The following is a 222832-nucleotide window of genomic DNA, read 5'->3' as shown; positions in this document are numbered from 1 at the left end:
CGTCTCGACAACCGCGCTCTTTTCCATCTTGTTTGCGTTTTAAAAGCATAAGCGCGTTCCTTAATTTAGCTTACTGCAGTTTTAAAGCCCTCGCTATCTTTTATAGGCTAACGTTACATGGACATAACATGTTGCTACGCCTAAAGGCTATGGACTGCAAGTCGACAAGTTATAGTATGCCTGTGTAGGGAGGGACTATTACATGCTTGATTAGAGATATTAAATTGTACTTTATTGTTACAAGTAGGCCTACATTACAAATTCATTACGAGTGTCTTCGAAACATACAACCCGTGTATTATATTTAAGTAAAAAGTAGGCTATAGGCTGCTATGCTCAGTGATACCTTTGGCTTAAATTCCAAATACTACAAATTGCACACTCTTCAATAACAAATGCACATTAATAAACAAATATTACTTAGCTATACTTTGTACAATATACTATTGTGTATACTATAATGTATTTGAAAGTATACTTCAATCCATTGTTACAATGATCATTTTCATCACACAGTTACACCTAAAATATATATTTTAAGTAAAGTGCAAATAAACAGAATTTTCACTTCAAGTAGGCCTATATTTTTCTAAAATATATATATTTTTTAGAAAATATACTAAAGTACAATTATTTGAAAGTAATATATTTAAAGATAATACCATTTTTTGTTAGTATATTAGTATATTTCCCCCCCCCCCCCCCCCCCCCCCCCCCAAAAAACAAATCCTGGAGCCGTCATTGAGGGTATAGCCTAAGGCCCCATCCACACTACTGCGTTTTAGTTTAGAAACGGAGAATTAAAACGAATACAATCTCCGTCCACACCAGAGTTTTAGCTGCGTATTAGAATATCTGGGTTTCAGTCACGTGATTATGATGACGCGCGAAATTCAGATGGAGGGCAGGGAGTGAAGAGCGCAATGACGTTATTACGTTATGAAGAGGACCGATTTTTCAACTGAATTGAAAGATTTTCCTGCCATCAAGGCGGTAGATATCAGCAACTACCTCGTCTTACAGACATACTTTGACTTTACAAAGTTCGGAAACGTTACACGTTACACAAACATAGCCACTTAAGTTGTATTAACTCACCTTTGACGAAGTGATCACTGCACACACGGGCATTTTCCCATTCGGCTCCTCCAGACCGCAGACGTAGGTTTGCAAGCCGTTTTCCCGGAGTTTTTCGGTCAATTTCTTGCATTTTCCCCCCTTATGAACAACAACTTTTGGTACACGATAAAAACTCCTCGTGATTTGATCGATTTAAGTAACCATAAACGACGCAAAACATAGGCATTTTGAGTTTGTTATAGTGCTTTCTAAATACAGCAAATCACTTCCTGCCCTCCATTTGCATTTCGCACCATGGCAACGCAGTGGCGTGACGTCATATGAAAACAAGCTATTGATATCCGTCCACATTAAAACCATAGACAGTAAAAGAAATGGACAGAGCGATCTCATTGGAACTCAGTTGAGACAGTTGAAGCCCACTTTTAGCGATTTTTGAGAACTTCCGTTCCTGACGCGCAGACTCAGACCGACTCAAACTAAGCTTGATGACGTGAGCAACCTGTCTGACAGACGTTAATCTTCTAGTAGCTGTGCGTGAAAACTGCCAACGTTAATCTTGCAGAGACGGGGAACTTGAGCAAAGAGTTCTTTGGCGTGAGTGAGCAGGAGTAAGAATTCCGTTGCTTTTATGGACTCATTATCTATGGGCTTCTCCCTTGACGGGACGTCCCCCCGATTGCCTGCGAGCTTCTCCTCCTGTCTGTACGGTAACTTCTGTACAGCGCGACAGAGAGTCGAGTGGTTATGACGCAATCGTTAGCCTATTTTTACTAAATCTGTTTCTACGGGGCCATAGTGTAACATAGAAGGTAATGGAGCCCTTTATACATTGTCGTGTTTCTTTAGAAATAAATAATGCACAAATGGAGTCTTTAAACGCCTCAGATGTAAAGTTATTCGCTGTCAAAGTGACGCAAAAATGAATGGGAGTCAATGGAAATGCTAACGCAAGTGAAGTTCTGCTACAACATGGCGGCACCCGGCCGGCTTCAACTTCCGGTCGATGGATTACCCCCTTGATTAAAACGACTGAAAACGCGGATCACGTGACCATTCACCTACACTGGGCATGCGCGTGCCGGTGTAAACAGGAAACAGATGGACTATTCCTCAGATTTGACGAAGAAGAAAGTAGCTAAGTTACCTCTGCAAAGAGCGACGCTCCATGTACGTTCGATACCGCCGCTGCACACGGGAATTGTCACAGATCGCTCGAATAATAGCTTGCCTCCGGCGCATGTACACAGTTATAGCATTAAAAAAAGGTAGAATTTACTTTCACAACAGCTGCTAGCAAAGACATCAAAGTCAGAAACGCTTGCCATGACTGATGACACCCAACCAGAGAGCCGAGCGTGAGCCTCCGCGTCATCGTTTCTAAAGTCCTCCGTTTTGACCTGTCTTCACTAAAACGTCCTCCGGAGATTCAAAACGCAAAACGGGGTCGGCAGCGTTTCTAAACTTCTCCGTTTTAGGTCTTCGTTTTTGCCGTTTTAGTCTGGATGGGAGGTGCAAACGTAGCAAAAGGTCTCTGTTTCTAATCTAAAACGTAGTAGTGTGGATGGGGCCTAAATCATGGGGTAATTTTCATTTTTGGGTGAACTATCCCTTAAGACCACAATAAGCAAGGCTTTTGCGTGAGAAATCCAGTCATTTACCCACGCGAATATGAATTTTGCATGATGGTAAAGATTTTGCAGCTGGTTTAAAAAGTGTACACTTGAATATAGACAAATGACCTTTTTTGTCTGATTTCGCTAATGACTGCACCTTTATGCATCATAAGCCCCTTTCACCCAGTACTGGTAAATTACCGGTAAGAGATCATGTGTGAACAGAACCTTTTTAAAAATACAGGTAAACCGGCAATTTATCATAAGGGAACATGTAGCCTAACATTACTCTGACGTAAGAAGTCTGCTTTGGGCCAATATTAAAGTTGTTATGGAGATGACGTGATTAGTCAGCACTGTTTAGAGTAGGCTGAGCCTTTTAATAGTTTTTCTAATATGCGCAAGATGATCATCTTTGACCGTTGCGCCACGCAGCTTTTTCAACGTGTCGCGCTCGAGACTCAGCCGCCTTTTCCATTCATCACCGCTGCGGCTCTGCAGTTGGATACTATGCGCGTGTTCTGTTTGATCTTCCCTTATGTCTTTCAGTCAGACGTCAAAAAATGTTGTCAAATTAAACCGATTGAACGTTTCTCCTCATGCGGGCGGATGAAGACAACGGCGCTGCGTAAAAAAGATGTTTCCAGGCATGTTTACCCATAATGCTCTGCTTTGCGTCATGCGTGAACTTATTTAGTTGTCCTTTTAACCCCAAAATATGCATTTCTAGGCTGTTCCCATCAATCACATGACCTATAATTAATATAAAGACATATAGCCGACAGTGTACATAAAACATTCTCATTCTGTGCTATGTAAAAATAAACCGTTTCTTGTAGCATCTGCTTTTATCATCACAGCAATTATTAGTATTTATATGGAGTGAAAAGTTGGATATGAACTGTATAAATCCATAAAAATGCGTTTGCATGCTTCTAGTTTCATCCTTCGAAGCCATTTCCTTTCTTTGGTCTCGTTGAGTTTGATACAGCATTAGCCTGAAGGTATGACTGCTGCTGGATCTTAAACAGACTCAGAAATGATTTTCCACTAGTTACTCATTCATCTTACTCCATATACTGGTCTGGTTCCTCTCAGAGCTGAAAGGTCAAGCAGGTAACCAGGAGGTTGTACTGACTAGAGTTTTAGTATTCAGTTTTGGCAGCTTAAGCTGGCATGAGTTGGCACCCCTCTACTCGTTTAGTAAATAATGTTATCTGACACATCTTGTATACTAAAGAGATTATGGCAGACTCTATATCCCCTATTACCAGAGTAAAGCTGCAGGATAATGTGCCTAAGGAACTTTAACAACATATGGGGCTTATAGTGATTACCAACAGATGAAAAGATACTTACACTCAACCTCTGAGGTTTATGCAGTTACCATATGGTTTGTAAATATTCGATAAAAGGGTTTGATGAGGTCAAAGTCATCTGTAACCATTATGTTTTGGTGAAAACTCTGGTCACTGATCTTTAGTGGTAACTTGCTGTGAAGTGTTGTCAACTGGCAATATCCAAACTCCATTTGAAGACAAAAAAATCTCACCTCTCCTTCGAACAACATCTGCTGCCCATTTGGGAGCCATTCCTGCAGTCGGTGCTGTTTAATATTCACAAAGTCTTTGGAATCCGGCTGGTGCTAAAAACAGGAGAACAACCTGGAAGAACACCCAGATGCTTGGAGAAACGAGGGGGTTAAACAGGAATTTTTGAACTTTGGTAATTTGGACGGATGGTAACTGCAATGGCGCTCGGGCCTCTTGGGGGGCCCAGAGGCGAGGCCAGACCCGAGGGTTAGCCACACAGGAAGTTTACACAGCAGCATGCCAAATCAAAATCTATTTAATCATCAAACCGAACGAATAGGAGCTGTCCGCCAGACACAGCTCAGCAGCTGCCTCAGATGAAGACAAATGTGCTGCGGAGCTGCTGGGGCAAAAGGCAAATGCGCTCCACGAAACGGCATAGCGTAGGTCCGCGTTTCACGAAGAAATTCGCCTTTAATACAATTGAAGTGCTTTTAAATGTGTTTAATTGTTTGCATGTGAACTACATTTGAAAAGAGATATTATTTTGCCATTTTTAAAATCATGGAGCTGATTCAGGGCATGCTTTATGGGAATTACTTGCATGTGGAATTGTGACATAAACAATGTTAATTGCCGTTTTTAAACTGCACAAACACTTCCCATATGTTTTACTGTAAGCCAAAGACATTGACCTTGTTAGACGCACTTGAGTAGTGCTGTTTGACTTGAATATGAGAATATTTAATGATTGATGGCCATAACGATGCGAGTTGAATTCCAAGCAATAGAAGCTCATTGTTTCATTTCCACATAGGATGAATATAATTTGTTTACGCATATGGATGTCTCTCAGGAGCGCTTGTTTTCTTTGCATTCCGTGTTTGGTTTTCTCATGAATCTGATATCCAAGTTTAAGAATGCATGTCTCTCAAGAGACGGCAAATAAAGAAAGGTAACCTAAATAATGCAACCAGTCTGATATATGTATAGACTTCAAGACATTTCATATGCATGAGAACATTATCTCTTTGTCAACAGCTTCAGTAGTAATCATCAGGATGGTATTAGGCTTCTGGGTGGTATTGAAGCTGAAAAAAAAAAAATCTCTTTTTTGGTCCTCAGCCAACGATCATTGGTTATCCTGCTGAGAAGAGAGAAGCGCTTGTGTATGTTTGAGACTGATGCTATAATGGTTGTCTAAACCTGAGGGTGGCGAAGATCATTAAACACCTCCTCAGTCTCTCTCTTAAGGACATCTCTCGTCATGGCAACTACATAAACATCATGCACTTTCTCCCAGGGTAAATGTGGAAAGAACATGCAAGGGATGCAAGGGTGCTACTTCTGAAGTCCACTAGGGACTTGTACTCTTTATAGAGTGCACAGATAAATATGGAGTTATGCAGAGTCAGGCTCTTGGACATTATACGTGATATTTCCTAGTTAGAAAAGAAAATAGGCTCCACTGATTGTTAATAGCTTTTAAAAAGCATCATTGACTTTCTGGGAGACCATGTAAAGAGTATTTAGGCTCCATAGTTTCATACTTAATTATGCAGAAGATGTTCAGCTGAGAGAACTGATCCGCATTTGGGGCCGCTGAAACGGCTCTCAAAACCAGTTCTGTGGAAGCTATCTTGAAAGCTACAAGCTACTCATAATTTAAAGTAATTCAAAACTAATGGTTTGAAAAGGTAGTTATAGCTACACTACAAGCTACAAGCAAACAAAAAGTTTTTTTTTTTTGCGTTTACATGAACTGGAAGTTGCAACCGACTTGTTGCGACATTGTCACTTTTGATTTTTAGAGAGTGTAATGTGTTTTTTATAATGAAACAGTAGCCTATAACCTAACTGTCTAATTATGTATAATTTAATAACAACTGTATTTTTGCTTTGAATGAATTAACAGTCTCAGTTAGGGTTTCAGTGTCAAACTTGAACAGGGAAATTTATCCTAACCTAAATACAACAAAAACACCTTGGGCTAATTTGCATAACTAGGTCGACAACAGGGTAAATTATTTTAGTGAATCTGTTCATTCCAATTAACTGGTAGGCCATTCCCTTCCGCTGTTTGACCGAGCCTATAGCATGAACCGATAATGAATTTATGAATACACGATAACTATAATTAATTTTTTTCAACTCTAAAAATGAAAGAAGAGAGGACCGCAACCGTTTCATTAGAATAAACAGATTGACCTGAATGAATCGGACTTTCCAACATTACACTAAATATTCGAGATGACACTTTAGGGTAAACAGATTTACTAAAATGAATCCAACTTTCCCAGGTATCCGGGAGAAGCGTTTAGGATAAACTGAGGCAATAGAATGAATCGGACGTTGTGCTGCACATAGGCCTACTGTGAGGGAGAGAACACGTGAGCACTGACTGAGCACGTTTGTTTATTTTGAAAGCGATGTAACGTTAGCGTTGTTATGCGCAATTCTTCGATAAAGTAGTTTGTTACTGGAAAAACTAAGCTGTTATGAAAATAACCGAGCTGCCGAAAACAGGTAAGTTTGTCGCGTCGCTATATTGTAAAAACCTTGACCAAATGTTACAATTTTGGTCAACAAGCTTCTCAAGATTCATTTTTTCACTTCTAGGCCTACTAAATGTGTTAGTTTTTGTCTTCACTAGAGTTTTGTACAATGTGTCGTACAGTCGTATTCATTCAGTGTTCGTTTAGCAGATTGTTGCCCAGCTTGTACGTTTAGAATCGATGTTATCATCGCTGTTGCAGTTAACACTCAAGTATGGTTCATCGTGTTGACTAGAAGAAATGGACCGTGTCGAATGGGGCACATTTAGTGTTGAAAATCTCCAGCCAGGCAAAGCACAGTCAATTATTTTGCAGCAGATGTTGTCTGGCTACTTCAAATTGACTTGTTTGTTTGTCGAAGATGTCTCGACTGTCTGAGGCGCTCAGTTGGTCATGTTGTTCAGGGCTACGGCCAGTAGCAGGGGAGCTGGGGTCACTGCATCACTCCGCCAAACTGTAGTCATGGCAACAACCACAGTGGTAATCATGGCTGATCATGCTCATATAAACTCCACTGCCTATCGGTGATGAATCAGATGCCAGCTGTTTGTTATCATAACAAAATAAGCAATCATTGCAACACTCAAACATGTGGTAGCTGTTTGAAGATTCACTTGCTTTCCATGGATTCTGGCTGAGATTAGAACACAAAAATCACATTAAACACAGACAGCTAACCTTTTTTTGTTGATTACTTATAGCTTAGCCAAGACTCTTATCCAGGCAAATAAATCTGGATTGTAATTATATGCTTCAAAGTAGCTGTAATAATGGAAATATCCACTATAAAATATCCACTAGTAAATCCTCTCTTTCTAGGGAAAGAGAGGATTTACTACACTACTGTTCAAAAGATTTGGGCCAAAAGTAATAGAAAAAACATGTTACAATTTTTTTTAAAATATATACAGGTGAACCTCGAAAAATTAGAATATCATGCAAAAGTTCATTTATTTCAGTAATTCAACTTAAAAGGTGAAACTAATATGTAGACTCATTACATGCAAAGTGAGATATTTCAAGCCTTTATTTGTTATAATTTTGATAATTATGGCTTACAGATTTGAAAACCTTTTCACAATATTCTAATTTTGACTTTGGGGTTTTCATAAGCTGTAAGCCATAATCATCAAAATTATAACAAATAAAGGCTTGAAATATCTCACTTTGCATGTAATGAGTCTATATAATATATTAGTTTTACCTTTTAAGTTGAATTACTGAAATAAATGAACTTTTGCACGATATTCTAATTTTTCGAGTTTCACCATATATATATATATATATATATATATATATATATATATATATATATATATATATATATATATATGTAAATGCTGTTATTTTGAATTTAAGATTATTCAAAAAAATGTAAAAAATGTATCATGGTTTCAAAAAATATTAAGCAGCACAGCGTTTTTCAGCATTGATAATAATCTGAAATGTTTTGAGCAGCAAATCAGCATATTAGAATATTTTCTGAAGGATCATGTGACACTGAAAACTGGAGTAATGTTACGCCCCTTTAAGTTAGACCCCACTTCAAGTTACGCCCACTTCCTGTTACGCCCCTCTTTTGCAGTCCACAGACAGACCCATTTTGAAAATTCAGCTTTGCCATCACAGGAATATACATTTAAAGGTGCCCTAGAATGTTTTTTTTATTATTTTATAATGTTTCCTGGGTTACCCTTATAATGTTAGTATGTTTTTTAGATAAAAAATAATCATAATTTAGAAATAAATGGCATTTTTCCTAGCCTGCTTTTAGCCTCTGATTTGAACACTCTGTTTGAAGGGGCGTGTCTGCTGTGGGATTCAGTGTAACCGCGGCCACTGCTGTGATTGGCTGACATGCTTGCATATGAAATAGCAACGCATTACATGTGAAACTCTCTCCCGAATACTTTTACTACAGCTATTATACGTTTTTACTATAACAGCTATCGAGATTAACGAATCATGAGATGTTTTTAAAGTATTTAGATCTATTCCCATCACATAAAATGTTGCCGTGATGAGCATTGAGCAGATGACAGTGTGTTGATCGCGAGAATGAAAATCTTATCATTGCAAAGCAGTTTCTGCACTCTCTCTGCTTTCACCAATGCAAACACGATGATGTAAATACAGTAAGAGCTTCGTTGTGCAGTAACGTGCGTCATTGATTTCATAACGAGTTTGGCAAGTGTCCAGATAAACTCGCGCTGTGTGGAAAGATTGTTCTTTGATCGCTTTCTGTATATAATTTGTTCACAATTTAAATACGATTATTTTCATCCTACTAAAAGAAACGATGTGAAGCTGATATTTTAGTCACTGGCTTGACTTACTGATACATAAACAGTATTGAACGATTTTGAGAGAAAGATTACCTGTCTGAACTTGAACAATTACACATCAGAAAGTGTTGCTTGGTAGCTCGATCCGAGGCCAGCTCTGTATTGGCCCAAGTTGAGGAAACAGTCGGTGAAATGTTTGGAAATTTCCAGAGAAAATAAAATTAACCCATTGTTTCTTCAGAGGCTCAGATGAAGGAACTAAAAAATACTTTTGTGTTCATGTGTACATCCACACTGAGCAACTGCCATGCTTCGGCTGCGCAGTTCCGCCTGGCATTGAGGGCTGGCATTATGCAAATATTTGGAGGCGTACATATTAATGATCCCGACTATTGCGTCACAGTCGGTATTGTGTGGAGAACCGACCGTTTTTCAGGGGTGTTTTTCATAAACGTGATTTAAATGAGAACGCGAAAACAGTCCAGTTTGAGATTCACTCTATGTCATGTCCATGCACTGAACTCTTGTTATTTGAATATACCAAGGTAAATTCAATTTTGAATTATAGGTCACCTTTAATGTTAAAATATATTAAAATAGAAAAGTTATTTTAAATTGTAATAATATTTGACAATATTAAGGATTTTACCGTATTTTTTACTCCATCAAATAAATGCAGCCTTGGTGAGCAGAAGAGTCTTCTTTCAAAAGCATTACACAATCTTACCACCCAAAACACTTATGATCGGTAGTGTAGGAAGGATAAATAGTGTCTCTCATTACAGTCTGAGAAAAATCGCTGCATCCAAAATCAAATACTTCCCTGCTATATAGTATGTGAAAAACAGTACGCCAAAAGAGTAGTATGTCTGAATGCTTAGTATTTAAAAAACAGTAGGCGAAACGTCCCTGGATGACAGTCAAAGTGTGCAGTCAAAGGACACTTTACTATCCCGTGAGGGCGCAGGAGAGGATTTATCAATAGAAATGAAGCAACGCAATTGACGCTGCTTGGTCACGTGACAGTAACAACATGGCAGATTTCATTTATACTACCCATATTCATACTATATAGAGCGTACTTTTTAACGGTCGCAAATTAAATTCAAATTCAAATATACCTATTCCTAAATACAGCAATTATCTGTTTTCACATTCTTTAACATGACTGTAAAGATTATATGTACTTTACTAAGATTAAACACCCTAGATGTGACTTTCAATTATCAATGAAACAATAATGGTTTTTATTTTTGATTTATTTTTGATAATGTTCTGATATAATTTTTTTTTTTATAAAATAGTGTGTTGTCCTCTATCAGTGCAAAGTCTTCATAAAAGGATAGGAAATTAAATAATTTATGCTAACATTGTTTTCAAACTAGGCCTATCTTAAAAGCATATTTAGTTATCTAGCATAAATATGGATTTATTGCCTTATAGACCTGCAAGCAGTCCGATTAGTTTGTACAATATTTTTTAAATAGCTGAGATGGTACTAAATAAATGTGATTTTTTTTCAGATTGAAAATGTAGTTAATTTATGAAAATATTGCCCTAATAGTAAAGTTTTAACACTGTGCAGTGTGCAATCCCACTTGGCTTGACCTTTGGAAATCATAGCGTCTCTACATTTCAATGCAGCCCTTAATATTTTTCTCTGGTGCTCCCATCCTGTTTCATAGTCTTGTTGTGGTGCTGTCTATTGCATTCTGTAATCCACACAGCAGGCTCCTCAGACCAGGACGAGGGGTGGACGTCCTCAGCACCACTCTGCCAGTGTCTTCTTTATACTTCCCTTGTCTCTGTTTACAGGCTGTCTCGAACAGACCCAGACCCTGCCTGCCATCACAACACACTCCAAAAAAGCACAAAGGAAGGTCTTCGGGTTCATGTTTAATAAACAATCCACTGAAAAATAATTAGCTGATAAGGCGCATGCTTTGATTCAGCGTGGAGGTGAAGTTTTACATATCTTCTCTAAGCTCAGCTGCATTTTTAATATACATCCTGAATATTTAATACATTTACAACCTAAAGGAACCATGATGAAATGCAGATTTATTCCTCGGGGAGAGTTGAGGGAAGGACATTGCACATGGATTTGCATATCTGTCAGCATCACTGCACATCTTGACTTCCTCATGATATTGTGGGTACGCATGGCACGATACAGGTCTCTGTAATCAACCAGACAACAGGTTTGCTCCAGATGTGCTAAGATTTAGTCTGTGCTGGGGCGGTTTCTCTATGTGGTATAGACTGTGCCAAGAAAGCCTGGCTGGTTGTTGAGCGGCGGTGTCTGAGAAGGACTCAGCTGGCTGTGCAAAAAGATAAGAAAAAGAGAACAGAAAGCTTGGTCTATCCATCTCTCTCTCTCTAAAACCCAGAGGGGCTGACCTGCATTAAGACATCAGGAAGAGTTGGGCAGTTAATAGGATGGATACAGGCAAACATCCTCAGAAGCTTGTTAAAGAGAGGAGCGTTGGCAGAGATTTAGAAAATCAGCTATTATCATTTAATGGGGTTCATCAAATCCGAGTTGGCAAATTATAGCAGTCTGGCCCCCTCCCAAAAACCATCTCTTTTGCTCCGTGACATCTCCATCTCTGTATACTAATGTGTTTATAAGCTGTGTAGTGTTCACAAAGGCAGTCAGTGTGAGCCTTATCGCATGAATGAAGCGTCTCCGGCCAAGATTTTCCAGCCATTACATCAGAACCTCCTCCAGCTCTGAGAGGTAAAGGATGATATAGCCAGTGCAGTTTGTGCTTTAATGTGCCTCTCCTCCAAAAACAGGCCTGTTTCTCATTGAGCTCAGTTTGTTGTAATGTTTCATGTACGACATATGTAATGTTCTACAGCAAAGATTGTTTCTGCATTCCTTGAACTTGCAGCATTCCTTAATGCTTCTGTTGTTCTTTATGTTTGACATAGGACTATCTCACAGTGATTTCCAATGTAATTTCAGGATGACCTCTGCTCTTCAAAGATCTTATTGTCATATACGGACCAATTGTAAACATGTGGACAAATGATATCAGTATTTTAGACAAACACTTTTCCCCACAATAATTGTGCAACATAATTTTCAAAGATACACATTTTGTCACAAGTTGTATTCAAATCCATTTGGCTCAAATATCTTTGGATGTATATGATTCTTCTGCTAAACGCATTTGAGCTGAAATTGATTAATTGACAATCATTATTAATCGATCATAGGAAGGGTATCATAGCACCACTTTATGCATTTGCCTCTTTCGTTGAGTTGATTTTAATATTATGGGCTCGAATTAGTGATCATTTCAAGGAATTCCTCATGCACACAGCCCTGTTTTTTGGGTGGTGTGGTGTAGTCTCAGGGCCAGTAACTGGTAGGGTCCTGGTTTTATTCAAGTTCACCATTTAAGTGGCTTACTCAAGGGCACAAAACAGTCACCATTGTGCCTTTAGTAGGGTACTTGACCCCAGGTTGCTCCCGGGGATTATCTCTGGTTTCATTATATGAAAGTTGTGTGAATAAAATTCATCTGGCCAATCGTTTTACTTTTTTAACATGAAATTTCTCCTTGTGTCAGATGGTTTATGTAATTTTGGCAAAAAAAGGAAAAATGTAAATAAGAGAAGAGAAGAGTTCACTGCATTGTGAAGTTCCTACAACTCAAACTTCCCAACTTCAGTTAAGCTGCGCTTCTGATTATGGTGAACTTCACTAGTTCAGACAAAACGGCCTTTATTATTGTCTCTGAGCAGTAGGAAGATTAATTTCCCACTTGAAAGATTAGTTGAATACCTTGAGGGTACTTGCGACTTGTGCTGCTGTCTATCTGTCTGTCTAAGCGGTGGCTGTGCCGTTAACGTCTGCCGGTTTGCAGCCGCAAACCACAGCCCTCCCTCAGGGCCTGACATCCCCTTCAAGATGTGGCGTCCCCCTACAGATAATTTCTCTCCTCAGCAGTCAATAATTTTGCACTTGTTCTGAGATAAGCTGGAAAATGCATCTCTACGCTTTTTGGAGGAGCCACATTATGGTGCCCCTCAATGAAGTTCATCAGTGGACTTTCCTGGATCAGGATGTTTTATTGTTAGATATCTGACCATCTCTCATGGTGCGCAGCACTGATAACCTTCTCTCTGGGGTGGCTTCCTCCTAATCTGCTTCCTTTGGGCCCTCGTGAGACTTATGCCTGGGTGTAAAATCACATTGAGTGCTAGTTAACATTTAGAAGAGCTCAAGCATATGCTGACGTTTAAAGTGTTGCCATAATGAATTTATGTGTAGGCCAAGGCAACTGTAAACGGTTCAATAAAAGTTCCTTAAGCACAAGCCCTTGTTCCATTTTACAATGTCACAGGATCCCCGTGGGCAGAGTCTTGTTTACTGCTTGAAATGCAAAGCCGGAAGATTGGAAGATTGGGGAAGATGGGAAGCTCTACCTCATAAGACTGAGGTAGAGCTTCCCATCTTCCCCACTCCCATAACAATCTCAAGCGTCCCTCTGAACCAGTGCTTCGAAACCAGAGACGACTGGAGATCTGTGAAAGATCTGCAAGTTGATTGGTGAGTTAAGTAGAATACACACAAAAGCGTCAACATTGAATTAATTTATTTGATTAATATGCTTCTAATATTGTAATTTTATAAATGTAACCCAGTTATAGGGTTAGGATTTTTTTTTTGATTTATAGAAAGTTCAAAGGAACTGCGTTTAATTTATTTTTAAATGGGAATCTTTTGTAACAATGTAAATGCATTTACTGTCATTTTTTATCAATTTAATGCATAAAGATTTTTGGTGTAGATGCTGTCAAAAGATCCATATTGTACTTATCAACATGTATCCAAATGTACAAAAACTTAAAGGGGTCATATAATGGTACATGCACTTTTTCAAGTTGATTGTACTCAAATGTCTGTTGGCAGTGCCTGTACACAACCATTAGGGGTGTAAATCGGACAGTTAATCACGATACGATACGATATCGATTCTCTCAGCCAGCGATACGATATTTGCCGATACCTCAAAAAATTATACGATTCGATTACGATTCGATTCGATTCAGGGCTATATCGATCGATTAATCGATATTTAGATATTATGTGCTAAGTGTACACAACCGGTTACGTTTATTAACTCACAATACATCCAAATATATATAACATGAAAGTTTAATTAAACTCTTTGAGAATTGCACACCCTCTCCCAATTGGGACATTTACAAGTAGTTTGTTACAAGTTAAAAAAAAATGATGTATGAAAATGAACAAGAACGCAGTTATCTGTTTTTGCAAATGAACTCTTCTGTTATATTAAAGTTCATTGAAAGGATTTATATATTTTATATATATATATTTGTATGGCAAAAGCAGATAACTCCACATTTCATGTTTCAGAGTTAAACAAAGCCAAGTATTTGCTATGATACATAATAAAACACTTGGTTAATCTTTGTAACACCAATCTCCTCAGCTGATATAGACGCCTGTCAAACTTTGTTGTTGTGATTAACGTACACGCAATACAGAGAGCCTTTCACTTACCACTAAACGTGCTGTTTTAGCAAGATTCCGTGACAAAGTTTCAGCTTTTATTTTACTTTTACGCCCCGAAGAAGATATCACGAGTTCATCAAGTTCGCTGAAATCCATCCTCGATCACTTTTAGTCAGCTTGACGAAACTCCTCTCAGCTAGCGCGTCTTTTCAAAGTGACAAGCAGCCTTGTCACCTGACCTGAATACTGCGCACTGATTTGCTAAAACAAACTTTTCGGGGCTTGTTGTTTCTGCTGTGAACTCGCGATGACAGCGCGATGACATGAACTCGCGATGACAGTGGAAAATACTGGCTTTTGTGACAAAGGGTTCAGTCAATCTTGTCAGGCGTCTATTTCAGCGGAGAAAGTTTACGTGAGAATGTGGAGCGTGTCAAAATAAAGGTACCGTACATCGATATTTTATGTGTGGTATCGATGCATCGTATCGTTAGACGTTTGATCGATGCATCGATCCATATCGATGTATTGTTACACCCCTAACAACCATCATATAATGATAAAAATCTATCCAGTGTTTTTGTTTTAATCTCCTTATATATTTTCCCCTGCCTCAAATTCAGCCGTTCGATTTTGTGACGTCACTAAATCGGACGCCCCTCCCACGATTGTTGATTGACAGCAGCGTTTCAACACAGACCCGCCCTGAGCGAGCTGTCATCATAGTCCGTTATTGTTGATAAACTGGAGCAGAATGGCGTCTAAACGATTGTGTGTTCTGTTCTTGGGTGTAATAACGAACAGTAATTTTGATGTTCCTAAATCCGAAACGCTGAAGACACAGTGGCTGAGTTTTGTTTTCAAAGGGAATATTCCCCATGAGTCTGCTTTCATGTCACTGCTTTCATGTTTGCACGATTCGCGAATCTTTTCTCAGCAGACTGCTTTTTAAACGAGGGTCAGACTCAGTATAAAGCTGGTTTTGCTAAGAAGATGCTCCTGAAAAAAGAATCGGTACCAACTATTCATGTCCCTGCTGCACCTCCAGAAGAAGTGAGTGTAAAATTGTATATTTTATATTAATCTTTGCAAATCGCTTGCACGCTTCACGATGAATGTGGCTAAGGTTTACACTCAGGGTACATTACGGCATGTTTTCTATACGACGTTCTCAATATAATTCATAATCCCACGTTTATAATGAACAACGCGTTATGGTTATTGTGTTATTACAAACTGAGTACGTATACATCAGTAAACACATAGCATTTGTGCATCTCACTAAGTTACTCTACCCTGCCAGTAAACAAAGATAGATCAAAGTGACATTATGTTAACCAACCATTCAGAAACGTCCTCTTCGAGCCTTAATTGTCGAACTTCTTTGCGGCCGTCATCTTGTTCCGGGTCCGACTCCGGTTCAAATTGATACGGTTGCACAGATGTGTCCTCAGAGACTCCCGCTGCCATTCTTTCTCCAAAATATACCCTCAACTGTTGTCAAGGCAACAACTCCACATGCGTTGTCAAAACGCCCCACAGAACAGAAAGGCGGAGTGAGCGAAGCTCATTCTCATTTAAAGGCATATGCACTGAAACGGCGTGCTGAAAACAGAGCTGTTTTTGACCAGGTAAAATTAGTGTTTTCTTACAATACTAACGAGAATTTTTAATTAAAGTACATTACAAACTTTTCATTTAGACCCTAAAGAATCAAATTAACTTGTATGAAAATGGCATTATATGACCCCTTTAACACAGTATACTAATGAGATCAAGCTGAAGTCGTTCCCTGCGTGTTTAATCCTGGACTATGGTTTTTAGATCAGTAGTGAGACAAATTCCCTCTTCTCTCCTTCTCACCTTCTCCTTTAATGGTCCATCAGAGTAGGTCCTCCCAGGGGGCTCTTTGAGCAAATCACAAAAATTTGGCACCCTGATTAGAGCAGTAACTGAATATCAAGCCTTGTACTACCTTCTCAAAATGGCACGGACGCTCCTGTCCTACACCACTCCCTGGTGGCTCGCCACAACCCCTTTACCCACAACCTTTAGCATTTGTGCTGCTTTTGTTGTTTTTGTCCACGTCAATGATCCACCCTCTCCGCAGGACGGCCACTGTTAACACAGCTGAGGTGCATTAGGCCTGTGTTGTTCTTGCTCCTTACCTGACTCCAGGCTCTGTTTGCTGTCCCCTGTGTTTTCCTTCCACTTCAGTGCAGCCGCAGACCCCGTGCAGGAGTCCAAGTGGCAGCTCTTGGAGGCTGTAATGCGTTTAATTGCCCGTGATGTTTTTCTTTCTGCAGTTTTGACGTTTGGAATGGCAGTGATTTGACAACGTGCTGTCAGATCCACTATGTATCAGTGTGGCTGATTAATTAGAAATGACTGAGTTGGAAACCAGAAAACACCCACCGATATTACCGCTGGTGGTACTTTCAGACAGCCGATGATAATAAGGCTTTTATGATGTGGCAGAAGAGACTGGAGGCTTGTTGCCAGGGCCGCTCCAGATGTTACTGCTGTGTCTTGGCTTGAAGTTTGAGTTGTAACATCTTAGCTTTTATTTTTCCATTACCTCAACCGTTATTGATCATTTAGAACACCACGTGATGGCTAATAAGCATCTAACAGACTTTACGTCTTCATGGGTCCAGGGTTGTCAACTTAATCCATAAGTTAGCTTTAATGGGATTCTGGGACACCTTTTATTGCAGTGAGAGTGAGCAGACTCCTTGCTGATCCCTGAAAAGTCTGGGGTACATAACTGCCTCTTGGAGTCACCTCCACTGTAACTCTAGAGCTACATTGTCACGCTCCATATCACCTCACTGACCCCCGGCCCAATTATACAGCTGACCCGGGTTTGATGACATAACCTCTCCGGATCGGGGTGCGATCACCTCGTGAGGTACCCTACTGCCTGTCAGCCCATGTCAGCTCACCATGCTAAGCAGACACTTCCCAGAGCTGCTCCCAATGGACGGAGCAATGAGGGGCTGCAGACGGACCATTTCTTCTGGTCGATTTCTCTTTTTTTTTGTTTCTCTTCCTCAGTTTCTGTTTTCAATCATATAAGCAGTTGCAATAATATTTTTATTTTTAATTAATGTTCTAAGGTTAATTTTCTGTCCTTTTTATTGAAGAAAGTTTTAGTCCATAGCCATACTTTGAAAGTCAGTGGGGTGCAAAACAACACTGGACCCTCTTTGACTCATTAGATGGATAAAACAGACTTTTTAAAAATATATCTTCTTTTGTGTTGGACAGAAGAAAGAAAGGCACACATATGGGAGCCCATTTTCACCACATAAGAAAAACGTTTTCTTTGGTAAATCATAATTATGAGACAAAGTTTAAAATGTTGAGATAAGAAGTCATAATTATGAGATAGAAATTCTTAACAATGAACTAATATCATAATTGTCATAATTTTAGTATGTCATACTTGGCATCTCATAATTTCATCTTTTTATTTCATAACTTTTACTTAGTATCTCAAAATTTCTACTTTTGTGTCATAAATATTATTGACACTTTTATGTAATAATTTGATTTACCAATCAAAGTATGTTTAAGTTTCTGTTGTTCTTTTTAATGCGAAATGTTTTTGTTCATACAATAAAACTCAATGGTGTCTAAAAAATATAATGGACCCCTCTGACTTTCATTGTATTGACAAAATGGTTTTCTTTTTTTAAATGTCGTCTTTGGTGTTCCACAGAAGAAAGTCATACATATGGAAGCCCATTTCCACCACACAAGAAAAAATAATAATAAAACTGTATCTCATAATTAGAACTTTTTGTCATTATTATGATTTACCAAAGGACAGTTTGTTTTTGTTTTCATTGAAGAAAGTTTTAGTCCACACTTTGAAAGTCAATGGAATGTAAACCAACATTAGACCCTTTTGACCTTCATTATATAGATAAAAAAATGACTTTTAAAAAAAATATCGGTAACACTTTACAAGTATACATTAATAAAGTACTTACAAATCATTTGCAAACTATAGTTAATTCATAGTTAGTATATTGTAGTCTCTACATTGTTTATATATTAATAATCTGTATAGAGAGTTTTTTATTCATTGTCACTTTTTTTTTTTAATGCTTTAAAAACGTATTAACCATAAATGGTTCTTACTTTAGATTAGGTCACGAAAAATGGGAAAATGTCATTAAGTGCTTTAAACCAACATTTATTGGATATTAACTGCATTAGTATTGTGTTCTTTAAAAAAAAAACTTATGGCTAACACTTTATAATAAGTAAGCATGGTGTGTGTGTTTAATGTATTTGTAAACATTTTAACGAACACTGAATATGAATGCAAATAATGTCTAATAAAGTTTGGTTTAATTTAATCAATGACATTTTCCCATTTTCCGTGATCTAATCTAATGTGAGAACTATTTACTCCTAATAATAACCAATTAATAATTCCTTTACTACGAGCTAATTAAACAATAATAATTGTGTTCATTACAGTGACAATGAATGGAGAACTCACCTATTATATAGCCTATTAATGTATTAACAATGTAGAGACTACAATATATGAATTAACTATAATTTGTAAGTACTTTATCACTGTATACTTATTATAAAGTGTTACCAGAATATCTTACTTTGTGTCCCATAGAAGTGTGCCTCACATGATTTTTTTCTTAGTGAATTTTCATTTTTAGATTAACTATCCCTTTAAGAGCAAGTCTGACCAATCAAGATTTCTAAAGTGACCTTTGGTTAAACTGTCATTATTAACTGGATAATGCCAGTTCAGCTTGTCATGTATTAATATCATGTGGAAGAAACGATTTTTTTCTTTTTGTATTTTTGTCTTAACCCGTTTAATCCCACCGGTCACAATTGTGACCGCAGCTTTTTTCTTATTTCTGGAAGCTCTAAAAATGTTTTTATTGACTTTGGGCAAGAAATTCAACTTTTAAATGACAAAATAGATTGTCTTGATTAAAATCAATTAATGTCATGTGACAAGTGTGAAAGGTCACATGACCAGATCAGTTCACTTTCTGCTTGCACATCTAGAAGAAGATGTCTTCCTCAGACTACTACAAAAAGTAGTATATAAAACATCTTAATTTACATATAGAACTATCATATTTTGTACATGTATTCTTTAAAGGGTCTACTACTGATATATTTTGAGAATTATACTCCTGCATATATATTTTGCTCGTAAGACTTGTAAATTTGTTTACGGTCACAATTGTGACCGGTAGTATAACACAGTGCTTCAATTGAAAACAGAGGTATTGGCTGGTATTGGCAGGTTTTGGCAATCCTACACTGAATGGATGGATGTGAGGGGGATGGATGATCTTGGCAAAAGAGAAGTGCTCACTAACACAGATTTAGACAGATTTGTGAAGAATATTTGAGAGAAATAGGCCTTTTGTGTACATAGAAAAGGTCTTAGATCTTTGAGTTCAGCTCATAAAAAAAAGGGGGGCAAAAACAAAAGTATTGCGTTTATAATTTTGTTCAGTGTAGTGATGAGTGTCCCAGAAACGGTCAATGTGCTGGACCTTCTTGACGTACGTGACCCCCTTCCCCCCCACCCCCACCCCAAATTGAAAGTGACTGTGATAGTGATGGCTCAGATAGGGAGTACCAGGGTGAAACAGCCCATTTGCCAAGTAGACTATTGAATGGCGACGCAGAGGTGAATTATCTGGAGGATTGGGCAGATGTTCATGAGAACCAAATGGTGTGCCCCACACATGACCACAAACAACCCTTTCTACAACGTACGGCCCATCTTCAGTGCACTGAATGAGTGAACACACATCTTCCTGAAATTGGCCTAGGACAGGGCCCAAGTGTAGTCATGGTCTAGCCCATACGGGTCTAGCCGAACAAGCAGAAGTTCCTCCAGGGTGTAACTTTGTACATGACAACCTTTTCACCTCACTAAGCCTTCTTCACGAAATGACAAAACGAGATATTGGATGTCTTGGAATGAATTGTGTCAATAGGTCTAATTGAAGAATTTGAATGAATTCTGACTATGTTGTTTCCCACCGGTCACTATTGTGACCGAGTATAAAACCTAATATTTCACTAACTTAACCAACATAAAATCAAAAAAGGCATAATGTTTGAGTGTTAGGGAGGTCTAAGGAGTAAAATGCATGTACTCAAGTTGCAAGAAAAAATTTGGGATTAAACGGGTTAATTATGAAAAGGATTATGAATGACTAATATTTTCTGTAGCATTTTTATGAAAAGAACAAACTCACACTTGTTTCTTAAAATAAGATTTTTAATATTACTTATTATCATAAAGATATATTTACACACTTTACAGAAATAGAAAATAAAAACACAAAGCTACGCATGAAAAAAAAAAAGTACTCCAAGAGCTAAAGCTTATCTTTTATAAATTAGAAACCAAAAGTTCAAATATGTACACAGTATTTCAACCATTTCTGATACACTTGTTTAATTCATTTATTTATTCATTTGTTTTTGCCCAGTTCAACATCAAAACAGAGACAGGGACTGTACATTTGGCCAGGTGAGTTTGATGAGCACACACCTCCAACAGGAATAAAGAGAAGGAATAATACCTTGCCATTACGCTGCTTTTCACATGGCCCACTAATACTGTTGAAATGCCAGGCCTGACTACAGATTTTGAGATTTGAAATGGATGAGTGTGCTGAACAAACAGGCCAAGTTTATGGATGCATGTTTTGGATAGAGGTTAGAGCTCTTTATGGGTGTGAAATCTTGTTTGAATTAACAGAATAATCAGATCATTCTTAGCATCCCAACCAGTTGGTGGACATTTGTGAATTGTTGGGATTGGATTTCAGTTACTTGATCTGTCGCCACATTTTACATGCACCGTGACAAGCTAATTGAAAACAAGCGGCCAAATGGGTATTTCCTCTTGTGAGAAAATATATGAAAGCAGAGCAGTTTGCCCTAATGAATGTCTTGGTAAAACCAATGTAATGAATCACAATGCTAAAAAGGAGTTTTGTATTGTTTTCGGGGCTTTTATCCTTCCTTTCTAAATGATTAAGATGCAAGGGAACTTATTTCACTTTCCACAGCTCTGTTTTCAACATACAAATACCTTCTGGATACCTTTCTCCCATGCAAAAGTCTGTACTCAAACAAAAGACCTCTGAATGATCAAGTGGAACATGCATACAAGTGCATAGGACTAATGATGAAGCCAAATTGGGCAGAAACACATGATAGAGTATGAGGAATGAGTTTTTCATGTGAGCTCTTAAAAGAAAAGCAAAACATTTGTACAAAATGATTTGTGCTCTGTAAGTATAATGCGTGTGTTTGCCATTTCAGTATTGAGTCTGGACGTGCTTGTACTCTTGGTGCCGCAAGCTCCATTAACCTGATGTGCTGACGGAGACGATGGACCGAGTTCGACTGCGGAGGAGGGTGAGAAAGCTTTTTTGTGTCCACGACATATTTTGCAGCAGACTACTTTTCCTACACTTTTTTTTTTTTTAACGACCTTACACACAAAAATAAAATACAGCTTTCCACACTCTATCGAAAAGTAAGCTTTGGACAACCAGCTAGACAAGAATCAGTCAATTAAATTGTCACAAGACACTGGAAAACCATTACATGCCAAAAGACTTGTTTTCAGGATTTAATTTTTCCAGCAGCATAATGGAATTGCAAAAGTGCAGCCTTGCATGTCCGTACAGAGAACTGTTGGAGGAAAGCCAAGTGATTGATAGGGGTCTCTGCTATAGCGAGCTTTGGATTTTGTCATATTTGTCTTTGGATGTTTGATGAAACAGATAACCATCACCATCGGTGGGAAGGGGGGTCGGTTGTCGTAAGTAGCAGTGACGGGCTAGTTTTTCAAGATTCAAGGCTTGAACTGAACTGAAACACTGCTCGGTGTCCCTCGCTGGAGGGGCAGCTCAGCTCCGGTGAGGATGGTGAAGATACATTCATGAACAACAGTGTGGATACAGGCATTACTCTGCACCTCTAACAGACTCTTCAGACAGAGTGTACGGCAACTCAGCCGCCCAAACTTAGATCTTCTCTGCTTTCTGACCTACTGATCCATGAAGCAGAGCTCTCGGGAGCACTATCGTTCTAAAGAAAGTGTTAATGAAATCCACATCTCTGTCTGAGAGGGTATAAAATAATCATGGCGTGACTGGAATTATTAGTATTCACAGTGCCCTAAGATTCGATACATTTTTAATCGAGGTGAGCTCGGCTGGGTGTTTTACCGCTGTGGTTTTTAGGCACTCTCATGAAGATCTGATTTTGCCGCGAGGCTATGTTTGCGGATATACGTGGCGGCTTTCTGTTTCCATATCCACAGACAAACGGTGAACAGGAAATCAGGGGAGGGACTCAAATGCTAATTTGCAATAACTTGCTGTGTTGTCTAATTAATGAGTGTAGCTAACAGTTTCATAAAAGCCTCTAATCTCAGCCTTATAATTTGTGTCTGACTGAAAGTTATGAAGGTTTGACGATGCCCAAGCCAAGGATTGCTCCTATTTATAGATTATTACATCATTAATCAGTCGAACGCTAAGGTAGTGTGGTCATTCTATGCCAATTTGACTTCTGAGCTCTATCAGGCTTGAAAGAGATTTTAGCGATTCCAATCTAAAACCGATTAGCAATGGGGTTTAATAACCGTCACAGCCGCCTGTGCTAAAGAGCCTCAAACTCAAAAGGCAACTGCTCCCACTGGGGAGAGAACAACAATGGCTTGTAAAAACTTAGTCTGAATATGTAGCTAAAGTGGTGGATACATAAGCATGAAGCTAAATGGTGCAGATACAAATAATGTGTTTCTTAAATAAATGCATGTAATATAGACCATACTGACTTCTGTCACAGCACCCTGAGAAATGAATTGAAATATAACAAAAATAACACCAAAAGAATGAGAACTAAACAAGAAATCATTTCCAGTATGATGTTAAATAAAGGCATAGAGTTCTGTCAGTCAAAGAATCTGGTCAAGGGGACAATCAGGCTAAATCATCAGATCTGTATGGAATTTTCTTTTTCTCTTTTTGGTCTGATGTCTTCAAACCATACTACCATTGCCTTTACATTGGATGTTCAAACAAATGGCAAAATGCATACATGTGGTTAGATGTTATGCTTCCCCCAAAATAAGAGGTAACATGTTTACTTTTCTTCTCCTGGCAGCACTGTGGAGTAGATTTGCTATTTGGCACTTCATTAAAAGGAGAGATGGTCCGCTGTATGAAGCAGGATCACCCTGGCCAGTTAACAGTCATGTATCTCTGCTGTAAAGCAGCGTGTGTCATGGGGGAGGAGAAGAGGGCTCAGGACCAATGATCTCACGCTCATGGAAGTGGAGTGTGATTTTGATAATGAGACACTGTGGCTTTATCCTTAAGCTTCGGATGACTGACAACTCTTAGGCTCATTGGTAGGATGAAGTGTAATGACCTTTGGACAGCACAATGAGATGCGATCAAGCATGGATGTGCCAATGAATTATATTCATTTAATATGTTAGAGGTAATTATAAATGAACCAACATTGAATGCATTTACATGCACAATCTGCGTTCTGGAGGTGCATACCTTATTGTGCACGTGTGTGTGTCAACATTTTAGCGCCAAAACTCGATTTAAACAGTTTATCTCATTTAAACATGGTTTCTTGCATTGTCAGGCTTCTAGAAAGTTCTTTTTTTTTTGTGAGTGGTTTTCATGTAAATGCACTCATGCTATTATTAAGCTAACTGTCCATTTTTTGTTGTAGGCAGATGTTAAAAATTGTGCCAAATGTGAAAAATTAATGTTGCTGACTTGGCCATAATGGGCCTGAGCAGTTAGTTGTGCCTTATTTTAGTTTCCCTACCACTTTCTTCCCTCATAAACAAAGGTTATAAGCCAAGAGTTGCCAACAAGTAGCAATATGAAAAAGCGTTGTGGTCACCTTCACACTGGAGAGAATGGGACTAGCACACCTCGGAGAAGAAATGCTTTTCGGACTATAACTGTTTGGACCAGGCTCCCCACTGCTCACACATCATGCAAAGTGTGGCCATGAAAGGGCTCTAGAAAGCAAATGAGAAAAAACCACAGGAGGAGAGAGACAGACAGAGAGAGACAGAATCTGATAGCTCGGGCTCAATACCCCCCCACCCCCGTTCCCGGCCCACAATTCTTCGTAGAGCTGAGGGTGAGTGGCTTGTCCTGTTTTTTGAGGACAGAAGAAGAGTTGCTTGAAGAACCAGCAGGTGCTATGGACATCACTCTTCAGGCTGGGCTAGCAAAGGCCCCTTGTTGCAAGGCCCCCCAAGGCAAAGGAAGAGCATAGAAATCAGAACCAAGGGGGAGGGCACTCTAAGCTGTGCCTGTGGACAAAAGAAAAGAGACATGAATAAGGTACAATGCAGGGGTTTTCTGTACTATTATCAATTTGCCACATGTAGTGGGTACAGAAACTTATGACACAGTCAAGAAAAGAACGGTTAGAGCAAGTCTTACAATATCCTAAAGGTTACTCAAAAAACATCAAACTAGTTATTTCAGTATGCAGTATGGATCATCAAGAAAGACATGCATACAGGATTGGAATGGCATAAGGGTGAGTAAGTGATGACAGAATTTGTTTTTAGGTGAACTAACTACAAGATACATTGTTTTAGGAAAATGTGTGAAGGCAGCTGTGCATAACACATTGGGACGAACTCAGTAAAAAAACCAAGACGAGTGAAATGTTTAATTCTGTATTCAAAGGTATCAATAAAAACACTTCAGTGCAAGTAAAAGTGTTAGTTTACTCTATATGTATTTGTCCAACAATATGTATTGTTAAGCTTATTGAAGGGATATATTGTACATCATTTACTCACCCTCATGTCGTTCCAAACCTGAATGCATTTCTTTCTTCTGCAAAACACAAAAGAAGATATTTTGAATATCTTCTTTTATGTTCCACAAAACAAAGAAAGTCATACAGGTTTGCAACGACATGAGGGTGAGTAAATGATGACCGAATTTTCATTTTTGGGTGGACCATCGCTTTAAGCTATATCATTGTTTAGCTTAACAAAAGTCCAAACTACCGAAATGAATGGCAGTCAAGTCTGTCACGTATGACATTCCATGATGATTAGGATTCTGCCTTTATAAATTGATCAAATTCATGCATCTGGACTGTAACACTATTTTTTCCCCCGTATTTTTCACTTTGAGCAAGGAATCTATGTAAATCAGTGAGGTCATCTTTTAGTGTTTGGTTCATGACTTGACTGGACATGATAGCCCATTGAGCGATAAGAACCATCTTTTTACTTTGTGTTACACCTGCATACACACCTGTGTTTGAGTAATCTACAGTGATTCTTATCTGAACCATGTTTTGTTTGTGACTCATCACGTATGTGATGCTCTATGACATCATGCTGATTGTCAGAAAATACCAACAACAGCGAGCTGCGTGCATTTTAAAAGAGAAACTGTGTCAGGCAGTTGTTTTCTAATCATCCAGTGTGCCCCTTGGTACTTAATGAGGCAGATTTTAAATGTCTAGCTCTCTGCAGTGCAATGCCTTTGTGCTTGGAAGTCTTTGAAGAGGAGGTCTCTCAACATGTGTTGTTCCTCTTATATGTTGTGGCATCTGGATCTTGTAACGGGTTATTCATTCTTGTGTTGCTTGTGTTCTATTACCACAACCTTCAGTTCTCATAATCTTCAGCTGAGCTTTTAACCTCCTTTTCCATTTACTTCCCAGAGCATTCACAATGAAGAAGCCCTGTCCAATGTGTTGTTTAGTTAGACCCCAGCAAGCAATGGCCGTCATTTCACCATCTATGTTAACTATAGATCCTATATACAGGTCCTTCTCAAAAAATTAGCATATTGTGATAAAGTTCATTATTTTCCATAATGTAATGATACAAATTTAACTTTCATATATTTTAGATTCATTGCACACCAACTGAAATATTTCAGGTCTTTTATTGTTTTAATACTGATGATTTTGGCATACAGCTCATGAAAACCCAAAATTCCTGTCTCAAAAAATTTGCATATTTCATCCGACCAATAAAATAAATGTTTTTAATACAAAAAAAAAAAGTTAAAAGTTAAAGTATCCTTTTGCAGAAATGCCTGCTTTAATGCGGCGTGGCATTGAGGCAATCAGCCTGTGGCACTGCTGAGGTGTTATGGAGGCCCAGGATGCTTCGATAGCGGCCTTAAGCTCATCCAGAGTGTTGGGTCTTGCGTCTCTCAACTTTCTCTTCACAATATCCCACAGATTCTCTATGGGGTTCAGGTCAGGAGAGTTGGGAGGCCAATTGAGCACAGTAATACCATGGTCAGTAAACCATTTACCAGTGGTTTTGGCACTGTGAGCAGGTGCCAGGTCGTGCTGAAAAATGAAATCTTCATCTCCATAAAGCTTTTCAGCAGATGGAAGCATGAAGTGCTCCAAAATCTCCTGATAGCTAGCTGCATTGACCCTGCCCTTGATAAAACACAGTGCACCAACACCAGCATCTGACATGGCACCCCAGACCATCACTGACTGTGGGTACTTGACACTGGACATCAGGCATTTTGGCATTTCCTTCTCCCCAGTCTTCCTCCAGACTCTGGCACCTTGATTTCCGAATGACATGCAAAACTGAGCAACAGTCCAGTGCTGCTTCTCTGTAGCCCAGGTCAGGCGCTTCTGCCGCTGTTTCTGGTTCAAAAGTGGCTTGACCTGGGGAATGCGGCACCTGTAGCCCATTTCCTGCACACGCCTGTGCACGGTGGCTCTGGATGTTTCTACTCCAGACTCAGTCCACTGCTTCCACAGGTCCCCCAAGGTCTGGAATCGGTCCTTCTCCACAATCTTCCTCAGGGTCCGGTCACCTCTTCTCGTTGTGCAGCGTTTTTTGCCACACTTTTTCCTTCCCACAGACTTCCCACTGAGGTGCCTTGATAAAGCACTCTGGGAACAGCCTATTTGTTCAGAAATTTCTTTCTGTCTTACCCTCTTGCTTGAGGGTGTCAATGATGGCCTTCTGGACAGCAGTCAGCAGTCTTACCCATGATTGCGGTTTTGAGTAATGAAACAGGCTGGGAGTTTTTAAAAGCCTCAGGAATCGTTTGCAGGTGTTTAGAGTTAATTAGTTGATTCAGATGATTAGGTTAATAGCTTGTTTAGAGACCCTTTTCATGATATGCTAATTTTTTTGAGACAGGAATTTTGGGTTTTCATGAGCTGTATGCCAAAATCATCAGTATTAAAACAATAAAAGACCTGAAATATTTCAGTTGGCGTGCAATGAATCTAAAATATATGAAAGTTTAATTTTTATCATTACATTATGGAAAATAATGAACTTTATCACAATATGCTAATTTTTTGAGAAGGACCTGTAGTCTGGCTATGAGTAACCCACTTCTAGCCAAAATAACATCGAATTTTGTTGCATCTCGTTTTTGCCAAAATAACTTGCGAGATGTATGATATTCCACCATGTAAGCAAAGTCAACGGTGATAACAAGGCGTTTGGTTTAATTTCTTTGACATGTTCTATGCATAGCCTAGACTATGGTTATACATCTATTAAATTTTCACTGACTGCCCAGATTTTGCCTTGTTTTAGCCAGACGTCAGGGCTGTGTTTGGACTGCTATTAGACGTCTTTTAAACTCAAAATTGCTTGCTGGGAATGGTTGGTCTTAAAGAAATATTCAGGGTTTCAGGCAAGTTAAGATCAATCAACAGCTCTTGTTGCATAATGTTGATTTACCACAACATTTTTAACTTTCCTCTCCTTTTCTTAAAAAACTGGATTATAGTGTGGCATTTACAATTGCAGTGAATGGAGCCAATCCGTAAATCCTAAAATATTCTCAATAGTACAGCCACAAGATAAAACAATATAAATGTTAACAAGATTTTTGTGTGATAAAGGAAATCAATTATAGTTATATCCAATTTTATAACTTTGTTGCTGGGACAACATAGTGGCAAAAATGGTAAAAACGATTCTAAAAATGACGAGAACAACCTTATAGCTAAAATAATACACAAGTTTTAAAAGATAAATTAATACAAGTGTTCTTATGAATGTAGTTGCTTGACATTTTTGTATTATAAATGCAAATTTATTTCCATTTACTTTTTTTACTTTTATTTATTTTGTGGTAATCAACATTGTCATGTTGTTGATCGAATTAACATTGAAATGCTGTTGATTGAGCTTAACTTTGAACTGTGAATATTCCTAAAAGGAGACTGTAAAAAAAAAAAAAAAATTATTGTGTTATTATCAATACTTATTCGTTCAAGTCAGTCTAATTCCAAGACATCCCCTTGGTGTTAACTTAAGTTCTCAATTCTACTCAAGCAATGATTTCCTTCTCTGACATCCTTCTCATCTCCAAGCACGATGGTGCTGCATAATGAAAAAAGAAAAAAAAGCCTTTCAGGTGCCTCCACTGTGGCCTTATTCGGTGGTTCTCTGTCTGTTATCAGCCCTTGAGGAGAGTTAATTGCCCCGGTCAGTCTGTGCCCCGTTTTAGCCATAGATGATGAAGTGTGAGGCTACATTTCTCACACTGCACAAAATGTGAGATGTTGTACACAAGCCAGATGCAGGTCAAACACTTTAGTGGGAGTCCCATCTGGGCCATGGACTGATTTACTGTACTGTGTCATACAGTAATTATCACAACATGTTCTCTTTAGCGATAAAATGTCTGTCAAGGAAATGAATATTAATGTAAACGTATTACATTGTGGATATAATGAACTGTGAGTGGATTAGGAGAAGAATTTTGGGGTTTGGTACCGCAGGATTGATTGGCACATTAGTCGCCTCAAATGAACTGGTTCACCAAAGCGGGCCCAAAGGAATGTGGGTGAATGTGCTAAAAGACGTGAACTTTGAACCCTAGTACGGCATGAAGGGAGCTGAAGAAGGAGCCGAATGAAAGAGAAATCTTCGTCTTGTTTGGGGTTGAAGTGCTGTTTGTGGACTCTACATTGTGAGTCACTGAGCCATTCCATTTAATGGAGCTACACAACTTCCTGCAGTTCCCCTCATTGTGCTGCCAGTATTCTGTAGATCAAAACAAGTATCGACTGCCTAAATCACTCAAAGAATCTGTGCATTTTATTGGTCGGGATGGGAGTACATACATAGGCCTTGCTCTTTGTGTCATTTAAACATTTAGATTGTTTCCCCTAGATAAATGAAGCAAATGAATAGTAATTGTTTACCAAGTTGAACTTTTTTTAATTTGCTGTAGGAGGATTTGAGGGTTTGGGATTTCTCACTTTTTATTGCCTTCATCTCTCAGCTTTTAAAGACGATTAACTGCCATAAAGAGCTGACTTGTCCTTCTCCATAGACTCTGGTCCTATATAAAGTTAATTTATGGCAAGGCTCTGCAGGCTTGTATTGTGAACTCCTGTGGGGTCATTGTACCCTGTTTAGTCACCTTACTCTGTGGACTATGTAAAAAAGCTGTGAATGAGTTCTTGAATATATCTCTGCCATCCACAAAAAATGTTTGCATCTTTTTTTGTTAATAAAAACCACTCTGGGTCAGTATTTCAGCACGAAGCCTGTAAGTAATAAAACATAAACGTGGTGATAACATCTGTCAGATACAGTTCTCTTTTATTTATTGACGTTGTAACTTGAATGTTTCCTTAATAAAGGCCACATTAAAATATAGGCTTTGGTGCTACACTGAAAATTTCTCTTTGTAAGAAGGGAAAAAAACTTTTATTAAACGTAAAAAAATTTGTTGCCGAAGGAATTGTTTATCTAGACGTTAAGTTAAATATCATTTTTATGTGGAAAACAATAGCTGTAGCGGTTCAGACGAGATTCTGGAGTATTATCTTTGGATAGGGAATTTAATTGGCATTATTAGGATAACGGAAACATGTTGACTCAGATATAATACAACATTTACATTGGATTATATTCCACTCTGTATGGGTTTTGTAGATCTGCTGGAGAAGATTGGGACCACAGAAGCTGGCAGTCCAAAGTCCGGTAATCTCATAAAGACATGCAGTTTTTCTGTGCCAGCAGTAATCTATAATTCATGAAAGAAGTGAATGAGCGAGCCGGTTTCTGTCAATCACAGTCTCCGTTTTTTCATGTTATTCTCCTGCATTTCCAACCTTCCTCAGTATGCATCGCACTCGATGATTGAAACAGGTGCTTCCCTCAAGGCCTATCAGAACTGCTCCATTTATAGATGAAAATTAGATTGTTTTTTCCCCTCTTATTGGTTACTCATATTCTGTTCTGTGCTTATTGTTGCTTTCAGGCTATTGCATTGGTACAGTAATGTCAAACTGACCTTGCTCTAAAATGGCATGGGCCCCTTATGGGAGAGACGGGGTCGAGGGCGTCTCCTCCTCCAGCCAGAGGGTCTTTGGCTCCGGCCGGCTCGAGCGGTATTCTGCCGTAAAGGAGTCCTCATGCTGCCCACCTCCTCCAGCTCTTTGCTATGCTCGGTGGAGGCCATTGGACCTGTGGACAGAAAAGGTACATGTGAATTCTGAAACCCAACATAAAATGATCAAATGGATCAAAGTATCTTGGTCACTTTGGTTAAACTGAATTGCAAAAAACAAACAACCTTTTTTCCAGTGGTTGGATAAAGACTTAGCCCCGCCCCAAAATCACAACATTTGCAGAGCCAGAGTTACATATTAAAAATTTCACTGTTAAGAAACTTTATTAGCATAATTTATTGCTGCAAAAAAACTACCAGAAAGTCCTTCAGCACTGTCACGTACACTGTTTACATGCACATCTTTGAACTTATCACATCATACGAGGAGTATCTGTCTCAAGAACAATGGAGAGACGCATGTCCTGAACTTATATTTGTCTGTCCGTCTGTGCACTACGCTGCTCGCTTGTTAGTGTGCTCAGATGTTTCCAGTCATCTCTCAATAAGTGCGAGTAGATCCTTTAAACCGTCTCATATCCACAGCTTGATGCACATCAGTGCGTCTCTAACCTCTAACCTCTTTAGAAAAATCAAACAAGTCCTCCGGGGAGAGCAAACATTCTGGGAGGTTTTGGGGAGACCTTGATCTGTGCAGCACTATCTGATGTCAGTGATCTCCCATTCAAGTCCTGAATTGGCTTTCTAAGGGTGTTTTGTTTGAGTTCATCATAGGTATTGGATGTCTTTCCATGGAAAGTTCCTAGTCTTCCTAATGACAGAAGCAAGAATCAGTGAGTCCCGTCTTTTTTTTCTACATTATTGAAGGGGATGAATGGGAAAACAGTCAAAACACACTTGGTCAATCATCAGTTATGTTTCCCGTTTCAGTCCACTGCTCTCCAATCCTTCATTCCATATATACACATGCCATACTATCCTCTTTCCGCTGAAGCTCATGAAGATAATTCACCAAAATCTTCCAAATTCATCTCCCCTTTATGCATACGTCTTTCTGCCTTTTTTGTCTATGTTTGTCTACGCTGCCAGAAATGTCTTAAAAAAGGAATCTTTCAGTGAGAGCTCAACAAATGCCTATCCTACAGAGTAAACAGAGAATCCTATTAACCTTTCCCAGCAAGAACTTGAATGAGATTATTCTCGTTGGGTCAAGACATTCCCAACATCTCCCTGCGGAGTGACAGACAACCTAAATTAAGAAGACAACAGGGAGCAGATGTTTATTTTTTTAAATATCATAGTACAAACAATTCTTGTAAATTAAACAAAAAAGTTAGTGTAAGATTGAGCTCAATTTTAGACCTTCTAGACATATTCTTGTTTTGGAACCTTGGTAGCCGGTTTCTAGCTTTTTTTAGCTAGTCCAGGCTAATAGACCAACTTCGAGCAGCTGGTAGAGAAGCTAGAAACCTGCTTGGACCAGGTAGAAACAAGGTCCAAGCAAAACACATCTATTAGCTTAATATGGATTTTTCAACAGGAAAACGCAAATTAATAACTAATAGCTAACAGCTGTTTTCTCTTTATAACAGTCTGGGGGTTTTTTTCACAGAGAGGATCAAGCAGCTAACGGCATACGATTTGAGTTGGTAATCATACAGCCTTGAAATTACTTAAATCTTTGACGGTTAGTACATGTAGTGACTGGACGACGTGAGGCCAAACACGTTGCCCGTAAGTCTGCTTATGAGTTAAATATCCTCAAACTATATTTTTTAAATTCCTGACAGCTCAAATTACATTTACAAACTAATCGCCTTTAGCTGACACATTCACAGCGGACTTATTCGGCGAACAGTGGACTAATTCATTTGCCCCACAGAACGACTTCATTGCATACTTCAACATCTCATGGAAAAAGGAAACCACGCTAAAACCCATCTATCCACCAGGCCTGCTAATCCGAGCATTAACCTCCTGTTATTTCTCCACAAATGAATGAAGCAAGTTTACACATTCTGTCTGCATTCAAGTCATTTCTTTCTAATCTAAGGGGTTTAACATTTAAAAAGTCTCCATGTGATCAGAAATTTCCCCCACCCGATTGGTCCTTTAAAACACTCAGGATCAGCTGTGAGAAACAGGCCAGAAGTCTTTTTGCTTTTTCAGTACCATAATCACTCAACCCAATATATTGTTCTCTACAGCGTGAGGAATAGTCTTGAAATGTCTCTGAGGGGGCAAAAACGCAATGTTTTTCGGCCAGGCAGGCAGAAGTGGCTGTAATTACACCTGGCTGAGCTGAACGCAGCACATCGCCGGCGCCGCAGCTCTACTATCAGCGCCTGTCATGAACCTCTCCATAATGACACAATTTAGATGTTTCCTTCCATCACCATCTGACAGGCAGCGTTTGCTGCCCGCTTAGCTTTGAGGGGAGCAAATCGCTCAGAAAATTGTCATCCCAGGCAAACAAGAAGAATGCTGTTAAAAATTATCTCTGGTTTTAATAAGAACAGCATTTATGAATCAACTCAAGACATGCATTGGATTGATGAAGAGGGAGGTCTATTTTAAGCACTCAGAATCACTCCATTGTCTGTTTTACGACTCTTGGCTTCTTCTTTATCTGCATAGCTCCTTGTGTGACTCTGCGGGTCGTATCTTTCCACGCTTCGTGGCGAATACAAAGTGACAGGAGCAATAACCGTGGATATACTATAATAGATGGCATATGCTGATGGGATCTTTCTCTAACTTGCTGCTTGTTTACCAGACCCACTCAGGGATGAGAACGCTCTAGCCCCCTTATTGCATTAGATCTGATGGCGCTGATAGTGGGCCTTCTCACCAACATAATTTCTTCCAGGTTCACCACCTAATGACAAGCAAGTCAGGAAGTAATATTCCACTTGATGCTTCTCATGATACCAGCAGTCTTATCCGAAGACGGCAAACTCTTAAAGTGAAAGTTCAACCAAAAATACATTAAATCTGTAATCATTTACTCATCCTCGTGTCGTTTCAAATTTGTATCACTTAATTTTTCTGTGGAACACAAGAAAGACCTGTCTCAGTTTTTAATTTTTTTAAAAAAAAATTGTCCACACAATGAAATTCATTCAGGTCCAGTGTTGATTTGGACGTCTGGACCTCCAAATCAACATTGACATTCATTGTATGGTAAAAAATGTGGTTTCTCTGAATGTGGCACGTAATTATATTACTGGTATTTTGGTTGTTGTACGTATTGCGGCACGTATTCACAATTTTAAAATAATGTACCACCTACATTAAACGCTGCCCTAAACCTACTGTAACTGACAGTCTGAGCAAAAGCATATGTGAGATGAAAACGCATTTGCTAAATTAACCATGCCATACTTCTACAAGTCTTTGATTTCTTTTAGTAAGTGTTGTGACTTGTACTTGAGTGCAGTGCTATACCAGGTGAGCTACCAAGCACGTTTACTGCATCAGGAGCTCGTTATGTGATGCAGATGTCAAAATGTACTAGTTTACAAATCATGCATTATGGTACATAATTGTACAATGAGCCACACGCACAAAAAAAAACTTTATTAATTGATAATTTGTCCCTGTAATCATAATTTGTGTGAAAAGGAATAAAAGTTGTTGCCGTTTTACTGCCACTAGTGCTGAAAACTGCAGTGAATTGTATAGTTATGTTTTTGAAGTTTTAGGCCGTGCCTATGCTGAAATTTTCATTTCATGGGAGGCGTTTGATCGAGTTTAAAAAAGTGGGAATTCTGGCACACTAAAATGCTGAAGTCACCACAGCTTGCTCACACGGAGATGGTGGCTTGACAGGAAGTGTTCAGATTGGTCAAATTCATCCAGGCTAATGATAAATAGCCAGATCGTTGCCATCTCATCCTCTAGTACCACACTCCTTAGGTTCATCCATTATGTTGACTTTTTAACACGACTGCCTCGCCGTGCCTCGCCTCCGCTGGACACCTTGTGTCTGATAGTGTGTCCCTGTAAATCCCAGGGCTGCCTCTTAGCCGAGAGAGTTATCCATCACCCAGCACTTTCCTGACAGGGAGAGAGAGGCCCAGGCTAGGCAACGTTTATAAAGGGCCGAGCTCAATCTGATGAATAGTTCACCGAATTTCTCTGACTGGCCTAAATTTACAATATACTCCCTGTGCAAACACACAACACGAAAAACAAAGAGCCGAGGCTTCCAATAGATATAAAGTTTAGGCTAGTAGGAAGACCTTTTAAACTCGGGGCACCAGATGGATCTAATCTTTTACTCACTACTCCAGGAAGTGAGAGATTAGATCTACTTACACGCAAAGCAGAACCAGGTGAGGAGAGGGCAACACTTATTTATGGCTGGTTGTACTACATGCATTATCTCTGCTTATACATTTGCCCTTCTAGCACCTCCACCACGTCCCATCCTAAATCAACCAAATTCAACGACCAATCAATGTGAAATCAAAACCGTCTTGCTTGGTTAGTTTTGTTTGCACAACGTTATATAGGAGCATTGATTTGTTTGTCATTGCTTACAGAATATTCTGCTTGACGTACCCCATCTATTTATTGTGGAGACATGGATGCAGCGGTGTCTAGGTGTTTGTCTGACATCCAGCCTTTCACTCTCTCCACAGCTTGAGACTGCAGTCATAACAGCTCTTGTAAGGGCGTCTCCACAAACATGCATAATGGAGACCGGCAACGCAGCCACATCATAAGTCAAAGGTGACACAAAATGTTATGGAGGTTTGTGTATTTTCTTATCTTTTGTTTTTAATAGCAGCCTGAAGCTAATGAGGTTTTGTGTGTGGCTCTATCTAAAGAATTAGAGCATGTCTAAACAGATCCTGTTTATACTGTACTTCAAATGTAAAAAGTTATCAGGCCTTTAGATGACATTGAGTGTGCTTTCGTGCATCTTACACTTAATAAGCAGACAATGTGTAAGGTCATGTATGATCTGTGATTTATATGGGTATGGCTAGATAAAGTGTGGTGTTAGAAGACATGCATACAGTGAAAACAGTGAAACGTAAATATTATTCTTTATTTTTTAGGTTAATAGAATATTGAATTCATGGAAGTAATAAGTAGATTTTATTGTTTTTAATCAGTGAAATATGATATACCAAATATATTTTAAATAAAAATGTAAAATGTGTCTGTACAAATTTATAATATAAAGTATTCATAATGGTTTTAAGCTGTGTATATGTAAATACATTTAGAGCACTTTAGATGTTTGTTAATATTTACAGAAATGGCCAAACATACAATAATATATGTGCAAACATGACGTACAAATACCTATAAATACTAATGAGATCAGGCTGGTCAGAATTTTTTTCTGTTAGGCCAATTAGCCTCTCTGTTCTGTGTCCTGGTGGCTTACGCAATGCATGCACATCTTGTATGCATATCTGTCTATGTTTCAGAGAAACCAGAGAAAAAAAACAAATGATTACAATTTTTCTTCTATTATCTGTTTTTATAATAAGCTTATTTCTGATAGTTGTCATCATGTAAACTCATTAATTGATGCTCGGTTGCACATTACACACAGAAAGGTGCAGCGTTTTTGTTGTGTGTGAGGCCAAAAATTTCCAAAAGCATTTTGTGAATGACTGTTGGTACTTTGTTTTGCCTTGCATATGTGCAAGAAGAGGCGTGGAGTCCCATGGGGGTGTAACCATGGCTGACGGTGACGTCAGAGGCGTGATCCCTAGTGTCTCAGAGGACATTCATTCAATGAAATAAGAGAGAGAGATATCTCCACACTTAGCTGCTTTTTTTCCCCGCCACACACGCAGGCATGACAATTTGATGCCCGCTAAGACTATCCTTTAGCTAGTCACACTTGATCATGAGCATTATGCTTAGAATGAGACACGTTAATTAGCATGAAACCCCAGTCTGAATCACTTGCCTAGCTCATAAATAAGACCCTGTTGCACTAAATTTCCTAACAGTGTGCTATTATCTCACTAAATATACTACTTCTGATATGGAAATGATGTTAAAGAAGCCAGTAAGACTCCCCGAGCGGCGTCTTAAATCAGCAGCCTGGCCTTTTGAAGCCTGGAGTCGCGGCTCTGCTTATCGCATGCCTACCAGTAGTACAGGGCCTTGGCATAAACTGGTACCAGTCTCTAACGTACTCTCAAACCACGTTTCCATGGCAGCCGCTGTGAAAGGCACTCACTGAGGAGCAAGAGAAATGACATTGTCAGCTGGAATGGATCAGGTTTCCCAGTTTACAAATTTCAGCACAGGTCCATTAATAGGTGGAGGTAGGCAGTAAGATTGCTTAACCCTTTCCCAGGCCAGTCGTTGTATTTCATCACATCGGGGGCTGTTTGATATTCAGCATTGTGCTGCTGTGATAGCACGCGGCTTGCAGGAGAAAATGAAGGCCTGCATTGTGTTCTGCAACTCCGCAGAGGAACAAAATCGCATGAAAAGTTCACAGACTTTCCCACACCTCCACTTTGAGCTCCATTACTGAAAATAAGAGCAGCGCTCTGATAAAAGTGGCTGAAGCTTCTTGTCACTGCTCTTTTCTCTGATCGTTTCTGACACCCTCAGATGGTGTGCAGCCTTGCAAGCAAACTACACATGACCCAAATTAGCGCTAAGCTATAATAATGTGGTTAGAAATGGCCCGGTTCCGAATGATCAGAGAGCTGCAGGTTCAAAGCGCTACGGCTGCTGCCTTGACTGCTAATGATGTGTTGAGAGAAAGAGAAAAGACGGGAAAAAAGGGGAGAAGGCTGATTAAGACTTGCTCAAGCTCTTGCACCAGCACTTTAGACTGGTAGAGGTGAATCACTGGGTAGAGGTTACTGCAGGTTGGACATTTAAGTACAAGAAAATCAAGAGAGCCGATCAAGCAAAGCATCTTAAGTGCAATTTCTTCTGAATTGGCTTCCAGGGTAAAGCAGCATGCCGTCTCAAAGAGGATTTACCTCTGAGGCGGGCAGCAAGGGCGATCGAGACCCGAATATTCTCGTCAGCAGTGATGGGCTCAAACTCAGCATGTTGGTAATCGTCAAGAAAGTGCTAGCTCTTTAGCTACGGGATGCTCCGGCAGTCTATTTCCAAGGGCTCTCTAATCGGTAATGAACCACATCCACCCCATACTATTGTGCTGTCAGCTGTGAGCCCGCATGCATACTGTCTTTAAAGTGGATGTGTGATGGTATAGCTTCAATTCTCTTGCTTTGGGGCCAGTGCCTTGCTACTGAAAGGAGTGTCAACCGGTGCATGCTGGGATATTTCCAGCTGAGATCACACTAAACAATCAGTCATGAAAAGACACATATGTGTCATATGGATGAGAATGGACTGATGAAGCATGATTAACAGCTCAGATGTGAATGGCTTCTTGTGTTGTGTGATGGAGTGTTTTTGTTTAAGAAAATTTGCCCTGGTTCTCACAGTAACGTTGTGAGTCAAGTTACAGGCCATATTTAATTACTGACAGTTAATTTACCTTTTTTTGTTTATGTATGTTGGTATATTAGCCACAGTGTTTAACCAGAATAAGATTAAATGTAAAGCTTCACAATCTTTGAGTAAACTCTCTGTCTGAATTGTATATGTATTTACAGAATCCGGTTCCAATTGCATGCTAGTTTAACAAACAAGACTTATTCATTCAACATGATGTTTTTCTCTAGTATGCTTTTTGTTTCCTTTGGGATATAAGACATGATATAAACTATCATGCATACCTCATTTGTTCTATACTGAAAGACGGGAATTTATATAGCATGATAAGATTTGCTTTGACACATAATATCTTTCAGTTTTGAATTGTTCCTTCTGGACATTTTAAAAACTATTTCCTATCAGCTGCCGTGTCTTTACAACAAATTGGATGACATTCAATATACTTACCAGAATTGGTTTTAGCTTCATAAGCAATAAATGTATACTTAATTTACATTTAATGTGCATTGCCCTCTATCAAAGAGATCAGAGAATACACTGAGACTTGAGTTTTTATTGGCGGTATAAGATTTAGTGCAATAAAATTGAAGGCATAATAACGCATATCTTGTACCTTGAGGCTTGGAATTATGGGTAGTCCCAGTGGGGGAATCAGTAAAGTGTTCCAAAAACTCTTGAACACTTCTCATAAACAATCCAGTCAGTTTCTCACATCCATACTGCTCGGAGCAATAAGAGCCTCGCCTCTGTGTTTCTGAACAGATTTAGTGAAGTACCCACGGCAGAAGCCTTAAATCAGGCTAATGGTTTGATGTGATATACTTCTGAAATAATCTGGGAAAGCTCACAATAGAAGTACAAACAGCAATGTGCTATTTTTCTGCCATTAACTGCGAACAAAACCGGGCCTGTGTGCTGCAAATGTGTTTTTCATTTTTTGGTCTTCAAATTGAGCATGAAAATAATTAAAGCACATTTATTCCTCTACTTGAAATATTTATACAGCATTTTGCCTTGCTGTTCATAAAAATGTCCACTCTGATCGTATCTGATCAGCAACCACAATAAACGTAATGCTTAATATTTGAAAAGGGAGCTATAAATCAGGTTAATATCGGGCCCCTGTGGATGCAACTATAGGCGTTCGATATATCTGGCTTTAATTAAAAAGTTGGGGAAAGAGGGAGATTTTGGGGGTGTTGAGGGAATATGTTTTCTGATGTTTAGAAGAAGGGGCCTAGCTAATGGTTTGTCAGCTTGCTTGTGGGTACAGGAGGCATGTAGCTAGCCAGATGCAGAAGTGTGATTCTGAGAGAGAGCAGTGAGCAAGCATCCATTTGAAGCAATTTTTGCACAGGGCCCTTTATATTCCCCGCATTTGTCCAACTGCAAATTCGGGAAGACCACCAGCTGTGAAGTTTTAAAGACCTTTTAATATTTTAGCGGCTGTGTTCCTCACCACATCAGAAGCCTGTATAATCGCTTTTTTCTTTTCTTTCTCCTCCATCAGCACCCTTCAGGATTTCTCCTCTGCAAGTCTGATGGTGGAGGTGATCTGATATATTCAGAGTGCTCTGAATTGCATTATGCTTGCCTATAGCAATCATACATGTCAAGACATCCACCGTACTGCAACTGGGGAGCTTTTCTCAAAGGTTACCCTATGTCTTTACCACATGAGTTATAATAGAGCTCAGAAAATGTACTCTTGTTTTATAAAGGGCACTGTTTTATTGGTTCTGCTCAGCCGGAAAAATAACCACTTCCACAGCTCCGAGCAGATATTTATGAAGTATTTATAAAATGGTGCAACAAGTTGGCAGAAACTGCAAATTACCCTTTGCTTGATCTGTTTGAATGGGCATTATTTATGTAAAAATAAATGTCAGCATGTACATTAATATAAAGTAGTAATTGTTCAGTGAATAGATCACCTTCATGCCATTCCTACATGAAGTGTTCACACTGCTCTTTTCCTTTGCTCTAATCTCCAAAAACAACAGGCACTATAGAGATATACTGTAAAAAAAGGTCCATATGAAATGAAATTTGAAATTCACTGATAATTTTCTTCACCGCAGCTCATTCATGTTATGTAAACATGGTGCATTTGCACATATTAAACATATGCACATATTCCAATTGCACAAAAGAATTTGTGTGAATGACATAACATTTAGTCTTTTTATTTAAAGTGAAGTATATAAAGCTTTCAGAACACTTGAAATTCAGCTTACAAGTCATATGGATTACTATTATGATAATTTTGTGGAGTTTTGTGTTCATTTTTGTAGTTTGACAGCATTGTCTGTTTCATTGCATGGGGATAAAACACTACCTAACATTTTCATTTGTAGTCAGAATCGGAAGAAAATCACATGAGTTAGGATTGACAGGAGGGTGAGTAAATGATGTTATTAATTTATATTTTCAAACTGGTACATCACATTGAACTCTTCTTTATAGTTTATTTGCATATCTCTGACAAATCACACTGCAGTCCTTACAGTGAGGCCATAGAGGATATCCAGGTTACTCATAAAATAGATCTGAGTCACTGACCCTCTGTATGTGTGTGAGCATGTGCACGTATGTGTGTGCATATGCATGCTTGTGAAAGAGATAGGGACTCTGCCAAAAATCCATCATGCCTCAAAGCACCGCTGAATGATTCTTCATAATCCTGTGATGACCTTTCTGTATTGCTCATCTCCTTCCTGCTGCTTTGACACTATTATCATGTTATCGCTGGACATCTGGAAAAGTTTGCCTTTTTGTGTTCTCTCCATGGCCACTATAATCAAGTGCGTAACCGCAAACACCTCCTTCACATTAAGTGAACTCATGGAATTATGATTTAATGCTTCCTGCATGCTTTTAACACATGGCCACTGGTGTTATTTCACAAAATATCCTGATCTGTCCCCCGTTTTTTCTAAAAAGAAACATTGTGTGGCTGAAGACTTCCTAATGAGCTTTATATTTGTTTTGCAGGGGTCTTACGCTGACCCAGGACAAGCCCACGCACAATCTCCAATGCTACCTCAAAGTTTAATACCGAATAATAGCGTTGTTGACAGCTCGCATGAAATCGCCCTTTTCCAAAGAGCTGATTTCAAACAGATAATGCCCGAGATCTGATCTCCACACCATCACCTGGACGAAGAGGACAAACCAAGCAGCTAAAATTACACCATCTCAGGACTTCTGTGCGTGTATGTGTGTGCGTGTTTGCTCTCAAGACTGTATTTTTGAAAGGATTTATCCCGCGCTTCCGTGACTTTGAAAGATGAAGCGCCGATACCGGACTCGGACTGACAACCCAGAGTGGCTGAACTGTTTCCACAATATGAAGTGTTTACATACCAGACTTGAGAGTGGAAGACAGATTGCTTTCAGGATGAATTATGAGTGGCTCAATGCGCTCAAGATTTGCCCATTCTTGAGGGGAAGCCCATTACAAGAAGAGCAGATTGAGGTATGCGCAAACGAGATTAGCAGGGCCGCAGCCGTTCTGCTGGGTGACGTTCAATGCCTGCGGATGGCGAAGCCGCTGTCGCCTGTTGCACCATGACTTCTCTGCGTCCCCACCCTCTTTCAACCTCAGAGAAAGCAGTGCGCAGATCATCCCCATTGTACAGTTGAGACGGATGGCAATTTCCAGCAAACTCCCAGTGTACTGGAAAAGCGTTTGTCTGAAGATGAAAGGCTTCACACCCGCTGCCTACACACCGAGTCGCTTCCAACACCTTCCCGCGACAGCGCGCAGCTCCGGCTCCCCGCGGCTCCCTCACCCCCATCTCATGATGGAGATAATACTATACTAATAGCGCAAACAAGGCAGTCTGACCTGGATTACACGTTAGTAGCCTGCCCTTCTAAAGATCAGGCTCAGGCTCCACACACATACAGGAAGAGTGAAAAACGACACTGACCGTAATGCAAGGTAATTGCTTCCCATTTACTCGTGCAGAGACCAAAATAGCAGCATCTCTGTAACAAACGTGTGTGGAAACGCAGGGCGTAAAGGGCCGTTTGATACGGCAAGTAGCCACTACCCAGCACCCTTCAACATGCACACAATCTCAAACACACATGCTTCCCAGCAGTTGGACTTTAGAGAGATGTGAGCGTTTACACAAGGGCCACAGTTGTTTTTTAACACAACCCTGTTACCTGCATCACATCTGCAGGGTGGCCACCAGTCACCTGACTCGAGCTCACAGCTTTAAGACTTGCATGTCATCTTTGATAAAAGGTTTTATTGTGGAGGTAGATGAAAGATAACATGATGTTTGAGCAAGAATTACATAACAGCACAATAGCAGATTGTTTTTGGAATAAATCAAATGGAGGTTAAGCACAATAACTCTGATCTATGTAGCTTCAGCCCAGAGAGACTGAGAATCCATCTACGATGTGGCACAGCCCAAAAGACATGGATCAAATCCACCTTTAAACATCTACAGGAACCGTAAGTGCCAAGAGCATATCAGCGTTTTCCTTGTGAAATCCAAATTAAACAACCATCTGCTGTTTTTAACACCTCATTACATGCACCACAATACCGTATAGAAAAACACCTTACATATACGACATCCAGGAGTACATAATCCTAGAAAGCCAAGTGTTACATGACACCAGGAAGAATCATCACCATCATCATCGCTGTTATTTTCCTACATATGTCATGGTAAAGTCAGCAAGTAATCCACCAATGGCACAATTAACTTCATTAAATGGGCACAATAACAAGCCAAACCTCTGCAGTGCAGTACAGCGCGCAGCCAGGTGCCGTTTTCCTCCTCTCCCCAGCCCCAGAAGGCTAACCATGCTGGGTAACTGATCAACTACAGCTGCCCATTCCCGTTCCCAAGGCTAACAGCAGAGAGAAAAAGATAAACACGAGGAGGCAACAGCCGTCACGCTCCGTACTTACCAGCACTGGCTGAACACAGCAGAGAAACCACCAGCACAATCACCAGCGTCAAGATCTTCACATTCATTTCTGCTCTCCCCTCCGTTTCCCTGCCAGTTGCTAGCTGATATACTGTAGTGGTGTGTGTGTGTGGATGGGAGGGAGAGGAGAGTGGGTGAGCGAGAGTGAGAGAGAGAGAAAGGGAGAGAGACTGTTTGCTCTTCGGTGCGTGCGTGTGTCTGTGTGTGTGTGTGTGTGTGTGCGCGGCTGCGTGCGTGTGTGGCTGTGAATGTGTTTGTATATCTGTGTGCAAGTGTGTGACAGCGCCGCTGAGATTGAGGGCAGGTTTCTGTCTGAGTTATCCTGCCGTAATGTGCAAATTTCCCTTTGTGAATTGGAAGTCCAGTAGAATGAGTGTAAAAAGAGTCGGTTTGTATCAGGGCGGTTTGCCTTGAATTAGGAGCCCAAGTCCCTCGTGTTGCTTATGTATCCCTGACTCTGGGGGTCACGGAAAAGGGGGCTTCCTCCCCCTCGGTATTAACCCTCCCACTGAGAGAGAGAGAGGAAGAGGGTAGCTATGATATTAGTCAAACAGATACCCTTCTTAGAATTGTTTAAGTTGTGCGTGTCCGGAAACAACATCACATGAAGTAAAGATGGTTTTCTTCTCTCAAACATCTCATATATAGGTAGATGAGTTGAACAGACCAACACAGTTCACTTCCATATCCTTGGTGGCACTTTTTTTTTTTGGTCCATTTTGTGTGTCCCAGAGAAAGACTTATCAGGTCCTCTGTTGTTTTGTTTGATTTGCTGATTCTGAGTCATTTGTTTTGCTCTGTGTATAGATTTCCATTCTCTGCAAGAACAAAAGGTTTGATGAAAATCTGAGCGGAGGTACATTTGGTACTGCATGAATTTTCGTCCAATAAACAGGAAGGGTTTCATTTCTCATGCTGAATGGTGAGTGATATGAAAAAGCCTTGAAGCAGTAAAACGTTTTAATATATATATTTCCATGAATTATATGGATGTAAAGTTGATGTATATTGTAATTTCATTCCATTTATTTTGTTTTTTGCTTTAAATATTTGTTTTCATTTGTATTTGTATTTACAAACTTTGGTAACATTAATCTAGCTCAATTTAAACTGTTTATGACCCACCCTCTTCGTTTTCAATGCCTAAATGAACGTTCCCATAATCGAGTCACTAAGAGAATTAAATACAAGTGTAGCTAGAGGCCAAGAGACTGTGGCAGTTGAGGACGGATGGTCGTATTATGTGCTGTAATGTTGTCAGTATTGTTCTAATCAAGATGCCTGCCATATGGTTTTGTTACAAAAATATCTTCTCATTACTTCACTAGCTCAGTGCGGCGTTCTGTCTTTCAAGACTAATGATTCAAAATACTTTGTGTTAAAAAATATTTTCATAAAACAATTATTGCCACTGTTAAATGGCAGTTTCCAAGGGTCTAAAGAAGCAGTAGTCTAAAATCCACTGACACCCATTCAGTAAGTATACTAAACAAAATGAAGTGGCTGCTTGAGTCACTGAGCATTCATAACCTGAATTTTGCCTCATTTATATTCTGATTTCTGGGACCGTGGCTCCATGTGCCATTGTTTTCTGTGGTCATCCGTCCCAGGCAAGCATGTCCGTAGCACCCTCTTCAGACCTTACAACAGGAGCACCTTCCATTTTAGCATGGTCCACTTGAAGCCTTCACTCTTTGTGAAGTAATCCTTTGTCTGGTAATGTCCAATGCAAAGTCTGAAGGTGCTTATCCTCCACCGACCTAATTTTAGCTTGGAGATAATTTGTTGAAGAACACTGTCCAGCTTTTTTGCATGGCTGGTATCTGCTAAAACATGCCTGACTCGATTTAGTTGTTTTCCCGAGAGGATTAATGCAACAGTTAACACACAGTAAACATAAATTTAAATTAGTTTATAGAATGCAACTAAACCGTAATTTCCAGTAGAGTATGAATGGCATGTTGTAATGCACTCAAGAAAGATGCATAAGAGCATTTGTGACTTAGAAAGGGTTTAAAGTCTCCCTAAAATTGCACCAAATTACCTTTAATCCTCTTTGGGTGTTTTAAGTACCTTGCATATGGGCATTTAAGTTTCTGCTTCTTCCATTTTAAATTCAGAGCTGCAAATTTTTCCTTATGGTTGTTAGACATGTTCATAACTGATGCACCTGGCATATCTGACCTCACAGGAAGTACTTGGATGTTTACAGGAAGTGCCTTAAGAGTAAAGGAATGCCATGCATTTCACATGCCAATCCCATTCATCATCCGAAACCCTTCCTGATTTACCGTTGTATTAATAGTGAGGAATGTGTGTCCTCACCGCAAGTAAACTTAATTCAACCTGGATCATAGAAAACAAAGCTGTCCCCCACTCATGTTTAGTGATATCTGTCAATACGGAAAAATCAACAGGTGTTTTTTCATCCGAAGCTATAAAAGGCAGCTTATCACATAAAATGTTTACTTTATTATTTGCCTCCATTCATGATTAATGTTCTTCCTGTTTGTTATCCGTCTCTTAATTGTTTCTGTGTTTGGTACACTGTACCTGAATAAATGTGGGCGGATGTTTGTTAGTGTTGTTGAGTGATCTGGTTTAAAATAGTCAGGGCTACTGAATCACGCCATCATATAGTGAGTATTGTTTTCAAGGCCTGTAAACATTGAAAGCCAAGAACTAGTTAAATGATATGGTAGTTTATGCCCACTGTAATGTTTAACTATTTTTGGCAACAACAGGCTTAATTAGTGAAATATTGAAAAATACACACATTGCCGTTATCACACTTCAGGTCAGTGGATTAAACTTTCATCCCATAATCATGTCTCCAGCCATGTCTTTTCAGTTGAGACAATCATGCCATTTCTACCACTCTCGTATATTGTAGGTAACGGATTGAATTTGTTCCAGTAATTTACTTTACTAATGTGCAATTTGTTTTTGTCTCTTTTTTCCTGGAGCCTTGAGTTGCTTTCGTGGAAATTTATTGCAAAGGATTTGTGGCTATGCAGACAGTTGTTAATTTCTAGCTCATTATTTACCCTGGACCAGCCAATTATCTCCAGTGAACACTGGCTCTAGTGTTGCGTGACTCAGCAGCTGCTGTCTCCGTAATCCAGGTTATCCGGCCCATCAGCGAGAGAGCGCTAACTTGGCTAACATGGGATGACAGTTTAGGGTCACTGTCAATTCAATAGAGCAGATTTCAAATGCTTTTCACTTTATAGACAATATAAGGAATTCAAAAATCTCAGGTATTTTTACCTTTGCATAGACTTAATAGTACAGATTGACTTTTTATTTTATTTTAGGTAACACTTTATTTTACAGTGTCCTTGTAACACGTTACTATAGAAATAACTATAGATTATGCATAATTACATGCAACTAACCCTACAACAAACCTAATCCTAATCCTTCCAAAACCCTATAGTAAGTACACAATTAATATTACTCGGTACTTAAATGTATAATTACACTGTAACAAGGGCCTTAAAATAAAGTGTAACCTTATTTTGTTTACCTTTGCATGGTTACTGAGTTACATTGTGTTGATTTGTAATAGTACAGATCAACATTTGATCAATATTTTATTTTGCTTTATTTTATTTTCATCTTTGCGTGCATATTGAGTTGCAGTGTTGATCTGTACCATTTTCTTTTAATAACTCAGATCTACATTTATTTTATTTTATTGCTCTTGTACAGACAGTACGTAATGCAGTTAGAGACATGTTACAGGAAAAAAACTATAGTCTTTTTGCATAATCAATGAGCTGTCTTGCGTTTAAACAAAGAGATGTCTTTATACAGTCTTAAGCCCACATACTCCTTGTCATAGATTTACTCCAGAAACCTTAAAAAAACAAACTCACAACAGCTTTGACAGTGCAGCCAGTATCTAATCAGAGATGTGCATCTCTGGGATAGTTTCACAGGTGCCAGATAATGCAAGCGCTGATTTTGAAGTCACCCGGCTGTCTCTGTCTCAAAGGCTCTGATGAATACATCTCGGGGATCCTTTATAGCCGTGTGCTTAGTGGACTTTTGTGTTCTCTGGAGATACATGCCAACTTTTCTCATGGTCCTTTGGACTTCTAATGGTGCTGTTGTTCTTCTATATGCACTCCTTCCAGAGCCTTCCTTCCTTTAGCAGTGTTTTTTCATCTCTGCTTTCTCTCCTGTCTCTATCATGTAAAAAAGAAACGGATTTAAAAGAAGAGATATGCTGTTCATCCAGATCCGGAGTTCATTTATTGTAGCAGTAAGATGAAAAGAAGTCAAAACAAATTGAGAGGTCGCAGAGAAAGCCATAGCAGAGTGCGTTCCCTTTTCCTCCCTGATGATATTCTGCTTATCGGAATTTCGATCAGTTCACACCATCGCACGCAGTTTAGAAACGGCCGGCTTGGTTTGAATGGATGGTGGTTGTAAGTTCTCGAAGTTGGAAAGTAGAGTGTCAGCCTGGCTGGGGATCAGAGTCTGTGGAACTGATGCAAGCCTAGAGATAAGAGACTGTTTTCAGGAAGAGCGGCACGCGGGCATTTGGTGTTCCTGAACGGGACTTTGAAGTCGGACAATGCCCACTCCTCCACAATCTCTAATGATCTTCATCTTTATGAATGATCTGCAAATGACCAAGCAATCCTTCCTTGAAAATTTCTCCTGTTTACAGTTTCTACTGCCAGGCTAATCTTAAATCCCGTTAATGTTAAATAACCGATATTCCAGGTGTTATGTGCCTCGTGTTTAGTCTGGAATGTGTCTTAAAATGTGAGGTTACAGTCAGGGGGCACAAAAAATTGCAACTGTTGCACAGTTGTTAAACGACAAAGGAAAGTGCTAATTATGCTAAAAAGAGTGTTACAGCATGTTGAAGATTTTCATCTTCTGATAATTTTCCTGTCCTCATTAGTGGTCTGCATCATTAACATCAGTTAAACGTCTGCCGTTCTCTCCTCTGTGTATTGCAGCGGCGGTCTGCCAGCACAGGGGACTTTTGCAGGAAAATTACAGTCATTTTCATGAAGAGGTCATTATTTGCTCTGATGCAATCAGGCCAAGGTGAACAAAAGACAAGGAGAGGAGTCAATAAAGAAATGGATGTATCAAGTGCAGTTACATCAGTAGCATGTTTTTACCCTACATTCGCCATGGCCAAGCTGATGGATTACTCTTTCACTCACTGCCCTCAAAGTCATTTTCAGAAGCTCAGTCTGTTTTTTTTCTGGAGGTTACACACTTATTTAGAAAAGAAGGGAAGAATGTGAGGTGTGGAAATGTGGTGGATGCCGCCTTTTGGCTTTGAGTGAATAGGAACTAAAAAGCCTCCATTAAAGCTATGGTGGAGTGGCAGTGTTTTGAACCCCGTCTTTGTTTCTGATATCTGTGAAATTCGCCTTTGATGCGCTGACACCTTCCCTGTTATGAATTCTCTTTGCTCTGTCTGTGAAGAATAGCATAACAATTCACACTTCACCGTGTAAAGTTGCCTTAGTGCACAGAGCCATAAATATCATTTATTTTGTGTCACGCATAAAGTCAAAAGCAATAGCCTAGTTCTTGAGGTGCTTTTACCCCAGCTGTGTATTGTTATCAGCTGGAATGGGCAAAAAAAGGCTAATGACCCGTACTACTTAATGACCAGCTCAGAGGCCGCCGAATCCATATCATAAATCGTTCCTGTGGGTCGTGCCTTGGTTTCCACCTGTAAGGGGGAGTGCAAGTTCAGGTCATTTTTCAACATGTGATCAGGGACTCATTAGCAGCGGTTTTGTTCTGCTCTCATAGCGATGGAGAATGGTATGATATTAAATCGTTTTCCTATTGTACAGGGCTCTAATTAGCTAGGTCATTCGGGAACCTTAAGTGGTGGATTTTGTATAACGAAACATGGAAATTTTAAATAATCTTCATTTTAATGTATCCCCGGTGTCCCGTTCCCATGTTTAGCTAACATAACAACTCATGTGGAATTTCGAAATAGTTTGAGTTGTATTTGGGAACTTTTTGTCAGATATAAGGGACAAAGATAAAGGTTAAAATAAAAGGAGCAAAGGGGTTTCGAAAGAAACCGTGAAAAGGAACAGGATCTAGCGGTGGATGTGTTGTCCTTTGTGTGTTTGGCATGTTGGCAGCACTTGATAAATGGACTGTTCTGGAGGAATCCATTCACCCTTCACAGTGCCACTGACCCTTCTCTGTTACGTAGCAACTAGACCTTCAGTGGAGGAATCAGTATAGTCCGCATAGCTCAAACCTAGAGGAATATGTTTAAATCTCTTATGTCTTTTGACATGCATTTGTGTGTATATATAAATATAGTTTGCAGGATAGCATTTGTCTGGCTGTTTGCTATATCCACCAAACTTTTAATTTATTCTTTTTTTCTCATGTTCAGGTTGAATTCATGCAATAGTCTGAAGAATTGTTTTTTGTTTTGTTTTTGAGTGATACCTGTGATTCGAAGGGGGAGACTTAAATTGTTTGCTTCACATTGTGCACATTTTTCAATTTCACACAAGTCAGCACACAACTCAAGACTACTGACCAGCATTTCAAAATAGTACAGAGAAATCTTTCATCTGTCGTGTGCTAAGACACTTTTTGTTATCTGTGATTTTCTATCTTGAGTACTTTTCACAGCTGTCAGCTAAAGGATCGAATATGAAAAAATTTTATGATGTGCACTCATAAAAAAACTGCATGAAATTGCTTTTCACATCCATTTAACCTTATATATGTTAAAATGTAATTTATTTATTTGATGGCAAAGATGAATTTTCAGCTGCCATTACTCAAGTCTTCAGTGTCACAATATCCTAATATGCTGATTTGATGCTCAAGAAACATTTTTTTATTATCAGCAATCAGGGGTGTAGGTTTGATTTTTACATTGGTGGGTACATAAAAGCAGACCCCATTATTTATAGATATTGTAGCCAACACTCATTGGCATAAAAAACTCTCTTTATGAGTTATATGTTAAATAGACAATAATTACACAATTTTGATTATGTAAACCATTACAATTTAGCTTTCTGTACTTCGTGATAAATTATGTAATGCTATAAGTTAAAGGTAACTAATGAGGACGAAGAGGCAGTTTAGAAGGGAATGGCTTAATAATGTCACTGTACATTTTAATATTAAAAATGAATTGGATACCGATGATGATTCTGAAAGGAATCGATTTTGATCAATTTAATGCATCCTTGCTAAGTAAAAGTTTTAAATTCTTTTTTAAAACAATTAACTGACCCAACTGTATAAACTCTGGAATCAAGAAATGGTTAATGTATTGTATTTCCCCAACCAAGAAGTGATTTCAGATTCAGATGTGAAGAATGTTACTACATTTTTATAAAAGATTTTGGAAATTAAATTTACATTTCCTTTACAATAACTTGCACTAATGAAATAAGACATTTATTAAGACATTAAATATTTAATTTTGACCTTCACATTTGAGTCTGCATTTGTAAGAGGTTGAGAGCAGTATTGTTTTAGTATAGTTTGGGACACCATTTTAATGTGGTCACATTAAACATGATTATGCATCTCGGACCAAAACTATGAATTCAGGCCCCCACACCCACTGAGCCCTTTGTACTGTGATTTTTAGTACTGATGTAAGGGAACGCCTAAGATCCTTCAGATTAATGACAGACACATGGACACTCATGCAAGGGTGTGACCCAACTGAATATGTTAATATTTCTTACGCAATGTGTGTGTGATTATTTTCTGTTGGTGTTCATGCTGTCTGATAATCTCCCTGCATTGAATTTCAGACATAAAGGTCATGTCTCATTTCGCCTCAGGCCAAGATGACCCGTTCTCCTCTGATTCAGCACATTGCAGAAGTGGCACTCCGCCATCGGATCAGCGGATCATAACACACAGTTTGTCCACTCGTAGCCTGCAAATGAACTTCAGTGTTCGGTTTAGTTTGGATCAATGAGCTGTTCCTAACTGTCCCATTCCAGCTCAAATGCAGTTGAAGATTTGAGCTCAGGGACAGAAAAGCAGGCAAGTTTAAGTAAGGGATGTGCACTGGATGAATCATTACGCCAGTCAGCCATGAGCTGATTGATTATGTCCTTAAGCTTTTCTAAAGCATTGTGGACCTGGACACTGACCCTACTGACAACCAGACCTGACCCAGAAGCATCTGACTGAGGGAAGGGTTACATAGCACACTACACTATCCAGTACAGGACAGTAGTGAGTGCTGAGTGGCTCAAAAATAGAAGCACATTCCCAACTCGGATCATCACATTAAGAGCTGCCAAAACAGTCTGAGCCAACGGGAGGTACTATCAGAGTATCATCATCTTAGCCTGGCTATGAGTGCCAAATATGTCATATAAAGCTTCTCAACGATTAGACAAGGGTTTTTTTTCTCACCTAATGGAGTTTGGGTTCCTGAATTGTGCTGGATGACGACACTATTGTCTTCTATTGGGCTGCATTATTGCTGAAGCCAATTATTTTTTTCAGCCAACACTGTTATTAAACTAAATTGAATTAACATTGGACTGACACTATTGTTTTATGTAGAACTGCTTATAGCTAAATTGAACTTGTTTCGTAATTGATAAACTTTACGCAGTTATTGAATTAAACTGAATCAACACTGAGCTGACTTGAGCTGAATAATTAATTACAGTATTGGCTTTACAGCCAATTTGAGATTTGGCTTTACAGCCAATTTACAGAATTTGAATTTGTCTCATATTTGTTCAAGTTTGTGTCATTGATTCTGTTATTTTCCTGTTTATTACTGTAAAGCTGTTTGAAAAGTGCTCTATAAATAAAGGTAACTTGACTTGACATCACAATGTTTTCTGGGTCTGGTAAGGAAGAATTTGGCTGGCTTTCACAAAAACCATCCCTGAACTACAGTGAACACCTCTGGGATGAATTGGACCACTGACTCTGAGCCAGGCCTCATCACCCAATATCACTGGTTGACCTCACTGATGGTCATGGGTCTGAATGTGAGTAAATCCCTCAAGCCATTGTCAACTCTAGTGAAAAACATTCCCAAGAGAGTGAGCTATTATATGAGCAAAGGGATCCTTGATGAGTGCTTCAGGTACCCTTCAGTGGACGGTCACAAAGGGATTTTTATTTTGTCGTACATGAGAATTTCTTGTTTGTTTAGATGTCAAGAATGGACTAGGAAACTTTCAGCTGACGTTGATTAGAGATGGCACAAATATATGAAATATCTTGACAAGAGACTTCTCCCAGTATTGCTAACAGTTGGTAAATTGAATTATTTGAGAGAGAATCCATTTATATATGATGATAATTTATTTCCATGTATCAGCACATCTTTTGCACCTCATATACTACCCTCACATAACAGGATAAATAAACCTACACATAATTTCAAACAGTAAATTATAAGGTTTATGAATATGTATTTTAATGTGTACCTTGCTTGCGTCTGAGTACTCTCAAGGGTTTTCCCTCTTCACCTGAACTTCTTATGCAGTTTTTTTTTCCTTTCCATGAACACTTTGAAGAAAAAGTCTAATTTCAGACAGGTTCTTTTTACTTGCTTCATTTAGAAAAAGATTAATTATGTTTTTCTCCATTGTGCAGATGAGCAGAGTGACATTGTGCAGATATTGCAAGAGATATAGCTGAGGATCATCACCACCATCACTCATGAGAAACAGGCTGGTTTAAATCTGTTGTGTGTTGTAATACTTCTTATGTGTGTATATGTGCGTACGCAGAGTCTGTCCTCTTCATTTTTTGCACATAATTATATAAAAAAGATATTAGGAAATTCCTATTTATAATGATGTGACATAATATATAAATGGCAACTTAAAGGGAGAGTCCACCCAACAAATATTCTCTAATCATTTACTCACCCTCACGTTGTTCTAAATATGACTTAATTTCTTCTGCGGAACCCAAAATATATATTTTTAAGAATGTCGGGAAGCAAACAACATTGGAACCCATTGGCGTCCATTAAATAAAATATTTCTCAAAATATCTTCTTTTATGTTCCACAGATGAAAGTCATAGAGGTTTGGAATAACATGGTGGGTGAGTAAATGATGACAGCAGTTTCATAATTGGTTGAGCTATCCCTTTAATTTTGATCAGCAATCATTTGTGAACCTTTGGCGGCCAAGCGAAACAAACAGGCAAAAAAGCACTATATCCAGAATAGCTGTTTTGAGAGCAATGTTCCTGAGATAGTAAATTAGATCCCATATGCAAGTGCTTAGGGGTAGAAAAGGAGAGAAAAATAGTGTTGGCCATCTGTGTGCTATTTAGATTGATCCCAGCAGCCATGGCTGTTTAATTCAAAAACTGTCAGGGAGTGTCATTAGGTGTGGCCATTTTCAGGCTTCAGATTTCATTAGCCACAGGAAGGCCCACATTACCCTCAGGATTAATGTCAAGCCTCCCGATACAGCTCTGGAGCTGTGGAGTGCTTAGAGGAACATCCCTGACCTTTTTGCGTAAATACACTGTGATTCATTAAAGATTATGTAGACCACGGGAAAACTCTTAAACAGTTGAGGAGTTATACACATTTTGGCCTGTAAAGTTATCCTTGCTACTCTGGGAAAATAAAATTGGTTCCTGAAGCCTAAGTTTTATTTATTTATTTTTTAAAAAGTCCAACGTTGTGTGAACCACAATGTTCTTCAAAATATCTTCTTTTGTCTTCCACAGATGAAAGAAAGTCATACATGTTTGGGACGACATGGGGTAAGTAAATGTTTGGGTGAACTATCTCTTTAAAAAAAATCCAAAACATCCTGCTTTTTTTTTCTTTGTTGTTTTCTCATTCAAAATTGCATCATGAGTTAAAACCGCAACAGCCTAGGTGATAGTGTCTTTGGCCTTCCTTCCTTCCTTCCTTTTTTCTCCTAAAGCCTCTTTCTTGCAGTTATCAGAAGGAAGGAGCAGTTGCTACGTCAAGGCCAAAGCCAACAGCGAGCATGATAACTCAGTGAGGATGAGAGGAGTCATCACTTTTCCTGTTTTAATTAGTCACATCAGCTTCTCAACTGGCAATCATGTCATCTGCTTCCTTCCAGGCGTTGATTATAAACTGAGGACTGCGTCACACAGACCACACTGGTAAGATATGCTGTGTTTTTAAGGCGAAATACAGGTTTTTTTTGCTCCAAGTGAAAGATATTTCACAGAACCCAGAATATGATAAATTCAGAAGTGCAATATTCTGACAGCTGCAATAATGGAATACAATTTTCACACGGGGCCCAATTGAGACATAATCAAGCCCTTGCTCGCTAACCTAGGCTCAACATGTTGATGTTTCTAGAAGCTTGCTGAATTATAAACCTGCTTCCACTCATGGGGTTTTGATTTTTACCTGATTCAGGAGGTTGTTAAATGTGCACGATCATGGAGTCATTTATCACACGCTCACTGTGCACCGCTCACAGTCCCAGAACACAGTTCCAGGTGCACTGGTACTGCACACAAATCAGGGAATGGTCACAACTACATGCGATTCAGAGCAGTCTGGATGTCATAAAGAATATGCATCATACCCCCGTTTTAAGGTCAAATATATGCAAGGTCTGAAAAGATCTGTTTTGCCTTCTGCTCCACTGTAGTTGTGTGCATTAACCTCACCCAGGATCTGAAAACCGTCAAGAGTATGACCAATATAGGGAGAAGACCTTTTGAACTGTGAATTTTCCTTTTTTTTAGTAATTTAAAACTTCAGAAGACTTCTTGACAGGTTTTAAATAGAACTCAAGACAAAGCTGAAGAGATCTGTCTATGTTCAGGTTCAGTCTCAAATGTGAGTGCATGTAGTGTACAAATTGTGTAAGAGGTCTTGTGCAAATCAATTTCTTTAGTGTAGCGTATCGCATACCGATTTGTAAAGAATTGAACTGTTCCAGTCTCAATTACTCACCCTCAAGCCTTCTTAGGTGTATATGACTGACTTACTTTCAGCCAAACACAATTGGAGTTATATTTAAAAATATCCTGGCTCTTCCAAGCTTTAAAATGGGAGTGAACAGTAACTGAGATTTTGAAGTCCAAAAAGCACATCCTTCCATCATAAAAGTAATCCAATCAGCTCCAGGGGGTTAATTGTGTTTGGCTGAAAGAAAAAAGTCATATACACCTTGAATGACCTGCGGGTGAGTAAATTATGGGATATTTTTTGTGTGAACTAGCCCTTTAACAGTTGCAATAATGATTCTTTTAAAGCTTGTATAAGGAAAAGGAGGAAAAAGGAAATTAAAAATAAATATGCTATATAAAAATAATAAACAAATTCCAAATTAATTTATTTTTTTAAATACAACTGAAGAAAACATATTTTCTTATGTCTATGTCTATCTTTACACATTACTTCTACTACTACACATTGTCATATAAACAGCCAGCGCTGATTTAAGTCTCATGACATGTATGAAAGCAAGGCCGCCAGGGACAGACTTGCCGTGTTTTCAATGGCATCTGCAGTAAGCTATATGAAGCTCTTAGATCACTTATAATTTTCCACAGCTCATGTTGTCTTGAGTTTTTATGTCTACTGAAATTTCTTGCAAGTGTTTTGTCAGCAGAACAATCCAAAAACACATTAAATAACAGTAAAACCCACTGAAGAGATGTCTATCCCTCACAGCCGCGCTTTCATTCCCGTTAAAAATCAAAGATGGCGCTGCTGTGAATAAGGTCAAGTCACCTTTATTTATATAGCGCTTTTTACAATACAGAAATGTTTTTACAATGTTTCAAAGCAGCTTTACAGAGATTACAGGAAAATAGTGCAACAAAGTTTGTTTCTAGAAGAAAATAGCGTCACAGTCCAGCTTAAGTAAGTTCAGTGATGGTTTATTTTTGATGTAAACATTTTATTAATTTAGTTTATTTAAGGCCTATACGAGTCATTTTCTGTGTCCAAAATCACATACTATATAGTATGTGGTAAATTTATCGGACATACTACATCCGCTATGTTGTCACTGTCATGTGACCTATGGTGTCAGTCGTGTTGCTTCGCTGTCATTCACAAATCCTCTCCTGTGGCCTCCTGGGAGAGTAAAGTCTCCAGTGGATGCACACTTCAGAATCTTGATGGTAGTAGTAGATCAGTAGATAGTAGACTTTCCATCTACTGTTTTGTGAATACTATGATTTCTGACATACTACTCATCTCACATACTGTTTTTGCCTAGTATATAGTGTGGAAGCAGGCATATTCAGATACAGGGATTCAATCAGGAATTGGGAAACACTAGTTATGCTGGACGTTTGACCTGCATAGTCATCCATTTAGGAACCGGTTCTGATTAAGAAAGGTAAAATACATTTTTTTTCTCGCAATAAACATTTTTTCACATAAAGAAATGAATAGTACTTTTAAAAAATGTTTAAATTCATCTTTATTTTCATGTGATGAATACTCCAGTCAAGTCGCCTCATGCATATTAAGATCATATCACCAGCATAATACAACTCATCCACCTTCTCTCAATTCAAACACTGACTTTTATTAATCTGAGTGATGTTCTGTGAGCATCTCTGCCCCTGAATGAATTACCCACATGCTCCTTGAATCCTGTATTGGTATTATCAGTTTGTCATAGGTCACGCTTCCTGATGCTATTTTGAGATGCTGTCAACAAGTGTTGTTCTACATCCTGTGGTGGAAAAAGTCTGATGATGACTATAGTTAATGCTGAGCAGCTTATTGAGTTTCCCCCAGGAAACCTCCCCCGTGAATCACTAAAAGCTGTGCTGAAGGCAGTCACTGTGGAGACTTCAATTACTGGCGTGTCCCAGTCGGCTGATTCCTAACTGTGGCCAGCAAATTAGAAAAAGGTGGAGGGAGGCAGAGAGAGAGTAAGAAAAACTTAAAAATCATTTGGAGAAGGATGGTTTAAAATTTGGATACAGAGGAACGACAGGATACTAAAGGGGACCAGTCACAAGAGTTTCACCAAGTGAAACGTTTCTGGTTAGAAGTGGAGAGGTAACCTTTTGTTCACATGTTGGTTATAGGCCAGACGTCTGCACCATAGGATTCAGTTCATAATCCTGCGTATGACTGATTTATGGCTCACATTATCAACTGTTGACTAAAGTCCCCATCTGAGTCTTTTTCGAGACAGGTCTGTGAAAATGCAGACAATAATGTCCTACATATTTTCTAATTTAGGGCAGGACACTTCATTATCGGTGTAATTGTGTGGTTTTTAAAGATGATTAGGGAGGGTTCATTGTGGCAGTAGGTTATTAGATCTTCACAGTACGTGCAGCAGTGTGGCCAGAATGGGCTTGTTCACAGATATGTAGACATGTAGAAGCTCATGTGTTCAATTCTAACTGTAAAGAAGAAATGAGAATTTACAAGTAAAGTTCACTACTGTTCAAAAGTGTGATGTCATTAAAACATTTTTTTTTAAAGTTCTTTTGATATATGTATATTAAGTAACACAACTGATTTCAACAGTAATAATAATAAGAAATGTTCCTTGTGTAGCAAATCAGCATATTAGAATGATTTCTGAAGGATCATGTGACACTGAAGACTGGAGTAATCACAGGAATAGATTACATTTTAAAATATATTCACATAGAAACCAGTTATTTTTAATAATTACAATATTTCACAATATCTGTTTTTAATGTATGTAGTTTTGATCTATAAATATCTTGGTGAGCATAAAAAAAATTCTGACCCCAAATGTTTGAATGGTATAGGGTATATATTACATGTTTCCTAACATTATATGTATTTATGTCTTCCACAGAAGAAAGAAAGTCACTCAGGTTTGGAACGACATAATGGTGAGTGTATGGTGACAGAATGTTTAATTTTTAGGTGAACGGTTCCTTTAAAGATGTGTGGGTCAGTTGTTGGAGTCATCACTGCTTATGAAGATGATTTGCAAGAGTTTCAGCTTTTATTAGTTTTAAATAAAGCCTAAAGCCTGTATTCCAAATCAAATCATTTTCCATAATCTGGTTTATCTCTTTCAAATTTGTTTAAAATTCCATGTTTTATCCTTTTGTGATTTATATTTGGACTCATCCGCTTTTCATATAGGCATTTATGGCTGACTAGTTTGAGAATACCACTTATTTTAATGCAGTCTCAACTAAAACAGCACATCTAGCTATTTATAGTCAACGTGTCATAGTTTGTGCTATTCAGGATACAGTTTTTCTATTTTTAACATCTTTTAACACCTCCACAGATTTTAATTTTCCCCAGTGCCCATGCTGAGACATGAGAGCACTATTTACCTTTAGATGACTGTATAGGCCGGAATATGTGGTGTTTCTTTTTCAATGTCCTCTTACAGAACACAAGAATCCTAGCTGACTTAATCCTAGCAGATTGGTTTTTAGTGCCTCTTTCACTGTCGGTTGTGGAAACTTGAAGGCGGCGGCTACACATGGCTGCCTCTGTGAACCCACAGCACTCCTCCGTCTGGATGGGAGGATTTGGGGTAAAATGCTGTAGTGACTAGCAGTGGCATGTTAGCCCATTGATGGCCAGCAGTTACTTACCTGCACTAGAAGAATGCGAGATTCTTACAGCACAAGGTAATCAGGACTTCCACCCCCTTCGAAACACTCGTCAGTCTGACCCTCACGATCAGCCCGGTGCAGCCGCACATCTGGTGCAGATGTAGCAGTCTCTCTCTCACTGGATCAGGGGAGCTGGATGTCTGCCAAGCAGTGAATGTGCTTCCTGGTGTCTGTGGCCAGTAGAGAGAGTAAACACACACAGGTACTAGAACTTGAGCCAAAAGCCATCAGCACCCCAACTGCAAGAGGCCAGGCCTCAGTGATGTGGGTGATCACTTCAAACAGAATATAAAGAATGTTTAAAACACATGGCATTCAATCACAGGCGTTTGTGACCAGGTGCAGAGAGGTGTGCAATATTACAGCCCAATGCCAAAACGCTGATTAAACCTTTGGAACATGTCAAAGATCATAAGCATAATGCATAAGACAGATTTGCAAATCAAAGTCAACTGAGGTCAAGCTCATGTCACCTTTGAAATGTTTTTCCTCACTGAGTTGCATTGCAGTGCAGTGAGGTATTTCTTTAACGTCACTCAGGTGTAGAGTAATGCAATATATAGGCCTAGTTTCACAAACAGGTCTTAGATTAAGCCAGGATTAGGCCTTAGTTTAATTAGGACATTTAAGTAGTTTTTATAAACGTGCCTTAGAAAAAAAACATTACTGTGCATATTGAGACAAAACAATGGCACTGACATATTTTAAGATTATTTTATAACTTATGTTATTTAAGATAAGATAAGTTATAACCGCTCAAAAATGCATTTTAGTCTGGGACTAGCTTAAGCCTTGTCTGTGAAACCGGGGGAATATAATTAAATATTTCATGTAATGTAAAAATGTGTCACTGTTATTTACTGTCGTTATGGCTTTTACACACACACACACACACATATACATACATATCCAAATCAAACTCTACATTTTACATATTTATCAAACTCTATATTTAAAACAACAAAAAATAAAACTATATATTATTATAAAAAAAAATTTAAATCTAGAATTAATACATACAATTATACTACTTAATTATTTATTTTTTTCAATTGGTTAAAACAAGTTTTGAAGATATTTTTTTTTTTTTTACTCAAAAAAATTAAAATAAATAAATATACAAGCTAAAATAAATGTTTCCTTCTACACTTTGATTCATGTAATTCTTTCGCTGACCTTCTCTTTTCTCCTCCTTCCTCCAAAACAGCCTGAAGATATGTGATATTTTGTCCTTTTACCCTGGCAGACATCACAGAGGAGACAGATGTGATGGCTGTTTCAGAAGATCAGAGAGTGAGAAGCCCAAAACGCTGCTCCACAAGCTCCAAAGCTCAACGGGGATCTCCTCATATGTCTACATGAAAAACCAAACTGGCTGGTGAGCGTTGGTCTTTGTGATTCAGTCTGTTAGATTCTGAGATGCCCCATGCCTGCAAAAGATCAAATCATTTTCTCCCGACCAGATTAGACATGTCAGCAGGGGGTATGAAACATGCTCACAAGCTTATATTAAAATGCCTTCATCCTCTCAGACAAGCCTCTATGAATGGAAGAACACTGACTCTTAAAATATTAACCAGTGGCAAAATATCTCAGAAGAACTAATAAAGAATTTGCTGGAGGATTTTCTTCCTTTTAGGAAAAAATTTGTTTGTATGCTATTTTAGGCCACTTCTAGTACTGAACTTGATGCGGTGAAGAATAGATCTTCTCAGATGTTGTACTGTATTAGTTCGAGAGAGGATTACTGCTTAAATATGTTTGAGTATGTGCCCCGTTTAATCTAGCTGAGAAGAGCAAATGAGTCCTGACCATTGGTCCCACTTAGATGGCTAATTGCCTAAATCTGATTGGTGTGAACATGCTGCGTGCCATTCATCTGAAACGGCCTCGTCCTGGCCTAAAAGGTGAGGCCCGGTTCAACCTTCATTCACTTAACACGTTTTGTGTAGCTATCCAGATACAAACCAAAGCCTTGTTGAAACATCACAGCATATGTTGGATAATGAGACTCAGCTGTCCCGTCGGTTTCTCTGACATACCCTTCTTAATCTCATGATGGCTCTGAGGATAATGGGGGTATTTCGCTGGAGATACAGACAGACAGATAGCAGGCACTGTCGCAGGATAACGCTAGCCAGCGAAGTTAATGCTCGGGGCGGGTTCCTCCGCATTTGCCTGCCATCTGCCGCTCAGGCAGAAGTCCAGCAGTACGACAGGGCGTCCACCTGGGAATGTAGTTGCATGCACCATCATTCTCTATATGTCTGTAGATTCTCACCACTGCCCCCTAGTTAGATCTTGAATTTGGAGCAGGGATGTGCAAATATTTGATGCCTTGACAAAGTCAAGTCACATTTGTTTATATACTGTAGCACTTTATATATTACAGATTCTATATACAGCTTCACCATAATAAACAAGAAAATAACAGTGGTAATGTTGCTAAATTAAAGTTTAGCTGTAAAGGAGCTCTACAGAAGGCAATCGTGTCATTATTTAGCTCAAGTTGGTTCAGAACTGCCTTGAGATTTTGGAATAGGGATACAATGTTCGGCATACGCGGGAATTTCAAAGCAGTGGTGGAACGCTGGTTTGTTTTGTTGTGGTTGGTACAAATCTTTGGTTTTGTTGTGTTTGACATCAGAAAAAAAGGAACTGTCCTTAATATACTTCTGTGGTTTTGACATAAAAACTTTATTGAAAAATATCGCCAGGACGTAGCCTGCCATGCAAAAATGTATGTTCTGTAATCACTTTTAATCACGATTACTCATCATATCATTCCAAACCTGTATGACTTTCTTCTGCGAAACACAAAAGAAGATATTTTGATAAATGTTGGGAACCAGACAGTTTTGGTGACCATTGACTTTCATTATATGGACAGAAGCATTGACACATTTCTCAACATTTTTATATTAGGTGTCCTTAACTACTATGTACTTACATAAAACAATAAATACAATGTAGTTATTGTGTTAATGTTGTATTGGAAAACACAAAACGCTGCTAATGAGATGGGATATGGGTACGGTAAGACACGTTTTGGTGGTGGAATGAGGGCTAAGGATTAATTACAGCTGTAGGTATTTTTAAAAGTTATAAGTACATTGTAAAAACATGTATGTACACAATAATTGCATTGTATCAAATTATTCATTTAAATGTTAGTACATAGTAGTTAAAGGCACCTAATATAAAGTGGGACCCAAAATATTATCTTTAATGTTCCACAGAAGAAAAAAAGTCAGGTTTGGACCAACATGAGGGTGAGTAAATTATAACAGATTTTCCATTTTGGGGTGAAATATTCCTTCTGGTTATTATTCTGGTTTATTCTGGTTACTGGTTGGACTATTCTGGTTTCTTCAGAAACTTCTTTAAAAATGTTAAAACCATAGCATGAAAATTTAGCAGTTTGGATCTCTTATGTTACAGAATACAATTTTGGAAATGTAGTGAAGATGTGTGATGGGCAAAGTTATTTGCTATCTAGTTGAATTTCCTAGATCTGCTCTTAATTTCCTGTCAGCACCCTGCCTTTCTCTCTGATGATTGGACACGGGATTGATTGGCTATGTAGAACTCTGCCACTGTCAGTTCCTCAGCAGTGTATATAATATTGGCACATAACTTGCAAACATCAGAAGAATATTATGAGAGTCAATGGGGTCCCTTAACGCAGCCTCAATACAAGCTCACCAAAGTTTCTCTTGGATCTGAGATGAGGAGGGGGGGAGGCGTCATAAATCACTTTGTCAGGCACAGGGTCTTTAGCCTGAGGTCTCCCCTCAGCCATGCACCATCACTTTGTATGTTGCTGTTTTCCTCCAGGAGGCTGCTAGTGTGTTCCTGAAAGCATTGCATGTTCCAGATGATCTTGCGTGGGAAGCTGACTGTCAAAAACCCTCCATGAACTGGGTGGCTATGTCTTCATGACTGAGCATGTGTTAGCGTATTAGACCTGCCTAACGGGTTTAGATGCTGTATGTACACTTTTTAATGTTATTATAGAATATTTTTTCTGGGAAAAAACACATTTCAGAAGTGACGTTTATATCAAGCTGCGGTTTAGTTGACATCGCTTTATAGTCTAAACAATAGCAGCCACACACAATAAGTATGAGCATGCATATTTGCGATTACTCTTAAGTCAGCATCTCTCTGACTCTGTTGGACAGAGCTGCATTGCAATATCTTTTGAATAGGGCTATAAATTGATTAAAAAGTTTACCGGTAATTTAATTAATTACTTAAAATGCCTATTCATTTAAATGATTTATGTCTTTTTGTTTTTCAGTGTTTTTTGCCATAAGCACTTTATTTAAAACATTGTTAAAGTATAAAATATTTGGCCATTGGCCCTGCTCCAATGGTAGAAATTTCTCAAAATGTATGTTGAGGGGGCATAATTAATTGATTATGAAAAAATGATAATCACAGTATAATAATTATTTTGTGTGTTTTTAAAAATCATTGAAAATACCTTTTTAAAAAGCACTATAAATTAAAAAATACATCGATAAATACTTTTTATATTATACATCATAATACATTTTTTGTTAAGATTTATTAAAGGAAGCATGATTGATTTATAATCAATAAATTGCTAAATGTAAATTTTAGAAATTATAATTGATAATTTTTTGTTATTTTCTAAAGGAGATAATTGAGTATAAGTTTAATAAGTTTAATTAGTGTTTTATTTATTTTTACTTGTGTTACATTTTGTAAATATTAAAATATAAATTTATTATTTATGAATAAGTGAGTATTTATTAATGTTTAACATGTTAAATTGACAGCCTTACTTTTGGAAATGATTAATATACATGCAACTTTTTGCAAATGTCTGTCTCAGTCTGACCTAGGGCCAGACTTTTTAGGTGAGAAAGTGCAGCTGGTCTCAAGTTTTTTAAGCAAGTTGGTGTTGATTGACAGGCAAACTTTCTGCCCCTTTCCAGTCAGGGTTCAATGCGGATGTCTGGTTAATGAGGTTGACTTCAAGGATTATAATCAGAGGGGGGATATTACTGACCATATGTGTCAGCGCAGATGAGCGAACCTCCCAGGCTCGAGGTGTCAAAAGGATATTTTTTGTTTCCTCTCAGTTCTTATTTACCATAGAGCTATACAGATCTGCGTCACTGCCCCCCTGGGGTGACTTAAACAGCCTAACGTCTATGACAGATAAGTTATGCTAAACAGATTATTCATGTTTGCAAGACCTTCGAGGCACAGCATGGCCCTTCTGGAGAACCAGATCATCATATCTTTGCTTTCAGCATCCATGGCAAGGCCAGAAAATTTATTGTAATAGGTTCATAAAGGGCATAACTCAACTAACAAATCTAAGGTGCATCTCTCCACTGGGATAATTAAAGGAATAATTTACTCAAAAATGTAATTTCAAACCCATATAACTTTAATAGTTTATGGGTGAACTGTTCCTTTAAATTGCCATTTTTGTGCTCTGATTACATTTGTCTGTGGGTATGTTCACCTATTACACTTTGAACAAAACATTTGATGAGAAAACCAGAGAGAAACAGAAATGTGAAAAGTAAAAAATAAAAAGGCGCCCTCAGAAGCGCACTGTGACATATGGAAGCTATCACAGGGCTATGCTCCCATCTGTGTCCACAGCCGCGGCTCGCTGGCACCCAAAAGCCACTGCGCAGGATGGGAGTAATCCATGGAAGAGGATCCATGGGATTGTGATGGGACTCAAAGTTCCCTGGAGACAGAGATTAAGAGGGGAAGAGGTAGATGGATTATACTGGCGTTGGGTGAAGTGCAGATGTTCAGAGCTATTTACAGAAAACAGGTGCCCAGGCACTGAGAAAGGTTCAGCAAGGTCTTGCTTTTTGTCTGTCATGAATACTCCTCATATGATGTTAGTGCCAAATATTGTGTTTGGAAATGTTGCAACACATTGGCGCTGTATGTGTACAGTGCAATTCAATTGGCTGTCTGTTCCAAAAAAAAAATTCAGCCCTTATGTTTAAGTAAGGGAGTCATCCTAAAGGAATGAGTTAAAACCACACAAATATGAACAGAATCCACGTAATTTAAGATTCCCATGACTAAAACTTTGGGGAGTGCTTTATATTCCTGCAGGTTTAATCACAGTCTAACATTGCATTTCACCTCTTTACCATATTTGGTTCCTTTGTTGTTAAGAAATGAAATATGACTAGCGATACAGGGAACATCCTGTTTAATGCAACATAACTTTGAGAATTCCATGCCCAGTTTCTAAATGCTCTTGAAGGCACCGTTTAAGTGTTTGGTTCATGTGCGGTTTTGCTCTACTTGTCTGGTGCTCCGTGAGTCATTGGGATGTCGAGTGCCCCTGTCTCAACCTCTTTTCCTGCCCTGTTACTCACTGGACCACTTCAAGTTTTCTCGGAGTGAAAAATTTATTGCAGGTTGGTAAATTTTTTATGGCTCCATTTCAGTGGACCTTTGATGGCGTGCTGCGTTCTGTATCAACCCGGCGGCGACCAGCCCTTAACATTCTCACAAGCAGTCCCGTGAGGCCGTCTGACGCACACGCACCGAGTGAGCGCTGTCCTGTCTGATAAATACCTGCGGACCAGACCTCAGTGATTTACTGCATGTCAAGAGTTAAGCTACTCTGGAACCAATGGCCCTACCAGACAAGAGGAAGTTTGTCGTTCTGAACACACCACACACTACAAATGATCTCTAAAGGAGAATGTATTCTGTTCTGTTTTGGGCGCCCTTTTGGATGACCTCCCGTCTGAACATCTTTTCTCTCTAACTCACGACAGCAGAACATTTATCTCTGTCTATGATGTAGGGGAGACCGGGGATGGCTGTAACACTTGCTTTGAACGATTTTTTATTTTTTTGCACTATTTATCTCAAACTATATATAATTTTGCCACATTTGTCTGCTAAACATTAATTTATTTTAGAATCTACGACTCGTTCCTAAACTGCGCATTTAGAGTCAAGTACAAAAACTGATGTTGTTACAACCTACAGTACCCTGTAACACTATTAGAAAACATGGAGATGCATTTATAAAAAAAAAAATCAGAACAATTTTTATATCTTTTTTTAACTCCACCCAATTTCAATTTTAAAGGGATACTCCACCGTTTTTTCATATTAAACTATGTTATTCCCTTAACTAAGACGAGTTGATGCATTCAGTGCGTGCACTAAATCGCTCTGTCTTGCGGCGAAACTTTGATAGCACTTAGCTTAGCCCAGTTCATTCATTAGGATCCAAGCAGAGAAGTGACCAAACACCTCCACATTTTCCCTATTTAAATACAGTTACATGAGTAGTGTAACTCGACCAAGAATGGTGACACAAAATAAAACGTTGCGCTTTTCTTAGCGTGTAAAGTGGATAACTATAATGTATGGCGGAATACCACAGCAAGTGCTTGGGAGCACTTCGACTCGGCGCAGTAATATCATCCCTCCGGAGAGGGAGAGTGGGGAGAGGATTTTTCACGAGTGATGATATTACTGCGCCAAGTCGAAGTGCTCCCAAGCACTTGCTATGGTATTCCGCCATACATTATAGTACAAAAACATACAAATTGCTCTCACACACACAACTGAAATGCTCTCACACACACAACTGAAATGCTTGCATACAATATACTGAAATGCTTCTCAGTTGTGTTTGTAAAAGCATTTCACTTGTATGTGTGAGCATTTCAGTTGTGTGTGTGAGAACATTTCAGTTGTATGTGTTTGAGCATTTCAGTTGTGTGTGAGCGTAATATTTTCAGTTGTATGTATTGAGAGCGTTTCAGTTGTGTTTGTAAAAGCATTTCACTATTTTCACGTGTGTGAGCATTTCAGTTGTGTGTGTGTGAGCATATTTTCAGTTGCATGTATGAGAGCATTTCAGTTGTGTGTGTGTGAGCGTTTCAATTGTGTATGTGTGTGAGTGTTTCACTTGTGTGTGTGTGAGCGTAATATTGCAGTTGTATGAGAGCATTTCAGTTGTGTGTGTGTGTGTGTGAGCATTTCAGTTGTGTGTGTGAGCGTAAAATTTTCAGTTGTATGTATGAGAGCGTTTCAGTTGTGTTTGTAAAAGCATTTCACTTGTATGTGTGAGCATTTCACTATAGCATGTGAATTAATTTGGTTTCATAAGTGTATGTGAGAGGAAAAGTACATATGCATGGTAATTCTGAATAATGTCCCTAAGGGCACCTCATATTAAATGACTGAATTTTCATTTTTGGATGAACTAATTGTTTAATATTCATTAACTTAAACATGAACCAAATGCAGAATTTATTTCTTTTTTTCTATTAAATAAAAAGGTTTAAATTTTTCTATTTCTATTTAAAGGTGACATATTATGCCCCTTTTCACAAGATGTAATATAAATCTACGGTGTCCCCAGAATGTGTCTGTGAAATTTCAGCTCAAAATACCCCCCAGATCATTTATTTTAGCTTGTCAAAGTTGCCCCTTTTTGTGTGCAAGCAAAAAAATTGTTGTGTGTGTCCCTTTAAATGCAAATGAGCTGCTGCTTCCCGCCCGTTCAGAAGATGGCCGATTCTTTACACGAGCTTCGGATACTCGCAATAACAAAGCACTTTTGACACTTTTAGAGCAATTTTCTGCTCTATAAACCATTCATATTTGTAGATTTACAGAGGATGGAAGTCATGTACAACACTACAAAAGTTTGGGTCAGTAAGATCTTCTTTTTTTTCAAAGAAATTAATACTTTTATTCAGCAAGGTTAGGCTAATTCATTAAATTTATCCGAAGTGACCTTAAAGATATTTGCAGTGTTACAATATATTTCTGTTACAAATAAATGCTGTTGCTTTGAACTTTCTATTTATCAAAACCTGGAAAAAAAGAAATTAAGCAGCACAAATGTTTTCAATATTGTTGATAATAATAAGAAATGTTTATGTGTGTGTCAGTGTGTGTGTGTATACTGGTATTTCTATAGTAGCCTTCAAGTATAGAAATACCAGTAAAGTTTGATCTTGTGGGGAGATTTCTTTGGTCCCCGTGAGAAAACAATCTTGTAAATCATACAGAATTATCTGGAATTATTTGAAAAATCTAAAATAGTATAAAGGTTTCTGTGATAGGTTAGTGTATTAGTGTAGTAGGGGGATAGAATATACAGTTTGTACAGTAAAAAAATATTGTGTCTTTGGAATGTCCCCATAAAACATGGAAACCTAATGTGTGTGTGTGTTTGACCTAAACTCGTAGACCTCCCCTAAGGCTACACTGCATGGGCCCCTGTGTTAACACCTCTCAGGGGTGGACACACCTGTCATTGATTAGCATGAGTGTGTAACCAATGCGGTATGCCTTCCCTCATAAAACAATACATCCAATTTCAGCTTTGCTACAAGCTGACCCAATGTATATACTTATTTTAAACATAAGTACCACCATACCAACTTGTAGTTTTCCTCCCTGAAGCCACGGAAATTCTATTGGCTGTAAAGCAGTTTGTTGTGTGTGTGAGTGCATGTATGTGCTTATAGAGGCCCCACTAATGTGGCTCATATAACATGCAACATGATGATGGTAAACCTTCCTTTCTGCACTATATTTGTTGTTGCAGCTCTTGTCTGAGACCACATCCCTCAACTACAGCGCTCTGCATCGACAGTGCATGTAAAAAAAGAACAGCTGCTCCTTTTCGCACCATGCTTTGAATGTATGCACCAGTCCCCGGCCCGCAAAGTAGATCCCCATGTCAAAACCTCAGGAAGATGCCGGTCCCACAGGAACCGGACTGACCACCGCCATCTGCACTTGACGAGCAGGCCAGCTTCTTTTCTTATCGTCAGGAAGTTGTGAGGTGGGAGGTATTTCTGTTTGTTTGTTTTGCAAACGTATTTGTTTCCGCTAATGCAAACAATTAGGTGACATCCTATGACAGAACGAGCACTGGTCCGGCTGCAGATGGACATGGTGCTCTACAGTAATGGGCTCATCAATCAACACAGTCTGATGAAACACTGTGACAACTTGGCAGAGGCTTCACCGGTGACTAAGGTGACCACGTTCAAGGTTGACATTTTGGACAACAAAGAGGAAGCTGAGATGCTTTAATACTTCAACAGATCTTTTCCCATAACATGATGGTAACAAAGCAGCAGAAACACAAATATGGCTAATTAATCTCATAGACATGGATTATTTTGGGGGAGGGGAGGGAATATACTTTTTAGCATTATTTTAATATATATATATATATATAAATATATATTTTAAATAAAGCCTAAATGTTTCAATTTAATATGATTTAATTAATTATTATATATAAAATATATAATAATGTAAACAATTACACAACCATTCAGAGGATTGGGGCTGGTAATATTTTTTAATGTTTTTGTGTCCTATGCTCACCAAGGCTGCATTTATTTTATCAAATAAAAAAATATATATTGTTGAATATTATTACAAATTTAAAAAGCTTTTTTCTCTTTTTAGTTTTAAAATTGGATTTATTCCTGTGATGTAAAGCTGAATTTTCAGCTGCCATTTCTCCCGTCTTCAGTGTCACATGATCCTTCAGAAATCATTCTAATATACTGATTTGGTGATCAAGGTTTCCACAATTTTATTATGGCAGCCATAATACTTTTTTTTTTTTTTCAGGATTCTTTGATGAATAGAAAGTTGAAAAGAACTTTTCATTTAAAAAAAATCTTACTGACCCCAAACTTTTGAACAGTAGTGTATATAATTTAAATATTTATGTTCATTTATAACTATATTCATATTTTGAAGCCTATTATAAATTATATAGACAACGTGTTTTGTTTATAGAGATATCTCACTATCTATTGTGTATTTATGACATATCAGCATAAACCGAGCAGTTAATAAAATCATTTCTTTCTTTACAATGCATCAAACTCCAAAATTTCAGTTCCTTTTGGACTGAGTGAAAAGTTGGCTGCCCACTGTAGTGTTTGTTATTGTTAATCAGCACCTTGAGGTCCAAAGTCCAATATTCAAACCATGCTGTTTTCCTGGAGTTTACTCTGTCTACCAGCAAAACTTTTTCAAACTCTTGGCCAAAAAACACATAGGTGCTCCATTAATAATTATTTTTTTGGTTAACAGTAGAAAGAACAGTGTACATGCGGTGTTTACCTCCTGTGGCATAAAGCTTTGATTTGAATGAGTTTGCTGTTTCCCACTCAGAATAAACCCATTCAATACATTTACAGAAATATATTGTAAATCTGAAATCTTTTCTGCTGTCATCACAGCCATTTATGCATGCTGTGGGCTTATTTGTTTGGCCCAGTGTCATATGCCTTCTGAGAAAGCATTCATGCAGAGAAAGAACCAATTATGTGTAATTTGTGCTTTTAAGCCCATCTCCCATAATCACCATGGTGATATTTTAAATGTGATTAAACACACAGGAGTACTTCCGTGCACAAATGTTTCTTCATCTTCACAGAACTGGAACAGATTAGCTGTTTTATTTTTATTTTAAAGACAGCTGGACGGAGCACATCAGAATAGAACAGAAGCATGGAGTCTTGATATACATTTTCTAACTACTTTTAACTTGACACATGGTCTAAAACTCATGGCGTGAGATGCTGTAAAACAGTGACACACAACAGACAAAGACATCCATCTAGATGAGTACATAGACACAATTAAAACATAGCACACAGAACAGTCTAACTCAGACAGATATGATATGGAACTATAAATTAAACAAAATGAATCACCTAAAATGTTCTAAAACTGCCTCTGTTTTTTGTTGTGCAATAATATAATGTCTTTGAATTATCTTTCTTTTTTTCCAGCAAATATTCAAGTGTTTAAATGTGGTTCTTTTTATTAATTTAATGATTTAATGAGGTTTAGGTGCTTTTATGAATATATATTCATAAATATAACGTACATGAAACTTATGAGTATTGAAATACTGTATATGCATATAAATATATGAGTGTGTGTTTAGAGAGACTGTGTAAATCAGTCATTTATTCTGTCAATCTCACCTACATTGTTATTTTCTTTTTTTCTGTCTGTTTCTCAAGGACACCACCATAAAAGGCCTCTTAGACTAATACAGTTATCTGTTTATCTGAAGCAGATGAAAAACTTCCTCTGAATGAATATACACAATATCTTGGCACACCAGTCAGGATCCAGCACAGAGGAGCCTATCTTTAACATCACAGGCATGTAAGTATGCATCCTCCTGAATTCCAGTCCCTTTGTTTTTAGATGTAAGGGAAGAGCAGTAATGAGTCTTCTGTTGACTTGACATCCTTGGAAAGTCCGCCTGGACCGCACACCTGCTGTCCATCCAGACCTGTGGAATCTCTGTATGGATACAGAGGATGCAAGATCTGGAAAGTATGCCGGCGGCCGAAGACCCTTAAGGTAGCACAGCGTGCGTCGAGGAAATGGCCAGGAATGTCAATGCAACCATTCCTTCCATATCCTCCGTCGCAGCATTGTTTGAATGGCCGTGCCGTTAATCATTAATATAAACACCTGTAAACTTAATATAATTAACCGGGCCTTTTGTTGAGGGTTTTTCCCTTGTTTTGACGGGACATTCAAAGCAGGAGATCAAGAGGTCTTTCTCTTCCATGATAACCGGAGTGTAACAGTCATGGGTGGTTTTGGTTTATGTATTAATTCGTTGCGGTCAGCAGACAGTGTGCTGTGAAGGGTAGTGTCACCGGGTGCACTGGCAGCTTGACAAGTGACAGAGGCCAGACTGAATGTCCTTGACAGTAGCATAACGCTGCCAGGAGTGCTTCAGTCGCAGCAGAATGCATAATTGGTGACACGATGAGCAAAGAGGACACTTGACAGAAGTCCTGGGCTGGAGCGAGAAAGGCTTTACAATCTCAAAGATGTCTGATCAGCACATGGTTGAATGAAACTTGGTTTTTGGTTTCTCGGTTCAAAGTGCAGTCTGTAATGGCTGTCAGTTATACGCCATTCATGTGTTACCTTTTTAAAGAATTAGTTTACTTCAAAAAAATCCAGAAACGTAATCACTATACAATACAATACGTAGTCACCCACCCTTTAGTGGACTGTGAAACCGTTCACAAATCATACAAACCACTGGTATGATGTTGCAGTCTGTCCTTTATGGAGTTTGAAAGCTTCTTGGAAGTTTAAGAATGACGTTATGATGACAGAATATTTCATTTTGGTATCAACTGTCCTTCTAAACTACAATACATCCAAATATATTATCAAGAATTCAGACTTCTAGACTGAAATGGTTTTCATACAAAACAAACCGAACATATACATACGGAATTGCCAACTCATAAAATAGTTGTGTTTTGTTATGAGATAAGATTTAAAAATATATATTTGTAATAAAACGAAATATTTTTTGTTTTATTTATTTGTTTTTGAAATTTTATTTTTGAAAATAGATAGTGAAGGACAAGCAACCATTAAGTGGGCAGCATGAAACTCTTAATACAGTTTAAAAAGCATCCCAGCCCAGGTGGGTTTACTGCATATGTCCCATACTTCCATTTGTGTTACCTCATAGATTTGAATGAGGAGGTCTGTGCAAACTTATGTCTGCAGTGTAAACTATGATGTGAAATTGTTCTCACATATTTTTTCCACTCTTGTCACACATTCTTTTTCTTGTGTTCTTCTTGTGAGTCTTTCTGTTCAGGCTCCAGTGTTTTATGAACTGTTACCTCACTTTTATGTTTTAAGAGCAGAAGAACACATTTTTCTTCTCATGATTCTCATGTGTTAACGTTCTGCATTTTATTAATACTTTTTTCTCTGTTCATAATTTGTGTTTTGAATCTGATGTGATTATGAGAAAGAGGCCGAATGTGGCTCCCATGAGAAAGAGATGAAACATGGATCAATTCAGTGACAGTCCCAAACTCATCTTTTTGATAAAGTGCTCCATTATCCTTCATAAGTCCAGCTGCAAGGATTTCATGTCATAAACACTGCAGAGTCATTGCAGTTAGCGTCAGTGCACGGCTGAGAAAAAAATAAAAGACCCAGGAACTTATGGGTTGACTTTTTTTAGCCTAAAACATGCGTATTCTGAGCACTCATGATTGCCCATGATATACAATCTTTGTAAACCACTTCTGTCAGTGTGGGGTTTTTTTTCTTTGCTAATCTAAGCACCAGACATCTCTCCCAGCCATTATACCTTGAAGCTTTAGCCAAAAGATCAAGGGGAACCTTTAAGGTCATTTTCGCTCATTTGTTTTGTTTCAGGGCTTATTTCTGTTATTAGGAAGCTCAGATTTGACAACAATAGTTGTAATTCTTCTATATTGATAAACATCTTTAATTATAAAATAAGTTATAATATAATAGCAATATAATAGCAATATGAGTTAAATTGCAGTCTAGATTTTTAATCTGGTCTTCCCACTGTTATTTTAATGATTTGGATGGCTTATAGAAGACTTGCAATTAATTTGATATTATTAGTTTAATTGTGCTGTGCTTTTCATAACCTGTGCCTATGATGAAGGACTGTGTCCATTAATGATCCCCAGTTGTGCTTCATTCCACTTATGTCATTCTTAGGCTTTTGTGCTGTACCTTAATTGCTGTATAGTCATTATGGACTCACAGTTGATCTTATGCATTTGTCATGCTGTAGTGAAATTCTGATTCCAACTGTTTGATGAATATAATACACTCAATTTACATAGAAACTGTCTGTCAGAATTTAAGCTAAAGTGAAGAATGCATTTGTTTAAAATCTCATATTGCATCCAACTTTTTTGCTCACCAGCCACTTTGGCTAGTGGTTTTCCAAAGTTACTAGCCACTCAGCATTTTCACCGCCCACAATTTTGACATCGATACCATGGGGGGAAAACTACCATATAGATATTTTTAATAGTATCTCATAATTTGGCAGCAGGTGTTTTAGGCTGCTGTCACTTTAAGACCCGACACATGGATCCATTATACAGTTACACATGCATTTTCTTTCTCAACTGTCACTGTGTTTTTCAAGACTGGCATTTTGACATTATTTTCTATGTTTTTGACTGTTTAAGCACAATAAGCAGCGAAAAATAACTCAGTTTAGTATTGAGAGGTGGCTTTGTGTGTGCGCATTTTGGGTGTGAGCACAAAATCTGCGGGAATGAGTAAAATTATGCGCAATACGCACAATCCCACGCTGAAATTCAAGCCCTGTAACAGCAACAATATTCATCCTGATCAAATGAAATGAGGCGGGTTTGTGTATCTCGCTATCGGAGAGATGAGAGAGAGAAAGTGCAGCTGGTATCGTGTATCTATTCTTTGGAAAATGAGTATTGGGAGTGTTTCCAATATTTCAGTACCAATATGAATCAAAAAATCTATATTTTTGACACGACATTGCACTTATTTCAGATGCCATTTTAAATGACTACAATTGAAACCTATATATTATATATAAAATTCAACCCGCCAAAGTGGCTAGTATGACTGCGTTAAACACCACGGCTGAAATCCACCCTCATTTGGCAGGTTGGCAGGTGTTAATATCAAGCCCTGCTGACTATAATTTGCCTACATAATAAATGATCCGAAAAGCTATATAGGGTTCGAGCTGTGTTTTGCTTTGGTTGTGTTGATCATTGGGCTTTTTCACACAGACTTGGCAACCCTGGTTATGTGTGCAGGCCACAGGAGGAGGTGCTGAAAGGTTAGATGTACAATCAGGAAATTCTCTGTGATGGCTCCAGCTCCCTCAGTGGGTGTCTATATTCCCATGTCAGAGCTTTCCTTTTCCTTTTTCATTCACACGGCACCCAACAATCCCTATGACTTATTAGAGCTCTGCTTTGTTTAGCTTTGCTTTTCTCTTGTTTTGCTAGTCTTTAAGAGACTGCAGGTTGACATAATGAATCATCTAGCAGAGAGAGGTCACGCATCAGAGGGACACTTATGTGGACCGGTCATCTGCTTTGACCATTTGTTCAGTGGCAGGAGACTTCTGGACAACTGCTCCCCTCTGAGTAACCACAATGTTCTCAGGATGATAGAGCAGGTCAGAACGTATACCTCGGCCTCATGCAAACTAATAAACATACTTGTTCTGATTTAAACATGATGTGATGGATGCAGCATGAGCATCTGTGTGTGAGCTGTAGGGGTTCAATCAACTTTAATCAGCATGCTTCAGCCTCTCCAAGAAACACAGTTGGAGAACTACAGCCATCTCGCAACGGCCCATTTGCACCACAGTTTACTTTAACCTAGCAAGTTCTGAGGAGCCCTCAAGGCCACAAAACCTAAAAGTAAACACGCCGCACACGGAATGTGTTTACCAATCTGCCAATGACCTTTTACTACGTGCTTCAAATGTGTTTTTGAGGATTTTAATCTGAAATCGACATTGCATATGCGCGTTTGCTTATCAGATTGTTGAATTAAAGGCTAGAGGAAGGGAGTGCACTTTTAATGCCTTTAAATGTTAATTGAGCAAGTGAAAACTGATAGGTGAAGTGTACGAGTGCCAGGAATATAAAGGCCTAAAAATAGAAGTTGTCACCAGATGAGTGGAAAGAAAGTGTTAGAGGGGTCAGAACTAACAGTCTGGCCGTGTGTTAGAAGTGTGTGTGTGTGTGTGCGTGCCAGTGGCTGTGCTTCTTCTTTCTCCGGGTCAACGGGGATGCACACTCAGGGTTTGACAGGATGTCAGGTCGATCCTTCTGCCTTCATGTCCATCTATCTGTTGAATTCTCTCTGTGTTGTCTGTTTGTTTCTTTCTTACTCTCATTCGCTCTGTCCCAGTGGAGAGCAAAAATCAATGTGTCCCTGTCTGTCAGTAAGATATTGCCTCGCAGGCCTCAATTTTTTCAACAAAATGAGTGCAGTGGATGTGTTTTGATATTGATGTACCACCCAATATAAAAGCTGCATCATGATTTCAACTTCAGTTGATGGATCACCAGTTGTACATGAAAAATCAGGGACTGTCATGATTCTGCCCTCGTGTCCTTGATTTTCTCTAGTCTTGAGGCAGGATCATGACAGAATCATGTTTTGTGTGCAAGCACATGGTCTTGTGTTTTGAGCCATGTGCTTGTGTTGTCTCGTTACGTTACCCCGCCCCCTTGTTATCCTCGTCTCGTCATTATTGTCTAGTCAGCTTCACCTGTCTTTGTCATTAGTGTTCCCCTATTTCATCCCCTTGTGTTTGCTGTCCTGTGCCGGTTCATTGTGTCACACTTTGTGAGAGTCTACCTGTGAGTACCTTGTCTTTGGAGAACGTCTTGATCTTGTATTTGCTGTTTTATAGTCTAGTGTTTGTCTAGTGTTATCTAGTTTAGTTATCCCTCGTTTGTATTGCCTCTGTTTTGCCCCCTCGTGGGCTTTATTTTCCCCTGTTTTTCTGTTATAATAAACGTTGTGTAATTGTCTACCGTCTGCGCTTGGGTTCTTCTGCTATCATCATAACAGGGACATTTTATTCTTTCTTTTTTTATGAAAACCAAATGTTTTTGTACAAAAATGTTGGTAGCACTTTACAATAAAAAGTAAAGCATTTATTAAAGATTCATTTTAATGTCAATGATACTTTAAAGTTAATTTATACAATGTAAAATGTTAAAAATGTATTTTAACAAAACTGTTTAAAAGATTTATATTTCTATTAAATGCTGTTCTTTTAAAGAGACAACCGTCTTCAACATTGATAAGCATGAATGTTTTCTGAAGGATCATGTGACACGGAAGTAAAAACGCTGAAAATTCAGCTTTGCCATCGCAGGAATAAATTGCATTTTAAAGTATATTAAAATAGAAAAAAACTTTGAATGGTAGTGTATGTTGATCACCGTAGAAAATAATCAAAGAGTAAGAGTTAGAGAAACGTAGTTACAATAAAAGTAAGTTATTTTACAATAAAACTTTTAAAAACAAAGATAAGAGAAATACCAACCCCAAACGTTTAAACAGTTGTGTAGCCTACATTAGGTTTTCAAGTAATATTACCCAAGATTAACATTCTCTAAAGGTATTTGCATTCATTCTTGTTATTTCATGTTAGCTATTGCGTTAACATAAAGAATTGTGAAGTGTTACCAAAGTATTTTTTAAGTCTCTGAGCTTATTAAAATAATCAATCATGTCTATGTACAGAGATATTTCTACTTTTCCCAGTAGTATGAGTAAAACTGAATTCAGAAGAAGTGAAAATAACTTAATGTCACAATAATACAATATTGTGAAATTTTTATGGATGTTTTTCATCTGGTATTGTGAAGTTCACACACACACAAAATAGTAATCAGCCAGTCACACAGTCACATCTTCACTGGCCGTCCTGGGGTCTTGTACCTCTATTATGTCCAGTCTGTGGCCCGCTGGGACTGTCTCAAAAGTCCCTCAATGGAATTTAGAGAGGGGGGAAATCATTTTGTCTTTCAGCAGTGGATTTTTTTTCTGCATGTGCCGTCTGTTAGTAGAAGTCTCAGGCCATTATTCACGAAGCTTACAAAGGTCGGGTTATGCTGCGAGCAAATCCCTCTTCAAACTAATTATTGTTCTCTGAATACATGGATCAGCCTCTGTGCTGTCGCTGTGCTGGGTTCAATGCAGACTATTGATTTTAATTATTTCTATAAGAGAAATATTTCACTGTGAAAACTTCCTCACATGGTGTGTTGGGTGTCAATAAAACCCAGTTAATTGTGAATCAAAGGGACACCTTATTGTTAGTCATGCTAACATGCTTAGTCCCTTGAATATGCAGTCACTTATCCAAGATTAGGCTTTAGGGAAAGGAGGAGGAATTTTAAAATATCCTGCCTTAATCAAGCTGTAGAGTCCATTTGGCCAGCTGTGAACCTCTATACGGCCCAGACGTGTGTGTGTGGTTCAGGTCAACTCTACGTTATGGGGGAAAATATTTCCCACAAAGATGGCAATATCTAAAAATCCTTGTCCTTGTGGGGAAATTTTTTGGTCCCCATTAGGAAAAACTTGTGGGGCAAAATCATCATCACAAGTGAAGTTTTTTTTAATGTAAAAATGCAGAATGTTTTTTATGACTGGTAAGTTTAGGGGTAGGGTTAGGTTATAGAGCATACAGTTTGTACAGTAGAGTATAAAAAGTGTGTGTGTGTGTGTGTGTGTTTGAGCTGATTATGGTCACCATGAAGCATTGCGGAATTCCCCAGCTGAGAGTATAGCAACATCCTCTGTGATTGGAAAGTGGAAAATGTCCAATGGCAAATTAACAGGCAATTAATTACATTATCATTTAACAAACATACACAAATGAGCCAAGAGACAGGATGCCAAAAAGAGAGGGGAAGCTTGAGCCGGCCGATAGGAAGCGAGGACAGTTGCGGTTGGAGTGCGGCCCTGTCCCTGAAACCAGCATGCACTCCATACCTCCCTTCCTCCCTGTATTTTCCTGTTTACCAACCTGCTCGCTTGCTTGTTTGGATGTTTTCCTTCAGTCCCCCGAGTCGATATCTTCCTGTGGCGCACGGGCACTCACCTGACTTAATCGCTCCGGTCTGGCTGCCGGACGTCATTAAAAGGCTCAGAATATCGACTCCGGGAAGTCTGATGGAGTCTGGTGTGCGGTGCATTGTTTGGAAAATGCCTTGGATTTTGCCTTTCTCATATTTTAGAGTCACATCTTGCTTCATTCATCCCATCTTCCCTTCATTTTGACTCTGTCTAACTAAAAGAGGCTGTGATTTTCCACCAATTCAGTGTCGAGGAATTAATGCCACCTGAAAGTGCTGAAGGGATTTATTTATTTTTGCAACTGACCTGAACCTTATAATACAATGCCTTCAAATAAATGTTTAATTTAACTGTCAGACATAAGTGTGAACTAATGAGCGCAAGCAAGAACGTGAAGCATTGAACAATTGTGTTTGGATGCCAAAATCACTGCTGTTGTACCTCTCAAAGTGATGGCATGTCCGTTCTTTGTCTGCTGCGTACAGTCTGAGTATCATTTAGATTAGTCTTTCCTCCCATCTTATCACCGGTGACCTCGTGACCCCCATGTCTGGAGGAGCTCGCAGATGCAGCGTGGTTTGAACAAGGTCACCGAGGTCTCTGGCCAATAATGCCATCTGTTAGATGTGGTGAGTGTCTTCATATCAGCCTAGTCTGTTTGGCTATGGAGAGTGACTTATCATATGGTCAGGGATGTGGTTTAGCCCACTAGCTCAGTGCTTCTCAGAATTTTCAGGTCAAATACCACTTTTGATCAAATCACAGCAAACGTTTTCTCAAATGACCTCTTTAAATGAACTGAAATCAAATGTTTACGAACTATCTCCAACAAAGTGATTTACTCCTTAATCAAGAGTTTACAAAAATACTGGCATCACGGTGATCTTTCCTCGCGAGGAACGCGCCGGCACGTTTTGGTGGATTTTTTCCACTTAGCAGCTAAATCGACTTAAAATACTCCATCATTTTTTGTCATACATAAACGAGTAATACATCATTTGAAACTGGGTCTACTTTTATTTGTGTACACTCACAATAATGGTAAAACTTTGTGCTTTTGTAAAATAAAGAAAACAGACGGGGTGCGCTTTCAGTCTCTGTGAACTTCTGTCTGAAACGCATTTCAAAAATGAACCGAAACTCATTGAATACTTGCCACACGGATTTGAGACATGTCTTTTGAAAGCTTGAAGTGTCTACTATTAAATTAAGTATTTTATATCGAAAACAAATGTTCTCTTTTTATGTAATCCGTATGAAACCAACGTGGGGTACCACAAGACAGTTGGGAGCTTCCACTTGACTCATGATCAATCAACACTAGCTTTCGTCAATGTTAAATCTTCTCTTGAAATTTATTTCCAACAAAAATACATGCAAAACTGGCTAAATAAACTTAAAAAACAAAGTCCATCAGTTTGTTTGTTCTTTTGAGTGTGCGAGCACGGTCAATGGCCATTTTACCTACAGAGGGAGCACAAACTCAAATCAACATAAATAATTGTAAAATAAAAATTTAAATAAAGAAATACATTTTAAGGAAAGTTAAATATAATACTTAAATTAGAATAAATAAACACCATAAACAAATCAATATACTTCTCCTACAAACCGGCCCCTAATTGTAAATGTATACAATTACATTATATGTCTAAATAAGGAGCCAATGTTTCTATTTAACAATATTATGAACATACAAAGTAAGAATAATTATCTAGTCTGTCCAATCACTGTGGGCAAGCTTCCAAGTGTTCATAAACCAGGCCGAAGTGACAGAACCCTGACACTTTACTTCTTTTTAAATCCTTCTAAAAAAAGACAAAAAAATCATACTGACCCCAAACTTTGGAACAGCAGTATGTATATGTAGTAATTTGAGGGGCTGCCTTGGCTTAATGCACAGCAGGTTACAGCCATTAACAGTCTTGTAAATATAGCTTCTGCTTGACCTTGTTCCTCTTGTGGTTAAAGGGCATAATAAATGTTCTTGAAAGTGTTTATCTGTGCATGTCTTAAAAGTTTCATTTAGCCTCAGTGTAGGTTAATATTCATTGATGCACCTCATGTCCTGGTAACCACACTGACCGCATTCATAAACATAATGAGTGGTGTTTCCTCCTGGTAAACACTCAGACCCTGTGACAGGTCACCGCCCATTCTTCTCTCAGAGCATCGGAATGTGTCACTCTGGGTGCCGGAGACATAAAGACACTCACTTTTCATGTGGCCCAAGCATCTAGTTCAGGCCAAAACAGGGGAGAGATGGGCAACATACTAGATTTCACTAGATTTTGAAACGGCCATCGAGAGGCACGTTTGTTTACTTGAACTATGCCGATTTAGGACTGTGGGCAGGAGACGTCGGATGACTCTCATACCAGACTGAATATATGACTGCAGTAAAGAGAGGAGAATTTTCTCATTCTGTGGTCAACCAGCTATTTCTGTTCATCAATGAACAGACAAGTATCTGCTTTTTTCTCTCTTGTCCCGCTTTCAAATAACACAGTGTAATGACATGATTGTCCAGCTGCTTCTCATTCTCTCTATATATCGTGAGGGCCTTCTGAGGGAGAGTTTCAGCATAACAAAGGTTGTGTGGTTCTTTGTTTTCTTGACACACTTGTTTTAGTCTCTTTCTATGTGTGAGGAACAGAGGGCTTTTAGGGTTGTCCTGTGAATCTGGAAGGATATTCTTTGTCATTGTGCTTTCTGGTATCACCAAATGCAACTCTTGACCCATAAATATTTAACACCACAGACCTAAATAGAAACTTCACTTTCACCTCTCCCTCTGCAAAAGACCCTCGGCTGGACTTTGTTTTCAGCACCCCTCACCCTCTCTCTCACACACATAAATATTTATAAGGGAGTGAAGGGAGAGAAGTTTTATTAGGGCATCTGTGATTTAATGTGATGGACCAATCACAGGAAGAGAATAAATTGCACTTCTACTACAAAGTAAATAAAAATAACCAGCAAACCTGAAATCATTAAAGACAGTTGACACATTCCACCAACACTTTGGTGTTACCCCTAATATTAGTAACGCATTGTAAAAAAACAACTTATATGATCGATAAGTTATGACAACATATGTTTTTACATTGCTTTAACTCATCAAAATAAGTCAAGTAATTTATTTTCAACTTTTTTTGTTATATAAGATTCAACTTTTTTTTAAGTCAGTTCAAAATAATATGTTGAAATTACTTAAACATCCAAGTTGATTGTACTTAAACATTTAAGGCAGCAACTTTTTTGTATCTATAGTTAACAGGGTTTTAATTACTAACTCTATTTCAACGACCAACAACAAACTCTGTTATGCATAATCTTCTCCCAATTGCAAAAAATGCTAAATTTTTTCGTTTTCTTGTTCTTGTATTAGGCATGTTTTGGTAACAGGGTTGTGAAAATTGCATATCTCATAGAAAATGATTTGAAGAAGACGAGAAAAGACCTCCTGAGATTCAAATTTGACATTTTCCATATTATGTCCCATGTCAATAACTTGTTTTTGTTTTTGTTTTACTTCTTTTAAGCCCTACTTCATACCCAATTCGTAGACAGTGCCTACATTTGTTTAAACAGAATACAGACTCCATATTTTCTTTCTTTTGAGGAGCACTGAGCTCAGCGCTCTCTGTTATTCAAAACTAGAGCACTTCCACATACCTTCATTAATTCTGAGGAGTAGACGCACAGTGGGGTCTCTTCCTCTGGTACGAGCGGCGTGTGTGTGTGTGTGTGTGTGTGTGTGTGCGCAGCTCTACTCCTGCACCCCGGAGACCACCCGCTGATTATGTAAAACTCCTCCGCCTCTGAGTGTCTAAGCACAGCCGAGAGGGAAGTTCAGCATCCATCTCCCCTGACCCTGTCTGACCCGTCTAATCCCGCCGTTTCTCAGGTTCTGATTACACAGATCAGGGACCAGCATCGGGATCCAACACCAGCCCCAATCATCAGTCACTCCGACTGGCATCTGACAGCTCCCATGGCCTGCTGGAACCTTCTCCATTCCCGCCCCACCCCGATACATCCACTTCAAAGTATCACAATCTATCTGAGGTTATCTTGTTTATTCGGCCATTGAACTCCCAGGAATATCAGTTCGATTAATGGACAGATCTCATGACAGAATAAATGTGACTCGCTCAATTGAATTCTAATATGCCAGTAAGCATAGCTTAGCGTGTATCATTTGCTTGACGTGTCAATGAGATCACTCCATATGGTTTGATCGCACACTGCCGATGACATGCATCCGGTTTCGTGATCCATTCCATGTGTTGGCTTAACAATCCTGTCTTCTTTCAGCACAATCTGGTGCAACCCATGTATGATGATTTCAACTGTCATTACTTCCTTTTGTAGCTTTGAAAAAAACTGTATACTGCATGGTACATTGTTTTATACAAAAACATTCAGAAAGCATTTCATTTGCAGTGAAGAAATATTTCCTCACAATGTTTGGCATTGGATGTCAAAAGCTAACTTCAAACATGCTCCAAGCTTTCACAAAACGTCCACCTGCTTTTAATCTGGCACACTTAGCAAAGTTTGCAGCAATTAGCATTTAGACAGAGAAATTTCTGCTTGTCCATGCCAAAAACAGAGTAATCGATCTAATCTAAAGGGAAATCGTTGTATTCACAGTCTGTGACTTTGGGACCTAAAATTGTCCTTGTTGACAGAAGGGGCTCTGTAGTGCAATGGGTTCTGTTTCCTCGGCCCCGCGGACTGAAGTTGAGGTACAGACTCCATACGTGACCCAGCTCACAACCTAATCTAAGGCATCACGTGTGCTACCCTTGAAGGATTTCCTCTGCACACTTCTCATTGTTTCTGTAGGCACATTCCTTACTCTTTTTACTCTCTCTCTCTTTCTCTCTTTCTCATTTGACACGGCATAACATATTTCAAGTGGCAAACACATGCTGTGTGTCCTTGGTCTCTACTAGTGTTGATGTCTATGATTTACGTACCAGCACCTCCGGGCATTTGACAGTAACTACTGTAGTCATAGATAATGATTGACTGAGCGAGAGTGCGTCCTTACAGTGAGCAGCTGAGGAACATGGTCAGCATCATGGGAAACGATGTGAAGAGCAGTACAGTGTCAAGAGATATTTACACTTTCTGATGGAAATATGGTATTCTAATGGTATTCCTACCTAATAAAACGTTTAAACCAGCCCAAATTGTTTCACTGGTCTTAGCTGATTTAGTTGGTTTAGCTTTGCAGCAAAGTGATCTTCTAGTCCATAAAAAAATGTCTAAAACAGCCAACAGACCAGCCTGATTTAAACCATTTTTTATTTTGTTTCGTTTTTGTTGCTTTACTTATCTTTGCTTTCTTGTTATTTTTTTCTTTGTTCTGCTTTGTTTTGTTGCTTTGTTTGTTTTGTTTTGCTTTACTGCTTAGCTTTGTGTCTTGTTGCTTTGTTTTGTTTTGTTTCCTTGTTTTGCTTTGCTGCTTGGTTTTATTGTTTTTTTGTTTGTTTGTTTTTCTTGTTTTTTTATGTTTTTCTTAGTTTTGCTTATCTTTGCTGCTTAGCTTTGTGTTTTGTTTCTTTGTTTTGCTTCGTTTTGCTTTGCTGCTTGGCTTTATTGTGTTTTGTTTATCTTTTTTTTTTTTTTGCTTTACTGCTTTTTGTTTTATGTTAATTTTTGTGTATTGTTTTGTTTTGTTTTATTTATTTTTTATTTTCGTTTTGCTTTGCTTTGCTGGTTAGCTTTGTGTTTTTTGTTTTGTTTTGTTTCATGTTCTTTCATTGTATCATATTCTTGTCCTTAGATATGACTCAGGTCCCTTCGTCAATGTCAGTCTATGGCATTTTTGTGCTTATTTTATTATCCACCAAACAGAAATTTTATGTCTGATCAAAAGTAATAGCATAACTCAACAATCCACTATAAATATAACAGGATAGTTTTTTTGTTGTAAAAGACTTACATGTGTGGGACCTGACACACATGTCATATGACTGTGCTTTGTTACCTGAGTCTCAGATTACAGTGCATCCAGTGGTAAATTCAGTGTGTGACTGCATTGAGCTCCTCTCATGACTGAACTGAGATCAGTGATCTATGGTTGTGAGTGCGAGGCCGTCTGAGCTCTGCTGCTTTGTGTCAGTGGAGGTATTGCTTGTGGCTCCCCGTGCTGCTCCACATTACCAGGGAACGGTTGCCAGGGCTACCATTTATTAATATCCATCTATAACTTTGAGCACTGTGCTCATTTGAGCAAATAATGAAGACAGCCGCTGGTTCCAGGGGAGGTTTGCTGGCATTTGAGCACGCAAATCTGCATACTTACAGGAGTCTGTCGGTGTGTTTACGAGCTTGTGAATAAGGGTACAATATTGCAGAAAGTATGTCCAATCGCATGTTTGTGTTTTTGAAAAAAGCAGCAATAGCAAAGTATTAACCAGGCAAATAAAATCAACATAAATTTATTTTAAAAGTACTGAGAAGCATGAGAAGAATAATTCATGTGGGCTTAGCTTCTAGTTAAAAGAGTTCTATTTTCTTTTTTCTTTAATTTTCTTTTCTCTAATATTTTCAGCCTTTTACTGCTTGGATTAATTTGATCAGCCATGTAGCCTTTTCATATCACTGTAATTCATATTTCCAGTTGCATCATTCACAACATAAAACAAGAATCTCGTTTTTAAGATAGGCTATTTTGAATATTCATGTGTCAAGTTATCTATGTTTTAGGGTTCAATATAATTGGAAATAATATTATCAATGACATTTATGCAGTACAATATTTCCCAGGTATCAAGTTGGAACCGCTAGTAGAGCAAGCAAAAAAAAACTAATGGTGCAACCCTGCCCCCTGCTGGTTCGTTTGTTTCACATATATTTGATGAAGATACAGCTCTGGGTGTATATTGTGTAACAAAATAGTGTCTGTCTTTTTTATCTTGTGTAAATTTACTCACAAGACGGCCCTGATAATGGAGCACTGAAATGTGGAGTCTGTGGTTTTATCTTATCGTCACTGATTGTGTGTGTTAATTAGTAACTGCCTTTTGCTGGGTTTTATTGTTTGTCATAACATTTGAGGCTGTTATTGATGTGTGATGTCACTGGAAAAGAAAATATTTTTATATTTATATTGTTTTTATTTTTTGATAAAAGATTATGTACTCAAACAAATTATTTAAAGTATACAGATTCATAATTTGAAATAACACAGCAATGTTTAGTTCAATTAGTAAATAGGGTCGATTTTGATATCATGTTGACCTTGGCGTCATGTGGAGGAACTCTGAACACATAAATGTAGACATTTTGCATTAATAATCTGTTCATAAGAATGCAACATCTCTGTAAGGGGGTACATCTCCTCCTAGCCTACAAATGACACTGTTGCTATGCAGTAATGAGTTTAGTGGCAGAGGAACGACCAGACATGCATCTCAGCTGTTCACTGGATCTGACTGTGCAATTGTCTTCATAAAACAATCAAGTGACATGCAGTATTATTTGATTTATCTGAGTTTATTGTTTAATAAATATGAAAAAAAAAGTTATTTTTTACTGTTGGAAAAGGTGTGAAATCAAAAAGTAATGTTTTCGATGAAAATGCTCCACAAAGCACTCAGTGGACTCAGGAATGACATTTAAAGGGGTAGTAAACTCAAAATTCAAATGATGTCCTTCTAAATCTGTAGAATGTTCTGTGGAGATCAGGAGATGAAAGGCAGAATTCCCACACTGCTCTTTTCTGTACACTGAAAGTAAAAGAGGGATGGATGTTATAAACTGTCTGAAGTCATGTGATACCTTTGTTGTGAGCAACAGACCTAAATTTCAGTTGTTATTTGGAGAAAATCTTCTCTTCCACTGCAGCTCGTGTGTAGACTAATATTCAAATATGACCCGTCAAGACAAGGTCGAACGCAGTGATTCTCAGCAAACTTCCAAGGGGACCACAGGGTTAGTTAAAATCATTTTATATATATTAAAAATTCTCTGGAATCACAAAATAAATCAGAGTTCAATTATTTAAAAGTTAAGCAAGCAGCATTTTGTTACAGCAGAAATTCCAAGGGAAATAATCTTGGTTTCACTTTATTTTGATGGTCTCTTTAACACATACTGACTATAAGTAAAGTTGCACTTACATGTCTAGTACTAACTCTCATTAGAGTGTTAGTAGAGTGTTAGTAGACTGGTTGGGTTAGGGTTAGAATAAGTTGTCATGTTTGTAAAGTTACTTATAGTCAGTAGACTGTCTTCTGGGGGAGCATAACAATAAAGAGTTAGCCAATATTAAGCAGACAGTCTACTAATACTCTAATGAGAGTTATTTGACGTGGAGTTGCAAAGTTTCTTAGTCAACAGAATGTTCAAAAGGGACCATCCAAATAGGGGCATTGAATATTGTATTGGCCAATGAGGGCCTTTGAGTAAAAAAAAAACACTGTTCTAGCAGTTTGAATACAGTGCAAATGAGATTTTAAATCTACTGCAGAATGGGACATTTTAAGTGTATAATTAAATTTGGATCTGTTCCAAAAAACTGTCATATGTATTCATAAGTTTTGTAATATAGTGCTTGAATTGTATGACCTACTTTTATATAATTGTATGAACTACTTTTTCGGAGCTCAACATCATCCCCATTCACTTTAATTGTATAGAAGAGTGCAGTCTGAACATTCAGGCAACCTTCTGTTTTTACAGTATGTTCCACTGAAGAAAAAAAGACATTGAACAACATGAGGGTGAGTAAATGGTAACATGATTTTCATGTTTGGGTGACTTATCCCTTTAAGTGGACACACAATAAAACCTTTCTTGCAAAACTTCCTGGCAATGAAAGTCAGAGTGATGTTGTTAGCTAACAGTGAGATTGCAGAAGAGAGCAGTGAAGTGGGGTTCATTGCTAGACTACAGAATGTTTCAGGAGACATTGGCTATAATTTATATGTGAATTGCAATTGCTTTGCCATGCCTGGGTAGATGCACTGCACATTATAGAAGGGCATAGAGAGAAGAGACACCATGCTTTTATTACTGTAAAGATTAGATTCGCAGCCAAAGTGCCTCCCCCGCTATGCACATGGCTCTGGTTAGGACGGCTCTGAGTCAAGATAATGCATGATGTAGTTTCAGATAGGACATACACACCCTCGTACACACACGTGCATGGACTCACAAGACAGAAACACTCGTGCCCTGCTGTCACTCTGTGTGTGGACTTGCTTGGAGCAGATGGTCTAAAATGAGTTCCTCAGGCTTGATACTGGCTGTGTGTCTTGTGGTTCTTGGAGGTAAAAAATAAATGTGTGTACGTGATAGCGACTTTGTTTTGATGGCGTGGTTTAACTATGCAAGAATGTGACAATCGTGCACTGTATGAGTAAGGCTTTCATTACCATCTGTTGTTGTGTCATGTATGTTGGTTTATTTATGAGAATACATTTGCATGTCATTAGCCTTAAAAATGAATTCTGCTGTAAAATGTCATTTGTTTGCTCATTCTAACCACAAAACAAATCTGTTTACATATGATTATGTAAGGGACTGCGTTAAATGTTCTTGCCTTCGGAGAATGGTGATATAGTGTGTTTTCTATATTTAGCTATATTGTTTTATGAGATTTTATGTGAGTTTGAGAGTTATAATGCTGCATGTGCTTTTACTGTTTCCATCATATTGACATGTGAAAACATTGTCATCTTGAATTATAAAGGTATAAGTTTAACCACCGTTGCTGCCCTTTGATCAGCACGTGTGCTTACAGTGAGTTTAAAACAGTTACTCTGTTGTCCTGCATGTGTTTCTTCTTGTGTGTCATCACAGGAGGCAGACATGCGGTGCGGGCCAAAGGAGGGCCAGGCAGCGAGAGGAACTGTTCGGCAATTCCTCCGGTACTCTATTCCACATATATCCTTACTCTGTCTGTGTTTTCCACTGAATAACCACACAACTGATTCAGCCCACTGCTAGGACTCGTCTTTAGCTCAGAGAGAAGTGGGAAGAGAAAATAATCTGCCATCTTCTCCTCTGATAAGAGCTTTTTTTAGGTCATGCACACTCCAAATCTTATCTCAGTATGTGTGTGTGTCTTTCAATCCCTGTGGGGACCTCATCCTGAATACACACTGACTCCTGGGGACGTGTGTCACTGTGGGGACCTAAATTGAGGTCCCCACGAGGAAACCAGCTTATAAATCTTACAGAATTATTATTTTTTTAAATGTAAAAATGCAGAAAGTTTTGTGTGATGTGTAGGTGTAGGGGTAGGGTTAGTGTAAGGGCACAGAATATACAGGTTGTACAGTAGAAAAACCATTACGTCTGGGAGTTCCCACAAAGATACCGAACCAGACTGTGCGTGTGTGTGTGTGTCTGTGTCTGAGTAAATGCATTAAATTTGTGGTATTTAATATTCTTGAGGATAACATTTTTACATTTCCTTGATGAATACAGTAAATCATTTTGATGCAGTATATTTAAATGATTTATTCCTTTTGTTCCAGTATTTGCCACCAACAGCTGTAAACACAACTCTGAGGCTTCGTGAATTGAGAGAGTCCATGATCAGTTTGAACATCTCTGCCTACATCATCCCTGCCACAGATGCTCATCTGGTACTAAACTGCTAACCAGTGTCAGAAATTAACTTTCATATTAAGGGTTGATATTGGCCGGCTCCCTTGGAATTGAACCATTTAAAAACAAAAACAAAAACATTGCTCGGATGTCAAAATAAATTCTAATATTTTAACAGTTATAATGAAATGCAATTTATTTTTTAATTGAAAACTATATTATTTATAAGAACCATACATTCATATGAGCTATAAATTCAACACTATGAGAAAGCTACAGGTCTTATGTATCTACAGAATAGATAGAATAATATGACATACTGTATATCAAACAACATTTTGCCACCACATTTTAAATATATGGGGCTCTTTTTGTCACTTCTTTATCCATTTTTGGTCTAAGCCCTGATAAATGTTTGACCCTCCTTCTAAACCTCAGCTCCTCTTTCAATTTTCTTCATTCTCAGACATTAACTCTGTGACAGTAACTGACTGTGATTGTATTGGCAGAGTGAGTACATCGCCCCCAGAGATGCGAGGATGGCCTGGATGTCTGGCTTCACTGGCTCTGCAGGTGTGTTTCACAGAGCCAAACCATCATAATATTGCTGCATCACTAATGCATCATTCTCAGTCACATTACGTTTGTCACTTTGGACCTTAACAAATGTTCCACTCCTGTATTCTATTATAACTTACAAGAGTCTGTTTCTAATTCCTAGGCACAGCAGTAATTACTCAAAACAAGGCTGTTTTGTGGACCGACAGCCGTTACTGGATTCAAGCAGAGAGACAAATGGACTGTAACTGGGAGCTAGAGCGAGATGGTGAAGAGCAAATTATGAGAGTGAAATTAATATTTTAAACTTGTCTAAGAAGTTAAAGTATGAATGCCTTTTCTAGCACATATTACAATTAATATCATATGTATTGAATCATTTTATGATATTAATTACTGCAATTTTTTCCTCTGATGTATTAACTGATCTGAGTGTTTAACACGTTCCTGGTCTAACTCTTCTGGATCACAGGCTCCATTCGCAGCATCACCAACTGGCTAATCATGGAGATCCCTGAGGCAGATCACGTGGGCTTTGACCCATTCCTCTTCTCTGTAGGTGAGCAAACATGGCTACATTTTCTTAAAATAAGATAAGTAATGTTAAATTGTGTAATGTTTTCTGTTAAAATGTTGCTTTTTTCATATTCTGGTTTAATGTGTGGAAATAATGTAACAATGAGAGCAAGGAAGGCAGGCAGAGAGGAAGTTCTAAGAGCAATATAGATACCACGGAAAACAAATGACAGGAATACTAGGAACAACTGACAAACATCAGCAAACACTGGGGCTTATATACACTGGGAAAACTAAATTAACAAGACACAGATGCAAACAGAAACAGGAAACTAAATCAAACTAAACATCAAAGCCCAATAAAGTTTGGTAACACTTTAGTTCAGTAGTCCACTTAAGACACTCTACTAACTAAGTAACTTTGCAACGTGTCAGCTAGCAGTCGTTAGAGTATTAGTAGACAGTCTGCTTAATATCTGCTTACACTTTATTTTGATTGTCCCTCAACACACAATCTACTGACCATAACTTTTTGAGTACATGTCAATTAATTCTACATTATACACTTATTCTTCTACTAACCCTACTAATACTCTAATGAGAGCTAGTGAATATAGCTGCAAAGTTACTTAGTCTAAAGTGGTGTATCGAAATAGTGTAAAAAAAATGTTTTTTTTTTAAGAAAAATAATATTTTATTTAGCAAGGATGTATTATGTGACAAGTGACAGTCTTTAAACTTTTATAATGTTACCAAAAAAACAATTTTAAATAAATGCTGTTCTTTTGACCTTTCTATTCATCAAATAATCCTGACAAAAATCACAAAAATATCAAGCAGTTGTTTTTAACATTGATGATAATAGTAAATGTTTCTCGAACACCAAATCAGCATATTAGAATGATTTCTGAAGAATCATGTGACGCATTTTAAAATATAGTGAAGTAGAAAACAGTTATAATATATAATAATATAATAAATGCAATAATATTTCACAATATTACTGTTTTTACTAGCCTGGTTAAAACCCAGACTATTCTCAGTTGTAACTGAGTTATGGTCTAGCAAAACGTCAGACAAATCATTTCTAGAGGGCGTCACCAATGGACGTCGTTGATGGACCTAAAACCAATCAGAGCGATGCCGATGAAGGAGATGACGTATGCAGAGCGGCGGAAAAAACATCTCTGAGTGTTGTTCTTTGCTCGGTTTTTAACAAAAAGGAAACGTTCAAATCGCTTAAAACAGACGCGATAGCTGATTCGAACGAGTGATGTTCTACGGCAGCATCCATCTTTGTAATGTAGGCTACAAAATCAGCTTCAAAATCCCAGCGCTGTCGTCATCGTGTAAAGCCTGCCCCAACGTTTCTGATTGGTGCCTCGATTTCGACGGAATGGAAATGGGCTTGAATAAGCTCTTTGCCAGACTAACTTTCAGAGCAAATCTAAATTTGCCGGAAGTTGTCTGGGTTTTTACTGTATTTTTGATCAAATAAATGCAGCCTTTGTAAGCATAAAATGGTAGTGTATAAATAAAATATCTTAAAATGATGATAAGTATTTGTGATAAGTAAAAACTGTAGTAACAAAAATGATCATCAAATTCAGTCCTGAATCATTTGGTCACTGTTCTTTGTTACTGCAGACACATTTGGCGTCTACAACACCAACCTGGCTCCAGCGGGCCGGATCCTGAAGTCTATTCCTGATAACCTGGTGGATAAAATATGGACGGATCGACCTCCTCTGCCTCCTGACAACCCCATGCGCTTGCCTGACAGTGTCATTGGTGTGTGCATGTCTTATCAGCATCACTTGACTGATAAGTGCCACGCGAACAGCACAGAGGATCATAAGATCATGACAAACAGAGCAATAAAGCTCTTATTTAATCTTTAATGACCAGTGATATAACTTACGGCAGTGACAGTAGACAGAGGGGATATTCTAGCTCATCCGGTGCGAAGAGAAAGTCAATGAAGCTTGATTAAAGGAATAGTTCACCTAAAAATGACTTCATGTTGATCAAAACATGCATCTGTGGGACATAATAGGAGAAATTCTGTGCTTGTCGCTCTTGCTCATAAAAGAGGCTTTCAAGCTTCAAAAAAGTATTCTAAAATAAGTTGTGCATTTTATTCCAAGTCTTCTGAATTTATATGATAGCTTTGCGTGAGAAACAGATCAAACGATTTAGTCCCAACAGGAAGATCATCTTTTAGGGTCTCTGTAAGAACCTAATCAGTCTGATTCATGAATTAATTATTTAAACCCAGTATCATGAAATTATTTTTAAAGTGGATAAATTAAAACATTGGAAAGATTTGACTCAAAATAATGATTCATTTTCATAACGATTCATGATTCATTCAATTTTTTTTCTTTTCTTTTTTTTTTGTGCACTGTTTAATTAAGGTTTTGATGTAGTTGAAGATGACATTGTGCATGTGTGTGTTTGTTCTTTTGTTCAGAGAGGACCTGGCCAATGAAAGTAGATCATATACGAGCCCAAATAAGTGGCAATCCATACAAGCCCACCGCTGTGCTGCTTTCAGCTTTGGATGAGACCGCATGTGAGCACCCCAATGCACAACACAATGCCAAATGCAGGATATTTTCTCTGAATCTTTCTGTAAAACTTTTTTCAGGCCAAAGCATTTAAGTTTGCGTCTCTATTTTCAGGGCTGTTTAATCTACGAGGCAACGACATCCCTTTTAATCCATTCTTCTATTCTTACACTCTGCTGACAATGGATGAGATATGGCAAGTTCCTCTGTTTCATATTAACAGCACTATAATTAGTTGGTGTGCAGTTTCTAACTAACCTCCTTTGCCAGGCTCTTTGTGCACATTGAACGTATATCAGAAGAGTTGAAGCTGTACCTGAATGCTTCGTGCTTCCAGGCCTATTGTGTGCAGCTGATTGAGTACAGCTCTGTGCGCATTTATCTGCAGTCCTATCTACAGAAACCCAACGTGAGGGTGTGGGTGGGTACAGAGTACACCAACCAAGCCCTGTATGAGCTCATCACTCCTGAGGTAAGACCTAGATCCAAATTATAGACTGCTGGTATGTGCTTGTCAGCTTGGATGCTCAAACTATCTGCAGGCTGAATATGGCTGAGATGGTTACACAGCCCTTAAAGTGTAGTACTAATAATCGGTTTTCACTTTCTGCATTTGGTTTGGGCTTTAATGTTATCCTGCACTTCTGTTCAAGAAGTTTTATACAGTAGTCTGGTTTATTTTTCCCATATGGCTTTTAAAAGCCTAAAACATATACATAAATGTAAATATGTAACTAGTCTAGCAGACGAAAAACAAGCCTATGTGCTCGCATCTATCGAAAAAGTTTAGTTATGCATCTACGTCAGGCATGTGACAAAATTAGATTGCTATAACCAGTGGAGCTGTTTCTATTTTTGATACGGTGCACAGTTTCAGCCACTTTATTTTGCCCTTCCAAGTCTGACTGAAAAAAAAAAAGATTTTATCAACAGATACAGGGGCGGACTGGCCATCTGGAGCACCGGGACTTTTCCCGGTGGGCCGCTGGCCAATGTGGGCCGGCCCGGTAAACAAATATATATAAAAAAATATATATATAAAAAATGACGGAAATCATAATATTACATTTCTTTTCTACGCAAATGGATGAGGGAATGGATATGTAAATATATATATTGTGACCAACCGTTACATCAGAGGCAACAAAAACTGTTTAAAATTTTAATTTCTCCTAATGTGACTCCTTCCCGATGTGCAAGGAAAATTGCAGATCTCAAGAAATACAATCCTAGACATTATTAGTCAATTAAACATGCAGAACAGTGTGGACAAGTTGCTGTTGGATGGAGGGATGGATGGATGGATGGACTGAAACTATGATTTCATAATGCATAATGAATACTATAGATGGATGGATACTGTAGATGGATGAATGGATACTATGGATGGATGGATGGACTGAAACTATGATTTCATAATGCAGCTTGTGTCCCACACACAGTACAGGTGAAGACAATATTTTACCACATATGAACTTATCTCTTATTTCTTTAAGGACAAACTACTGACCAGCACCTACTCTCCGGTACTGACCACCAAAGCAGTGAAAGATGTGACAGAGCAGCGTATTCTCAAAGAGGCTCATGTAAGAGGATACGGTAACACTTTACAATAAGGTCCCATTAGTTCATGCATTTACTAACATTATCTAACAATGAGGAATATATTTGATACAGTATGTATTAACCTGTATTAGTGTTAGTTAAAAAGTTTTTTTTTTTTTTTTAATAATGTATAAACTTTAACTAAGAATAACAAATGCTTTAGAAGTATTTTTAATAGTTAGTTTATGTTAACTAATGTAGTTAACTAATGTTAACAAATGACACCTTACACACTGTCTTCTCCCCAAATGACCATCAGCCTAATGGACACTGTTTACTGATACCTGTGTTGTATTATCATAATTTCTTGATTGATGGGCCCTTTATCACACCATAAAGCCACATTAGGAGGCCAGACAGGCTCCATTCACTGCAGCTTGATTCAACTCAATCAATGTGTTATCTCTCCTTATCGTAGAACCTCCATCAAACATATTGGGATCTTTTTTACTGATGATGTTTGCTGTATTCAATGGTCTATGGACATATTTTGCAGAATGAGTTTTTCAATCTAAAACAACTGCATCTGATAACATGCATGGACAAACATCTTTGTTCTGGTGTTTTATGGCCTAGAGCCAGACGTCAGTTGACTGCATTCAGCCACGATGGGTGAACATCCTCTCTGGCTTCCCACAGGTTAGGGACGCGGTCGCAGTCATGCAGCTTCTGTTGTGGCTCGAAAAGAAAGTTCCAGAAGGCACAGAGACCGAGCTCACAGCAGCACAATTTGTTGATCAGTGTCGCAGGTACAGAACAGCTGAGCTAAACCCTCATCACTGATACCACTCACACATAAAACAAATGGTATTAAAAATTAAGATGATGTCATCATACTCACCCTCAAGTTGTTCCAAAAATCTGAGAAAAGAGTTCAAAAGTTCAAGACTATGTACTATGTAGAAAATGATGGACAAAACTACTTACAATCATTCATTATAAGTATGTTTTTAGTATGTACATTTAGTCTAGGATTCTCATATTAACTAGTTGCTTATTAACATGCATATTACTAGTATATGTATAGTAACATACATATTACTATATTGGCTGTTTATTAGTACTTATAAAGCATATATTAATTCCTTATTCTATATGACCATATTCTACATCCCTTAACCCTACCCAATACCTAAACTTAACAACTACCTTACTAACTATTAGTTAGCAGTAATTAGGCGTTTATTAAGGCAAAAGTCATAGTTAATAGTTAGAAAATTAGATCGAGAATTGGACTCTAATTCAAAGTGTGACCAAACAATGTGTTTTCATTTTGTTGCAAAATATTTATACATCTACATATACACATGGTTATAGGATAGTTCTTCACAGTGAATTTTTTATTCATTTATATTGTGATATACGCGTGGAATTCTCACTCAATTTTTACATATAATGCTATAAAATGCTTTTTGGGCTTATTTCTTGAAAGATGTATACATTATGGCTAAATATTAGTTTATGGAGAAAACAAAATGAATATTTAATTACAGAAACAGACTGTAGCACTATATATTAGCCGTCTTTCTAAACATTCATTGTAGGCATAACATCATTTGCACAAGTAACCTGTTCCTACATCAAGGATATTAATTTAGAAGGTTTTATCACTTGTGTAAATCACTTTGTGGTGTATTACAACACATTTACTTCCTTTTTTCTGAGAAACACAAACCCTTTATTGTGTTATGGCAGCAAGCAAAAGAACAGCAGAGGGCCGAGTTTTGAGACCATTTCTGCAAGTGGACCTAATGCTGCTCTTGCTCACTACAGGTAATAAATATGTATTTATTTTCCTGCCCTCTGATTTAATTATATTCAATTCATTTACCTATAATCATTGCACTATTCTCATGTATTACAGTCCATCTACTGAAGCTGCAAGGAAGCTGACAGTGGATGAGATGTATCTTGTTGACTCTGGAGGACAGTACCTGTGAGTTTCATAGTACTATTAGTACGTAGTTCTGTTTGTGTGCAAACACACGATACATAACTAATCTCACTCACTGTGAGCTTAACTTAAATAGCAAGTAAACTGGTTTCCATAAAATGTTGAGTTCATTGAAACTAAAAATTTGAGTTGGGATCTCTTTCTCTGTACCAACTCAATTTTTTTGTTTCCAGGTTAGTTACTATTTAAGTTAAACCAACTAATCAAGCACTAAACCAGCTATCTCATTCTCTGTTACAGTGATGGTACCACTGATATAACACGTACTGTGCACTGGGGTGAACCCACTGACTTTCAAAAGGTACTGAACAGGCATAGGGAGATACTAATGATGCAAAGCATAATTTGATGCTTATATTTAGGCTACTAAAAATAAAAACTGCTTTCTCCCTGTTTTACTCTGATAGGAGGCCTACACAAGGGTGCTCATGGGAAATATTGAGATTTCAAGAACCATCTTTCCTGCTGGAACTAGAGGTGAGGATCTCCTCATCTTCACAATCTCCCTTCAAGCAACCATGTCATGATACTTCCACAAGAGGGCGAACTATCCACAGCAGACATCTCACAGTGACAACCACAAAACCTGTCATATGCTGACCATTCATGTGTTTTTATTCCCACCATAGGCGTGAACATGGAGATGCTGGGACGAAGAGCATTGTGGGAAGTTGGTTTAAATTATGGTCATGGCACTGGTCATGGTGTGGGGAACTACTTTGGAGTCCATGAATGTAAGTCTGATTCTCTGACATGTTTATATATTTGACTCAGTAATCTTGTTATATAGATGCATTTGTGTTGATAACAAAAGTAAAATGCACTACTGTTTAAAAGTTTGGGGTCAGTATGTTTTATATATATATATATATATATATATATATATATATAAATAAATGAATACTTTTATTCATCAATGATGCATTAAATTGGTCAAAAGTCACAGTAAAGACATTTGTAATGTTACAAAAGATTTCTATTTTACATAAATGGTGTTCTTTGCTAAACTGAAATATTTCTATTCTCCAAATATATCACGGTTTCCACAAAAATATTAACTGTTTGACCATTGATAGTAATAAGAAATGTTTCTTAAGCATCAAATCAGCATATTAGAATGATTTCCGAAGGATCATGTGACACTGAAAACTGAAGTAATTATGCTGACAATTCAGCATTTGATCAAATTAATGCAGCCTTGGTGAGCTTATAATAATATATGCTTTCATATTGTTATATCTCTGATATGTGATATATCTCTTCGCAATGTCTTTGTTTTCGCTCTGGTTTTCTGATAGGGCCTGTGGGTTTTCAGTCCAATAATATTCCTTTTCAAGAGGGGATGTTTACATCAATTGGTGAGGAATAATGATCCTAGCAGCTCATTATCATTTTTTTGATACTTAAAGTTTTAAACGGACAAACTCTCCTTTAGAACCTGGTTATTACAAGAAGAATGACTTTGGTATACGGATAGAAGACATTGCTGTCACTGTTCCAGCTACTACAAAGGTACATCCAACTAATTGGAGTCCAGGACTATGTAAATTCAGTGCAACTATAGCCTAACGAAATAATAATAATATGTGAATTTTTTTCTCTGTTTTTCCTTACTAGCATAGCAGCAATTACCTGACATTTGAAACAGTCTCATTGGTGCCTTATGACAGAAAATTAATAAATACATCTATTCTAAGTCCTGAGCAGGTATTTGAAATAATACCAGTATTAATCTTTCTGTATATATTACTATTTTTGGTAACACTTTATTTTAAGGTGACGTTACTATATGTACTTACTATAATAATAATAACAACAACAACAGTAAATTATGCATAATTACAAGTATCTAATCCTAAACCTCACCTTAGCCTAACTCTTTAGTACAGTTTATTAGTATTACTCAGTACTTATTCAAGTAAGTACAATGTAACTGCATCACCTTCAAATAAAGTGTAACCCTATTTTTATATAAATTTAGTTTACTTTCATAAGTTTACTTTCACACCATAATCAATTTTGTTACTGTTGGGATGTGTGCGTTGGGTTCCATTTGGTTTCCAATGTAAAATCTGGGTAGTGAACCAGTTAAAAACCACAGCTTTGTGTGTTTAAAAATATGTTGTTTTCTAGTGTTGGTTTCCTTTGAAAAAATGCCCACAGACGCTCTTCACTAGAAATACATCTTGGGAGGGGGGTTGTGGGTTCGCTGAAAAGCAAAAAAGCCTTATTTTTACTTTCATGAACAAAAATAAGTTGTTGATTTCAATTATATCCGGAGTGCAGATTATGTCTCTTTCTTTGTTGTTGTATTGTAGCTGCACTGGCTGAACTCGTACTATGAGACCATCCGGAGCGTGGTGGGTCCCGAGCTACAGAGGCAGCAACTGAAGGAGGAGTATGACTGGATGATGAAGCACACGGCACCTTTCCTTACAGCTGGAGCTTCAGCTGTCATCTCCTCAGTCACACTGTTAGTAACAGTGCTGGCTTCTTTTGTGCTGTAAATACTGAAGAGCTTATACTCCACAGCATTCAGTACTGCCTCTGCTCCTACTGTGGGCTGGTACAACAAACCCACCATCAGGCACAAACTGAAAAGCTCTAATGTTGAATAGGCTACAGTACTTAAAATAAGTTGTCTTTTATATACAGTGTTCTCTCACTCTCCTATTTCTTCTCTTTGATCTGGTTATTTTAAGCCATTTTCAATATATTTACCAGACCTCTTTAGGATTTGGTCTATGTTAATATAAACTAGTGTTAGTATTGTTTTTAAATGACAAAGTTTTTGCACATATTTAATTTAAAAATATTTGTTAAGAATATATGTTAAGACAAACATTGTTGATTTATAGTTTATTAAAATACGATTAGTATCTTAGATTTCTTGTGTTCTATGTTTAATGTTTTCATACTTTACAGTCATAACTGTAGGAATCAAATAATGTCCACTCCACTGAGTGGAAATAGTATGCAGACACCAACAACACCTAACACTCAAAATTACACCTACTTCTACCACAAAAATAATTCAAAATTTCATAAATAGATCCACTCTTTTTGAAACGTCTGAGTTAATTTATAATACAAGGCTCAACTTTCACCCAAAAATGAAAATGCTGTCATCATTTACTCACCCTCAAGTTGTTGCAAACCTGTATGAGTTTCTTTCTTCTGCTGAACACAAAGGAAGATATTTTGAAGAACGATTGGAACCAAACAGTTGTTTGGCACCATTGACTTCCATAGTAGAAAAAAAAAAATACTATGGAAGTCAATGGTGCCAAAGTTCCAATCGTTCTTCAAAATATCTTCCTTTGTGTTCAGCAGAAGAGAGAAACTCATACAGGTTTGCAACAACTTGAGGGTGAGTAAATGATGACAGCATTTTCATTTTTGGGTGGAGTATCCCTTTAAGGTTTTTTTTCTGCTGCCCCATTTGCACCAGTTGTTCAGCACAAACAATACAGAAACATTACTCCATGAGTGTAAATTCAGACACTTTTGGCATATAATACAATGCACAACATTGATTAGCAGTGTTGGGGAAAGTTACTTGTAAAAGTAATTCATTACAATATTGCATTACTCCCTTAAAAAGTACTTAATTGCGTTACTTGCATTACTTCTGAGTTACTTTTTCTCATCTGGGCTTGGCTTGCTTTGTTTTTTTTTATAACAAAAAATGTATTCTATTTTTGTCAAATGTGAAGGCCCTTTCTCACCAAAGGTGAATTGAATAAGCCTCAGGCTGAAGAAAATTCCAATTCATGCCTGTACAGTAGAGGGTGCAGCTCAAACAAACCTTTCAGATGTGCTGCCATTCTGGGTCGCAGAAGAGTAGGATGCAGGAGAAGACATTTCAGCACTCTTCAGCAATAAAAACAAAAAATGAAACACAAATGTTTATCTAAATTTCAATCAAAGGTCAGCGGTAAAGACACTGGTTAACAAAGTGAGATTAAATACCTAATGTATATTTGTGTAATTTAACATTTTTAATTATGGCTGGTTTGTGTAATATTCTGAGTTTGCATTTCACAGTTTTTAATAATTGTGAGGAATACTGAATCTGTTTTTTTTTAGTTAGATGAGTAAATTAATGCTCACATTTAGTCTAAAACTACAGTAACATTCATGTTTACACTGTAGCGAGCAGGACGAGGCCGAGGGGCGTGAGAGTGGCGCGAGGCCGGTGGCGTGAGTGATAATGAACGACACCTGTGAGACGCACCGGTCTCGCATCTCTCACGGAGGAGCAGAAGCATAAAGGAGGAGCGACGACAGTGAAGATCGAGAGAGGAAAAGGCCTGAACTTATGTTGTGTTTTGTTTCTGTGGCCAGCAGTCGTCCGTGAGGGGCTGCTGGCTGTTTCATTTTTGTATTTGTTTATTTATTTATTAAACTTCTTGAATGTTCGCCGGTTCCCGCCTCCTTCTTCCCACAACATCTGAACCCCATTATAACACTGCACACAACACCTCTGCACTCACGATTTCTCTCAACATGGAGACAGGAGAGGTGTCTGTCAATAAAGGAGAAAACAAAGTAACTTGGGTTCCCTTTCGTTGTCACTCCGAGTTACGTCGGATGACGACAAATGGGGTTTCGCTTAGAAAGCCTATCAACTTCGAGTATTACAAAACGAGCCAATGGCAAAGAAATGCCATGGGTCTGCGGAATTTGCATGGCGCAACTCCGCCCCACCTCGTGGGTATAAAGGAGGACGCCGGCAACATACAGATATGTTTTCGCTTCGGAGCCAAGTTAAACCTTCGCTCCACAGCCATCTCTAAACTGTCAGCTTTACAAGACGAGATTCTCCGGTGTTGGTGTGACGGCGATTCCCAGCGAGTGCACGCTTCCTGCTTATCTGTGCAGTGGTTTGCACACCTGGCTGCGGGGCCCCAAATATGCGTTTCCCCCAGTGAGCCTCCTTGCGCAGACCCTGCTCAAGGTCAGGGAGGACGAGGAGCAGGTCATTCTGGTCGCGCCGCACTGGCCCACCCAGACCTGGTTCTCTGAACTTGTACTCCTCGCGACAGCACCTCCCTGGCCAATTCCTCTGAGGAAGGACCTCCTTTCTCAGGGACGGGGCACCCTATGGCACCCTTGTCCCGATCTTTGGAACCTCCACGTGTGGCTCCTGGACGGGACGAGGCAGGTTTGAGTACCCTACCATCACTTCCGCTAGAGCGTCGTCCACGAGACACGCCTACGCGTTGAAGTGGAACCTCTTCGTCAACTGGTGCTCTTCTCGCCGAGAAGACCCCCGGAGATGTTCGATCGGTGTCGTGCTTTCCTTCCTTCAAGATGGCTTGGAGCGAAGGCTGTCTCCCTCCACCCTCAAAGTATACGTTACCGCTATTGCCGCACACCATGATACAGTGGAAGGTAAGTCCGTAGGGAAGCACGACCTGATCGTCAGGTTCCTGAGAGGAGCGAGGAGACTAAATCCTCCTCACCCTCCTCTCGTTCCCTCTTGGGACCTCTCAGTGGTTCTAACTCTCCTGCAGAGTGCTCCCTTTGAGCCACTGCAATCAGTGGAGATTATTCTGTGTATATTCTTTTTTGTATTCTGTCATGTCAAATTGTCTTATTGTCTTTTGTATAAATGTATCAGACGTACTGTAGGGGCAGAACAATTTTCCGAAAGAATAAATAAATCAATCTCTACTCAGCAAGCAATTTTGCATTTAAAAGACGTCTAATAGCCAGCCAAACACAGCCCTGGCGTCTGGCTAAAACAAGGCAAAATTTGGGCTGTCATTTAAAATGTTATAGACTTTGCTTACATGATGGAATATCATACATCTCGCAAGTTATTTTGGCAAAAAGACATGTAACCAAATTCAACGTTATTTTGGCTAGAAGTGGGTTAATCAAAGTCGGACTATATATCGAGTCTATAGTTAACCTATACGGTGAAATGACGGCTATTGCTTGCTGGGTACCTAAATTCTCCCTAAAATCAATCGGGAAATGATAGGTGAATAACAATGATGTAGAAGCACCAAACCGGTTGTAAGCCTAAACTTGACATAAACTGTAAACTTGTCCCTCAATTCTGATTGGTTGATTGGAATGTTGTTCCAGGATCATCAAACCTTGCGCATTATCAATATAAATACTAATCCAGCTTACATTAGTGTGTTTTGAAAAAGGCAAAAAAAAAAAAATTGTTTTGTTGATTGTAAGATTTTATGTGGAGATAACAACTTTAAACTTTAAGTAATTTTTAGTAATGAGACTGGCCCAGTAAAATCCATTTTGACTATCTATGATGTCCAAATAATAAAATACTTGTCACTCAACTCCATAGAGAAATTTTCAGCAAAGCTAGAGCTAAATACTTTACATAGGGGAGAGCGGGGCACAATAACACATTTTGGTTTTGGCTCAATTATTAAAAAATTATTAAGTTAGATTCAACTTTTTTTTTACACAAGCAACATACACATCTCTGCTACAAATGAACACAAAGTTTTTTTCTAGGACCTACCATTTTCGTACTGTTGCACTGAAAGTGACAGAAGTGCAAATGTTACAACTTACCCCATATGCGGGGTTAATTGTAACACACATAATTCAGTACTATTTTATTTGTATAGTTTGATATTGTTTGTGCATCTGTATAGATAGATATCCATACATCCATCCCTCATCCAATCATCCTTCTATTATGGATCAATATCATGGATAGAGACATAGAAAAGGGCTGCACAGTTTTGCAATAAATAAATAAAGTCATCAAATATTGTAATTGCAATTGAATTAGATTTGTGTGTGGCAGCTGCATGTAAAATTATTATTATTAATAATAATAGCAGTAATACAAATTAGCTTAAAATCAAAATTTAAAGGGTTTATTGTATTAAAAACAGGCCATATTTTTAATAAATAAACAAGTGATCAATGCATAGTAAACAGAATTTTAAACATTTTAAATTCCAACATTGTTTGTGAAAGTCCAACAAAGTTAAATATATAAATACTCAAACCTAAAAAGTTGTGTGGCTCCCTGTTTTCATTTGATTTGATGATCATTATACACTTGGCGGCTTAGTTGTAACACTGTGCTACAACTAACCCCGCTGTGTAAAACATATTTTAAGCCTAGCTAGGAGTTGCTGACATGTTTCAAAACGGTGCTATGTTTTAGCAAACAAGACAGTGATTAAGGCAATATAAAGTTAGATTTGGAAACGTAGCCTACACACCCAACTCAGAAACCGAAAAAAACCTATGATGAAAAAATGTACTTGCATATGGTGTCAAAACACTCTTTGTCCAGTATCTTCACGAAATATTATCGAAACTTTCCACAAATTCGCGGGAGACCGTCTTCTGGCAGCGAGAGAAAAAGAGCGGAAACAAGGGGGCTTGCTTGATCCCAAGGGGGTAATCCATCAGCCGGAAGTTGAAGCTGCCTCCGGGGGCCGCCATTGTAGCTGGCTATCACCTGCTGTTAGCATCCCATTGACTCCCATTCATTTTGGCGTCACTTTGACAGCGAATAACTTTACATCTGAGGCGTCCAAAGACTCCATTTGTCCATTATTTATTTCTAAAGAAACACGACAATGTATAAAAGGCTCCATTACTTTGTATCTTACGTTATGGCCCCGTAGAAGCCATTCTTGTAAAAATAGGCTAACGATTGCGTCATAACCACGGGACGCTCTGTTGCACAGTAGAGAAATTACCGTACAGACAGAAGTAGAAGCTCGTCGGCAATCGTTTACTGTCTATGAGGCAATCGGGTGGACATGGAGGCATAAAGTCAAGGGAGAAGCCCATAGATAGAGAGTTCATAAAAGCAACGGGACAAAATATTTCAACAACAGATTTGTTTCAAATTTCAATTCAGATTTGACCCGGCACAGCTACTAGAAGGTCTGAACGGTTGCTCACGTGACAACTACGTCGTCAAGCTCAGTTTGAGCCTGCGCAGAACGCTTGGCTATCAGGAAGTGAGTGCCCATGCTGGGCTTCAACTCTCTCCGTTGAAATCGACAACGTCGCTGTGTCCATTTCTTTTACTGTCTATGCTTGATCCTGACTAACTATGTAAAAGGTCCGTGTTACATTTAACCCCGCGTTTGGTTGTGCCCCGCGCTCCCCTAATCTTCTTGTAGTCATCTATCATTTATTCAACTGGAAGATTTTGAACGACTCTAACATTATAACCTTTTATTATCTTGTTTTGGCACTTTGAAATAGCATATTGTATAGTATTTATCATCCCTCTTTGTCATTATCATTGCCACAAATTCACATTTATGAGCATTATGCCATAATTGAGATACACTTTATTTAAATACTGTCAACAATCATTTAAAAACATAATGTTTTCCATGAATCCCACTAGCCTGGGTTTCCCCATAGGCCTACTGCCTTTACGCAGCGCGATTTTATTCACGCTGCAAGGCAGTCTGGATCATAGATATCCATAATATATATCTATGGTCTGGAGACCATGGACCAAATTTTCGCCTCAGCGAGGGGACCAATCACAGAATGGGGAGGGAGCAGCAAGACGATGACGACGCAGTTTGTTTAAAGGGTTAGTTCACCCAAAAATGAAAATTCTGTCAGTATTTACTCACCCTCATGTTGTTCCAACCCCGTAAGACTTTCGTTCATCTTCGGAACACGAATTAAGGTATTTTTGATGAAATCTGACAGCTGGATCACTCCTCCATACTAGTCCATAGGCTTCTTCAGGGATTGAACTTGCCAGCCTCGAAAAGTTATTAAAGACATCGTTAAAATAGTCCAAGTGACTACAGTGGCTCAATCTTAAGTTTATCAAGCGACGAGAATACTTTTTGTGCACAAAAACAAACAAAAATAACGACTTTATTTCAACTATTCATGTCCTTCTCTTTGGGCCTCTAGTCAGTTAACGTAGTGTGATTCCGTAGAGCTACGTCACACGTAGGCTCACTATTGGCCGACGCTGGTCATGTGCGTGATGCGTGTGACGTACAACAACAGAAGCTTACGCTATTACACTAGTGAACTGACTCGAGGCCCAAAGAGATAGACATGAATAGTTGAAATAAAGTCGTTATTTTTGTTTGTTTTTGCGCACAAAAAGTATTCTCGTCGCTTGATAAACTTAAGATTGAGCCACTGTAGTCATTTGGACTATTTTTAACGATATCTGTAATAACTTTTCGAGGCCGCCAAGTTAAATCCCTGAAGAAGCCTATGGAGGAGTGATCCAGCTCTCAGATTTCATCAAAAATATCTTAATTCGTGTTCCGAAGATGAACGAAGGTCTTACGGGGTTGGAACAACATGAGGGTGAGTAAATACTGACAGAATTTTCATTTTTGGGTGAACTAACCCTTTAATACCTATCATGGATCAAACATGGCAGCAGACGCGAAGTTACCTTTCGATGCAGCCTTGGATATTGTTCTAAGTAGCTAGTTTAGAACGCAAATAAATCTCTGACCCATCGTCTTCTTCCTCGTCTAATTTATTTCGCTCTACACACGTCATCTGGTATAATTGAACATTTGATACATTCGTAAACCACGCCTCAAATACGAGAAAATGAACATGTGGTTCCTCCCAGACATTTTGAGACGTGGTCCGACGTTAGCCAGGCTAGACAGCAAACTGAAGGAAATTGTTCAGTGTAAAAATGACTTGTGACCACTCCTTTCTAAAATATTGGCACAATATGATCATGTCCGGTTTGTTTTTTTTATTTGTGTGTGTTTGTTTTATAGCAGGGCAGGTTTTTTAGAGAACTGAAACTGGCATGACAGTAACACACCAAGCACCTAATGCTCTAAGTCCTGCCCTATCTCTCACCCAGATATCATAGCAGTCACACATCTTAACATCGCTTTCTGAGAAACCAGCTTCTCCAATAGGCACTACCCTTTAATTGTCACAGGCCTGAAGCTGCATTTGAAGGGCTCATGCCTGCAGAGGTGCTGTTGCTTGGCAACAGTTCCGTCAGAACCACAGTAAGGTGTGAATGTGGTTTCTGAGACGTCCGCTTTCTCTCTCTCTCTCTCTCTCTCTCTCTCTCTCTCTCTCTCTGTACTCTGTTGTTTGCCTGTTCTACTCCAGCTCAAAACAACTTTGAACATTGTTCCTTATCTTCACAATAATAGGACTAATGCATGTGATTACATTTGTCATGTTTTAGTCGAGGCTCTGTGTATGGCGTGACTTTCCATAAAGAGGAACTTACAGCAACAGGAGGTGTTGAAAACGGTGACCTCATTGCAGTTGTCAGTGTGCTTGACCGCTGCCTGTACAGCTGAAATTACTGTTTGAATCTAAAGTCATGTACTGCACTCTACTGTAAACATTGGCTTCTTTTGTTAAATGTTTCATGCGTAACAGGCTCGTTTTTGGAGGGAGTGAAACAGTTAGGCCATGTGGTTGTGAAACAAACAAACAAAGATAACTCTCTCCCAACTCACACTCCATTGTCTCTGTCTCAGCTGGCTGATCTTACATGCAGCTCTCAGTTTGTAACTTTTATAAATCAGTAGTAAGGCATTATGATATTAGACATGGCCTAATTACTAATAGGAATTATGGTAAAACTTTAGTTTAGCGTCCAATTCTCACGATTAACTAACTATTAATTATGACTTTTGTCAAAAAAAGCCACTCCTAATTACTGCTTACTATAGTTAGTATGTTAAGTTGTTAAGTTTAGGTATTGGGAAGGGTTAAGGGCTGTAGAATAGGGTCGTACAGAATAAGGCATTAATATATGCTTTTTAAGTAGGCTACTCATAAACAGCCAATATCCTAGTAATATGCATGCTAATAAGCAACTAGTTAATAGTGAGAAGTGGACCCTAAACTAAAGTGTTACCGGAATTATTACTGATCTCACTGCTTTATGTATGTAAAATGACAATATGTATATATATATATATATATGTATCAGTGACTTAAGTGATTGTTTATCTCAAGAAATACAAAATAATTCCTCGTGCTCTTCAGGCTGAAGATGTTCTGTATCACTGAGTATGTAAGTAACAGGTAATTTGGTTTGTTTTGGTTACCATTTCAACCAAAGCTAGCTCTTAAAAAAAGAAGTTCCTGTCTAGTCATGTGACTTCCTCAAGCGTTTAGTTCTCCACTCCAGCGATCAGAGAAGAGCTTTTCTTCTGCCTCTTCCTCCTCTGGTGGCTTTTGTCGTTCTCTGAGTGGAGCACCGTGGCAGTGAGACAGTACAGGAGTTAGTTCAGCACAGTCGAGTGTCATACTGCCACATCTATAGTTGTGGTCCTCAGAGTCAGGAGAATACTGCCCACCCACAGCTGGATCAACATGTTACGGCGGAAACCATCCAACGCATCTGAAAAGGAGCAGGCTCAGGTGCAAAAGAAGAAGGTAAGAGTTTGTGCCTTAATCTGCGTGTGCGGCCCAGTTTTGAAGAGTTGAAGCGAGAGTAGAAATGATGTTCTTGGAGGACCCCTCTGGAGGTCTGCATTCCCAAGAAAACGCAAACACACATAATAGGCTGTTTAAACACAAAAAGTAAATGAAATGCATCAGAGCAGAACACATGTGCTTTTGTTGCTGATCGTTTGAATCAACAGTAGGGTTTTTCAAATGTTTTCATTCATTAATGTGAATAATAGTCCTATTGTAATGTGTCCCGTTTGTCTTCAGACCTGTCATTCTTAAGATTAAGAACTGAAACTGTATGATTGTTCTGGGTTTATGCACGGCTGTGCAGCAGTTCCTGTAGAAACACATTAGACCGCAGCACACATCCTGAAGCGGTTCATACCTCATCAGAGCAATGCATCCAAACACATCTCCTGAATTCAAAGTGACGCTTATGTACATCTTCACAGCCCGCTCCACTCAGCTTCTTCTCGTTCAGCGGTTAACTGCTTCTATAGCATTACTCTTATTTTCCATTTGATTCACATCTTGCGTGCATGTGACAACCAACAGTTTCGATATTTCTCCTCTCTGAAACTGCAGGTGTTTCATAAATGCATGTAACCCAAGCAAAGCGAGATCGGAAAATCTTGCTGTTGTGCATCACGGCTACTTTGAAGTCTTTAGTTTATATTTTTTTAAACCAAAGTCTTAAATTCTTATCCAGAGCAGAGGATGTAGCATACAGTTGAAGGTCATTGGCATGGTGTGAATGAAAACACTTCACCACCACATAATCTCAAAATGCTGCCGTTTCCTCTTTGGTCATGGTTTAGATTATGAGTAATAATTTCAGTCGAGATCTGTCAAAAATACATTTTAACATCTTATGATGATGCAGAAGAATGTTGTCACAGTTTTGGGGAAATTAATAGGGAAGGTTTGTTAATAATTTGACATGTTACACTATGATTTCCGCAACAGTGTAACTATTTAATTTAATATGATTTTCAAAGAGAAGCAAACTCTTGTCATTTTACTAGTTTTGACCAGCTGAACAATCTCTTCTTGCATTTGGTTGGTTTAGCAGATTGCAGTCTGTTGTGTGTTGTCTAGATACTAGTGCACAGCTCTGCAGGGATTGGCTGCGACATGCCCACTTCCTGTGCTGAAGAAAAGTGGCACAGTGAAAGGTTTAGATAACAGAAAAAGTCAAATTGGAACAAATATGCACAGCAGCCCACAAAACTCACACTGAATGATTTTATCATTAATAAAAAACGGCCTTAATTATGAATGAATCAACTCTGGTTCTACTCTAACAAGCCACACTTTGCAGAACACTGTATCTTACAGTTTAAATGCATAGGTATATATTAGCCTATAAATTAACATCATGTGATAAATAATTACATAATTACATATGGATCAGACCATGATGACCTTTGGCCCACCATGCCATATCAGAATTTGGTTACACTTTATTTCGACAGTCCAACTACGTGTCAACAAACTCTCATTAGAGTATTAGTAGACTATAGGGTTAGGGCCTGAAAAAGATGACATGTTCTTGCAAAGTTACTTAGTCAGTAGAATGTCTGTAGCGTACCATCAAAATAAAGCGGATATTAAGCAGACAGTCTACTAATACTCTAATGCTGGTAGTTGACATGTAGTTACTTAGTAGAAAGTCTACTAAGTTAGTAACTACTAAGTTAATACTAAGTAACTAATAAGTTACTAATAAGTTACTACTAAGTAATTACTTAGTAGAATGTCTAGTGGACCATTGAAATAAAGTGTTACTAAGAATATAAGTGAATTATATTTTTTATTTATTTAATGTTAATATAATACAGTTGGATATAATTCATATTCATTCCAATGGCCCTTAATTAGGCTAAGTGTGATTTTTGTCCCTTTATAGTAGGAAGTATGGGCAGATCTGATACAGACTGGCACATTGTTATTGCTATATTTTCATTACACTGACATTGACACTGTAAAGTCTCACTAAACACATTTTCCTATCTGTGAAAACCTATGACCATGACAGCTTATTTTTCATAGACAATTCAAAGGCTTTTCCACCCTACAAAACACTCATGAGTCATGTTTATAATTACATCTGGTCTATGGATCTGAAAAAGATATTGTGGATTTTTCTGCCCAAATGTTGCTCTGGAGGTTTGATAATGCTTCCAAATATTGATCAGGATATATGCTTGTGGAAATACAATAGCATTTAATGGCCATTATAACATGAGCCACAGTATCGGTTAAACTAAACTGGATTTGTTCATGATGCATTGAGATAACATTTCATCAGCATAATGCTGGATGACTCTGCTGTTCACATTTTCATTTTATTGCTCATGACCCAATGGCCTTATGGTTGAATGCATAGGACTAAATATCTCTATCCATCCATCCATCTATCCATCTGTCTGTCTGTCTGTCTGTATCTGAATACTACTGTAACTTTAAATAGTCTCTGATGAGAAACTGTTCTGTCTTCGTAGCTGTCTCTGCAAAGATCCAGCAGCTTCAAAGACTTTATGAAGCCAAAGCCATCGTCACCTGTAGTGAGCCCTGAGGCTACCTTGGATGAAACTGTAAGTGCAGTAGTTTGTTATATGGAGATGAAGTTGCTGTACTCAAGCTCCAACTCACTCCTGTCTTTTGGGTATCAAAATATTATATCATGTGTAGCTGTGCAAATTGACCAATATCTGCTGTTTCAGAGGAGAAAAACAACAGCATCAACATAATCTGTACTCATTTGCAGTCAGCATTAATATTCAACTGCTAGAATGGTTCTTAATAACTGCTTCATCTCTAAAACCACACTTTTAAAAATATCTAGACAGGATGCCATTCTTTCATGGGCCGTTCAAGCAGAGAGCCTGCTTAGCCTTCTGTCTGCTTTTTAGAGTAGACAGTGGTATAATTTTAATAATATTTAATAAAAAATTTATATACATGACCGTTCAAAACTTTTGGGTCAGTAAGATTTAATTTTGTATTAAGCAAGGATGCATTAAATTGATTAAAAGTCATTTTTGTTACAATAGATTAATGTTTAAAATGTTGCTGTTCTTTTGAACTTTCTATTCAGAGTATCCTGAAGAAAATAAAAAAATATTGATAATCTAAACTGTTTTCAACATTGGTTTCAACACGGATTTCTGAAGGATCATGTGACTACAGACTGGAGTAATGATGCTGAACATTCAGCTTTGCCATCACAGGAATAGAATACATATTACAATATATTAAAGTAGAAAACTTATTTTAAAGTGCATGTAACTGTATTTTTACTGTATTTTTGATCAAATAAATGCAGCCATGGTGAGCTTCTTTCAAAAATCCTACTGACTCCAAACGTTTGAAAAATATTGTATATATCTCACTTTTGTCATAATACATACATTTACATAAATAATAAATAATATACATTTATAATATATATATTGTTGTTAAAAGAATGTCCATTGTCTGTTTGATAAGAAAAGTGTGTTGAACAGTGTGGAATAGCCTTCTGTGGAGGAGTTAAGTGAGGTGCCGAGGTAATCAAAGGTAATGTAACAAACTGATGTAAAATCCCCATGACGCTGACAGGTACTTTTGTTTTCTGTCTGTATCTTTGATAACAACGGAAGAGCCTCTGACATTTAGAGGTATAGAGCTCAGAGAGGAGGAGCCACATTGACTCACTGACACAAAAACCACCGTCACAAACTTTACTGGAAATTCTGCATAAAACAGGGGCCCATCGCTTTAAAACTAACACTACTTATACTGTGGTTATACCACAAACAAATATGTGCTGATTCAGCTCAGCCAGGACAAACATGGCACTGATGAACCATGGCACATTAGAAATGGGTTATGAATAACACATCAAAGAACTGCAAACCGAAATTAAAAACAAGTCACAGTGAAGTTACTTGAGGTAAATCAAGGCAATAAGTTCTAACAGAGTTCTGTCTCAGTTTCTTTAACCATGGAGCCAGGAAACAGTGCACAGAACAACCAGTCTAGCAACAATTATTCATTGCCCGTAGCTCTTTTTAGACAACACAAGGGGAAGTTTGATGAGTCGATAAGACAAATTTAGTTGCTACACTGAGCAAGTGCACAGTAAAAACAGCTATTGGTGATTACTGAAAGCATCTTTTTTGTGTGAAATTTCTTACAGAAGTTTGAGGGTGCACCACCAGAGGATTCGGGTAAAAGTAACGGAAAACTTGGAAAGAAATGGAGAAATGTCATATCTCGCACAATGACCCGTAAAACATCCAAGATGGTACAGAAAGCCCTTGCAGAGGAGGGGGTGAGTTGAAAGCACAAGTATTATGTATTCTTTTACAGAATGTATTCATCCTGGGTTAATGTTAATTGCTAAATTATTTTTAGCATTTCAAGTTGTCGTGTAAATTAATAAATGATATACATTATTTTTTATAAATTATATGTTTAATTGGCAGTTATAAAATAGCCTTAAACTATAGTAGTAAATGCTATAAAGGTAAAGGTTCATGATACCTAATGCATTAACTAACTGAACCAAGTTACCATGTTTAAATTCACATTTAAAATCGGTGGTATTTTATTTATTTTATTTTTTTATTTTATTTTATTTTATTTTATTTATTTTATTTTATTTTATTTTTTTTATTTTATTTTATTTTATTTTATTTTATTATTTTATTTTATTTTATTTTACTTTACTTTACTTTACTTTACTTTACTTTACTTTACTTTACTTTACTTTACTTTACTTTACTTTACTTTACTTTACTTTACTTTACTTTTCTAAGCAACCATCTAATTCTAAGAAACACTTAATTGCAGCTTGAATGTGTCTCCCCCGTGTGGATGAAATCAGGATATTTTACACTGTCAGCACTTTAGGGTGTTTCCAGTGGTTAAAGTTAGGTCACAAAGAAATTCATGAGGATATGAATTCAAATAAACTGTAAATTGTTAAATTTGTTGATTTCAGAATGAGAGTGGGGAGGACGGCTCTATGTCTCCCATGTCTCCAAGTGACTGGATGCCAGATCTCAGTGCTGGGAACAGAACATCTGTGTGCTCCAACAGCTCAGAGGACACCATGCACACCCCTCTCTCACACCAGCTCTCTGGGTGTAAGCCATCTCAGACCGCCACAATATCTTGGCTAAACCAATATCATACAAGGCTGATTGATTTTTCCCCCCCTGATGTGCAGGTTCTGACAGACAGAGTCTGGACAGTGGCTTCAGCCAGAGAGACAGTATGAGACTGGAGGACAACACCTACACCGGGCCCTTCTGTGGCAGAGCCCTTGTCCACACTGACTTCACCCCCAGTCCATATGACATGGAATCTCTCAAACTACAGGTCAGCTTTTTCAAATGTGCTATTTTTGGACACATTTTTAGACAATGTCGACATAAAAGATTAGTTTATACAAAAACAAAAATTATGGTAGTCATTTATTTATGTATTCTTCTCTTCTTATTTGTTTTTTAATACATTTTAAATCAATTTTTATCCATTTTATATATTTTTTCCATTATTTTGTATTGTTTATGCATCTGTTGTGATTAATTTGATGAAAAGCACTGAATTATCCTTGTGTAATGTGCTATATAAATACACTTTCCTTGCTTTCTGTGTAACACAAAAAGAGTAATTTTGAGGGACTATTCAAAAAATTGGTGTAGATTTTTATTCCGAAATTTCACAAAGAATACAAAGAAAAAGCAAGGAACACATTGAATGGCATTTTGAAGTAGAAAGACTTTCATAATAATAGAATAGTATTTTCTATTCTATTCAAAAGATACACCAATAATCTTTTATTTACAACTTTGAAAAAATGTATATTTTTATAGTGCTGGCTGCCCTTTTTTATATACAATTACAATGCACTGAAGCCTTCAAGCTTTAAAATGTAAAAGTATCAAAAAGTGGTCTTTTTAGAAAATATAGCACATCAGTTTTGAAGCTTGAAAACTGCAGTCCCCAATCACAAGATAAAAAGCAACCAGTACATTATTCGTACTGTTTCATGGGCGAAAGTCAAAAAAGTATAAAATAACAGAATTTTGGGGGATTACTAATCCTAAAAAAAAAAAAAAAAATTGTATATTGTATGCAGTGCATTGATATTTTTCAAAACACACAGAAAGGAGACATCATCCAGATTATTGAGAAGCCACCAGTAGGCACCTGGACTGGTAAACTCAATAACAAAGTGGGCTCCTTTAAATTCATCTACGTCACAATACTACCAGAGGAGGACACGCCACCAAAGAGGAAGCGATGCTACAGTCACGGACGCCAGAAACCCAAACCAAAAACCTTGGAGGAAGTTCTGGAGAGAATAGGCCTAACTGTAAGCCTCAAGTTACTTTCATTGCTGTTTTCTTTTAAATTTGTGTGCCATTTCATCATAGTGCAAGAGGATCTGCTCTTTGACTTCTTATGATTGACCCCTGTGTGCCCAGGAACTGGGATCTCTCCTGTCCATGCATGGCTTCCAGAGCTTGGAGGACTTCACCGGCCTGAAGGAGTCTCACCTGAACGAGCTGAACATCACAGACCCTGAGCAACGTGTGAAGATATTGAAAGCAACAGAACTGCTTCATGACTGTACGTCCAAGTAGAGCCATCGAGTCTAGACTGTAATCCTAATTGTGTCCAACATAGTTATAATTGAAGTCTGTTTGATGTACTAACATCCTTTCTGTTCTCCAGCGGAGGATGAATCCGATACCGAGGAGCAAAAGACTGAAATGCCACGGGACTCTGGTTGTTACGAGAGCACAGAGAATCTGGCAAACGGATGTGAGGAGCCCCAGGTGGAATCCCAACCGGAGCCAGAAACAGATCCGGACACAGAAACAAAGCTCAATGCTGTTCAGGAACAACTGGAGGGGATGAAGGTGGAGGAAAGTTCTGAGAATCAAACAGAGTGAAGTCACCAGAATGTTCTTTTGATCCTGCTTCTTTAAAACGTTGAACCTCTCTATGATGGACCGAGAGTGTCATAACCACATGCTGGATTGAATTCCATGAAGGAAACTATTTTATATGCACAGCCCATACAGAAGCCAATAGGTCCTCTTAGAAGATGGCATAAAGGTCTTGAAGGTACTATCATCTGTGAATGTAGTTTTTCTCTTTGACTTTATTGTTCAGAACGTCTGACACCACATTCAAAATCTTCAAAAGGCTCTGAAATCTAACTGAACCAACATTTGTTGAGGGATTTGGAAAACTGACTTTGCACCAAGCAATATTCCATGGATTAAACCTAAGGCAATGTTCTTACATCATAAAATAAGCAGCATGGTGGTGCCCCAAATATTGATTTTACTCACAAGGTTAAATATTCAAGACATCTATTATGGTAAATTACATGTAATTATATGGGTGATCTAACTGTGATTCTCTAACATCTGAGAAGTTTCATCATCATCATACCTTTAGCTATGAAGTAGCATTTTATAGACTACTATTCTTCCGTTTCTGGCCTAATGAATGTACAGAGTAATACGCAATTAATGCACTCATTTTTTGTTGTTGCCAGGAATGAAAGAGGAAAGGCACATTGTTTAGTTAATTCACATGTATTTGCATATTATTCTTTTGCTTCTATGGTCAATGATTTTGGTTCCTGTTTGTGGTAATGTTTGTTATAATATGGTTTATTTTGTTTTCAAAGCTATTGTTGTTTATTCAATATCTGTATTTCCTGTTTCCTGTTCTGTTTGTCTTGCTATTGATGTCTGTACTTTCAGGGTTTGCTTTAACAAAAAAAAAAAAACTAAATTTTGAAACCACACCACAAAGAAGAAATTGTAATAATACCATATAATTTAATGAACATACATTTACACACAAATTCATAAAGTAGAAAGTGGAGAGTATGAGCATATACATGATCACAGTGTTATTACCAAGCAAACTGAACATAACCCAATTCGTGATGACGTACAATGTGTACATTATGCATCGCATCCACATATCTAGAGCAGACCATCATTTGCTAATATTCCAAACTTACACATTACACTGACTTTGCATTAAAGATTTTTGATTATTTATGTGCCTCATTTAGTAAATTAGCATATGACACAAAATTCATGATAAAAAAAAATTAGTGGGATTGATTCAGCGCAACTTTAAGCACATTTCCATATACTCAGTAATACCTTCAGCCTAGCAAATTAATATTCACATCTTCCATACACAGTAGCAGTGTAAACAATCATCACAATTGTTCACACCATTGCTATAAATTAAACATCTGAAGCACATTCTGTTAGTTATGTAGGACTATATTTCCTGCAATAACAGACTTTTACCCTCAACACATTTTTCAACACCAGTAGAGTTACTAACAAACAAATGATGAATGCATCTCACAAACATTCCAGTTCATACACTTCCAAATGCTTTAAGATGGCACTGAATGGGTAACCATTTTAAGCTGGCTTTTCCAAATCCTTAATTCACTTCTTAACAATACTGCCCTGTGTAGCTGGATATGATGAGAAACGCATGTTAAAAATATATTATCGGTCCCTGAAGTCTGTAGATGTGTCCCTTACAAGTGGCCATTAACATACCACAGTGAAATTAGTAACGGTGACTACATTGCACATTCGCTTCTACACTGGGGCAAGTTTTGCTACCTTAAACATGGTTAAAAGAATGTGTGGGAAAAGAAAAACAAGCACAATTTAAAGATATTTCTCAACTGAATGCAAGAGCATGCTTAAATGACACCAAAGATGGATTGGTCAACTAGCCGTTTCCATGCCTAGACTCAGGAAGGTTCATTTTCAGATGTAAACCTTATCTTTAATTTATTCTGTGTACAAACACGCCACTTGGCCTTGTGTTGAAATATCCAACTCATAGAGAAAAGGAAAGTGGGGAAATGGTGCTCAAATGCCAGGCGGTTGTGGAAAGACCTCCCTAAATAAGACAATATGGAGGGAACATATTAACTTAAAGATCAAAATAATCGTAATAACAAATCAGGCATGTCTTCCACTTCTTATAGGGAATTTGCAGCTTCTCAGTTACTTTTACAATATGTACATTAACTCCATGGCTTTTTTTGCGTTCTGACAGATCATTAGCATTGTATAAAAATGACATTGACTTGCATGTACAGGTATGAGTAGTATGGGGCATTATGGAGTCTTCTGTAGATGTAATGGTAGAGCATAGATAAGGCACTCTTACTGATGCAAATCGGCCTGTACTCACTGGCACATACATCTGACGGCCTTTGCTTTCTACCATCCATGCTGATTGTAAAATCAAGTCTGAGCTTAACTTTCTGAGTTAAATCACATTTATAACTGACCGACTTACTAAGCTGATCCAAATGACCCCATCAACAGAATAAAGCGGTTTTGTTGGGCCTAATGTCAGTTTATGACTAAAGCACTTTTCCTTATCACACTTTGAAAAAAGAAAGTCTAATCCAAAGGGCATTTTTCACAAACTACTATAGAAGCAAGTTATGGGTTTTACATGGCACACAAATGGTTAGGAATAATGGAGGCAGGCTATACAGAAACGGGTAATGACACTGAAAAAAACAACTGAACATTTCACAAGCTCTTTCAAGGGAAATAATGTCCTCATTACGTTTAAGGGTAGCCTATTCTAATCTGATTCAGTCTATGGCTCCCCATTTCCCTCAATGTGAGCTTCATCATGCTGTGATTCAGACAGGAGAGTCTCAAGACCTCCAGATCTAGTCTCGAGTGCTAGCGCAGGATCCAGGCAGGATAACTCGCTCTGCGAAAGAGTATCAGAGAACATAGGCCACTGTTTTGAAAGTCAGAGTCAAAACAGTTTTTCTGTGTGTGTTCCTTCATGTGAGCACATTCAGAAGTTTGAGAGAAGTCTAGAGAACGCAGCCTAAGCTAGTGGGTCGACTCTTTGATGACCCCAGGGGCGACGGCATTGGGGGAAGTTGGCGAGGGGGGTTTCTCATCTTTAGGGGAGGTGGCGCTCTTCTGGGTGCCTGAACCAATGCCAGGTTTGGCTTCATCAGGGGTGTGCTCATTGGGAATCAGGGGAGCTGAGGATTTCTGCAGGAAGTGCAAACACACCGTTATCAATTAAAGAGTGATATTCACAGGTATTGAATGTGTGAGTGCCATCGTTCTTAACCAGGGTTAAATGTACACCAGTAGGTACTTAAACAGGTTTCAGAGGGAACTTGGAAAGATTTTGGAAAGATTTTGCCCACCTAATCATATCATTACAAACTGCTTTGAAGCAAAAAGCTTTTTTTTTAAATCAGACAAAAAAACAAAGGTACGAGACTGTGTGAAAAATGAAAATTGTCATCATTTACTCACCCTCAATTTGTTTCAAACCTGTATGAGGTTTTTTTGTGTGTTTTTTGTTCTGCTGAACACAAAAGAATAAATGTTGAGAAATATGGGTAATTAAACAGTTGATGGGGCACCATTGACTTCCATAGTAAGGAAAACAATACTATGGAAGTGAATGGTGCCCCGCAACTGTTTGGTTACAAACATTCTTCAAAATATCTTCCTTTGTGTTAGGCAGAACAAAAACATTTATACAGGTTTGGGAAAAAATTGAGGGAGAGTAAATGATGACAGAATTTTCATTTTTGGGTCAACTATCTCTTTAACGGCTTTAATGAGGGAAAAACTACAATCCCAAAAAGCATTGTGAATGACGAATCATATTAAAATAATTGAGAAATAAAAAACTATTGATTTGTATAGTTCAATATATAATATTTGTTAAGTTTATTGAAAAATATGCATATTTGCTTTCAAATTTTTCAGTAGTGTGAGAGTGTGCAGAGAGACTAACTCAATTACATCATTCGCAGTGCTTCATGGGAGTTGGAAGCTGTTGGATGCTTATTTTGGTGCAATTTGCTTGTTTCGATTCTCTGGTTGGTGGAGATTTCTTTCAGAATCATGGGTAATGTAGTTTTTAACCAAGAATTCCATGGTTAAACATGATTATATATATATATTGTGAATATATGTTGTGAAATGTTGTTTATATATATATAATGTGATGGCTTCAACAAAAACATGCTATCAATTAACACGCTCATAGCTCACAGTAGGTCTGTCTTCAACAGTTTATAAGTTATCATTAAAAACCAATGAATTGCATTTATACTTTGGGAACCCTATTAAAGAGAGAGGAAACTACTTGATTCTTAGGTGAATCGTCAAAATAGTGGCCATGGCCAATTGATGATAATTCTGAATTGTCTTCACTATAATAAAAGTTAAAAAGGAAAAAAGGAGTCAAAATGGTTCTATGGGGTAACGTTAGGTGTTAACGTTAACTTTTTTTTTAAAGTTAGAAAATGCTTATCTAATGAAAAATAATCCTTTTATACAGACTGCACTAACAAAAAGCTATTTCTAGCCAATTAAATATTTTAGAGCCAAGCATAACTAGAAAAATATATAGAAGAAATGGTAAGAAATAACACGTTTAAAATTCCCTGACGTTTTTTTATGTTCATGGGAACCCTGATCCACCTGACCAAACATATTTACAGTTTTATTGATATATTTTTAGGGTCTTTACCAATATAATGGACATGCAGAGCTGTACAAACGTAAGCACTATGTCTATCTGCCCTATGAAAGCCACATCAAGCTAAAACCGCTTAATGCATTCATTTACTCCACTTGGTTCTTCCCTGACCTTCTAACCCGGCTCCCAGCTCTTAGGGTAATTGATTTAGGATATTTCTTGCAGACTCACTACTCAACGCACAGTAAAGCAGCCAGCAACATTTCTGCCTAATGTACACTGGCTTGTTCACTCACACACTCATAAAAAATGTCTTACTGTGGTTTGTGAAACAGGGTTGCTGCTCTTATTGGTAGAAGCAGGAGACGCATCAGAAGGGGCGGGGCTAGACGAGTCTTCCAGCATCTCACCTCTTCTGTCCAACACACTGGAAGGAGAGAAAGACAGAGATATATAATCCTGTGTTTAGAAGTGGCACAAACCATGTAGCATCTGCAGAGAAATGCTGGAGCTTTTCTCAAAACTAAAATTACTAGTAAAGGCATATCCAATGACATCCAAAGTACCAAAATACTTTTTAGAGCCACTGTATACAAGCAAAACTACAGTAATCTTCCTACCTGGGGTAAGCAGGGCCACACAGAACCTCACAGCAGTTCTTAAAGATGTTCTTGTGACTGTAGGGGTTCTGCACACGGTTCTTTCCCGACCACGAACCTTTGATCTGTGCAGTAGAGATGAAGGAAAACCAGCACAATGTCAGAACTGCTGTCACATTCTGATTCAACCTTCAACTGGATCTTCACTCTGATGTTTTATGTTTTAAAGCGTCCATGCAAATGAGAGGCTTGATAACAAATAATCTCTTATCCTTTATTCAAATGTGCTGTTTCTGTTCTAGCCATTCCTTCCCTATGGATTTCATTTGATCTAGTCAAGCACTTCAAGGTTCTTCATCTTAAAAAGTCACGCTGTTACTGTTTCATCTGCTCCTAGATAGAAATGCATGTATGCATCACAGGCGTTTCCTGCATGGTATTCCCCAACAGAAATGTTACCAGCTTCAGGTTTCAGTATGTAGTTTAGTTGTATCTGACTTGTATCTGCAGGTATTGATAAATCTATTATAAGCAGGAACCAATTTAAACATAATCAAAGGCGAACAGCCATCATGTAACATCATATTACTTGCAGCACTTGCATCCTTCTCTGAAGCCCTTTCTCACTCTTTTTTTACTCCTCATTAACAGGAAAAGAAGGGCCAGAGGGCAAATGTGGCATGAACACATTTTAAATTAATCATTAGGGCTAAGTGTGAAAGTGCCACAGAACTACAGATTATGCTAAACTAAATCAGAGCACTCAAACTGCTGCAGGGAATCTAAGTACTATATATGCAATATATATGTGTGCGTTTGTTCACTATATGAATTTGTTTGAGCACACGTTGTAGATATTTTTCATGAATAGGGTACACAAGAGGATGTGAAATTCTCAGTTTTTTATTTTCTTTTTATAAAATGATCCCCAAAAGGAGATGCTTAACCTTTAGAAAATGTTGATTTTAATTACTTTTAAATAAAAAACAGTTTTTTTTAATTATTATTATTTTTTATGAGGTTTGGAATTTTTGCACCCATTACTAAATTATTGTGTGACTTTGCAACCAAATATCCTTAATAAACCCTGATTTCTGTGCTTTTCTAGCTAATTAAAATGAAGCTTATGTAACCAGGTTGCAAAATGTATAATTAGACTAAATTTTTAATTATTAGACGTAGAATATTTAGATTTCATTCCAATAATAAGGAAAGTTATGTGGTAACAGCATTAGCTAAATGTGGGACTCAAATGTCATATTTGTTTGAAATTTTCTTTATTTTCTTTAATAGTTTTTCATTAATTAATAGTTCATAATCAAAATTAGCTTTAAAAAGATAAATGAGTTAAATATCAGTTCAACAGTTTGGATAGTCACAAAAGTAAAGAAATCAGGAGGCCAAAAATGTCATATTATGATGTGCATAAACATCTGATGCATTTAAAGCTTCTTTTCATGCAAGGTTAATCTTATGTTACATAATAGCTTATCTAACAGCAAACAAAAAAACATGGGATTTGTGCCTCTAGTGCTTTAAAAACGTAATGGGACACCACTGTGTACCCTGTTCATAAACAGTGCCATAAATACTGTATATACTGTACATAAAACTCATGTTGAGATGTTCTCTGTGCTTTCTTATTGCAGATAAGGCACTGTTGCCAAGGTGACTGCTGGATCTAGTGTGCTGAAATGCTCTAGGGCATGTGTTTATCTTTCCAGCCATGTGACAGCAGCAGGAGTCAAGAACCGACAATAGACTTTGGAACAGACAGGTAAGAAAAAGACTTACATCTTCATTGGTGGTCTGGTTGAGGGAGATCAAGTAGGTATGGAAGCCAGTCAATCCCACCACAGACCAGAGGGTGAAAAAACACACCAGAACCTCCAACACAGTGCAACGGGGAGTCAAGGACACATGCTCAAAAATATCGACAAAATGCTGAAAAAAAATGTGTTCTAACTTTGAAATATCTTTGTTCAGCAATACAAAAGGTGTTTGAAAAAAATATATGTGCTATGTGCCTGTTTAACTGTTACACAGATTGTACACAAACACTATGTTTAGCTTGATATATCATTCACAACATGGCAGGTTTATGAGGAGCTCATTTTGTTTTCAAGCCTTCAGCTAGTGGCTCTGGAGCTAAAATGAAAGGATATGTTCCAGGAGTTTCTTTAATGGTATTCACAAATCCTGAGTCCACAGATCCTATAAAACACACAAAATTGTATTTATTTACATTATGTATCCATGCATGCATTGCAAGCAGTAACTCACTGCATCAGAGGTCTCAGCATCTCACATTCTCTCTCCTATCATTACATGTTCAGAAGATTTTCGCACATCCACCCACACTCTGCCAGTGCTGAGAAGTTTGCACTGTCCGTTTACATTCACCTTTTCAACCACAGTAGCTGCGTTTGCATTCAGCCTCGTAATGTGATGAAGGAATAGTTTACCCAAAAATGAAATATTTGTCATTATTCATCACCATCAAAGGCTAGCAAACTGAAAGAATAAAAGACATACTTTAAAAAGCATCAGAGAGTAGTCTGTTGCATAAATATACAGTATCTAAGATTTTGTCATTATTCACTAATGTATTGACCGACTTAGTAGCTCTCAAATTGAATATGACACCTATGGTGAAGGTTTGGCATGATGACATTTGGTTATGCGATAATTTAGAACCAATGACGCTTGATGTTATTGATGTCCAACCTGCAATTTAAACTTAAATATCGTTCTGTGCATCATACAAAGCAATCATATGGCCTCAGGAGACTTGTATAATACAGAGCACATTTTAGGGTCATTTGCAGTGTTAAAAAAAAAAACATTGGATCTTGAAAAATATGTTGTGAAGATTATTTAAAAATTCTATTTTTGTGTTCCACAGGAAAAATAACAGCATACCGGATTGGAATGACATGAGGGTGAGTAAATAATAACATAAGTTTTAGTTTTCAACTAACTATTCTTTTAATAAATACGATACTGATATCTCAGTTAGAATGAAGTGTTCAAGTAGATCATATTTTTCCTCAATCTGAAAATATGATCTAACTGTCCTCAATCCAAATTAAATTAAAGACAGATTGAAAGAGGTGGTGTATATCTTAACCTGTACAATAACTGCCATGTAAACCTTTAAATACACCAGCTTTCACATTCAGATTAAAAAGTACCTCGTATGCAGCGCAATACAGCTGGAGTTGGAGTAACCTACTGTGTCTACAATGGAAGAGACCGATGACTGCAGATACATAGGTAAGAATTATATTAGATTAAATGATTTAAATTAATAGGCCAGACATTGGAAACAGCATAAGCTGGATTCGATGAAAGGTCGGAACTGATTTAAAAACATAATGAAAAATAAAAGCACATATGATATTTGTGGGGAAAAAATAGTGTATTTCAAGTGGATCTGGGAAATAAAGTGATTGGCCTCACTCTTCAAACATGCAACATGCGCTTACAGTGTAGACAGCTTTGTTTATTATAATAAGAGAGATCTCATTTTGTTGGGTTGCGATGCCTACATGATGTGTGAGTAAGGCTTTCTTTGACAAGACTCATAAGTTTCTTGTTGCTATGGCAATGTTGACACGAAAAGCAGCTTTTCGAATGCACAGGCATTTTGTTTAATGTACATGTAATGCACAGTAAACAGATATCTCTGTCTATACAGGTATACTCTATAAACCAGTCAAACTGAAGATTTTGTAAAGTTATTCAGACTAAAATCTGTGCACGTAAACAGTGTCATAAAAAACAAATGACTGAATTATATCTCAGTTATGATGCGTTTTACTTTGATATCGAGATCAGAGGCTCGGAGCAAATTGTCCAGGCAATTAATGTGAATTCTGCTGCTCTCTCATCCTTGCAGTCTATGATGCACTTTGAGAGGGGGAAGATCAAAGAGAGCAAACATTTACAAGAGCATAAAGGCTCTTCCAATATCCTAAACGCAGCCGCACTGAACCACACCTGAGAGAACAGCATTCGAGTACATATTGAGTGTCGCTTAAAGGCACTTGTTTTCCCAGAAACCTCGATTATTAAACCGGTGTACCGTCTGTGCATTTTAAATGGTTATCGATAACATGAAAATTTAATTCCCTCTTTCAAATAATCTGTTTTTGGATGTCTACACTAAAGATACATATGCACACCTATACACTCATACACAAACACATTTTCTTGCTGTGATACTCACGTAGAACCACATGAACGATGTCGAAGGCGAAGATATAGATGGTGAGTAGAGACAGCGAGAGTGTAAACAGGTAGAAATATCGGTAATTCCTCTTTCCTACGCAGTTTCCGACCCAGGGACAATGATGGTCAAACCGGTCTGAGGGAAGACACACAGAACCTTGAGACATTACAAACAAAATTTCTCATAACAATTTGTGAAAGCCTGAAAGTCAGTTTCTACATTCTGATGGTGGATCCTCTGACAGAGACGGTCAAAATATCCTAGCTGCTAAAAATATCTGGAGATGGTACCCAAACCAGAGATTGTATGTGTGGCAGGTGCAGGCCGCCCAAACAAATGGCCCTGTGTTCAGGATGACTGTGCAACGAGAGCAAAACTGAGCCATCGGTGAACTCTCTAATATCAGCCTATGTATGTGTGAGCGAGTGAGTGTGCTGTCTGACTCATCTCTCAACAATTCACTATTATACTGGAGTGTCAAATGGCACGTACAGGTGCAACTATATCAAAGGTAAGAATTCTTGTGTGTAGACATAGTAAAAAAGAGGAAATTAGCATTACATTTATATATATACAGTACTGTGCAAAAGTCTTAGTCACGTTAGTATTTTCACACAAGATAAGCCAGTTATTTATATCTTTTGCTGTAGTGTGTCAGTAGGAAATATCAGTTTACATTTCCAAACATTCCTTTTGCCATTAATTTTAATAATCCAGTGAGATTTTTGTATGCCCGAGGAGTCTGACATCAGCCGGTATGATCCACACTGAGATCTGATCTCACCATCATGAGTCCGTCTGTGATTACATGAAGAAACTGAGACAGACTAAATCCAGAAGAACTGTGGCAATGTCTCCAAGACACTTGAAGAAACTTACCTGCAAAGCTACAGTACTGAGAAATGTTTTAGACACGGAAATGCTGTAAAGTGAGGATGCTTTCAAAACAAAATCATAAATAGATTTTATTTATCAATTGCCTTCTATTAGCAAAATCAAATCAATATTTGGTGTAACCACCCTTTGCGTTTAAAACAGCTTTTGTCCAGATGGTGAGATCAGTGTGCGATTTTTTTTAGTGTCACTAAAGAAATTATTCTAATATGCTGATTTGGTGCTCAAGAACAATGTAGTATTATTATCAATGTTTGTTATCAATGTTTTTTGATGATCAGGAAATTCTAAAGAGCAGCTTTTATAGCATTTATAATATAAATCTTTTGTAATATTATAAACGAGACACTTATCACTGTAAAGCTGCTTTGAAACAATCAGTATTGTATAAAGTGATAAATAAATAAAGGTGACTTGACTATAATTGTCACTTTTGATTAATCTAATGCATCCTTGTTGAATAAAAGTATTCATTTCTTTTTTCTTTTTAATTACTGACTACCAAAATTCAGTCATTTAGAAAAAAGCATATGGAAGTAAAATAATGACAAATGTTTTTGAAACAAAAAAGCTTGTTGAATTGCACAACTTGAAAAAATATGCATTGTATTTTTAGGGCTTGCATTTTTATGGACTGAAACATGGTTGTATATCCCCTGCGGTCAGGACACTTAAAGTAACTCAATGAACAAAATACAGTGATATAAAAGACCAAAATCCCTCCTTATTGGAGATGTAGGCTATATTATTAGGAGGAGCATTTGAAGAGAATGACTTACAGTCATACCAACTGTAAATTGTTCATGTATGTGTCAGGCATGATGCACACTTGTTAGATAGTTGATATTAAAATAAATATGAACTGAAAATGGAATATACTGAAAAAATAGCAATATGTACACATGATTTGCCAGTTTATTTGATTAAATATCAAAAATCTAAAATGTGTGCATCATGCCTGGCACCTACATGAACACTTTACAGTTAGTTTTATGACTAAGTCATTCTCTTCAAATGCTATTGAAGTTAGAAACATGTGTACCAATGTCGTATGTAACTTTAGAGACGGTCCCAATGTGCGAATATCAGTGTCAAGCCAACTTTATGCCAGTATTTCACTCAAAATCGCTTAGCGTGAAACTTTGTCCACTTGCCTGTTCCTATATCTAGTATACCCTACATCCCCAATCTTTTATATCACTGTATTAGTCCATTAAGCATTAAGTGTCCTGACCGCAGGGGAATCCTGGAGAGTGATGTATTGAGGGAATCCCCAGTTCTGCAGCACAGCACCTCAATATAAAGTTAAGAAAACTAAACAACCGAGAGAAATATATGTCTACTACCTCAGATTTAACGTTTGATCTGCACATCAGCATTGGGGAATAACATAATCTCGTTCACGGTCGAGAAAGCTGCATACATGTACAAAAGTAACCGTGAATACTTGATGTAAACACAGCTTTTGTGTCTTTATCAGCTTTTCCATATACTGGCCCTGAAAATCATCACAAATACTTACTGCTTGATCCATTTCTGTAATTCCGTTTTTAATAATGAAAACCTGTGTGAAATGTTTTGAATTGAAATATTCACATATTAAATATACAACCGTGTTTAATTTCAGCCCATAAAAATGCAAGCCCTAAAAATACAATGCCTTAAAATGCAAGCAGGGTTAATGCAATGCATATTTTTTATAAGTAGTGCAATTCAACAAGCTTTTTTTGTTTAAAAAATATTTGTCATTATTTTACTTCCATAAAAGCACACACTATTTGAGGTACCTTTCATAGCTGTAGTACAAAAGGTTAAACACTCACCCACACAGTTGTCACAGATGCTGCAGTGGGAAGCACGAGGGGGTCTGAAGATCTTGCAGGTGTAGCAGTACTTCAGCTTGACGATCTGGTTGTTAATTTGCACATTCTTGATGCGAGGCGGAGGCCGCTGTCCAGCCAAGACGTTCCCATTGGCCGCTTCTGCAAGAGTTGGGTAGAAACAATAAACGTGGCAGCCAAGCTCTCCATATGCATGACACACCGCACAGCCACTGATGGAGGACTCACAAGGCTCAAGGGCACTCCAGGTAGTATGACTCAATGACACAAGACACTTTATAGGAATAGGTCACCCTCAAATACAACAGTTAAAGCATAATGATGTTTGTACAAAAGTTCAATGTTAAGATGAAAGAGATTAAAATGCTCTTCTTAGAGTAATGATTTACCAGCTCAAAGTGAATATAAAAAAAAAGGATTTCAAAGGAAATTATTAGAAAATATGAAAAGGGTTAAGCCAGTCATTATCACAAAATAAACCTTTAAGAGTAGTCAAGACCAAATCTACATGACATATTCATTTAAATTATCATGATTTGATTTACAGTTTGGTGATCATTATTTAAAAATATTTGACCACAAAATGATGCAATTGACCAATGCAAAAGGCATGTAATAAATTCTGGGGTGTACATATTAAAGATAAATTCTTTTGGTGATTTTTGCCTTTATTGTAATAGGATAGTATAGAGTGGACAGGATGCAAGGTGAGAGAGAGAGAGAGAGAGAGAGAGAGAGAGAGAGAGAGAGAGAGAGAGAGAGAGAGAGAGAGAGAGAGGACGGGATCGGGAAAGGTTCACGAGCCGACATTTGAACTTGGGTCGCCCGAAGCGCAACAGCGCTATATGTCGGCACTGCCCACGAGGCTATCGGCACCGGGGATGTACATATTAACACAAAACAAAATGACAACTTTTTCATGATTTCTTGTCTCCTTGGATCTGGATGCTTTAAATGCAGATCCAGACCACTGATATAAGAATTTCATCTTTTCTACTCCCTCTCCTTTATTTGCATTTGCTCAAAATGACTCATTTCATCTGTTCTGATAGCGCTTTTTTTACATTACAAGACAAGACTCGAATTTCATAATGCAGTGGAAAAAGGTAATTTAATTTCCTTTGTCAGCTCTGTACTTTTATACTCTGCTTATATATACTTATATACAACTGCTTATATGTCTATTGCTTTGGCAATATTGTGCTATTGTACACATTCATGCCAATAAAGCTGAATTGAATTGAATTACTCCGGGGAAGTGGCTGCATTAGCATTTGCTCCCGAGGTAGAACTACACTGCCTCCTAATCCACATGCCAGCCAAGGTTGGCTAAAACTGCACATCCGTACTTGCATCTGATCCAGCATTAGCCACTTTTAATCAGCAACACAGACATTCATCTAAAAATAGCATATTAAAGCTGGGATGTTGAAATCGAGCAGAGACGGCAGAGGAAATTTGTAGAAATCAATCTTTGCTCTGCCCTGCTGCAGCACTCAAACATAACTGCCCTGTTTTAGGAGGGTACAGTTGAATCAATACCAACATTTTGGCTTTGGTATGATAGCGGACTCAAAAAAACAAACAAAAAAACAGCCTTGAGTGACTGATGAATTTAAATTAAACCAGGGCTTTCAACACATTCAACAATTCGCTGTAAATAATTTGTGAAAAATGTTGTTGTTGTTGTTGTAATTAACCTGATAATGCATTAAGTTCCTTTTTACTTACCAGCTATAATACTACTTTCTTCAAAAATGTATTTCTACGCAAAATGTCTCTGTCGCCTCAATATACAAAATAAAATGATTTAATCAATTTCACTTAATCTACTGACTTTTACTTAAATTACAGAATGAAAAAGATCTAATAAATTTGTAAAAAAAATATATATATATATATAAATATATATACAAAAATAGGGCTGTCAATCAAATTAAACTACTTAAATTAATTAATCTAATTAATTCAAGTGACCTTGAAAAAAATCTTTATCTTTAATCCTTATCCAGTAAATCAAAAACAACTGGAAAAGTCATAGGGCCTTCCAATATCAACAAAAGAGGGTTGAAAACCACTAACTTAGGAGCTGTTCATACTGGACATGTTTTTTTAGATGTTTCTAAACTTCAACATTCATTTAAATCTATTCATTGTTATGCTTTTATGCCTGAATTTGCAATACGATGTTATTATAGTGCTGTATATTTTTTTTACCATTTAATGTATTTAGTACCAGTATACAACACAACCCTATTAGAGAGAGCTGAAGAACAATTCTAAATGTGAATATGTTCCACAAAATCAGTGAAAATAGGGGTTAGTGTATATTTAATAATACAAGAGGTTACTGTGAGTTATCAGGGTTAAAGGAAATGATGTCCTGGTTTATTGAACATCAATAATAACAAATGCTGTACCGCCCAAAGGCACCTCTGAGCGTCAGCGGAGGTGCTGCTGATGTGTAACAATGGTTACACAAAGAGAAATCCAGGGAGGGGAGTTGGGATGAGGCCGGTGGAACAGAAAGAAGAGAGGGTGGAGAGTGTAGGGAGATGAGTTCATCTCAACTGTAGCCCAGATCTTGTAATCAGTACAGGGAACGGTGACACGCTGGTGACTGAACTAGACAAGGCACTATTTCCACAGAGCCACAACCACACAAATGAATCACTAGAAGCGAAATTATCAAGATGACAGCAGCAAGCTCATCTAATCTAATTGCATTTAATTAGTCAGACGCAGTGACGTTAACCTTTGTGACATTCAAAGTAGTACAAGTTTGCAACAAAAAAAAAACTATAAATAAACATTAATTCCTTATTATAGTCCTATTTTCTTAAAATGTATATTTTTGCTGCAGGGTAAATGGGCATTTTTGACTTTCTCTCTCTCTCTCTTTTTTTGCAATAAAATCCAATGGGCATTTCAGTTCACTTGAATCACTGAGGAAGACGACTGAAAAAGGTCTAAGGCAATCTACTAAGGCAATTTCTTTCACCCTATAACAATGAATGTTTGAGCAGATAATTTAAGTCCAAGAAAAATCCTTGCCATTTAAAAAAAGACAAGACAAATGTCTCCGGTAAGTCCTAGGATTTGAATGAGCCTTAACAGTTTCTGCCAAACACCACTGCAAAAGATATAACTTCCACTCAGTATAGTGATAACACTGGTTTCTGTTCAAGGCAGTTGACGTGCAATTGTGTGGGTGTGCACAAGTCATGTGAAAAATATCTGTTATTATATTTTATTTTACTTTTTGTGCCTTTAATGAATACTGAAGAGAAGAAAAACAGGAAAGTGTAGAGGGAGAGAGAGAGAGGCAGGAATGTGGTTGGATCAGAAATGCATGGATAAGACTCAAACTTGCACTCTCCTTCAGCTCAAGTCCACTGTAGCTGTGAAATCTCACTTGTACATATTCAGAATTATGTGGGACTATTATTTTTTTAAGAGACTTAGGAGAACAAATCATTTAAAAATTGGTGCGTTGCATCTTGAGTTGGCAATATGAATATATACATGTACAAATAAAAGTAGTTGCATTTAGGGGAAATTTTCCAGTGAATAACGATTCAAATTTCGGCTTGTTCCTAACACAAAGGGGGTTATGGTATTTTTATTTAAAGGAATTAAATAAAGGAATTTAAGATAATAAAGAAAAGGAAAGTAGATCATCAAAAGAACCAGAATTTATTCTAATAAACTTTAAAAATAATTATTATTTCTTTGATTTGATTGGGCATCTCAATCATTTTGACATTGACGAGTACTGTTATAGACTCCTGCGGCAGACCAGCCTAAAAATACAACTTTTAAATCTTTTTGTCATTCAAACAACAAACAGTGTATTGTGTAATGGAGTGCAGCAGAGAAGCATCAAGAACAACAGATATTGGGAGGGGGCAATTATACAGTATATATATACAGTCCATCAAGCTTGAAGTCAAGAAGAACACAATGTTTCCCAGATGAACTCAGAGTTCATGGTCCAACGCACTCAGCTTTTTAATCGCAAAACAAAACGATAAATTAATAAGCAGGTCTGGGCTTACACCGTCCCACTTACGCCACACGCCTGCTGACGGCACTAATGGTTCAAACTATGGCATTAAACCTCAAATACCCTTCCCTGAACTCAGTCAGCCTCACACTCACCGATCTCCATCTCAATGAAGTTGGCCTCCTCCGGCAATGCCCGTGGCAGCACCCCTGGATCACTGAAGCTGGTTCGGAGCAGCATGGCCATTACAAAGACGAAGAGCAACACTGCAAACACAGGGATGGCCGGAGACAGGTGCACTGCCAGGTACGGGCACCTGTACAGGACAAGAGAACAAGCAGGGTTACAAAAGATGACAAGGAGAACATGAAATGAACAGTACAGAGGTTAAATGAGCATATAAAGCTAAACAGCGATCTCTAGTTTCAAAAGGTGAACTGTGGAATTTCTGTGCTATTAATGCCACAAAACAAATTAGGAAACTGTTTGAGCAACCCAACAGCAACATTAGCTCAGCCAATGCAGTGAGTTTGGGGATGGGACTATCTGCTTATCTAAAGCCGGGTGCACACTGTACGATTTATAATAGTACCTTGCGACTGTTGCTTCTCAGATTGTACAAACTTGATCCCCACTGTAAGCCATGTCACACTGTAAGATCTCAGTTGTCATTAAAGTCAGACCGGCAGTCAAGAAGAGTTAAAAATGGACACAAACAAGAGAGTTTTACATCATCAATCCGTGCCATGTTCGGTGACTGTGAGCTGCATTTACATGGGGATAGAAATGGTGGCTAGCAAACAAAAAGCGTTAGTTAGCGATAATTTTGGATCATGGCTTTTCTTGAAAAGAAAACTATGGAAAAAAAGTAGATATGTGTGTGGAGAAAAGAGGAGATCATTGATGAAGAGGGTTTGTAATATCTGTCTGGCTCAGTTCTTCCCTAAAGACAGTCTTTTCTAAGCCCACAATGAAGCAGTCAGGGGGGATGTTTACGACTGACTGTGCTTTCTCCATTCCCGCAGGCACACAGCCATACAGCAATAAATTTGGTTGCTCCCATAAATTGCGGATGACTTGGGTCCTGTAAAAGTGCCTCCCTATGCTCAGCCTGCAGCAGATTGGTCGGATCCACAGGCCACTGCATAGAGCTATTAATAGGGTCACCCTGACTCTCCTCCACCACTCTCTCCTGCAATGTAGATCTGCTATACTAATGTATGGCTAATACATCACTAGAATGGTACATCTTATCACAGGTACAGTACATTCCCTCTCAGGGGGAAATTTGCTACACTTAGCATTCTGCGTGTGAAAAGGACATATTTACAGTAACAACAACTACAATAATACAGTAAGACAAGATTTGACTAGTCCAGACAATACAACAATACAAAGAAGTAGACTAATAAAAATGCGAGGTGTGTTTGCCTGTGCAAAAGTTGCATAGTATGATACTATGGAGTTGTGGGAGGTTGCTTACATGCAATTTAAGACAGTGGTTTTGGTTCAGGGACTATTATTATTTTAGAATTGTTTATACTATTATAAAAAGTATTAATAATTTTGAATAAACTTTTATATTTTCAGTTTTCATCATGGTAAATTTATACACTGTAAAAAAGTATTCATGATTTGTTATCACAACTTTTTTTCTTTAGTCAAATCAACTTAGAACTTAGTTAATGTGGTTCAGATAAATTAATATTTTGCGTTTCTGTTGATTAAAACAATCTCCATTGTATTCATTAAAAATTTTAATTTCAATGAACTTGAAAATTAAGGCAACCAGGTAACTTACTTTTTTAAGTTAAACCAACAAAAATTTTAACGGTGGAGTTTTTAGTAATTTTGTTATTTGGTCATTTTAAGTTAACATTTCTACATAGAGCTTCCATTTGTTTTTATTTCAGTTTTAGTTTTAGTAATTTTAGTACAAAAAAAGGAGCAATTCTAGTACGTAACTTGAATGTATTTATTTGAATGCCAAGGCAACCTTTCTTATATTTGCTTATGCGTTTAATGTAATGTAATTTATATTTTCCTTTATTTCAGCTTTATTTCATTAAACGATTTTTAATAGTATTAGTTAACAATAACAACACTGCCAGGGACCCCTTGGGGACCACAAGGGAATGCTAGAGGTTCCATTAGAGCATTGGTTTTCAATTCTGGCCCGGGACACACACCCAATCAGGTGTTAATTAAGAGAGAATATACCAAATGGACCATGACTGAAAAAAAAGTAAAAAAAAAAAAAAGACTTTCACAGTTGTACATTCACGAGAAACTATTTCAGTCTTTCTTCAAAATGTCATGTTTAATTAAATGTGTTACTTGCCATTTCTTTAAATTTAATTGTGAAATTTACTAGCAGTTTCTGAGAGAAAATTGTTTCTAATTATTTTCTGTGTATAGATCTAAAAGTACTCTGATGGTAGAACAAACTTTAGTGTATATTTCACAGGATAATATTTTACACATTTATAATATTTTTTATAATGTTTTTATTTGTCGCAAGTCTAAGACACTACATTTATTCCCTGTAGTCTGCAAGGCAAAAATCGTACATCCAAATCCCTAGTAGCACATTTTTCCTCAACAAGCCACATATTTAGATGCATCATTAACACAAACAGATTTACACACTGAAGTTAAATACTTTTGGAGAGTTTGACTTATCAAGCACTATACTTATAATACACAAGATGCATATAGAGTTTTATACAAACTATGTGCCAATCTAATCTTCCTACAAAGCACACAGAACACCGGTTTAACCTGTCTACAAGCAGGGTTTGTCTCCTCACACGTCATACTTACTGCTTTAGGACCAGCACACAGTACAACAGATTGCACCCGTAAGAAATATTAGCAACAGAAAGATAATTTCCAGTCAGACTACATGGTACAATTTGAGCCGTTTCACACACTGGTGTGTCAGCATACCAGAGCCATCAATGAATTCTACTTGTGGGACGGGTCAGATTAGTTTGATCCATTTTAAACTATGAGACTGGAAAACATAAAGAGGACCGAGAAAAAATCCAGAGCAGAGCTGGTCGATAAAACTTTCCACTGCCCGGATCATGAGTAGAAGGCTGCAGGGAAATTCATTTATTATTTTGAAAGCTGTGTTGGGGCAGAGAGGAGCAAAACTATGTGTGTGTGTGTGTGTTTGACTTTAACCATCCTGAACCTGTGCCATCATCAATTCCTATCACAGCCCTGAGCTTCCCGGACATTACCCATCATGCAGTGCTGGATGTGACTTCTCTCCCTATAATCAATACCAGAGATAAGCAGCTCCGATATTAAAGATTCTGCTATCGTCACTACTGACGTACAAGGTTTATTTAAGCACCATAATTATCACTTAACTTCCTCCATAAAAAAACACAGCAAGTATTGTGCCTCAATATGCATAATCAACACTTAACTGTTGAAAATCAACACAAATTCCCATTCGCAAACCATTTGACTATACCATAAAGAGGCAGTTCTGGAACAGGATATTCAACTGCAAAAAATGTAGGGCGGTAATCAATTGAATCACAACAAAATGGGCGTATACCACATATACCACAATGGAGCTAGACTGAATGAGAGTTTGCGAAACAATTCCTAAATAGCCATTTGGCTACATGGTTAACATTATCAATCTGTATCAGTCCAAGTTATTTCATTCTAATTCAAGGGTACAAAGAAAAAACATTGTTGTGTCTGAAATAACACACCAAATGAATAGTTCACAATAGGATCAGAAACATGCATTACTAAAGTAAACGTGTGGACTTAAATGCAACAAAATGGGGGAAATTTAGTGGAAGACTCATAAAAATGGTATCAAGACAATTAAACACTTGTAGTTCAAATCATGCACACGCTAATCCACTTGTGTCACTGTTACAGCATCTCCACCATTCAGTTTGCCTTTACAGCTTGTCCTTAGTGAATTACTTGCACACTGTTCCACAGAGAATAAAGTGAAAAGGACTGTTTTCCACAGTTAAGACAACTTGAAGCACAACTGCAGAGTTTTATGGCTGGCTATATGGAAAGGCTTATCTGTGTGTTGGTAAAATCAATAGAGCTGCTTCATCGGTCTGGCTGGTCTCTCGGTGGAGATCGGTGGGGGCAGGGAGGCTGACAATTATCATAACTGATAGCATTCAGCGCAAACATCCGGTACTCAACCGGAAAGTAACATGAGGGGGAAAAAAGACGGATGATAGCTAAAAACAACATGTAGATTCATTGTGGTCCAGTCAAATCTGAAAAATCTTTATATACTTATATACAGTATTGTGTGTGTGTGTGTGTGTGTGTGTGTGTGTGTGTGTGTGTGTACTCTAATACAAGACATACTATAAATATAATGGTGTACTCTGTATCTCACAATGTGATTACTGTAAATTCCTTATTTTAATCTTTATCACACAATTACCTTTTCTATTTTTGACTCTGAAACAAACGTCCATAACAGATACACCAAATACTGAGAGAAAGATTTTCTACTTGTTATACTTCTAAAGATGGAAACATGCATTGATGTATAAATAAATAAAACCAAAAAGTAGGTCAAACTCTTAAGGCGTGAATGGTCCTGCAAGTCCTGGGCAAACATTCAACATGGAAATAATGACCTTATCCTTCTGAATTTTGCATTGCAAAACTTATTGATATGATATTAAAGTAGTATGCAATAATAGCGCTAACAAAAACAAAGTGGGGAAAGATTTGCAAGAGAACAAATAAACTGCAATCTCACATCTAGATGTGACATCAGTGGCTTTCTCTGTGTTAAAGTATTTCAGGAAAGCTTAAAATACAGGTGTAGATGATCTGATAGTACAAAAAATACAAAAGGTAATTTCAGCTGTTTCACACAGATATAAAAATGCTGTAATGTACAGTGACATTGCTATGCCCGAAAATTTAAATCACAGCCTCTGTTAATTCTCATAAAGTGTTCAGCAATTTAAGAGCAAGTGATTCAGCAAGCAAAAGAAGCTTGAAATGAATTATTACACATTACTGTCAAAAAAAGCAGTAACCTAATCTCTCATAAAGTCAAATTTGCCACAGCTCCAGTTTTGCATTCACATAAGACAGGGACACAAAAATCCAAAAGGATAAACAGTCTTCTCTCCTTTATCACGACCCCTGCAGAGGGACAGCAACAGACGGCAGCCCTCGAGAGCTCACACAGACCGTGACACTGACCACAAGTCATACAGTTAATTCAACAGCAACAACATGAGTATCCAACATTCAATTACACAAAAAATGTATAGACATTTAACTGCTGAGCAACAAAGCCATAAGACAAACATACAGGACAAAGGCAAACCAGTGAAACCTGAACCTTGTACTTCTAATGTGAAAGAATGAGTGGGCGAACATAATCAACAGAAGACTGTCAATATATGAAGTGCTACTATGTAAAAGTTTCACTGGTGTAAAACTATTTCAGTAAGCAGGTAGAAGTATGTAGGGTAAAGTGTGTCTGCATCACTAGCATACAATAAAAAAATTGCAAAGGCTAATGTCTGTTTTTAAACAGGTTTCCTGAACTCTGTCTGACATTGGAGCACAAACAGACAGTTTTGCACCAAACTCATGCCAAAGATTGTTGCTGTTTTAATAGTGTCACAGTATTTACACACTTCAGGAATTCGATCTAAAACAGAGTTTGAAGGTTAAACTATCTAAGTGCAATTTTTTTCAGACTCGGGTTAGGTACCTTGGTCATGTGGTCTCGGTGGAAGGAGTTACTACAGACCCAGATAAGGTGGCAGCAGTACGGGATTGGAGAACCCCAAGTAATTTGGTAGAACTGCGATCTTTCCTTGGGTTCGCCAGTTACTATCGTAGGTTTGTTGCAGGGTTTGCTAAGATGGCAGCGCCATTGCATCGAATGGTGGCCCAGTTAAGTGTAGCAGGAAAAAAAGGTGTAAGAAATTATAGTCTGCTCCGATCCAACTTCCACTCCAATATATATATGTAAATGTTCCTTCACTAAAAGAGCTTATTTATCATAGAGACAATTCATTCCAATCTCAGTAATATGCACAGTCACGGTTATCACCTATAGCATGGGAGCGACAGCAGGCAATCAAGAACCATCTTGATTACAGGGACTTAAAATAAAAGTTATCACCTTAACATTTGACCGTTCTACATTGAAGTGATGTACATTGTGTTTTGCACTTTGGAGTTGTGATGATGATGTCACCTGTTAAGCATGAGAGTTCTGCCAGTCCTGTTCTCCCTATTGTAAGTTAAAAGAATTAGTTGGGCTGATTGGATTATCATCAAGATGGGAATGAGACTGTTATGTTGATGAGATCAGGACTGGGGAAATGGGCTGACTCTTGTACTTCATTTACATGCTGAGGGGGAAGACGAATGGAATACAGTATAAAATGTTTGAGCTGAGATTATTTCGGGGTTCATTTGGACGCCGGTGAACCCAAGGTGCTCCGTGTATCTTGCCACTGCTATGCTGTAATAAACTTCATTTTTGAGATCTTCGACGTCCGCATTATTTTTTCTTACAAAGGTAAGACTCCAAGGAAGCCACTTGGCTTATATTGGAATATAGAGTGTGATGATTCTTTCCATCAGTTGAAACGAGCTTTGGTATCTGCTCAAGTTTTGGCTTATGCTGATTTTTAGAAGCCGTTTGTTTTAGAAATAGATGCTAGCCATTCGGGTCTTGGAGCCATGCTGTCACAGGAGCACGACGGCAAGTTACGACCAGTTGCTTTTGCTAGTAGGGGGCTTAGACCATCTGAAAAAAACATGCAGAACTATAGCTCTATGAAGCTAGAGTTCCTTGTCCTTAAGTGGGCAGTCTCAGAAAAGTTTAGGGAATACTTGCTGGGTACATCTTGCACCGTATATACAGACAACAATCCATTGCGATATCTGGATACTGTCAAACTTGGTGCGGTAGAGCAGAGGTGGGCTGCCCAGTTAGCTGCATTTAATTTGACTTTGAAGTACCGTCCAGGGTCTCGAAATGGGAACGCAGACGCATTATCCCGTCAATATATGGAGCCGCAGTTATCTGAAGTTCATAGTGGAGGAAACATCGTGGAGAGAATACCTTGGTGTGTTCAGTCCGAGATTGTTACTCTTCCAGGTTGTTCGGGGGTAGATCTTGCTTTGCTGCAGAAGCAGGATCCAGTTATTGGACCTTTTTTGGTTCATTGGATGGAAGATAGATTTCCAGGTCCAAGGGAGCGAGCTAAATTTGGGCTAGGTACTAAGGAGCTTGTTCGACAGTGGGAGCGGCTTAAGGAGAAAGATTCAGTGCTGTATCGGTGCATTTATGCTCCAGACGGAGGTAAGGAGGTCTTTCAGCTGGTTCTACCTCAGTGTTTGCAGCAGAATGTGCTTTCCAGTCTTCATGATAACAATGGACACCAAGGCGTGGAACGCACTTTACAGTTGGTTGGTTGCTGTTATTGGCCATGTATGGCAAAAGATATTGAGAAATGGTGTCATGAGTGTGGAAGGTGCATTCTTGCTAAGGCTGTGCAACCTAAAGTTAGGCCCTTCATGGGGAGTATTCAGGCCAGTCGTCCACACGAGGTAGTGGCAATAGATTTTACCGTTTTGGAGCCAGCATCGGACGGTAGAGAGAATATATTAGTATTAACAGATGTTTTCTCCAAATATACTCAGGCTATTCCCACAAAGGACCAGCGAGCTAGTACTGTAGCTGATGTGTTGGTGAAGCATTGGTTTAATTTGTTTGGCCCCCCTAGTAGGATACATTCAGATCAGGGCAGGAGTTTTGAAAGTACTCTGATACAGCAGCTCTGTAAGGTTTATAATATTCAAAAAAGTCGTACAACACCATATCATCCACAGGGCAACGGTCAGTGTGAACGGTTTAACCGTACTCTGCATGATCTGTTGCGTACTTTACCCCCTCACCAGAAGAGGCGTTGGCCACGGTATCCCAGATAGTTTATGCCTATAATACTACAGTTCATCAGTCAACTGGTAGGTCTCCATATTACCTGATGTTTGGGCGAGAGCCTCGGTTACCTATTGATTTTGTATTGGGGGCTGAGGCAGAAGAGGTAGGAGAAAGTTCTGTGGAGGAATGGGTGAAAGAGCACCAGGAGTTATCGGAAGGGGCCTGTGACCATGTGAGGTAGCGGCTGGAGTCTAGGAGGCAGTTTAGAGATCAAAGTTATGAGTCCAAAGTTACAGATACGGGTATTGGAGAAGGTGCTCTTGTTTATACACGTAATCATGCAGTGAGGGGTCGTAACAAGATTCAGGACATGTGGGACTCTACTTTGTATAGGGTAGTGCGACAGCCTAAAGAACGGGGGGCTCCTTACTCAATTATTCCAGTAGATCGAGATGGTCCAATACGACAGGTACATAGAACTGAGCTTAGATGTGCGCCAATGGCCACATTTGGAGTTGATGAGATTCCTAGGGCTGGTATGCAGAAACAAGGGGAAGTTGCAACCGACGATGATGAGGTAGAATTTTATCCTTTGGGAATGGTGCAATTTGAGTCGTCTGAAGACGTTGGCCCTTCCTCTGAACATTTGGGCTCTCCCTCTGAACATTTAGGGTTGTCAGTAGTGGAGGATCTAGATCATGTGATTGAAATTGAAAGGGCTTCGTGTGTGTGAGAAATATACTTTTGTATAAGCCAAAAATAAATCTTTCCATTTAATGAACCTGAGTCGTGCTTTTGTCTTATGTAATGGTGGGTCATGTAACAAATGTCTTACTTGAAGTTGTTTCTACTTGTTGTTAGGTTTTTTCAATGTTGTTATTAAATAATCTTAAACTTTTTTTCTTAAATAGTTTGAAAATAAATTTAAATTGATTAAAAGTTGAAGTTGATTGAAATAAAGCTAAAATAAAATATAGATATTTGATTACAAATTTAAACGAAAACTAGAAATGCTCCCTTGCAAATAACAGAAATAAAATAAGATTGTTGAGGTTATTTTCGTAAACGAAAAAACTGAAAATAAGACTAAAACTATTGGTCAAAAAACATTTTTGTAAACTGAAATAAAATTAAAAATTCATAATAAATGAAAAACTAAAACTAAAATGGTCAAACGGTGTGCATGGGGTACAATTGATGATTTTTGGAGACAGAAAGATTATATATCATCTCGAAGTCACCAAAAGGGCATTAACTATGCATTTTGGAGGGTTATATTAATAATTTTATTGTTGAGAAGGTCGATGAAAAGCTTCAGCTCCAGGCAAAAATGTACAGGTCACAGTGTAAACGTGAAAAACCGCATCTCGTTGCCATCACCATCTCAGACAACAAGATAGAGGATCAGCATTGTTCATGCACTGCAGTATTTATATGAATCATTCAGCACAACATTGCTAACATTTGTTATCTCGGTTATTTACATTATATACGTTAATGAAGCTAAGTGACATGATGTACAACGCAGCTAGAAGCTAACATTACGTTAGAGATGTTAAAGATAACGTTCAAAACTTCAAATATGTTGACTTAGAACAGATGTAGACATCCTTGTTTAATTCTTGTTTAATTTATCCACGTTTAGTTGGTGTTGTGGTCTAACGTTACCGCATAACTTAATCCAGAGCAGACACGACTTATCTCGGTCGAGATGTTTGGGAAAGGGTAAAAAAAATACACACCGTCGCCCAGCCTCTCGGGATACCGAGTGTCGGAGTTGCAACTCCGACACTCGGTATCCCGAGAGGCTGGGCGACGGTGTGTACCCCATGCACACCGTTTGACCATTTTAAACTTAAAATGACAAGAAGAAACATATAACAGCCTAAAGAACGGGGGGCTCTTTCGCAGGTTTGGAATGTGCTCTATACCTGTTAAAATTAGACTCTTTAAGGCGTACTGCACTACCATGTATACTGCACACCTGTGGAGACGCTACAGAAAGAGTAGTATGCAAAAGCTAACTGTAGCGTATAATGATGCCTTGCGGACGCTTCTGAGGGTCCCACGATGGAGTTGTGCAAGCCAAATGTTTGTAAATGTGGGTTTGCCAAACTGCCCTGCTGTACTGCGAAATCTTATGTACAGGTGCATGTGCAGGCTTTCGAGCTCGGCGAACAGTATCATCACTGCATTGACCAACCCTGGACTAAGCTCTGTGCGATATTCTTCTGGTATTTGGTCTCACTGGCTTTTAAGCCTATACAGGAGATAAATGTATTGCTTTTATGTGTGTCTCTTCTTGTCTGTAATATGGACCATTATTTACGTCTCTGAAATAAAATAAAATAATAATATAAAAACGAATGAAAACTGACTAACTGCAATGCATTTCAATGGACGTGGAAGCAGAGAATGTCAGAGTGTATTGGGTTAGCTATGCACACTGATTGGCTTATCGCGTTTGGGGGCGTGGCTTAGCCATAGGTCAATTCTGACTCGTGCGACTCTCTTTCGGGTCGGGACGATTTTCTGCTTTGTCGTTTGTCGTGCAGGGAGAAACGAGAAGTGATTAACCTCTCCCCCGATCGGCAATCGGATGGCCGGATGGATTTCTGGTATGTCCGAAATTTTGCTCACTCCTCGTGACTAGGCCTATATCGCACAGTTAAAGCAGAGCTACGAACCGATTGTCCTAAACTCAGTGGTTTTTTCCCTCACTGCGCCTGCGCGAAAACAGAAGTTTAACCATTTCACCTGCAGCAAGAAAGAAAAAGAAAAGAGGGAGATCTTAATTTCTGTAACTATCAAACTAGCTACAAATTACTATTGCTTACCTCCAGTTTGTGTTGCAAAATGTTTAAACCATATATCCAGCTCAGCTCGGCTCGCAATTGCTCTCACACAATGCGATACGTGACCATACGAGCGTCAACGATTTCCAGACAATTTCTTCAGAGAGAAAACCGTCTGTGAGCTTGTACAGCAGCACAAATCATACCGTGTACGTATGCCCAGCTTTACTGTCTACTTTCACACACATACATAGACTGGGTGGGATAAACTCTCTTCGAGAAGACAGAGCAAAAGACAAAGATATTTAGAAAAAACAGTGCAAAGTTCAGCCCTGCTAATCAGTCTTGTGCTTGAAAATCACTCAGCCCGCAGAGGAATAAACTGTCCAGGCACAAAACACAATAATGTGAGCATTCAGCAATACTCGAATAATTCCCTGTAAATTCAGAACAGCAGGAAGCAATGCGTTTCCATAAACACGGTCTGTCTCTGCTGGATATCTCATGCTCTGTATTAAAAGATAAAGTGCACATAAAATAAATGTGCACTACTGAAACTGAAGAACCTGTAGATCTCATGAGACCATATGAATAACTTCAGATGATATTTAATAATAGTGGTTCTTTTGTGATGTGCATATCAGAATTTCCATCGACTGTTAAACTGAAATAGTAAGTGCCAAAAAAAAAAAAAAATTCTAATTCCTCTATTAGCCTGTCATGTAAAAAAGAATTCACACTTTTGCACTCAGCCCAGTTTCTATGTTAATATGTCTGCCCCACAAGGACTAATTATCAGTAACAGCAATATATGAACATGGCGTGCAGTGAAACCCTACTACAGGAGCCAGCAGCTCAATAAATGACTGCGAGTTTCTGACTAAGCGGAGGGATTCGTTTCCTGCATGCTGATGATCAGGCCTAATGGAGGAGCACAGCACTGAGTCTCAGGAAACACAGACCACAGACGTCATAGTCCACACAAGGGAGCCCATATCCACCCAAAAGAACTCACACACATCCAGCTTTATCAACATGGGCAGCAATCTGCTATTGTCAAAATGTGTTTCAATAACAAAGATGACACAGCTTTTAATTGTTTCCCATCCATCAACAGGTGAAGGATCTCATACAATTTGAAAATATAGGCCAAACTGTATTTGTAATCATTAGCAGATCTGTACTTAGATATAGCAGATCTATTTTTTATTATTATTTTAGGTTCATTAGACTTGGAGATCCAAAAAGGTTCATATCTCATTCCATTGATGAAACCATACAGTCTTTTACAGGCGATAAATCATATATTTTGTAGCAAATAAATATATAGCAGTTGATTTGATACATTATTACAACTGTCATATAGTGATGGTCAGTCATTCTGCAAATTAGCCTACTTAATTCAGTTCAGGAGCTGGTCCAATAAAAACAATTCAGCAACATGACATAATTGCATCACATGGTCACTGACATCCGATATATTACATGATCTGAAATACTCTAGACATATGTAAGCAAATATTGCAGATATTATGTTTTATGGTTATGTTTAGTTTTTATTAATTTGTTTTTATTGTAGCCTATATCAGTTCAGTTGAGGTTAAACTCATAAAAATATAAAAGTAGCCTAATGTAGAACCTAAATTAGTTTTTATTTGCATTTATAAAACAATAGTAGCCTACCATACCTATAATTTAGGCTTAGGCCTAAATCTTTTAGCTAAAATGGTTTGCACGTTTTAATAAAATGCAACTCAAAACAAACTGTGGTTTGTATCTGTATTGATAAACTAGTTGTAAACGTATTTCCAGTAGCCTACATTTTATTTGTAACATTAGAATATATGTTTTCTGAACACACACAGAAATCATCTATTTTCGGTTTAAATAGTCGACGATTCGTTGACTCAAGAACTGCTGGGAGCGATTCGTCGAGAACGAATCGTTGGACCTCTCCAACCAATTAGATTTAAAAGAACGACTCGTTTACGAATCGGGCATTTCTACTAAAACACACAGCCATGGCGTACCTCAATGTCAGCTGGCACAACTGAGAAATGGCTTGCTGTTACTACAAACAATCAGGAGCGCTTCGGTCCTCATTATTTCACACGGACACCTTTTTATTGTTATGTTTTTTCCATTATTACAATGGCATTAAACAAAGACAGTCTACAGTGCAAACCCCGCATTGTAATGGGGGGGGAAACGAAGCTGCCCACACTGACATCGCGCGCGTGCAGAGTCGACAGCTCCGATGGTTTTAGTCGCGTCGCTGGCAGTGTAGACGAGGTCTGTAATCACCAATAACATGCACTTACTCAAAGGCGAAGAACAGAGAGCAGGTTCCAATGATGAGAAATAAGGTCAGGTAAAATACTCCTTTCTGGCGAGCCATCATTACCCGTCCATCGCAGCAGAAGGTGTTTTTCCCAGGTAATTTCTCCCATTTTCGAGTAACCTTCCGTGATATCATCACCGCCGACATGGTCGCGAATGTACAATCGGACTGTCTTTTGTCAATTTAACCTGAAATAAGCCACAGCCGTGTCCACTACGAATGCGTAAAGTTATCAGCAATAAAAATACAGGAGCTTCTTTCCAAGAATGTAATTCTTCCTTCACGTGTAAGATTTGTTTGTAGGTTTCTTCCCGTGCTTCCTCATGAATCGTTACCATCAGTCTGTAGCTCTACATATCTGCTCTTCTGTACTTAAATCCATGGTTAAAGTCCCAAATCAAAAACCAAAAGGCAAAATCCTCATCCAAAAGCGGAGATGACCCATACTGGCACAATATGAAAGTGCTTCCGTTCAAAATGTGTACAGATTTCGAATGAGAAAGCGAATCTGACGTGAAATAAACGTGTTAATGCTAAAAGCACATCTGGAGAGTGAGTGGACCTTGACCGACTGACATTTATGTCATTTGTTAGGTTGAGCTTATCCCGAGAGGAGTATATCCGTCCCTTTTCTCTTAAAAGGATGCAAAATAAATGTGGGTAAAGCCTTTTGTGACCTATGCCGCTTTTTGGGTAATGTGTAAGATAATCTTTCCTCTAATTTCGTGTCGTAGGATGCAAGCAAGCCTGGATTCTCATCGGGAGCAGGAAACACGCCTAGATTTAAATGTCTCTTCTTAAAGGGCCAGCGTATCACTGTACAGGGAACAAAGGAATTTTGTCTCATAATACTAATATCCAACCTATAAAGCAATCATTCAAAATAACTTCTGAGCCCATTAAGGGAATGTGATATTTTGAGCACATAATTCCAGCCATAATTCTATACCTGTTTGATTTTTACATGATATACATGTTGTTGTTGTTGTTGTTGTTATTTTTGTCTAATGTCTGTTTTTATTGTCCCTCATATGTTTATTTATTGTCTGTAAAATTGTACTACAATGTTGATGTTAATGTAAAATAAAACCTGTTTTGACTAATTAATAGCACATTATATAGTGTCGCTTCTTTCTTTCTTTCTTTCTTTCTTTCTTTCTTTCTTTCTTTCTTTCTTTCTTTCTTTCTTTCTTTCTTTCTTTCTTTCTTTCTTTCTTTCTTTGTAATCAAATCTTTTTTGAAGTATTCAGGAAATGAGATGGCAGGTGAGAAACAAAAGATGCTTTATTCAATTGTTTATGCACCAGTGATGATCGCATGAGTAATTTATCTCTTCTGATCTTGCATGAAAAAGAAAGCCTGTGTCTTGCCTGTTTAATCTCATAAATATGTAAAATGCTGCATATTCAACATTAAAACTTAGCTCATGTGAGATTCATGAGTTTAGCCAGTTCATGGGTAGGAGTTCATTAGAGACAGTGGGCAGGAAATAAAAGATTATTTCAATAAAACAGATATTCTCTCTATCTGTCTTTATAAAAAGTGAGAAGAGGTGGCAAAATTAGAGAGACAACAAAAGGAAAATACAAGTAGCTGACTTGTGCTTCCTTCGGTACACAAGCCCACTTCCACAAACCATGGTAAAAAAATAAAATAAATATATATATATATATATATATTTTTTTTTTTTTTTTTTTTTAGAATGCATGGCTAATTTTTATTGAATGTGAGTGGAGAAACATGCTTTTTGGGACCAGATGGTGTACTGACTTCTGCTATCATGGGCTAACAGAGTCATGCAAATCATCCCAATCTTCTTGACCCCTTGGCCTGGCCTCTACTGGTGGATTCTGTAACTGCACTATCTGGTTCTTCAAAGCATCTTTCTCCATTGATGAGCCACAAACGAGCCACAAATGACTGATAAAGAAATATTTATATTATAGTTTATATTAGTAAGTATAGTGCTGTCATGGCTCCATTTTCGTGTGGCTCCACAGTCATTAGCCCAAACATTTTCATTTTATTTTAAGACGTCGTTCTCACTACATTGTATAAATTTGTATAATTCACTTAGCAATTGAGGTTTCAATATGCTTAATTTCTAAATCCTCTTACAAAGCAGAAAAGGAAAAACAGAAAAGCTCTTTAGCAAATATATTAAGAAAAATGTTATATAAAATGCTTTATAAAAAGTTGTAGTTTTAGTTAATTCGTAATTAATGCATTATTTTATTGCTATATTTAAATAACATCTTAAACATGAATTACATAGTTTTATATGAAGTAAATTAGTTTTAGATATGTCCATTTATTTGTCAAATTTTATACTTGAATTAATTTAATAATTTATTCATTCATATTTTAATTGAGTTACTTGAAACAAACGTGAAGCGTTAAGTTATTTTGCTTGCTTTTGTCATACATATATATTTATTATTATATTTATATATGCTTTAACATAAAAGTGGTTAAATAATCAGTAAAAACTTTTAAAGCGCACAAATCATTTCCGCCCTTGTCTACTTACAGGAAAACGACGTTTGTAGTTTTTACCACCGTGTTCGTCTCAGCGAGACAGCACAAATGAACAACATTTCCCAAAGTGCCTTTCGTTAAGATTAAACATCCGCTTCAACATCCGTATTCATGGAGGAAGCCGCACTGAACTGCGAGCAGCTTTCTTACTTTATTCCGTGCAAATGAATTGCAAGGTGGACAGGTAACACTGACTCCAGAACGGACTACATTTTTTGTTTTCCGGTTTTGTGTGCGGAACTAAATGCGAACTGGTAGCGTCTAAATGTGAGCACTATTCTGCGTTCCTGAAAAAGGTATCCAGATTATATCTAATTAATGATTTGAACGTGTAACGTTAACGTTAGTTTTTATTAAGCGTTTAATGTGTTCTTGCAGTTAGATGTAGCCAAGTCAAAGTTAGCTTCTTGAGTGTGAAGTAAACAGTATTCAGTAAACTTGACTGCTTGACTGGCTGCTTTGTGAAAATAGCTTTGTATTGTCACCAGGAACAAAATTGAAGTTATCTCAACAGACAACGTATCTCATCACATACTCTCTCGAGTTAATATAAGATTTTTGTTGTTATTGCTGAACATATGTCATAAGAGCACAAACTGCCATTTGTTTTGTTCTAATCATTATATCTTTATTCATATTTTAATCATTACAGGGTTACATACCAGCATGATGTCTGAGGGCAGTTCTTTTATGAAAGGCTTGATCCTAGGGGGTATATTCTGCCTGGTGATGACTTATTTTGAGACCTTTAATCCAGGAGTCCACTCAAAAAGTCATCAGCATCTTCACCATCATCTGAAACCCCTCAGCAAAGATGAACTACAAAAGTTATCAGAGAGTCAGATGTCTGATCTCACCCAGAAGGTTCGAGTGTACTGTCTCATCATGGTCACTCCCAAGCTCCTGGTCCACTGGGCGACAGCCAACGACACTTGGAGCAAACACTGCGACAAATCCGTGTTCTACACGTCCGAATCTTCCAAAGCTCTAGATGCGTTTGACCTACAGGAGCAGGATGAGTGGGCTAGGCTGCGCAAAGCCATCAAACACGCCTATGAGAATGCCGGCGACCTACGCTGGTTCTTCGTGGCCCGGCCCACCACATTCGCAATTATAGAGAACCTCAAGTATTTGGTTTTGGATAAAGATTCAAGCCAGCCGTTTTACATTGGCCACACGGAAAAGTCAGGAGAGCTGGATTATGTGGAGTACGACAGCGGGATTGTGCTGAGCTACGAGGCAGTTAGGAGGCTGATAGAGATCTTCAAAGATGAGGACAAATGCCCAGAACGAGGACGTGCCTTGTGGAAGATGCCCGAAGAAAAGCAGCTCGCCACCTGTCTGAAGTACAGTGGGGTGTTCGCTGAAAATGGAGAGGATGCGCAAGGCAAAGGGCTTTTCAACAAGAAGAGCACTAGCTCTTTGATTTCCGACAGCATGGGCCAAAACCCAGCCGACGTCGTGGAGGCCTGTTGTTCTGACATGGCCATCACATTTGGAGGTATGTCTCCGAGCCAGATGCAGGTCTTGATGTTTGGCGTCTATAGACTCCGGCCGTATGGACACGACTTTCATGATTCCTTGACATTTCTGCCTCCTAAAGACTCCGATAATGACTGATTGACTTCATGGTTTCTGTATTAGAACTGTTACTGTGACACAGAGCTGAAACGTTGATGATACTGGATGCAGGGCTGAATTATCTGTGGTGTGTTATGTGTACTTTCTGATTGTGTGCGCTGAAGGTTGGTGCTGGTGTGTAAGATGAGGGATTTTTTCACCCTGCTTTCTGCTAAAAATGTGCTCTGGTAAAAGCAAAAGGATAACGGTTTGCATACGAGCATGATTTAATCATGAGGGCCAATATAGGATAATTTTGTGCACTTGATAATATTTTGAATAAAAATTTGCTAGATTTATGAATGCCACATATATGGATCAGATATGCACTGTGATGTTTTATGAAGTTTTATGGTATACACTTCTACAACTCACCTGTAAACAATTCAACAGAAAATCGGTTAATTGTATATAAGAAAATGCAAAGTGTATTTATATGATCCATTTGATGATAACTGTTTATCCAGCTGTGTTTTAATTATTTTTTACATTTTTCTTTCTTTTCATGGGGGACTGGTAGGAATAATAAAGAAGAATCTGTTGATGATTTTTAAAATGAAGTGTTTTGGATGTAAAATATCAGAGGGAAAGGCCGTTTCTATAGCATTTGGTAAAAGAAAACATTCTATATTGTCCTTAATATATATGAAGTCAAGTAAAAGTGGTTTAAAAGTGTAATCCAAATACGCTTGAGTTTGTGTTACTTGCATAGAAACTTGTCTATTTACATATCAAAATATTGTTTCTATAATTCATTACACAATGGTTTGTGACCTTTTTGAATTAATACACCCATAAAACATTAAATCCTATTTATTACATGGATATTTAATCTTACAATAGATTACAACACTTTTGGTAGCTAAATTGGGATTATCTTTAATAAATAATAATGAAAATTATGTTTCGTAGTCATTTTTTATTACAGAAATCGCTTCTTGGTTGGGTTTGACTCTAAGGGTAGTTGATCCCACTTTAAACCCCTGAATAAGCATCAAATGTGTGACGGGTTAAATTAAAATGAGATTGTTTAAACAGCTTTGGGCTGATCAGCAGGCAATGATATTAAATTATTTCCTAGTATTTCTCTTTTGTTTTTCTTTCCTCTTTCACTTATCTTTTTTTCTGCTTCATCCTCCTGTTCTCTCTTGAACTCCCTTTACTTGCAACTACCTTTTTGCAAACATCTGTCACTGAATCTCAGTTCATAGTGCTTTTGAACTCATTTCGCCCTAGAATAGAGTTTCCTGTTTCACCCTTTTCACATCCTGATCTGATTTTCAAACACAGGTCACCCGTTTGATCTTTAGCACATGAGAATCATATCGTTAGAAGTCATGTATTAATATTCATGCAGGTTTGGTGTTCAACCCATATATTATTATTTTTAAACGGACATAAGCTACAGAAAATGTTGAACACATAATGCCACATTAATATTCCATGATGGTACTTTGATTCATAATTCAGAACAGACTTGCACTGACTTGCCGATTTAAAGTAATACTGCTTTGTAGTATTATATTCAATGTGCTGTTGTTGCTAGTTCCCAAAAGGACACTTAAAATGAGTGTCTGCAAAGAGATTTAAAATTTCAGAGAGGGAATATTATGAACATGTATATTATGTACTCTATAGTGTCTTCCAAATAATTTCAGAAGAGGAATTTTAAAGGAAGATATTAATGTATAGGAACGTTTTTGCTAATTCAAAGGTGTGCAAGAATTAGTGCCACCTAAAAAAAACTGTTATTGGAAAAAAAAAGGCTGTTATTGAAGGATGGAACAGTTAAAAACTAGATTGGATTTAAGCAAACAGCTCGTGTAAGAGCAGCATGACCAAAAAAAGTGCTCATGAAAACCTCTAAATACATATTATAAATGGACCTCGGATGTATATGTATAAAATGTATATATTTACAATCAATCATTTAAAATTATTTTTATAGTACCAGTACCACTGGAGTCAAAACATTATTACAAGCTTACCGCTTTGAATCGAACTAAGGCAATCAGATAGTTTTGAACACTGGCTGGTTATGTATGTTCTCAAATATGTATTTTGGATCATTTTTAACCCAAAAAAAGCTACGCACTGCAGCTTTAAGCAGCCATAACACAATTCAGCTTTCACTGTAGGAACAGACCATTTCAGTTAGGAATGACTTGAATACGGATTTTATTTGTGCATTAAAATGGGGTCGTTTTCAAAGCTTTCGGCATGGTAGACAGTTGAGTCCATTCATGTAAACAGTAGCAGCCTGGTGACAAGGAGTCCAAACGATTCCACCGCATCCTCATATCTGTGTTTACTTATACGTCTTCATGTGCCACAGTCCATCATTCAGATAGTGAACGTTCTCGATTCCAATTCCCTTGTTTACTTTCTCTCTGTTCAGTGAAGACAAGAAAATATTCTCAAATGAATCATTTAGTTTTCCATAACCAACATAACTAATTTCATGTATTGCTTTATTTTATACATGCTGTATTCACACAGCAATCTAGAGCAGTGGTTCTCAACTGGTTTGGCCATAGGACCCACATTTTCCCATGGTCATTAAAGGCACAGTATGCAAGGTTCGCCGCTAGAGGTCACTCTTTCAAAACAATAACAAAGGCGTAGATTGAGGATGCCGTGAATGAGCGTGGAATCATGGGAGGTGTCGTTTTCACCTCCACAGCCGATGGAAAGCAATCCGACGGGACTAAGGCAGAAATCATGTTCATGGGGGAGGTAATGTATTAAAGTTTTAATAATGTCACTGTGGTATGAAGCAGGGCGGGACGAGAGCCTTGGACTTATATACCACAGACAGCCGCTGCTGCTCCTTTCGTTTTGTTGTTTATGCATATTGTACAATTAAAGTTACGTTTAACGTCCGTCTCCTTCCCTGAACTTGAACTTTGTTACAGTTGCGTTTGATCCCCTAACCCTAACCCTGATCCCTTACATTCACATTTCTTAATTTCATTATAATAAAACAACTGCGAGTGCAGAATTGTTACTCGTGACTTTATTTGGCGAATTAAAATTGTGGAGTAATGCAGTGCTGTTTTACTTGGTCAAAACAATCATACTAAAATAAATTAGAGTGCGTTGCGTTGAATTTGTTATAACGTTACTCTGCGTTCGCTCTAAGAGACACTTCGCTTGCTGCTACGAGACACTTGTTGCACACTGCAATAAACTAGATTGATATTAAAATATGATACTAATAAGAGCTGAATGACTTGTGTTGCTAAATGACATGCAATTCATTTTAAAATATATTGTATGGTGTAGAAAATGTTGTATTACTGTTCCAACAAATAAAGCTTTTTCTGATTACGCTATGTTAGCTACTTGACAAAATAGTGTTGTCTCTGAGGCGCGGTACAAACATGTTACTCGCGGTTAATCAAGAAAACAAGCAATAAGACTAACCGTGTTGAGCTGTATAACAATGATTAGTTTTCTGTCAATAAAAGTATCCATACAGCTGTTCACCTGTCTAAATAAAACGCATAATATATCAAAGCGTCCTTGGTGTTTCCATGGTTTATGGAAGTAAAACTGGAAATCAAGGGTGACAGATATGATGTCATTGAAAGGCAACGCAACGGCACGGGCCGTTACACTGAATAAAATAGCTAATTTTTCTGGATTAAACATGGTTGAAAACATTTGAAATAATGTAAGTACACAAGTCAACAAATTATATAAACATTGTTTTAGTGGTTTTTGGATATTTTAATCCAAAAATCTTACATATTGTGCCTTTAAGCCGCAACCCAAAGTTTTAGTCATTTGAACCATGCAAATGTATTTCTCAAAAATGGTTGATACACCATCAGTACATCCCACTTTAACATCCACATAAATTAAGAATATCATTAACACTGATGAATAAACAGTATAATAAGGTAAGGCTATTAACTAGTCCCAAACTAGTTTTTGTTCAAATAGAAGAGTCAACAGCTATCGCACGTCTTTCATAATAAATGTCTTGTTTCAGAAAAAACATTTAGGCTTTGTTTCACAGATACGATTTAGATTAAGCAAGGATTAGGCCTTAGTTCAATTAGGACATTTAAGTAGTTTTTATAAATAGAAAAAAAACAAATGGCAGTGTTCATATTTTAAGACATGTCAGTGCAAGCTGCTTTCAGTTAAAACAGCTCAAACATATTTTTGTCTGGGACTAGACTTAAGCCTTGTCTGTGAAACTGGGGGTTAGAATTAAGTCTGTTGTTGTTTCTTTGACTACACACAACGACCCACTCAAAACGGACTTGCGACCCACCGGTTGAGAAACACTGATCCAGAGGATAGATGAACTAAACATTTCAACATTTAAGAATGTCTGTGCAGATCATTAAAATATATATATTTTGTTTTTGTAGACGTGCGTGTAGTTTAGCATTTTAAAATCAAATGGGGATTCAGAATACAAACGCATGAAACACTCACATGTCATCTGCAGACATCTTCATGACTCCCACACAGATTGCATGCTGCTTCCCTTCTGCCATTATGGCCTGAAAACAAATACTTAAGGACAACAACATGTCCTATGCAACACACACCAATCAAATCTATTACATGAATAGTTCACTCAAAAACGAATATTTATGGTAGTGTTGTTATTGTTTTCAGTAACTGAAAGTAATTGAAATAAAAATAAAAAAATAGATATTATTTGAAAAACAAAATGTTGCCTTGGAGACTACCTGAAACAATTATGTTTAAGTACTAGAATTATTAAAGCTAATACTGAAATAAACATAAAATATAAAAAATAGAAATGAAAAAAAAAATCAAAAAGACAACATCACAAAATTACTAAAACTTAAACTAAAATTGAAAATAGCTATTCAGTTTACATAAAACATTTCAAAAGGACAAATATACCATAAAAGTAGTTCATAAGACTTTTTCTAAAGTCATATGATTCCTTTGTGTGATGAACAACAGACCAAAACTAATATGGTGCTTTTTGTGTCCTTTTTGTCATTGACAAAAAAGGGTTGTGTGAAGAGACAGATAATTATTTTTAAGTGAACTATTTCTTTACAATAAATCAATAGGATTTATTCTTCAAGTGCAGAAAAATATTTCAGAAACAAAAAATGAATTCAACAGTTGGAAAGATACAACTACTTTGTCTGTGTCAGCAGGGTAGAGTTTGGCTCCTGGTGATGTAAGGCCTGGGCACATGATATTGGCTCCACTCAGAACAAATTTGATGGCTCCTTTATCCACTTGTTGGTGTGGCAGGATAAAGGGATCTGGAGAACAGACACACGAGTATCAGGCATTAGTCTGACCAAGTTGAATTGCAAGGGTAAGTTGTGTAATATAAGAAGTTTTCCATCATCTTCTGTCACCCGAGAAAATATTTTCTGCAGAGAAAGCATTACACTGCTGAAATTAAAGCTGTCTTACATTTGTGTAGAAGTCTGAGGGTGGGATAGAAGGGCCCTTCTCTCTGTCTGAAGAAGAGCAGCTCTCCATTTACTGTAAGAATTTCAATATGCTCATGACTGGAAACATAGACAAAATATCACAATTAGTTAATCCTTTAGTACTGCATTACAGTTGTCCATATTGTGAAACTCTTACCATCTCACAATTTTGACTGGGTCCTTTTTGGGCATTATCTGGTTGAGCCAATCATCGATGTTGGGAAACTGATCTAACAGCTGATTCTTTATACCCTTAATTACAGACGTCTTCAGCTGAATACAGTTTGAAACATTTTCCTTTTCATCAAATCTATGAAGACAAAGAAAATAATCAGCAAATATAACATCTAATAATGCAGATGACACAGATGCAGGTCTCTCAAAAAGTACTGTTTGTTAAAATAAAGAAATTAGTCTAGTACAGAGGTCTGATATAACATAATTACTCCAATGTTTTATGACTGACTTATATCAAGTTTGGTTCCTTGAATTTTAAACACCTCACATCCATCACTTGATGTAAACATACGTTTTTTGCAGTTTGCTTACTATCGTTTCAAGTTATAAATATTAGAAGTAACGTTATCTTAACAAAGCTTAGTGTGAAAACAGGAATAACGTTACAGATGGATCATTACTAATGAACCATAAAAGTGAGCTGTGACAGCAAGTTAGCAGTGTAACGTTAACTTAGCTAAACAGGTTACTGTCTCGGCTACAGAATTAAGGGTACATATTAAGTTATAATACCATATTAAGCTGGTAAGCGTATATATGCGATATATATTACTTCTACGAAGCTACTGAGCTAACGAAATACTCAATTACTGTAACAATGCTAAGTTGCGTTAGCTACTATTTAACTTATAAGGTTGACAACGGCTGAAGCTTACTTTTTAAACATCCTTGCGAGTCGTAATCGGTCACTCTTGTCCTCTTATCTAAGTGATCTTATAAAACGAAGAAATATAAACTAAATCTTCAGTGTAAGATGGTTTAATGAACTAACTCCACGCTTCACGTTAAACGCAGGTGATTCCCGTTTCATTTACGACAGTGGTAAACATTTTACGGCAAAGGATGGAAGTACAGCATGACAAAATATAATAACAGTATTTTGCTATGTACTTTGAAATTTATGTTCGACTTTAGTGATATCGATAATGATCAATTCAAAGTCAGTAAAAAAAAACGTAACTGATTATCGCACATTAAGACAACTGTTTTGTATTAATACACTATTATGTAGTATTCTGAAATTGTATGTATGCAAAATGCATTATCTAGTTAAATATGCACTGATTTCTATACATTTCCCAAACAGAAATCTGAACATTGGATGAAACAAGGTTCAAAATGTATGTTTCATTTGGTTGACAGATTTAAAGATTTTTAGAGACGGTGTTCTGGATATCTCTTTTTATCACTCCATAATTAAATGAGAAAATTCAACAAACAGAAAAAAATAGATAAATGTTCACAATGTTTTTAGGAATAAAATGTTATATAAATTAGATAAATGATATGCTATATGAACTCCACAGGCACAAATAGATAAAGTAAAGGCTAATAAAATTAGCACATTTAAATGTGTATTTGGGATGTTTTCTTCCCAGTAGTCTCAAAAGATGGTATGCAAGCAAAGTAGCCCAAAATCTCAAAATTGACCAGTGCATGAAAGAACAATGGTTTTACCTTAAGTGTCTTGCCTTAAGCCAAATTCAATATTAATTTAGAAAATAATTAAAAAAAAATCCAAAAATGTCAAGTTTTGTATAGTTATTACTAGTTAAAATACCTAACATTGTTCAATGTATTTTTTAATGAAAATAATAAAAGACCACCAATTTATAATGCCTGATGCTTTTTTGGTTAATTTACCCCGTTATTTAGAATCAAGTATCCATTTCTCATCATACAGTATTTTTAGGAAAGATCACAATCACTGATTAGAGGGACAAGATCATGGAAACACATACAGTTGTTTATTCTGAGGCAATAAAAACAAGCATACTTTTTCCAGACACTGGACGACCGTCCACTTTAGTATGATTTCTCAAAACACCACTGCCAAAATTTCCACAGACAGATCTAGTGATGCCACACAGAGGAGCTTCTCAGTAAACGGGCCTAATTCAGAACTTAGGGGATATATAAACTTGGAAACACTAGGATGATAAAATGGTGCTGCTGTGCTTGTTCGGAGTTTCCAGAGAAAGAATACAGTTGCAATGTAGTCGAGTGTCAAACATCAAAATTGTGTATAAAATGTATATACAAAATAAACAAGAGGAGGAAATGTGAGAAGGTGTAAGCAGGGAGGGACAAAAAGAAGGAAGATGTACAAGTTAGTGTTTAGCAGCGTTAACATTCCTACAAACAAAACAAGTGCTTGGTTTTATCTAATCTTGGCACATACTGTGAAATTTCCAATCAGCCTCAATTGTTCTATTTATCAATAAATCACATTCACAGAACATAAATCGCTTGTGACCAATCAGCTGAACCTTCTTTTCATTGTACAAATTGATCAAACATTGGCAAAGAGAAAACCTGTTTTCAATGTTCATACACTGGTATCCAATACAACATTGACTGAACAAATGGGTCAAATTCAATCAGTCTGGCTCTGGTTTTCTTTGCACATGTAATGTTATGATATTTTCATGGGTTAACAATGAAGAAAAGAAAAAACACAGAGACAAACAACAGCCATGGAACTGAGTCTGAAAATAAATAACTATTCTTTTTAAGCTCAGGATAGTCCAATTCTTAGAAGCATTGTAACAAAATAATTTTGTATTGTTTTTTTTATTGGACATTCCATTCTGAGGGAAATAAAACACACCCTACCCTGTCAAATCCATGAAGAGAAAACTGATTCAGTTGTTGGTCACTGTGGTGAAGATGGTAAAGTGAACAAAAACTGGAACAAGGGGTTCCATGTGCTAAGGGAAGTAAACAACGTCACTGAGAACATCCTCCTCCTGTCATTTCTACCATCCCTCATCTTCCCCTCTCATTTTCTCTCTATCTAAGCCACATAGTTGTATTGATTGGGATTCTCCTTATCCCGTTCCATGTAGTCCCTGTCAATAAGTGACTCTATCCTTTTCTTCAGATCAGCAGGCTGCAAAAAGATGAAGCAAAATTTAGTGGCAGTCGCATATGTTCTATGAGTCTTTGGCTAATTTCCAGCCTATTTTACTATATTTTGTGATAGCAAAGATGAATGAATTTTCAGCATAATTAGAAATCATTCTAATATGCTGATTTGCTGCTCAAGAAGTATTATTTATTATTATGGATGAAAACCATTTTCAGGATTTTGATAAATATGAAGTTTGAAAGAACAGCATTAATGAAATAGTCCTTACTGTCACTTGATTAAATTAATGCATTCTTGCTGAATAATATTAATTTCTTTGGGGGGAAAAACAACAACTTTTGAATAGTAGTGAATCATCATAAATACATACTTGCCCCTCTTAACAGCAAGAAGAAAAAAAACTGACACAAATAATGTGCAACATGCTCTTATTATAATGCAAAAAGCTGTCTACATTGTACAATACATCTTATTTACGGCTTGGTGATTGTTGCAGTATTCTTGTTTTGCCTGGCTTCTCACTTGCAGTTAATATATTAGCTGCACGGCATCCATTACCATGTGCCATCACAAACAGAAGTGAAACTTCGATTAACTGTGCAAGCAAAACTGTGAGCTCACCTTTACTGGGAATTTAAGTTGGTTGTACACCTCAGACACCAGAAGATTATGGCTGAGAGTTTTCCTCATCTTCATGATTCGAACAATGGCAGCATCGATTTGGTACTGACGGTCCTGGAATACTCTCTCTGTAGTGCTGGCTTGCTCCTCCACCTATGAGGTACAGCAAACAAGGATGAGACCAAGCGCCCAATACCTTTCACACAACAGCAATCAAATGACAGGTGTGCCGGACAGTACCGTTTCTTTCATCTGGATCTGGTTGATTTTAATTCTGAAGAGTTTGTGTTTGAAATCATCATTACATGAGAACTTGTCTCCATCTTCCACGTCTTTACTCTTTGGGGTTTTGGTAAGGACACGTGCCTTCCCACAGGCCAGTGACTGCAGAGTCCGCCTCAGCTCACCGTCCTCTGCAAATATGAGTGTATTTTTATTTATCTGAGGTTCTTAGTCAAATTTGTTAAACACTTTAAAAGTTTGTAAAAGGCTATGGGCTTTAACTATGAACATAAAGATTAACATTAAATGGAATGGTGTCTTTTAACAACAGGAACACAAATTTTACAAGACAAATCACAAGACAAAGCTTGCTTGTCACAATTATCCATACCAATGCCTGTAGCCAGTTTAATGTCCTCCAGAGAGAACTCCTCCCCTTCATTAAACATAAGTAAAACTAGCGTCTGAAACAGAGACACCTGCAGCTCTTTTTTGCCCTGTGAAAACCAAGAAAAAAGTTCTCTTGTAGCCAGTCATGTTTCTGAGAAGCCTTTTCATTTTCAATTAGTTAAATTTGTTATATATATATATATATATATAAAATGATCAGCTACTGATAGCCTGCTATTCACGCCCAGTTGCTATTTTCAAAATAAAAATGTGCATTACCTCTTTGAATTCTGCCTTTAAAACACAATGTCCTAACGTCGACTGCCACTGTAGTTTCCGTCCACTGTGTTTGCCAAGGTAAAACGTTTTGAAAATCTCCTGCAATTTTACCATCTGAAGAGTAAAGGGTATAAAAAATATATCATTTATTAATTATTATGTAATTGATTAGAACTCAGGTTAATTATTATTATCATGTTTAAGTAACAAAGAATATCTGATCCAAGCTTCTATTTCTCAACATTCATCAGAACAGACCTCTGGAGGCAGATGCACTTCCATGGGGACGTATGTTGGCCAATAACCCATGGTGAGGATGTTAACCGTCAACTCGATGTTCCCAGGAATATTTTGGCATTGCATGTGCTGAGGTGCAGAGTCAAAAAGAGAGATTTAAAAGAAGTAACTAGACAAAAAAGAAAACAGAAAAAAAAAAAAAAAAAAAAAAAGATATCATTACTTGTTTGAACTGCACCATAATATCTTTTGACAGCTCCATGTCCTTGAACATTCCTTCCAGTTTACTAGTAAATGCAGCTCCACATTCTACAAAAAAAACAATTCAGTTTGTTGAAACATCTATGACATGATGGTATGGTTTAAAAATCAAACATGAAAGGAGAAATGTAATTTACCATGCTTCAGTTTTGACAGCATTGACTTCTCTGCATCTACAGAGGCACTCTTTCCCACCAGTAACCTCTTCGCTAAGTCTTTCTTGTAGAAGGCCTCAAAAACATCTTTCCCTAAAAGAGAGAAATGAGAAAGTTTATGAAGCGTAGACAGTTGTTTAATAATCGAAAACTCTCTAGGCCTTTGGAATAGAGCATTAAGTTTAAATGTATTACCGTAAATGAACCTGAATATGATCATTATCTTGTCCAACATTTTCTCGAGTTCCTCATCAGTTGCTTCTTTGTTCCCAGCACGGAGCTTTGAATCCACATATTTTGCTACAGAACATAAAATCACAACATTAGTGAATATTAATATTTGTCTTGATCCAATCAGCTGCAAGCTCTCAATCAAACAAAACCCTCAATATAGCCGTTTCCATCTACCTATTATGCGTAGATTTGTTGCATAAAAAAAATGCTGCATGGAAACACCAAGATGCACATAAACTTATGTGCTCAGATGAGGCTAGGGATTGCAATTTACATACATTCTCATAATCGATCGTTGTTTAAATTAACAATCAATTAATCCTTAACCAACCAACACTTGTATGAAAAAGCGCCGCAGACACACAAGTAAACAGACATGATGCTTTTGCAACATGTTTTTGATTGTAACTTTGCGAAACATTAGTCAACCATAGTAGATTGCATATCTTTATTTAGAGCAGGTGGTCTTGAACGAGTCCTAACACAACATAAGACAATGCCTAGATCACTGAGTGACATGACAAGCGGCTTAACTAAAGCTATAGGACTTCTCATCCACTAGGATCTTATTACTTGTTTATTCTATGTACTTTTATTGTGGCCTTTACACAAGTAGTTCTTATGTTCAGTAAAATCACTTTCCGGTATTTCAGTTTTTTTGGACCCATGGTAACTTTAAGTTTTGAAATAAACGGCTTGCCTATCTAATCTATTGCATGGCTAGAATACATTAGGTGTATTCGACTTGAAGCAGCACTGCACAGACCAATTGGTGTAGGACATCAAAGTACCGCAAGAGCGATTAGAGAGCAGATTGCATAATACGCAACTACGACACCCTTGCTTGAATTTTTCCACGCGTGTCTGCTGCATGTGTTTTGCACGCACCTCCGTAATATGCACTCTAATGATGACCTTGCTAATCAAGCATCAATTTTTATTGATTAAATTACTTTGCCTCAACAGAGGATGTGATTGGATAACTGAACTAAGCAGTGATATGCATCTCAAATATGCATCTCAAATGTTGGTTTTATCATTCTGGAATGCCTGAATCAAAGTCTGTCATCAGAATGATTTAGTTTAATTCCCTCCCAGAAGTGTCTCGCATGATTGCATTCCCAAACACCAGGCATCCAGACGAATTTTGTCTGCGCGCTCTGAGACACACAGGGATGCAAACACATGTATGGTCAAAAAAGAGAGAGGTAATCGAAGCCCTCGCCCCGCGGCAAATATTCAGATACCGATAAGTTGCTTACATGGGAGTAATTTACAGAGTAAAATGAAATTAAAATAAAGTTTTGACAAAAAAGGTTTTATAAAAAGATAAACCTCACATATTTCAGCCTTTACAGTTTTTTTGGATTGCTAAACGACAGCGAGCACAACTGGAGCTACATGTGCAAAACTCTAACTACAGTCTACACTACCAACAGTCACCTGAGCTAAACAGCTCACATCACCTGCAAAACTAATTCCAAGCAACACAACTCTTAACACACACTCAACACAGGCTCAGTGCAGCCAAACACTGCACAACCCTCACTGAGATAACACACACTGTCACTCAGAACACACTGAGAGTAAAAACACTAGCATCAAACACCAATACAGAAAATACTAACTTTTCATCTTTACAGTTTGAACAATTTCAGTGACTTCATAAAAAGTAATATTTTCTTCAAAGAAAAGAGTGACATTCTTTCACATGATTTATTTAAATTTTTAGAACATAATTCTTTAAGGTAAATGAAAATTAGCAGTTTGCTTCAATAGTCTGTAGTAATTTATGGAATTGCAGTAATGAGAAAAAAAAGGTAGAAACTAAAAGTACATATGTAATTCGAACAAATAACTGAGGGGTTAATCCTGCCTCTCTCCAGCATCAGGCCACAGGTTTCCAGAGAAGAGAAGAGAAAAACACCCGGGAAATTATAATCAGACCCTCTTCGGATCTGCACGATTCACATAAGTCACCCAAACTAACGTGAAAAAAGCGTCCCTGGACACAAGTCATTTATGATGTTGGAAAAAAGAGCCACAGTGGCTTCTCTAATTGCAGCAACTTCCAATTGAATTACTGATATTTTGCGCTAATTTCCCAGGAAGTGACCATTTTGTTCTCTTGAAGACATGGGATGGAAATGCTGCTTTATTCGTAAATATTCAATGTGATAATCAAATTTTGCCCAAAAGTTACATTCTCAACTTTTGAATGGAAACATAGCTTATGATTGGTGGGAAAACGACATTTGTGTACTGACCTATGAGCTCTGCAGGTTTGTTCGGCCGTTTGTTGATAAAGGTCTCGAAGGCCTCCTTCATGCCATTTACAAATTTCTCGTTCTTCATGAAACAAACATCGATGATGTGATCGACTTTATCCTTGAAATCCAGAAGCTCCTGAACCATCGTCTTATCTTTCTCTGGGTTGATTACAATTGTGCTTCCAAAGACCTGAGATATAAAAAACAAGACTTGTGAACCTGAATGTTCGAATAATATACAGATGTGTTATGTCATGATTTTGTTAGTCATCTCGATGTATCCCTTGCGCACCTTTATGTATTCAACCCAATGTTGCAGCAGAACCTGGACTCCTCCTCTAACACGACTGAAGAGCTGATACAGCAAAGACAGATCCTGAATACGGTTCTCATCCAGCAGGTTATTTAAACCTAGAGTTTGGGAAGAAAACAATCACGTATGTAAATCGCTTTTAATTCTGAGGAATGGTTAACCATTTAAACAATAAATACAATGTCATTCATTATCATTCTATGAGGGTGATACCTTTCTGAAGAATTGCAGTGAGGTGTTCTCCAAGCAGTTGCTTTTCAACTGTGGCAATGAGGGGTTTTCTACAAATTAAGATAATAAACATTCACATCAAACTTTCCCAATTTATTTACCCAATTTAAGGACTCTCATTAGTCATATTCTCTGCATACTTACTGTGTGCTCTGGTCTAAGTATGTAATGACTCTGTCTGCCTCCTCTTCCAGACGTTTGTTGACATGATGGAGATACTCTGGCACCTGAAAAAAAATATTGGGGGGGATTGATAAATCTAATTAAAAGTAGAGTTCACAAAAACATAAATAATACATTTATCTATTTGGTGAAACTTTTTTTTGGAACTTAACAGCCTGTGGTCACAATGAACTGTGACTGTATGAAAAAGTGTTTTAATTTCCGTTTGTGTTCCACAGAAAAAAATAACAGCATATCCAAGTAGGGGTGTAAATGATTTACCAAGGGCGAGTACATCATTAAAAAAAAAAATACAAATCCAGATTGTAGCAAAGTATCAGTTCAAACTAACTTCTACTTAATGAGACATGCCAAAAAATTACTTCTCACAGAATTGTGATAAAACGATGATTTTTTTTTTTGTTTTTTGAAAATCAACACTATGATGTGAAACTCACCTCTCTTTCCTGCATGAGCCTCTGGCCCTCTGCAGCATACAATCGATTTGTCTCCTCCAGAAAGCGTTGCTCAAATGAATCCTGATAAATCTGTCATAAAAGGAGCAAAGGTGTGATTACAACAATAACACTACAACACTAACAGGTTTGGCCACACAATTTAAGGGCTGAATGATATCAGGGATCAAGACAAAATCTCACAAGAGCTGTATAAGATTTGCCATCTGTTTTTTTCACTTACAGAAAATCTAAATAACCGTGGCCTGTAGTATTACAGTAAACAGCATTTTTTTTAAGTAAATTAGTATAATAAATCACTTTCATTAATGATTTAAAATATGCTACGTGATCAATGCGGAGTTAAGGCGAGTCAGAGTGTGACAATGTTGATTAATACTGAAAATAATTTTGACTAAGAAATGGGACAGTGTACTTTGAGGGTTTAAAAGTAGAAATGTGAATTATGAACACTTAAATTAATACGTCCCTAAACATTTTTTTATTAATACGCATAATTATTTATAATGTTTTGCATCATATACTACTGTTAAGCAAATGTTTTATTTAAAAAAAATTGAAAATTTCTATGGAAAAGTTAACATTTAATATAAATCTAAACATTTCATATTTCTAGCAAATATAAAAAATACATTGCCAAACTAACCAGACTGTACAAAATACTTTTTTATTCTTGCCTGTCATGTGAGAGTTATTAGGTTTACTGACTTTATATGGTTATGGCATTGAAATTCAGCAGGCAATAAGAAATATAAGTAAACTCCAAAATAAAATGTTGCAGATTGTGAAATACACACTTAAGTTTTTTTGCACTTAAATGATTATTTTTCAAAATTATGCCATAAAAGCATCATAAACCCAGGAACATTAATTCGAGCACAGATGAGAACGCAGGTGACCTAACCTGCAGATCTGAGAGCATGCTCAGAAGACTCCTCAGGAGACTGCGGTCTACGGCCTCTCCACTCCGCTCTCTCTCAATAAGAAGCAAAATCCCATCGATTGTCTTACTTTGCACCTTCAGGTCGCTGATGATATAGAAACGAAACAACTCCAAGCCCATGTCCCTGAAGACGAAACACAAGGGTATCTTTAATCACCAGAGGAAGGAGCAGCAAAGCACTGGTAGTAAATAAAGACAGCAAGGGTGACAGTGCCAGCGTTACAAATTCATACAAATATAATTCAATGGACACTTACCAGATTGATGGCAGCATTGAATTTTGTAAAACATATGTGCGATCCAAAAACAAAAATATACTCCTAATCATGATCTACAAGAAAAGACAAACAATGTTTTGTATAAAAAGCATTTTTGAAAACAGGTAAATAACTAAACATAGGAGCATTTAATACAAACGACAACTTTCAACTTATTAAAAATAAATGTAGAGAGGAATTGTCTAGAGTAGACTACTTTACTAACCATTTGTCTGCAATGATCTTGCCAGCATTTGTCTATTTTCTTGAGGAACAGAACACTGTCTAGGGCATCCGTAGGACAAAGGTTAAGTTAAATGGCAACAATTATGATTAGCAGTCTATATCCAGACAGTCCTTATTATTTACCAGTGACTGAACTTCTTATAATTTTCTGAAAATATTTCCTCATATTTTTAGTTCATTTGCACCATATAGCATTGTTGTTGTTTTTTTAGCAAAAGTGTTGATGGCGTTCATATCAAACTTTCAGCTATTATTTGTAATTAAAATCAATTTTGGAGTAGATAATTTTTTTTAAAAATGTCTAATGAAACACAAAAGCATTATATGTTATTTACACTGTTATTTTAAATTATAATAATATTTCACAAAATTACTGTTTTTATTGTATTTTTGATCAAATAAACGGAGTCTTGGTGAGAATAAGAGACATTAAGTGACAATTTTTTTTTTTTTTTTTTTAATCTTACCGACCCCAAATATTAGAAGGCCAGTCTATAATGTGTTTCTAATAAACGTATACATTTTTTGTTGGGGCCATTATTATGGTACATGGCGTAGAAAGGATAAGTAAAAAAAAAAAATCTAAACTTTTAACCTGCAGAAAAATAATCGTAATGTTGAGCCCTGGTTAATGCGCTTTACTTTCACTCTCTAAACCTAAAAATACAGCAAGAAACTGAATATAAATGTGTAGCAAGGAAAAGGATATTCTCTGAACTGGTCAATCTGTGCCTTGATATGGTCTTCACAGACCACTCTGAGCTGTTTATAGAGCTTGGCTGATATCTTATGGGAGCACAGGTTTTCAACAGCCTGGAAAGACAAAAGTCAAAATAAATAACATTAGATTATATACATAATATTACTAAATGACAAAACAAATATATTCATATGAAGGGTTGGTCAAAATCCCTTGCCTCTTCAAATACATATATAATCATATATCATTTTGAATGGTTATATACTTCCTTTATAAAAATCAATAATCAAATATATTCATTATCACATAATAATTTTTATATTCTTGTGCTTGTGAAATTATATTTTCTTAAATGCATGGATGCAAGTAACCAGTTTCTTTTAGGTGCATTCCAATCTTACTTTGAGATTGCACTTAGTACACGCAGGACACGAAGGCCACGGAACCCACAAGGCCGTTTGTCTCTTTCTCTGGGATCAGTAGAAAGGTTAGAGGGTCCTAAAGGCAGCGTGGGCACATATGATCCTTCGCTGGACATATGGTCAAGCTATATTGAGCGTTACTATCAAACTTTAATTGTTGTATTAAAATGTATTCTTTCCAGTATATTTCCTTCCTTGGGAGTAAATGCCAGTGATCTGTTTTTCTCCTAAATGAGTGAATGTTTTGGCATTATGTTTTGGTATACTTAACTGATAATAAGGAGCTCAGACTCTCTTCAGCCTTGATGGGAGCTGTTATTTGCTCGTGTCTGTTATTTGTGTGTGTGTGCGTATGACATTCTATGTAGGTTCTGGACGGTCGGACCAGACACCCCGGCGCCCTTCTCTAACCTGCGAGGCCACCACAGACCTAAATCTAATGAGTGGACGACAACTATCTTTACTAATGGCGATAGGCACCCCTATCTCCTCACATGTGTTAAATTGTTTAGGCTTTCATGTTTCTTAGCCAATGAGAATCATTCAACCTGTAAGCAATGACGTAGCTTAGACCTTGGAAATGGTATAACTGCTGTGATCTTTGTAACTGTAAGTGAGGCGGCCTACGAACTCCTGTGTGAGTCTTGAAGCTGGCTTCTGCTGATGAAAATGCAAACTATCTTCAGTAAAACTTTTCTTTAATTTTTTATAATTCTGACTCCGGGTCTTCATTCTTCATATCTGGTTCTGGGTCTTTGACTGTATACCCCTTACAGTTATGGTGGAGAATGCGGGCAATTATTCTCGGTGACACCCCTGGCAAATCAACAAACAAGGTAGTAAGCTTTTGTTAATTGTTAGGGCTGTCTGACTGGAGGAGATTTTGAAGGAGAGCGGGAGAGCTTCACTCCGATGAGGCGAGTGAAGCTTCACTCCGATGAGGCGAGTGAAGGAGTAAGTTAATTATACTGCTGACAGTATAAGAAGTCGCTGAGAGCGTCGTTAAGGGTAACGGCAGCAGACAGCGCAAGCGAAGCGTGCTCTGTGGGGGCCCCGCTGGGCATTACTGGTGTAGCACCACCCCAGCAGAGCACGTCCCTGGGCTAGAGGTCCAGTGGCACCGTAAACCTGCTCAATCTCTTCCATCTCAGATAGGGGATCCCCGAACTTAGTGAAGTGAATCAGGCAGTTAGGGATACTAACAATAATAGGGTTGTTTGCCAGGGATGCATCAGGAACAATTCCGAGAGAAAATTAAAAAAAGTTGTGACCCAAATTGGCATGGACCAGTATATGTAACTGTGATTTTGGAGTATACTTTGCAGTTTCATCACGCAGAAGCCAAGCTGTGTTGTTCAAAGATCGCCGCCTCCATTTCTGCAATAACTTCAGGTGAGTATGAACCATGATTAAGATATGGCAGAAAAATGTAATAACTTAATCAGTAACCTGAAGAGTCCTGAAACAAATAGTGAGACAGGAAAAGCAAACGCTGTAAGCAGCTGTGCTCTAAAGCCCTCACTTTAAATAAATTTGCAGAAATGATTAAGTAAATGGTAGTCAGGATTTTGATTCTGATTGGAAATTTAAAAAAAAAACTTGACTGGCTACAAACAAACAAAGAAACTGAAAAATTAAAATGTTTAGCCTCGTATTGCTTACGGTGATTACAAGAAGCAAGTGAAAGAAATTCTGGGTCAGGGATAATTTCCCTCGACAAGCGACTAAAGTTAAACAGACACTTTGTGAAAACAACTTAGAATATTTTGCAGCTTATGAAAATTAATGTTCTGCCAATAATAATGATGAAGATTATGATTGGGCTATTATGATTAAATCCGCCACTGGTGGACTGTAAAAGAATACAGAGAACTGCTTAATCAGTAGCTCTGTTTACATTCCTGAATGGGACACACACTGCTTCAAGGGCGTGCACTAAGTTGGAGCCGTTGAGGCTGACACATGAACCCACCAGATGACAGAGAGTGTTTTAATGGTGGTCATCAGGACCATTTAATACGTAACTCTAAATTCCCACCGAGAAGGTGTTTAAAAATGTGATAAAATGACAACACATTTCTGGTAATAATGTGAGTTTGAAAGTAGATCAGTGTTTAAATGACGATATTAAAGTTGTCGTCTGAGAAAGAACAAGAGATAAAACAAGGTCAAAAGATTGAAGTCTTAAAGTGAATCCTTTTGAAGAAAAGATCTATAATAGTAATTTTTATAAGTTGATGTAAAATTAATGACTCCAACAAATGTGAGTTGCAAAATATATCAAAGTAACTTAAAGGATGATTGTGTTGTAATTAAACATTTTAAAAAGGTTTTAGATGATATAGAGAGACTAATCTCACAGATGATTTACAATAACTGCAAAAGTATCACAAGCAGAGAGTGCTTGCCTCGTCAAACTTAGTGTGAATCCTAATTGGAGATTGATAAACTCCAAGAGAAAACTTAAGTCAAATATTAAACTATGGTTGAGAACTTGACAATTAAAATTGAGATTGAGAAATGTGAAACGTTATTGAGAACTAGAATAATTATTTTTATGTAAAACAAATAAGCAGAAGCCGTACTGGATTAACAGTTGCTAAATGCTGATTAAACAAACAGCTTGAAAAGTTGACCATGAAAGAACTAGAAGCTGATGTTTTGCTTTCAAAAGATAAGTTTGTTATTGGCTGTAATGAAACAGTTTGCTTATCTGAATCTGATGTGTGCTGTGGCTGAAACTGCCAGTGCAACAGACTCAATCTGAGTGGAAATTTGTAATGCCTAAATTTCCTGATGTGTGGGCAAAAGACAAATATAAATAATATGTTTATTTGAAACCGTATGTAATTTCTGGCAAAGATGCCTTAAGCTGGGATAGAGTTAAAAGATGATAGATAAATGTTTGATGTTAGAAGTATATGAGAGAGCAGTGTACCATCCAATAGAGTCTCAGAGTCTCTCTCATTCAATGAGTCAGCTAAAAACTGGTATCTGTGATAATGTGTAAAGCACAGTGTTTCAGTTGAAGGATCATAGACACAGAGATGTTTTAGAAGTAAAACTGAATGACTTTTTAAAGAAGTATTTAAAACAATAATACAGATAGAGATGACATTTTGATTAGCTTATTTTAGGACAGTAACTTCTCTGTCTCATTTAGTCTCCACCATTCAGGACCGATGGCTCCGGCTACAGATGAAGTACACTGAATGTACGGTTGTGATCTAAATTCACTGAGTATAATCCAAGTAGCTAGGTTGCTGCTTTTAAGATAGTTAATGGATTTAAGTGATTAAATACTGTTGTTATTGAACTGTCTCCCCATGTGAACACTATTAGGCAATCCGAATGGCTCTGGATGACTCTTGAACGTGCCTTTCCTAAGCTCCAGAAAACAGCTGAGTTCTGTTGAAGAGAACTGATTGTGTGATTGGAAAGAGCGGTCACCAGTGGGCACGAGTGGCTACTCAATGACGGGTAAGACCTTCTATTGGCCAGACAGGGGGCAACCCAAGCCAGAGTGGATCACGTAAAGTCATTGGGCATCTCCTGAATGGAGGTGTGTTATGTGAGACAGGTATGAGGGTTGAGCAGGAGCTGTGAGGCCAGCAGCGTCCTTATGGCGTTAAGGGGAGATGACGCGGTGACGAGTCACGGCATGTCTCCCCAATAAAGCAAAGCTCCTCGATATATACCACTCGCCAGAAGAAACCGCATTAGTTGTATGGCTTGTTTTTTATTGTGACAAGCGTCTGCAAATATGCCAGGGGAAAACACCCTGATGGAGATTATAGATAAAGGGCGAACAGGAGTGGGCTTTCAAGAGCCAGCTGAGGCCATGAAGTGATTCCCATTAGTTGTTGTGGAGACAGTAATACATTTTTTTTATGTACTGGTTGCCTTATGGGCAAGGAAAATCATAGTGTTGATTTTGAACTAATATGTTATAACATAGTTTTAACTCTTGAAGGTCGTTAGACATGGTGGTGGCTAAAGATGAAGACAGCTTTTGATTTAAGGAAAGTCTGGATAACAAGGTGAATGGTCAAAGGTTATTGTAATTAATTTAATATTACATTATGTCTAAGTTACAGCCTTAGAAGGCTGTTGAAAAAGATTATTTATTTATAGTGAGAGAGACTGCTTGAGCAGAGGAAGGGATGGTAACTGTGTCTGTCTTTCTGTTATCGGCCTGCTAGAGCAAGCTGAAGCAAAATAATGATAATGAAACAAAACAACCCAGCTGACCTTGTTAAATTCTAATGAATAATGAACAAGACATGCTTTGAAACTGGTTGGGAGACCATGTAAAATTAGGTAGAAGCTACCGGAAAATGGGAAGTTTAAAATCTTATTTAAAATTTAAATCTTTTTAGCAATAACATAAAGAAAAATTAATATTGAAAATGAACAGTTAACATATGCGTGTCTAGTATGAGTGCGTGTGATGGTGACAGCACTTTTTGTCTTGTATGTATTAGTTTGGGGTACTATTATTTCCTGATTTTGAGGATATTGTGACATTAACCCCTGGAATTAGTGTTTTATCATTACAGATGGGTTAAGTGAAATGACCAACTTTAAAAAAGTTGATAATTCTAAGACAATCTGATGAAAAGACAATGCAGAACATGGGACGAGCTTTAATTGGAGTGGTTTTCCAGCTCTGTCTGCTATTGGTAATTATGAATGCTTTTGTCATTTATGATATTGAACTGAATTACTCTCTGGATTAGTATTTTATATAAATTGGAATTGTAAAGAAGATTGCCGTCCATTATGGGGTAAAACTCTTGTCTAAATTCAACTGAGGGTCTAAATTTAAATAGACAACTAGGTGGGATCATAAGGTTAAACGTAGGAAAAAAAAAATATATATATATAGACTTGACGGCAGAGAGACAAAGTGGCACATTGGCTAAGTCACTATCCAAATTATCCAGAGTGAGCTCCCTCATTTTATTGAAAGGCCGGAGGGCGAATAAAGGAGGAGTGAATATAACTTCTAAAAAGAAAAGGTTTTATTTCTCAATCCATTAAATGTATGTATGACATTAGATGTCTAAGAAAACTACAATTTAATAAAGGTAAAAAGAGAAAGCAGCTATATGGCTGTGGGCTGGGATCTGAGTAACATAATATTTTGGTTTCTGTAAAACTGTAAAGATAAGCGGAACTGAGACAAATACTGTGAGAAGTAGTTATAATGAAAAATAAAGTTGAAGTTAATGATAAGAAAACAAGAGTATTGAAGAATTAATAAAATACCATGATTCCCCTAACGAGGGAACTTTAAGTGTCACTAGGCTGACAGTGGTGAGAGACTCGGATGCAGAAGGAACTGGCATGTAGGGCAAGATGGAAGAAATATAGTAGAAAAAAATGTATGTTATGAAAATACAATTTCTGATAGGATTTATGGAAGTCAAATTAAGTTTAAATGGTATGAAAAAGGTTAGGGTTAGACATTGTATGATTGACAGGGATTCAAGTTATATAAGGATAAGGAATGAACAAAAGCTTTATTAAGCAGAATGGGGAACGATCCTATATTTTAGTGGTAAAATAATGACTGAAATGATGATGTGAATTTGTTTTATTTTATTTCTATTTTTGAAACAAACAAAAAAGGGTATAAGATGTTATACAATTAAAATGGTACATGCTATGTGACCGTAAACTGAAGGATGATTTCAGTAAAGACTTAAAGGGCTTACATCGATTATTATGGGTCTTAATTATTAATATTTTATTGTTTGTTGTTTATTTTTAGTTAGACAACCATTGTGTTTTAAACCTAAAGGGTCTATAAAAGGGGTAGTGAAAATAATGGATTAACCATCCAACTTTGTTTATAATAAAAGGATTTGGAAATCATAATTTTATAAATAAAAAAACTAGTGCATATATTCTGGTACTCATGATTATAGACAATGTCTTTATTTAGGATCTGAGTAGTGACTGTGGATCTAGCCCATGCTAGGAATACAGCAATAGTGCTTGCTTATTTAGCCTGGCTTCCAGAGAACAAATATGTACTTGTTTCGTAATCAGTTATGTGTTTTATAAAAATTTTAACCTGACTGATAAACTGAGGAAGAATGACATTGATGTCCTGTTGTGAGTGGAAGGTGGGAGAGCCTCTTAATGGGGACTGGAATTTTTAATATCCAGCATGTCCGTGACGAGGTGAAGAGACAAGTGTGACCCGTCAGGGGAGCATGCGTCACCACTCCTCCCTTCCGTAGTGACCTCACTGGTTAGACCAGACGTGGCGGTATTGGACCCCACATTGGTCTAAAACGGGGGACTGAAGGGTTGGTCAAAATCCCTTGCCTCTTCAAATACATATATAATCATATATCATTTTGAATGGTTATATACTTCCTTTATAAAAATCAATAATCAAATATATTCATTATCACATAATAATTTTTATATTCTTGTGCTTGTGAAATTATATTTTCTTAAATGCATGGATGCAAGTAACCAGTTTCTTTTAGGTGCATTCCAATCTTACTTTGAGATTGCACTTAGTACACGCAGGACACGAAGGCCACGGAACCCACAAGGCCGTTTGTCTCTTTCTCTGGGATCAGTAGAAAGGTTAGAGGGTCCTAAAGGCAGCGTGGGCACATATGATCCTTCGCTGGACATATGGTCAAGCTATATTGAGCGTTACTATCAAACTTTAATTGTTGTATTAAAATGTATTCTTTCCAGTATATTTCCTTCCTTGGGAGTAAATGCCAGTGATCTGTTTTTCTCCTAAATGAGTGAATGTTTTGGCATTATGTTTTGGTATACTTAACTGATAATAAGGAGCTCAGACTCTCTTCAGCCTTGATGGGAGCTGTTATTTGCTCGTGTCTGTTATTTGTGTGTGTGTGCGTATGACATTCTATGTAGGTTCTGGACGGTCGGACCAGACACCCCGGCGCCCTTCTCTAACCTGCGAGGCCACCACAGACCTAAATCTAATGAGTGGACGACAACTATCTTTACTAATGGCGATAGGCACCCCTATCTCCTCACATGTGTTAAATTGTTTAGGCTTTCATGTTTCTTAGCCAATGAGAATCATTCAACCTGTAAGCAATGACGTAGCTTAGACCTTGGAAATGGTATAACTGCTGTGATCTTTGTAACTGTAAGTGAGGCGGCCTACGAACTCCTGTGTGAGTCTTGAAGCTGGCTTCTGCTGATGAAAATGCAAACTATCTTCAGTAAAACTTTTCTTTAATTTTTTATAATTCTGACTCCGGGTCTTCATTCTTCATATCTGGTTCTGGGTCTTTGACTGTATACCCCTTACACATAAAACACATATCATACCTGATAGAGCTCCTCTAGATTGTACTTAATTGAAGTGCTGTTCTGTATGGCCTCTACTGCCTCCTTCAGCTTCTGCCAGGTCTCATTTGTGTAATTTTCTGGTAATTTTGGCTTTTCTGATAAAGTATAAAAAAAGAAGAAAAAAAGTGTACTGTTAGCTTGCATAAGAAACTAAATCTGGTTGTGTTTCAATTATGTGCAGGTTTTGATTTGGTTTACACAAGTGATATACCTCCATAAACAAAAGCAAATTACAAAGGCTATATTTAAGAGCGTACAGATAAAAATCTGGACTTATTCATGACAGCAGCACTTCCTTGCATAAGATAAGTTGTTTACCACTGTATTAGTTGTATATGTCTGACACAATTGTTGTTTACTTTAAGTATATTAAAACAATAATTAACTTTCATTAATGCTTTAAAATATGCAACATGATATTTTTCAGTTTAAAAATTATGGCCACTGAGACTAAATGTAAAGATGCAAAATTACGTATAATGTTGATGATTGGCAATGAATACTACTGAAAATATTTTTGACATCCCTCAGTTTGAAAAAAAAATTGTAACAGTTGTTACTTTAAGAGTGTAAAAGCAGAAACACGAGGTTGGTGTTTTTGCTAAAACATTTACATTAATACTTCCTTAAAAAAATGTATTATTTTTATTTATATATATATATATATATATATATATATATATATATATATATATATATATATATATATATATATATATATATGAAAAATTAACATAACATATGGAAAGGATGTTTACAAACAGATGCAAAAGAAACACGTGTTTCAAGCAGTCAGATTTTGATAAACGTCTATATAAAAAATATGAGTGCGTATTAAAATATGGTCTCAGTCGTGACACTAGCACAGCATTTATCTTCTATAAGCCAGTTATTGAAGCTGTTTACAACTGCATTAGGTCGTGGCTGTACTGGGCATCATTTCTGGACAACACATGTGCGTTTGGTCAAACCTCGTTAAGTTGAGAAACTAAAACAAACACAGCCTGTTTACAAAGAAGACGAGGGGACCAACGATTCTTCACCTACCTTTAAAGTTCTTGATAACAAGTTTCTTCGCAGCACCGGGTTTACTGTTGGAGAAGGTGGCGGAGCCCGCAGACTTGGTCAGTCCGTTCGCATGATGCCCAACACCTCCAGTCAGGAACACATTTCTCGCCTTTGAACACGATTCGGCAGGGTTACACGACTCCTCGGCCATTTTCACATCCAGCCCGATCAAATCCAGCGGGTCCTCGAACCTCAACTTCTTCTGGATGTGCTGCTGCAGCTGCTGTGAACTGGAGGAGCAGGACGTTGTGGACGAGGAATTACAAATGGCTTTAGGAGACGAAGATATCGAATCAATATGTTCCTTTTCTGAACTGTTATTTTTCCTCTTCTTAGAAGACGTTAAACTACTGTCGTTGTGGACATCAGAAGCTACCGGTTTGGGCTCTTGGGCTGGTGGTGGGGGATTAGGGGAAGGTAAACCTGTTGGAAACATGAAAAAAGAAATACTAAATCAAATCGCTAATCTACTAACGTTAACTTAATGCTACGATCCCGGGTTTGGACGCTTTATATTCCTCGGTCTCGGTCGGCGGGAGTGCAACCTCGCGGCTCCGTGTGTGATTAAAGAGAAAAAATAGGATAAAATGAGAAGTGCAGCCCCACTTGGACCCTTCTCTGCTCTTGTTATTGCCAACAGAGGAAAGATGGTTGAATACTGCTTCCTCTCGCTCGAGCACACACTCCGGCGCGCTGCACAAAGTCCGTTGGATTACAAACTGCTTTTCTTCGAGGACTGTTTGCGTTAAAGCATTCTGCTGAACGCTGTGTTTCTGCTCGGGAAATAGGCTGGTGTTTTCGGTTTGAGGACAAGCCTGCGGGGAAATAGTAACTTTTCTAAGAGGCGACGCTGACCCGCCGGAAGTACTTTCGCCCGTTGCTGTGCGCAGCTGCTGTTGAGGCGCGCGGCCTGACGTTTCGGATCCTCCAGCAGGGGGCGCCAACACATAATGCGATGTCCAGTCACAAAACTCTCAAAAACACCTGTAAAAATAGTCCTATTTCACTCAAGACTGCCTTAAATTACAATAATGTTTGTGAATTATATACGTCAAGCTAAAATTTCAATATCATTAAATTTGTTGTGGCCAACTATAATGAAGTTTTATTTTTACTGACAATTTTAAAGGACATTGTCCAGAAATGTCAGCTCAGGCCAATTTGTCACATTTTAATGGGGGCAGGATGTCAAATGCGTTTAAGTAATTTTATACAATTGATTAATTAAAATTTGTATGTAAACTGGATTTTTTTTGTTGCCTTATTTCTGCTTTCCTTGATTTTTTCGCTTTGAGATTTTAAAAATGTTTTAATTTTGTTTTACTGTTTTCATTAAGATGAAAAAAGTGTATAACATAGGCCTACTGTATAATGTTCCCACTACTGGGTCACAAATGGTCAACATATGTTCAGCTAACCTTTGATTTACGGTTAAAATACAACAGAGAAAAAAGTTACAACACTTTATGAAAACTGTGAATCATGTGTTCTCATGTTTTTTTTGTTTATTTATTTATTTTTGGAATGTGTGAGAGGTATCAGTGTTCAAGGTTTGCTGTTTACCAGAGGATTGTTTTTGTAGTGTGATTTTTGGTGAATTGTATTGAATCCAATTAGGGTAAATTTGACCTCAACAATGAGGATCCTAACTATGAACAAACAGTTAATATACAAACCTAACCATAAATTATTCACTGCAAAAAAGTACAAACAAATGTGACAGCTAGCCTCAGAAATTGCATTTGACACGTGGCTTAAGGACTTTATTCAAATTAAATGGTCACACACATGAAAGCTAATAAAGCAAGAATTATAAAGTCTAATTGTCAACTTGAGAAAAAACCCGGATGCACAATGTATCAAAATAAAAGATGCTAAAATGTGCTTTAAATCTGACTGTCAGAAGGAAATCAGCGCTTACATGGATACTATTTTGGTATGAATAATAAAATGTCTATAATAATATTAATATGTATAATAGTTTTGTGTGATCATGACATATCTTTTCATAACATTAAAACCTTCACACAGAACAAAAACTTAACCTTTTTTGTATGTCACTGTTTACTAGACCCATGGTCTGCTTATTAATTGCGTTTTGATACAGGAATAACACATTTCTGTGTCTGATTTATTAATTACACACAGGTTTGGTAAATCAACAGTAATTCGTAAACTCGACGTAACGAGCAGGAGGAGGAGAGCAGTCGTGTCATATGACTTATAAGAGCGCAGGTTGAGGCTGAGCTCATCACAGTCACACTCACAGCTGCTGCTGCTAAACCGGGTCACACTCAGTCCGGCCGTCGTTTAGTGTCTGTCTGCTCTGAGGAACCATCCACCCGTCGCAATGGCTGTCCGCGGTTGTGTGACCTTGCTCTTTTTTCTGCTGAGTGGTACGTGCGATTATTTTGTTGAGTACTTTATTTCAGACGGTGTCACGTTTCGAAAGCAGATATTGAAGTTTATTTTTGAGAGGTTTACGCAGGCCCACAGGAGCGCCAGAGCCTTTTAGCATTAGCATTAGCGTGAATTCTTACCTACGCCAGTAAAAGCGCGTTAGATAATCAGAAAGACTGTCAGCTTGTGGGATACAGGTTTTACTGTCTTTGTCCTTGTTTTAAATACATTTATACTAATCAAAGTGATAAATAATTTCCAAAATAAAATGCGTTAATAGATACCCTGAGCATTACCAGCGAGTTTAGATTAAAACAAAAACAGCTCCAATATCTTTAGGAAACGGTGAATATTTTGTGTTATTAGTAAAACTGAGCATTGAGCTATATATAAACTCCTGGCCGTGTCTCTGCCTGCTAGTTGTTGTCTACATGGACCTCAATAATGGGCATCCTGGACTCAACATTTTAAGTTTTTTTTGATATCCAGTAATGGTGTCTAGGTTGGAAGTTCAGTAGGTTTTCAGACACAGCCGGGCTAATTCAAGCTAGGTAGTAATAAAGCCAGTAAATCATGTATAGTTATGTTAACTAAAGTGCGTTAAATATGATCAGATTAGATGAAATGCAAAAATGCAAACTTTAACTTCAGTGATTTTGCCACTTTCATTTTAATGATTTCAATTAGTTCAGCTGAAATGTAAGGAAATAACGCCATAGATCTCTCTCATTTGACTCATTTAACTTCACAACCATGTGACCCTGAAGTGCTTATTCGTTGTATTTCTCTGCCCCACTCGTTCATAATCATGTGATGGGTTTGTGTGTGGTGCACTAGAGACTCCCTTTGATGAAAGCACCAGGTTAATGATTTAATCAAACTATGGGATGGGACAGTCACCCAGTGCCCATGATCTTAAAGCTGGAATGGGTTACACAACTTTTAAAATCTGAAAATTTTAAAACCCTAGGCATCATGCACTTGCCAGATTTGTAAATGGTTTAAGACAAACTGGGCATCATACACTAAATGATTGAGGTTCACACACTACCAGGCTTTTAGGTCGTTCTGAACACAAACTCGTGGATAAATGTGTGCCTTGTTGCTTGGAGATGAATGACAAATGAAAACAATCAGTGCATTAAAATGGAATATTTCCCTGCTATATAGTATGTGAAAAATGGTATGCCAATAGAGTAATATCAAACATGTCTGATGGTATTTATAAAGTCATAGTTTGAAGCTACAAAATATGTGCCCATCTTACACTGCGTTTTTTTTTATTTTAATTTTTTTATTGAAATCTGAACTGTCTGCCTAAAATCTGCAGGTCGAAGAAAAATCTGCCAAAAACTGTTTTTCTGTATTTCAGCCTTAAGTCAGTTGTCCTAGACAACAGCAGATCAAATTAAATCTTTTGGAGTGTTAGTTTGCTGTCAGGAAGTCAGGAAAGCTTTTGGAATGTGCTTGGATTGCGGTTTTTATTTCCTTATGCATGGAGGTGGTTGAAAGACTTTGGTTTGCTTAAATTCTTTCACTTTGGGTGAAATAATGAACCGAGTATCTGTCTTCATGTATTTTATGGCATTTATTATACAACAAGTTAAAATTGATTTTGGAAAGTTAAAAGGGCAGGTTTGTGCATTCCCAGTGTCACATGGGGAAACCCCGTAACGATGTGGAAATAAGTGCATTCATCTATAATATTCTGCTTTCACCCTCCACAGGTATTGTACATGCTGATGATCTGGTGACCTCACCGCTACCTGCAGAGCCCAGTACAAGCAAACTCCCAGTCATGCAGACTACAACAGCTCCAACCACCTCTGAACACACAGCTACCACTCATGCTGGTGTGAATTCAACTTCCCCACAGAAGACGACTAATCCCACCACAGAACCTCCAACTACCACACAACCTCCAACTACCACACAACACAAGACGTCTAATGCCACCACAGAACCTCCAACTACCACACAACGCAAGACGACTAATGCCACCACAGAACCTCCAACTACCACACAACACAAGACGACTAATGCCACCACAGAACCTCCAACTACCACACAACACAAGACGACTAATGCCACCACAGAACCTCCAACTACCACACAACACAAGACGACTAATGCCACCACAGAACCTCCAACAACCATGCATCACAACACAACGAATTCTACCACTCAAGTGCCAACTACCACACACCCAAATGCTACAACAGCCCCGACTCCTCCCCCGACCACTCCTCCTGTCCCCAACCCAACTGTTGGAAACTACAACGTCAAGTCTGACAACGTCTCAGCCTGCCTTTTGGCAAAGATGGGCCTTCAGTTCAGCTTCAAAATAAGTGGGGTATGTATGAAACGATCTGTATAGAGGACTGCAGATTTATGTTATCTTTTATTGCAAATTTGTTGTAATACTCTCACGCCACTGCTAGTGTTATTTTATTCTTGCTGTTTAGAATGGCAGCGTTCAGACTCTTAATCTTGACCCAAGTCCTAATGTAACGGAAGCAAGTGGAACCTGTGGAATTGGTGGACATGACTCTTCCCTTGTACTGAAGTCAAAGGAAATGACTGTTCTTTTTGTCTTCACAAACGTAAGTCTTTAAAGAAGCGAGTCAAATATATTGTCAAAAGGGAGGTACATTTTCTGGGTTGTTTGTCTTCTGACTAATTCACACTCATGACAGTTCTTAAAGTCCCCCTGCTGTTAATTTTATCCCTTAACTCATCTTTGATAAAGAATTTTTTTATATATATACACTTCTTTTTTTTCCTGTGATCCTTCATGCCTTAAAATGGCTTAAATGTAACTACACCCTTGTTACATTTAGTATATTAATCCCCGCCTCCACTCAATCACACCAACTACCTGATCCACTCGCTCAACTGTAGTAAACGCAAGTGTAAATATTGGTTTCATTCAGCCATATATGTTTGAACCAGAAACTGATTCAGAAGAGGACGAGTGAATTATACAGGCTTGTCTAAAAGTTGATTTATCAGAATGGTAATGTGTTTTATAAATCGCTCTCTACAACGTCAAGACACATAACAGTAATTGATATGATTAGCCTTTTGCTTGACTGTTATTAAATGGCTAATAATGTGTAGCTAATGATACAAAGTACAAACCATGTTCCCGTACATCTTCTCGGGAGTTAGACCGCTGCCTTAAGATCAGCATCCTTAATGCTTTAAACATCATAGAAAGTCAGTGGAAAAAGACATAATTCATCATAAAACACATGTACATAATCCACCTGCTATATATAAGTATAAGAATAAAAGATAATATTACCTACACAGTACACACAGTCAAGTAGGGCAGTCCAGACTAACTCATGTTTCTGTTAACGGGTGAAGATCCTCCATGATCCCCTCTTGCCAGAATCCATTATCACTGAAGCATATTTTAAGACTCAACTGAAAAATAAAGTCTAAAAGAGTTCAATCTACAATAAAATTTGAAAACCAAATTTTTATTTTTTTATAAATCTTTCTCACCATGAATTTAGCCGGGGTAGCTGGCATGGTGTTAAACTATAAACTAACATGAATGATAGGAAAAGCCCCGCCCCACAAGTTGACAGGATTCACGTTGACATACTCCGCAATGGTGTTGACTGATGACAACATCATGGTTTGTCTAAAAGTATTTTAAAAACGCCACATTGGCTTATAAACATTAACTTGATTTTCACCACAGGGGGTCTAAAAGTATTGTTCACTGTGGGTATTTCTTATGAATTTGTACAATTAAATTTTTGCACGGTCTGCTTACGCCCCACTGAGGGTTAGGGATGGGATTGGGGTGGTCCATGCATGCTTCATACAAATCTTACATTTTCATACAAATTAATACTAAATTGCCAGTTCAACATGTTACATTCACATGATATAAGGTTACTATATTTGTTTTTACAGGTTTCACAGAAGTTTCGTCTACATGCTTTGGAATTCTCCGTTGATCTTGGAAATGGTAAGATTTTTTATTGTGAAAACTGTAAATGGCCAAAAAAAATAATGCAACACCTAAAATATGTTTTAATGTTACAAGTGAATTTAGGCATCACTATTATGTACAGTGTGAGAAATGGATATTTGCTGAAGATTACATTTAACAGTATTAAATTGGTGATTATGCTCAAATGTGTGCACTAATTTCCACTGTCTTGACTAAGAGAATTTCTGTATCGGTCGATATTGGCCATTTCAATCAGCCTTAAGCAATATGACAATATATTGTGCATCTTTAAAGGTGCTGCATTTCTTACGTAATCTGTCCTCTGATTTGTGACCTCAACAGGGAGCATTTTCAGGGATTCCAATTATAATCTATCTCTGTGGGAGGCATCTTTTGGGAGCTCATACATGTGCAGGAAAGAGCAGAGTTACAACATCTCAGACAAGCTTACCGTCAACACGTTCGAGCTACAAGTGCAGCCCTTCGCAGTCCAGAATAACATGTTTGGCACAGGTATGTATTTGTGTGCGTTTGTGATTGTAAAGAATGAAGCTGAGCTAATTACCTTATCAGAAGTAATTGTACAGCATGTATATAATGCTTAACTGGACTGTGTCCTTTAGTACGGTAACTTGTCAGATACTTTTCTACTCCCACTACGGCTCACTCTCAGTTTCAGTGCGCGTTGCTTTTCAGAGTGGTCTGTGACCACTGGAAAACCAAAGCAGTTCTGTGACAATCTTTCACTTGTTAGTGTGAAATGCAGCCACTGCAATCTGATAAACCCATTGGGTCACATTCACTAATAATTGCGTAGATTTAGTATTTGTACGCACAGGAGAACTTTTCACGAAAAATCTCCGCCTAATTCGCAACACGTTTGTACGCACATGAATTTGTTCTTTACATCATTCTGATGGAAGTGAATTTGGAGTTTTCTTAATGAGCGGGCACGTGCACAAGGTTAGTCATTTGCATAAAACACGCCCAAACCATCTCCATATAAGGGCTTTCCGTTCACACTCTCCTTACAGCCTTTCATCACTCTTGTCAAACTTGCTGCTTTTTGCAGACGCACTCTCGAGCAATGCAAAGTGTGCCATTCTTGCTAGTTCTCACAAACATCTTTTTATACAGACCTCTCATTAGCCAGCTGTACACGTGCGTATACCTGCGTTATTCAGAGAAACATTGCAGCTTTTCTTACTCTTTAACTGTATATGATAGAATTGTATTATATAGTTTTACATATGGATTATTTAATATAACTTAAAACTATTATAAGGCCATATAGAGTAAGTGCTTTTTGCGTACGTGTGGTTTCAGTTCCAATATTTTTTCGTAAATTTAGAGTAAGACATTTTTGGTAAATCGTGATTTGTTCTCAAACTCGTTCGAATGCACGTTTCTCACAAATTTATGCATACGCATGCTTTGTGAATGAGACCCATTGTTTCTGTGATCATATCAGAATGGATGTGACTAGCTACACCAAGATAACTGATAGTAAGAAGGATGTATATGCAAAATTTACTTTACTTCAACACAAAAAGATGAATGACAGAGGTCTGAAATTTCTTGCAAAATCAATCCTGATAGATCTGAATATGTTACTTTTGTATGCTTACTGTGAGGAAAGGATGTTTTAAGTGTCTCACCAAGGCTGCAATTATTTGATCCAATACAGTAAAAACTGCGACATTGTGTATTACAAATGAATAACTTTTCTGTTTTAAAATGTAGTTTATTCCTGTGATGGCAAAGCTGAATTTTCAGCATCCATTATTTGTCTTCAGTGTCACATTATCCTTCAGATGTAATTCTAATATGCTTATTTGCTGCTATATATATCTTTTTTTCATCTAATAACAAATGCTTAATTGTACCACTATCTATGAGGTCTCAAAGAGAGGTCTCCAGTATTACCAGATCAAGTGTCTGTGATTTGTGTCTGAAGTGTTGTGAATATCTGCAGTGGTATTAATTAGAAGATAGCAGCTTCATCTTATTTTCATTCATGTTCTCTCTGTCTGCAGCCCATGAATGTTCAATGGATGACACCAGCCTCTTAATCCCAATCATTGTTGGTGCCGCTCTGGCTGGTTTGATTTTCATTGTTGTGATTGCATACGTGATTGGTCGACGAAGGACCTATGTTGGATATCAGACATTGTAATGCAACGAAATCAAAGAATCAAATTCTGAGTGTTTTAAGGGACGCACAATCTGTTCCTGGACCATTGTTAATATTGTGGGTTTTTGTGCAATCTCAATTGGCAATTAACTCGGGGCCACAGGAGTAAAAAAAAATTGTCCTTATAATAATACACTTGCCCTTAAACTGCAACACATTAAAATCTGAAGATACAGTGGCACTCCAGGACCAGAGCTCCCTATTGTGAATTAATTGTGTGCGTGCACCCCCCCCCCCCCCCCCCCCCCCCCACCCCCAAGTAAGGAGTAAGTGCATGGTCTTGTTTCTCTATTCTATCTCTTAAAATGCAAATTAATGCTACAGTCACAGTACCATGCTGTTCAAAATATTCATAGGCAAGAACAACGTAGTTTTGTGGTCAATTTAAAGTTTAATTGCTCCATATCAGACCCTGCACTTGCTTCTCTTAGACATTCCTTTTATGTTCATTTGATTAGTTTGGCTCATTTAATTTGTGCCCATCATTACTGTATCCACAGCTTTAAACTGAAACAGTGTTTTATTCACCTGTCTTGTAGCATTTTGGTTAAATATTAAAAGTACTTCCAGAAACGGGTTGTTACTGTGCATTATAGTGACTGGACAACTGACTTTTATTGAGATCAAGTGCTTTTGCAGTGTGTTGGTCATCTTGTATTTTGAGTGGCTTTGAGGGAGATTGCTACACTGAGAAAACATCTAAACATGCTGGATAGTCTTTTCAAACAACTGAAATTCTAGAACAGAAAAACAAATGCTCGAATGTTTAAACTTCATGACAAGCATTTTAAAAACACAAACCATTGTAATAAAAGTAGGCCTGGTGTTTTTTGCATATAAATGCTGTTACTAAATATTTTTTGGTAGTGTTTTTTTAGTTTTTTTTTTTTTTTTTATGGAGTTTAAAAAGGGAAGATGAGTTCTAAATTAAATATCTTGTCAGCTTCTACCGTAATTTTGAATTCTTTACAGCTACTATTATAGCCTAAAATACATGCTGCTCCTTGCTAATACTACTGTGAATTGTATTTGCTGCAAGAATCTTTTGCACCAGCTTGGAATCTTTGATAGTGACTGTGGGGTTTTTTTTCACACACCATGATAAATTTTACATGATTTGGTTTTCAGTTGCTGAGCCTTTTCAGAATACGTTATTTGCTTTCTCTTATGTCTTATTTATCACATATAATGGCTTCACGGTTTCACAGTAGGTTTTTTTTTGTTTTTCAGTTGTGGTACATTTTTCTTCAGTTTATGCACCATTCTAATTTAGTCTTTGCAGCACCCGCACAGAATCTTGTGTAAATGTTTTTTTTTTTTTTCACAATAGCCAGGATAAATTAAACCTTCAAAACTGGTTACTGGTAATTTTGTGCCTTGCTTGATGAAGTTACTTTTGCTTGCCATCCTATCACTTATCAATAACTTTTTAAAATAAAATGAATCTATATTTGTCTTTTTTTTTCCCCCTGAGCATACTTTGTTACCGTTTTCTGCCAGCAAACTTGTAAAAAAGGATTCCTTATCTGACTGCCCTAAAATTGTTTTGTGAGGTTTTGCAATGGAAACGTTTTAATCGGCTTTTAGCTGCAATAAATGGAGAGACAATTGTGTATACATTAAAATTGGTGTGGGCCATCTTTTCACCCTTTAACACAAACATCATGCAAATGTCAACAAATTTGATTCAATTGCACTTTAAAACATAATGGCTGTGTGTTTTTTCCCTTACTCATTTTCTTTATTTTCAGCTGAGGATTGCAAAGGAGATGAGCCTGATAACTTCATTGTTCCTATAGCGGTGGGAGTTGCCCTGGCTGTCCTCATTGTTATTGTCTTACTGGCCTATCTGATTGGAAGAAAGAGAAGTCAAACCTCTGGCTATGAGCAATTTGAATCCTAATAATCAAAGAATGTCAAGTGTCCATGCACATGCTGACAAATCTTGCAGAAATTCAGGAATCAGTTTATTTCGGTATTTTTGTGCACATAAATTATTTTGAAATGAGTCGTATCATATGAACTTGTATTTTCTTGTCAATACATTATAACGTGGTGATTTAGAAGGTAGGCCTGTATGGCACATAATATAACACCTATTCTGCATCGGTCTGACTGAATTGTTAGTTCTGTTGTGAATAAAATCAGCAGTAGTATGTCACTCACCACCCCTTTCTCTCTCCCCTTTTCTCCCAGCGGAGGAATGCTTTCTGGATTCTGATTTGAGTTTTCTCGTGCCCATTGCTGTGGGTGTGGCTCTCAGCTTCCTAATCATCTTAGTGCTTATCTCTTACCTGATTGGCCGGCGGAAGAGTCGCACTGGTTACCAGTCTGTATAACTCAAGCTGCTGCCATCTTACCTCTAACCCCGGCTTGTCCTTTGCCACTTATATTTGCTCCTCCTCCTCTCTTCTGGTCCTGTTGGCTTCCTCTTTTGCACTGCAAACTGCTTGACCCTCCTCACTTGGTGGCACTAACTGCTGATGTCACCACAGTTTCTAACATGTCTAATTGCTCTAATCATTTAATTTCCTGTGTACGATTTAAACTTTTTATGAATTATGTGGTATATTTCTGCTTAATCACACTCGAAGCAATGTCAACTGGCATGATTCATTTGTTTAGTGTAAGCACAGGCTGTCTAAATAACCTGGCATTGTGCTATATGTTAAATGCATGAAGGAAAAAAAATGATTTCCTCTGTTTATGGGAGTTTTGATGCATTTTCTTGCTCTATGGACACTCAGTTCTGGTTGCTGTGACTTAAATTCATGTGAACTATTATGAATGAATGATGCAATTTTAGAATTAGGAATCCCTTGTTTATTAACCATTGAATGTAAATCCTCAATTAGTTCTGTAATTGTAATCTTGCTGGTTTTTTTTTGTTTGTGGCCGAAATTAAGGGTGAAAAGTATACTGGCACATTTTCTTAATCAGCAGAGCTAATAAGTCACATTCTTGCACTTAGCACATTGTATTATGAAGGGACACTTTTTTGTGTGTGTGACGTACCAGCATTTTTAAAGAGGATTGTGTTGATTTATGCTTTTGTTGATTCATTAGGTCCCTCTCAGGGAATGTTGGAAGTGTTAAAATAGGCCTGTTAGTACATGGATTTGTGAATTTAGTTGGTCATTTCTCTGGACACACGCATACAATGTACACCGTTTCTAAGACCAAAGCTACAGTTTCCAGTGCATCTTCAGTCCAATTCCTGCTCAGCATAGTGAAAATATGAATGTGTCCAGACCATTTCATGGATATACTTTTTTTTTTTTTTTATTCCTTTCCTGCCCGAAGGGTTTAGCTGTTAAAACAAACACAATTAAACACAAAATATCATTGTACTATAATGTGCCTTTTAGTTGCATTTTTTTTCTTTTTTCTATTGGACCTATATCTCTCAAGTTAAGAATGTTGGTTCAAGTTTCAGAGTGGAAAAAATTTCAATAAAATAGCTTTTTGTTTTTGTACAGTATTTTCTTCCTCTCTGTTTGTTCCCTTTCTTGCTCTGACTTAATGAAATCAACATTTCTCAAAGTGTTAGACCTGATATGTTGAACAACTGTAGTTTTACGTGGTTCACATGACTTTTACAGTCATAGAGATTATGGATTATATATGCTTCTCCTGATGGACTTTGATCAGCAGTGTTGCTATAAAAGTTACTGATGTCAGTACCATGTCTCTTACTGGAATAGAAGTGTCTCTCTTTGACCTGCATATAACAGTAAAAACTGCTTATCAGATGCACATGATTGTGTGTAGTGCTGATGTTTTTGTTTGTATGATTTATGGGTTTAACATTTTGTCATTTATCCTACAAAAAAGATCATCACATGCAATTTATCATAAGACACATTATTTGCAAAACACATCACAACTGATGTTACTTTAAAAGACAATGGAAAACTGAGCAGAAAGGTTTGATTCCGGTTAATTCTCATCCATCTTTATTGTTTATGCTAGAACATGAGTGCGTTTAAAAACATGAGCTGGAATATCTTTGTCAGCCAGTGGATATTTCAATGTATTTACTGAATAACAAAGATGTGCAATTACCAATTTCCATCTCACTATTACACTGCTTTTACCATGTCAATATATTCAAATACAATTAATAAATAATACTGTTGAAATCCTTCTTACAGGTAACTGAGCAGATATTTTCACTCAGATGAATTGTGAAATAATCTATTTCGTTTTTAAGAAGTGTTGGTTGCATGCTCGACAAAAGAAAGATCAACTTGTATTTAATTATGAAGCTCTGAAAATTATGAAATGGGATTTCAGTAAAATACATTTGCCTCTGGAATCAAAATTTAGTATCCAAAAAATAAAAATAAAAATTTAGTCCAAAAATGTACAATCAGTTATTAATTCTAATCACATCTGATTTTTATTCAATTAAATGAGCAAGTAAAAAGATAATGTAAGTCATTTTCTGCCTTTTTTTTTTTTTCGTCCAGAGGGGGAATATAATAGAGACGGTGACTTAACGGAGAAAAACATCAAAATAAAAATAAAAAGTTGTTTTAATGTGTTATATACACATCTGAATTACCAAAATAACAATATAAGTTTTAATACATGTTAATTCTATAATCTACACAGATCTAGAGATTTGTTTTGCCTACGTCTCACTGTAGACTGTTCGTTGGAGTGATTATGCCTCAGTAGCTATAATGGTGATCTACGTATTTGGACATCTTTTCATATTTTTATTTTATCCAATAATGAAACAAAGGCAGGTGTGAGTCTCTAGTGGCTGGGTACTGAATGTTACGTTACTGAATGTGATCTATAAATCTCAGTCTTTGCTTACTGGGAAATCCCTAGTTTGAAAAAGTAGTGAAGTAACACAGCTCTGACACGAATAGCACAGTGGCTGCCGGAGGCATAATCAGAGGGCTAATGGGTATAGACAGCACCCAGTGTGCTATTTCATTCATTATAACATACTCTGAGAATTTTCATTTCAATTTCTCTACGATCCTACGCCCCCACTTGTAAAGTGAAAGACACGCTACCCAGGAAACGGTCGGTTGCTGAATCGTTGATGATGCCCTTGCCGTTTAGTTTGCATTGAACATGTAGTTGGGTCTCGGACTGGACTCCAGAAAAGCGCACAGCCACCAATGGGGAAGAGTAGTTTACCTGTTTGTAGAAATGGGGAAAAATACTATGAAATGCTATTGAATTTTTAGGGATTCTGAGATGTGAAATGGGATCACTTACATGTCTCAGTTTCCCATAATAGGGATAGTACCGCAAGTTGAAGACATTGTTTGGAAAGAACTCGACATCTCCGAGGACTTCAGTTGACCCTTTCTGGAAAATCATTGGAGAACAACCAAAATTGGAATGTATGTATGTAATGGTTATGTAATGTATTAAATAGTTATTGTATAACTTCTTATACAGTATAAATGGATTATGCCAGTCATTAATTATTACCTTTACTCCACATGTAACGTTTACTGGAGTGCCTTGACCAGGCAGATACCCGAGAATCTGTCAGAAAACAGTCAAGTGTTTTTACATACCACTTAACTAGCTATTGAGACTGGACTACTTACATTATAAACTTCAGGATGTGTTCATTTAGTCATCGCTTATATTAACCACAAGATGGCACTAGAGCTTCAGAGCTTTATTTATTCTGTTTTTTTGGGGGGGGCTTTGTTCTGCCACCAAAATCATTTTTTGTATAGTATGTTCCACGCTATTATAATCTCACCCGATTCATTTTGACGATGATGCAGGGTTTGCCCTTAGAGTATCCGAAATCTTTGTCATGCGTGCCGGAGCATTCGCCCAGCATGGACCTCTTAAACTGACATGCCTTGCGCTCGGCACTCTCCTCTAAGTCGTCCTGCATGAAATACGTATTTCCTTCACATGGAATGTTCCGCCTCTCCTGCACTTTATCATCATAGGCTGGATATGGCCATGGCGGGAAACCATAATAAAAGACATGGAAGAGAAAAATAGAGAGAGAGAGAACATAAATTAACCAAACAATGGCTGAGGCCCAGCCTGGCCTCTACAACTTACAGGCCAGCACAAAAAGTGGGGCCCTGGCAGCACTGAACAGTTACACTGAGTGAATAAAAGGGTTTCCCTCCTTGTCAGTATTTCTATAGACAGCAGGACTTGTTAAACAGCGTGCTGGAGCGATTTGAATCTGTGCCCGCTGAACAGAAAACGTAACTTCCCTATTAAATTAGTTGTTCAACTAGTTCTCTCATGCAGGACTTACGTTTCAAATGGGCTTCCAGTGCTTTTGCATACTTCTTCCACGATTTTTGGTCAGAGGCGTTGAAAGCAATGTCAAACCCATGAGCAACATGTTCTACATGAGGTGACATTGTCAAACCTGCCAGGAGACAGAGAAGATTGTATTAGAATTTTGTTCATGTACTTATATAATAATACAGTTTAGAATAATAAAATAATGATTGAAATAATGAATAATGATTTTTATTTTAAATTAAAAAAAATATTGTTAATTTCTAAACAAGTGCAATTTTAAATAATCCATCCATCCATCTATTCTCCAAATTTAAATGATATACATATTAAATAATTTCTATTAAAAATAAATAAAATAAAAAAGAATTATATATATACATTATTTACATTTCCAAACATTCCTTTTGCCATTAATTGTCTGACAACAGCCGGTATGATCCACACTGAGATCTGATCTCTGAAAACCTTTCGCAGTACTGTAGCTTTGACTTCAAGCGTTTTTGAGACTTTTCTGCAGTTCTTCTGGATTTAGTCTGTCTCAGTTTTTTTATGTTTCTTCATGTAATCACAGACGGACTCATGATGGTGAGATCAGATCTTCGTGTGGATCATACCCGGCGGTTGTCAGACTCCTTGTGCATACAAAAATCTCACTGGATTATTACAATTAATGACAAAAGTAATGTTTGAAAATGTAAACTGATATTTCCTACTGATATACTACAGCAAAATATATAAATAACTGGCTTAAAATCATTGTTTGGGTGAAAATATTAACGTGCCTAGGACTTTTGCACAGTACTGTACATACTTTTTGAATGTTCAAAAAGTAAAATGCTGATTTTTCCAACCTGGTGGCATCACCCTGTCATTGTAGGTGGGAGCATATGGACTAATCGACCACATCAGGCAGCACATACAACCAGCAAACATGGCCGCGAGGAAAATGTATAATGCTGAGTAGAAGAGCAGAATAAGGCCTGAAAAAAGATGAATAAAGCAAGATTTCATTGAGGAAACCCCTTTATTAAAATAACTGATTCACATATTGAGGAATTGCATAAATAGAATGTGAGATCAAGTTAACACATTTTGTCATAAAATAATTTCTTTTAATCAACTGACCATTCCAATACGCTAAACTTTTTCATTTGTTAGTACTTATTTTTCCATAACCTTTCTGTTATGGAAGAGTTCAAGACACTAAAGTCAATAAAACTTTGAGAGTTAAAAAACGAAGCGCAACCATTGTCCTTTCATTTTCAATTAAGACTCCATTAACAGCTGATCGAATGGGACGGGTCGTCAAACGGGGCGGCTTTTGCTGCGCAGACAATTTTGCAGGGACTAGCTGCAGCCCCCAGCCACAAAGGCCTTTCTGTTTGAGCCTAGTGAAAATTCTCCCAGCTGTCCTTTCACTCAGGAACACAGTGAACCTCCGGTTGCCATCATAGTGACGGTCTTTTGCAGCCATACAGAGCCACAGCCAGCTCCAAGGAGCCCGATCACCCCATTCTGGCATTGTGAGGCCTCTGCACTCTCCTTTCATGGGACACGCATCACAGCACTCCAGCAGCCCCTCCCCTGCTCTAAGGAAGACTACGGCTGTTTATTTAATCCACCTCAAGCACATTCCCCATCATATCATGCCCATCTAAAGTGGGAGATGTTGCATTACATCCACACTCAATACGAGGGCATTGGTGCATTGACATTTTTTTCTGCTATCCCCAGGACACTTTCATACTGCTGTTTAAAGTACTCGTCCCAATGGGAATTTGCTGTGTTGCTCAGCAACCGGACGTTTAGCTGCAACGATTGGCTGCTCTGTCATCATGGGACTTCTTCAGGAAATGCTCACTGCCAAAAAAGTTCTGAGCTCGGACACACACAAAAAACACTACATGTTAAATTGCGCCGTAGATTTGAGAGCGTATTGGAGGAGATCTGGAGGTCAAGGGGGCTTTGGGAAAGAGGGAGAGGAAAGCACGGTAGGGGTAAATGGAATGTGATCCCGGGCCAGCAAAGGGACTGTGACATTCGCTCTCCCACTGAGGACCATTCCCCAGGCAGTCTGTTTTTGTCAAGATGTCTCTAAGCTATTCTGTGCACCTAAGTAAACAGTAAGCTTGGACATGCACACACACATGCACCCTCAGTGACAGCGTGCACACACACACACACACACGCACACAAACTTTCTGTCTGAGCAAGCAGAAGCACAATTCATCCCCACAACTCATTACAACTACACTACAAATAACTCCACTAAACATGGAAAATAATGAGCAAACACAATAAGCAATGGTCTCACTTGCCTTTGCTTCTACGGCCAGACAGAACTTCACTAATTGAAGACTTTGTTTACAGTCCAAGTACAATTTAGATGCACTCCCTCACCCACAGACAAATACCCTTTGTTTTGCCATTAAAACAGGTATCTCATTGTGTACATTCAAATATAATTTTGTCTCATTACTCACTCCAGCTCTTCCCCGAGCGGCCCATAAACTCCTTCGTTTCGGCGTTCCACAGGTAAGTCTTTAGGTCGTCGATTTTCTCATGCAGCGTCCTCTTGGGCTTTGGCTTGGGCTTCCATTTCTCAAAGTTAAGGTCATCCTGCTCCAGAGGCTGATGTTCTACCAGTCCTTCCTGTTCCACTTCCATGGCCTCAGCTAGTTCGTGTTTATGAAGTGATCCTGCACGCTAAAGATAACATGGAAAGTTGAAAAATATTATTCACAAATAAGTTTCTGAATCAGAAAAGTTCCCTGCAACAAGCATTAAATGTAAAAACTCACTTTAATGTGGATAATATTGTCTGATGCTCTTAAAAAAGGCCAGGAGACAAATATGTATCTTCAAAACAGTTAAAAGCAAGTGTAGGATCTCATTCAGTGTGAATGAAAGAAGTTTCAGAATCCCATTGATCTATGAGAGGCAGAAGAGGACCCACACACTCGCTGACCCATGTTGGGAGATCTAACCTCTCACAGCTGCACAAGATCGGCAGGGTCACTCTTCAGCCAGATGTTACACACTCGTTCTCAATATCAGGACACACATAAAATACACTTTAAAAACTGGTGAAAAATACATTAGCAGCATTTATTAATACAGGTTCATGTTAATTTCTACATTGTGAAAAAATTCAATATCACTGCATTGTGAACGATCATGAAATAAAGTTATTTCATATAATTGAATCAAACTGCCTACATTAGATTACATCAATAATAGTCCTTTTTTAACAGTTCAGGTGTAAACAGCTCCTTAAAGGGATAGTTCACCCAAAAATGAAAATTCTGTCATCATTTACTTACCTCAACTTCCATAGTATTTTTTTTTTATGGAAGTCAATGGGGTCCATCAACTGTTTGGTTCCCGACATTCTTCGAAATATCTTCTTTTGTGTTCAGCAGAAGAAAGAAATTCATACAGGTTTGTAACAACTTGAGGGTGAGTAAATGATGACAGAATAAAATAAAAAAAATGGTGAGCTATCCCTTTAAGGTACCAGAGGTATTTCAAATGCCTCTACTACAAGATATCAAATATTAATAGTATAGGCTACTAATGATGAATAATTGCCAGTGTAAATTTACCTAAATAGTGATGAACAGGTGAAACGCTTTTGGTGACACTCCTTCTGTACCAAAAATTAAGTTTAAAAATGATACAAAAGAAAATGACCTACAAAACCGCGTTATCTAGGTTCTATAATGTTTAGTAGCCTACTTTATACTGCAGGCTATAGAGCACTAAATCCAGCAAGATATGGTCATTGCAATGCCCTCATCCCTAATCAAAAGTAACCACATTACTCTGGTGCATTGTGGTTATGGTCACTTGCCAGTTTTGAAACTTTGTCTTCCAGGAGCAGGTCCTCCGCCCCTCCCGCGGTAGAGTCGCGCTCCATGATCTCTCACTGAAGAATAAAGGTACTTGTTAAACCAATCACATATACGAGCGGTCCAAGCAATTTACTGAGAGATTTCAGTTCACGAATTAAGTCTGCAGCCGTCCAAAGGAAGTCAAATAATTGCTCAATCTTATTTCTTCTTCTTCTTCTTTTTAAGTGAAGATAAGAGAATATTTCGATGTCTTCAGGAAAGAAAAGGGGGGGAAGGAAAACATTAATGCTCAAAGTGCCCCCAAAAATAATGTCTTGATGAAGGCAGTGGTGTGATGTCTTGAAGTTCACTTTACGCTGGCTGAACAAACGTTAATTCTGGTCAAGAACTGGTCGTGAATTTCATTGAGTTTTCCCCTTACAACGGATGTCGGGTGTGGAGGAGCTTCTTGCTAGGAGTCGAGCATCATAGTGAATGGAGTTGAGCTGGAGAGGGAAAGTGGGGGTGGGATACAAAGTGGAGTTTTGTTGGCAGAAGCTTCGTTTGGTGTTGTGTGGAATTCTGCACACGCACACCGCATAGTCTCATTGTCGTACTGAAACAAGCTCTATGCAAAAACCCACAGCTTTATAAGTTTCTGTTCTGTTCTGCATTTGCCGTTGTCAATCACTAAGTACTGCATCAGCAACTAGTCTACATTAGGACAGTGAGGTTTAGTATGCAGGACACTTCACTAAACAATCCCCATTGACTCACTGGGCTGTTAAACTGGAGAAAGATTAGCTAGGCCTATTCGCGCGCATTAAGGAGACAAACGCAAAATTGTGAAATATTGGTCCGCTTTGGTCTATGTTGGCGTCAAAAGCGTAATAAATTCAGAAAGTTGTCATCAAGCTTAATATTTGTACACAGATCACGTTGCGCTCCCTAAACCCGCTGATTTTTTTAAACCTCAAAAGAACTCGCGTCATGGAAAATTCGGTCTTGTCTGGTTCTTTCTGCTTCTTTGGTGGAGAGCAGGTCATTCAAAGAAAGGCCATCAAGGACTGAAACGAGCAAATGCAATCATTTACTTTGTGACAAAACTAAGCTGGAAGAACAGAGATTAATTGGCTATATTAATGTCGCCGCGTTTTATTTTTTATTATACAGAAACAAGCAGGCCTGCTTGCTTGTGTAAAAAATTAAGGGTGATCGAAGCATTCACTTCCATTCAATTCCATTTAGGCTGCTTAAATACAACTATAGGTCTATGTACGTTACTCGCGGTATTGCAACAATTAGACTATAGGCTAAATAAGCTAGCAAATCACTTAAATATGGCACAGTGTTTAATTCCACACGTTTTGAACTCTGCATCACCTCAATAGACTATGTATTAATGTGAGTGTGTGTGAGATAGCCTACCATGAATGGGTGAGTAAGTTACTTCTAAATAAGCATGTTGGCTGTCAAGCTGCACGAGTGAACAGTAAAATAAACAAAAAATGCAGCAGACCTGCAACAAATTCGGGTTAATAAAATTAAATATTGTCTAGCCTGGCCTATATATATTCATTTATTTATTCATATATTCATTTTTATTTTTAAACTTATTTGTGTTTGTTCACAAGACCAGTTGATGGCGCACTTTCATTACTTTGATATTGATTCATGTTCAAGAGACATTCAAAATATAGTCAAGAAAGATATAGGCTATTATAGCAACACCAAATTATTATTCTAAATAGGCCTATTGAATGTTCTTAAAGTATTTTAATGTAGCCAGTCTGTTAGCCTACTTTTCTTTGCACGCTAAGTAGGCCTATTTGAAGAGGTGGACAGTAACAAAGTAGCCTACATTTATTTGAGTACTGTATACTTTTTGAGTATAGGCCTATCTGTAGGTTACTTTACTTGAGTATTATTTTTTATGGACACTTTTTACTTTAACTTCACTATATTTGAAAGACAAATATCGTACTTTTTACTCCACTACAATTCTTTCAAGGTCCTTGAGTAGAAAGTTGTAAGATCAGCCAGGGGAAGATTTTGGTTGCAGGGGTTGCATTTTGGTTGGAAATGAAAGCCAGCGGATTGACGTCAGAACCAATCCGATTTTCATTTTCAACCACAATACGTCTGTCCAACGTTGGAGATTAATGTCAATAGTGTTGGATTCTGACATCAACCTGATTTTCATTTTCAACTTTGCATGGGTTTGGTCTTCTAAATGCGAATTTTGTCTTTTTTTTTGGAGCACACTAGCATATAGATTACAGTTAGGCTAACATATTCATACTAAGCCAAAAAAACTATAATTAGGGCACCGTCACGCACTATTTGGGAAAAGCCATTTGGGTGTCCGAAACCACTGTGGATGTTATTAAGTTCACTTATGGCGCTTTTCCACTGCATGGTACGGCTCGGTTTGGCTCGGTACGGTTCGACTCGGCGCGGAACGGTTCGGCTCGCTTCGCTTTTCCACTGCCTGGTACGACTCGACTCGGTACGGCACGGTTCGGTTCGCTTTAGCTCGGTTGCTTTTCCACCGCAGTAGTTAGTACCCCTTCAAAGTGGGTGGGACTGATCGTTATTTGCGCCGCCTCTACTGCCATGACATCATCGTAAACGCGCCACATTTCAAACGCACAACACAGGAACAATGGAGCCTATCGAGGGGATGGTGTTCCTGATTCTCGGCATGTGGATGTTTTTAACTGCAAGACGGAGAAATGTGTTTAAAATGAGGCTGATGGCAGCAAAACAAAATACTGCAAAAAAAAACAAAAGAGTCTGGGAACTCTTACAACGAAGCGCAGATGACGATCACTCGGTTTGCCCGACGGCGCACTATGGTAAGCTAATCTTGTTTAGGGTCTCAATCGCTATATCGTCACAAAGCATATAATGAATTTAGCTGGCAATATTGTGTACTAAGAAGTGTAATCTGTGTATTTCAGATGTATCATATTTCGCAAAGTCGCCGCCACAGACCATCTGTTTGGACGTTTAACAGAACTTCTGAGTGGTGGGATGTGATTGTTCCTGGTTTTACAAACACGCAGTGGTTGGAGAACTTTAGAATGTCTGAAGAAACGTTTATCCATTTGTGCAATCCCACTACTGGAACTGTGTTCTGAATACATTTGATATTGATATGAGGTTAGGTAGGCATAGATTCAGAGGCATAAGGTATTGTAAGTAGCCTACAAACAACAATGCAACAATAATAAAACAATGCATTGACATTTACTTTTTAGTTTTTACTTTTGATAGCCTACTTACGTAGGCCTGTAAAAGTAGTTCTGTACTTTTACTTAAAGTCCCTGTAAAGTCAAAATTAAGTTAGCAAGAGTTTGTCACACCACAGAAAAATTTGTTATTAGCCACCCAGCCAAATTTGAATGATAAAAAAAGCCGCCAAGTAAATCAAAAAAGCTATCAGGGGGGCGTGTCCGCTGGCTGCGCTGAAACCACGCCCACTCGCCTGAAAGCTGCCGATGGTGATATTAGGTGATTCTGCTTTCGGGACGGCAGGATGAAGGCCGAGGCGGGAGATAGTCGGTTCGGCTTCATTCACCAGTAACAGCGGATTATCAGTGAATCCCAATTGTCTCTGACAAAAGTTTATAAAACTATCCCGTGTAAAATGATCACTAGAGGCGGGTGTTGGTGGTGATCCTCAGCTCTCCATCAAGGTGGCTCTTCACAAAATTAATCCACCTCTTCTTAAAGTCCCCGTGAACCGGAAGTTGCAAACGACTTTTCTCCAGTGTTGTGACGTATTTCCGAGAGAAACGGAATCCTAATAAGGCAAAATAGTGGGCGTGGCTTTTTTCCAACTAGCACCTAATTGGATCTAGAAAAGTAGGTGTTTTCATTAAGCCTGTCTACTGTCAGTTGGAGGGGCGTGGTTACGGATGTTAAGCAGACACCCAAACCGTCAAACCTATGTCATCAGGGAAGGTCCTCCAATGCAGAGGGGAGGGGAAATTTCAGATTTTGATTAAAGATTATGAAGCCAAACATTTTTTGTGTGTGGATTGACTTGCATGGATGAATTGTTCACCACAAAACGATCAATTTAGGCAAACAAAGTAAGTATGGTCAATTTTGAATTCATGGGGACTTTAATATGGTCGTTTTAGTATAGTGAGGTTAAGTGACTTTTGACTTCAAGTCATGATGCAAAGGTCCCCTTTGGTATGGAAGTACCATAGGGCCATAGAAATAAATTTATCCTAAGTCACAAGTGAGATCACATTTTGTATCTTGTATACGCACATTTTTTTAAATGGCCGCCGACCATACTTGAGAGGCCCATATATTTGCTTCTGTTATAGCTATAATGACAAATTTGGTATCAACGTGTACATTTTTGTGGTCAAGGAGTCCAATAAAATTGGTTCCAAGACTAAAAAACAATAATGTTGTCCTTACCATGACAATTGGAGGTGAAGTATGCAATTTTTAAAAAAAACACATGCCAAACACACAGTCCATTCACAACTTAATAATTTCTTCATTTAGGTCTGCTTCGCATGCGCCCTTTACAGCTCTGGCTGAAGACGCGGGTCCTGCGTCTAGCATGGGCATCCGGTCGTTTACATCTCAAGGTAACTCAGAACTGTGTCACAGCTCTGGAGCCCTGGAAGGTGGTCGACTTGTATCAGACAGGTGTAAACCTGGGGGTAATCTCAAAATTGAAAGTGGTTTCGACAGACGCCTCCAATTCAGGCTGGGGTGCCCTCTACGAGGGCAGACCAACTTTTGGCCTCTGGTCAAGCCAAGAAAAGATCTTGCACATAAACTGTCTAGAGATGAAGGCGGTCGAGAACGCCTTGCGGTTCTTCCTTCCGCTTCTAAAGGGCCACCATGTCCTTGTCCGCACGGAGAACATGTCGGTGGTTTCCAACATAAATCGCCAGGGCGGTCTGAAATCACGGAACCCACTGACAGAACGCCTCCTTGAATGGGTACAGCGCAACCTACTCTTGCTGAGAGCGGCGCATGTGCCAGGCCATCTGAATGTGGGTCCAGACAGGCTGTCCAGGGACAACGTTCCCCCAGGGGAATGGTCCCTCCACCCTCAGACAGTTCAACTGTTGTGGGACACCTTTGGCACAGCGGAGGTCGACCTCTTTGCGTCTCAAGACAATGCTCAGTGTCCAATATGCTTCACAAAGAACAAGGACGCGCTGGCCCATCACTGGCCCAGCCGCCCTCTCTATGCTTTCCCTCCAATCACGCTGTTACCACAGGTAATCAAGCGTATCAGGGAGAACGGTTCCTCTGTGCTTCAAGTAGCTCCGTTCTGGCCGAACCAAGTTTGGTTTCCGGAGCTGATGCAGCTTCAGAGCTTGGCTCCGTGACCTGTCCCATTGAGGAGAGATCTACTCTCACAGGCCGGGGGTACGATTTGGCACCCACGACCCGAGCTTTGGGCTCTGCATGTGTGGGCCATCAACGGGTACCCGTCAGTCTCCCCGACGGAGTGTTAAACACGATTACTCAAGCTAGAGCGCCCTCTACTAGACGGCTTTATGCTTCCAAGTGGTCAGTGTTCTCAGGTTGGTGCTCAGCTCGCAACCTGGATCCACAAGATTGTGGGGTGTCGGAGGTTCTCTCCTTCCTACAGGAGCTCTTGGATAAGGGTAGATTCCCATCCACGCTCAAGGTATATGTGGCGGCTATTGCTGCATTTGTCAAACATTCGCATGGCCAGTCACTGGGTAGGAACGACCTTGTAGTCCGCTTCCTCAGGGGAGCTAGAAGGATGAACCCTCCTCGTCCCCCCTTGGTTCCCATATGGGACCTTTCCTTGGTCCTGGAGGCCATGAAGGGTGCCCCTTTCGAACCTCTAAAGTCTGTGGACCTTAAGTATCTCTCATTGAAAACTGATGCGAATGTGCTCTATTGTTAGGGCAGGGTCCAGCCTCAGTGGCTCCAGTGCGTCATCAAGTAGGGGCGTGTCCAGGAGCCCAGGGGCTTCTGTGCGTCATCGAGCCCCCGTTTTAGCCCCGCCCAAAAAATCCGGAACACAGCAACGGTGAAAAACTATTTAATGGTCGAATGCTGCGTTCCAGGCAGGTTTTTGAGCACGTAAATCACGACTTCAAACCACGACTCATGACTTTGTAGCATTCCAGGCCAGTCATGCCAAACTACCTGTGCGCAAGGAATAGTGGTAGCTAGATGTAAACAAACCAGCATGGCGGACCTTACGGGGCTTATGCGCATTTGTAATAATTTCTTTAAGTACTTATGACTTTAAGTAAAAATTGGTCTTTAAAACTTTTACTTGTAACGGAGTAATATTTGACCAGTATCTGTACTTTCACTCAAGTAACGTTCGCCTATGGAAGTTGTGTACTTTGTCTACCTGTTTGTGTATGTGGCAGGTAATAATTATTCTTTCACGAATTCTCCTGTAAGAAGATATGTAGAATTATGTAGTGATTTCCACTATAGCAGCAACTTGTTCATGTAAGTTACATTTTGTCATTCTTTTGGAGTTTGATGTTTTTAATGCAATTATGCTATAATTGCATTATAATATGCTTTTAATTGTATAATGCAATTATGTTTTTAATGGACTGAATCTCGAGGTATCGAAGTGTTTAGGAAACGCCGATGAGTAGCTATAAGAGCATTTGAAAGTGAACCATGGGATTTTCTGATAAGGCTGAAATATATATTTTTGACAGTTTTATCACCACATAGGCTATAGCCTAGGCATTGCCTATAGGCTATACAACATATTTGTATCATTATTGGTAAATAGCATTTTATTCAAATATTCCCAAGATATATGTACATTGATGGTAGCATTGTTTATTGTGAGTGCAAATAATATTTACGTTCTAAAAGACTTTGTGAAATTATTAGGTGAATCGTGGGCCGTGGCTGCAATAAATTGATAAGAAACATGAAATTATTACAAACAGAAAGTCATGCCTGACTTCACTGGAAACTTAAAAGCGTGTTATGAATGCCAGTGACCACGACATGGCGTAAAGAACCTCTGAATCAATTATTTGAACCAGTTATCTGAAACGGACTGTTCGAAAGAACCGAATCAACATGAGTCGCACTTCCAATCACTACTGCTCCTGCCCTACTCATGCGCAGTGCTGTGCTCCGTGCGGCGTTCTGCTGAAGGGATGAGGGCAGTAGATTCAAGAACAACAGACCCAGATGCTGATGAGAGAAGAGCGGCACGAAAAGCGACGCATTTGTCAGAGAATGCCACGGCAAGAAAATAGTTTCCAGTCATTAACTCAGAGGGAAGGCATCATTGTCTCATTGGCTACGTTCTTGTTTTTGACTTGAAGTAATTACTGCAGCTAATGCTGCAGATCCTGACGTTACAATGCCAGCGGGGCTGAATGCGCAAGGCAGCGGTATACCTATGTCTGATGCGATGGGTAAGTACAAGGTCAATGGCTTTCACTGCGTCTACAGACCATTATGGTCTCACGAAGCACAATCCATGTTTGTATTTTCGTTTAAATTTGATTAGCTACGTATACTAGTAATTATTAGAACAGGCTTGCACCACAGAGAAATAAGCGTCCCGTAACCTACATTCCTACGTGTACGTGTCTCGGATGTCCTCAAAGAATGTCGATAGAACATTTATTGATAATGTTAATGAAAATATGCAAACATATGTGGAATATTATTTGCATACGACCTAGTTAAAATGTCTTTTGTTTAGTGGTAGAATACCCTCATATTACTTCACATAGTACATTTATCTGGGTTTCTGGGTGCCTTTGCAGCTGTAGATAGATACTATAGACATACAAGAGGTCATATACACTGATTGCTTTGCTTTGCATTACCCCAAAACAAACGTGCCTAAAATAAGACAATGAGTAACAAAATGTTGCCTAAGGGAAGGGCGTGTTGTGCTGTGGCCTCTTCTAACTCCATTGTCTTTTTCAGGATCATTTAAGAGGAGGAAAAGAAAGTCCATCATAGTAACAGTGATGCTCCTAATTGTCTCCATACTCATCCTGGTCTTTGGTCTGGCCGCTACCACCAGGACACAAAACATCACTGTTGGTGGCTACTATCCAGGAGTCATTGTAAGTATGTTGCTAATGTTCATAGCCGTGTGCTGAACAGACTACAAACCATCCTATTGGTCTATAAATGGGTTTGTGATGTAAAGCACTGTGGGGAAGAAAAGGCCTCATGTTTAATTATTTTCCGCTTGGCCCACCATTATGGTGACCGTTGGCCATTACCTCATTACTGTAAGGTTGAACTGAGTGAACTCATCCATTTATTATTCAACAACAGCAAGTATCATTATGTTCTGCACTCTTGGAGAAACATACAAGCTTAAATAATACTACAGAATGTTTTGTACAAGTAACAGGTGTTTTCCTGGTATTCCACAGGGACTGACTGTTTTGAAATACTATATGCAAGTGACATGGCCAGATTGCATATATAGCTCTTAACTTGGCCATTGACCACACCATAAAATTAACTACTGCTTGGAGAAAGTATTTTAAAATATTTTTATAATACTAAAAATATTTTACATAGACTTGCATCGTGACAGAGTTTCACCCTGTGATATTTTCAGCTTGGCTTCGGGTCCTTTCTGGGAATCATTGGTGCCCATTTGATAGAGAATAAAAGGCAGATGGTAAGGAGTCTTTCATTACACTGCTCATATTGGATTCTGTGCTTGTGCATTCCATCATCCAATTGACATTTTTAACCAAATGCCCACAAAAACAGCTTGTTTTTAGTCATGTCATAATGGCAGAAAGGTTCTGAGCTCATGGTTTTGAGCTCGAATAGCAGGGCATGTTGCAGGCCTTGTGGTGAGATCCACCCAGAAATAGCTCAGTGTAAGGGGAGCGGGATGGATGTCCAGGCAGGAATGTTCAGAAGCCAATGCAGTGCAGAGGGAATATGAGGTGCCACAATCCAAATAAAGAATGCATGAGGATGGCATGTCTGGCCAGATCATAGACACAGGAACAATTACTGCTGGGAGAGTGCAGGATAAACACTTCATCCTTATAGTGGAAGTGGTTAAGTGGAGCATATATAATGTGGTCCAGAAGTATGAGAATTTGAAAACCTGAAGGAAAAAAAACTGAAAAAAAAACAATCTTTAGTTTTTGTACATGGTGTTTCTGTACTATTTCTAGGTCACTAATCAAATAAGCAAATTTGTAGAATTGAGCATGTCAAATCATTTTCTACAGACGGTCAGATGTTCTTGTTTCCTTTAAAGCACAAGATGCTCTTTGGATCATTTTCAAATCATGCTGGAGAACATGATCATCAGGTTTTACCCAGGCTTGTGGAGTTCATGCTGCTGTCATTAAAGCAAAAGGGAGACAAACTAAATACTAAGACATTATGAAACGTATGATAATTTTTTATTAAACTTTTCACTCATATTGTTACAATGATAACATAAATGGTATAATTCGAATATAAATAATCTCTTGTCACCAAGTCTCATGCTCACCAAAGCTGAATTTATTTGATAAAAAAATAAAGTAGAATTGTGCAACATTATTACAATTTAAAATAACTGTTTTCTATTTCATAAAACTTTAAAATGTAATCTATTCCTGTGATGGCAAAGCTGAATTTTCAGCATCATTACCAGTCTTCAGAGTCACATGATTCTTCAGAAATCATTCTAATATGCCTATTTGATACTCAAGAAACATTTCTTATTATTATCGATTTTGAAAACAATCGTGCTGCTTAATATTTTTGTTTAAATACTGATGCAATTTTCTCAGGATTATTTGATTAATAGAAAGTTCAAAAGAACCACATTTATTTGAAACAAAAGTTTGAATTTCTATAAAATTTCTATATATTTTTTTTTATTAATTTGGAAAAGATTTTACTAGGAGAGAATTCATTATTTTAAGATGGATTGATTTATATTAGATTATATCAAGAATAACACTCAAAAAGCCTTATTTATTGATCAGATATGGGCAATTAAATGTGTTAAGTTGTCTTGTATCATACAAAGCCTCAAGACAGACGCCTCTGCAAAGTGCTTTGGATTACAAGCAGAATGGTGTGACTGGTATCTAAATGGCTGGTTGTGAAAATGCAGATAAATCAGTGAAGTTAAGTGGCACTAAGGAAAAATCCAAGCAGACATTCTCCTTGTCCCATAATATTCACATCTACAAGATCTTAGACAAACCACTTCAATATGTATCTACAGTATAAGGAAATCGTAGATAGTAGTGCCCAGGTGTGAATGCAGATGCATTGAGCTACTACAGCAGGTGAATATGTTGACATTGCTGTACTGCTTACAGCTGGTGGCCTCCATTGTCTTCATCAGCTTCGGTGTGGTGGCAGCCTTCTGTTGTGCTATAGTGGATGGCGTTTTTGCTGCAAGACATATAGTAAGTGCTTCCACACCATTTTATTGTAAAATGTATTTCTTCAGATAAACATTGCAGTGAAAGCTCTGTCATGGCATACTGATGTTGTTGTTTCAAAGGACCTCAGACCTGTATATGCTGGCCGATGTGAATATTACTCCGGGACTGCGTTTGATTTAGATGTGAGTCGCCAACCTGAGAGAAGTGCTTTCACCAACTTACAAGCATCTGAATGAGGGTTATGTACTAGTATAGTGGGATCCCATTTAGAAAACACATCTGTCTTGCAGGTCCACTGTCAAACTGCATCTCGGGTCACCTGTAACCTGCGTGTGAAGAGCAACACCTGCTACTGCTGCGACCTTTACAACTGTGGCAAGTATGTGTGTGTGAGCGAGTCCCATTTGGATACATCCCTCCTAGAATATTTTCTCCAAACAAGCGGATTTATTAAAAACAACAACTATGCTTTGTTTTACCTTGGTTAAGTTCTGGTTTATATTTGCTTGTATGGTATGTGCTTCTATCCCTGAAATGCAGCTCTGTTCGAAAGAACATTTGTGTTTATTTATGTTTCAGAGAGCATCCTCTTATGGGACTTCAGAATAAAGATGTTTTGAAAAAATTTAGGAAATCCTCCATGATTTGGAAGTAGGTCTTTCCACTTTTAGCCCCTCAATGACATTGACAGCCCATTATTTGTTGTTGTTAAAGTACTAAGTGTGGCTGCATACAGTCGCTGTACTTTAAGTACAGTTACTTTACTGATGAAATGAAAGGAACTAAGATTCAGTGTTCTCTGGTTCCTGTTTCACAGGTGAGGAGAGACAGCAATACTTTAGGTTTACATGTAAAGAGTCTTTGATGACAGTGAGCTTAAATAAGAAGATTGGATATATTTATCCATTTCATGCTCTTCTTAAGAGTGATGTGCACTGGTATGCAGATGGTTTTGTTCTATTCTTTTGCATGAGTCACTGTTCTGTCATGCTTTACCCCTTTTGTTGCTCTGCCTCTCACCAATATGTGTCTTATTTATTTCATGAATGTCTTGTTATAATATGTTTCTTCTCCTCACCATCTCAGTCGAGTGGAACTGCGAGGAGGGTACCATGAGTACACAGAGGTGCGGAGCTGCCAGGATGTTGTGCACCTTTACCACCTGCTGTGGTCTGCTACTATCCTTAACATCGTAGCTCTGTTTCTGGGCATCATCACCGCCGCAGTGCTGGGTGGCTTCAAGGATATGGTGAGATTGAAATGCAGTGCAAACAACTTATATACACTATATTGTCAAAAGTATTGGAACACAAATCTTAATTATTACGGGTTTCCGTGGCTGCCTCGCATCACCAAGTACAATGCCAAGCGTCAGATGGAGTGGTGTAAAGCACGCCACCACTGGACTCTAGAGCAGTGGAAACATGTTCTGTGGAGTGACTAATCACGCTTCTCCGTTTGGCAGTTTGATGAGAAAGTTTGAGTTTGGTGGGTGCCAGTAAAGATTGGTGGAGGAGAGTTATTGGCTGTTTTTCAGGGGTTGGGCTAGGCTGCTTACTTCCACTGAAGGTAAATCTTATTGCTTCAGCATACCAAGACTTTTTGCACAATGCTATGCTTTCGGCTTTGTGGGAAGGCTTTTGTCTACCCCAGCATAACTGTGCCCCAGTGCATAAAGCAAGGTCCATAAAGACATGGTTGGAGTTTGGTGTGGAATAACTTGACTGGCCCGCACAGAGCCCCATCCAACACCTTTGGGATGAACTGGAATGGAGATTGCGAGCTAGGCCTTCTCGTCCAACATCAGTACCTTACCTCACAAACGCTCTACTGGATGAATAGGCAAAACATTTCTACAGAAACACTCGGAAATCTTGTGGAAAGCTTTCCCAGTAGAGTGAAAGCTGTTATAGCTGCAAAGGGGATCAACTCCATATTAATGTCTATGTATTTAGAATGCAATGTCATTAAAGTCCCTGTTTGTGTAATGGTCAGGTGTCCCAATACTTTTGTCCATATAGTATAGCATTTTGTATGATTTCTGAGAACCTGTGACATTCATTGAGCCTCTGTTTTGCCCCTTTTGAAGATGCCAACAGCAGCCCCAGATTCCTGTGAGCCAGAACCTCTCCCTATTCCTCCACCCCGAGAGACGCCTGGCCCCACCACCTCCATCAACTCTTTTTACAACACTGCCCCCCGCTTACCTCCATACACTGCCTATGACCTTCAGGTAATCGCATTCACTTTGAGCTGTCAGCCCACGCTGTGTTTCATGCTTTAGTGAGCATATATATATATATATATACATATACTAGGGATGCAAATTATCGATTAATTCATTAATCGTTAGTTGATCGACCTTATCGATCGATTAACGATTAACTGATAAGCGGCTATTTTCCTGAGAATGTAAATTTCTCACAGTATCAATAGTGACTTTAACATAAAAACCAAAATATTGCTTATATACTGAATAAAAATGCATGTTATATTGCTCAATTGATGTTTTATTGTAACAGTTGGGATACGGTACAGATAATGGCATTTATGTAGTTTAACAAAATAAATTATGCACAGAAAATTAAAATACATAAAAAAATAATTGTGCACTGGCTCACCTGTTGCATGTGAAACATTAAGCAACATAAAATACATTTGAAATAAAAATCTATATGGGCAGGCATAGCCTACACTATATTAAGCCTATATATTATAATCTAAACTACTTGTATGAAAAACTTTAAACATTAGCAGCAGCACTTATAATCCCCCTTGGTCTGAGAAAGGTAAAAGTAAAATTACTAGACCTGGGGCCGTATTCACAAAGAATTTTAAGGCTAAAAGTAGCTCCTAACTGGCAAATTTAGGAGCAACTCCTAAAAATAATGGGCGTGTCACTCCTAACTTTAGGACTCCTAATTTTTTTCACTAAGAGTAATTCACGAAGCATTTTAGCCCTAAAAGTAGCACCTAAGTCTGGGACAGCTTTAAAGAAGTCGAGAGGACTCCTAACTCACTAAGACCTATTCACAAAGGATTGTAGCGCATACCACCGCCTCTCGCAGTCGTCCGGGGTCCGCGACACAAGCGGGAATGCTGCATTGATCTGCAAACAAATCCTCTCCCATTCTCACGCTTAGTTTTGCTTGATATCCCAGTGCCGAATTTCACTTTTATTATGTTTTTGGGCCAGCAGCAGTAACTGATCCTGCGTCCAGTTGGGCTTTCTTTTCCGTTTTGGCGAGTTCATAATCCACCGTCATTCAACTATTATGGTGTGTTCACACCGAACGCGAATTTAATTATTTGCGCGAGTAGATTACATACAAAGTCAATGCAAAGACGCGAATAGGCGCATCATTCGCGCCGGGCGTTGCAAATGACGCGAATTGGGCGACGCGTTTGCCGCGAATGTCTTCCGCGCAAGTTGAAAAATTTGAACTCGAGCGAATGTTCAAGCGATAGACGCGTATTTGACGCTTTATTCGCGTTCGGTGTGAACACACCATTACATTACTTCAATAGGAGTAACATTTCCTTGCTTTAAGTAGTCTATTTAGGCTAATAGGATGTCAATTAACCAAGCAAGTGTTAATGCAAGTGTCGTTTTTTCATTATTAGGCAAGTGGCGGTTTTCATTGGGGTATTAGGCTACCTTGATTTAATTTAATTTAATTCACGACTTCTCTCTCTCTCTGCCTTGTTAGAATTACACTTCACTGGGGCCTGCACAAACATTTCGATGACATTACTATTATTATTTTGTGTAGGACACAGACATATTTAGATGTCCTAAATCCATGATTTGTTGCGTCTGTGGTATGTTCCGCATGATGGCCCTGTCATCTAACAACCAATCACCGTGATCATTGCGAGGAGGCTCGTGCATGAGAAGTGACGTCATCCATAGCAACGAAGACTCACTCTTAGTTTAGGAGTTGTCATTTTTCCTTACTAAGAGTAGGTCTGAAAGGCGTTGTGAATAACTTTTAAGAGAAAACTCCTAGCTAAAATATTTTAGTGCGATTTAGGAGTACTCCTAGTGGTAAGATAAAATTCTTTGTGAATACGGCCCCTGGAAACTTAAAATATAGAACTGAACACAACTTAAATCATCCCTGAGGAAGGTGACGGTAAAATTAGAGGGCAGAGTTTCCCATACGTTAATTTATTTGTGGCGGCCCACCACAATATCAACGCTGATCGCCACACATTGATTTTCGATATTTTTTTTTTACTAAGCCTTTTTAAAATCGTATTTGATTGCAGAGCATCGTAGCGCATTCGCGCAGCACTACCTCTCGCGCTCTCACTCACCCGTACCTCTCGCGCTCTCTCTCCCTCATGGTACACCGCTGCACAAATCTGTCCAACACAGCGCTGTTAATGTTTGAGACCCAGCTTTAAAAAAAGTTATTAGCCAGCATGCAAGGAGCCTAGCTAATAAGGAGAGCTAAGTTATTGTTAGAATACAGCTAGATTTTCGAGGTTAGCACACTGTATATAGCTGGTAGTCCACTCCGTTTCGACCGCCTCATGTTTGGTTTCTTTTTTGCCGCCTCAAGTTTGTGTCAGGTCTCTCGCGTGAGAATCTCGTGTCACGTTCGCAATGTTCAATTAGCCGACACTTAATTTAATTTAGTCGAGTAAATTATTTTCGACAATTAATCGATAATCGATTAACCGTTTACATCCCTAATATATACAGTCGTGCTCAGAATTAATGGCACCCCTGGTAAATATGATCAAAACTGGCTGTAAAAAATTAATCTGCATCGTTTATCCTTTTGAAATATCACGTTTATCACGTTATGAAATAAATGTTTTTCTCCAAAACACGTTGGCCACAATTATTGGCACCCCTAGAATTTTTTACGAGTAAAATATCTCTGAAGTATATTCCCCAAAAGGCCAAACACAAAGGCCAAATTCCCTTAATCATCCATCACAATGAGTAAAACCAAAGAATAAAGTTCTGATGTGCATCAAAAGATTGTTGAGCATCAAAAAATAGAAAGTGACTGTAAGAAAATAGCTAAAGAATTGAAAATCCACATTTTGACCATCAGGGCAATAATTAAGAAGTTCCAATCAACTAAAGATGTTACGAATCTGCCAGGAAGAGGACGTGTGTCTATATTGCCTTATTGGACGATGAGTATGAAAGTTTGAGTGGCCAAAGACTCTTCGAGGATCACAGATGGAGAATTGCAGAGATTATATGATGTTTTATTAACAAAGTTCGGGAGGAGCACGTTCAGTTAAAGGATTAGTTCACTTTTAAAAAAAACTTTTGCTGATAATTTACTCACCCCCATGTCATCCAAGATGTCCATGTCTTTCTTTCTTCAGTCGAAAAGAAATTAATGTTTTTGATGAAAACATTCCAGGATTTTTCTCCATATAATGGACTTCAATGGTAGCCAAACGGTTCAAGGTCTAAATGACCGTTTCAGTTCAGCTTCAAAGGGCTTTAAACGATACCAGACGATGAATAAGGGTCTTATCTAGCGAAACGATTGGCCATTTAAGAAATAAATAAAAAAGTTAAAGTTTTATAGGCACAAATGCTCGCCTTGCGAACTCTCCTGTTCGAACTCGTTCATAAAAATGAACGAATCTTTTTTCGAGTCAATGACTCGAAAAAAGATTCGTTCATTTTGATGAACGAGTCAATGACTCGAAAAAAGATTTGTTCATTTTGATGAACGAGTTCGAACAGGAGAGTTCGCAAGGCGAGCATTTGTGCCGACGAAGAAGTAAGTATCGCCAGGGATGTGCCTTCGCATTCCGCCGTCCCCTCAACTATTCCTCCTACGCCGGACATCGCACCTGAGCCCCAGGCTTCTACACGCGGCTGCACACCGGCCCGATCAGCCCAGCGCTCACCAAGACGTCGAGGGCAGTCTTCGCCGCCCCCGGCAAGACTTCCATCTTCCTCTCTGGCCTCCTCCTACAGCTCGGCCGTCCCGACGATCCCACCTATAGGGAAATGGACCGTAGCTGGATTGAGGCAAGCGCTGGGAAATTCAGACGTACAGGCTTCGCGAAAATTGAATAAAGCGGAGCTGTACGATCTGTACGTTACCTTAACGCAGTCAGCTAACCACTCTCCAAAGTCCACACCAACTCCCAAGACGACTCTCAGGCAGAGCAAAGCCCCCAGGGCCCAAAAGTCGCCTGCCCAGTCACCACCGTCATCCTCCCTCACAAGATCCGGCTAGATTCGTCCATCGAGGCATAGGCCTTCAGTGAGCCTGGGCCGCGCCCCAGATTCCGCCATTATAGGCCAACTCCCACCTATAGACGAGGCCCAGCCCTCCACCATGACTCCCGCTGTCGCAGAGCCGTACGCAGTAAGGCCCAGTGGCTTCTCCACAACCTCCCAGTTTGATTCTCACACTGCTCATAACCCTTTTCCTTTTCAGTGGCCTCCAGCTCCAGTCGCAGACACTAGCGCGAGGCTACTGCCGCTAGCATCACAGGTCCAACCCTTTCATCAGTTTCACCCAACAGGTTTCAACCCCGCCCACATCCACTGGCTTGCAGCTACAGTAGCTGAGACAAGCGCAAGCCCGCCTCCGCTTGCACCACAAGCCCACTCTTCATTCTACCACCCTTCCTTTCCTTTCTATCCTCCAACTAACTTTCCTTTTCAAGCCACAGCGGGTAATCCAATCGTGAGGCCGCTGCCAACATTCGCAGCCCCGGCTTATACTCTCCCCAGCTCTCTCATTTAACCCAAGTCTCAATATTCTCTGTTCACAGCAACTCCGATGCCCGTCCCGTCCAATGCTGTCGCCATGGAACCACCACCAGTGTCCCAAAGCATCCGCGCACTGATCCTCTCAGGTGCAGACGTAGACCTTTCTTCCCTTCTCTCTCTGCTCCCCGCACACGATCCAGACCGCCAAATAGACTGTGGGGATTTCTCCGTCACCCTGAAAAACACCAACTCGCACACATCCCGCGTTCTTTCGTTTTCTGAATTTTCAATAGCCTTTTTTCGTTTCACAGAAATAATATGTTCAGCTTTCCCCCACAGGCGGCGCGAACTAAATGATTATCTGGCAATCATAGCCGAGCTTGCGCTGTCCTACAGGGGAGGGCACTTCTACACGTACCATAAACTGTTTTCAGCCAAAAGTGCCGTGCGAGTCGCACAGTGGAACCAGTGCACATACTGGGGCGCGCTCGACCTGGATCTCCACAGCAGGGTGTTCTTAGGCTGTAAAAACATCTCTTGCGCGGTCTGCAGATCAGTGGCGCACTCAACAGCACCATGCCCGCAGGTTAACCCTTCCTCTTTTTCCTGCCCGTAAACGAGCACCGCAAAATCCACCAGCTACGTGCCTCGCGCAGCAACCAGTGCAAACCACGACTTCGAAAGGAGAGTCTCCCCTTTTGTTGAAAGCAGACAACCCTGTAACCATTTCAATTCAGGTAAATGTAGCAGACCGCGCTGCCGGTTCTTGCACATTTGTAGCTTCTGTGGCGGCGCCCATGCCCATATCGTATGCCCAGTGTATACATCTGTTAATAAAAAACCAAAAGATTACTTGTCGACTCCAGTAAATATTTCGCGCATGGACTTTGAACTAGCCCATCACTCGAACGCTGAATTTACTCATTACCTGCTGTCAGGTCTCAAAAACGTCTTTAAACCCGGCCTAGAATGCCCGCTCTCCCAAAACATCATATGCAAAAATCTTCAATCCGCCCTCTTAGAACCTGAAGTCGTAGACAAGCTGATCAAAAAAGAAGTCGAGTCAGGCTTCATGATCGGCCCGTTCGACGATCCCCCATTTAATCTGTTTCGTATTAGCCCCATCGGAGTGGCTACAAGAAAATTCTCGGGCAAAAAACGCCTAATAATTGACCTGTCAGCTCCCCACAATTCCCCGTTCCCTAGCATAAACAGCTTGAACCCTCTCGATGAATTTTCGCTTAAATACCACGACATAAATCAGGCAATCGACATGATCAAAATTGCAGGTCGGGGTGCTTGGCTTGCTAAATTTGACATAACATCTGCTTTCAAAGTAATGCCTATCCATCCAGATTCATGGCATCTATTCGGAGTTCGCTGGCACAGCTAATATTATTTCGCAGTATGTTTAACTTTTGGATGCAAAAGCAGTCCTAAAATATTCAACATGTTATCAGAAGGCGTGTGCTGGATTTTGTCGAACAACTACGTAATTCCCCACCTCATTCACCTGCTAGATGATTTCTTAATAATCTCGCCTCCCAATGCCATCCCAGCCGCACACTTCCTCACGAGTCACGGTCCAAAACGTTTTTTTCTGACCTCGGAATTCCCATCGCGCAGGAAAAAACCATGGGCCCCGCAATATCCATCGAGTTCCTAGGAATTAATTTGGATTCAGTCAAATTCCAAGCATCCCTGCCCAAAGAGAAAATCGACCGAATAATTCTCGTCTCATCTACTCTCCTTAAAAAATCAGAATGTTCAAAACGCAAACTTCTATCCCTGCTCGGCCACTTAAACTTCGCCGTGCGCATCATTCCGCAGGGCCGCCCCTTCATATCGCACCTCCTCTCACTCGCGTCCTCCGTCCACTCACTAGAGGACCCTATTTCCATAACCCAAGCATGTCGTGACGAACTCGGGTTATGGTTAATATTTCTAAACCAATGGAACGGCCTTTCTTTTTTCTATAGCAATCTCGTTTCGTCCCCCACTGACATCCAGCTGTTCACAGACGCCGCGCCCTCAATCGGTTTCGGGGGATTTTATCAAGGTCGCTGGTTCGCGTCTCCGTGGCCACCGCAGCTCCAGGACATATCTCAATCCTCAGCTCTATTCGAGCTCTACCCTCTCGTAGTAGCAGCCTTTCTGTGGGGGAAAGAATGGTCCACTAGTAGCATTTTAGTGCATTGCGACAATGACGCAACAGTGCATTGCATTAATAAAGGCCGTTCCCATTCACCTGCTCTGATGCCACTCCTAAGTCCAACTCCAGTACCTCATTATTCGGAAATGATATTCCTGTAACCCACCCGCTAAAACCCCTCCTCGACGCATCGCTCGACACTATACTCCAAGCAGTTTCTCCCAGGACCCTCCAATCCTACGTAACGGCTTGGAGATGTTTTAAAACATTCCACGTCTCTTATAGCATGTCATTCCCTGATTTTTCTCTCCTTTCAATCACCTCATTTATTTCCTACCTTAATAGTGTTAAGGGCTTACAAGTCGGGTCCATTAAAGGCTACTTGAGCGGCGTCCAGTTTTTCCATAAACTGATGAACAGCGCTCCCTCCCCTGAGATAAATAATCCACAAACCTCCTTGCTGATCAAAAGGATCCAAAGATCCCAGCCCACCCATTCTGACGCCAGACAAACTATAACGCTAGACATTCTCACCAAATGTATCCACACCCTTCGCACAAGCTACCAGCCCCTCAATACCGCCCGCACACTCTACGCCATGTTCACCCTAGCTTTTTTTTGGTTTTCTTAGGTGCTCGAAACTCGCTATCACCTCTAAGTTTGATCCAAAAATCCACCCCACCATCTCAGACTTGTCAGTACTAGATGGTGAAACAATCTCATATTTGATCAAGCAAAGTAAGACCGACCAAACCAAAAAAGGTCATTTCATCTACATTTTTAACCTCTCGTCGCCAATCCAACCATACCAGTCAATTCTGCCATATCTGCAATGGAGAAGTTCCCAAGGTAAATCTCCTCTGGAACCCCTGTTCATTGACGATTTCAATAAACCCGTGACACGCTTTTGGTTTCAGAAACACCTCAAATCCGTTCTCCAACAGTCAGGCATTCCACCAAAGGATTTTTCAAGTCACTCCTTCAGTATTGGGGCAGCAACTTCAGCAGCCCAAAAAGGCCTCTCCCAAAAGCAGATCCAAGGTCTCGGGAGATGGTCCTCAGATGCTTTCCAAAGCTATATCAGGACCAACCGGTTCCACATTAAAAAAGCCCACCAAACCCTCATCGGGTAAAGAAAGAAGAAAAAAAAATCTGGTAGAGCACTCATGTTTTCTCTTTCGTCCAGCGACGCAGTGTGAGAAAATCCCCTGGTTGAGCATCCATTTGTTCTCTTTTCCCGTTTCCTCTTTCTGTCTAGTAAGCTTTGGTCCCACAGCGGATGCAGTGAGAGAAAATCTCCCGGTTGAGTACTCATTTTCCTCTCTTTCTGGTTTCTCTTTCTGTCCAGCGAGCATTGGTCTCTCAGCAGACGCAACGAGAACTCTCCCGGTAGAGCACTTACGTTTCCTCTCTCGTCCAGCGAGCATTAGTCTCACAGCGGACGCAGCGTGAGAAAACCTCCCGGTCGAGTACTCATTCTCCTCTTTTCTGGCTTCTCTTTCTGTCCAGCGAGCATTGGTGTCACAGCGGACGCAGCGAGAACTTCCCGCAAACACTGGCCTCACAGCGGTCGCAATAAGCATAGGTCGGAATTGTCACTGAACCGTCAGTGGGTAAGGCCCGTCGGCCACAAGCCGCCCTCCTGGTTGAGCATCCAGGCCCCTTCTCGAGATGCCAGCCCGCCAAACTCGGCACTCATTTGGGGGGGGGGGGGTTTAGTCCGGCGGCTGTCCTCTGCTCTTTAGCCTTTTGGGGGGAGTACTCTGGGTTTGGGCCAAACTCCGAGCTCGGAGCCCTCCCCCAGGACAGCATGCCAAATATGCATTAAATCTTATCCACTCTAATTATATGTAAGTGTGAACTCGTGAAATTGTGTTTTATTAACAAAGTTCGGGAGGAGCACGTTCAGTTAATTAACACGAGTGGAGTGCACTCAGCAATCAATGATAAGAGGTGTATATATAGATTCAGCAATCTCAACTCACTCCATTGATAGTTTAGCAGCATCCCTCCACCGCCCCTTCTCCACACTTCCAGTCCTAAACACTTACATAGGGGGGAGTACTCTGGGTTTGGGCCAAACTCCGAGCTCGGAGCCCTCCCCCCGGACAGCACGCCAAATACGCATTAAATCTTATCCACTCTAATTATATGTAAGTGTGAACTCGTGAATTAAGTCTTGGGGGTCAGAAAGCCTATATAAAAAAAAAAGTAAACTCCAGCAAATTCAGTTGTCAGACACGACTGGAACTTCAAACGGCACAGGGTTCTGTGGTCAGATGAAACTAAAAAAGAGCTTTTCGGCAGCAAACACGCTAGATGGGTTTGGTGCACACAAGGATAAAAAGTACCCCGTGTGTACAATTTAATATACCGTTGGATCTTTAATGTTGTGGGCATATTTTTCTGCTGGAGGTCCTGGACTTCTTGTTCAGATACATTGCATCGTGGATTCTATCAAATATCAACAGATAAAAAATCAAAACCTGACGCCTTCTGCTAGAAATCTTATAATGGGCCGTGGTTGGATTTTCCATCAGGACAACGATCCAAAACAAACATCAAAATCAACACAAAAATGTATTACGGAGCACAAAATGAAGCTCCTGCCCAGCTTCAGTTCCCTGACCTGATGAGTGGAGTGAACTGGAGAGAAGAAGCACCATCGGGGAATCTGAAGGATCTGGAGAGATTCTGTATGGAGGAATGATCTCTGATCTCTTGTCAGGTGTTCTCCAAACTCATCAGGCAATATAGGAGAAAACTCAGAGCTGTTCACTAGTTCACACTTACATACAATTAGAGGGAGTAAGTTTAATGCATATTTGGCGTGCTGTCCGGGGGAAGGGCTTTGAGCTCGGAATTCGGCCCGAACCCAGAGTACTCCCCTGGTGGGTACCAATAATTGTGGCCAATATGTTTTGGAGAAAAACATTTATTTCATAATGTGATTTTCAATTCTTTTACTTGAATGAAAGGTTAGATTTTTGGCAATTTTTTGAATGAAAGATCAAAAGGATAAACAATGCAGATTTATTTTTTACAGCCAGTTTTGATCATATTTACCAGGGGTGCCATTAATTCTGAGCACGACTGTGTATATATATATATATATATATATATATATATATATATATTAGGGGTGTAACGATACACAAACCTGACGGTTCGGTTCGTCCCACGGTTTTGAGGTCTCGGTTCGGTTCGGTTCGGTTCATTTCGGTGGGGTGGGGGGGTTAGAAAGCTAAAATTGCTTTTATTTTTTATTAAACAGTGCTTTAATGAACAAATTGTGTCCTTGTCTTTAAATTAATTCAATTACAAGTAAACGTTTCTCAAGGATAACAAAATTATCTGCTAATGCTGTAAACTACAGCCCTTACTTGCACATTACTATAACATTAAAGCTTAACAACAGAGCCTAGACTTTTAACCTAAATTATATAATAATAATCAACACTCAAATAACAAATTGTATGAAAACATGTAAACTGCACATAAGGCAATTTTTGCATTAACATGTTTTTACTCTAATTTGTTATTGTCATATAATAATTTACACAGTTGCTGTTATTTGCATGACAACTATTTTAAACATACATTAAATAATCAAGACATCATAAATAGGTTAAGTAAAATATAATATATAGGCTAATATATAGCATTTATTTAGTAAAAGAGTTAGCAAACCAGCAAGCTGTGGACACTGAATGACTTGCCTGAGGTAAATATAAAGCTATGTGAAAAACTAAGCGTTTTATTGACGTATTTACGCTGTTGAAACACTGATTGAGTGTTTACACAAGTTATGATGCCTTTCAGTAAGTATACTGTATCTTTCAACATACCTTCGGGTGTCCATTCATGTTTATTCTGTAACTGAGGAAGAGATGATCGCGCTCCGCGCTGCCGCATGCATATAGTGATATCTGTCACGCCACATCTAAGAGCGCCAAAACGGCATTTATTGTTTGCATTTCGTGATCAAATAGACATAATTTGAAAGATTACACCTTGCTTATTATCAAAAGTAACAAAACACTGAGCTTATTGCGATTCCCTTTCGAGAGGTTCCTCCTATTGCGTAATAGCTTTACGCTATGGGAAAACTCCTTTTCTCGAGAAATATTGAAGTCTTTATGTAAAACGCATTGCAGCTGCACAGCATACAGCAATGAGCGAGGCAGCTCGGTCATTGGCTGTGCTGCGGCAACTTGCACGAACCAATGACGGGGCGACTCTGAACCCGCTTCCAATGAGCGTGCTTCGCGCCCACGCGCGTCAGAGCCCGCCAAGATGGGCGTGGCCAAGGGCTATATATTGGGCGCCCCGTCGTCTGAGTTCTTTAGATTTAATCTCCTTCAGCAAAGAACCTTCTCTTCGCTGGATCCTCCGGATTTGTTGGAGTCTTTTCGCCGCCGCCGTCGACAAGCCTACAGCAGGACTGCTTCGAGGACGCCGGCGCCTTCAGCCGCCTTCGATCGCCCTTCTGCTAAGCCATCCGGCGCGCACCATCTATATCCTTTTACAAAGCTATCAGTGTTCGCCCCCGCGACACTTTTTCTAAAAGAGTCAAATTTCCAAGGCGTTGTTTCAAATGCCTTCCTGCGCCTCGTGTCGAGGCCCTCTTCAGGACGGGGATCGTCACATCATCTGCGCCCGCTGCTTGGGACCGGACCACGCAGAGGCTGCCCTTACTCGAGGCGGATGTCCCGAGTGTGACGCCCTGGGCCTCACCGAGCTGCGTGCTCGCTTCGCCGTTTTCACCGCGAAAGAGCCCACCTCTTCCGTGCTGCCATCTCCTCTAGTCGAGCCGCGAAAGAAAAAACGCCGCTCACAGAGGCCGCCGGAGCATGCGGTTTGCAGTGATGTCACGCCGGGCCAATCCCCGCGTGCTTCACCACCACCCGAAGACTCCCCGCCGCCAGTCCAGTTCACACAGGCGGACCAGCACCCCTCCAGCGGAGCGATGGGGCTCGTCTCGTTTGGCGCGTCAGGGGATGACGATGATAAGGATGACAGTTTTTCCTGTGATGCTGCATCCGACGATTGGCCGGGCTCGTCCTTCGACCCCGCGCCATCGACATTAGCGGGCACGAGCGCGGGCTCCAGCATGGACTCTGAGATCGTCCGCATTCTCTCTAAGGCCGTGGAAGACCTCGGGCTCGATTGGTCTTCCCCGGAAGAACCCGCCCGCAGCCGACTGGACGAGTGGTTCCTGCAGGGGCGCCGACAGGCCCCTCAACAAAGACCCTCCCCCTTCTTCAAGCCAAACTTCTCCGCAGTATGGACGAGTCTGGACCCGATCCTGAGGCATTTAAGGACCTACGCAGCGCCACTGACATAGCGCTGCGAGCTACAAAAGCCACCGCCCAATCCATCGGCCGTGCTATGGCTAACCTGACTGTCCTTGAGCGCCATCTGTGGCTGACGCTAACAGAAATGAAGGATGCAGATAAGGCGTCATTTCTCGACGCGCCTATCTCCCAAAGCGGCCTGTTTGGACCAGCGGTGAAGGAGTTCGCCGAGCGCTTCACCGAAGCCCGTAAGGACTCACAGGCTATGCGTCACTTCCTGCCCAAGCGATCTAGCTCGTCGCAGAGCCGCCAACGGCCGCCTCAGCAGCAGCGAGCTAAGACGGCGCCCCCCGTTTCTCAGCCCAAACCTGAAACGGATTTTCGACGCCGCTCGCGCTCCGCCAACAGGAAACAGCCGCCCGAGCGACGGGGACCTCGGCCCAGGATTGTGCTGAACCCAGAGCCTCGTAAGTCCTCCTAGCTACAGGGAGGAAAAGGGAGAGCGCGTGTCTCGCAAGAGCCGGACCGTTCTCTCCAAAACGTTTAAAGCATTACCCAGTCCCCTCACAGGCGGCTGGAAATGTCTATACAGCAGCCAATGTGCCAGCCACACAGCTCGCCCACCTGCAAACAAACGCCGTTTTTACGGCGACACACAGAAATCACATAAAGAGCTATTTTCTGCCTGTGTCATTAAAGGGTCACGTGTCCACACCAAAGTGCGCATTCCCACATATCAAAACTGTAAACTCAGTGCCAAATGTTTTCCCAGCTCAGGCTGGACGCCCCATAAATGTAGATTGTGTGCCAACTGTTACGTATGCACCACTACACACAAGCACTGTTCCCGCAGTTATAAACACTTCCCCAGTAAAAGCGGGAAGTTGTATAAGAGTAGCGCGTGTGCACGCTGTTATGCACGCACCCCATCTCACACTGTTTATATGGCCAAAAACCTCCCGCCACGAGCGGGAAGTTTTATGAAAGTGGCGCGCGTGCCTACCACAGTCTATGCACCCCCACCCATAAGCACTATACACACAGTGTTAAACATTTCCCCATCTCACTCTGTGAGCATTACAGCGAGCGTGCCTGTAATCTCACACGCACCCCTGCACTCGTCATTCAACAAAGCTGCTCAGCGCGCGCCCGCGCCGCTGACAGCTGTGAACTCGGTATTTACACAGAACGATTCCCTGGCGGGGGCCATACGTCACTGCGACACGCCCCCGGCCAGCATTCAGCCCATATCTGTGCGAGCGAAAGCTTGGGAAAATATCCCCGACATGCCGAAATGGGTTTTGAACATAATAAAACACGGTTACTCGCTCCATTCGCTCGCAGACCGCCCCGCTTCACAGCAGTGGTAGAGACGAAAGTGAGAAAAGATGTTTCACATGTTCTACGCACCGAGATGCTCAAACTGATAGAGAAAGGCGCTATAGAAACAGTGCCCCCCTCTATGAGCGAGGCAGGTTTTTACAGCCGCTATTTTCTCGTCCCGAAAAAGGATGGCGGTCTCCGCCCCATCCTAGATCTCAGACATCTGAACAAAGCTTTAATGATTCGCTCGTTCAGAATGTTAACAACCAAGCATATCCTCGCGCAAGTTCGCCCGGGGGATTGGTTTCTGTCAGTGGATCTGAAAGACGCTTACTTTCACATTCCAATAGCGCCTCATCACAGGCCATTTCTGAGATTCGCTTTCGAGGGACAGTCATACCAGTACACAGTACTACCATTCGGCCTGTCACTGGCACCCCGTACATTTACGAAATGTATGGATGCAGCACTTTCCCCCCTGAGACAGCGGGGAGTGCGAATACTAAATTATCTCGACGATTGGCTAATACTAGCACAATCAGAGAGCCAGTTAGTGACACACAGGTCTTGGATTATCAGTCATCTAGAGTGCCTAGGTCTAAAAATCAATTTTGCAAAGAGCATGCTATCCCCCAGCCAGAATATTTCTTTTCTGGGAATAGTGCTAGACTCGGTGCAGATGACAGCACGCCTCTCATCAGAGCGCGCGCTCACTATTCGGCGCCTTGCAACATCGTTCAGAGCGGGTGCGCGCGCCCCCGTCAAGCGATTTCAGAGGATGCTCGGTCTCATGGCCTCAGCATCAGCTGTACTCCAGCTAGGATTGTTGCACATGCGTCCTCTCCAACGCTGGCTCAAGAGCCGTGTCCCCACTCACGCATGGCGCTCGGGCCACTTTTTAATCAGAGCAAATCACGGCTGCATAAAAGCCCTGACGCCCTGGAAAGCTGTCGACTGGTATCAGTCCGGCGTGAGTTTGGGCGTGAACACAAGGAGAAAAATGATCACGACAGATGCCTCCAAAATAGGTTGGGGGGCCCTTTACGAGGGCAGGCCTGTCTCCGGCTTGTGGTCAAACCCGGAGAAGCGCCTACATATAAACTGTCTGGAATTGAAAGCGGTCGCTTTGGCTCTCAGAGCCCTGCTCCCGTACCTGAAGGACGAGCACGTCCTAGTCCGAACGGACAACATGACGGTAGTCTCGCATATAAATCGTCAGGGTGGACTCAGATCGAGCTCCCTGCACTCGATGGCCAGGGAGCTCCTACTATGGTCCCAGCGCAACCTGCGCTCGCTGAGAGCGGCGCATGTGCCAGGTGTTCTGAACCAGGGAGCGGACATGCTGTCCAGAGACAAAGTTCTCCCAGGAGAATGGTCTCTCCACCCCCTGACGATTCAGTGGTTATGGCAAACCTTTGGCAGAGCAGAGGTCGACCTCTTTGCCTCCAAGGAAAATGCGCACTGCCCTCTCTTCTTTTCAAAGAGCACAGACACGCTCGCCCAAGTCTGGCCGAGCCGACCGCTGTATGCCTTCCCTCCGGTCGCGATGCTACCTCAGGTCATCAGTCGGATCAGGGAGGAAAAATGTGCAGTGCTCCTGGTTGCCCCACTCTGGAAGAACCAGACGTGGTTTCCAGAACTGATGCAGATGACGCAATCTGCCCCATGGCCGATTCCACTGAGGCTAGATCTCCTCAGGCAGGCCAACGGGATGATCCTCCATCCCCGCCCCGATCTGTGGGCCCTCCATGCGTGGCCCCTCAACGGATTCCCGGGAACCTCCCCAGTGGAGTGTTGAGAACCATCACTGAGGCGCGAGCGCCCTCTACGAGGCGCTTATATGCCCAGAAATGGAAGGTGTTCAGTGACTGGTGTAAATCCAGGAACCTGAATCCTGAGACATGCGAAGTGCCGAGTGTGCTCGTTTTCTTACAAGAGCTGTTGGAGGCAGGCCGCACCCCCTCCACGCTCAAAGTATATGTGGCTGCCATAGCGGCATCACATGAACCGGTCGAAGGACGCACACTAGGGAAAAACTGCCTAGTTGTTCGTTTCCTGAGGGGCGCCAGGAGGATGAATCCCCCACGCCCCCCCTCGGTGCCGATTTGGGACCTGGCCACGGTCCTGGACGCACTTAAGCGTGCCCCGTTCGAACCCCTCCGAACTGTGCACCTTAAACAGCTCTCGCTCAAAACTGCTCTCTTGCTGGCTCTCGCCTCGGTCAAGAGAGTGGGCGACCTGCACGCGCTGTCATCAAGCGCTAACTGCCTGGAGTTTGGACCTAACGACAGCAGGGTTGTCCTCAGGCCAAAACACGGGTATATTCCTAAGGTGCTCTCTATTCCTTTCAGAGCACAGGTGATATCTTTGGCCGCGCTATCGTCCCCAGCAGACGAAAGTGACGCTAATTTACTCTGCCCGGTCAGGGCACTCAGAGTATATTTGGAACGCTCTGCCCTGTTCAGACAGACAGAGCAGTTGTTCGTATGCTTTGGCGGCCGCACTAAAGGTCTGGCTGTGTCAAAGCAAAGAATATCGCGCTGGATAGTTGATGCTATAGCGCTGGCTTATGAAGCCAAGGGCCTTCAGTGCCCCTTGGGCATCAGAGCTCACTCTACGAGAGGCATGGCCTCCTCGTGGGCGTGGTCGAGTGGGATACCCATTCAAGATATTTGTGCGGCTGCAGGCTGGGCCTCACCGTCCACATTTATCAGGTTTTATAACCTACAGGTCCCCTCATTGCATTCTAACATACTGTCGGTCTAGCTATCATAGGCTGGGGTGTGTACATGCTAAGCATTGTCTCCTCCCTCATAGAATCACATCTTTGAAACTGATGTGGAGGATTTTTCATACATGACAGTACATGAAAATGTGCTTGTGTGTGTCTCTGGACGCCCATCGGGCCGTTCCACGTTGTCCTTTATAAAACCCGCCTTCGGCTGGCTCGTTGGATAATTACTTCGCTCAAAGGCTCAGGCTCCGGCCTCCGGCTTAATAGAAGCGAAGTCAGCACGCACGGCGTTTTACATGGCGTTCCCATAGCGTAAAGCTATTACGCAATAGGAGGAACCTCTCGAAAGGGAACGACTCGGTTACTAACGTAACCTCGGTTCCCTGAGAGGAGGGAACGAGTATTGCGTAATCTGCCGTGCTTGTGCTTGGTCAGTTTGCTTCAGTCGATTGAACCTAAAGAACTCAGACGACGGGGCGCCCAATATATAGCCCTTGGCCACGCCCATCTTGGCGGGCTCTGACGCGCGTGGGCGCGAAGCACGCTCATTGGAAGCGGGTTCAGAGTCGCCCCGTCATTGGTTCGTGCAAGTTGCTGCAGCACAGCCAATGACCGAGCTGCCTCGCTCATTGCTGTATGCTGTGCAGCTGCAATGCGTTTTACATAAAGACTTCAATATTTCTCGAGAAAAGGAGTTTTCCCATAGCGTAAAGCTATTACGCAATACTCGTTCCCTCCTCTCAGGGAACCGAGGTTACGTTAGTAACCGAGTCGTTATATGTGGTTAATGGTGGTTAGGCAACAGCCCTGTATTCGTTGTGTACACATAACACATGAGGTGCAATGAGCCGGGGCTGGGCGGGGCCGCAGGGGGCGGGGCGCGTTCGGTTCGCCATGAGAGTATCGCGATACGTATCGTGGGTGGTGTATCGCGGTTTTTCGGTTCGGTTCAAATATCGTTACACCCCTAATATATATATATATATATATATATAACATTTTATTTATTATGCATGTCAGTTATCAAGTTTACTTAGTGAACTTAGTGCAATGAATTATTTTTAATTTTTTTATTAATTTTATGCAAATAAACAATGTATATAATATTTATTAAAGTTTTTTTTTTTTTTCAAAAAAAAAAAATGTCATCTGCTAATGTGTCTTTACAGGGTGCCAGCTTGTTTCCTGACTCTTCAGGTCTGTCTGATGATTCCCAGTCTGGAGCCAGTCACATATGGCCAAATATGATCCCACCTCGTTATTCTCCTCCTTATTACCCACCTGATGAGAAGCCCCCGCCATACAGCCCCTAAGGGACCAGTCTGAGGAAGACATTTTCCTGCCAAGAGAGAACTGGCATTGGGTATTTTTGGATATTAGTGTACCACCTCATTGAACAATCATTGTTCTGAATGAACAACCTTTGCAGAAGAGGCTCACCTGTGCGGCAGGTTAAGTATAGAGAGACTACAGCGTTAACCACAGACATTCAGCACCAAACAGCAAATGTAATATGCAACATTAAACCCATACAAGATTCGCTCAAGTCAACAAACCCGATGTGTAAAATATTCATGTTATATAGCCTCAATCCAGGAGGACTATAACAACTAGCCTGACTATGAGATCAAGACTGTTCACAGATAAGCCTTAAAATGTGTGTCCGCTTCCGGTACAGCTTCACCTGGCTCGCAGCCTCTTCCTCTTATAAGTAACCTCTGTGGGTCTCCTACATGTGATTCCTCTAGTAAGTCCATAATGTGAACTTCTCCCTTCCAAAGTGGCCCAAAGTGTTTTGCCTCGCCTCTGCTCCCTCAGCACAAGGATGAGTCTCGTATCTTATCTTGCAATTGATTTGCACTTTATTGTCTTCAGAATTTACTGTATTCACACAGTTCTACGTAATTACTTGAGTTATTTGTAACTGTTTCGGGCAGCTAGATTGTAAAGAACATTTTTTTTAGGCTGAATCTTATTTTTTGTCCTGAGTGCTTCATTAGGATCAAAGATCTAACCTGTAATATGTGGTGTTTCTTTTGCATTACGTCAAGCACACAATCATGTCACAAATTCAAATAATCTTTCATGACAAAATATCCTTTAATAAGCTCTTACAAGAATGGGAGGACTTTCAAAACCTGTACTTCTCACGTCCATC

At 38.7% G+C, this 222832-nt stretch overlaps 10 protein-coding genes and 1 long non-coding RNA gene across 17 annotated transcripts; 7 read left to right on the top strand and 4 right to left on the bottom strand.

Annotated features, from left to right (window-relative positions):
- The first annotated feature begins 30903 nt into the window (after positions 1–30903).
- On the top strand, positions 30904–36979 carry LOC130090911 (uncharacterized). The gene is made up of 3 exons (XR_008807744.1): positions 30904–31114; positions 35630–35720; positions 36656–36979. It is a non-coding gene; the product is annotated as an uncharacterized LOC130090911 (long non-coding RNA).
- Positions 36980–37937: 958 nt separating this feature from the next.
- On the top strand, positions 37938–68683 carry LOC130090900 (uncharacterized). The gene is made up of 6 exons (XM_056258533.1): positions 37938–38036; positions 44214–44262; positions 54126–54161; positions 54329–54536; positions 60193–60363; positions 68590–68683. The coding sequence occupies exons 1-6, from the start codon at positions 37938–37940 to the stop codon at positions 68681–68683; spliced, it is 657 nt and encodes a 218-aa protein (XP_056114508.1).
- A 256-nt stretch (positions 68684–68939) lies between these two features.
- xpnpep2 (X-prolyl aminopeptidase (aminopeptidase P) 2, membrane-bound) lies at positions 68940–99015 on the top strand. Its single transcript, XM_056258571.1, has 22 exons — positions 68940–69041; positions 87604–87757; positions 88290–88357; positions 88970–89080; positions 89552–89615; positions 89764–89868; positions 90073–90159; positions 91764–91907; positions 92590–92691; positions 92801–92882; positions 92957–93158; positions 94183–94272; positions 94931–95040; positions 95987–96064; positions 96156–96227; positions 96486–96546; positions 96653–96722; positions 96875–96979; positions 97544–97603; positions 97681–97757; positions 97863–97952; positions 98564–99015. The coding sequence occupies exons 1-22, from the start codon at positions 68940–68942 to the stop codon at positions 98750–98752; spliced, it is 2223 nt and encodes a 740-aa protein (XP_056114546.1). The 3' UTR covers positions 98753–99015.
- Positions 99016–107365: 8350 nt separating this feature from the next.
- sash3 (SAM and SH3 domain containing 3) lies at positions 107366–114678 on the top strand. Its single transcript, XM_056258550.1, has 8 exons — positions 107366–107630; positions 110153–110245; positions 111832–111966; positions 112639–112783; positions 112867–113018; positions 113809–114018; positions 114131–114275; positions 114381–114678. Exons 1-8 carry the CDS (start codon positions 107568–107570, stop codon positions 114599–114601), a joined length of 1164 nt encoding a protein of 387 aa, XP_056114525.1. The 5' UTR covers positions 107366–107567; the 3' UTR covers positions 114602–114678.
- An 806-nt stretch (positions 114679–115484) lies between these two features.
- On the bottom strand, positions 115485–144406 carry zdhhc9 (zinc finger DHHC-type palmitoyltransferase 9). Its single transcript, XM_056258549.1, has 9 exons — positions 143822–144406; positions 130925–131085; positions 126746–126904; positions 124026–124163; positions 121962–122008; positions 121589–121693; positions 119816–119919; positions 119514–119622; positions 115485–117742 (listed from the first exon to the last, which is right to left on the bottom strand). Exons 1-9 carry the CDS (start codon positions 143986–143988, stop codon positions 117575–117577), a joined length of 1158 nt encoding a protein of 385 aa, XP_056114524.1. The 5' UTR covers positions 143989–144406; the 3' UTR covers positions 115485–117574.
- Positions 144407–146873: 2467 nt separating this feature from the next.
- c1galt1c1 (C1GALT1-specific chaperone 1) lies at positions 146874–148310 on the top strand. The gene is made up of 2 exons (XM_056258548.1): positions 146874–146898; positions 147032–148310. The coding sequence occupies exon 2, from the start codon at positions 147046–147048 to the stop codon at positions 147997–147999; it is 954 nt and encodes a 317-aa protein (XP_056114523.1). The 5' UTR covers positions 146874–146898; positions 147032–147045; the 3' UTR covers positions 148000–148310.
- A 1850-nt stretch (positions 148311–150160) lies between these two features.
- On the bottom strand, positions 150161–154509 carry mcts1 (MCTS1 re-initiation and release factor). Its single transcript, XM_056258547.1, has 6 exons — positions 154340–154509; positions 153604–153756; positions 153427–153524; positions 153136–153269; positions 152452–152519; positions 150161–150389 (listed from the first exon to the last, which is right to left on the bottom strand). The coding sequence occupies exons 1-6, from the start codon at positions 154348–154350 to the stop codon at positions 150308–150310; spliced, it is 546 nt and encodes a 181-aa protein (XP_056114522.1). The 5' UTR covers positions 154351–154509; the 3' UTR covers positions 150161–150307.
- A 900-nt stretch (positions 154510–155409) lies between these two features.
- cul4b (cullin 4B) lies at positions 155410–174287 on the bottom strand. Of its 2 annotated transcripts, none has more exons than XM_056258544.1 (20): positions 173381–174287; positions 172313–172428; positions 164562–164665; positions 163833–163902; positions 163607–163680; positions 163311–163473; positions 162389–162478; positions 161913–161995; positions 161751–161818; positions 161517–161635; positions 161222–161414; positions 158916–159020; positions 158703–158813; positions 158528–158613; positions 158326–158433; positions 158068–158181; positions 157790–157895; positions 157417–157589; positions 157177–157329; positions 155410–156576 (listed from the first exon to the last, which is right to left on the bottom strand). In XM_056258544.1, the coding sequence occupies exons 1-20, from the start codon at positions 173835–173837 to the stop codon at positions 156481–156483; spliced, it is 2589 nt and encodes an 862-aa protein (XP_056114519.1). In that variant the 5' UTR covers positions 173838–174287; the 3' UTR covers positions 155410–156480. The 2 variants fall into 2 exon arrangements, with proteins under 2 accessions (XP_056114519.1, XP_056114520.1); XM_056258545.1 differs by having other exon boundaries at positions 158543–158613.
- Positions 174288–175653: 1366 nt separating this feature from the next.
- Positions 175654–184704, top strand: lamp2 (lysosomal-associated membrane protein 2). Of its 3 annotated transcripts, none has more exons than XM_056258542.1 (6): positions 175654–175797; positions 177529–178154; positions 178267–178404; positions 179735–179789; positions 180117–180287; positions 184165–184704. In XM_056258542.1, the coding sequence occupies exons 1-6, from the start codon at positions 175752–175754 to the stop codon at positions 184305–184307; spliced, it is 1179 nt and encodes a 392-aa protein (XP_056114517.1). In that variant the 5' UTR covers positions 175654–175751; the 3' UTR covers positions 184308–184704. The 3 variants fall into 3 exon arrangements, with proteins under 3 accessions (XP_056114517.1, XP_056114516.1, XP_056114518.1); XM_056258541.1 differs by lacking the exon at positions 184165–184704 and adding an exon at positions 183720–183999; XM_056258543.1 differs by lacking the exon at positions 184165–184704 and adding an exon at positions 181811–182194.
- Positions 184705–185907: 1203 nt separating this feature from the next.
- On the bottom strand, positions 185908–192564 carry atp1b4 (ATPase Na+/K+ transporting subunit beta 4). 3 transcript variants are annotated; one of them, XM_056258539.1, is made up of 9 exons: positions 191832–191930; positions 191028–191309; positions 190710–190932; positions 189078–189206; positions 188234–188350; positions 187712–187911; positions 187429–187485; positions 187210–187302; positions 185908–187128 (listed from the first exon to the last, which is right to left on the bottom strand). In XM_056258539.1, exons 3-9 carry the CDS (start codon positions 190891–190893, stop codon positions 186967–186969), a joined length of 942 nt encoding a protein of 313 aa, XP_056114514.1. In that variant the 5' UTR covers positions 190894–190932; positions 191028–191309; positions 191832–191930; the 3' UTR covers positions 185908–186966. The 3 variants fall into 3 exon arrangements, with proteins under 3 accessions (XP_056114514.1, XP_056114513.1, XP_056114515.1); XM_056258538.1 differs by lacking the exons at positions 191028–191309; positions 191832–191930 and adding an exon at positions 192080–192564; XM_056258540.1 differs by lacking the exon at positions 191028–191309 and having other exon boundaries at positions 191832–191934.
- Positions 192565–199190: 6626 nt separating this feature from the next.
- On the top strand, positions 199191–222825 carry tmem255a (transmembrane protein 255A). Of its 2 annotated transcripts, XM_056258536.1 has the most exons (10): positions 199191–199489; positions 200013–200155; positions 200665–200727; positions 202391–202480; positions 202579–202641; positions 202750–202838; positions 203039–203110; positions 203546–203708; positions 204549–204692; positions 221844–222825. In XM_056258536.1, the coding sequence occupies exons 1-10, from the start codon at positions 199435–199437 to the stop codon at positions 221985–221987; spliced, it is 1026 nt and encodes a 341-aa protein (XP_056114511.1). In that variant the 5' UTR covers positions 199191–199434; the 3' UTR covers positions 221988–222825. The 2 variants fall into 2 exon arrangements, with proteins under 2 accessions (XP_056114511.1, XP_056114512.1); XM_056258537.1 differs by lacking the exon at positions 203039–203110.
- The last annotated feature ends 7 nt before the right edge of the window (positions 222826–222832 follow it).

Source organism: Rhinichthys klamathensis, unplaced genomic scaffold (genome assembly GCF_029890125.1).
Source record: "Rhinichthys klamathensis goyatoka isolate OS25496 unplaced genomic scaffold, OSU_Roscu_1.1 h1tg000153l_1, whole genome shotgun sequence".
Lineage (NCBI taxonomy): Eukaryota > Metazoa > Chordata > Actinopteri > Cypriniformes > Leuciscidae > Rhinichthys > Rhinichthys klamathensis.
The sequence above is the reverse complement of the archived record's forward strand: the minus strand, read 5'-3'. Positions and strand labels throughout refer to the sequence as shown.

What these genes read in the sequence shown, in the direction of transcription:
- LOC130090900 (XM_056258533.1), top strand. Translation starts at nt 37,938, where the DNA reads ATGCCGTCTCAAAGAGGATTTACCTCTGAGGCGGGCAGCAAGGGCGAT. An exon ending in GGCTCAAACTCAGCATGTTG is followed by an intron (nt 38,037 to 44,213) that starts GTAATCGTCAAG and finishes CTCTGTGTATAG; the next exon opens with ATTTCCATTCTCTGCAAGAA. An exon ending in GCGTCACACAGACCACACTG is followed by an intron (nt 54,537 to 60,192) that starts GTAAGATATGCT and finishes CCTCCAAAACAG; the next exon opens with CCTGAAGATATGTGATATTT.
- xpnpep2 (XM_056258571.1), top strand. Translation starts at nt 68,940, where the DNA reads ATGGTGCTCTACAGTAATGGGCTCATCAATCAACACAGTCTGATGAAA. An exon ending in GACTCTGGAGGACAGTACCT is followed by an intron (nt 96,228 to 96,485) that starts GTGAGTTTCATA and finishes TCTCTGTTACAG; the next exon opens with TGATGGTACCACTGATATAA. An exon ending in CTTTCCTGCTGGAACTAGAG is followed by an intron (nt 96,723 to 96,874) that starts GTGAGGATCTCC and finishes TTCCCACCATAG; the next exon opens with GCGTGAACATGGAGATGCTG.
- sash3 (XM_056258550.1), top strand. Translation starts at nt 107,568, where the DNA reads ATGTTACGGCGGAAACCATCCAACGCATCTGAAAAGGAGCAGGCTCAG. An exon ending in CTCAGGTGCAAAAGAAGAAG is followed by an intron (nt 107,631 to 110,152) that starts GTAAGAGTTTGT and finishes CTGTCTTCGTAG; the next exon opens with CTGTCTCTGCAAAGATCCAG. An exon ending in CTCACACCAGCTCTCTGGGT is followed by an intron (nt 112,784 to 112,866) that starts GTAAGCCATCTC and finishes CCTGATGTGCAG; the next exon opens with GTTCTGACAGACAGAGTCTG.
- zdhhc9 (XM_056258549.1), bottom strand. Translation starts at nt 143,988, where the DNA reads ATGTCGGCGGTGATGATATCACGGAAGGTTACTCGAAAATGGGAGAAA. An exon ending in TCTCTGTTCTTCGCCTTTGA is followed by an intron (nt 131,086 to 143,821) that starts GTAAGTGCATGT and finishes TGTCCTGTACAG; the next exon opens with GTGCCCGTACCTGGCAGTGC. An exon ending in CATCTGTGACAACTGTGTGG is followed by an intron (nt 124,164 to 126,745) that starts GTGAGTGTTTAA and finishes GTCTTCCCTCAG; the next exon opens with ACCGGTTTGACCATCATTGT.
- c1galt1c1 (XM_056258548.1), top strand. Translation starts at nt 147,046, where the DNA reads ATGATGTCTGAGGGCAGTTCTTTTATGAAAGGCTTGATCCTAGGGGGT.
- mcts1 (XM_056258547.1), bottom strand. An exon ending in CCTCAGACTTCTACACAAAT is followed by an intron (nt 153,270 to 153,426) that starts GTAAGACAGCTT and finishes TCTGTTCTCCAG; the next exon opens with ATCCCTTTATCCTGCCACAC. An exon ending in CTGACACAGACAAAGTAGTT is followed by an intron (nt 152,520 to 153,135) that starts GTATCTTTCCAA and finishes ATTTGTTTTCAG; the next exon opens with GCCATAATGGCAGAAGGGAA.
- cul4b (XM_056258544.1), bottom strand. Translation starts at nt 173,837, where the DNA reads ATGTTTCCAACAGGTTTACCTTCCCCTAATCCCCCACCACCAGCCCAA. An exon ending in CAGATTGACCAGTTCAGAGA is followed by an intron (nt 163,903 to 164,561) that starts ATATCCTTTTCC and finishes CCTTTGTCCTAC; the next exon opens with GGATGCCCTAGACAGTGTTC. An exon ending in AGATCCAGATGAAAGAAACG is followed by an intron (nt 157,330 to 157,416) that starts GTACTGTCCGGC and finishes TGTACCTCATAG; the next exon opens with GTGGAGGAGCAAGCCAGCAC.
- lamp2 (XM_056258541.1), top strand. Translation starts at nt 175,752, where the DNA reads ATGGCTGTCCGCGGTTGTGTGACCTTGCTCTTTTTTCTGCTGAGTG. An exon ending in GCTCTTTTTTCTGCTGAGTG is followed by an intron (nt 175,798 to 177,528) that starts GTACGTGCGATT and finishes CACCCTCCACAG; the next exon opens with GTATTGTACATGCTGATGAT. An exon ending in GAATAACATGTTTGGCACAG is followed by an intron (nt 180,288 to 183,719) that starts GTATGTATTTGT and finishes CTTTATTTTCAG; the next exon opens with CTGAGGATTGCAAAGGAGAT.
- atp1b4 (XM_056258538.1), bottom strand. Translation starts at nt 192,145, where the DNA reads ATGGAGCGCGACTCTACCGCGGGAGGGGCGGAGGACCTGCTCCTGGAA. An exon ending in ACTGGAAGCCCATTTGAAAC is followed by an intron (nt 187,912 to 188,233) that starts GTAAGTCCTGCA and finishes GGCCATATCCAG; the next exon opens with CCTATGATGATAAAGTGCAG. An exon ending in ACGTTACATGTGGAGTAAAG is followed by an intron (nt 187,303 to 187,428) that starts GTAATAATTAAT and finishes ATGATTTTCCAG; the next exon opens with AAAGGGTCAACTGAAGTCCT.
- tmem255a (XM_056258536.1), top strand. Translation starts at nt 199,435, where the DNA reads ATGCCAGCGGGGCTGAATGCGCAAGGCAGCGGTATACCTATGTCTGAT. An exon ending in TAGAGAATAAAAGGCAGATG is followed by an intron (nt 200,728 to 202,390) that starts GTAAGGAGTCTT and finishes TACTGCTTACAG; the next exon opens with CTGGTGGCCTCCATTGTCTT. An exon ending in TTTTTGCTGCAAGACATATA is followed by an intron (nt 202,481 to 202,578) that starts GTAAGTGCTTCC and finishes GTTGTTTCAAAG; the next exon opens with GACCTCAGACCTGTATATGC.